This window comes from Syngnathus floridae, chromosome 17 (genome assembly GCF_059516105.1).
Source record: "Syngnathus floridae isolate MCC-2025c chromosome 17, RoL_Sflo_1.0, whole genome shotgun sequence".
Classification (NCBI taxonomy): Eukaryota; Metazoa; Chordata; class Actinopteri; order Syngnathiformes; family Syngnathidae; genus Syngnathus; species Syngnathus floridae.
Genome location: NC_142429.1, coordinates 9,935,234 through 10,179,026, shown reverse-complemented (window position 1 = coordinate 10,179,026; position 243,793 = coordinate 9,935,234). Strand labels below are relative to the sequence as shown.

General features: G+C 41.4%; 25 protein-coding genes, 1 long non-coding RNA gene and 3 other non-coding genes across 54 annotated transcripts in view; 8 read left to right on the top strand and 21 right to left on the bottom strand.

Moving 5' to 3' along the window:
• Nucleotides 1-7,646: 7,646 nt before the first annotated feature.
• Nucleotides 7,647-11,454, top strand: s1pr5a (sphingosine-1-phosphate receptor 5a). The gene is made up of 2 exons (XM_088357332.1): nucleotides 7,647-7,809; nucleotides 8,380-11,454. The coding sequence occupies exon 2, from the start codon at nucleotides 8,608-8,610 to the stop codon at nucleotides 9,814-9,816; it is 1,209 nt and encodes a 402-aa protein (XP_088213458.1). The 5' UTR covers nucleotides 7,647-7,809; nucleotides 8,380-8,607; the 3' UTR covers nucleotides 9,817-11,454.
• Nucleotides 11,455-11,494: 40 nt separating this feature from the next.
• spc24 (SPC24 component of NDC80 kinetochore complex) lies at nucleotides 11,495-13,156 on the bottom strand. Its single transcript, XM_088357333.1, has 6 exons — nucleotides 13,038-13,156; nucleotides 12,607-12,776; nucleotides 12,299-12,440; nucleotides 12,124-12,228; nucleotides 11,922-11,998; nucleotides 11,495-11,847 (listed from the first exon to the last, which is right to left on the bottom strand). The coding sequence occupies exons 2-6, from the start codon at nucleotides 12,764-12,766 to the stop codon at nucleotides 11,741-11,743; spliced, it is 591 nt and encodes a 196-aa protein (XP_088213459.1). The 5' UTR covers nucleotides 12,767-12,776; nucleotides 13,038-13,156; the 3' UTR covers nucleotides 11,495-11,740.
• A 185-nt stretch (nucleotides 13,157-13,341) lies between these two features.
• On the bottom strand, nucleotides 13,342-17,626 carry kri1 (KRI1 homolog). Its single transcript, XM_088357331.1, has 18 exons — nucleotides 17,400-17,626; nucleotides 17,205-17,281; nucleotides 17,031-17,130; nucleotides 16,858-16,957; nucleotides 16,716-16,773; nucleotides 16,592-16,641; nucleotides 16,363-16,474; nucleotides 16,207-16,284; nucleotides 15,911-16,026; nucleotides 15,610-15,838; nucleotides 15,365-15,535; nucleotides 15,185-15,260; nucleotides 14,988-15,094; nucleotides 14,768-14,927; nucleotides 14,563-14,693; nucleotides 14,248-14,312; nucleotides 14,074-14,169; nucleotides 13,342-13,993 (listed from the first exon to the last, which is right to left on the bottom strand). The coding sequence occupies exons 1-18, from the start codon at nucleotides 17,482-17,484 to the stop codon at nucleotides 13,456-13,458; spliced, it is 2,349 nt and encodes a 782-aa protein (XP_088213457.1). The 5' UTR covers nucleotides 17,485-17,626; the 3' UTR covers nucleotides 13,342-13,455.
• LOC148384408 (Z30 small nucleolar RNA) lies at nucleotides 14,382-14,479 on the bottom strand. The gene has a single exon (XR_015853855.1). It is a non-coding gene; the product is annotated as a Z30 small nucleolar RNA (small nucleolar RNA).
• Nucleotides 17,627-19,220: 1,594 nt separating the features above from the next.
• Nucleotides 19,221-26,575, bottom strand: ldlra (low density lipoprotein receptor a). Its single transcript, XM_088357330.1, has 18 exons — nucleotides 26,348-26,575; nucleotides 24,568-24,693; nucleotides 24,359-24,481; nucleotides 23,568-23,936; nucleotides 23,377-23,499; nucleotides 23,187-23,309; nucleotides 23,003-23,122; nucleotides 22,796-22,921; nucleotides 22,549-22,720; nucleotides 22,243-22,470; nucleotides 22,057-22,175; nucleotides 21,837-21,976; nucleotides 21,616-21,757; nucleotides 21,341-21,484; nucleotides 21,015-21,263; nucleotides 20,854-20,934; nucleotides 20,615-20,778; nucleotides 19,221-20,532 (listed from the first exon to the last, which is right to left on the bottom strand). The coding sequence occupies exons 1-18, from the start codon at nucleotides 26,400-26,402 to the stop codon at nucleotides 20,476-20,478; spliced, it is 2,661 nt and encodes an 886-aa protein (XP_088213456.1). The 5' UTR covers nucleotides 26,403-26,575; the 3' UTR covers nucleotides 19,221-20,475.
• A 1,021-nt stretch (nucleotides 26,576-27,596) lies between these two features.
• Nucleotides 27,597-38,178, bottom strand: smarca4a (SWI/SNF related BAF chromatin remodeling complex subunit ATPase 4a). 4 transcript variants are annotated; one of them, XM_088357722.1, is made up of 34 exons: nucleotides 38,031-38,178; nucleotides 36,653-36,920; nucleotides 36,329-36,461; nucleotides 35,572-36,024; nucleotides 35,407-35,505; nucleotides 35,081-35,336; nucleotides 34,833-34,959; nucleotides 34,569-34,742; nucleotides 34,303-34,476; nucleotides 34,044-34,211; nucleotides 33,911-33,961; nucleotides 33,676-33,806; nucleotides 33,497-33,560; nucleotides 33,298-33,407; nucleotides 33,068-33,215; nucleotides 32,829-32,992; nucleotides 32,662-32,728; nucleotides 32,453-32,563; nucleotides 32,141-32,383; nucleotides 31,918-32,031; nucleotides 31,700-31,807; nucleotides 31,522-31,608; nucleotides 31,380-31,426; nucleotides 31,136-31,302; nucleotides 30,894-31,057; nucleotides 30,488-30,754; nucleotides 30,008-30,085; nucleotides 29,712-29,930; nucleotides 29,376-29,635; nucleotides 29,108-29,216; nucleotides 28,940-29,041; nucleotides 28,611-28,743; nucleotides 28,396-28,535; nucleotides 27,597-28,275 (listed from the first exon to the last, which is right to left on the bottom strand). In XM_088357722.1, exons 2-34 carry the CDS (start codon nucleotides 36,872-36,874, stop codon nucleotides 28,243-28,245), a joined length of 4,923 nt encoding a protein of 1,640 aa, XP_088213848.1. In that variant the 5' UTR covers nucleotides 36,875-36,920; nucleotides 38,031-38,178; the 3' UTR covers nucleotides 27,597-28,242. The 4 variants fall into 4 exon arrangements, with proteins under 4 accessions (XP_088213848.1, XP_088213850.1, XP_088213851.1 ...); XM_088357724.1 differs by having other exon boundaries at nucleotides 29,108-29,213; XM_088357725.1 differs by having other exon boundaries at nucleotides 30,527-30,754.
• A 135-nt stretch (nucleotides 38,179-38,313) lies between these two features.
• On the bottom strand, nucleotides 38,314-41,688 carry LOC148384404 (cysteine protease atg4da-like). Its single transcript, XM_088357727.1, has 11 exons — nucleotides 41,560-41,688; nucleotides 40,774-41,020; nucleotides 40,614-40,697; nucleotides 40,364-40,537; nucleotides 39,998-40,295; nucleotides 39,856-39,920; nucleotides 39,611-39,759; nucleotides 39,453-39,531; nucleotides 39,286-39,362; nucleotides 39,028-39,147; nucleotides 38,314-38,924 (listed from the first exon to the last, which is right to left on the bottom strand). Exons 2-11 carry the CDS (start codon nucleotides 40,967-40,969, stop codon nucleotides 38,757-38,759), a joined length of 1,410 nt encoding a protein of 469 aa, XP_088213853.1. The 5' UTR covers nucleotides 40,970-41,020; nucleotides 41,560-41,688; the 3' UTR covers nucleotides 38,314-38,756.
• Nucleotides 41,689-41,781: 93 nt separating this feature from the next.
• LOC148384401 (microtubule-associated serine/threonine-protein kinase 1-like) lies at nucleotides 41,782-60,001 on the bottom strand. Of its 2 annotated transcripts, none has more exons than XM_088358147.1 (28): nucleotides 59,707-60,001; nucleotides 59,366-59,591; nucleotides 56,685-56,716; nucleotides 53,615-53,709; nucleotides 53,308-53,383; nucleotides 52,913-52,985; nucleotides 52,349-52,509; nucleotides 52,184-52,259; nucleotides 51,338-51,547; nucleotides 51,130-51,231; nucleotides 50,254-50,386; nucleotides 49,899-49,966; nucleotides 49,657-49,733; nucleotides 49,351-49,559; nucleotides 49,149-49,287; nucleotides 48,918-49,050; nucleotides 48,668-48,833; nucleotides 48,489-48,590; nucleotides 47,985-48,107; nucleotides 47,799-47,908; nucleotides 47,545-47,705; nucleotides 47,203-47,462; nucleotides 46,950-47,135; nucleotides 46,578-46,807; nucleotides 46,381-46,503; nucleotides 46,172-46,305; nucleotides 45,892-46,079; nucleotides 41,782-45,564 (listed from the first exon to the last, which is right to left on the bottom strand). In XM_088358147.1, the coding sequence occupies exons 2-28, from the start codon at nucleotides 59,402-59,404 to the stop codon at nucleotides 43,994-43,996; spliced, it is 4,977 nt and encodes a 1,658-aa protein (XP_088214273.1). In that variant the 5' UTR covers nucleotides 59,405-59,591; nucleotides 59,707-60,001; the 3' UTR covers nucleotides 41,782-43,993. The 2 variants fall into 2 exon arrangements, with proteins under 2 accessions (XP_088214273.1, XP_088214274.1); XM_088358148.1 differs by having other exon boundaries at nucleotides 46,950-47,132.
• Nucleotides 54,460-54,531, bottom strand: trnat-cgu (transfer RNA threonine (anticodon CGU)). Its single transcript has one exon. It is a non-coding gene; the product is annotated as a tRNA-Thr (tRNA).
• On the bottom strand, nucleotides 54,624-54,695 carry trnat-cgu (transfer RNA threonine (anticodon CGU)). The gene has a single exon. It is a non-coding gene; the product is annotated as a tRNA-Thr (tRNA).
• A 4,868-nt stretch (nucleotides 60,002-64,869) lies between the features above and the next one.
• Nucleotides 64,870-68,101, top strand: rtbdn (retbindin). Its single transcript, XM_088358666.1, has 6 exons — nucleotides 64,870-65,039; nucleotides 65,837-65,998; nucleotides 66,079-66,178; nucleotides 66,240-66,368; nucleotides 66,443-66,539; nucleotides 67,250-68,101. Exons 2-6 carry the CDS (start codon nucleotides 65,839-65,841, stop codon nucleotides 67,601-67,603), a joined length of 840 nt encoding a protein of 279 aa, XP_088214792.1. The 5' UTR covers nucleotides 64,870-65,039; nucleotides 65,837-65,838; the 3' UTR covers nucleotides 67,604-68,101.
• A 522-nt stretch (nucleotides 68,102-68,623) lies between these two features.
• hook2 (hook microtubule-tethering protein 2) lies at nucleotides 68,624-105,515 on the top strand. 5 transcript variants are annotated; one of them, XM_088357907.1, is made up of 30 exons: nucleotides 68,624-68,891; nucleotides 80,297-80,370; nucleotides 87,525-87,624; nucleotides 89,466-89,629; nucleotides 92,764-92,907; nucleotides 94,080-94,117; nucleotides 94,337-94,443; nucleotides 97,063-97,319; nucleotides 97,846-97,928; nucleotides 98,090-98,162; nucleotides 98,239-98,289; nucleotides 98,450-98,582; nucleotides 98,703-98,770; nucleotides 98,966-99,031; nucleotides 99,103-99,183; nucleotides 100,124-100,290; nucleotides 100,425-100,565; nucleotides 101,002-101,203; nucleotides 101,283-101,393; nucleotides 101,479-101,566; nucleotides 101,745-101,811; nucleotides 101,890-102,027; nucleotides 102,522-102,609; nucleotides 103,056-103,061; nucleotides 103,209-103,243; nucleotides 103,322-103,404; nucleotides 103,511-103,614; nucleotides 103,730-103,837; nucleotides 103,912-103,983; nucleotides 104,051-105,515. In XM_088357907.1, exons 8-30 carry the CDS (start codon nucleotides 97,275-97,277, stop codon nucleotides 104,177-104,179), a joined length of 2,139 nt encoding a protein of 712 aa, XP_088214033.1. In that variant the 5' UTR covers nucleotides 68,624-68,891; nucleotides 80,297-80,370; nucleotides 87,525-87,624; nucleotides 89,466-89,629; nucleotides 92,764-92,907; nucleotides 94,080-94,117; nucleotides 94,337-94,443; nucleotides 97,063-97,274; the 3' UTR covers nucleotides 104,180-105,515. The 5 variants fall into 5 exon arrangements, with proteins under 5 accessions (XP_088214033.1, XP_088214031.1, XP_088214032.1 ...); XM_088357905.1 differs by having other exon boundaries at nucleotides 94,080-94,244; XM_088357906.1 differs by having other exon boundaries at nucleotides 89,471-89,629; nucleotides 94,080-94,443.
• junbb (JunB proto-oncogene, AP-1 transcription factor subunit b) lies at nucleotides 70,808-72,516 on the bottom strand. The gene has a single exon (XM_088358352.1). The coding sequence runs from the start codon at nucleotides 72,222-72,224 to the stop codon at nucleotides 71,244-71,246; it is 981 nt and encodes a 326-aa protein (XP_088214478.1). The 5' UTR covers nucleotides 72,225-72,516; the 3' UTR covers nucleotides 70,808-71,243.
• A 1,655-nt stretch (nucleotides 105,516-107,170) lies between the features above and the next one.
• ubn2b (ubinuclein 2b) lies at nucleotides 107,171-116,565 on the bottom strand. 2 transcript variants are annotated; one of them, XM_088358163.1, is made up of 18 exons: nucleotides 115,860-116,565; nucleotides 115,408-115,539; nucleotides 115,151-115,252; nucleotides 114,848-114,973; nucleotides 114,660-114,763; nucleotides 114,056-114,545; nucleotides 113,908-113,978; nucleotides 113,486-113,615; nucleotides 113,228-113,334; nucleotides 112,969-113,079; nucleotides 112,733-112,873; nucleotides 112,585-112,635; nucleotides 112,466-112,508; nucleotides 110,863-112,284; nucleotides 110,592-110,799; nucleotides 110,186-110,254; nucleotides 108,456-110,011; nucleotides 107,171-107,406 (listed from the first exon to the last, which is right to left on the bottom strand). In XM_088358163.1, the coding sequence occupies exons 1-17, from the start codon at nucleotides 116,172-116,174 to the stop codon at nucleotides 109,965-109,967; spliced, it is 3,669 nt and encodes a 1,222-aa protein (XP_088214289.1). In that variant the 5' UTR covers nucleotides 116,175-116,565; the 3' UTR covers nucleotides 107,171-107,406; nucleotides 108,456-109,964. The 2 variants fall into 2 exon arrangements, with proteins under 2 accessions (XP_088214289.1, XP_088214290.1); XM_088358164.1 differs by lacking the exon at nucleotides 110,186-110,254 and having other exon boundaries at nucleotides 115,860-116,562.
• On the top strand, nucleotides 107,535-109,073 carry trir (telomerase RNA component interacting RNase). 2 transcript variants are annotated; one of them, XM_088358166.1, is made up of 4 exons: nucleotides 107,535-107,664; nucleotides 107,816-108,270; nucleotides 108,633-108,704; nucleotides 108,772-109,073. In XM_088358166.1, exons 2-4 carry the CDS (start codon nucleotides 108,016-108,018, stop codon nucleotides 108,877-108,879), a joined length of 435 nt encoding a protein of 144 aa, XP_088214292.1. In that variant the 5' UTR covers nucleotides 107,535-107,664; nucleotides 107,816-108,015; the 3' UTR covers nucleotides 108,880-109,073. The 2 variants fall into 2 exon arrangements, with proteins under 2 accessions (XP_088214292.1, XP_088214291.1); XM_088358165.1 differs by having other exon boundaries at nucleotides 107,556-108,270.
• Nucleotides 116,566-117,050: 485 nt separating the features above from the next.
• rpsa (ribosomal protein SA) lies at nucleotides 117,051-119,141 on the bottom strand. Its single transcript, XM_088358584.1, has 7 exons — nucleotides 119,020-119,141; nucleotides 118,463-118,634; nucleotides 118,267-118,385; nucleotides 117,742-117,987; nucleotides 117,542-117,670; nucleotides 117,274-117,472; nucleotides 117,051-117,193 (listed from the first exon to the last, which is right to left on the bottom strand). Exons 2-7 carry the CDS (start codon nucleotides 118,593-118,595, stop codon nucleotides 117,099-117,101), a joined length of 921 nt encoding a protein of 306 aa, XP_088214710.1. The 5' UTR covers nucleotides 118,596-118,634; nucleotides 119,020-119,141; the 3' UTR covers nucleotides 117,051-117,098.
• Nucleotides 119,142-120,094: 953 nt separating this feature from the next.
• Nucleotides 120,095-122,634, bottom strand: LOC148384394 (mitochondrial glycine transporter A-like). 2 transcript variants are annotated; one of them, XM_088357851.1, is made up of 9 exons: nucleotides 122,433-122,634; nucleotides 122,190-122,264; nucleotides 122,041-122,095; nucleotides 121,838-121,962; nucleotides 121,693-121,777; nucleotides 121,436-121,615; nucleotides 121,188-121,356; nucleotides 120,882-121,042; nucleotides 120,095-120,662 (listed from the first exon to the last, which is right to left on the bottom strand). In XM_088357851.1, the coding sequence occupies exons 3-9, from the start codon at nucleotides 122,053-122,055 to the stop codon at nucleotides 120,540-120,542; spliced, it is 858 nt and encodes a 285-aa protein (XP_088213977.1). In that variant the 5' UTR covers nucleotides 122,056-122,095; nucleotides 122,190-122,264; nucleotides 122,433-122,634; the 3' UTR covers nucleotides 120,095-120,539. The 2 variants fall into 2 exon arrangements, with proteins under 2 accessions (XP_088213977.1, XP_088213976.1); XM_088357850.1 differs by lacking the exon at nucleotides 122,190-122,264.
• A 593-nt stretch (nucleotides 122,635-123,227) lies between these two features.
• LOC148384393 (myosin-9-like) lies at nucleotides 123,228-143,827 on the bottom strand. 2 transcript variants are annotated; one of them, XM_088356980.1, is made up of 41 exons: nucleotides 143,574-143,827; nucleotides 136,456-136,787; nucleotides 135,445-135,601; nucleotides 135,112-135,139; nucleotides 134,893-134,986; nucleotides 134,380-134,400; nucleotides 133,487-133,579; nucleotides 133,354-133,417; nucleotides 133,158-133,256; nucleotides 132,924-133,067; nucleotides 132,746-132,841; nucleotides 132,401-132,672; nucleotides 132,133-132,306; nucleotides 131,875-132,048; nucleotides 131,625-131,739; nucleotides 130,283-130,470; nucleotides 130,082-130,203; nucleotides 129,942-130,011; nucleotides 129,703-129,863; nucleotides 129,480-129,588; nucleotides 129,265-129,396; nucleotides 128,971-129,177; nucleotides 128,763-128,900; nucleotides 128,562-128,685; nucleotides 128,314-128,485; nucleotides 128,016-128,228; nucleotides 127,811-127,955; nucleotides 127,516-127,722; nucleotides 127,296-127,400; nucleotides 127,062-127,214; nucleotides 126,715-126,963; nucleotides 126,412-126,624; nucleotides 126,103-126,315; nucleotides 125,826-125,987; nucleotides 125,618-125,746; nucleotides 125,448-125,536; nucleotides 125,236-125,359; nucleotides 124,953-125,161; nucleotides 124,765-124,873; nucleotides 124,508-124,680; nucleotides 123,228-124,399 (listed from the first exon to the last, which is right to left on the bottom strand). In XM_088356980.1, exons 2-41 carry the CDS (start codon nucleotides 136,780-136,782, stop codon nucleotides 124,291-124,293), a joined length of 5,883 nt encoding a protein of 1,960 aa, XP_088213106.1. In that variant the 5' UTR covers nucleotides 136,783-136,787; nucleotides 143,574-143,827; the 3' UTR covers nucleotides 123,228-124,290. The 2 variants fall into 2 exon arrangements, with proteins under 2 accessions (XP_088213106.1, XP_088213107.1); XM_088356981.1 differs by lacking the exon at nucleotides 134,380-134,400.
• A 4,924-nt stretch (nucleotides 143,828-148,751) lies between these two features.
• txn2 (thioredoxin 2) lies at nucleotides 148,752-150,453 on the bottom strand. Its single transcript, XM_088358419.1, has 4 exons — nucleotides 150,314-150,453; nucleotides 149,478-149,755; nucleotides 149,225-149,348; nucleotides 148,752-149,012 (listed from the first exon to the last, which is right to left on the bottom strand). The coding sequence occupies exons 2-4, from the start codon at nucleotides 149,753-149,755 to the stop codon at nucleotides 148,896-148,898; spliced, it is 519 nt and encodes a 172-aa protein (XP_088214545.1). The 5' UTR covers nucleotides 150,314-150,453; the 3' UTR covers nucleotides 148,752-148,895.
• Nucleotides 150,454-155,684: 5,231 nt separating this feature from the next.
• Nucleotides 155,685-161,566, top strand: LOC148384391 (CCN family member 1). Its single transcript, XM_088357409.1, has 5 exons — nucleotides 155,685-155,895; nucleotides 156,615-156,828; nucleotides 157,391-157,822; nucleotides 158,207-158,385; nucleotides 159,125-161,566. The coding sequence occupies exons 1-5, from the start codon at nucleotides 155,845-155,847 to the stop codon at nucleotides 159,428-159,430; spliced, it is 1,182 nt and encodes a 393-aa protein (XP_088213535.1). The 5' UTR covers nucleotides 155,685-155,844; the 3' UTR covers nucleotides 159,431-161,566.
• Nucleotides 157,141-165,786, bottom strand: LOC148384390 (ATP-dependent RNA helicase DDX39A). 2 transcript variants are annotated; one of them, XM_088357406.1, is made up of 10 exons: nucleotides 165,642-165,786; nucleotides 164,793-165,009; nucleotides 164,595-164,722; nucleotides 164,232-164,508; nucleotides 164,040-164,158; nucleotides 163,837-163,968; nucleotides 163,657-163,766; nucleotides 163,340-163,484; nucleotides 162,313-162,460; nucleotides 161,751-161,986 (listed from the first exon to the last, which is right to left on the bottom strand). In XM_088357406.1, exons 2-10 carry the CDS (start codon nucleotides 164,998-165,000, stop codon nucleotides 161,970-161,972), a joined length of 1,284 nt encoding a protein of 427 aa, XP_088213532.1. In that variant the 5' UTR covers nucleotides 165,001-165,009; nucleotides 165,642-165,786; the 3' UTR covers nucleotides 161,751-161,969. The 2 variants fall into 2 exon arrangements, with proteins under 2 accessions (XP_088213533.1, XP_088213532.1); XM_088357407.1 differs by lacking the exons at nucleotides 161,751-161,986; nucleotides 162,313-162,460 and adding an exon at nucleotides 157,141-159,399.
• Nucleotides 165,787-166,120: 334 nt separating this feature from the next.
• Nucleotides 166,121-168,457, bottom strand: gcat (glycine C-acetyltransferase). The gene is made up of 9 exons (XM_088357408.1): nucleotides 168,180-168,457; nucleotides 167,841-167,971; nucleotides 167,669-167,770; nucleotides 167,448-167,594; nucleotides 167,228-167,382; nucleotides 167,016-167,098; nucleotides 166,693-166,864; nucleotides 166,506-166,627; nucleotides 166,121-166,438 (listed from the first exon to the last, which is right to left on the bottom strand). Exons 1-9 carry the CDS (start codon nucleotides 168,397-168,399, stop codon nucleotides 166,287-166,289), a joined length of 1,284 nt encoding a protein of 427 aa, XP_088213534.1. The 5' UTR covers nucleotides 168,400-168,457; the 3' UTR covers nucleotides 166,121-166,286.
• A 229-nt stretch (nucleotides 168,458-168,686) lies between these two features.
• Nucleotides 168,687-173,327, bottom strand: tom1 (target of myb1 membrane trafficking protein). 6 transcript variants are annotated; one of them, XM_088357399.1, is made up of 16 exons: nucleotides 173,178-173,327; nucleotides 172,247-172,331; nucleotides 172,072-172,150; nucleotides 171,838-171,987; nucleotides 171,608-171,742; nucleotides 171,388-171,522; nucleotides 171,152-171,268; nucleotides 170,824-170,957; nucleotides 170,710-170,752; nucleotides 170,509-170,632; nucleotides 170,367-170,433; nucleotides 170,213-170,282; nucleotides 169,989-170,054; nucleotides 169,568-169,633; nucleotides 169,437-169,476; nucleotides 168,687-169,364 (listed from the first exon to the last, which is right to left on the bottom strand). In XM_088357399.1, the coding sequence occupies exons 1-16, from the start codon at nucleotides 173,227-173,229 to the stop codon at nucleotides 169,270-169,272; spliced, it is 1,458 nt and encodes a 485-aa protein (XP_088213525.1). In that variant the 5' UTR covers nucleotides 173,230-173,327; the 3' UTR covers nucleotides 168,687-169,269. The 6 variants fall into 6 exon arrangements, with proteins under 6 accessions (XP_088213525.1, XP_088213527.1, XP_088213526.1 ...); XM_088357401.1 differs by having other exon boundaries at nucleotides 170,824-170,954; XM_088357400.1 differs by having other exon boundaries at nucleotides 171,388-171,519.
• A 148-nt stretch (nucleotides 173,328-173,475) lies between these two features.
• On the bottom strand, nucleotides 173,476-178,051 carry LOC148384387 (bMERB domain-containing protein 1). 2 transcript variants are annotated; one of them, XM_088358503.1, is made up of 6 exons: nucleotides 177,657-178,051; nucleotides 175,741-175,855; nucleotides 175,348-175,421; nucleotides 174,591-174,705; nucleotides 174,457-174,527; nucleotides 173,476-174,376 (listed from the first exon to the last, which is right to left on the bottom strand). In XM_088358503.1, the coding sequence occupies exons 1-6, from the start codon at nucleotides 177,679-177,681 to the stop codon at nucleotides 174,258-174,260; spliced, it is 519 nt and encodes a 172-aa protein (XP_088214629.1). In that variant the 5' UTR covers nucleotides 177,682-178,051; the 3' UTR covers nucleotides 173,476-174,257. The 2 variants fall into 2 exon arrangements, with proteins under 2 accessions (XP_088214629.1, XP_088214628.1); XM_088358502.1 differs by having other exon boundaries at nucleotides 175,741-175,858; nucleotides 177,657-178,044.
• Nucleotides 178,052-178,677: 626 nt separating this feature from the next.
• On the bottom strand, nucleotides 178,678-181,962 carry mfsd6l (major facilitator superfamily domain containing 6-like). Of its 3 annotated transcripts, none has more exons than XM_088358498.1 (2): nucleotides 181,817-181,962; nucleotides 178,678-181,088 (listed from the first exon to the last, which is right to left on the bottom strand). In XM_088358498.1, the coding sequence occupies exon 2, from the start codon at nucleotides 181,053-181,055 to the stop codon at nucleotides 179,409-179,411; it is 1,647 nt and encodes a 548-aa protein (XP_088214624.1). In that variant the 5' UTR covers nucleotides 181,056-181,088; nucleotides 181,817-181,962; the 3' UTR covers nucleotides 178,678-179,408. The 3 variants fall into 3 exon arrangements, with proteins under 3 accessions (XP_088214624.1, XP_088214627.1, XP_088214625.1); XM_088358501.1 differs by lacking the exon at nucleotides 181,817-181,962 and adding an exon at nucleotides 181,564-181,761; XM_088358499.1 differs by lacking the exon at nucleotides 181,817-181,962 and adding an exon at nucleotides 181,430-181,576.
• Nucleotides 181,963-182,113: 151 nt separating this feature from the next.
• LOC148384385 (phosphoinositide 3-kinase regulatory subunit 5-like) lies at nucleotides 182,114-187,265 on the bottom strand. Of its 4 annotated transcripts, none has more exons than XM_088358247.1 (18): nucleotides 187,155-187,265; nucleotides 186,904-187,011; nucleotides 186,088-186,111; nucleotides 185,940-186,008; nucleotides 185,725-185,863; nucleotides 185,526-185,595; nucleotides 185,264-185,441; nucleotides 185,023-185,191; nucleotides 184,566-184,634; nucleotides 183,780-184,498; nucleotides 183,589-183,711; nucleotides 183,387-183,518; nucleotides 183,225-183,318; nucleotides 183,076-183,152; nucleotides 182,914-183,007; nucleotides 182,753-182,835; nucleotides 182,557-182,675; nucleotides 182,114-182,301 (listed from the first exon to the last, which is right to left on the bottom strand). In XM_088358247.1, the coding sequence occupies exons 2-18, from the start codon at nucleotides 186,964-186,966 to the stop codon at nucleotides 182,157-182,159; spliced, it is 2,367 nt and encodes a 788-aa protein (XP_088214373.1). In that variant the 5' UTR covers nucleotides 186,967-187,011; nucleotides 187,155-187,265; the 3' UTR covers nucleotides 182,114-182,156. The 4 variants fall into 4 exon arrangements, with proteins under 4 accessions (XP_088214373.1, XP_088214371.1, XP_088214372.1 ...); XM_088358245.1 differs by having other exon boundaries at nucleotides 186,088-186,188; nucleotides 187,155-187,264; XM_088358246.1 differs by having other exon boundaries at nucleotides 186,088-186,188; nucleotides 186,904-187,006; nucleotides 187,155-187,205.
• ntn1b (netrin 1b) lies at nucleotides 186,684-209,527 on the top strand. 2 transcript variants are annotated; one of them, XM_088358251.1, is made up of 8 exons: nucleotides 186,684-186,718; nucleotides 186,884-187,055; nucleotides 188,246-189,289; nucleotides 198,713-198,901; nucleotides 201,495-201,644; nucleotides 203,304-203,357; nucleotides 205,043-205,117; nucleotides 208,332-209,527. In XM_088358251.1, the coding sequence occupies exons 3-8, from the start codon at nucleotides 188,275-188,277 to the stop codon at nucleotides 208,652-208,654; spliced, it is 1,806 nt and encodes a 601-aa protein (XP_088214377.1). In that variant the 5' UTR covers nucleotides 186,684-186,718; nucleotides 186,884-187,055; nucleotides 188,246-188,274; the 3' UTR covers nucleotides 208,655-209,527. The 2 variants fall into 2 exon arrangements, with proteins under 2 accessions (XP_088214377.1, XP_088214375.1); XM_088358249.1 differs by lacking the exons at nucleotides 186,684-186,718; nucleotides 186,884-187,055 and having other exon boundaries at nucleotides 188,016-189,289.
• A 6,767-nt stretch (nucleotides 209,528-216,294) lies between these two features.
• Nucleotides 216,295-217,286, top strand: LOC148384383 (uncharacterized). The gene is made up of 3 exons (XR_015853486.1): nucleotides 216,295-216,386; nucleotides 216,651-216,992; nucleotides 217,123-217,286. It is a non-coding gene; the product is annotated as an uncharacterized LOC148384383 (long non-coding RNA).
• An 8,214-nt stretch (nucleotides 217,287-225,500) lies between these two features.
• The window catches only part of usp43b (ubiquitin specific peptidase 43b), a 26,815-nt gene continuing 8,522 nt past the window's right edge, over nucleotides 225,501-243,793 (top strand). The window contains exons 1-7 of the mRNA XM_088358235.1: nucleotides 225,501-226,390; nucleotides 229,445-229,591; nucleotides 237,253-237,356; nucleotides 240,097-240,189; nucleotides 241,473-241,608; nucleotides 241,934-242,078; nucleotides 243,474-243,636. Of these exons, the coding sequence (XP_088214361.1) occupies nucleotides 225,764-226,390; nucleotides 229,445-229,591; nucleotides 237,253-237,356; nucleotides 240,097-240,189; nucleotides 241,473-241,608; nucleotides 241,934-242,078; nucleotides 243,474-243,636 (1,415 nt within the window). The 5' untranslated portion in view covers nucleotides 225,501-225,763. The remainder of the gene's footprint in view (nucleotides 226,391-229,444; nucleotides 229,592-237,252; nucleotides 237,357-240,096; nucleotides 240,190-241,472; nucleotides 241,609-241,933; nucleotides 242,079-243,473; nucleotides 243,637-243,793) is intronic.

The window sequence follows — 243,793 nt, the reverse complement described above, 5'->3', positions numbered from 1 at the left end:
AGATTAGGGTTGATTTTTTTATATTATGTATTTTATGTGCCCTCTCAACCCGGTGGTTGGGGACCTCTGTACCAATCAATTGAACAATCAACTAAAAATATTTAATTTTCACAGTTCTAGTTAAAAGTGACAGGCAACATTGAGGTGTGATGTTTTGTGGTGTGCAAAGTAAAACACCTACTCCACCCAAAAGCAGACCTACTGGGTGAATGTATATTTTTATATAACCGAGCATAACAAAATTATGAAATCAAACCATTCTTTTAATTGCCGGGCTACTGCTTATGCCTAACGTAGCGTCAAGAAATTTACCATTCATGTTTTTTTTCTTTTCCTTTTAATTGGACTCAGGCAGATAACAACAAACAACAGCACAATTTGCTTCTTTGTTTTTTGCCATTGGCCCGGTTCACAGCGCTCTCAAGCATTTCTCACCCCGCTGCTTTTCCCGTCATTAGCCTTTCATGCTCACATTAGTGTCAGTGTCATTGTCTGTGCTCAGCGCTCCGATCATGCCAAAACTTCACTTTCGGACCTGACTGATAAAAATATGAATCCTTTTAAAACAGTGAGAAACACATGCATGTATAAACTAAAAAGTTTTCCCCTTGAAAACAGCCCTCCCTGATGCTGAAGCACTTCATTAGCCTTTCCTGTCACACTGCTTGCATTCCTGGAAGGATTCTTCAGGCTTCTTCCACAGCTCCATTGTCACTGCCAAAAAAAAGGGTCCCCTTGATGGCCCCATTGAGCTTGGGAAAGAGGTGGTGAAAGAAATCACATGGTTGGGTGAGTGGGGCGGTTGTTCCAGCACAGCAATGCTCCTCTTGGCCGGGAACCGTTGGATGCTCACGGCATTATAAGCAGCCGTGTTGTCATGGTGACAAGAGTTTTCCTTCCACAACTCTCGTTTCTTCTTGCACACTGAACAAATGCCACAGGATCTCTTTGTAAGGCATGCTAGTTGATTTCCTGTCGCTGTAGCAAGTGCTCACAAGTCAACGAAATCTGTGATACCAATCCTGGAACTTTTCTGACGGACCTCTTATTATATACTTTGAATTGCAAACCCAAGAGGGTGAAGTATTTATGGAGCAAGACAAAGATGACGAGTTCAGAGGGAAACAAAAGCTATCTGTGAGACAAGGTCTTGGGAGAATCACGACCAATGACCTTGGCACTTCATCCTTGTTCCTCCTCAGTATTCACTGCCCTCAATGGACTCCCTCCATATGTCATCCAGACATTGCTCATTGCTGCTGTCTCTTGTCAAGCAGAATACTTTAATCCTAACAACACACACATGGCAGCAGGGGTTTGGGATTCAACTGGTTGGAAGAGCAACATCTTTACAGCTGCTGCAATTCAAAGGGAAGGGAAAAAACAACCTCAGCTTCTTGTCGTTCTGGCTGAGTTCAAGCATCTGCCTTAGGTTTTTGTTTTTTTTCCAAATAAGTCTTCCTTTTCAACAAAAACCATCACATCTGATGTCGAAAACCTCATTCCGTTTCAAACCTGTAATTATCTGTTTGGTTATCAGGGGGGAAAAAATCCATCCATAAACATGTGACTCAATGGAGAGGGAGAAAGGACAGAGGGGAAGGAATTAGAGGATAATTGGATTGAATCGATGCAAGACGAGGACACCAATGAATATCAGGCAAAAAAACAAAGAATTTCGCAAGCTAATCATGATGGCAACAGCAACCATATGTTCAAACAAATTACCTTCTCCTACAGTGACACATCTTTCCATTCCTTTTTGACAGCTCATCAAAACAAACATCAGGGGCGACGCCAGTTATCAAGAAATATCAACAAATATGTAACAGAGTATGATTATTGCAAAATGGACCGATGAGGTAGCTTTTGGCTCGCTCGGAATTAAAAACCAACCCAGCAATGTTGGAGCCCCGAGGCTGAAGAAGCAAACTCCTGTTTTGGGTTTACGGTCAAATAGTTCACATAGCTTCACGTCCACTGGTGTCCCTTGTGTCCTTTAACCTGTCTATGTGTTTGGACGTGCCGCTGTTGGAGTGCTTGAAGGCAAACAGGGTCACTGACAGCAACTGGAATCCAACAACTGGTCCTAATAGATTTTCATATCCTGTCTATGTCTAGACTGCAATTTTGGTTTGGAGGCAAACCTAGATCGCTAAGTCCACATTGTCGTGATAGCAAATAACTTAAAAGAAAAGTTCGCTGCTAAAAATTAAATCACAGTTAGTCAGGATGAATTAAATTCAACAAGTCAGCTTTCACGTTGTTACACACATGTTGTGTTTCCCCTACGTGTAAACAGTGTGCGCCTGTGTGAGCATGCACATGCTTCAATTATGTGTGCTGTGTGCACATCAAGCTGAGCTGGTTTTAATAGCTTCCAGAGCTCGGGCATGTGTCAGCCAATAAAAGCACAAAGCCTACAAAACGTTGAGTAATTCACCCCGTGGATCGTCTCGTCTGGGTTATCAACACTAAGAGTGCCAAAGACAAACGACCGGTTCCGCCGGTTGTTGTAACGAGAATCGTACTTTCACACGCATTTTTCTTTTCCGATGCCTCAGTCACAGGAAATGGAAAAATCAGAGCAGCTAAACATCTTAAAATGATTTGAAACCTTGCAAGCAGAGAGGGAAAAAGCAAGCAACCCATTAATTAAAAAAAAAAATCCTTACGTCATGTATCTTCCTCTTTTAGTGACTAGAATGATTTAATCTTGTTTAAAAATAAACCATTGAAGCACAGATTTTTTTCATCCATTTGTTGATCCCTTTTTCTCTTTCTCTTGTTTATATGGGAAATAGTCAAGAAACCAGATAGCGAATAACAATACTTTTGGTTTGACTTAAGTACAGGATCAGGTTGGCTACTGGGATGGTGTGGGTAAGCCAAAATGACTGCCAGTTTCCCCTTCGTGGGCCCACGGCACATTTACTGGGAATGAAGAGGGGGGGTGGGGGGGGCTTTGCTTATGAGAGCCCCCGTGGAATAGCATACATTGTGCTTTCTTCGGAGTTTAAACAGAACATCAATAAGAGGAAGCCAAACTTGCAACTGCCGCTTTGCATATGTTTTGCTTATAAATACATTACCTCAGGATTTTTATTTTCAGCCAAATTTATTTTATGAACCTATTGCTGTTTTTCAATGAAATTGCTACTTACATGTAATGTGTTTTAAAGTAAAAAAAAAAATTGCAGCTGTGCGGAATCCCAAAATACTTTGAAAATGGTCACGGGAAATGAGTTCACCACAATCTTTGCAAAAATACTGCCAAGATGGAACCATGGGAGAACATATGGACACATGTAAGTTAAAGTTGTTGTTTTTGGGGAGAATTTCAGTTTGCATCGGTGACCATTTCCATTTTTAACCTCACCGGGGGACAATATGAAAAGTAGAATGTAAATGACATGAAAATCCCAGAGTGCAACTTTTAGAGTTGTTAAAACTGGCTTGGACGTCTGCATTCAAGACTACCTTCGTGTTAGGGTCAAAGGGCAAAATACTTGCTGAGCACCAATTTAGAAGTAAGCAAGTGATGTAGTGTAATCAGTCGAAGGAGGACTGGCTTACCCAATATGGCTTTGTTATCTTAACTTATCAGTCCTACTGTGTTTGGCTGCATTATTCTCACAAAAGCTTTCCTGATAGGAAATCTGCTCGTGTGAAATTTGCAACGATGCTACGTTTCCTAAAATGACTTTTCCGTCATTTTCCTTCATCAACTGCTTTAGTTAATGTCAATATCATTTCCTGGATTTGTATTAGGTTGTGATTGTTATACTTATCTACAGGCTCTTATTCATTAACTAACATGCTGGTGGAGGTTTCTTATCACTTTGTTGTGAAGACTGAGGGTAATTATTTCAATCTTTTGTGGGTCTGGTATTTTGAAAACAATCCAACTCAGGTGGTGTCAATTCCAGGATGCAAAGAATTTATGGCTGCAATCCCTCTGAGAAGAAAATAAGGGAGGTTGCAGAAATCTCCCAGATCTCTCCCCACTTCTCATGACCCCCTCTTCCTCCACCGCACAGTCTTTATCCTTTCCAGAATCTCCTCCCTTTGCCCGATGCAAGAACTCCCCCTTTTTTTTTTGGCCTTCAAGCCCATCTCAAAGTGCTGCTGTATGAACAAAACATGCTTTCATAAAAATTAACTTTCCAAATGTCAATCCAATGGTGAAGTGGGAGAAAAATGCATGACCAAACTAGTGAGTGACCTCGACGTGACACCTGCGTGCCTACAAACTGTAACTAGCACTATAGTCGGGTCTTATCAGACAATGCGGGACGGGGGCAAAGGTGAAAGGTTGATGGTGAAATGTTCAAATGTGAAAGAAATGTGGTTGAAGAGCTTAACGTGGATCAATACAAAGCCACTATAGAAGAAAATATGACACATGGAAAGGGGACTGACGTCACATGTTAACATTTACTCCAATGCCATTATTTGAATAAAACTATATAATGGGCTGCCTATGGTGACATGAACCTTTTTTTAAATTTTTTTTAGAATTATCATACCATTTCACTTTTATTTAAGGTGTCATTTATAAGTAAATAGACAAAAATAAAAGATTGTTGAGTCATCAGATGTGTCATTAGGTATCCGAATGAATCGATCTGTAGTATGCTAATTAGCGTCATGAGTATATTTGCATATTAAGTCTCCTGCATGTATATTTCAGCATTTTCAATGATTTTTTTCAGCTCTACAAATGTTTCCTGATCTGTAAATTTTAATATCCAGACTTTGGAATACTTTTCTGATCAATTGTATGGCATGTTATGCAAGAAGGAGTTGATATGTATCAAAACAAATGAGTCTATGTTACCTCAATGACCTTTGCCTAAATAAAACTACAAAAACACACGCTGTTGTTTAAGTTGGTTAATGCGTTTCACTTAATTGAAGGCACTTGTGGCAACTGCATCATGTTTATACGCTTCAAAGAAAAATGTTTACCATAAATGTTCCATACTGTATGTGAAGTCATTTGCTTTGAGTCTCTATATTTATCACACATACACTAAAAGATGGGATTTTTTTTTTTTTTTTTTTTAAACCAACACATTCAAATTGCTTCCAGAACTGCTGGTTGGCCAAATAAATTCTTGCTGCAGACAACTCGGCATCTTGGGGTGAGAACTAAAGAACGTTTACATTAGACATAAGGATGTTTGTGTTTTGCATATAGACACAATTCAAATATAATGAAAATTTTCCATTGAGGAAGTCATTTCCTGTGTCCTAAAATCCCCACTAACTTCAGCAACCTCCCACACCTCTTGTTAAAAATGTACTTGAGGAATTATTTATTTTTAACCCCCAATATTGTCTTATCTAGAGAGTTCCAGCCGGGTGTACATTTGTTGTATGGATTTGTAGCGCTCCAGGGAATGAATGTAAAAATGCAACGTTTTCCCATATGCTTCCTTTCTCCCCATATTAGGAACTCAAACTGAGGTCAGTGACCAACGCAGCTGCACATGAAACAGCAGCGCGGCAAACAAAAGCTGACATTGGTGCTCTATTTGCACAATTCCCATAAATGTCTGGGAGCCACTACAACACTTCGTAGGAGTTTAAATATAACTCATTGGGAGCTTTCTAGATTATGATTTTCTCTTCTTCATTGTTGCTGATTCACACTGTTGCGAGCACAGCAAAAGTGAAGACAAGGGAGAAAAAAAAGTGGAGGCTGTGTGCTGAGGTGAGGTGTGAACCTCATTTTAAGGTGTGACGTTGCATCATAAGGGTGGCCACTAACACCTTAGGCAAAAAAAAAAAAGTTCTGCACTTTCAAAGCGTGCTGTAGTGAACAGCAATCAACAAAATTCCACCACAAAGCTACAAAAAAAGTCTCTTAGAGGCATATGCTAAAACTAACAAAGGCGCCCATTTTGAATTTCCTCTCAAATTTTGATTTTAAAAGCTGCTGCACCATTGCCCACATAATCATAAAGTAAATAAATGTTTTATTCTCGCAGGAGTGTTTAGGCCTTCATAATGCGAAAAAAAAAAGCACAAAGTTCTCTCGTTTTGGCAAAACGCTGTTGCCATGACAACGTAGGGTTTCCCCAAGAAACAACGTTTGAGGTACTAAACGTGCACTTTGTACACAAGTCATAAACGGGCATCCTTTTCTGTGCGCTCACAGGAAATATATCACCAGGAGAACAGAACCGAGTGAATAAAGAGACCCCCGTCCCGCCCCGCCCTCCCCCAAGGCAAACTGGGTGTGCCTGGGTTTGTCACTCCGAGCTTGTTTGGAGCCTGAGGGCTGAAGCAGCAGTGACGGAGCACGTCCCTACTGTGGGAACCAAAACGGGCAGAGCAGCGAGTCCTGCCGCCACGTCTTTGTGTGTTAACTAATCTGAGGCCCCATACTGGGAGCTTGTCACTGTGACACAGCAGGGGGGGGTGGGCAACTGCCATCCTGCTAACAGGGCTCACGAAGACCTGGTTATCACTTGAGTTGGGGGGGTTGCATGAGTAAAAGCAGACCACCAGAACCTTAAAGTATGGACGAGGAGCAGGTGTTATTTTAAGAAACGTTTGGAAAGATACTTTATGAGGCAAAAAACTTCCAGGTGTGGAAATCTGTGGACGTCATTGTGGAGTGACGCATTCCTTCCCACTTGTGTATGAGTCAAATCCCACCAATGACCTCATGTGTGTTTCTCACAAGGATATCCCTCTCTTTTCGAGGCACAATGAGGCAGCTTCCTGTTTAGAGAAGCAGACCCTCGCTCAAACTCGCCCTCGATTTACGTAACATCCTCGTCCTTCAGGGTCTAATCGACACCAACGCTGGTGGATTTAGATGACCTTCAGAGAGCTGTGACCTTTATGATTACGCGGGGAAATATTCAGTATTACAGGAAACGAATGATTCAACGGATCTCTGTCATCCCAGCTAATGAATAGACATTATAATATTAAAGATATATCTCAGAATGTTGAACTGGGGGATACGATTCAACTCAATGGAGCTAATGACAACAATCAAAAACGAAGGTCTGGCTCACAATCACTGCTTTTGTTCATCCCAAGTTGTTTGTTGTTGTGAGGTCAGTCAGGGACTCATTTAGGGGCACAATCATGTAGGAAGCAGTTGGAAGCCCAACATTGTACTTGTGCTGCAGAGATTTAAATACATTAAAAGAATGAATAATGCCTGCTTGGTCTTTAATGAGACTATAGTCCCTTGGAACGTTGCCGTCTCTACCTAGCATGATTTGATTTACGACTGTAAAGTTGAATATCCAAGAAAAATTGTCTCAAAAATTGCTCATCTCTGTCATCCATAATTAATGATTGGATGGAGGAAGGTATGATTAGTTTGACAATTAGATTGCAAATGAGGATTTTGTTTGGTAATTTCTGATTGTATTACAATTACTCTTTCTCTGTTTTTGTGTTTTATGCATTTGCTTTTATTTTGTCTTGTTTTACTCTGATGTCTGCAGCCAAATCAGTTTTGAACTTTTTTTTAAATTACAAAAATAAAGTTTAAAGATACACTAAAATAAATATATTAAAACAGATTGATTTGATGGCGTCATTTTCTTCCCTGAAATCCATCGAGCCTGAAGCCAAACTCGAAAACATCTCTGGGAGGGAGAAGAACGAGTGAAGGACACCGTTAAGAGTAGGGACAGCCCACTCAGCGTGGACTGCTGGCCCGGGCCGTGTCATTCCCACTCACGTCGCTGTCGTGTGAGAAGCTCGTCATTTCTACCGATGCTACTTGTCAACTTTTCGCTGGAGTTTTCTAACTTTTTTTTTTCCTGCTTACAGGTGCGTGAAAACTTTTGAAAGCTGCTTTGATCGGATTTCACTTTGCGCCGTTCTTATTATTGTAGATGTAACAAATTCGATATACGCTTCGTGGTGGTACGCAGACTCTCCTCAAATAACATTTAAATATTATTCGGTTTAAATGAGATATTTTATCCAAACGTGATTACTTTATATTTTAATATCGTATAGGTTTTACCTTTTGTAATACTATACTGTTAAATTTCTAGGATTTCAGCAATTCGGTCTATTGTGTTTTAAACAAAGAAAAATCATCATAAAGCGTTATTTTTCCAATTTAGTATATTTTTGGGTTTCATTGACTCTCATTCAGTTATTTTCCCCCCCGCCCTGCATTGGCTGCTTTTGCCAGCGATTTTAATTTATTGCAGCGTGTGGTTAGCTGTCATTTTCAAATTGTGGTGGCTTTTCCCATCATGATTATTTAGTGTGAAATTACAAAAATGCAGCTCTAGATATATTTTGAAAATGAAAGCAAGAAAATATTTTTTAATGACCTTGGTAATCTTTTTCAAATTCTCTTCTTTTTCCCTCTCTTGCCCTATGCAGGTAGGCTCGCATCGCCCCCTTCTGTGCAATCCAGGAAGTGAAAAAATGTGAAACATTCTCAAACCGCAGGAAATCCTATTTGGCCGCATCAAAGGAAACACTTGCATGCCATAGTTGGACACATTTTTCCCCCCATTATAAAATTCTTTACAAAGAGGAAAACAATGCAGCACCAGAAGACGATATAACCAAGCCCACATCTGAGGATTTAATTTCCTGACTCGTAACATGTCAACAGATTCTATCCACGTTGCTTACGCTGTGGCAACTCCATCCGAGATGAGCTTCTCCCCGGCAACAGGAAACCTGCTTCGTATGTTTCGGGAGTACCAGAGTAATGCGGTCATCCTCGAGCACTACAACTTCACAGGCAAGCTGAAGGAGAACAAATACAAGGAAGGACTCAAACCGGAGGCCATTGCCTTTCTGCTGGTCTGCCTGCTTATCATTCTAGAAAATGCCGTGGTGCTCGTGGCCATCTGGAAGAACAAGAAGTTCCATGTGCCCATGTATTATTTACTGGGGAACCTGACTCTGTCCGACATGCTGGCAGGGTTCGCCTACATGGTCAACCTCATGACGTCTGGTGCCAACACATTAAGCATGACCCCTGTGTTGTGGTTCCTAAGGGAAGGGGGGGTGTTCATCATGCTGGCAGCGTCCGTCATCAGTCTCCTGGCCATCGCCATCGAGCGTCACGTTACCATGGTGAGGATGAAGCCGTACCAGGGCGACAAGCAGGGCCGAATGTTCGCCCTGATCGGGGCGAGCTGGGTGCTGTCCGTGCTGCTGGGCGTCCTACCCGTTCTGGGTTGGAACTGTATGGGTCAGCTGGACCAGTGCTCTACTGTCCTGCCGCTCTACGCCAAGAGTTACATCCTCTTCTGCGTCACGGTCTTCATCGCCATCCTCATGTCCATTGTGGTTCTCTACGTGCGCATCTTCCGCATCGTCAAGTCCAACACCCAGAGACTCGGCTCAGGCCCTCAAAGAAAAGGCCTGTGCCGGAAGTCTCAAAAGTACATGGCCCTGCTCAAGACCGTCACCATAGTCCTGGGAGTCTTCATCGCATGCTGGCTGCCGCTCTTCATCTTGCTGTTGCTCGACTTCTTCTGCCCGACCAAACAGTGTCAAGTGCTCTTCAAGGCTGACTATTTCCTGGGCATCGCCATGTTCAACTCTCTTCTCAATCCCATCATCTACACTCTGACCAGCAAGGACATGAGGAGAGCCATCCTCAGGCTACTCTGCAGTCGCTGCCTTCTAACCAAAGACGGACAAGTGAAGAAGATCGGGATGCCCTTCTTGGAATGCAGCACCAGTAAGACGGACGCTGCTGCTTCTCACAGACTGGAGGGAGTGGAGACCACCGTGTCGTCTGGGAATTTTACACCTTCAACGATAAAAGCCATCTTCCCTAAATTGTCCAAGACATGACACTGACTTTGTATGGAAGCAAAGGTTAGGAGATATGTTTTCAAAGCGAACCACGTCAGGAGTTACAAGAATGGCGTTGCACTCAACCTTTCGGGTATTGCTCAACTATGAATGTGATAGTGAGGTTCCTTTTGGTAACCAAGCAGAGTCCAGGGGAGACAGCGCTCCCGTGGCCCCCTCCGTAGCTCCGCCTGTGTTGTCCCATGACTTCAGTTCTACCCTCCTGGCACCAGACCCTGAGAGTGAGGCAAAATGTGGTCCTGCCCAGATTCAGTCTCAACAAATGTAAAACCATTGTAAGCAACTGTAACGGTCCTTGAGCCTTTCTCAAGGCCAGTGTTAACTAAACTTTCTGGTGGAATGCCATTTCATCTCACCACTGTTTACTTTTTGAACAAAAACTGAAATGGAAGAGTTCAACAGATGTTTCACATAAATTACAGCCAATTATGCTGTCCATCCAAAAGAGTGTAACCAAAGCCAGAGCATGAGATTTAGCCATATCTCCGCTCCCTGTGTAGCAGATAATGATATGTTGTTGCAAACATGGAGCATCCACACCCAATGTCTGCAGCCAAAAAACCTTGTAATTTCTGCCATCTGAGTTTTGGTCAGGAGAAATGTAGGCTAGAGCCCCCCAAGGTACAACCCTGAGACACACTGAAGACGTCATTTGGTTCTCTTGGTTGGCTTTCAGCTTTGGGGGGGTCCTTGGAACATATAGCGATGGATGACGCAAAAGAAATTAAAGCTAGACAGAAAAAAAATGGAGTGGCATGATAGTATCCTGTGGCTTAAGAGGAGCCTTGAGAACTTTGTTTGTGGAGCAAGTTCAAGTTGATGGGAGTTGCATGATTTGGATGGACAGAGCGATCTTCAGGCTGCACTGTTAACTTTTACATGTAGCAAGAAAAAAGTGAGCATTTTGTTGAGCACATGAAGAGAAAACATTTTGTAGTTCTATCTTTTGTAAATACTGTATGTAGTTACTGGTGAGCTCATCAAAAGTGTTTTTAATGTAAAATTCTTAAGTTATGTCCATTTCTATGTGTGCACTGAATAAACTATTTGTTTTGAAATGTCTACATGTTGCGCGAGTGAACGAGTCGAGCGTTGTTTTTGGAAACGAGGTTTTCAATGTGGAAAAATTGCAGTTATGTAAAAAACATGCCATGCACAATAGATGAAAATTAATGTACTAAATGTGTGTACAATATACAGTTTTGTACATCTGCTCACTAATGGTTCTTCTTTTAAAGATGTTTTAATTCCTACCTCTCTAACAGTTGTCAACATTTTCACCACCTACCACACAAAGATTGTACAATATACTCTGGTCCGTAAAAACCATGAACTCATCTGTTTAAATACTGTACATGTATTTTAGTAATATTGACAGTGTGGATACCACAAGCTCAAAGTCTGCGATATTAAAATGTTTTTTTTTTACTTACTGGTAAATGTTGTTGTGTAGCTTTATTTAAATGCATAGAACATATTGTAAAGAAAATTTGACTTCCCCTTGAGCAATGACATGTTTGCATTCATTTGACTAAAATCCAATTGGTTCTAAAATAGCAATGGTTGCACTTCTTGGATGAATAATTCAACTGAAATAAATATTAAGGAATGGCATTACAGGCTAGAGAACAATATATGAATAAATCTACTCATCTAATTGTTTTTAAATGTTTAATTGAAGGTTAGATTTGTACAAATGGAAATAAGAAAATACAAGTAAATTTATCAGTTGCATAACTGTTACTTTAAAATGATAGAAATAACCAATAAACTGCATATTATAAGGACTTAGCGACATCTAGTGGCTAAACAAGTAAATGACACCTGATTTTATTTTTCCTATTTGTGCCGCTGATGTATGTGAAGAAGAAAACTTACTTACAAGTTGCACAAACGCATTCCTCTACCATTCATCACTCACAAAACTCCATAACTGATCAGCTATGTCACTTTGAGATGTCACAGTGGTGTCGATATTGATGGGAGTTGCAACATCTGGCCCATAATGCACTGCAAGCAGAGAAACTTGGTTCTAATAAGATCCTCACTTCCATTTCCTCCAAATAGAAATCACAAGACAGTACCTCCTTTAAGGATGTGCGGCTTTGTATCATATTCCCAATCGATCCTGGTTATTAAGTAGTTCAGTTTTGCGACATATCTGTTGGGAAAAGATTAAAAAATACAATCATTGGAAGAAAAAGAAGCGCTTTGGAATATTCACATGGTATCTGAAGTGAGACTACATTACACTACCCTAGCAATGACTGAAAAGTGGACACGTACACTGCAGAAGGGATGATCTCGGTGGTGTCTTCGTCCACCTCATTCTGCAACATTGTGAGCTCGTTGTCCGGGCTCCTCAGTCGTTCCAACTCGCTCTGCAGGAACCTGAGATTGGGGTTGAGGATGCTAACAAAGATTCATTTTTCACTGCAACACGAGTCAGAAAACAGGATACTGCAATTCTGAGTCCAACATTTGATTCTTGGCAGTGAACTGCCTCAGCTGCTCGTCCAAGTTCTCCAGCTCTTTTTCCTGTAGCATCTTCTTCTTCATGTCAGTAAGACGGTGAACCACAATCTCCTCTTGCTGAGTCACATCTGAAAAAGAAAAGTAATTGTAAAAAGAGTGGACCCAAAAGTGTCTGAAGAATACATTTAAAAGACAAAATGGATGTCTGCCAACTTCATTGTGGTAGAAAGAAGCTGCAGATAGACCCAAAACTGAAAACACAGTATAGTCATAACAATTTGAATGAATGCATGCCTTTTAAAATCTGTATCACTGTCTCTTTTGTCTCCACATGTCGATCATAAAAGGTCTGCTGCTCAGCTCTCATTTGAGTTAGTATCTCAGGTTGACTGCTGGTCAAGTCCACCAGTGCATCCAGAGATTCCTGAATGTCTTGGAAGTTATTCACTAACATTTTGATGGCACTGGAAAGAAAGAAAAATAAGAGAAAGCACAATGATGGTAAATCACCGTTTCTTTGTCGTACTTTTTTTTTTTTTTTTAATTTCCGCGGATGACGACACGCCTCAAGTCAACGTCTTTTGTTATTGTTTGCATCGCCGTTGATAACCGTTACGGCGATACTTAAAAACGACAAAAATGCTGTCTTAGTGTCATACTAGTTAATGTCTTACTAGTAGACTAATTAACTTTCGAAAGATTTTAGAGTGAAATGATCGACATACCTTCGGTGTTGCTGCTCGATTCAAATAGGCGCCACTGAGCCCAGTCTTCTTTTTCGCGCAAAAAGGGAAGTCGGACCGCCTTGGTGTTTCTATACCGCCCCCTGCTGCCCAGGAGTAAGCAAATATTTGCGTGATATAATGTAAAACACAAAAAGTTAATTAACCTTTCTGTTCTCATTTCATCTCAAAGAACAAGTCGTATGGCTCAGACATGATTCTACCACTGGAGTCTAAGCTCTGATGTTTTTAAACTTTAATTTAAAACAATTCAGAGCAAATAAGATAAAATATCACCATTTGAAAATACATTATATAGTACTTTTATTGAAGATTGAACCAAAGTGGAAAATTAAATGTCATCTGGTCCGTAAAAATGTGGGTTACTGCTGCAGTCTAATATTTAGTGACTGTTACACGATTAAGCTGTCTTGTTTTTTTGCTTCTCTTTCTTCTGTTGATCTTTCCGTCTTTGCCTTCCAAGCTGTCTGAAGAACAGTCTCTTGGGATTCAAACCATATGCCTTCAGTCTTTGTTTACTAAACTCCTGATCTCCTATTTTCACTCCGACCGTTCGTTTGCCGCGTCCACCTGATTGTTTAAACTTCTTCTTGGCCAATTTTGTCTTGGCTTCAACTTTAACGTGAACCTCGTCATCGGCAGCCGGTGGCTGGGCTTTCTCCTCGAGTTTGAACTCCTCCTCTGGTTCCTCTACATTAGACCCAAACTGCTCCTCCGATGTGTCCTCTAATTTGAGCTTCTTCTTGAGAAACTCCTCCTCTGGTCCCTCTCCATCCGACCCAAACTGTCGAAGAGTTTGGGCGGTCTCGTCCGATGTGTCCATCATTGAGGCTGTGGCGCCGTCCTCGCCTTCTCTGTTGCGTCTTTCAGCATTTTTCACACGGTCGCGTCGTTTCTTTCCCATCGTGGATTTAGCAGTCGACACCTCATTATCGTTTCTGGTGAATCAAAGCAGATCAAGATGTAAGATTTTTTTGGATCAGACATATGTACATGGACCACACTGTGCACAACTCACTCCGAATACAAAGAAACTAGTATTTCTTTTCTCTTCTTAAAATTCTGTGATTTCAACTTGAAGTTCCTCAAATCATTCATCTCTTCCTGGTCAGATCTAGAAAGGAAAAAATAAAATAAAATTAAGCTTGAAAGGATTGTGAATGGTTTGTCACTGCACTGTCTGGCTCAGTACCTGAACATGCAGGTCTTCCTCAGAGAGCACCATCGATTGAGTTCCTTATCCTCAGCACTCAAGATCTGCGGAATTAAGAAAGCCCATCCTTCAAGTCTCATTAAAACATTGATATAGTTAAGACACAATGTGGTCTGCTCAGAGAGAAGATTAAAGTTCATGATCATTCCCTGGTCAGAGCTCTCCCCTGAAGGAGGCAATACCAGATCATCGACAAGGCTCATCATTGCAGCACTATTGTAACAATGCTTGGGCCAGCGTTAATGACACTGACTTGACTGTGGCTTTCCAGATTGCAAAAGTTTTTATGCGTACCTCATCAGTGGACAGACCAAAGTCATTGGGCAGGACCTGCCTGTACCGAAACCTGCACGGGAGGTCGTCGATGACGTCCTCGTAGTCCAGTTTATAGTATTCATCCAGGTATTGCTCAAAGCTCTTCTCCTCTGAAATATAAAAAGTATTCATTTAGACGGATGAAGTATTAAAATGGTCAATTCGTGCACGTTGTAGAACTTACGAGGATCGAATACGGGCTTGCTTTTCATGACCGCTTCTGCAAATTGAGACTTCTTTCTCTTCTTGCCCATTTGAGGTATATCTTCCTTCTTCATTTTCTTCCTCTCCTTTTTCTTCTTTTTCGACTCACTGTGCTGGCTGGGATCGTAGTCGGCATCCATCTGTTTGAATTAACGAGAAGATGTCTCACACACTTCTAACCTTGCAAAGAACGAACTTACAATGAAATCCTGGTCATCGCAGTGCGGCTCCGAGGCATCGTAGCCGGCCTCGTCTTCATACGTTTCTTCTCGCTCTTCTCCTGTCCACGTGTCCCAGTTCCAGTGCTCTGTTTGACACAGAGAGAAGAAAACAACTTCGTATTAAGCCACCCAGCAACTAATAAATAATAGTTGCAGAAACCCCGACACAACTTTACCCTCAAGATTATCGTCGTCTTCAAACTGAGGTTTCTCCTCTTCCTGCTCTTCATAGTAATTATCTCCAAAGAATTTCTGCAAACACAGAGAAGGTTCATACGTTGGTCAGCATTACTTCGCGGACACCCAGTTTGAAATTCATGGGAACAAAATTGATTTTGAAATAATTGTGCGCCCACCTGCATGAGCTGGTCATGATGATTTGGATCAAAGTCTCCATCCAGATCAGCCTGACTAAAAGCCAGATCGTCATTGCCAGTGAGCGCCTGAAGAGTCTTCAACTTCTCCATGATCTCTTTTCGCTTCAAGTTCTTCAGTTGCTTCAGCTGCTCCCGTTTTTGCTGTTTCTCCTGAGAGAGTTGTGAAAGAAACAAAGCATGAGAGGGCCAATAGATGAAATTTTGTCATGCTCCTTTTTACGTACCATTTTCTTCCTTTCTTTCACTTCCTCCCTTTTGCGTTTCCTGCGATCGTCTTTGGCTCGCACTGAGGTGGCGATGTTGCGAGGGTAGCTTTTGATCTGATGAGCATCAGGCTCCTCAAAACGGAAATTATAGCTTCTCTCAAAAAGCTGCTGTTGCTCCAAGAACGTCTCGCCTTCCTCTTCAGAGTCCTCCACATCTTCCTGGACCACCTCCTCGTAGGTCGGGATCCTTCAAAAAATAAGACAGTGAAATAAGAAGACAAATCAAGCTGGAGGGAACAAAAATAAATAAATAAATCACCTCTCGTCATCATCATCATCGTCGTCATCTTTGTAGCGTTTGTTTAGAACGTAGTCTCGGAGGAAACATTCCTTCTCGTCCAGTTCCGGATCATTCCAGTAGTCTCGTAGATATTTCTGTCACAACATTATCATAATAGTTTTGTGAGCTCACAGACTTGGGGAAAAAAAGAGGCATGAACAAACTTTTATCACAATTTCTAACACCACTAAATGCTGTGTTGAACCTCTGCAAATATTTTCATGTGGACAGTGCATGATTTTTTTTTTTTTTTTCATATATATCTTTGACCTTACCATGTCCTTCACCTCCTCTGGTCCATCAAAATCAGCCTGCCCTTTGAGCCACTCCAAATAGTCCGCTTCCTCTTTGTCCTATAATGGAGATCTTTTATTTATTGTGTGTTAAATGTGCATGCATGATGTTATTAAACTTAAGTCATAAAACCTGACCTTTTCCTCCTGTGTTTTTATCCTCCTAGTCAACAGCTGGGAAACTTCTTCTCCACTACTATTCTCGCCGTCATCATCATCATCATCGCTCTCGTGGACAAACTTGCGTAAACTGAAAGAAACGGTTGCAGTTAGGGTTTGTTAGCTTCTGATTTTAGCTATTATCATATGTGGTGGGTTGTTAAAAAACAAGTTGATTTGTTTAGCAATACAAAAATATTTTTGGTACCTTTCTTTCAACTGCTTCTGCTCCTGAATGTAGCTGGGGGAAGAAGCCCGCTAAGAAATAAAAAGAACAATTACAAACATGTCCAAATTGCTTAACTGAGGTTTTGATTCATGACGATACCCACTGCTCGTCTTTTGGCTGCCTCCTCATCATCACTGTCACTATCCTCGTCGTCATATTTTCTTGAAAAAAAAAATATATATTGCATTTAAAAAATGGTGGACAAATATTTTCAGATATAAATTATATTTTAATGAGTCACATACCCCTCCTTCTCCAGAATGACTTTACGCTCGTAGTCCTTCAGGTACATGGGCTTTACTTTTGACTTTGAGGTTGATGGTTTTACATCATCATTTGGTGTGTCTAGAAGGACACAAATCATTTAGTCAGTGAGAATGGCGAACACAAAATTCAAAATGAGTTATTAACAAATAACCTGAGTAGAATTTGGCATCTTTCTGATAGATCTTCGGGTCTTTCTTCTTCAAGAGTGACAATGTCCTGTAAAAGTCCCTTTCCACCTCTGGATCCAAGTCCTGGAGAATTGATGATAAATAATTATACCGATTTATTTTTGAAGAGAATTTGAAGAGGAGAAAGCGATGCTAACCACTTCACTCTCGTCCGAACTGGATTCGGACGATTCGGAATCATCGTTCACTTCTCGGTCCCCAAAACGATCCTTCACTGCACGCCGACACACAAAATTAAAATCAAAAACAGAAAAAGACAAGAAATAGCCATCGCTATCCACGTTAGCATATGCAACGAATGTTTTAGCCAGCATTAGCTAACATAAACTTACGCTTCTGCAGCTCTTCCTTCTGTCTGTATATGTCATATCTCTTTGCGAATTCTGTGTTAATTCTAAAACCTTCTTCATCAGACATGATACGGTTTGGCTTTAGAACGCGTTTATATTATAAAAGCTGGTGAAACTAGCATCATAGTACTCGACAAGCGCGTGCAAAGTGGTACCATGTGGTTTCCGGCGCACATACCCGGGTTGTCCTGTAGGGGGCGTACTCATACTGAATATATCCTGATGACGTAAGGAAATCAATAATTCAATATTACACAGATCATATACACATTTTATGACTGTAGTACACAAATATTGGGGGAGAGGGAAGCAGTGAGCAGTAGCGGTGCCGTGCTCGGGAATCATTTGGTGACCAAACAAGCTATTATTTACATAAGATTCAAATCAATGCAAATCTTGTTATGGTTCTCCTGTTTATCTCAGCAGGCAAGGCCAAATGACGTAAATGAGTGGTAGAGGCGTCATCACATTGCAAAACATATACTAACAAACTGCTTAATTGAAAGGATATTGACGTATTTGAAAGATAATCTTTATTGATAAAATTAACCTTGAGTTAGGTTTGCTGGCATCAAACAAACATCAGAGCAATCAGATTTAATTGACCTACTTTAGGGATAAAATGTTCATGTACACTAAATATTGACGGTCCACAATGACAGTAGGTGAAAGGCCTGTGATGAAGTCCAGTAAACTCTGAAAACAACCTGATAAAATTTAGGAGCAAAATTTACATTCATCTATTTTCCACACCATTTGTTCTCTTCATTCTCTCATCATTCATGTTGCATGTAACATATGGTGTGAAGTGTCATGGCACCCTTTCCCGTTATCAGGCTCCCTACGCTTCCATTCATGCTCAGCCTTGAACTTTGTCCATGACAACAGAAGAGCCGTGTGCTGTCGTTATTGCAATAGTATGGATGCCATATGCATCTGCTGAAAAAATAGCCGTGCCTTTTTACAGAAAAATTGATTTTTTTTTACCAAGTACAGGAAAGTAGGCCCAGGGGTGGAGCTCTCTGATCACCCCACTGGTCGGTCTTCCCTACGTCAAGGATAAGCTTTTGAGTGGGAACGTAATTTCGATCTCTTTGTGTGTCTTGGCATGTGAAGAAATGGACAATAAAGCACACTTTGACTTTTTTTGACTTTGATAAACAAAGTGACACTGGTTACAGCTAGCCAGATCATGACTTGGCAGGTAAACCATCTCTCTCCTGTGTTTACCTGTCAGCTCAGATGATTAGAAGCACATGTGGCCAAAAGACAAACTTTTTACTTTCTGGACCTGGATTAGGAAGATAAACATTTCTCACTCCATCCCCGCTGAACTTCTCACACTGTTTGTATTCCAAATAAATATGACCTCAGAATGTAGGAGGATTTTCAAGAAGCCACAAAAAAATCTCTTGGGTTCTGATTTGCACCGTGTCGTCTTTACTTTCTAGGAAAAGGTCTATTGTTTTCAAAGAAGGACTCTTATCCCTCTCCAAATAGAGAGCACCAAAAAACCCATCACGTTTTAGGTCACGTGTCTGACCCAGCTGTTAAACTGAAATATCCTACTGCACATAAAAAAATGCTGTATATCAAAACTGTCCCACACATATCTTAAACAATGTGTATAATGTGGTTCACCATATAAAATGAGGAATTTGAAGACAATTAAGAAGAAAACCACCACATATGCCTTCCAAATGTGCATTCATTCTTGACTTTTAAAAATGGATTCCATTCAATGATGACCATATGTTAAAGTTTTTTAATTTGCAAAGTAAAGCAAAACAATACCAGACAGGATTTGTAATAAATAAAGGTATTTATTTATATACATTAAATGCTGATAACAAAGGTTCCAGCATAGATATCATTTCCTAAACACAGAACAATTATTTACATTTATGAACACCCTATTTACATACACATAACCTTTTGGGTGAAAGTAAAAACAAAAAAAAATACATGTATGTACATCTACATAAAAAATTAAGATTATCTTCCCCCTGTGAACCTCATAATCTTTTTGAGGTGTAACAAGTCACTGATTTTATACAAATTCTTTCTTGTACAATAACACCTACATGGACTTTTTAGAAATAATAAAAAGCACCATTCACTCACAATGCAAAGACCAGGAGCTTAAAAAGACTGTGATGTTTTTCTTCCATCAGGAATTCTGCGATATGTTTTCCTCCTGAGGGAGGTTATAAATATACAGCGCATTAGGCTCAGCCCTACTGGTCACACATGGTTGCATCAAAGCTATTCCGAGGAATGCATTGGTCCTCTTCAGACTCAAGTTAGAATTTAAACAAATGACTCTGATAAAAAGAACAGAAGATCGGAGCTACATGTGGCTGACGTATTATTCAAGGCACAAACCAGCGTGCAGCATTACTTGAGGTCCTAACTCTCACTGAGTGATTATTTTCTATCAACACTGAGGTGATTGCTGTTATAATGATAATTACACAGAAATTCTTTCAAGCAAAGTAGTTAGCAGTCTCACGCTTTTCTGAAATACAGCACATTAAACAATCATAAAAGTTTTGTTTCAAATAAAATGATTTTGTTCCTAATTGAAGAAGAGAGAGAAAATGCCCAATTGTCTGGAGAGAAGATAATAAGTCCATTCATATTTGTGCAGTTCACTATGAAGCCACAAATCGTAAATGAGAGATTTTGATTCATTTCAAGTGATAACTTTGATCTTAAAAGTGCAAAACTTGCATTAATTTAGGAGCTTAAAGGGTCGCTTTAATTTAAATCTAAATAAAAGATAATGTGCCATGCCTGCCAAATATTCATTAAAAAAAAAAAACTATTAAAAAAAAAAATCTTCTAGGCTAATACGGCTATGCTAAGATAAAAGTCTTCAGTTCTACTTTCACAGTCGAAATAAAAATTCCCTTTTCTTTTCATGAAAAACTCCAACTTGCAAGAATGACCAAAAGGAATGAAACCTGAATTTCTTAGAGGTTTTGTTGCTCTGTGCCGATAGAGTGGAATGATAAAGCTTCTTGGAATTCCATCTCCTAAGCCACATGAGGTCAAGCTAGTTTTCATTGAATGTTGGGTTGTCCGCCTCTTCATTCAGGCTTACAACTTGTTTCTGATAAGACAAAATATATCATCAGATATCAAACAAAGCTTAACTACTGTTATTACTAAACTGAGTGGACTAATCGACTTACTCTTGGGTAGGAATACCCATCAGAGTTGTCGTTCCTCCAAATATGCACTTGGTCCTCTGTGGTTTTTTGGTAGACAGGATTGTCAAAGTGGATGGTGTTGGTGTTTTTTATCTTGTAGTTCTTCCACAGCAGCACACCAGCCACAGCCAGCATACAAATGATCACTACACAAACCAGAGTGAAGTTTGGTATAATTGACTAGCATAACAAGATTGGTTTCTGAGACCAAGGTGACTTACCTAAAGGTAGGACAATGTATAAGGTAATTGGGGTGCTGGAGGATGTCGTAGGTAGCACTACAGAAGAGTCATGGTGAAGGTCTGGAGAATAGATGGACAGATAACTGTAACCAGCAATGTTACATTTAAGCATTTACATGATCATTTTTTAAGACCTTTACCTTGAAACGTGACTGAAGTTTGTGTGGTGGTCTGGGCGGCTTTGGGTTTCGTTGGCTGTGGTGAAGTTCTAATTTCGGATGTGCTGGTTCTGAGCAAAGGCCTGGAGGTGCTTGTCGTTGGTTTGACCACAAGTCTTGTGCTTGTGATGGGAGCAATGGTGGTGTGAGACTTAGGTGGGACTGTTTGCAGCTCAGGTTGGTTGGTGGTTGGAATTTGAGGAGGCATGGAAGCTGCGGGTGTTGACACCACTGATAGAATAGAAAAAAGAGTCAGTAAGTGAGTGGAATATGATAATTAAATTTAAATTGAGCTAGGTCTGACATACCTGGGACACAACTTCTCATATCACTTGCTAGCATCATGTTATCAGGACAGACACAGGTATATTTAGGGGGATGTCTTCCAACTTGTGGAGCTCCCAGGCACATGAATTCACAGCCATTATTCGGCACCTGACACCAGTCTCTCCCTGCAAAATCAGTACATGGTCACATAATCAGAGCAATATTTTTATTTTAAGCAAAAATGTCCAGAAGGCAAGGCTTTCAAATTAGCAGCCAATACTGATGACTAATCATAACAAACCAAATGTTGACATACCAGCAGGCTGTTTCAGATTATGGTACAGAATGATATCTTCTGGAGATGATAAATGTTCTGCCACTGGAATGATGTCTCTACCAGTCAATCTATTAGCACTGAAGATGGCATTGTTACTGACATCTGTCCAGAACACTTTTTCCTAAAATGCAAAGGAGAAAAGTTATTTTTGACAACACCATAGACACCACAAACCAATTTTTAAGGGTGTATTTAAGTACCTCAAAAACAGTGATTCCCAACGGGTGACTGAGCTTATGTTCATCAATAATAATGGTGTGCCGCCCACCACCTTGTGCATCGATACTGGAGAGGGTGTGTAATTTTGAATCCACCCAGTAGATCCGCTGGTTCAACAAATCTGGGAAATGGAAGTAGGTCAGTCAATAATACTTCAAATAGACAGAAGGTACTCCAGGGAGACGAGAAGTTTGGCTGTACCGAGTGTGATTCCATTGGGCCACACGATGTTGTCAGTAACCAGAGCGATGCGGTCACCTCCATTCAGACCTCCCTTTTCGATTTTTGCAGGATTCCCCCAGTCGGTCCAGTAAACAAAGCTGGCCAGATAATTCCACACATAAATAATCACAACACTGAAATAAGAAGTGTCAAGATGATACTTACTTGCTGAAAGGGTCGACCACAATCGCTCGGGGTTTAGATACGCCTCGGGAAAAGAGAGTTTTCCGACGATCGCCATCAGCGGTTACCACAGAAATGGTGCTACGAATGCTATCGGTCCAATAGAGGTTGCGATGGATCCAGTCAAAGGCAATACCCTCAGGTGCATCGATGTCATTCGAAACCATTTCAGTGTGGTGAGTCGAGTCATTTGCTGAATCCATTTGTGTTCTGGAATCAAAGTGAAAAAATAAATATCAACCCTACCACTGACCCATCATGAAATCAAATAAATCAAATCTTCCTTACCTGTAGATCTTCTTTTGGGAGATATCTGACCAGAAGATTTCTTTGGTGGCCATGTTCATGTCCAGAGCCACAGCGTTTTTTAGACGTGGAATAACCTGCGTGTATTCACTTTTGTCCAAGGTCATCTTTCTGACTTCATGGCGATTGGTGAAGATAAGGTAAGCGATTGTTCCTATAAGATTATAACGGATGCTCTTGTTATATTCATCTTAAAATTTGTATTCAGAGAGAGGTCATGGATGTTTACCAATGGCTTTGCAGGCTTTGGTTGAGGGGTCAACTTGGTAACCTTCTTCACACTCGCATTTGTAACTGCCCATCTGGTTAATGCAGATCTGACTGCAGGTGTCTGGATTGGCGCACTCATCAATATCTGATCAAAAATGATAATCGCAAGAAATTCAGGTGTTGGCTATCAATGGTGGATGTGATTGGGGGAATCTTTTTTTTTTACCTTCACAGTGATTTGTGCTGGCCAGTCGATATCCAGTGGGACAAAGACACTCAAAACCAATTTTATGTTTCTTACAGATATGAGAGCAGCCGCCGTTGTTGAAGAGACATTCGTTGACGCCTGAAGACAGATTTTTAGAATGAGGACATAACGGGTCGACATCGTCAGCAATCTCAATACTCACCACATTCCCTCGCAGGCTCATCTGACCAATCCCAGCAATCACGTTCCTTGTTGCAGACCTTCTCCATGCTGATACACTCGCCGCTGTGACACTTAAATCGGGTCGTGCCATCACATTCAGTCGCTGGACGGAAAATAATGTCAGTGCCATTGCGTAATCAAAGTGGCTGGAGTGGGAGTTGACTTCATACCATTGACACAGCCTCTTTCATCACTCATGTCCCGGCAGTCATAGCGATGGTTGCATTGGTGCCTTCCGTGAATGCAAGCGCCATCATCACATTGGAATTCATCAGGGCGGCAGGTGGGACGGACTAGAGGGATGCAATCGATATTTTGTTAATATCCCGGTTAGGAGAAAGAATTCGAAGCAAACACGTACCGCAATCAGCTTCATCGGATCGATCACGGCAATCAGCTCCTCCGTCACACCTCCAGTTTCCGTGAATGCATTCCCCGCTCCCGCAGAGGAATTCCAGGGAAGAGCAGCGGTGAATTGGCAAAGAGGCATGGCAGTTTTGCTGCCACTCGTCCGAGCCGTCGTCACAGTCCAAATCGCCGTCGCAGGCCCACAAACGGGGAATGCAAGCGCTGCTATTGCACTGAAAAGAAGAGCTGCTGCACGTAATCGGTGGACAGGAGGCCTCGTCGCTGCCATCGTCGCAGTCTGCTTCCTCGTCGCACACAAAGGAGGTGGACACACACTGGCCGTTCGCGCAGCGGAATTCTGTGCTTGTGCAGTTTTTGGGCGCTAATAGGAAGGAGACAATTATTTAAAAATATATATAATAAAATAATATTTAAAAAAATATATAATACTGTGCAGTTTTTGGGCTCTAATAGGAAGGAGATAATTATAATAAAATATTAAAAAATATAATATATATAATTCTGTGAAGTTTTTGGGCTCTAATAGGAAGGAGACAATTATTAAAAAACATAATAAATAAATATAATATTAAAAAACAAAAAAAATATGCTGTGTGCAGATTCCTCACCACATTTATTTAAAAAAATATTAAAATAATAATAAAAAATTTAATATGTATACTACTGTGCAGTTTTTGGGCTCTAATAGGAAGGAGACAATTATTTTAAAAAATATTTAAAAAACATAATAAATATAATAATATTAAAAAACAAAAAAAAATATGCTGTGTGCAGATTCCTCACCACAGTGCTCTTCATCAGCTCCATTCTCACAATCCGGGTTCCCATCACAGCGCCAAGTGTTTGGTACACACCGGTAAAAGCGATCGGCGCAAGTGAAATCTGTTGCTCGACATGTTTTGGCCACTGGAAGACATATACCCAGTTTGAGATTCTAGAAATCATCACACAGGAGGGAGGGGGGAGTGATCGGACTTTTTTTGCAGACTTACAGCAAGTTTCAGGAAGCTCGTCCGTGCCGTCTCCGCAGTCATCCGTGCCGTCACACGCCCATCTGGCTGTGATGCATCTCCCATTCCCACAGGAGAACTTGTTGTCGCATGCTGTCAATGCACTTGCTGAAAATGGATAGTAACCAAATGACAATTTGTCCAATATTCCCAAAAAAAGATATGGGGATTTTGTCTTTCACTGCCATAGACGTAAAATATCCATTTTTGCTGGAATGAGTTAACAAGGGTAATACAATGTAGAGCTGCCAGATTGGTATTAGTCAGAGTTGGGAAATAAAATCTGGTGAATCTTACATGTCAATACTTGTTTCAACATCACCGAGTCAAAAGAAAAGAGTCTCGGTGCAAGAATATTTCCATTATCAGCAGATCGAAATGACAAAAGAATATCGTATTCTAAGGTCATGGGTGCTTCATGAGTCATCTGCTGGAAAAAAATAGGTTGCCCTACTAACCTCCATCTATAATGGAGCTACTGAAAAGACAATTTATAAAGATGGTGACCTCAGTGAGGATAAGCACTTGGGAAAATGAATGGATGGATATAGTCGAATCTCTGTACATGTTTCGTGCCACGTTAGATGGAAAACGTGACTTGAAAGAATTTGACTCTTTATTGCTATGGATAACTTTCAGAGCTATAAATCACAAGACTTAACATCTGGCGCATTTGGCAGCGCTGGAAGTCTCTGTTGTTGTGGAAAAGTCAGGAAGTTTAAGTTCTTAAGCACTTAAACAGGAAGTTGAAATGTTTGGACATCACAACACAAGACTTGTTTTCAAATATAGGGAGGAAAATTAGTGATTGAGTTGTTTAAGGACAATAATTGAGTTCACCATGGCTGCACATTTATCAATTGAGTTTAAAGGTCAAGAAAGACAACATTGACTCATCGCTGGCGTTATTGACTGGGAATAAAAACAATATTTGGGGAAGAAATGTGCTGCCAAATTTTGTAGTGTTTGATTGATCACTTGGGAGAAAAAATCCGGCACGCTGTGAACTTTCCCGGTAAGGACATTAAAAACAAATACAGATTTGAAAAAGAACACTCTGAGACTGCGAGTCAGTTTGAACCCGTTTTACAACTATTTCTCAAAATCAACATACAGGGTGGGAACAGGTCTGACTAAAACTGAAACTGTGTTTGGATTGGAGGGTGGGTTGAAGGAATTCCATTCATTTGCACTCTTTCAAAGTTACAAAAAAAAAAAAAAGTGCATGGGGGGGTTGGGCTTGGGGATGGAGCGGGAAGAAACCAACCAATCTTCATGTTGCATCATGTTGGACAAATACAGTGATCATCGTGCCTTCAAATATTCCCATGGTGGATTTGAAGAGTTCAACAAAAATCAAGTGGGTCAACTTCTACTTTAAGAATGACCGACTGTCCTCAATCGGATTGTCTGCAGGATCTGCTGAGTGCCAATAAAATAATAGCAGCTTACATTAAAAAATGTGACTTGTTGAGAGATGCCTGGAAAGCAATAATAATATCAATAATAATAAATTAAGGGAACATGTAAGGCTGGGAATATTTCAGAAAGACTGGGAATGTTTTGACCTACATTCTGGGAAACGCCGTTTAACCCCCGCCCCACAAACCACCATCATCCGGTACAGTAAGAAGAGTGGGCAATTAAATCCAAGCACAGACCTATATTTATTTTAAACAATATGAATCTTACCAAAAGAGAAATCTGAAAAGTGTTAGAATTTGTACACAAAAAAGAATATAAGAAATGAATGTGAACTTACTTGTTTGATGTTGGGAGTAGATTAGAAATGCCAACAACACATAGAGCGGATCCATGGTTTTAAACACACAAAGTCTACTTTTTAATTATAATATAGAGTTTCAAAAGAGCAAAGTGATGTGATGTGTGATGCTGCTGACGAAAGAGATGTTTGGCAACAACACGAGAGCCATTTCAATGTGGCCTACCGGTGGGTGGGACCATGGGGTCCAGGGGGCCCCGGTGGGTAGGAAGGCGGGATTTCAAGTGGTGTGATTTGTGAGGAATAGCAGACTCAACAATCCGGAGGCGGAGCTATGCCTCGGAAATGATTTTTTACTATGAGTAACTTTAACCCCTTCGCAGAAGGCTCACGTGCGCACGTGGCACACGGAAACATTGGAGTTTTTTTCTGCTTTTTTTTTCCTCTGAAAATTGTATTTTGACCCTTGTGCAATACATTCTTGACATTAGAGCGGTAGGTTTTTTTATTGTTATTTAAAACCACCCAAAAAATGTACGCTTGGCTTATTTTGTAAAAAAAAAAAATCTAAAACAATCACACATCAAATCTGTCAGGGAAAGAAAAGGAAAAAAATAGCAGATCCAACTCAAATGAGTAAAACACTGGACTTTCAATCTTTTCCTCCTCTGACCCTACACAGAAATGTTTTCTGGTTATTCCGATAAGTTTGCTCCCACGTCGGAGTCACTTACAAATGGCCTGTTAAAACATGTTGAACAATCCGTTACCTGCCTTCTTCTCAGAAGGTTAATTCAGGTTTTCCTTGAAGCTTTTTTTTTTTAATTGAAAATGGTGTGGTTTGATCATGCCTTAGCTTCTGCAACAAAATAGAAAATAATACTGTTGATTTACTCATTTGCAAACTTTGAGATTGCTCTTGTGCCTGGAGTGGAGGCTTAGATAAGTTTAATCACTTAGTGAATATATACTTTGGTCTCCTCTCATCACCTTGAACTTGAAAATGATAAGAATGAGGGCTGGAGCGGCAAATGTCACCAAAGAAGTTGGAAGGCAAATTGAATGCTGCCATAATGACAACCACAGATGGACAAATATATCATATGAAAATCTCAATGATGACAGTAGCAGTAACATAACAAGCTCAGTGAAGTCATGAATGCTGCTCAGCAAACCATCGACTTACTGATAATAAAGCGCAAACTGCGGTTAGTACGCCATCTAGCGGTCAGAAAAAAATCAACAGCTTTATATGCCACCTAGCGGTTAGGCAAAAAAAATCAACAGCTTTATTACGAGAAGCCTTTATTTTTACTTTTTGGAATCCAGTGACACCGACACGAGAAAATGGTCCCGTCCCTCCCTCCCTCCCTGTTTACATACACAACCTGAGAGGGAGGGGCTGCGGGTGGGCCGTACCATAATCCCGCTTGTAGTCTTAAATTACACAGAGATAATAACAAAGACACATCCAGGTGCAATTCCACAAACGCGTAACATGCATTCAAAAGGGAACACAGTGACTCTTGGTTCACTTCTCAAAAGGATGACAAACTAACACAACTTTAATAATGATAATAAAAAATGCTGTCTATGTGGCCCGTGATCAGTCTGTTAAATCAGGATCTGTCAATTTTCCAATTAAGGAGAAGGAAAAAACAAACAACGGGACCCCCCCCCCCCCCCCAAATGAGATGCTACTGATCTTAAGAAACCATGTTTAAATATGGAAGTGGATAGTTCATATTCATTTTTTTGCTTTTAAATCAATGATACAATTTAATGAGAATACAACAGTCTCACTAAAACAAAATCTGATCTAGGTAAAACTAGGCTTTCACACTGAACGTCTTCCTGCTGTACCTTGAGAAAAAGGTCTAAGTTCCAGTCAAGTAGGTCAGTGGGCCATTGGTCCATTTAGGAGTGGTTCAGGTTCAGTCCTCTTCGCTGCCGCTGGCCGAATGCTCCTGAAACAAACACAAATGTTAATTTCACTGACGACGAGAATAAAATGGATTAAAAGAACATCTCGAGAAACCAGAAATGGTTGAGAACACACGATGAAGTAGTGCGTGAACACATCTCACCTCTTCCTGTTCATCCTCACTGTCGTCGTCGCTCACCACGGGTTTAGCCCGCACGCCACGGCCCCTCCGCCGCTGTCCTTTCCCGCCACGGTCGCCCTTTTCTTTGCGGCTCAGTTTGATCTTTACCTTCACAGAACGGGCTGGGAGGGGAACACAGCTTGTCATGACATCTTCATGTTCACATAATTCTGTACGAATCATTTTGTGATACTTACATTCAGACTCAGAACCTTCATCAAGGTCATCTTCCTCTTCTTCGCTATCTTCTCCTTCGCTGTCTTCCTCCTTCTCAATCTTCTGTCTGACGCTGGTGAACACCGACTGAATCACGATGGAGTCTTCGTAGATCTGATGGTGGACAGAAAGGTGAAACTGTGAATTTGAATTTTCCATTCAGTAAACAAAAGTGTCACTGTTGCTCTCCATTACTGCTCATAACCTTTATTGTAGCTGGTTACATTCCAAAAAATTGGAAGTTGGGGCACTCATAGGTCAAGCCAGCACATATTTGCAAAAAAAAAAAGACCTGGAAGTTGACACCTACCAGAGAGCCTTCGAGGTTGAACGTCTGAGCGTTCTGACACAGCAGCATCACGTCCTTCTCCAGGTCGTTCAAGCTGCGGTACTTATGGCTGCGGATCCTCTCCTGATAGACGGAGCAGTACAAGTCAGATATAAACTGGCATAAAAAAAAACCCATCCAAGTACATACCTTGATCTTCCTGAAGTCTACTGGTTTGCGGATGAGCTCATAGTACTCCGGAAGCTCCTTGCGTGAAGGCAGCTGGATGAAGACTTCACTCAGTTGTCTTCCATTACTACTGACGAGAGGAGAGAATGTGCAAAAATTAGATCTGACAACTTTGCATTTCTAGCCCACTGGCCCAAAATCTAGAAGATATTTTGGATTCAATCATATTTTATCCTATGTAAAAAAATGTTAAGAACGGTTAGTCAATCCCAAACTGTAATGAACTCACCCGTCCTTGTATTTAATGACAGCATCGACTATCTTCTTCATCTTCTTGGTGAGGGACGGAGGGTTCGGAGAGAGTTTCTCAGCGGGCGGCCGACCGCGTTTCTTTGCTTTCTTCATGTCGTCGTCCTTATCGCGTCCTCGCCCGCTGCTGGAGCTGGGAGTAGCGGGACCGTCATGGTCGCGGTCTCGCTTGCGCTTTCTGGTTGTCTTTTTGTGGCGCACTTCTTCCTCGATGTCTTCTAGGTTACCCTCTTCTATGGCCTATTGAAAAGATTAGAGAGTCAAACAAGAACAAAAGTGCAGGCGTTGTTTGAAATAGCCCTTGTTTGTGACGGACCTTCAACCACTGCTTCTCGGTGAGCGAGTCGCTGTAGTCCACCTCCTTACGCTGGCGGGATCCTCGGCCAAACATCTTCTCCTCCTCTTCTTCGCAGGTAAGCCTCTCAACCTCAGCGTCATCTTTCAAAATCCAGCCGGGGAGATCATCCTCCTCCATCAGACGAGGTTTTCTCTTGGGGTTGCGGGCGTCTTCGCGGCGTCGGTCCAGATCCATTCGCTAAATGGGAAAGCAACGCTTAGGGTTAGGGGACTCAAATTAATCAATGACAAATTTGAAAGTGGGGTGAGATTTACCATGAACTGTTCAAACTCCTCTTCGCTTCGGGCGATCATCTGATTGACTGTCTCATCATCAGGCACTTCGTCTTCCTCCTGCGGAGAGATTAGAAAGTGGAAGTGAGGCAAGGCAATTTGTGGACTATTGGGGTACCGCTCTCAAATAGAGACTAACTTTAGCAAAGCAGAACGCAAATCCTAAAGTGGCTCTTGCCACCGTGATAGAGAAAAGTGTTTATAATTGTCAAATAAGTAAATAAAAAAACAAATCAAGCAGCATAAAGTGGGGAAATGAAGTAGAAGATCATGTGCTGCATTATTATATTAAGTATCAATAAAGAAGGAGAAATAAGAAAAGAGAAAAGGAAGAGTCTGGATTGATGAAATCCTGAGAAAGAGAAATAGGAGGAAGAAAAAAAATAAAGGAGAGAATGTGGGAACAGCGCACTGGCGGATGTGGGTGGGCGGGCAATGTTGGAATGGTCAGATCACACCCACCCACGCCCCCCGAGTGCGGCAGCCTCCACGAGCCCCGACCTCGTCCTGTTCCTCGTGCTCCAGAATGGCCTGTAAGAAGGCCCGGCGCTCACAGCCCGACGACTTCTGGTCAAACATGCCCGCCTGGATGACCTTCTGGTCCACATTGAGTTTGTACTTGGCTGCCGCCAGGATCTTCTCCTCCACGCTGTTGACAGTGCACAGCCGAAGGACGCGGACCTCGTTCTGCTGACCGATACGGTGGGCCCTGTCCTGAGCTTGAAGGTCCTACCAGAGAAATGGAAAATTAGCAGGTTTTGACGGCTCCATGAAAAAGTATTCCCCAACCCAAGTGTGAAAAAAAAAAAAAAAGACTGACACATACCAGGATTGTTCACAACCCAACAAACCTTAGACAGTACATTACCTGATGGGGGTTCCAGTCACTGTCAAAAATCACAACGGTGTCAGCGGACTGCAGGTTGAGCCCCAAACCTCCTGCTCGGGTGCTGAGCAGAAACACAAAGTACTCCGAAGCTGGGTCATTGAAGGTTTTCAACAGCATTCCACGGTCCTCCGCCTTGGTGGTTCCTGTGAGAAGGACATTTAAAAATATACCATAGAGAAATGGTGGGCCATTTAAAACAAGAAATTGATTAGTTCTCTCACCATCTAGACGTAAGTACTTGAAGTTGCGGTAAGCAAAGTAATCCTCCATGATGGTCATGAGTGACGTCATTTGACAGAAGAGCAGCACTTTGTGGTTGGTGGCCCTCAGCTTGGGCAGGATACGATCCAGCAGCTCGAATTTTCCAGAGGAGCGGTACAAGTCGGGACTGGACAGAAGAAGGTTATCATCAAAAATGAGATTTCTAAAGGCAAACAAAGCAACCCTGGTTTATGCTATACATACCCAGACACTATTCCGCCAGAATATCCCAAATGCTCAGAGAAAGACTCCTGGGGGGGGGGAAAAATACACACACAACATTTTATCTTCATCTGAAAATTATTCTTAATCTCCCACTAGATTTGAAACCCCCCCAAAAGTGTACCTCAATGTGTTGAAACATGTAGGGGTGATTGCAAATCTTTCTTAGCTGCATAATCGTGTTCATCAGAGTCTTGGTGCCACCTTTACCCTGGAGAAAAAACAACGGGACGTTGATTTGACTTTTTTCTTACAAATACCATTTTTCTATCATTATAGAGGATTTAAAATGACTGATTTACCTTCTTATCTTTCTCTGATCCATCTGTGAGTAAGACCCCCTTTGCCTGCATGTGTCTATACAACACTCTCTGAAGGGCCGACATGTCACATTTGATCACGTACTCCACCTAGAAAACATAAAACACAAAAAAAAGGACAAAGTTAAATCAGGAAGCTCCCATTTCAGAGTGAAATGTGTTTCTGCTAATTTAAAATGTTGTGAAAAAGGGAGACATACCTTCTCAGGCAGCTGGGCCTCAACCTCCTTTTTGAGCCGGCGAAGTAAGAAGGGCCGCAGCACCTTGTGTAGACGCCGAATAATGAGAATGGTCTCTTCTTCGTTGAGGTCAACCTTAAGGAAGGGAGGATGATGAGACTTATTCAAAATGTGGCTTCGGTGGCTATTAAAATGTAGAATAGAACTCAATAAGGATGACACAGTCACTGGTGCTAATGCTTACTTTCTCCCCAGTCATGGCGAACGGGGCGTTGAACCACTGTTCGAAGGTGTTGCAGCTCTTGAAGATGGTGGGCAGGAGGAAGTTAAGCAGGGCCCAGAGCTCAGGTAGCTTGTTTTGCAGAGGAGTTCCTGTGAGCAGCAACCGCCGTGGGGCCAGGTAGTGCGTGTTCAACACCTGGGTCAGCTTACAGTGGTGGTTCTTCATACGATGGCCCTCGTCCACGATCATATACTTCCAACGAAGCTTTTGGAGGAACATTATGGAGATGTAATAAATGCGATTCGAAGTTTGGACCTGACGGTGGACACGTACCTTTGCTAGCACCTGCTTATCTTTGATGATGTACTCATATGTGGTGAGCAGCACATTGAATTTGCCGCTGCGCAAGATGGGAACGAATGCACGACGAGCAGCTGGAGAGCCCTGAAAACATTTTTTGGAGAAGAATTCCACATTTTTGCTGTCAAGTCCCAAAGAATATTCATGTCAGAGCTTGATCTAATCATTGGGGAGAAACTGACCTTGTAGGAAACCTTCACAACAGATGGCGCCCACTTATCAAATTCGTACACCCAGTTTGACAGAGTTCTAAGAAGCAATATAGAAGTTTGGATTAGGAGCAACTCCTGGCAAAATGTGTATTCAAATCATTTCAAACATCTAACAATCGACAGTTTTGTAGACTTACGAGAGTGGTACGATGATGAGGAAGGGCCCGTTGATGCGCTTGTATTCCATGAGGTAGGTAATCAGGGCAATGGTCTGGATGGTTTTTCCCAGACCCATCTCATCAGCCAGAATACCATTTAAGTTGTTATTGTAAAGTGACACCAGCCACTCTAGCCCTTTAATCTAGATCGAAAAGGACAAGTTAGGTGTATTCTTTCAATTATTATTTTTTTTTCTTCCCAACTCTGGATTGCGTACCTGGTATTGTTTTAGCTGACCGTTGATGAGCAGTGAAGACTGCTTGTCCACTTTCTCAGTGACTGCATGAGCCACAGCGTAGTAGGATTGCAGGCCTCGGTTGAAAGCTGCATTTCCGTACTCATCGTCCACATCCTGCTTGGCATGCCTGAGGCGAAAAAAAAAAAGGTCACATGGTAGATACATCTCAAAAACAAATTATTAGGAATAAATGAAAAGAGTGTGCTCACTCGATGATGTGCCGAACATCCACTTCAGACACTTCTTCGCTGTCTGGGTCGGGAATCTTCTTTTTCTCCTCGTTCTGAGCTGCAGAAGCGTGGGGCTTCTCATCCTCGTCCTTCCCACAAAATTGAGAGAAAAGGTCAGGGAGGGGTTATATGAAGGACCTTTCTGCTCTGGTGGTGAAGAATAACTTGGGTCACGTACATCTTCTTCCTCCTCCTCTTCAGAGCCGCTGTCTTCACTGTCTGAACGTGGTGCGACTTCATAGCTACAAAAAGCAAAATGACTCAACACATAAGATGGAATATAATAGCATGAAGACAAAATATAAATACGCAGACATGTATGATATCAAAGTGAGACAGCTTTCATGTTGTACTGACCCTGGGTTCATTTCAAGCCAAGTTTCCAGCTGGCCTGCCTTAGGTGCATCAACCCCTGTGAGGATTTTCCCGCTGTCCACATGGATGACCTTCACTGGGAGGTCACTCATTTGACTGGTTTCATCCAATGGCTGAGTGGAAAGACAAAAGTAGCATGATTTGTCACAAATCTAACAATACGTCATTTTAAAGCAAAACAATTATTGCCATTTGGATCTCCAACATGTTATCTCACCTCTCCATCAGGTCCAAGACCAGCAGCAGCACCTTCTGTAGGCTCTGGCTTCTGAAACCATTAAAGATACAAGACAATGATGAAGACTTTCAACAAAAACATGTCATGTAAATCACAGTGAATATACAGTCACCTTCTTTTTCTTCTTCTTTTTCTTCTCCTTGAGAGCTTGTGCAGCTTTGTGAGCTCGCACCAGGTCAGTGAGGTTGGCCACATATTCGTCCGTCTGCTGCAAGAGGTAGGCCAGACGCTTATCTTTCTTCTGGTCGATAAGTTTACGATAGCCCTCCTCATCTTCGGCCTGATGGGTGAAAATATGGCGATGAATGCACTCACCGAAATTCATTGAAAGTTAATATTTGCATAAATTTTTTTTTTGAGTGACATCTCACCATCAGCCTCCGCATTCGCTCTTTCTCAATGCGCTCGTTCTCTTTCTTCTGCTCACGCTCAGTGTTTGCATGGTAGGTGGCGATGGCTTTGGTGGCCTTCTGGATCTTTGCTGTGATGGATCGATGGTACTCCTTAAAGTCCTTGGCGTGCTGCAGGATGCTGTTGAGGTATTCCTATGGACAACAGAAAAGACCAGAAGCTCAATTTTGCCCTCAACTTTGTACTCGGTTTCCAATCCCTTAAAAACCTAAAATATAACGCATACCTGGTGTTTCTGTCGACGTTTCCGCTCTTGTTCAATCTTCTGTTGTTTTTCAAGCTTCTCCGTGATACGTGCCTCACGTAAAGACTGGCGCTTGCTGCGCTTGTAGGCCTTGGCATTAAGAGCAGTTTCTAGAGCAGTGTCGCGACGCATGCAGACAACCACCTCTTGGCGTAGCTGGAGGAAAAAAAAAATCCAAAACAAATATGTCAATTTAGCTAGCAGTTGTGTGGGGCTTTGATAAATGCAGTTCATCAGCAGGCGTACCTGTCTCTGAAAGTTAAGCAACCTGAGGGCTTTAAGTTCGATGGTCGCTTTGGTACGTAGGTCACCTGCAAGGGAACCAGGTAGGTTCTCCAGTTCCTGAATACGGTGAGCAATACGGGCTTGTAGCCTGCAAAAAAAAGCAGCATGTACACCTTTTAGAATATTTAGTAAGTGCAACCAAAACAGTGAAAGTGATAACAGCTCGTAGCAAGATGACATTCAGTTGAGCGGAGAACAATTGTTCTCACCTGTATTCCCTCTCCTGGAGGATTTCCACTGGGTCCAGCCCTCTGGGTTTTTGGATAGGGGTTATGCGATTCTGTTTCTGGTGAAGCATCATGGGAGGAGGCTGTGCAGGCTGACCAGGAGACTGGGTCTGAGGGGGCATCACTGGTGAGGCAGCAGGTGGCACAGAGGGAGGAGCAGGAGACGGTCTGCCTGTGGGCTGAGGAGGAATCAGCTTCTGAGGAGGATTGGATGGTGCAGCCGCATTCACCATTGGTCCTAGGAGAGAGGGACCAGTTGTGAAATCACACACTATTAGTGTATGGGTCAGAATTGAGACAAAAAGTACCTTCAGGCCATGATTTAGGAGGTCCGTTGGCAGGCTGGCCTTGCATGCCTGGGGGAACTCCTGCTGGTCCAGGGGGTGGCATATTGGGACCAACCATGCCTGAAAGCAAAATAGTTTTATATATACTTCAACATTTCATCTCTTGATCCCCTTTCCTCTGCTCACCATGAGGTCTGTTGTAGTTGGCCTGAGCTGGTCCTGGCCCTGGTGCGCCTACAGGACCGGCAGAGGGGGGCATGTTGGGCATGGGTTGCTGCTGCATCCCTGGCATGGGCCTCTTCCCTTGCACGGCCATCTGCAGGTGATCTGGTAAAGGCTGACTGCGTGCCAGCATCTTGTAAGCCATAATTTGAGCCCTGAGTTGGTGCAACTGGTTCTGGTTGAAAGGCGTGGCTCCTGCTGAGCCCCCTGGTCCACCTACAGCCCCACCCGGTCCACCGGGACCTGGAGGACCTCCACGGTTCGGCTGACCCATTCCCTGATTAGGGTCACCGCTACCCTCCATTGGGCCAGCCCCGGGACCAGATGGACCACCAGGCATCATGGAGCCAGACGGAGGACCGTTCGCCGGGACTGGGCTTGGTGCATGCTCCGAGCCTCCCAAAGGAGAGGGATAACCTTGGGAGCAAGAATGCAACAATTACATTGACCCTTTTGTTTTTGGAACAGGGATTTAATATGTTCAAAAGCTGGCTGATACTTCAGAAAGAAAAATGGAAGTCAGCCCTCTGGCTATCTGCTGCCAAATTTAAAACAAGAGGAAAAACCGGCTAGATGGGTTGCTGGTGTCTGTCTCCTTCACTCAACTTTGCTTTTACTGTCTGTCTGGTTGAGTGGCTTGTTGATTAGAACTATGTACATCTGTTCAAGGATAAACTTTTAAAATCAAATTATATAATCTAATCTCCTGCTGATGCAATACCTTGGGAATGTTGGTCCATGGGGCTTGGTGGAGGTCCCATCCCACTGTGCCCTCCTGGTCTCATGCCCATGCCCTTCATTTGACTGTAGCGAGGGTCGTCGGGCATGCCCTTCTCATGCATGGCATCCATTGGCTGCATTAAAGGTAGATCGTTTATACATAATATACTAAAATAACTGACTCATTTGACTCATGGCTTCTTTAATATATTCTGATCACTGCATCTTAAAAGCTGGGATAATAGTAAAATATCAAAGGCTTTTTTGGGCATGCTATATACAGTCTTGTAATCAAAGAATTGTCAATGTAAAATAACTTATGTACTTTGTGCATCTGGTGCATGTTTTCCTGAGGATATCCTGAGGGTCCCTGGGGAGGGTGTGGGTGTCCAGATCCAGGAGGTCCTGGACTGGGCCCCATCATACTATGGGCAGAGCCTGGGGAAGGACCTGGACTTGGTCCCATCATACCACCTGGAGATAGCCCTGGGCCTGGGGAGGGACCTGGCCGAGGTGTCCCTCCCATTGGGGGGTCAGGAGTGGACATCTCTCAGGGGAGAGTGGGGATGTAAGGCAGCAACAAGGAAGGACCCCTATGAAGAACAACAAAACAGTAACAGTGAGAAAAGTTCACCTTTAACACCCATTAAAAAATAGCTATAGGTCTTCAATAACAACATGGAAGGGTTCCTGCACCTTAACGGAAGTTAAAAATCACAACTTTAGATTAGATTTACGGTGTAAATAGTAAGAATTACATTTATCTGCTAAAATGTTAACAAACGTCTATATTAGCACACCAGGATACAATTGGCCAATAAAAAAAGACATATTTATGTTTATATTTATGATCATAAATAATCGTATTCCGAAATAACAAGGCGTTCTCATAACGTAAGAAAATCGGGTTATTATTTGATTAATCTCTCCATAGTGGGTCGAACCCCCTTTAAGAAAGTCAACTCGGTCAGTCAGCGCAACTGAGCGACAGTTTAGAAGTTAAACCTGACAGATAAATCCACACTTTTAACAATCAAGTAGTGCAATGTCTTTACGTAAACACTTTCAATCGTTCGAGTAGATATTACTCTCAAATTTATTGTTATATTTAGCTAGGCTAACGTCTGATGGGCCTAGCTTCTTCCATTGTCAACGTTACTTTGTCTCGGTACATAGAATTGTTCGTCTATAACTCTATTTTTATATCAACTGTTACAATAACACACTCATTAACGTCACAGAGAAGCGTGCGTTCGAAAATGACATCCCACAAATTAGTATGCGCGGTAAAAACAAAACGAATCATTGCGATAACAACCCAAGTTTATATGATGAAGGGAGCTAACAAGCTAGCGGGTTAGCCGAGTTAGCCTAGCCGGCCATGCTTTTCCAGGCCAATTAGACAGAAAAATCATTTGGACCGAGCTATTTGTTTAAAATCTGCAGCGAGTCAAAGTTTGGCGCATCCCTCGCCGCTTTCGTTGATTGATCCAAAGCGCCTCCCGTACCCTCAACTCTGCTCCGCTCAACACATTTCCAAATATAATTTTCATTCATTGCTCGCAGTCGCGCCACCGCCGGTTAACTGCGGTGTCCGTCTTTTCTCAAACATACCACGTCCTACAAACACCGATCCATCCTGGAATGATCTTGTCGTTCACAAATGTCCCCTCGTCAATCTAACAACATCGAATGGGACTTACACGAACGGTGAACAGCGGTGTTGAAAATCTTGCCGGTCGCAAAGTCTCTTGGTTTTCCTCCCTACGAGAAAACAAAGAGCGACCTACCCCAGTTGTTTTTTTTTTTTTTTTTCCTCACCCCCCTCCTCGCTGAGTAAAATGGAACTGTCTGTACGACTCAACACCGCCCTCTTTCGCTCCCGGTGGGTAACGCATGCTCGAATCGAAGCTGGAATGGGGGGATGGTATGAATAATAAAATAAATGAGAAAAAAAATACAAATCAAGCAGATTATACAAGGAGACGCTATTTTCAAATTTATAAACCTACTTGTGAAAAATGTACAGCACAGTAGAACACAGCCAGCAGTTTCTATTCAAAAAAATTAAAACTATATTAAAAATATACATAGATCACCAAGCTTACATTTTCCCGAGGCCAGTTATAACACTTAAGGACACATAATCAGCTACATCCTTGACAACATTAGGCTATTTTAAATGTCACATGTTTACAATACTTTTCTTTCAAGAAACCAAGTCACATGCTGTTGACAAGTGAAATGTTGTCACAGGAACGCTTCTATATATAGTGTCCATTATTGCTAGTACAGCACTCGTTTTATGTTGTTGAATACAGTATGAGAAAAATAAAACATTTCCCCGAGTGTAACATGATTTGAACCTAAACCTCTAAACTATGAGGCATATTTTTTTTCAACCTATATCTGATGCTCGCTAACTTGGCTCACAAAAGAACAAACTCATCCATGCTGTCACTAGTGTCGACCCTCTTCAACGTGGACTTCCTCTGGATATAAGTGATGGGGTGGCTCTTGCTTTTGTCCTCTTCCACTCGACTATGACCTTCTGCAAATATAAATATGGGGTACGTCTCTGCAGATGTGGAGACAGCCTGGGGGATAGGGGAGACGGGTGTAACAAAACTACCAGATTCATGGTAATGAAAATGTTTTAAAATGATCTAGTTGCATGTCAATTTCCACATATCCACCTACCTCATCTACAACTCTGCACAGCATTTCAAAGTCCTTTTGACCTTTTGCATAGAATCCAATGGTGCAGCTGGGATCCATTCGGGAAAAGGGCATTTTTCTTGGATATTTACAGTGAAATGACTGGAACATATAGAGATGAAAATTCAACGAGCCATAGGTTGCCATAGCGTGGTTAGCATGACATTGAAGTATTTATTAAAGGATCTGAATCTGATGTTCAAAGACAGCAAAAAGAAGAGTAACAGCATTTGTGTTTACCTCTAAAGGAAAATTGCTTTTTGTGATATCCACCGTGGGTTGACAGTAATGAGGGTCCAAATACAACAGATGGTCATCTTCGACAAAGGAGAAGGTCAGAAGTAAAAAAAAAAAAAAAAAAAAAATCTTCAAATAGCTAATATAAATAATTCAAAGACTGGACATACCTTGGAATCCAACAAAGTAGAGCGAGTGCTTTGGTTTACCCCCGATGATACCGATGCAGTATTCCAAGTTCAAGATTTTCTATTAATTAAGAAAAATAGAGGAAAGAACATTTTGTTGTTTGTAGACAGCAGACACCTCCATGATTACATTAAATTACCTTGACACAGGTGATATAGGCAGGATTGAGCTCTTGTCCTCCAAGCCGCACTGGCACCAGAAGGATGATGGCCTTCCAAGTCTGAATAGAACCAGCAGAGATCCCAGCAAGACGCCTTCCGCACAACTCTTTCACATCATCAATGTAGACTGGTTAAAACAAAAGAGTTACAAAAAAATAAAGCAAGCTCACAACACTGTGTAAATTAGCCGTGTATGTGTAAACAATTCAAGAAAAGTACGAACTGGTGCAATCTTGTGCAACATAGACAGCAAGATTGGGAAGGTCAGATGATGCTTCTGCAGCTTTTCTAAAAAAAAAAAAAATATTCTGAGTAATGTACTGTTAGGTAACTAAGACATGATCCACAATTGATTAATTACTGACCGCAGCATATGTGCCACAATTGAGGGGCCGTACCAATCCCCTGCTTTTTTCCCTAAGCTTTTGCCAAACTCTACCAGCTGATGTATCCCAAAAGGAGCTGAGGGGTGATCGGCAAACCACGATACAATTTTTCTGTGTGTGGACTCGGTGCATCTATCCAGAAGGGAACCCAAACTCAGCTTTCGAACACATTTTCTGAGTCCTTGGGAGTTCTGTAAACACACTGCTCTGGCTTCAGAGCGGATCTCTAGGAGATCCATGTCATCTTTGAACACGTGGCTTGCGGAACAAGTTAAGCCTGGAAAAATAAAAACAAAATAATGAGGTATATCAGAAAAGGCCCTGAGTGAGTCTGTGCTATGTCACCTTGTGGCATCAGATGTAAAAGCAGGCCTCGCGCTAACAACATCTGCCCTGTACGGAGAAGACATCCCCAGCCACTGTCAGTGGTCAGATAGCAGCCTGTCAGCTGAGGAAAACCTCGTCTGTATGTCAACCACAGGAGAGCAGCAAAGGAGAGGTGGAAGCACTCGTTCTCCCCTGACATTGTAATAAAAAGACATAATTATATTATCTCGCAAAGAAATCAATCATCATGCTTTAAATTCAACCTCACCTCGATCCCTGATTTGATACGACTTTCCAAACATAATCACAGGAGAGCTCTTGCTCAAATTTGATTTCTGCTTAAAGGACCAGCCTAATAAATTAGAAACAAAACTTCAAGAGATCAAATCATAAAGAACACTTGTCATTGTAATGCAGATAAAACAAACCATATTTGACACTATTCCATGCTGAGAAGAACTTGGATTTGAGTTTGCTTCTTTCCTCCGTGTCTTCTCTGCACTCTTCTTCATGGTGGGGAGAAGCAGCTGAGGTAGAAGGGACAAAGAGCCAGTCGTCCATGTATTCATCTGCAGGGGACTGACTCTCAGGGGAAGTCGAGGAGGGATTGAAGTTCATAAGCATCAGATTTGAACAAGACTGGGCATGAGGAAACACCCATGGTCGCCAGAGCAGCTGGATGAAGAACAAACATAACAAAGCACCATATAAACCAGTACATGTTCATTTGACCAAACAAATTACTTCTCCTAACTTCATAGTGTGGATTGACGAATCAAATTGGATAACTAGCTATGGCAGTTAAGGGAGGGAAACCATGTGACTGCACCCTGTGACTCAAGGAATTTCAGATATTTACTTCCAGCGCGGTCTAGATCTTCTGCCCACAGCATCAAGGTTATGTCAAGGCACAGTTTGTTACTGTTACGAAACCGTTGATAAACTATTATCAATATATTCATAAGGAAATGAAAAATGAATACATGCATTCGTAGTTATGGTAAAATTATGTTCTAATTTTCTATTTTATAAAAAAAAAAAAACGGAACGGAATGTGATAATATCTATAAGCAAGAGCCTAATGCAACCACGAAGAGCGACGGCCCATAACATTGCAACTAATTATAGCTACTTGTTTACAAACATTTGGTTACTATAGCACACAAACAAATAAATGGCACTACATTGCTAATATATGACATAGTTGTTTTTACCTTCTTTCAGACATTATTATCATTAAATCTGTCAGAGAGGTTCAGAGAGATCGCATCGTTGATAGTATTTAGTATTGAGCAACCGAAGCCTGCGGTTTCTACTTCCTTGTTTATAAGGCTAGCTGTAACGCGATTGGCTGATACTTAGCCAATGATCGTCCTCATTCTTCACGCCAGTCCAAGTTAATGAGTTGACAGAAAACAAACGAAAGATCATTTCTGCGGTTTTATTTTTTTATTTTTATAGCAACACACGAACTTAGAATACACATCCTCATGGCCATACATAAAAATATGAATCACAGTCGATCAGAAACGAGTGTGGAACCATACAATGGACACACTATAAAACATGACTGGCAACCCTCATCTCATAATGACACGGTACATTTAATATCTAAATGCGAAGACAGTTATGCCCATTATAATTTTAAAAATTTCCACTCGTGTCAACTTGTATTTGTCTACCAAATGTTTGCACAGTAGTAAGCAATTGTGTCTGAGGTTCTTTTTCACTTGGCATACAAGTCCTCTTTGTACTCAATGTCGTTGACAACATTAATGATACGTTCATGACCACTCTACTGTTCTTATTTGACTAACAGTGACTTTGGAAGTAAAAAAAAGTATAGTTAAATGTATAAATACAATTAAATTCCTTAACTGTGATATGGTTTGTAAACACCAGACAATATTTGACAAAAAATAAAGTGCAACTGTTTAACGCAAAAACAAGTGATTCCACTCTCAACTACAAACATAGCAAATTGCATGAAATAAAGTGATAAGCTTATATGGAAAATAAATACATAAACAAACGAAAAATAAATAACATCTTCAACGACATCAGCCGTTGTGACCAGACATCCACAAGATGGCAGTGTAAGGTGTTTTACACCACACAAGACCAAAATGTAACGGGGGGAAAAGTACACGTTTCTTTAAAAATGAACACACTCTTGAAACTATGTTTGGTTAAAATTGCACACGAGGAGTTTTAAAGAGGAGATTTTGATTCCTTGACACAAGGGTAGAGAAACAAACACTCGGATTTTATCTTGAAAGGGAGTCCTCTGTTTACGACGGACTTCCGTTTCGCTAAACGACGCTAACGCAGTGGGAAAGTTATACTTTACGTGACAAAGACTTCTAAATAGATTCAACCTGTACCTCTTGAATTACAGAAATTGCCTAAAATCCCAACAAACTCGTCCAGCAAATTGCATCCATCTACATGGCCAAATAATGAAAATCAAACGTGCACATGTTCTTTGTACAATAGCATCACAATTTCTTAACTTTTTTTTTTTTTTGTGACTAGACACAATAATAATTTTACACTTTGCATTGTGGCAATGCATGCGTTATTGTTTTTCTTTATAAAGTTGCAGTTATGAGGAGAAAACGCCGGTTTTTATCCCTTAAAAGTTTTTATCCTTACCCCTTGCATAAGATAATTATTTAATTAAACAGATCACTAAAATACATTGTTTTTGTGTGTGTCGTAGTCAGATGAAAACTGTTCAGAACATGTCACATGCATTCTTTTTCATGTACATTTAGCAGACACCGATATTTTTTGTAAACAAATGAAAGCACAACATTCTTGCACAATAAATTATGAAATATAAAATGTATCATCTATCAGCATATGTAGAAAAACTCAACATTTATGACCATTCAGTCCTCAATAAGACAATTCACATACAATAGCAATTGCGCACGTCAAAACGGAACACTTTGAAAGCAAAATAAATTTGCTTGCTTATTGCAACTACATTTTTTCTTTCCACCTCTACTGCTCGACGACACAATGTAAACTTGGTAATCCTGGACAGCTAAAGTGGCATTATTAGCACATTGCATAGTGTCCCTGTGCAAGTTCATCTCATTCTTAATCCCACTGGAATTCAGCCCTTCAACCAATCGGAACACCAGCCAGGTCCTTTAACAAGTATTTCGGTATTTGGTCCAGGCTCTAGTAAGCTACTCTTTTTTTTATCGGTTACTTTTACAATGATTATATTTTATCACTCTGCTAACCAAACTTAACCAAACTAAATCAAATGGAATGTGGTTTGCATGTGGAGATGGATGCAAAGTTTTTTTTCACAGTGTTTACTACCTTGTGGTCTTCATTATTTTTTTTTCTTATCTGCTTTTTAAAATTTCTTTGATTTTCCATGCATTTTTTTTTAAATATATCTAGAACACACAATGACAAAGACATCCACGGGGTTATATAATATGCTACAGTGCGTACACATTTTCAAACCATAATTGATGCATCTTTTTTTTTAAGGTGTCCCAAGTTTCAAATGGAGTTATTTCTTTTTAGGCGTTTGAATAAAAAGGTGTTAATTTTTATGATATGTTTGGGTGCTTCTACAGTAAAAGGCAATGCATTGGAGGGTTTGCTTCTTTTCTTCTCTTATCACGAATGATGCTTGGAGCCTCGAGTGTTTCCTTTATCCAACTGGAGAACACCACCGACAGATGTTTGAGCCCCACGGCGTCCGGATCCACTGGAAGCCTCCGCCTTTCCCGCTGAGCTGCCTCGTTTGTCCTCGTTTGACTTGGAGCTGTCTTTGGCCTTGGAAGAGTCTTGCGACCCCCCTTTCATAGGCCCAAGTACCGTTTTGGCAACGCTTGTGAGCTGCGTGACAAAGCTGCCTCTATCCCCGGGAGACATGGCGCGGGGCTTGCTGGAAAGAGGTGAAGATGCGTTAGAAGAAGGGGACATGGGGTTTTCTTCTAACACCTCCAGGTGGGCCTTGTCCTCCTTCACTCCCCGGTAGGTCTTTGACGCTCGCTCCACTTTGGAGCTGACAACACTGTGGACCTGCACTGGGGTAGGAACTGAAGGTGCAGGACCTTTAACCCTGGTGACCTCTGTTTTTTTATCTTCTTTCTCAACAGACTCTGTGGTTTTACGCGGTTTGGATGATTCTGTAGATGATCCTTTGCGGCAGCCGTTTTTGTCGGCACCTGCCGTGTGTTTGGTTTTGTCTTCGGCATTCCCTAAAGCTTTAGTTGAAGAGACACTTTCGATGTGAGCATCCTTGGCTTTTCTCTCTAGTGGTTGGAGGCACTTAGTTGTCCCTGGAGTGGAGACTTTCTCACAAGGTTTGCTTTTGGAAACAGTCGCCTCACTAGTCATTGCATTTTGAGGTTTGAGCCCCTGTTTCGGCTTGGTGGGCGGAGCTACTGCTGAAGATGATGTGGTCTGAGTTACAGTGGAACTCTGTAGAGCCCCAGAGGTGGATAATGTTTTATTTGGGTCAGCGGTGGATTCACTTTTTATCGTTTTGGTGTCAGTTTTGGACCCAGTAATGTTTTTCTCCGTTTCTGCTAACATCGTGTCACGGCTAAGTGGTGATTCCTGCCTTCCCAACCTTCTAACAGGTTTCAAACTAATGATTTCCCCTCCCAGTGGTGGAGAAGGGGAGGAAGAGGAGGAGGGAGAAGGTGGAGCAGGTCCATTTTCTCCTTCCATTTCAAGCAGACTCTGTAGGCTATGCTCGCAGTGGAAGGACTCTCTCCTGTAGTCCCCATGTGTGACCTCCAGACTATGCTTGCGCAGACTCACCCCTCCCGTCAGAGGAGAAGGCGACGACGATGAGGAGGAGGAGGAAGGCAGAACAGGTCCTCCAAGCTTCTCTGCTGATTGCACTCGTTGCAGAAGGGGAGATCTGGGCGGCTCGGCGCTTTTGGGACGAGGACGGGCGACGGGAGGCGACGAGTGTAGCTTGACGGGGAATATCTGCGTGGTGTTGGAGCTGCCTACCGTGTGGCCGCTGAGAGGCGGAGGAGAAGATGTGGTCGGGGAGGGGGTGTGGGCTAAAGGCGATAAGGGGATGTTGCCGGCCGATTTGCAGCGAGCAGAGCGGTACTGGCGGTGAAGTTTGGGCGATAAGCCGTGAAGGGAGCTGGGCCTCATGTGGTGTGATGTGGCTGGGGAGTTGGGGGTGCTTGATGCTGGGGAGCTGCTTTGGGAGGTCGTGCCTAGGGAGGGAAAGACATTTGAAAACAGCAGATTCACATATTTGCACATTTATTTATTTTTATTCATTCATTTATTTATTTCTTTATTTATTTATCTAGTTATGTGTTTATTTAGTTATTTATTTTTATTTTATATTTATTTATCATATATATATATATATATATATATATATATATATATATATATATATATAAAATTTTATTTTTTTATTTTTTTTTATTTGGCAGACCCCTGAGAGATATTATCATAATATAATAATATATAATATATAATTGTTTGCATGCAAAGAGAAGGATGAGCAAGCGCTCATGATTATCCCGACTAACCCATGTGTGGAGATTCCAAAGTGGATCGATAACTCTGAGTGGGTGAGCGGGCACAGAAGCTGTGGGTGGGAGATCCGGGTAGACTGTCTCCAGATGATAGCGAGCGATTCAAAGATGAGAGACTCCGACTCGTGTGGAGCAAATTGGATTGCTTGGTGATTTTTCTGAACAAGGAGCTACGCTTCTTACTGTAACAGAACCAAATGGATTAAATTGATTTGACTGCAGATAAGCTAAAAAAAAAAGAAAGTGTTTATTATTGCAAGTTGCATGAACTCACTCTTGCCCCTCTTTGGCTCCTGGCCTTTTGCTGCGTCGTGCCATTTTGCATTTATAGCTGGTCTTGCGTGCAGGTCCAACTTTTATCGATGTGTTCTCAAAGGGCGTGGTCGTAACGGTCACCTTGTTTCCACTCTGAAGATTAAATATCACTCATGTTAATTTACAATTTATTTATTGGACTGGTGTCGATAGATAACTCCATCTCACCTTCAGGATGAGCTCCACCACCTCTGTATGGACCAGACCGTGAACTGACTCTCCATTTACGTGAGTGATAAGATCACCAGCACTAAGTCCAGCTTCTTGGGCGGGACCGCCATCCTCCACATGCTAATATAAAAAAAAATGGACTTAGTTAACTAGTGGTGGACAGCTTGACCTGGCCCCACGTGGTGCTCACTCACCCAGACCATATGGTGGACGCTGTAGACATCACTGTCGCCTATGTAGACTCGGATTGCTCGGAGAGTGAAGCCGTACTTCTTCCCGGAGCGATGGATGGTGATCGGGGAATGGAGGACGTTGACCACTGGACAGTAGTCTCGACTGGGCGAGGAGTCCCGAGAGGAGGGGTTGGACGAGAGGGAGCGAGGAGACATTGGGCTCGCTAGGGGGGAGGCTCCATGTTGCTCCACTGAGGGGAGGAGAATTAAATATTATTTTTTTAAATTAATTATTTATATATAATATATTTTTTAAAATTAATTAATTCATATTAATCCAATATATCAATTTGTAATTAAAAAAAAAAAATTAGATGGTGTGTGATGTCTTACCTGCAGGAATGATGACGGATAAAGCAGTGGCAGAAGCAGATTTGATGACTTTATTTCCTGGTCTGGAGTTGCGTTTTTCTCCTTCCGCTGAGAGCTGCTGGTGCCGGACTCGCCGCAGCACCAAGTCCGTGGTGGCCCCCCTGGCTCCTTGGGGCTCTGGAATCCCCAGAACAGCAGCACTGGCTGCTAAACAAAACAAGTGTAAACATTTCAAGATTCCACTTTAATTGTGATCTACTGGTGCTTTTCTGACCTCCAGCTGTGACCCCATTACTTTCTTTAAGGAATGTCTTCAGATCACTTTGGGAGGAGATGGTACCCATGGCTCCTTCTAGAGAAGTGCCCCTGACCTTCACTTGAGGCTGGCTCCTAGATTGGGATTGTTCGGAATCGACCTCGAGAGGTGAGGCCAAGCGGTGGGTATCCATGAGGGCAGAGAAGCGCCTTCGGGCTCCTGATGGAGGACTGTAGTCGCTCTCAATGAAGGAAGACTCAGAGCAGGACAAACGTTTCCTATAAGTTGGTCACAAATAAAATCAGAAAGCAATTCTAAAAGCATCACAGGAAAAGATTATTTGTCTTATTTGTCACTCACATCTCAGGTGATCCAGTCCTCCAGCTCTTGTCCCTGAATGTAAAACTACCGAGACTTTCCCTCTTAGCCATTCGGTCCTCTCTTGGAACTTTGTGTTCCCGTAAAGTTACACTTGGGGTTTTATGCTCCAACTGGGACAGATGTTCCATACTGCTGTACACCTGCAAGAAAAATATTACAGCTATGAGGTGCTTTTGCAAAGAGCTGAACAATGGTTTGAAAATAGTAAGAAATGGCTTCCAAGCAGGTCTGACCTTACTAAAGCGGGGCGAACATGAAGAAAAGCGATGTAACTCCACAGGCTCATCATCATTGGTATCATCTTCATCGTATGAATGCACGTGATGGTAGCGCTCAGACCGTGCTAATGCGGGGAGAATAAAAAAATGATAATTAGCTAGCCCGAAAATAAAGGTCGGTGTTCTGATTTTAGATCGTACTGTCAAAATAACTTGTATCCTCCTCCGACTCTAGGTGAGGGATGAACTCGGCCTTTTGTCTGAGCAAGCTGTTCCAGTTCACCTCTGTGAAGAAGGGGTGCTGCTTCACTTCAAAAGCGCCCCCTATTGGGCAAAGATTGGGGTGGGCGAATATGGAGAAGCGGGGGACAAAGAGAAGGGCAGAAATCAAGAAAAAATGCAAAAAAATGAATGGAACCAAGAAACTTCAGACACCTATTAATTAGTAACCTTGCATTTATAAAATATTGAATAAAAAAATAATAGAAAGTTAAAGAATGCGTTTCATTGTCAAAAGACAAGCAAAGAATATTTATTTATTTATTTATTATTTTTACTTATTATTTAATTGTGTCATGAATAAGCAAAATAGATTTAATGTCACATACTTTTTCTTTTAAATTTAAAAAAAAGAATCTTAATTTCATTTTTTTTCTATCGAAGGCAGTATAAAAGCGTACAAGAATGTAAAACTAACTTACAGACCTGTTCCTAGTCGAACAAGTGGATTTGTCTGTAATAGAGAGGAGATGAGATGTTGGGCATCAACAGGAAGTGCCTCGTCTCCTTCAGGCCATACGATATCATCTGTAAAATAAATCACATGAAATAAGCAGAATGATAAAAAGTTGGATTTAAAATGCTGCTTTTGATGCTACTCTCACCTGTTATAACTTGTCCAAACAGCTCCTCTGGAGTGTCTCCAAAAAAAGCCACACACCCCACTAAGAACTCATACAAGATGATCCCCATGGCCCACCAGTCCACGGGTTTTCCATATCCTTGACGAAGAATTACCTCAGGAGCGATATACTCTGGAGTTCCACACACCTCCAGGCAAAACAATATTTTACTCCATTAGTTGGACTGGAGCAAAACAAAAAGGCTGTGTAATATTTCCGTGCACTCTCCTACCTGTTTATCCAAAAACTCCCGAGTGTCCTTTTCGATGTGTCCTTCGTACAGGTTGGTGGTCAGACTCATTAGACCCATTTTAGACAGGCCAAAGTCGGTAAGCTTGATGTGACCCATTGATGTTATTAGAAGGCTGAGCAAATGGATGCAATGATAAGTGATTTTTCAACACTGCTCCATATCTTTTTTATATTATATATTTTTGCATACATTAGAAAAAAAAGATCTTACTTGTCAGGCTTGAGGTCACGATGGACAATACCATAGTTGTGTAAGTATTCAAGAGCAAGGACAGTTTCAGCAAAGTACATCCGAGCCATTTCCACCGGTAGGGCCCCGATGTTCTTCAGCAGAGTAGCACAGTCTCCTCCTGATAATAAATTCACAACTTGAGTTGGTCACCAATATTTTCCCCACCCAAAATGTTCCTCACCTTCGACGTACTCCATGACCATGCAGAGGTGCCGACGGGTCTCAAAGGAACAAAACATGGAGACCACAAAGGGGTTCTCGGCAAATGTGAGGATGTCTCTCTCCACGAAGGCCTGTTGGATCTGGTTCCTTAGGATCAGGTTCTGCTTGTTAATTTTCTTCATGGCAAAACGCTGGCGTGTCTCCAGGTGTCGGACCAGATACACAGCACTGATAAAAAATAAAAAAAAAAACATTCAAGAGTTATTGTCGATTGCTAGGCATTACTTGCCTATAGTGGTTCATCATCATCATCTTCTCTGCTTACCCATATGCTCCATGACTAATGAGCTTGATGGTCTGGAAGTCTGCTTCACCTGGTGGTTTCATTGCTCTAATCTTACCCTTTGGATAACAGAGTATTGAGTCAATATCTGCCTAGCAACATAGCTATTCAAATATGAATAATCATTCTTGAGCGTGACGTTGCAAGGTATGGACAAAATATTGGATAGTGAATTTAGAAGTTGTATATGGAGAGTAGAAATACAGTAAAATAATATAACTCACCTCTGTTGAGTCATCTGTTTCAGGTGTTAGAGGTCCTTCGCTGTCATAACTATCAAGGTTTACCATTTCTGATAAAGAACATAAATCAGAATTAGTTGTGGATTAAATATGGAAGGCAAGCTGCTTTGTACGCATATTCCCAAAATATTGGGCCACCCAGGACAATACTTTAAACTTACTTGTAAAATTTTATTTTAATTCATTAATTAATTTATTTGTAATTCAATGTAATTCATTAATGTATTTACTTGTAATTTAATGTAAGCTACAAATCGTTGACATGATGTTTATGTTCTACAAGCTTGGTGACCCAATACTTTTGCCTTAAGTGTAGTTTCCGCCTTGCCCTCCTCACCTTCGATCGGGTCCCTGGTGAGTCCCAACTGACTGACAATATAACGAGGGATGTCAGTTTTCATCAGGTGACCCTCCTTGGCAACATCCTCCGCCGCTTCCAGCAGATGGTAGAACTCCTCAGGATTGAATTCCTGGGTGGTGCAATTTAACATGGATGAATAAAATTGCTGTCAATTTTTTAAGAACACTTAGGCCTCCTACACTACTGTATTGTAATGTTGGAGATAACATAAACTGCTGCTAGTTGGAAACAATCGCCAAAATATATCATATCATTCAAAAGCAGTGACATTTAGAAAATGGGAGGCGAAGGTGGAGAGGTGAATCATTTCCCTGCATGTGTCACCTGTCAATCAAAAAACGCATCAGCGTGTGACTGGCAGAGGTGAGGGGGATTGATAGATGTCGCACTAAAATCCCCAGACACACTCCGAAAGGCATCTTCCAACTTTAAATGGCATCATTGTCATGGTCTGCCTGCCTGCGAGCAACATTGGACCGCTGCCAAGTATTAGTCACACTCTTCCAGGGCAAATTTTAATCTAAATGCAAATACCATCCTGACAAACAGATGGTTGTTTTTTTTTTTTTTCCACCTGATCGATGTTAAATGTTTGGATTTTCTCCTTCCAGGACCTTAAGCATAAATTATTATGCTTAATATTGGGCAGATAAACGAATGCTAATGTTTATTTATATATATTTATATTAAGATTCACACAAAAGCAATTGCACTGTGGGGTAGTAAAAAAAATAACATCCATAACGTCCATTTTTTTTTTTTTTTTTTACAACCTCATTGTACCTCAATTCCATTGAAGTTGAGATGTTGTGTAAAATAAAAACAAAATGTATGAGTGAAGAGTCATCTTACCAGGCACTCCAAGAGCCTGGCAGGTCGGGATATGATGATGAGAAGCTTTTTCACCAACTCTGTGACAAACGCCACTTCGGAACTCTCTGAACGTTCAAAGGCCTGCCATTTCAAAAATATGAGAACGATTCAAGAAACAGCAATGCGAGCGGATTTTTTTATTGCACATCAATAAATAAATCCTGTGTTGTTATTTACTTCCACCTACATCATTGAGGAGCTTCTCCAGGTTTTCCTGCAGCTCGAAAAAGTAGACAGATGTGATGAGTCCCTCGCAGGATTTGGTGAGGCAATCCCGAGAGAGCTCAATGATCTGGTGGTGGATGAAGCTGAGGACTCCATCGGCCAATGGGAGAACATTTTCAGGAGCGTAAGCGTGGATAAACTCTGCAAGCTTCCCTTCCATCTGCGCTGTAGCCTAGCGGAAAAAGATTTTGAGACTTTTCCACCATACGATGTCAATTTAAATTGATTTGTCTCAAAACATTAACTACAATTGCATTTTATGAAGCTTTTAGTTAGTTTCCTTTCGAGGCTCTCGAGACATTAAAATCTAATGAGGTGAAGAATGTAGTTGCGCTAGAGCGAACTGTGAACAAGACATGCAGATTCAAATTAAATCTCAATCATAGAGATGTTCATTCAATGGAAGAAATGACACTGGTTAATAAATTATTACTATTTTTTTCTAAATCAAAGATGCAAGTCAATTTTTCTGTCATATTTTTAAGAATATTTATGAATTAAATGTTAGCTTTAGCGACAGGTGATTTATTTTCAGAAACAATGATCAAATCTGCATTGCTTAAGATTTTACAGGTCAAACTTAAAAAGAACAATTGGAAATATCTACAAAACTTCATGTACTGTTAAGCAGTGTGATTGGGACATACCATAATTGTTGATTAATAATTAAATTAAGGTTGAGCCTCTCACAATACAAGTTGCTTTTGTCTTCCTGTATTTTTACTTTCACTTCCTTTTGTACGTTCTCTCGTTTTCACTTTCACTTGTGTCTGTGGCGCTCAAGTGTTATTTGACATTTATTTCTCACCTTTGGAAAGCGTTCTTTGTACACGTGGTTCATCATGACTATCTCGTTATCAATGCAGGAAGAGGAACGTCCTGGGCTGGAAAGAATTATAATACAGAAAGATGAAAATCTCAAAGGGCTTATCTGCACACTAAATTCTTGTGCTGTCGTGATGATGCTGCTGACCTGAGACTGCGAGATCGTGGACGCATGTGCGGAGAAGAGCGTCCGCCATCATCATCTGTGATGCTCTCCGAGCTGCCAAAATGCTTGGATAAGAAGTGGAGCTCATCCATGGTGGGCTGGAACGGCAGCTGGTGCAGCCGCTCATGAGAGGAGCTGGACGACTAGAGAATTACGTGACATGGGGAGGAGAGGAGAACAGAGGGCGGAGCAGGAACAGGAAGCACATAGGATGGGGACAGGAAGTTAAACAGGAAGGAGAAAAAAAATTGAGGTGATAATGAAAAAAAAAAAAGCACAAGCAACACAAAAGACCGACACAATGACACTTTGGCCCTTTAAACTTGCTAACAGATTGACTTCCTGGTATTATCACATCCAATCATTTTCTCATTTCCTGCTTAGGGTCGTGGGAGTAGCTACAAGTTTTTCTCTATGTTTTAAAACTAGTAGCAAAACATCTGTTAGAAAGATATTTAGCTCTTTGAGATCACGTCCCACTTGTTCCACCATCATTGTGCCTTCTTAAATAAAATGAAGATGCTTTTTTTTCAGTCAATTACGTACTGTTGAGCTGGGGGTATTGGTGCCATAACCAGATGAGGGCAAAGATGCTAAAGACCAACGTCGTCCATCAGCCCTGTTGAAAAAAAATACAAAACATCTTACTGACATGTTTCTAGTATTTGCACACCAGCTCTGAAATAATCCTAAACCTCAACACGTGTAAAAAAAACCACATGAACAGAATAGGGAGTCAATAAACAGAGAGTAGCTGTGAATGTAATGACTTGGCCCAGGCACTCATGAGTCAGCCTGTTGGGCTGCCAGAAACTGTGCCTGCCTGCTTCCCAGCATGTGTAAGACCTCACACAACAACAACACCTCCTGGATCATCATCTGGTGTGCACTTGTTGTTGCCACAGATTATAGCACAACAGAAAAACACTATGTATAGTGACCTTCTGGAGGAGGCGAAGGAGAAGTGCGCAGGGGTGCTTGGAGAGAAGTTTCGTGGGCTGTCCAGTGGACTGCTTCCTGAAATACAAGACACAAAAAGTCAAATAAGCTATAATCAAGCTCCATTTCCTGTGAGTAAAGCCAAATGTTCTCGGAAGTAGCCTGATTAGCACAAAACAATAAACACGAGTGAAATTAGATTAAAAATGATAAACCTTGTAGTGTTTGTTGGATTTTAGACCCGCCCCCAAAATATATTGTAATAATAATTTTTGTTGAAGTGTGGCATGATGGCGCTACTGTACTTACCGAGGTGTCCGGGGAGAGGGAGAGGGGAGTGTGGGCGAGGCAGAGTGGGGGAGGTGGTGGTCAAGATGAGGCTTTTTCTGTTGCTTGTTCGACAACTATAAATAAAAACACAAATATATACAGTACATACATTAAAAAATATATAGATTTTTTTTTTTACATTGTAACATTTTACCTCATCGCTTTACCCAACCAAGAATATCCTGATCGATCAAGTCTACTGAGAATAAACCAGCCTCATGGATATTGATCGTAAATGCCGATACTGCATTTTGTGAACTGGATCAATGACATTATGGTCTAACATTTACACAGCAATACCTCCCATGCCCTCAAGATGGATGGACACTAACTAGCATCTACTGTATTTACCTCAGGCAAGTTCATAGAGCAACACAAACGGTTTACAAAGTGGATTTCAAAGTGATGCTCAGAGTACTTTCGTGGTTGTTCAAGCTCAAGCGAGGGCAGGAGAAAGCCAGGCACTCAGTGAATTGAGCCTGGAGAACACAGGCAAGTCACGCAAGATGCATGATGGAGAAAAAGAAAGTCCTAATTCTGATCTGACCGCTGCATGATGCATCTGACCAATTCGTAAAAAGGTAATTTTATGTAAAACAAGGAAAATAATCAGCGGGAGCTCAGGGCACTCCCAGTGGTGCTCATCATCCTCATAGGTGGAAGGTAAACATGACCTAGATTTTTCTCATAGTTTATTCACACTGCACAAACACGCCATCGGTATTGTGTGGCGTATAATGTCATTGTGAAAAAAAAATGCTCTTATAAAGCCAAGCTGTCATCCTTTGTATACAGCAGAAATAATTGGGACTTAATTGAACACAAGGTACGGATGGGGGTTGAACCCACGATCTTCGGTTTACGAGACCGACGCCTTACCACTTGGCCACCGCACCTGATAATGTAGTTTTGAAAAAAAAATGCTCTGATAAAGCCAAGCTGTCATCCTTTGTATACAACAGAAATAATTGGGACTTAGGTGAACACAAGGTACGGATGGGGGTTGAACCCACGATCTTCGGTTTACGAGACCGACGCCTTACCACTTGGCCACCGCACCTGACACTACCTGAGGAGTAACTGATAATCAGCCCGGGCACCACCCCGCCACATTTGGAATTCACATATGCGTATACAGTATGTAAATATATTTGTGTCATACTGCAGGTGTCACGTGCACAAACTATTGACTCTCATTAAAAGTTCAATCCACTAGATAGGACCAAGGTGGGGGCATTATTACAACTGGATCTATTCGCTTCTGGCTGTGCTGTGAGTGAATGTAAATGAACAAAAAAAAAAAGCACTCAAGAAACCAAAAGTTAGTAACAGGAGTAAATAAAGGATGAAAGAGTGAGACAGTAAAAGCTAGTATGCGTGTTTTATACACGAGCTGAGCCCTAATGGGAGAGCGGACACAGATATCACCCAAGGGCCCTTCGCTCTATCTCAGCCTTTCCATCCTTCACCTCTTGCATAACCTCCATTTTTTTTTCCACGCTGTACTTTCGTCATGCTTCTACATTTGCATCTTGGAGGTTGCACACGTGTCTTGATGTCTTATAGCCAGTGAGAAGTTGATTATATACGAGAGTAGCGTTGTTGAACTGTTGACTCTTCTCATGACATTTAATCACATTCACTCTGATTGGCTGGATGCAATCCAGGGTGTATGCAAAGTCCGCTGGGTTATTCTCCAACACGCCCACGACCCGAATGAGGATAAGCGATATAAAAAAAAAAATGGCGAGATGGATGGATAATAATATTCAGATAATTAGCTCTCTGCACAAGATAAACTGCACACTAACAGTGCTCTGTAATGGAAGCTGCTTTATTTGATCTTTTTTTTACTTATTATGTGATCAACTGGCAAATTTCATCTCAAATTTTTCCTTTAGTGTGAAAATATTTTGTTTCATATTTGCTATCACTGAAGCACACAATTGTGTGACTCGGATGAATGTCAGCACACACAAGAAAAAAATAATATCCTTTTTTTTGTCACTGTAGCACCCACCTCCCAACTCATAATGTTGATTCAAGTGGCCACTTAATTATCCCTTTTAACCCTACTTTAAAAGGGTGCCATAAAAGGTCAGTGTTGATGGAACAATGACGCAGGTTCCTCTCCAACCTCGCCGGGTAGAGCACCATCAGCTTGCTGTCTTTGCCACTTATTCCTTATTCAACATGTTGAGTGCAGTAGATTGTGACGCGAGCTGTCAGAACGCAGCAGGTCTCTCAATGCCCCACAGAGCTCCAAGCTGATTTCAAAGTACAATGGTGTGTGTGTGTGTGTGTGTGTGTGGGACAGTGCAGCAAAAGAGTCAACAAGGGATTGTGGGTCATTTTTCCATGGTATGGTTGTTACATTTATGATGACATTTCTTTCCATTGGCTTTCACTTGGGTGCACATAAAGATGAGCTTTTTACTAAACGACGAATGAATGAATGAATGATGATGAAACCAAATGGAGATCCAAGGTCATGTGGAGTGTTACATAACATAGACTTCAAGATTTCTGCAGAAGGGCAAAAGCTGGTGAGAATGCACGTTATGTATTCTCAGAATGTCTCTGCAGTGTTTGCCTATGAATGGATGGAGGAGGTAGAGAATGTGAAGTCAATGAACTTATCTATAATGTATGGTGGCTGGTCATATCCTACATGGGGAGATGGGATTGGGTACGAACGCCCGGCCTGCATTGAAATGAAGGACGGCTCGAGTATTGAAAAGAAAAATGGCAGTCGTGAAGCAAAAAAATTATAAAAAAATTATTTTAAACTGGAAATTCCATTTGTATAATTATTTTAAACCAAACTAAATAACTGAAGAACAGTAAAGACAAGCAAAATAGGCAATATTTGATTTCAGCACCACGGACAGCTGCCAGGCTCTGACAGCCGTCACTCCACCTTACTTCACACACGCACAACATTCCAAATCACACACACCACTGAGCATTCTTAAAGGAACACTCTTCAGGGATAAAAGATGGAGGGAGCAAGGACAAAAGAAAAAGGAGAAGTGAAGATAAAACTCACCTGCTGCTTTTGCGAGGCAGTGGCAAATCCTTCTGGAAGAAACAGAAAAATACACACAAAAAGAGATCAGGTACAAAAAAAGTATCTGGGCGGGTAAAGTCCGAGCTAGCACATCAACCCCAGAGTAGGAGAAAATATTTTTTATTCTTAACTAAACAATATTGTAAAAGACTATACTCAGGCTATTTTAGCTGCTTTTGTGTAAACCTTTAAACATCTGCTCGCCGTCCCGCCGAGGGACTTTTGGCTCTTCGGGCAATCATAAGTTGGCACATTAAACAAAGTGCAGCTGTCTAAAGGCCGTGGTTTTCCACTTGAGAAACTTGAGTGGAAATGTAGGTCAACCCACATTTATTGAATGTTGTGGTCGTCTCTGCACGCCGGCTTTTGAGCAGGAGAAATAAACAAGCCACAGCTAGACAAGGCAGAGTTATGATTGTGTCACACTGTACTCACAAATTGGCATAATCATTTTCCAAGAAATGTCAAAGCAAGGAAAAATCAGCATGACTGTCTACGTCATTCTCTTTTGTTCATATGTTGTTGCGACTCAACAATTAAATTGAATGTCTGTGATGGGAATGAGATGAAAAGATGAGTTTATTAGATAATTAGGCAGAAATCTGCAAATATAATTTGATAATTAAGTCAAAAGCATGGAGTGAGGCCAACGAGGCCACAGACTATGCGCAAAAATCAAATCTTTATGCAAACATGGCCTTAATTAGACTACTAGAAATTCAACAACATTAATTCTCCATCACTTGCACATTAGAATGCCAGCTGCTATCTTTTTTTCTTTCCCTTAACAATGTGGCCTGGCAAACATTGTTAAACATAGGCAAATAATATTTGGGAATACTTTTGTGAATTCTCCATAAACAGCACAAAATATATGCAGGGAATAAACACTTTATTTATATAGACATTGCTCTGAGATCTGGCCTGTGATTTGTTTATTTAAATTCACTGAGCCCGCCCCCAAAATCTATTAATTATCTACAGAAATTTGCAAGATAAACATTGTGGCATGGCTAAGATCAGAAAACTGTTGCCAAGGTCTCGACAACACCCCTCCAGTTTATAATTTAGAATGCAAACTAAATGAATTAAAGCGGCCAGGCCTGGGGCTTAAAAATGAATTACTCGCTCGACTGTATGTTCACATTATACTCACTTATTAATGCATTGAAATCCAGTTCATGTGCATTTTTGGATAAATTAATTTTCCAAATCCGGCTCTTACCACACAATGAGTTAGCCTATGTGACAACCCTCCGTAAAATTTTATGGAATAATTTCAAGTGACCTTTGCCCTCTAACTGCAGGGGAGTGGGATGTGTCGCCATATGGTTGCACAAAGAATCATGTGGATGTGAAAGCAAGAGCAAAACAGTGGCTTGATGAGACCCAAGGGAATGACGAGGCCAGCCAATCAGATGTCAACACATATTTTCACACTATATGCACACACAGGCAGACAGAGGAGCTAAATGTCAACATATATATATTGTCTTATAATGTGAAGAAATTTGCCAGACAATCATTGTCTCACCTAGCAAAGGCTTTGGTGAGCCTGACACTATGATGATAAATTTCCCTGCAGCTTATTATACATCATGGCAGCACAGCCAGGAGCTTAGTGGTGGAGATAATGAGACATGAAACCATCAGCACACTTGACTAGTAATCCTTCCTTGATACCTTTCTCCATCCTCTCATAATAGGGGTCAATTTGCAGCTAACCAGTTTCAAAGTACAAATTCCAAGCCTTTGCGAGCAATTTGTGGTTGGCACGTCGCGAACGGAATGAATAAATGGAAATAAATGCAAAGAGAGACACACACATGCGCATAAGAGGCTGCGCTCCGCCCGGCAGGCTGCTCATCTCTGCTCAGTACACTTGACTGAATCATGCAGAGATTTGGGGATGGGTGGGGGGTGTATGACCCATGATTAAGCAGGAAGCTTCATATCGGATGAGCACAGTGGTTTGCGTCAGCACGCATGGGGTGGGAATCATTTGAAACATTTTGTCAGACACATTGTTTGGCCTACTTAAGATCTTCTCATTATAGCCGTGATCCTACGAGAAGATGAGAACAATGATGGGCTTGAGAAAACATACTTTTGGGACCATTAGGAAAGAGAGCATTCTAATAGTACAACAGAGTAGTCATATAAATGTAACTTTTTGCTCATTTCTTTAAAATATTTTTTATAAAATGCCCCAGCTGTGCAGCTTCAAAGACCTGCCAATTTTAAATTTTACTATTTGGATAATAGAATTTGAGGATTTTCCTGTTGCTTTTAATATGTTTGACTCATTGTTATTGTACACAATAATACATAATATATCATTTAATTATGTTTATTGTTTGATATTATAAGATCATATACCTTTATTAATGTATTTACTCATTTATTGTTATCTTTGTATATATGCAAAATGCATTGATTATGCAATTATAGTACTATATTATGTTTTCTGTAGTTTTGTTTTTAAACAATTATCCAATTCATTGTTGAATTAGGCAAAAGTTGAGTTACTAGTGCACAACACGGAAACAACAGTGCCATGCATTATTTAAAAATAAAATCTAAGTAGTATGAAGATTAGACGATACACGCAATAAAAATCGACGATCACGTCACATAGGCGATGTCAAGCATGAGCTCACCTGCAGCCTCCGGCGTCGTATTATGCCCGAGTCATCCATGGCTTTAACAAGTGCAATATGATAATCAAATAATCAGCTCGTTCTGATCTGTGTTTGGACTTCAGATTCCTTCCGAGCTGCACTGCAACAGAGTCCTGAGCTGAGGGGTCCGGTGTCACGTCGAGGAGGAGCACGTAAAGACACAAATGTCAAGCGGCCCCATTGTGTCTACTCGGAATCGACGTCACTATAAAAAAAAGGGGGAAAAAAAGCAGAACCTCACTGTTGACAGCCGAGCATCCTTGACACCAGGTTTGCTGCGTTTCTTAAGGAAGTTGGGACTCCAATTTAGAAGCACGAACCTGCTCCTGTCTAGTCCTGCTGTGTCACAACAGTACCAAGAAGAAACGCGAGCTTCTTTCCACGCGAGAACTGCGACTTCGAAAGCCCAGCTGGGCCAAATGCCTATTTGACGTCTTGCAGAAGGGCAGCCGAGAGTCGCTTACTCATACCAGAGCGACCCGATAAGACAAATCTCGATAAAACACAGTTTCCTCTTCAGTCGTCCATCTTCACTTGCAATAAAACTGGGAAAGCTTTAGCAGCAGCGGCAACGCGATATTTTGTGACTCCTTTCTGGGATTCCCTCTCGCCCCTCCTCCTCTTCTTCATCCCTCCTCCTCGGCGCTAACGACTCACGCTCTCCTCACATCATTGGAGCTTCACGCAACGTGCGCCGTGATGCGTCATCACAAGTCTCCCGTTTTGGTTGAGTCCAGAGCAGGCTCGGTCGGAACTGGTTCAAGAAGCGACATTCAGCACCATAGATAGTGACACGAGGTTGGAGAGATGGATGGTGGATGGCAAACAGGGAGCATGAAACACATAAAAACAAGACAGTAGGAAAACTAAATATAATATAAATAGATAAAACATCACAGGTGTCTTAAGATGGTCTATTATTTTTGTCTATATTCCAGATGGGGGTCATTATTGTTACATAATGACTTGGGTAGATCTTTCACACATGATATTATCAGCAGGCCCCTTCCAGAAGGCAGTTTGACCTCCCAAAGTCTTTTTAAATGTCTTAATAGTAGCTTAATGTTTAATTCATTGCAATATCACAATATGCATGACAATATCAAATACAAAAGATGTGATCAAGTTTAAAAAAACAAAAAAGTTTTGCTCCAAAGTTGCATAAAGTGGATGATTTGACTCTTAGTCAAATCAATTTAACAGAATTAGTGACAGAATGTACGCAGGGATGTCGCCAGGAAAACGATCCAGTAAGCAGGCTGTTGTGCGTCAGATTAAATGAAGCTATGAAGGCCATCTGCTTGGCAGTGAGAAGCCAGACTGTCTCTGTGTTGACACATCGGGGCTTTGTTTTGTGGCCTGGAGGCAAGCTGTGCAAACCCCAACACGCACACCTTCACAGCACCATCAACCTCGCTCGCAGCTACACGAAACCTTGTTACCTCTCTGCTCCATCAAAGCTTGAACAAAAGCCCTTCTTAGCCAACACTCCAGAGGACACAGCGGAGAAATGAGGCAACAGATTAGTGCTACAGCACCAGAAGCGTAAAAAAGCCAAGTGCAGGTGGACGTTGTGCCCAAAGGGAAGCAATTAATTGAGTTTCACAGTGGCCTCATTTTAATTGTTGTGAAATGAATTGCTTGCACTAAGCAGCTTTTGGACACAGACGAGATGATGGCGCTGTCATATCCGCTTACATAATGATGGGGTAATCCTTTTGAGTTTGGGGAGTCATGACAACTGTCCAGCTTTGTTGATATCCTTTTTTTTTTTTTAAATCGTTGCTACAACAAACAAAGCCAGGCAAAATCCATCTATTAATTGCTAAGGCTCTATGACCTCCTTGTGGTCGGTGATTGTATTACAACAGAATTGTGGTACGACAGGATTAAAAAAATAATGCAGTGTCATAAGAATATTTGCGTATTCCATATCGAGACAGTCATCATTTGGAGTCGGCACCCTGTGTCTGAGAGTAGGGCAGCATCCAGCCAACATTAATCCTGATTTCCACATCGTCTCTTTTAGAATCAGCCTCTCCCGCTGACAGCCCGCAGGCTTCCTCCTTAAATCCTCTTCAGTGCTGGATGACATCCTGCTTGCCTGCCTCAATAGAGAAGGGACACCATAAGAGGATTGTTATACACTCCAACCAAAAAGATAAATGCAAACAAATGGTGAAAAAAAAACCTGGACATCAAAGGTCAAAGGTCACATGAGAACACTTGCCCAAAAAAATAGCGGATCTGCAACTTGATGATTTATAATGCACAGAATTTGATATTGTATTGTACTGTGTCTTTTAAACACATTTTAAAAACACCTATTGTGTATAATAATAATATTTCAAAGCAGGCCCTTTCATGCATGAAGGTATTTTGTTGCCGCCTATGAATGGGATCCGTCGATTTGTGAAGGAACAGATTGATACACAACAGAGAGGAGACAAAAAGCTTTTGTTGTATTATTCATCTTTTCCCCGCGATGCTAAAGCTGCAGGGGGAGAAAATAGTCAATAAAAGAGACACAGAGAACAAAGGCCAAAAAAATGTTCTGAGCGAAGAAGAGCTTGGGAGCCTGGGGCTTTTGTGTGTATGTGTGTGTACTAGTGTTTTAGTCTTTCGTATGAATGGTAATTGGATGCAGCCTCAAAGCAGACTTGGCAAGAACCAACCAGTAGATGAAAAGACCTTGCTACACACAAGTAAGCCTCTTACAATGAACGAGAAGAGTACACAACAACATCACTAAAATGGCTAACAGCTGTGGCTTTGTGTTGTGAGCATATTACCTGCACTGACCTCTTGTAAAATGTCATTTCAGAAGCCGAGGGATGGGATCAATGCATCTTGACTTCAATCAAAATGTCCATTCGCTTTCCATCTTCCATCAAAACCATAATATGAATCTGTCTGGGTGCTTGTCAAGTGATATATTTTTCCAGTAGAGCTTGGAATAAGTCTCGGAATTTTATTGACTTTCTGTTGGAGGACAGGATACTAAATACATGCATAATTGCAATTTAATGTAAATGAGAAAAACATCATGACCAAATACAGACATATATATTATGCTTATTTAGGAATTCTACCTAGTCACCTGTCATTGTGAGGTTATTTATCAAAGGAAAAATGGCAGTTGTTTGTTTACATTCCAATTTCAGCATTCCAGGACTTCTCACTGGTCAGTATAGACTTCGTCCAAGTTCCTCTTGCTCATCAACATGAGGGAATTAAACTCTGGATCTCCTATGGCAATGTGAAGGACGATTTCCTGCATCTTGGCACCACCAACAGGCCAATTGTGGAACAGCAGTTAGCCAACATAAGGATCATGATATTTTGGGTTATAAAACACTGAGGAGGTGCTGCATGAGTTTGTTTTAACAATTATTATTATTATTATTATTGTTATTATTATTATCATTATTATTATTATTATTTATTATGTAATGGCGCAGATTAACCACTGGGGGGTGAACTTGAACAACGTTTTTATCCACAGCAATGTCTTTATCCTTTAATGCTATTCAGTGATATTTTAATATTTTAAGTGCATGTTGAATCTTACCCTAAGGGTAAATGTACCTCTAAGTGCATTTTATCATGGCTGGAAAAAAAAAGTTCATTAAGGTATGCTGTGTTTCTCATTCTACTTGATAAATGTCATCGACTGCCAGATGTGTCGTCCACTTCCACCTTTTTCTAATTCCAGATAAATGCCATTGTGGAGAATAGGTCAGTGGAGCACATCAGAGACATTCCAAATGTTGGATATGAATGTCTGTTATTTAGTGAGTCAACAAAGATGGCTGGCAGTGTTTGCCAGCTGAGGGCCAGCCGGAGGCTCCAAGATAGGCCGTGATCGGACTCTGTTAAATGAGAACGACAGCGAGGGCACATATTGAGCAATGACGACCCGCTTTGTCCTCTCTCTCTCGGTTCCCTGAATAGCTCTTGCACAAAGGATATCGTTATTTCTCCTCTAATTACCAGATGGTGAACTGTTTGTCTGCCCCCCCTGCGCTCCTCTGCTCTCACCCGCAGAAATAATGCTGACCCTGTGGAGTTATAAAACAGTCTGCGGGGCCAAAGTGAGCCCGTCTTTCTGATTCTGCTCTTCCTCTGAAATCTATGAGATGAAGTGTTAAAGCTCTTCTCCCCTGAGACCATTATGTTGTCTAATCTCATTAGGATTTAATAGGATAGTGTTGATCATTTTCAGACTATGTTTTACAAACATTTCACACTCCTCTGTGTTACCAGCTGCGTTATAATTTAGATTTTTGGTGACTTTGATCAAAATGGCAGCAGATGTGAAAGAAATCTGGTCAAATATTTTTTAGGTATTTCTAAAGTTCTTGGCATACAAAGGTCTGTCTCTTCATTGCATTTGAACCTATGGAAATTTGTTTCCAGTCATGTAACTTTTGGGTAATAGCACCATTAATTTTTTTTTTTAAAAAAGTATTAAACGAAAAAAATGAAACAAATTAATAATTAACGCACACATTTTTATTTGAAATTATAAACTATCTATTATTTTCTGTATATTCCCAATTTTGTGAAATACAATCTTTCTTTATTTCTAAAAAACTAATTTCAGAAAATATTTTCAGCTCCTTTCATATTTTACAACTGTGGTCATTTCATGGCTTCTCTAGATGAACTCGTCTCATCGCTGCTGGTTTTTTATCACGTTCATCAATCAGGTCCAAATCACATCTCCTGTTTCCCAATCTTTGGTTTTAGGATGCCGTATGTAGGCCACAAGACGCTTTCCATCTGCTCTTCTGTGGCCAAAAGCTTTAGGAAGGGCACTGCTGGAAAGAGAGAACTGCACCAGGGACAGGGATTACCATGGCACACCGGGGCCAAGTGGAGGTGAGATTAAAACCCTCATGAATACAAACAAGTAATGGAAAACACAGTAAAAAAAAAATCCACATTTGCAGTCTCTCAAAATAGAAAGCATAAGCGGGACCTTTAGACCATTGTCGGCAAGATTTCTTGCTCACCTATGTGCATCATGAAGCACGTATTGGGGCTCACGTGGTAAAAATAAATCCATCCTGTGCAATAGGTTTAAGTGAACTCTGATGCTAACCGGAAGGATTTTGCAACACGTCGCATCCTGGCGGCGAGGTCACTTTGTTTAGTTCGACGGAGATTTGTGCCCTCAGCTTAACAGTACGTTAAATCTCACCTGCTCTAACCTTGTCCTGTGGGAAAAGCCGTGACCTCGGTGTTTATGGATGTGCATGTGGATAGAAAAGATTGGAAGACCGGTGTGACTCAGCACCACTTGCGAATGATCCTGATGGGATTTGGGTTGGAGTGGTGCTGAAATAAGAATGTCAACAGGGGGGGATTTCGTTAAACGTCTTCATTGGGAGATTAACAGGGAGCTACTTGGGGTGGGGGAGAGAGAGAGAGAGAGAGAGAGAGCAGAACAGGATGGTGGGGGCGAGTAGGTTGCCGAATGGATGTGAAACGTTCTTCATATAAGCCATTGACGAGCAGTACGCAGCCAGCACGAGGGCAAGAAGCAGGAGCATCTTCAGAAAACAAACAAATAAAAAAAAAAACGTTTGGTCGAGAGGATAAACTCGGGATCTAATCCACTGGAACATATATTCTGAAAAAAAAGCAGGTAAATTTATCTAAGTCTTTTTTATGACTAATAATAATTGTTAAGAAATACTTGTTGCTCTCACAACAACAATATTGTGCATACGTTGGTATTTTAAAAGAGGGGGAAAAAGTGCTGTTGTTATGGGAATATGCATATAGTATATTACGGGTAAAGTGATTTTAAATTTTCAGCAAATGACTAACAAAGTTTATCTCTATTTTTGTGTTGAAAAGTGTGTGATTTTTTTTGCAATTAATGCCAACGTGGCATTAATTATCACCATTATTAATATCATGGATGTTGTTGTCAACCAATACAACGTCAGGGGAAAAAAGAACTTTCCCAAATCATTTCGTATGTATCCAGCTATTATGTTATTTTAAATTCTTCCAGCCTGGAAAACACAAAATGAGCACCATCTTTTTAAGCGTCTATCTCTGACCTTTCCTGAGGCCATGCTGCCCGCTGATTTTTTTTTTTTTTTTTTTTAAATTCGTGTTCGGTAGCCTACACACAGGAGCAGCAGCTTGTCAGATTACACAACTACGCATGTCACCCATCTGATCGCGGTGTCTCAGTCCCACCTAATTAGGCTCACCCTGCTACTAGGTCACCACATGCAGAGCTCACAGCCGGCTGGACGTCTCAGCTACTCTTACTAGAAGAACAACAGGGACAAATTGTACGGAAATTAATGAGACAATTGTTTCAAAATTTGGGGAGAAAAAGAATAAAATCCGAATTGCAGTGACCATATTAAAAAAAAAGCTAGAGGAGCTAAAAAACTCAATTAATTGAATTCTTTATGATCATAGATATGATCATCCTCATGCGCGCTCTTCTGTTGATATGCGGATATTGGACAACTGTGCTGATTGTCGGAATCAGCTCAGAGGGGACGTGTCTTCAAGATGGCAAGCATAAGGCCACACCCAGCCCAGAACCTCACCTGAAGGACTGCACGCTCTATGCAGACAGTGAGTTGCCTCATTAAAAACTGCAAGTGAGACTCCACAGGCACCTTGACTGACAGATGGCTGTTTTTTTTCTCTAACAGATAGTTGCTGCACACAGGAAGACATCCAGGATTTCTCCCATTCTCCCTCTGCCAGCAATCAGAATGAACCCTGGGACAAGTGTGGGCCGCTGAGTCCCGTGTAAGTCTCTGACATATGCAAGCAAACGACATGACTTGCGTAATGACCGTTTCCATCGTAGGTGTGAAGGCTACCTGAAGCGTGTGTCATGTTTCTACCGCTGCTCGCCGGATGCTGCTCGCTGGCCTCATCCCCATCGCCGTACCTACATCCAGGCCGTGCCTCTCTGCCACAGCTTCTGCCGGGATTGGTGAGACAGCCATATATATTGATAAAGTCTTAGCGTTGGTGTGACAATTATTGCATGCCCTTTTTTTTCTGCAGGTTCGATGCGTGCAAAACAGACCTGACATGTGCTCGTAATTGGGCCACGGATCCCAGAGGGCACAACTGCACTGGAACTTGTGTTCAGTATCAGCAGGTAATCAAGAGTGTTTCCCTATATGAACATTTGGTGTATGTTGTAGAAATGACTAATGGCAAAATATTTTGATGGTTGTGTCTATAGTCAGAATAAAACCCAATAGCGCTAATAATGTAAAACACTGCAAAATGTAAGTGGGACTCTAATAGAAAGTTCAAACTACTGTACCAGGTAATGCAACAATGGCTTAGCTCTCTGTGTAAGCCTCAACTAAATAAATAAATAAATAAATAAATAAATAAATAAATAAATAAATAAATAAATAAATAAATAAATAAATAAATAAACAAACAGTTGCTGCCCAAGCAGAAGATGTCAAGGACAGGGCAAAGCCTCTGGAAATTTCTGCTTGCACGGAATAAGCTTTGGCAGCAAAAGATGTGAGCCTGGGGAAGGACTCACTGTTTGTGCGCATGTGTGTCAGGCATGTTAGACAGTCAATGACTTGACATTCTCTTTGTCCTTCAAACATGATGAATATATTCTAGCTTTTCACCTTCTGAACACCTCGTGCACCTCAGTCTTAATCCCTAAACAGATGAGGGGAAGCAGACGTCGAGGTGCTATTGTGCTGTAGGGGAAACACAGATTAGGAATTTGGCAAGAGATGGAAAATAATATCCTGGAGACACAGTTTTTATTTTTATCATTAAAATAATATTTATTTTACCCTCTTGTCAATTTCTTTTTTGTATTCTCCTGCTCAGATGTATCAACATGGCCGAGATCTGTGCGAGAGCCTTTGGGGTGACGCCTTCATGACGGTTGAAGATTCATCTGAAGGGGTCGCAGATGCCGGGGTGAACGGCAACCCCGGCAGCGGTCGCCCGTGTGGCTGCCTGACCCTCAGTCCTTCCGACAAGGATGTGATCTCGGCCCTCCGGGCCCACCAGGATGACCCGGAAGAGCTTGATACCACCAAAACCGGGCTGCCTCCGTATATGTCTCCCTGCCAGACCAAGCTGCCCCCGCAGACGAGGAGCGGCAGGAAGGGGAATTCTGTCCTGCGCAAACGTTCCGTCATAGTGGATGACGGAGAGGGAAGTGGAAGTGGCCTGTAGGAAATAAAAATGAGTCAAAATATTAGAAATAATTGTCTAGCTGTTACTATACAACTTGTATCGAAGTGGAGTTTGGACCACACTCCTCTCACACTGTAGTCAGATGTTCTGAACCAAACTTGTTGTGAGGCCATATTATGCTGTTTGTTTATCATGAAATATTTAAAAGAGAAAAAGTTCACAGCAAGTAAGGGTTTAATGAATCTAAGTGACTGGGATAGAAAGGGTGTGATATGAGAATGAGAGTGGAAAGATATCATTCATATCAGGAGGAAGGTTTAATAATCATATTTCAAATCTGCTGAGCAATTATAGGCTAAATCCACAGAGAGGCCGAGATATTAATATTCTGGTAGCTTGGTCCTCAATGTCCTGTAAATGTTTCTATTCTGATTACAATATGAAACTCCATTAGATGTAGAGTTTTTTTAAGTAATAATTCCCTTAATTGGTGTTGTGTGATTTTCATTTTGTTCTCAATAAAGCCTACCTATCGTACATATTTGGAATGGGCTTCATCTTTCAAAGCATGAAGAGCAATTTTGTTTTTCAGGAACAGACTGACCTAGAGCAGACATGAAAAGGTCTTTTTTTTTTTTCAAGTAGAGGAATTTGGAAGCCTGCGATAGCCCTGACCTGAATTCAAATGGCACAACTGTGGAGTGACCTAAAGAGGGATGAGAAACAGCAATTATTCACAATCTAATAGGATTGGAATGCTTTTGCAGGGAAAAGTGGGGCAATAGGACCACATCAATTGTTTTGTGACAGGTTAGTTATAAGTAACTAAAAAAATCAGAGCACAGAAGTAAAAAAAACAAAAACATTAAGTGCCAGTTAATTCTGAATGCTCGTTCAAAGCTAACATAATATCAAATATACTGATATATAAGACTTGTAACACTGTTAATTTAGCCCAATTGTTTTTTTTAAATATACGTAGTACTTGATTGAGGTGTAACTCACACTTTTACCACTTAGTGGCGCTATAGAAATGCACTACGCGGAACGTCTTTTCCTATTAGTGTAGAGAAGAAGACCGAAACTCGAAATTAAAGTTGAGCATAAGAGTATAATTGTTACTCAGTTAAACTTTAGACACACTTATAAGCAACTTTCAGAACCATTGTTCGTTAATTTACGCCGAATTTAGATTTAAATAATTAAAACGGTTATTTTGGTGACCATACCGTAGCATTTTGTGCTACGTTAGCATGTTGAAGAGAAGAGGACATCCTGTTCCTGCCAATCCCAATAAAACAAGATGTGGTTAACAAAGGGCCGGAAGGTAGGAACATTCCCTTCATCCGTTGAGACAGAGGTCATAAAATCTATCACCAAAAGTTTATCTAAACTTTTTCTAAATAATGTACAATGTGGGTGGATCCAATGATGTATGCTGTTTTACTATTTATCCACTAGATGGCAGTAGAACCCTTCAAAACGCTTTTTTTTAAGCTATGGCTTTCTCTGCGTATCAGCTGTTTATGTTCTAGGTCACAATACAGTACAAATAATACATTAAATATTCAGACGTGGGCACGTTTCAAATATATGCTGGATCAGAGCCATTACTATGCAGTGTGAGTGTATTTAATCATACTCGTCATCCCTACAGCCTCATTTTACTATCATTCTGCAGAAGCTCAAATGAGAATGTATTATTTACCTACATACTGTACAGATTATATAACTTTAACAATAGACCAAGACCAAACTCGATATCTGTTATATGATGACAATATGCGGGTATATGTAATACAATGTTGTGTTTGGTTATGCAGATAGCAACAGCCGGGTCTGCGTGTCTGTGGGAGAAAAAAAAAAAGAGAGAGACTCGCGGAGAGGAAACTAAACCCACCCAGAGCTTTTCAGACGTCACTGTTCACATCACAGATGTTCCCACACAGTCGGTGTGGGTTGTGGGCCGAGGCGTGCAGAACGCCACTGAGGCTTTAATTGGCTTTTTTTTCCTTTTTAGTGCGCATTATGATCACGTCAGCCCGTCTTGTGCGTAAATTGAGCCCCCGCCACCAAGACGGTGACACTTTATCTTTTATTTCGAGTGGGAGATGATAGTGCCATTTTCTGATCGCAATCGACACACTGGAGGCGACCTATTTACGGTTAATTGCGTGCTAAATTTGGTCCGAGTGCGTAAACCCACTTCCTTTACATGTTTTTGACAAAAATGGGAAAATAATCTCGAAAAAGAGAAGTTGTGTGGGCGGCCTGTTTCCACATGCGTGACAAAAATAACTTGGTATTAAGGGAATATTTAAATATGTTCTAAAAGTTTCCTCTTTAAAATAATTTGAGGGTGAACGTTTTGTGTTAGTGTCTTTTAAAGTAACTATTAGAGACTACTCCATCCGTGTTTTGCTTTTCTTCCATTACGAGGACGGAAATACCCCGGGGTCAGTTTATATGCTAAGCTTCTCCTGGCCAACTGTCCCTGAAGCTGTTCTGGTATCTTATTTTAGCTTCAGTTGTCTTGCAATGTATATAAGCATAACTCCATGCAGGAGATTCATTGAGGGTCGTGTCCTAATTTATTCCAAGATGCTTGTCTGTGAGTATTACTCATCCACGGGACTCCCCCACCCCACCCTAGCCCACAATATAATCTCGCTTTGAGAACCATTTTTGTCTTGCCGCGCATATTTGTGCACTGACGCGTGCACCATCATTGTCGTTCTTGGCTGCGTGCGCTTCTCCAAGCATCCACGCAGATGCTCATGTAGGATCCGGACGCCCACTCATGCCTGATGCCATGCCAAGTGGTGAGGCGCCTTCAAAAGCCCAGGCATTCCTAAAAGTCCTAGTCACCCCCCACCCATCTGCGGTAAATTACCTCTGACCCTAAATGGGGTTAACGGAAGTGTCAGCCATCAAACTAAAAGCTACTATTAAATATTGAATGATTAGCTTTATAGTTTTTGCTTGTGTTGTGCCATCATGGGTGTTAATTTTTTTTTTTTTATGATCGCATCTGTCCACTTTTAATTAATTTCAGCATAGACAATTAACCGTCACATTTAAACCCACGCACGATTGAGTCGAACTCAGATCTCTGCTAACCACCATGATGCCCTCATCATAAACCAAAATTAGCCTTTTAGTAGACTCCAATTACCGTGTGTGTTTTTTTTTTTTGCGGCCCCAAAGATGCTAGTATGTTTCCCTTAAAACAACAACAACACATTGTTATCATGTTTTTGAGACGCTTTACTTAAATACACATCACACATAAAAAAGACATTGTAAACATTGGACATAGTTAGTTTGCCTGGATCAACCAGGACAAACAACAATAATTTACACAAAGAATATTATGCAGCATTGGATGACAATATCATCAATGGCAAATATACAAAGACATATTGATAACCGATTTCTGCCATTTAGTAAACCAGAATAAGGGCATCTTCTCTCAGTGTTTGCCCAATGCTGCGCTGATGAAGTGTTGAATGGTTCTTTGTGGGGTGTCCAGCATCCGGAAGTACCATTTCAATCAGTCTTTTTGCACAACACAGACACAACATAGTTGTTTACGAAGGCCCGCTGCTGCCCTCGTGTTGTTGCGCACAATACGACTCCAGTGTTATCACCTTAAAGTCACTCGTTTTGCAGTCTGTGTTTAAAATGCTTCCATCTTGCTCGTGAGCATCAGCTGGCAGCCGCTGCTCACATGCGTCAAGACTTTCCGTTTGAGCTGGGCCACCTGGTCCCGGAGTACCGAAGCCGTGTTGGACAGGCCGGCGTTGTCGCTCTTGAGACCTTTCACCTTCTCCTCCAGGCGAGCGATGCGCTCCAGTTTGCGCCGCCGGCACTTGGTCGCCGCCAGTCGGTTCCTCAGCCTCTTGCGCTCCGCTTTGATCCTCTCCTGGGTCTCCAGGTTGATAGGAGACATAGGAGGCGAGCCGTCGCTGCTCAGGAGGTCCGGCACGGTTTGCGGTTCCTCTTTGAGAGCAACGAGGCGCTGCGGATGGAGCCCAGAACCCGGGTGGTGGTTCTGGAAAGCGCCGTGCACGGAGGTCTGAGGGTGGTTCTGCTGGTGGGGCGGCAGGTAGCTGATGGTGGCTGTGGGGTAGCTGGAGGCTGAAGAGAGTCCGGTGTTCGGGCAGTAGGCGTTCAGCGTGGTGTAAATGGGCGGTTCGGGTTGCAGTCCCGAGCCGAACACACTAGGGGCCGCTTGCGAGCATGTGTTAACTCCGCTGCCGCCGATGGAGGAGACCGAATGAGGCATTTGGTTCATCTTGTGCAGCTCATCCAAAGCTTTTACGAAGCCCTCCGCGAAGCCCTCCTGCTCATCGGTGATGCCCCGATTGTAGAAGTACTGCCCCGGGGTCGGGCTGGTGATGACACCGTTACTGTTTTGGATGATAAGCCTCTCGAGCTCTGGGGACGCGAGCTTCAGGGTCCCAACGTCCTGCTGCCCCCCCTGGTAGGGGTCCGAGTCGGCCCTCAGGTGCGATTTCAGGTTGCGATAGGGCTCTGTCAAGTTCAAATTCATATTCTGCTTTAGCAGCTTGTAGTCGTGCATTGCGGCGTCTGAGTGGCCATATGCCGACAGAAAAGAGTCATCATGATAAAAAGGTTGTTCCATCTTTGTGGACATAAAGTCGGGAAAGTAAGCTTACCGGCTTGCTTATTGAAACAGTCTCAACAAATGTCAAGAGTCAGCAGAGCATCAATTCGTCTTGTCAACAGTGTCCCAAGATCAGAAACTATCACTCCAACAGAAAAAATGAGTGAAAGTCCAACAAATCAAGACGGGTTCCTTTTGAGTCTGCTTGCTAATTTCTCCTCGCGCCTGATAAGTCCCAGAAAAAAAACTTGCAAACTCCAGTGACGACGCGTACGCGTTGCTGCGTGTGAAGGTGTGTGCAGTCGGCTTCATAGCGCACATTTTATATAGCCATGGACACACGCTTGCTGCCAGGGAGCTGCAGCCTTCTGATTGGCCAGGTTCCCCGGAGACCACGCCCCCGCCAGTGACGCAGATGCCAGGAAAGAGCGACTGTAAATAAGCCTGTAGGCAAGACAGCACTCGGCGGAGGCATGTCTGCGGACACTCATAAATACAGACCTTTTACTTCATTTATAACTTTAATTTAACAATTTGGGTATTTAATGTAGCTCTTTTGACAAGGAACCGCTGGTAGAATCAATCCTAATTCAATTTTGCCTCTTAATTTGAGCACATCGCTGTTAAAGAGCAATCACATAAAAAAATGTTTTATAGCTTAATCTTTTATAGCGGTTTTCTTGTTTGACACTAATTATATGAACGTTCACTAAAAACCTGAGTGATGCGTTGAAATTTCATATTGGCTTCTGTGGAGGAAGTCCTCATACCTAATATGGGCATGAGTGACGTAGTAGTTCCCCTCCGGGAGAACCGGGAACCCACTCCCACTAGGACTGCATTCCTGCTTTTGTGCCATCCATGTGCAACTCGGGAAGGGACTTTCTGGATAAGCAGGGAGGGGAAAAAAACGATTCGGATCTCAATTTTGTTTACTAAGCGAGAGGAATGAAGATTTACTTGGTAATGAAGTTGCTGTGGATTAAATGCCAACCCTAAATCAATGTGTTTTGGAGAAAGTGGATCAGTTTTATTACTTGGTAGCCTATATAATAAATATAATATAATATGTATAGCAGCCCATATAATATGTATAGCAGCAAAACAATACTTATACAATAATATGGTTTGTAAGGTCTTTGTCCTTTTTATCTGATTGGCCCATTTCACTAAGATTATATGCGGTTGTGTTTCTTTTTGCACACAATGCACAGTGAAAGTATAGTGCACCTGTCTTTGCTGTCGTGAAGGAAATCTTTGTCTGGTCGATGTAGTTCGTCAAAGTCCCACACAAACACAGACAAATACCCCCATCGATGTAGATTGTATCCGTGTTCAGACAAAACATGTCAGGTGGCATGCTTTGCTCTGGCTGCGTCTAAATCTTCTGGCTGAGGAATTAATCTCCGTTTTTGTTCTGATGTCAGCTGCACAGGAAAATGATTTATTTTATTTATTTATGGTTATCTCCAAAAAAACATTTTGCCCTTGAAACTCTCGAGGAGCTCAAATTTATCATCTGGAAAAAAGGGTGGTAGTATAATTATAAGACTATATTGCTTCAGTATAATTATGATACACCAGTAATGTACATTTCTTTCATTAGATCTAATTATACCTTTTTAATTATTATAATTCTCTGTCTTCACTGTGGTTCTATTACCGGATTGTGAGCCATAGATGACTCAATTTAGTGAGTTTTACGTTACCAAAAATGGTTTATTGCCGTATAATGGCATATGATAGCAGCATTATAATACAACTATATTTTTATAGCGCATTTTACTACTACTACTATCGCATATCATTTTAATATACATATCGGCTCGTGAGAGAGAGAGCACATACTTGTCTCATCATAGATGTTGACAACTCACACTAAGCCTCTGCCAAGAAAAAAAAGCCAGCATAATCTCTGCGTTATCATGCAAAACTTGTATGAGCACGGCGCACTCTAATGAGTAATTTGAGCTCCGATGTACGATAGCCCGCAACACGCAGAAGAAGACTTCAAGCCTCGCCATCAATATTGCAAAACCACTAACTGGATGATCAAGTGTCACCATTGTGCTGGCCAGAGACTTGAGTCATTGCAACTTTGACTTCTGTCGACTCCAATGACTGTTTTGATGACTTGTGACTTGACAAAAAGAGCTCAGACTCAAGTTGGACTTAGAAGTTACTTTTATTTTTTACTTGACTTGAGTCATGACTTGACAGTTTGTTTTAAAGTTACAATGTGCAGTTCGTTTATTTATTTATGTATTTATTCATTTTTATTCATTTATGCGCTTTTTATTTAGCATAGTGCGATACAAAGTTCAGGTCGCTAGCAACTGTCAGACTTCAACTTCCAAATAAAAGCAGCCCATCGATCTCCTTGTTTGCTTAATCTTGGCTTTTCTACTTTTGGCAGTCAGACGGATTCTGTTATCACGCTTAGACCTCGTCGGAGTCCTCCCAATAAAACAGAGGTTAGCAAAAAATCGAAATAACAATATTCTCAATACAACTTTATTCTTCCTCTCTCCCCATGATTGATAATAACGGCGTGAAGAAATTGTCCGGTATTCACCAAGACTATTTTAATTCTATTCCTCCTTGCCAGTATCCATGGGAATATGGATAAACAGAAAAAAAAACAACACATTTCCTGGCAATGTTGTGCATCCACTTTGCCACCTCCCTCATAAACGCTATTCTCTGTGCAGCTGTTCGTTTCAGCCGCCGCTCCACTCTGCTGGGGTTGAGCTTTTATTCAGCGTTGCGGTAGAGGTTGACCACAGTCCCAGTGACATTTTGGCAAAGCACATTATATAGTCCAGAGTGGTGAGTGTTTACGGGAACACTCATGCAGTGGCATCTTGCCATCATGCCAAATGTTAGTCAAAAACACTCATATTAGCTAAGCTGTGTGAGAAACAGTGGCAGATGTATACGCTGTGTTATGGATTCATGAGTAGAGCTGTTTGTTTTCCAGAAACAACACAGGAGAGCTTCAAATTCAAGTCCAAACATTGACATGTGGCGTATCATTGGAAGACTTATCAGGTTTCAGCTTTTTGTGAAAACAAAAATTGGGCCTGACATCTTAGTCACATCATGATTAGTCATAGACTGTTTAGATTTAGAGATGCTCTGTATGGACCAGTATAGAATTCGCTCCGAGTTCTGCTTTCTTTGTCTGCAGACATTGTGGGTTGTTCCTCCGGGATTTTGTGTTGACCTCTTTTTGTTTTTTTTGGTTGGGGGTGAGATTCATAAAGATTCAAGGCAGATTTGCTTTTAACTCATTCATGCCATTGACGATTATAGACGTGAATGAGTTAAGAGTGAGCATCACATGGATGACTGACAAAACAATTAAAAGTTACCTGGACCTATTCTTATGTTAGCATGGGAACGGCAAGCCCCGAAGTTGGAAGTACGATAAATCAAAGCGCACTTGTACTGTATGTAACCTCAAAAAAAGCATATGACTTTTTGGGTGGAGTATTCTTCACCGTTATCTTTACCACATGTTCACAGAGGGAGGAGAAAACATTGATTTATTAAAAATGATTAACTGCAAGAGTATCCTTTTGTTTCCATGATTTCATTTGTCATCTGATAAAAATGTGGGCTGTACATTTTATGTGTGACTCCCAAAAATGAAGACTTGATAAGATAGATATACATTTGCAAAACAATTTTTTTATTATTATTAATTTAATTCAACCTTAGCTTGTCTTAATAAAAATGTTATACTCTTTTATCACTAAAATTTTTTATTTCAAAGTCTATTTGTCAAAATTATAGTACCCCCTAAATTTTTTTAATTAACTATATTTTGTTTGCTGCATTATTGCATTTATTATACCACACAAAGAAATGATTCACACACACAATCAAGGGAATAATATCAACATAGTTGACATTGAGCAATTGAGTGCCTTGCTCAAGGGCAACTAATCTCAGTTGTCTGTTTTTCACAAATGAGATTCTGACTATTTGCAGACCTGAGGTCAAAACCACTCAGTCAATCTGACAATGCACATTTTTCATTCCTAATCTCACCAATACTCACAAAATCACACTTTCTTTTTTTTTTGCCCTCGTGGATTCTGCCTTTAACACAGCAGAACTTCACAATGAGGTGCTTGTGCTGGAGATTGAGCTTTCCTCACCTCCTCCACTCAAACCGTCCCATTGTGCGCCTCGCCACCTCTGCACAACTCGTCTTTTGTCAGGCAGCATCGCGCCTGTCGTCTGCTTCTTCGCAACGCTGAGCCCCTTCCCTTCATCAAGAAGACTCCGTCCATGTGACTCAGAGCTACGCAGGCACAACCGAGGCCAGCCAGAGGTCAAAGCTCACGCTTCGCTTCATAGTCTCTCCCCCCCTCCTGACCTTCCCAACTCCAGCAAACACCCACTCAGCAGAAAAGAGCAGCGGGTTATAGAGGGCCGAGCAAGGAGAAAGAGAAAGACGTGCTCAGTCTTGATGAGGTTTGTTTGCGAAGCGCCCTCTTGACGGAAAGCCTGACTCCTTCATTTAGACATAATGGGGCCTCTCAAGCGTGCACTGTCTTGGCTGGTCTCCTTTGTGAATATGGTCACTTTAGTGCCAGGCCTATTAATAGAGCCATCCATCATCGTCGACATCACCAACACCACATGATGTTGCGGTTTATACCGTATTAACCCGGGACCACCGACTTATCGAATCTACCAAAGGTCAACTACCGAAAAACCTCATTCACTCTTCATGTGGCATTCATTTGAAGGCTAAAGTTCACCAAGGTCTCCGATTTGAGATGCTCGGCCGACTTCAAGTCTGGCATGCGTTAGCGGTACATCAAATACCACGTGATAGCGACGATATGATTATTTTTGGCTGCGCAATCTGCCTCGATATTTTAAGGAATGGAAATTAAGGGCGACATAGTTATCCCTTGATATTTCTCATCATATTAGCATCAACGCAAGGTTTTATTTAGTTAACCGAACTGAATTATCATATGGTCGTAGCATCAGTGATATATATATTAGAGACGGTGGAATAAAATTATATCTAGAGAGAGAGAGAAAGAGAGAGAGCAGCTTCGACTGTGTCCAAATGAGCTGTTAAAATTTGCATCTGTGACTAATCAAATCATATGCAGTCACATTTTGGTTCAAGCAGGCATTTTTTTTTTATTGTAGGGATCTTCCCAGAAAAACATGCAGGCTTGAAACACGCTGTTCACACTGTGGTTCCATGAGCCACTTTCTCATTTCTGCCAAAGGTATAGTGGTAAAGTAGCCTGCTGAGTAGCACTTTTTTTTTTTTTTAATTTTCACCCACTGTGCTACCCGTTGCGCTCGGTTTTCGCTAACTAGTGAGCCCGGAATAGCCTATGGAATTAGTCAGACAGGTGACCTTACAATAAGGTGTGACAAAGGTATTGAGAAATAGGAAAACTTTCTTTTCAAACCATTTCAGTTACTTCTTCCTTCATTCTTGGATGATTAGAAACCTGAGGATGAGGCTAAAGTGATTAATTGACTGGTTGGCATGAGAGGACAGTTGCATGATCTTTACTAAGTTTCAAATTGGATGACATAAAATTCTCTTCTGAAGATTTTACTGGCAAATAAAAATTGCACTTGGATTCCTACAGTCTTGTAAAATCTGCACACATTTGATTCCAGCCCATGTGCCAAGGAACTGTGGGATGTTGCTCTTCTCAGTTGTAGTTTGGCTCAGTTACATAAGCAAAGCTGCTGTGGTTTCATGACGTGCCATATGGTCCAAAAAGTTCTTTTGACGCTAACCATCTAAGTGATGTCAGAACTTAAAAGAAGTTCCACTTTTTGGATTTGTTTGTGTCAACCCAACCTGAGCGTTGATTGCGCAACTCTTCAATTCGGATGTGGTGGTTTAGTAATGACGTATCAGCGAACCCAAAAATTTTTTTGCTCATTATTTTGGATGAGTCATTTTAATGTCGCACAACTAAAACGTCATACGAAAAACGTTTGTAACACTGTCACAAATTATTTTCTTGTCGTTTATTGTCTGTGGTGTGTTTCATCTCATTGTCTGCTGTACTTCTTGTTTCTATGCTGGTGGCTGTCCAAAATAACATCTGCCAGACACGAAGGTGGGGCAGCATGAGTGTAGCAAGTCGAGCAACCCTTCCCATGACAGATATTAATGATGGGGTAAGACCTTGAAAAGTCTGACGTCATCCATCATTTGCATAAAAAGTAGAAGGTCTGAGATGATGACTAGACAGTGAGTCTGAAAAACAAATATGCCGTAAGTTCATCATGGAGTTCATGTCTTGAATCAGATTTTCTGCTGTTTTTAATAATACCAAAAAAAGTGCAGCTTCAGCAGTTTCTGTCATTAAAAAAAAAAAAAAAGACGTTCTCATATTTTTGTCGGTGTCTGCAATTCTAGTCGAGCCCCGGGGGAGTCTCGGCGTGATCCCGAGCCAAGTGCCATGCCCAATGCCCAGAACCTTGTGAATCTTAAACAAGCCTAGACACGAACGCCCTGGAGCAAATCATTGCCCGTAAATCACGCACATACTTTATCCACTCACCCTTTGCTTACATGCACAAACATTATTGCTCCCTTGCCTGCGTATATGTAAATGCCTTTCCCTGCTTACCGATTGTTGTTTTGTTTCTTTTTTTTTTTCAGCCGACAGTTATTGTTTGTGCACTCTGGCAAGCATATTTTGTGGGATGCTGGCATGCAGAGAAACCACAGGCGCCAACACTATTAGCAGTTTTGGTTTCTCACAAAGTACACTAATTACCAGACTAGACTCGCAAGGTGTATATTAAAAGCAGCGGTCTCATTTTGTTTGATGAACCAGCAGGAACTTGACATTCAACTAAGAGTCAATGTTTTAATTTAATTTATTTTAATTTAATTTAATTTTATTTTATTTTATTTTATTTTATTTATTACCTGAATGAGCACTGCAGCTTACTGGAAGCGATCAAACAAAATACTACAACTTGAACTTTGTCTTTAATTTTTAGACATATCAAAATTTGTGTTGTGTTCCTATGGTTCAAGTCAAGAACAAACAACATCTCTCTCACGTGTCAGATCTGAAAGTTTGGACTTACTCATCTTCACAGTGCCTGTCAAACAGTTCACCGCTTTGTCATTCCTCATCACTGTGTCAAATACAAAGGCGTCCTCATTTCTGAACACTTATGGCGCCATCATAAAAAACAAATTCTCACGCCACAGCTTCACATTTTTGCCACTCGTGATCTCAAGAGCTCATGTTTTGTTGTGCATGTTAAATGGGGATTTTTTGTCGAATGTTTCACTGTAAGGTGCAAGGACAGAAATAACTAAGCAATGCCTGGCAGGTATGGATGCTGGCATCCATAATGACACCGGCCTTGTGAGTGAAGAGGCTCTTCTAAAAAGCAGAGCAGGTGGATGTGTAGGTGGTCTGCCGCTAGCATTCTCACTCCACGCAAAACATGCATTATTGCAAATATTGGACATTTTCTTTTGCACACCTTAACGCCGTTCATGTGCACACAGCATAAATTAAAAGTACTGCTTAGCCTCGGAGCACACTGTAGACCTAAACACTTTATTTATTTATTATATTTATTTGATTATTTCATTACATATATTTATTTATTATATTTATTTATATTATAGTTATATTAGTTAACAAAGTAAGGGTCTGTCAACTTTCACTTCTGGTGTGAGTAATTGCAAAAGTCAACACTGAGTAAGACCACTATCCATTCATCAGACATTTGGCTTTGGCACAGCATTAAATATAGGCCTGTGTTTCAGTTTGAAATGAAAAAAAAAAAAAGAAGCTTATTTGCAGTCGCTTTGCTTCATCAGCATCCGAATCTAACAGTTTGCACTTACTTACTGGAGGACTGTCACATCACTTAAATGTGTGTGTGTGTTCAACCTCGTTTGATGTTGCAAGTCACCTCTGCCAAGCTCATGAGTGCTCCAACCCTGACTCAGAATCACTTTTATGATCGTGATTACATGAACACATGTTTGCAGGTTGAAAAGTCATTTGGATGTTTATAAGACTTGACTAAGTAGTCTTTTTTTTCTTTTTGCTTACTGACAGCAAAGTAATGTCAAGTTGATTGCAGACCCACAAGCAGATGTGACTTTCTGCTGACCGGAGTGAAAGCAAACACGGTAAAGTTTTCTTCTTTTCTCCACCTATCTTAACAAATATGTACTCACATGTTCTTTTTTTACTAACACAATAGAGGAGAGTTAACACATGTCAGTAATGGGGTCACGCCCCCGTCTTTATTATGAACAGTTTGTTTCATCCAACCACACCTTAAAAAGCACCTTCAGGGACATTTTTAATACTTTCTCACACTCATAGACTGGCACAAGAACACTTGAGATTATCCACAAGCAAGGTAAAACATGCCAGAGTTAAGAACTGCCATTTTTCTGTAGTACAGGTTGTACAGGGTCTGTTTTTGTGACTTTGTTACATAAAGTTAATAGATACACCCTTGTTCAGATTCCAAGTCATAAAATAGATTTTTAAATGTCACATTAATGTGATCTATAGACTGTACAACTCAATATAGTTACAAAATAAATTGTGGAAATAAACATGAATGAAATCACGTGATTGCATAAGTGTGCACACCCTCATGTGTGATGTTCAGGATTAACCAATCGCATTCAAACTCATGTTAAATGGGAGTGACCATTTAATTGGTTAATTCTGAACACAACCACATCACAGTTATATGAGGGTGTGCACACTTATGCAATCACGTGACTGACACCCGCCCCCATTGAAAGTACTTCTTATTGAGCCCTTTTTCTTGTCCAATACAAAACTTTAACTGAATGGCTTCAACAAAAAAGAAATACAACTGGAAAGGCTCAGTCAGAATCTTTACCAAGATCGTAATTTACACCAGACTTTGCAAAAATATTGCTGAACTAAAACAGTTTTTGAAAAATGACTTGTGTCTGCTCTGCCGCTCCAGCAAATGTTCTTTGTATGTAAGTATTTATCTCCATACAGTATGGGAACAATCTTCTTGTTGTTATGTAAGGCGTCCATCTTTTACAGCATGCACCTGTGGAAGAACTCTCTCTCTTAATAAATTCAAAGCGCCTTCTTCTGATCAGAGGCACCATATGCATGGGCAGCGTTTCACACAGATGCGTTCGTGACTCCAACCACTTAAACAAGCATGTGTACCCAGCAGGTGCCTCTTCTACCCTCTTTGTGGTAAATTGCTCCTTTTTGCTCCACTTTTTTTTTTATATCTGCCCACTTTTCTCCCAGAGAGGGAAAAAAAAAAAGTCTCAGCCACGCGCCCACATGTGCGTATCAATCAAACGGGATTACAGAGGAGCAAGACATCCTGAGGCGAATCATCTGTAAGATCAAAACTAATTACATCGCTGGAGTCTTTTTACATAGGTCGGCGCTCTCGTTCGGAGCGGAGCGATAAAAAGACTTTTGAAAGCATCAAGCACGTGTTCTTGGCAGCGGGGAGGAAGCCGTATTGAATCTTTACACTATCATTTGCGAACACATTCCAGTCATCTCCGCTGACTGTGGTATGTATCAAACCGCCATGTCCTTCCTTTCAGATAACACTTCCTGTGCCGCTGAGAGGTCGAGAGGATGTTAATCACATCCTATGGTTTGAATTTGGATTCGACTATTTGTATTGATAAACAAATGAACATCATTTCCTACTTCTGCTTTTCCAATTTTGCAAGTGGTGTGTAGTTCGGAAATTCTTCACACTGTCAAATGTCATTTCAAATTGAATAGTCAATTTTGATAGTTACTCGATATATTTATTCGGTTCTCAGTCGGGGTCACCTGCGTCACTGAATCGGCGGTAGGATGGAGGAAGAAACAAAGAACAGGCAATGCTGGTCAACAATCTGGCAGACCTTGAGACAATCGGGCCCGCGTGGCAGGCGGCAGATAGGCAGGCACCAAAATGGCGACGTGAACAGGAAGGATACAATTCACAATGGTGACGTCTGGCATAGAATGTTGTGTTATGAAGAAAGACAGGAGCCGCACGGTTCCAGCGAAACACGGAATGAAATACTTGACATTGTTTCCATTGAAGTACTTTTCCATCAGCGTGAAACCTGCAAGACAAAGTCTGACATTCCACAAACAGCTACGGTTAAAACAGAAAAAAGGTCATGTTTGTTTTTTGTTTTTTTTTCTCCCCCAAAGGGCCCCTGAGTTAAAGGTGATTGTGTTGCCTTGCTGATACCACCCGAGGCTTTTTTTTTTAATGTCTATTTGGATGTATTGCGGTTTGTCTCGCTATGCATCATGGGAGAAATATGAGTGGGTGTGCTCCAAAACACTCGGAATAGCATTGGTGTCATAAATGCTGTGTTTAAAACAATCAATAGGCTCTCCGCTTTCCAACGCCGTTAAAAAGAGCATTGTGCGTCTGCACGCTAGCGCGATGGGAGTCCTGATGCGCTAAGGGTGAATGTGCGTGAGCGTGTGTGTGGGCCGCGGGGCCACCCTGTGATCGTCTCCTTGGCAGCCTCGCCGCTGAAGAGCTCTCTGGGTGTTGAAGAGGCCTCCCGGAATAAGAGAACAAACACACGTATCCGAAAGTCTGATGAGAGCTGACAGCCTCTTTTTCTTCCGTGCACTCGGGGGGTCAGAGTGCCATGTAGCCCGCATGCATCTCTGCGGTTACGTGCTACGCTAGCATGAACGCACACATGCATATTCACGCTACGACTCGACGGATCTCCCTACTCAACGCCGCTAACCCCCCCCTCTGATGTTTGATGTGGTCTTCGGAGAACCGTCTTAAAAGACATTCCAGCGTTTGAAGTCGCTGTGCACTTTTCTTCCGCGAGGTTCCTCTTTCATCTTCCGACAGATTGAAAGTTGGGAACAAGATCTGAACTCGCCCCACTTGAGCTATTTACCATGTGGTGTACCTGGGAATTTGAGACGTTGATCACGCAGAGGCTATTGTTCCTCTCGTATATGCGGCAATGCACTCATCCCTTGCCAAAACACTCCGGTCGCTTTCCACTGAAGCTTCTTCAAACAAATGCCCCCCCCCAGAATACTTCGTTTTGAATTCCAGGAATTTATTCACGTTATTTTCAATGCAAAGCGCACAAAGAATCATCCGATATGCTTATACAAATATTGTCACGGAGGATTGTTTGCTTACTCTAGTATGCAGTTGCAGTATTGGACTATTGACTCGAATAATCCCTTTATCCCGCTACCCTCGTGAGCATAAAGCCATCCAGAAGATGGATGGATGAATGGATAATCCCTTTGCAACGTTTCAAGCACATACCCTCAAAATCATCTTAAGGGCCACTCAAGAAATTCATAGAATAAATCCATGTGAACAATATCTAGGAGGTCATGGCATGTTCCTTAAAAATGTAGAGGCAAAGAAACGTTCAACAAATAGACAGTAATATTTGTTTAAAAATAGGTTTATCTAGGAGGTCAAGGTATGTTCCTCAAAAAATGCCGAGGCAAAATAACATTCAACAAATAGCAATGTTTGTATAAGGCGCTGGTGGGAAAGTGTACACAGAACTTAACATGCTGCAGAACAGGTTACCATCAACACAGTAGGCTTTATTTTCATGCATGTGCGCTTGGCGTAAAAACTAGATTTTCATGCTGGGGCAAGTCAGACTTACCGTGTTTTGATTTTGCCAGACCGGGCACGTGTATTTTTTAATTTGTAAGTCCGTTTCGGCTCCAAGACTCATTTTCAAAAGAGCAGCTTCCATTGGCTAGGAAGTCAATCAACTCTGTTCGCTCCCACAACAGCGCAAACGCCCATTGCTATGAAAATACCAAAGAAAAAAACTCGCACAGTTATAATAACTATCATTACCATGATCATTTGAGCTGTCCGTTGGGGTGTGTGTAATTTGTGGAGAAAAGGCAATGAACGTGCATACGGTTTTATTTCTTTCCGTAGACTTTTAGACCGTAAAATAAGGCCGCTCTACAAGGAAGCCTTATGGCCGGCCACTTGAAGGCCACTTTATTGTCATTAGTGAGCTAAAGCATCCATCTCCAACTCCCTAGCAATAGAAGCAAACAGGAAGCAGCTGTTGCCAGGGGAACCAGCCTGAAGTACGACACTATGGCTTGAGTGAGGTAAGAAATGGAAGAAAAAATGTGCGAGGAAGTGGATTGTTGTGTTGGTGGAATTTAATTAGGACGTGAGGGAACATCCAGCATAGGCTTGGAAGGAAAACATGTATTGTGCGTGCGTGTGTGTGTACACGATCATTTGCGCAAGAACTGTGGCTACGTGTGAGTCTGGGAATAGGTTGACTGACGCACAGAATGACAGATGAGCTTTGGAGTCCTGGCAACCCCTCCAAATCACCCTCCTCTCCTCTCCCGCTCTCGTCCTCCACCTCCTCACACACCTCTTTCTCATCTCTCATCCCTCTTTCTACTCTTTTCCATGTTAGTAAATCCTGGAGTTGTTTATCTAAGAATGTAAGAAAACGGCTTTAACTGCTTACATGAAGTAATAATGTGTGGAATCACATTACTCGGATTGGAATGTGAAAAATGCAATATATTTTTTCTATTCTTCACATCGGCTTATCAAATTACTCTTAGCGATCGAATGGTCTGGAAGATTAAAGACTTGTTCTCCCTCAGGTCCTGAACACAATACTGCTTCCAAGATAACAGTTATATAGTGTCTGGATTTTTTTTTTTTTTTCTCGTTTTGGCAACTCGCCCATTCCTGCCATTGTTAATTTCCATTTTTCTGCCAAAAGGAAGGCGACGATGATCTGATTTCCCTGGTCACTGCCCCACATTTTTCACAACACATTTAGAAAGAGTGTGTCCCTTAACTGAAATGTGAGGTGACTTGGGTAAAATTAAGTTGGATAGTGAAAAATCGGAAGTCATTCGTCTAGTTATTGCTAGCTATCTACCTAGTTTGCCATACAAAACAGAAAAAATAAATTAAAATATTTTTTTTGCAAAAACTTCTGATTTGATAAGTGATTTGCTGTGATTCATTCATTTTTTCCTCCTGTTTCCAAGCAAAAATTGTGAGGCACAAGCCCACACACACACTAAAGAAAAAAAATCATACGCACTTCCGTTTCCTCGTCTTCTCGGATCAGACTGCCCCCCCCTCACAGCAAAGAAAAGACGGTCAGACAGTACCAATGAGCCAGACACACTCAGGAAATTACCTCAAAATAACATTATTATGTACTATTATGATGAAAACGTATTGATGCTGATTAAATTGGTAATTAAATCACAAAAATAAAATGCATGCTGACCATTCTGTTCACTGCTAGCTGTCAAGACTTACACACTGAGTCCATTCACAACAATAGAGGAAGTGAAAATTAGATTTTTTTTTAAACTGCCACAATCTTTTTACACACAGATTCTTATGTAAATATGTCACCCGATTATCCGAATTTTTTTTAATATGGTTTAAAAAAAAAAAAAATTCATGAAGCATGCCACATTTGAAAAGTTCATGGTCATAGCATGTAGCCACTTACAAAGGATACGACTTATTGACAATTCAGTATCTCACAATCTGGGACAAGTTGTGTCTTGCCCGGCTATTAATGGACACAGTCACATGTACTTCCCTGTGCCACTTGAACATCTGCGCAAAAAAAAAAAAAAAAAAAAAAAAACGGCTTTCACATTCAAACGTCATCCCACAAATTATACTGGACTTAACTTTTTTTAACTCCCTCCATTTTATGCTGCTTTCAGCACCTGTCGTCTAAATGTGGTTTACTCAATGCTGCGGTATTATGATGAATTTTTCAAATTCAAGGAATTTCAACACCATTTTCCAAAGTGGAGTCATCAACTTTACATCGTACGTCAATGACCGATTGCTGTTGCTCAAGTGTGTCACGAATCACAGCGGAAGCCGTGACCTCTGCCGTCTTTTTAAAAACGATAAGAACTCCAATACAACTAATACCAGCAATCATGAGTCTCTTTTAAACGTTTACAATTTACATAAGTGATGATGAATCTTATCACTTTTTAACACGCCACCGCACATTACATTTCACACCTCTTACACACACCACAGTCATTAGCAAGAAGTGTTCATTACAAACTTTTTCCTGGACTATTCCTCGGACTAGGTCTAATTTTAAAGCCAAAGGAAGTGAGAGATAACTATTTTGAGCGCCAATGTCTCGATCAGGAGATGTACACCCATGACAAGAGGTGAGCGTGACGCATACAGTGTGAAACAACATATGTAAATCGTTTAGCAATTACACGCCGGGTGTTTTGAACACTATAAGCAATATTTATCTGCACACAAATGGTGCAGCAACACATGTAGAAAGGTCATACAATTATTTTTTTATTTATTTTTACTAATTTATCTAATTATTTTATTTTTTTTTATATTATATTTATTATTTGACTCACACTGCCCACTAGAATTGTCAACTTGAGATGTTAAAAATCAGTATTCATGTACCTGGCTTGCTGATTATATGTAAGAGACGAAGAGAAATATCCTTAAAGCGTCTAACCAAACAGTCTCCTCTGTGTATACGCCCACATCCAACATTTATCAAAGTACAGTAGCACTATTGCTTGGAGCTTTTGTGAGTTCTCATTAGGGGTAGTGCTTATAGATAGCCGGGATATCGTACTTCTTCTTATTTAAAACCGAGCGTTAAATATCTGCTGGAGGTCTTTTTGTAATTGTTAATTGCACATAGAAAAATAAAGTTATTTGTTGTGTATTTCATCTTTGTTTTGTCCCCACTTTCTATACTTTGTTGCAAATGCCAGCCTGGCTGTCCTTTTCGTCTTCCTAATGAGTGGTTTGCACTTTCTCATGGAGCATTTTTATTTTTATGACCTTTTCTTCTGTCCTCTGGAAGTTGTTGATGATGTCACTAACTGTCATATTCGACTTAGGGCCTTGCTTTGTACTGTTTTCCTTCATCTGCTTGTTTCTATTCTACCAAAGCGATTTTTTTTCTTCTTCGAGACTTTCGATAAGGTTGCGTTGGCAATGGAATGATGTTTGTGCAGTGGCTCTTAATGGTTCCCCATGGTGTCTCGGTTTCACAATTACTTGGACATTGGTTTTCATGTCAGTTCCATCGATAGAATAATGCAGTCAAACGTGATAAAAAGAAAAAAAACAACATTTCCTGGCTTCATCTGTTAGATAAAACTGTCAAAGAGGATTAAAAGCCTGTCTTGTTAGTCAGACAAGATGAACCACCTTTTTTATCTATGTGTGTTCCTTAACCCAGTCTGTCCTCCTCATGTTGACCCGCAGGACCACACAGGTGTAAGACCCCCGGGGTGATACGATCAGACCTCCACAGACGTTGCATGGGAAGGGAGGCGCTAAATGTCAGGACAAAAAGAGCAAGGGGGTGAGTAAGAGGGTGCATTTCATGTGCATGATGAGCTGACATTCAGCCGTGTGGAAGATGCTCCCTTTTAGAGCAAGTGAGCAAATTTTCACATTGATTTTGTCTGTGTGTGTGTTCATGGTCCTTTGACAGATGGACATCAAATCTGGTACCTACTGGACAAACATCAGGGGTCTTAGTCACTGAACATCATGGCCCTGAACTCCGCTAAAACATTCATATCAATATGTTGTTTTGTGGATTAGGTTTAGGGATTGCGCAACAATAAGTGATCATAATAATGGAACTTCAGACACCTTTTTTCTGATGCTCAGATACTAAATGCAAAGCCAGAAAATCACAACTTTAACCCGGCGCATGTGACATTTTGGTTGTAGAACATCTAAAAGGGGGTCTAAGTTGTGGTGCAGGTTGTGTAATGCGATTTTGCTGGATTTGTTGATGGCTGACAGATATTTAATTTATAAATATGAAAGCAGCACACATTAAACCCTCTGAATTATTGTAGAAGTATTTTCATTTTTAATATATTTTATTATTTTGTCTTTTAATATATTTTGTATATATTTGGAATATTCTTAAAAGCACCTAATTGGGTTATAGGTGGCTATGGGTTATATGTATATATAATGAAAAAAAAATACTTTATCCTTTCCTTGCTAAATTTCCAAGCTCAGGATTTTCACACACTGTTTATGGATATTACATTCCTTATGACAGTCCTGTGACACATTCTCCCATGTTGTTTCCTCAGTGAATCAGCCATCATCTAACTGCTTCCAAATCCCCATCTCTTCCTCTCGTGTAACCTTCATGTAACTCCGTTCCGAAGCTGCAAAGTTTCAGTTGGAAAGGTTTTAAAGTGGAAGTGGAAACGCACAAACTTCAGCCAGTGAGTCAGCTAACAAGGTGCACCTTTGAAGGAAACCGCAAGCCCAGACGAGCACATGGAGTGGATTTTGTTTTTCATAAATCACAGCGGCGGCACTGTTTGGTGCCTTTGACTTAATGATTGAACCGGAAAGGTCTTTCACGGTCATATCAGTTTCTCCTAATGAATCATAGAGAAAGTAAGAATTTACCATTTTACCATTTTAACTGCGTGTCTGTTTTTATTTGAATGTACAGGGAAAGATAAACACAGACAAATTGAACAGCTCCGTCTGTCTGTAGCACTTCCACTCCTCCCGTATAGCGAGGGCTCGATGACATGTCGACGGCGAGCCAACTACAACTGTTTTGATTAGTCACGCCTTAGTCACCGGTAGCGGGCCTCATGGCAGCTTGGTGTGCACAAGAGATGTCTTTAAGTCGGAGGCCCTTCAATCACGTGAGGTCACCGCGGTCAAACGGAGGCGAGAAGCGAGACCCTTTTGTCGTCGGCGGTTGTTTACAGCTGGTGACATCACTCTTTGAGGAGTCTGTTATTAGGCTTTGAGCCTAGAGCTAAATGGTTCCTAACGAGAGGGTTGGAGGGTGTTATTGTGTGGTGCGCCGGGGTCCGCAGGGGAAAGTCCCTCAGCCACAAAATGATCCTGGTGACCACAAAGGTCTTTACGGACCACTGAGCAGGCACACAGAAGCGATGATTTAAAAATAGGAGAAGAAAATAGAGATGTTTTTTTTTTTTTTTTTCAAGCCTGCTTGTAAAAGCTTGATATTAACTGTAATCATTTATAAGCTTTTGTCCGCAGGTTATTGTACAAAAAAAAAAGTTGATGACTCATTCATCAACCTGAATATTTGCACCTGTAGTCAGAAAAATGCAATAGCCAGAAACAAGATGTGTTTTTTTTAACTGCTGTCTAACTCTTGACTTGTTATCTCCTCATGTTTCAAAGTGAAGGATCTCTCCAAGTGAACAAAGGCAGCTGAAGATGTTGACAGCCACGCGGACAGCTGGGACTCCGGCTGCGTTGCTCAATAACGATCGATGTGACACCGCTGTCGAGACTCAAGAGGCCCCATTCAAGCTACGATGGATCCCGACCCGTCTACCGTGAAGGTATTCAAGTTGTGCAGCGCCATGCAAAAAAGGGGGGAGTGGCAGAAGAAAAGAAAAAGTGATGAGTCACTAAACTTCCCAAAACCCCCCCTTCCCTCCCCTTCCTCATTTACGGGAAACAGAATGCTGTTTTTTTTTTTTTTTCTTTTCTCTCTTGTGCTCTCCAGTCTGAGACGTTTATCTTCTTGACAAGTTGTTAGGGTCACAGCCAGGGTTAATATGTGTCGGTGAGCACGTTTCATCTTTCCCTCCGGGTTGTTGCTCTACCAAAACAGATTCAACGTATGTGAAGGAGGGAAGTTTGTTAGCGCTGTGCAGGGGAGGTGGCAAATAGTAAGCACTCGCTTGGGACACAGTTAAGCCTTTGTTCTGAATCATAACCAGAACAATAAATAATTTGTAAAAATAAGTCTCAAATTGATAAATAATATATTATTATTGTAGTTGTGGTTTGCAGTTTTTTTTACATAAGTATTAGAAGCTTCTACAAAACAAAACTATCTTTGCTATGACATCACTCCCACGTATCCAAGAAATTTAGGAGTTGTCACGCTGACACATTTATCTGACAACCAGGTGCAATTCTTTAGGGAATGTGAAATCTGGTTTAAAGAAAGAAACGAAACAAATATCTTTTTGGTGTGTGGGAATTCTGCAACCCTTGAGTAAATTACATTTACATGGCAACACAGAGGAGCTCAAATCTGATTGGATGAAAATTAAATTAATCCAAACAACTGGTAACTGACGGCAATCAATTCTTGCCGTTTTATTTTGCAAAATATAAAGTCAAAGAGGAGGCCAGCTAACATCGCTTCCTTCAGTGAAGCAAAATAAAATAAATACAATGTAATCTCTGTCTTGACCACATCTGTGTGACTCGCATCGAGTTCAGCTGAGGGTCAGCTCAAATAAAATCACTTCATCCATGTTGTAAATTTTTGCACTGTTGAACTTTTCATGTTCCTCGCATCTGAGAATATCATTGACGACAGCAAAATCCAGGATTACTGGAAGATATTCCCCCGGAGAAAGGTGGAACTATTAGCTGGAAGTCAGGGTGAGATAGTTCAACTCCGCAGTTAAGGAGAGCTTTAAGAAGAATCTATAGTGACCTAACAAGAAGAGTTTGAAAGTTCATGTAATCCTACATGACAGCTCCCTTTCAAACTTCCATAATGGACCTTTATTCACTCTCTTGTAATTATCTCTCTAACCGCTGATGCTATCGTGACTCGTGTTCTCTTTGTGCACCACCGATAAACGTGTTCATCTTGACTTCAAAGGTCTTTGACACCACTTTCAGTCACAATCTGCCGCTTCATCAGCGCTCCGATTTTGCCATCAAAGTAGGAACGGCGAGCGAGCTGCACTTATTGATGACGTGCAATATCGTGGCAGTCGCATATCACAGTCGACAGGACATTATTTCACCTGAAAGGTGGAGATATGTCACGGTAGATGATTGTCTGGACGTGTCAGTCTCACTTTGGACACCACTTGCGTATTGTGCTGACATGCACCAATCCTTCTTGCTTTTGTTTCCAGTTAGATTGTGCAAAGTCACAAGGGAGGTGAAGCCTAGCCAAGTAGCATTGTGACACTAATTAGTATGTCCAATTAGCCTATCTTCTAGCTTTTTAAAAGGAGCAGGAAATTCCTAGCAACAACTCATCATAATGGAAATTACCGAATCAATCATTTTTTCTTCAGACCGATGCCAATTGTTGTGTAGTCGCCGCTACCGATACTAACTACCGATACCACTGGTATTTTTGATGCATATAATTCCCCAACAAATTTTTACTATGTGCACATATAATCCGTTGCCTTTGCGTGCCCAAGCCGCATGACTGTGATGTGAATAAAGGGGGACAAAGACTAAGCCCCGCCTCCCCGCTGTCTCCCCTCTTTCCATGCAGCTAAGAGGTGCCAGCCCAGCACATCAGCGCAATTACACTCAGCGCCCATACAGACGTTTTGATTGCAGAGGACAGGTTCAGTAAACAGTAGCCCGAGTACTGCTGAGTCAGGAGGAGTGTCACTTTGAGTGAAGGCCTCACTCGGGTCACACTTGTTGACAAGGTGCTCTCTGGGCTTCAAGCCCGGCTATATAATCTAAGGGTTAGGCGAGGACTTCAATTAGGGGCCGGGCTAGCTGCAGAAAACAGAACAAGGGACTGAAGGGTGAAGATTGTTTGGGTGTGTTTGCCAAGAGTGTGTAGACCAAAGGATAGGGGAAGTTGTGCAAGCCTGAAGGTGTGGTTGCCAGACTTTTTTTTTTTTTTTTTTTTATGTTGACAACTCCTTCGAATCTGGTCTCACGCCCAGCAAACGGTCAAGTGGCTTTTGTAATCCCTGCATGTAGCCTTGAATATTAAATTTTAGTTTATCATGGGTGTCCAAAATCAGGCTCTGGAGCCAATTTCGACCTGCTGAATATATACTAATAATTGAATTAATTTCATTGGTGTAAATAATATATAAATAGTAATAATAACAATAATAATAATAATAAATATGTATATAATATAATAAAAATGTAAAAATTAAAATAAATAATAATAATAATTTAATTTAAGATGTCAATCACTGTTTGTTTAAAGACATGCATAAGAACCTGTCAGCGTCAACCAGCAGGCACCAGCATGACGAGAAAGCTAAGTCCTGTTCTGCATGGAACAACTCAGCAAAAGAAAGAATTCTGGTGAAGGGTGTGTGATGCGTGTCTAAAAAGCAAATAGGGTGGAGGAACGCAGGTTGAAGAGTGGCGTTATTGTTATACCAAAGTTGATGGTGCGTTTGAGGTGTGTTTATGTGTTCTCCAACATGTGCTAGGAGCAATGTGCACAAACTGTGTGTGTCTAAGCTGTCATTATTCCTGTTTGGTCGGTAATTATTGTTTTTACAACCACCGCGCCATAACCAGCTGCTTTTTAGCCGTAGAAACGTTTTACGAAATGAAGTCAACATGGTCATTTTTTTTAAAATCAGTCGTTTCAATTTAAAATAAAACTTATTGACTGATCACGTTATGTGCAGCAGTTACAATAATTGATCATCTTACTATGAGACCATGTCATCTGCTCTGCCAATCCACCTCATGCCTCATGCTTCCGATTATCTAATTTTAGATGTGGCGCACAACATACAAATGTCACCAAAGATCAATGAACCAGCTTCGCTGTCTTTCGGGTTCGCCGGATCCTGATCGGTATTGGATCGCCTTTCCCCATCGCTTGCCGGTTGCTATTGCAAACATGGAGGAGACAATTGAGGTGAGTCTCACGTTGCACGGAGGAGCAAATGCACCTGATACTCTCAAGGTGATTGGCCCTAACCACATGGCTTCATGGAGGGACTGTCCCTGAGAAGAGCCACTTGTTACCAAGCCACTGTGACTCATTCATGCTGGCCATGTGCAGCCTATTTGTGTATGTGAGAGAGAGAGAGAGAGAGAGAGGGAGAGGCTTGGAATCAGAAACCAAGACGCAGGACAGATTCATGCACAATTAAAAATCTTATCAAATTTTAATTTGAGTTGAATCTCATTGTTATTCCTCAAACTTTGTCTTACTGACATGGGTTTAACACCTGTTTACATTGAGTCATAGTAAAATGTAGATTAGTCATTTTGCTACTTCCAAATACTCCAAGCACTTTCTAATGCGGCCTCATTCACAGAATAATGATGGAATATGCTTCCAGTGAAGGGAAGTGAGCATATTTCATTCAAATACTAAAATAAGAGCAAGTGAGGTTGTGAACTCTTCTTCAAGACACTTTGACCGAATGGACGAGCAGAAGCCTGCACACTTTCTTTTTGCTGCTCGACTCATAATGCTACTTTTTGTTAAATACATAGAATGCAAATGTGTGTGTGCAATCTATCATGCTACAAGTTATTAATTATGCTGTTGGTCAAGTATTTTTTTTTTTATTCATTTTGGTAATATTAAATTACTGTGGTGTCTTTTTTTAATGCCACAATTACTTGTAACATTCATCTTAAAAAAATAAATATTTTAATGTTTTGTAACATGCAATTAGTTTTTCCCCAGTAATATTTACATTATTTCTTATCTTTATCATGTAAATTATTTCTTTTAAATGTTAAAAACGGTGATACCACAACAATCAAACTTTGTTACAATACTTTTAATTTAAAAAGAAAAAATGTGTCCATTTACAGGCCCCCCAAAAAAATAAAAAATTCATTTTCTGTTTTTTACCATTGTGTGAGGCTTCACCATAAAGGCCGTACAGACTCGCTGTTGTCAGAGTACACACTTTCCTACTGTTGGTAGAAACTGTCACTAGGCACAATGTGGGCAGACAAACAAACAAACGCAAATAACAACAGTTCAATAGTTGAACTGGAAATGAACAAATGAGTTGATTGAATTGAATAGACAGACAACATTTCTACGCTTCCACTTTGTCCTGACAGGCTGTTACAAGACCAACGCTGCGTGCCAACTTCCTGAGGTGAGAGTATTATTAACTACCTGGACAGACATAGTGTGCTTGTAATCGTGCGGTTTCGAGCAAGGGACGGGGCCAGCTGATAAGGAAGGTCGATATATAAATCTGTCCTCCCTGACAGCATGGAGCTGTGAGTGAGCTCATGTCTCGAAATGTGCTTTGTCATTAGACAGTCTGTGTGATTTTCCGTCCATCTCTGCTGTTGTTTTCCTCTCCTTGTAGCACCTGAGAAAGCTGCAGGGGAAATAAAGCACTGCCAGCATTCCAACACATTCCAGTTCCAAATGTCTGGGCACAGCCACACATCCTTGGCATTCTTTCATTTAAAGGTGCAGTGTTTCTTTTGTTCGCACATTATTTTCTCACGTGTTTCGGACTCTTATGAGTTTTTTTAATTATAATAGCTTTTAATACAATTATTGCTTTATTTGGGATCCAAAATGTAAGATTTTGCTGAAATTTTGTTTCACTACGTTGATGCTTTATTCATCAATTAGATTTTTTTTTTTACAATTTTGCCAAAACCAATGCTTAGAATATATCATTATTTTTATTTTTTTTAATCTGAACTATAATTGATTTTTTTTTACATTAAAATCAGCGATCATTTTTTCATGGTTTTTCAATGTTAATTTTTTTGTTCATTATATTTCATAAGACCAAAAAAAAATCATATCTTACGAGCATACAAGAAGAGGAACTGAAAGACAATTTTACCAAAGAACCAAGTGACGCAACATAAAATGCGAAATACTTACTTATTTGTTAAACCGTTAAAAATATAGATTCAATTCAGTTGTTGGGATTTCAGAATGTTCCATTCTTTACACAAAACAGGAACCATCCCTTGTTTTTCCAAACCAGTAACCCGCAAGCCTAAAAAAGTAAATCATTACTCAATCTTAGCTTCTGACCCCCCCGGAGAGATGCTAGTGCGTCATAGCGGGCTTGGAAAAGAGGAGAAGTAAAGCCTTTTGACTTTCAGGAAGGAAACACATCTGGGGAATAAGGAAAGAGAGAACGGGTGAAAAGAGGAATTAACGTGGAGGAAGAGGGGCTATCCAAAAATAGTCAGCCTCCGCCGGAGCTTTGCCTTGCCAGAGCCCCCACCACACCTCCTGCCACTCGACTCTTAGTCAGCCTGACCTCTTCTTTGGGGGCTGACTAACTTCTCCTGAAGACTCCCCAGTCAAGAACCTCATTTCCTCCCAGGCATCTACTCCAATGATTTTGGTGTCATGCCAAGACAGGCTGAGCAGCACTGTATTTGTTCACAGATAAGATTCAAGTTGCACTAGGTGAGAGGCGAGCTGCACCCTTGACTTCAATCACAAGATGGATATACGATAGATTATCATTCACACCCACGGACAATTAGAAGTTTGCAGATTTGAACCCTGTCGCTCAAAACTGCTCATAAAGGTTATCTGATATCATCTAACATTTCGCCCACCGTGCTGCCCTACTTGTCATAATATGAAATGTCAGCCTCATCAGTCCAAATCATCTACCACATGCTCACCTCGAGCAAGAGGAGCGGGTTATTAGCAGAGTCCAGTTCATGAACTTGTCACATTTCCTCGGTCCACCTGTCAAGTCTTGAGTTATCATTACATGTATCAGTAAATATAGAAGTGACCTCATACTGATAGTGTTTTTAACTAGAAAATGAAGCAAAAGGCAATTAGAGGCACTCCTTTTGACCACATTCAGAAAAATATAAATGTCCAGTCGTTCAGAAACAATTGAGGGAAACAGGAAGTAGATTAAGACAAACCTGGTAAAGGCAGGCTTGAAGGAGAAGACTTGGTGATTAAAAAAAAGAAAGAAAATCTCATACTGAAAGAGGATGAGGTCATAGTTCAGGGTCGTCTGGACAAAGCGGAAATAATGGAATCGTTTTCTTTGTGATTAATCTTTGTTTGATGACAAATAAGGAAGCAATCATGAGGCCAGAATGAGATATATACAATTCCAAGAAAGTGGGAGTGTGTGTCCGTGTGTGACAGCACGTTAGTTAGTGCTCAGAGAGAGACACAAGACTCTGACAGGAACTTGGTGACATTTTTCTGTATAATGACAACTTACATGTAACTACAGTCTTTTTCATATTTTTCATATTTCTTCAGTAGGAGGCAAACACACCAATTATGGAAAATATTCACAGGTTATGTTTCCCATTTCAAATTGTTGGAAATGAAACACAACTCCTAATAATTTTGGGGGAAAAAACTACACATTTGTGGTTTATTAAAGCTTATATTTATCGTTAGAGCGATTTGCCAAAACTGGGTTTTCATATTAGATTCCAAGCAGTCACGTGTGCAGTAAGCTTTATTATAAGGCCATTGGTCAACTAGAGCCATCCAGTGGTGCTTTTTGGAACTCGTAATGTACGCTCTCATTTAACTCGAGTTTGACTGTGATTGCTTAATTCTGAACAGCCAACCCTATTATGGGTGTGCACACTTGCGCAAACACTTCATCTGTCATTCCATCCCCACACCACCTCTTAAAAATATATTTTCAAATTGAGCTGTACATGTTGTAGGCCACGTTAAAAGATTTGAAATGATTTATCTTGGTGTCATTTATGCCACAAAACCTGATATTCAAACAGGGGTGTGTAGTTTTTAACTAATGTAAATCACTTTGAGAAACGTGCTTTATAAATAAACATTCATTCATTCATTGGTTTAATTTTGTATTAACTGTAAGTACTGGACTCAAATACGTACTTCAACATTTACTAGAATATAAAATAAAATAATTAAAATGATGGAATTGATCCATATTTTTCAGAAACATATACAATAATAACTCATTCGAATTGGTTGTTTATTTAAAATCCATAGTACAATATGCGATAATGTGTGTATTGTTGTTATTGTCATATTTAGCCTATTTATTTCAGACAAGCTGACCCGAAACATAATCCGTTTCCATAGAAACGCTCTAAATACGGAAGCTCGCAAGTCCGCCTGGAGGCGAGACATACGCGCAGGCAGCAGGCAGGAGCACATGAAGGCCATGGCAACCTGACTGACGTGGAACGTGTCCGGAGTCCGAAAGTAACAAAGTTAGAAACAACTCTTTTCTCCTCACAAGATAAAGGCGAAGCTTTTACGGGTAACAAAACCGGACACACACAAAAAACAGAATGAGCCTGGACAAAGCCGAGCTGTGTGATTCACTTCTAACATGGGTAAGTTTTGACTTTAGCCGCATAGCATTGCTAATAGTTATCAGGTGACAGACCAGTCGTGGCAAATTAAACTTTGGAATCATTAGAACTTTTGTGAAATAATACTGTCACGTTATCGCCGAAATGGAGACGATAGATTAGCCGTCGCGTAGTCAGGTGTGAAAGTTGAGCGTTCGTAAGCTAGCGACGCTAACCTGCACGGCTAACTCGCTCGGAACAACCTGTTTGCTTTCCTGCGTTATCTTTTCATTATTCTGCTCCAGTATCAGCAAAGAAACATGTCCTAGTTAATATAAAATGAGCCAAGTAGCGATTTGTGGGTTTAGTAGTTGCCCTTCAGTCATAATGCACCTGTCTGTCCCACACCATAATTCTAATGTACACAAATTAAATTGAAAGAAGGTTTAAAGCGCAAGTAATGCATTTAAATAAGTGTATTTTACTCTCATTTGCTGACTGAAAACATTTTATTTATAAAATTAGTGTCATTACTTTGAAAGTAATGTCTTTGTGGTACTTTTCTCAGTTGCAGACATTTCAGGTGCCATCATGCAACAGCAAGCAAGACCTAACAAGTGGAGTGGCCATCGCACATGTCCTAAATATAATGTAAGTATATTTGCAACCTAAATTAGATATGTTTAGGTGATTGTTGTGGGCACATGAAATGGCATTCCTCGTTGAATGAACCAAACTTTATGCTGTACATACTTGCATTATGTAAGAGACCAGAACTGTGATGTCACTTGTTTCCTACCTGTCATCAACAGAGACCCTGTTTGGTTTAATGAAACCTGGCTGGGTAGCATCAAAGAGGAGAGCGAAGACAACTGGCGCCTCAAGGCAATGCGAAATTCTTTTGAACAGGTTTAGAATTGTTCAAATGACTGTATTAACAGTGTTTGTTTTTCTCCTGAAGGTCAGCAATTTGAAGAAGATTCTCAAGAGCATGCTGGAATATTACCATGATGTAAGGAATGTTTTTATTTGATAAAACTTATTTGGTTATAAATACATTATTGGTGCAAAAGTGTTGTGATGAAGCTGCTCTATGGTCATGCTGGAATAAAAAGGATCTAGCACATTATTGTTTTAACTTTTGTGGTTCCTCTTCTGATTTCCAACACCAGATACTGGGCCACCAAGTGTTAGAAGAGCATTTGCCTGATGTGAATCTCATTGGTGAGATGGGTGACATCACTGAGCTGGGCAAGCTAGTGCAACTCGTCTTGGGTTGTGCCGTCAGCTGTGAAAAGAAACAAGGTAAATGTGAGATGTAAAAGCGGCTAGAGCATCAAAGTGATCAGGTCGTGCAAGATGCTTCCTCTATTTAGAAAAAGAAGCTTTGCTCGTTCCCCAAGCTCTCTCTTTTCTTAAAACCAGAGCAAATCCAGCAGATCATGACACTCGAGGAATCTGTCCAGCATGTCGTCATGACAGCCATTCAGGAGGTAAGTCAGCTGCTTGTGAGCTTCATGCTAGTTAGCATCTTTGAATTCCCAATCCGCTTGTATTCAGAGGTGGAACTAAATGGCTGTTCACAATTTGCACATTTTCTCCTGTATTTAAATTCGGACAAAACCCAATTGTATAAAAACTGAGGCAATATTTTACACATTTTATTGACTTAAGCTGTTTTTGTGTAGCTTTTATCAAGAGAGCCTTCATCTGAACCAGGGAGCCCAGAGACCTACGGAGACTTTGACTACCAGGTGGAAATCTATACTCTTTCTCTCCCCTCTATGAATGATCAATTTACCGCTTGACTATTCTGTGTCTGCAGTCCAGGAAGTATTATTTTCTAAGTGAGGAGGCGGGAGAAAAAGAGGACCTTCGTCAGCGTTGTCAAGACCTGGAACATCAGGTAAATTTATGTTGGCAAACATCAAGAACCGGTTTGCTGCGCCGTTTTTTTTCAATGTGTGTGTGCTGCTGTGTTGGTGTATTTTGGCCCTTATTGATTAGAGTGCCTGAATGTACTTTCTTTTGATTTGATGTTGCGTAACCTTGGCTTGGAGAATACACTGATTGTATTGAGTTTTTTTTTTTTCCTCCTTTTTACCCCCAAAGTTACATGAAGTGTTGCATAACCTCAAACTAAAACTGACGCGTTGCCTTTGGATGGAGCCGCGTCCAACTCAAATTTCCACGGCTTTCAGCCCACCTGTTTTGTTTACTTGCGTAGCCCACGCTTTAGGGATTAGTCACTTGTTGTTTGGAAATTGATTTGCTGTCTGTGGTCCTGTGCTAAAGCATGCAATCTGTCCTTAAAGTGCAGTGTAGGTTCCAAGGATTCCAAAAGGTAAGTTGCTACTCCCTCTTTTTGAAGATTGCATTGCTCTCTTGTCTAACCCAAAAAAAAAAACACCTCTACCTGCTTGGCCCCACTACAGTTTGTAAATATACTGTCCACTATATACTTTTTCTTCAGTCAAACTTTTTTTTTTCCTGACTGACCTCAGAAGATTGTATGCTCTCCTTGCACATTTCTTTGCAGCCGTTCATTGACCCCCGAGGCTGAAGTTAACAACTTCACCATTGAGACAAATCGGCCTGGGAACATTTTAGACCAGCTGACTTAGTCTTGAGGCGTAAGCATGTAAATTGAGAACATAGCATGTGTGCACACGAAAAAAGTGGCGAGTTTATTTTCAGCGACTCGGTCATGTGCTTGTGCCGTTGCGGTCTTTTCTCCACAAGAATGCCCCGTCTTCTATCTTCAATCTCAATAGCATTCATTCCCTTTCTGATGCTTCTCCCCAATTGCACGCCTTTTCCATGTTTGTCTCCGTTTTTCTCAGCAGCTGTCGGTGGCTCAGGAGGAGAAGCTATCACTCCAAACGGAGACTCGTTCCTTGAAGGAGAAGCTGAACCGCTGCGACTCGCTGGATGTCTCCGGCACTGCCATCACCGGCAAGAAACTGCTGCTGCTGCAGAGTCAAATGGAGCAGCTCCAAGATGAGAACTACAGGTAAAGATTTGGAGCAAGATACGCTTGAAGATGGTCACAGTGGCGGTAATAGGCTTTGAATAGGTCTTTGAATACTTTGAACAACATCATCATAGTCGAATTTAAAAGGGTGCTTATGTCACTTTACACATTAGACTGGAGAACAGTCGAGATGACCTGCGTCTGCATGCGGACATGCTGGAGCGCGACTTGGCCAACGTGCAGCAAAGGAACGAAGATTTGACCAGTCTTGCGCAAGAAGCACAAGGCCTCAAAGATGAGATGGATATTCTCAGGTAAGACTGCTTATTTAGTTTCTTTTTTTGTTGTCTAGCATATAATAGCTTGAAAGTATCATTTCCATAATTTAGAAGGATTACAGTCAGGAGTTTTTTTGATGATAGTTATTGAACTTTTTAATCAACAAGTCCTTTTGACGTCTGAAATGACGCATCGCGGCACAATCAAATGTGGGAAGCCATGCAAATGCTTAAAGCTCCATTCTCATCTTCCACTCACAGAAACAACTCCCACACTGCCCACACACAGACGTCCATTCACCTCCTCACTCTGACATCTGTGTTGATAAAAGACATTTCATGCATTGATGCCGCTTTGCGTCAGAGACTTTCCAAAGTCAAGCAGAGCGAGGAGCCAATCGCGAACCATCTCACCTCGGCCAAGTACATGAGGGATGCCTTGTCCTTACCCGCTTCCCCTCCTGCCCCTCAGGCACTCCTCCGACCGGGTGAACCAGCTGGAAACGTTGGTGGAGACTTACAAGAGAAAGCTGGAAGATCTGGGTGACCTCCGCAGACAGGTGCGCCTCCTGGAGGAGCGAAACACCGTGTACATGCAGCGCACCTGCGAGCTGGAGGAGGAGCTCCGCAGGGCTAACGTCTTCCGTACTCAGATGGACACGTACAAGAAACAGGCAAGCATCGTTTTTCCAGGTTGACATCAAAGTGCTAGTAAACATAGTCAATCACTTTGCCCTCTCTTGTGACTTGCAGGCTCACGAGCTTCTCACCAAGCACCAGGCCGAGGCCATGAAAGCTGAGAAGTGGCAATTTGAGTACAAGAACCTTTATGATAAATACGAGGCACTCCAGAAAGAGAAAGGAGTGAGTTGTTGACACAAAAGATTGATTTACATCATTAATAGAAAGATTCTCTGTTGCCCGAACTCAAGCAATGTTTAATTTTTAGCGTCTGATGACGGAGAGAGACACTCTTCGGGAGACAAATGACGAGCTGAGGTGCGCACAGGTGCAGCAAAAGTGTCTCAGTGATGCAGGTAAGCTAACATTGATGCCATTGAATGACAAAAAAAAAGGAAGAAATGGTTTACCAGAAATACCAACGTGTGAGATAAGGGCTCAGCAAATTTGCATTTGGAGAGTTGCCAGCTGTTTGAATGAACATGAGTCGTTTTATTTCGTAAAAGCGCAATCTGCAATCTAATCTCTCCACAGGAAGCTTGTGCGACAACGAAGCCGCAGTTGGAAACCTTGCTGCCGAGATCATGCCCACTGAACTCGCGTATGTTTTTTTTGTTTTGCTCTCGTGACCAATTCTTGGCCTCTTTTTTAATAACCTCTAATAAAAACCTCTTTGCAGGGAGACCATGGTGCGCTTACAGAGTGAAAACAAGATGCTGTGTGTCCAAGAGGAAACCTACAGACAGAAATTAGCGGAGGTACAGACTGATCTTGAGGAGGCGCAGCGCAGCAAGAACGCTCTCGAAACCCAAAAGCGGTAGGCGACAGCTCGCCGTCAACGAAATCGACTTCTGCCCGCTCTGTGCCGCCATATTGTGCGTTCTTTGACATTAACATGGCCGTTTGGCGGATGGTAGGAGTGCTATCTGCCTAAATGTCAAATCACCCTCTGCACTTGTGCGCTCAGCTGAGCTGTGTGGGCCGGACTGGAGGACAGACCGCAGAAAGCCAGATTGTCTCTTGTCTGTGTGTGTTTATATGCCTGCGGCCATGTGGACATGTGGGTGGACTGAGTGTGTGCGTGCGCAGCCAGGCAACACCAGGCCCAGGGTGTGGGAAGCATCTTCACTAACAGGAGGAGAGGAGCGCAGTGAGCATGCTCGGTGGAGCGCGGCGCCGCATGGCCCGGCAGCACACAGATGCACAAGGATCAGCACTTCTCTTCCTCCCACCCGTTTTAACTTTTGCGTTTCATCATCCGTCCTTCTCGAGCGGCTCTTCAACAATCCTGCCGTTGTTCTTTCCCTTCAGGCTGCAGCAGCAGCAGATCTCCGAGCTGCGTTCTCAGGTTGAGGAGCTCCAGAAAGCACTTCAAGCGCAGGATAGCAAGACGGAGGATGTGAGTGCTTGTTTCAATTCACTCATTTGATATCCGCACACAGAAAAATATCTCTACTATGAATCATATTTGGCAGCAGAAGTGGGTGGACAAATCTCAATATGGACCTTGTCGTGATACATTACACTCTGGAATAATAAAAGCCAAAGGTTGCCCCACTTTAGGAGCTCAGCCCTGTCCCACATAGTGAAAAGCTGCAAACAGCTCTGCATAATAGCTTCCAGAAGATGGCAAAGCACGACATTGAGTTCCGAAACTAACGTCAATAACACCACATAAACCGTATGAAATTGTCGAAATCCACGTTTGTCATTTGCCGTGTGTTGAAATGAATGCCATGTTTGCCGTGTTTGCTGATTCACCGTTAACACCTGCCCCCCTCTTCTGTCTGTCTGTCTTGTCCCTACCCGTCCGTCTGCCCCACTGAACAACCGTGCCAAAATCAGGCTATCGTAAGTACGGTCCAAATGGCCTGTGATTCAACAGCTTGACCTTAACAGCTTTTACCTTGACTTGACTCTGTGTTTGTGTGTGCGCGCCCCTTTAACAATAACGCAAGTTTTAGAGTTGAATGTATTTTCTTTGTTTTCTTTCTATAGTCCTCCTTGTTGAAGAAGAAGCTGGAGGAACATTTGTAAGTTCTCCCATTTGACTCCAATCATGATTTGATTCTGTTGTTCATACAAAAGGCGGATTCCACTTTTGATTCCAGAGAGAAGCTCCATGAAGCTCACACTGATCTCCAAAAGAAAAGAGAAGACCTGGATGACCTGGAGCCCAAAGTGGACAGCAACAGTTGAGTCTTTTCACAAATGTTTTCCATCCTTGCACCGTTTCAGTTGCAGAAGCCTTCGTAAAGGGCGCCTTCTTTTGCTTTCATTTTTATCCTCTTGTCTACCAGTGGCAAAGAAGATAGATGAACTCCAGGAGATCCTGCGGAAGAAGGATGAGGACATGAAACAGATGGAGGCGCGATACAAGCGCTACATGGACAAGGCGAGAACGGTCCGTACTTGATCTACAAACGACCCGGTTGATGAACAATTTCATTGAGTGAAAATAATTTATGAACAGAGTTTTCACTCTCAAGATCTTTATAATTGTGCTCGATTGTGTTTAGGTGGTGAAGACCTTGGATCCAAAGCAACAGCCAGCGACTGTGACTCCTGACATTAAGGCCTTGAAGAACCAGCTGACAGAGAAAGATAGAAAAATCCATCACCTGGAGGTATAGTTGTACAAATTTGTACATTGTACAAATCAAGTTTGGATGTCTTCACTAACTTGCGACGATGTGCTCAGCGTGATTATGAGAAAAGCCGATCCAGACATGACCAGGAGGAGAAACTCATAATTAGCGCTTGGTATAACATGGTGAGAAGTCCTCAAGTATTCTCTGTGCTTTTAACGGCCTCCATACACGAGTTTTGCTTCCTCTCAGGGAATGACCTTGCATCAGAGAATGGCGGGCGAGAGGCTGAGCTCATCCAGCCAGGCTTTGTCCTTCCTGGCCCAGCAGAGGATGGCCACCAACGCAAGGAGAGGCCTCACACGGCCACAGCCAAGATAACACTTGAAACGAAAGGACTGCACTCATCGTTGCCTTTTGCTGCTTTACTGCACACACACACACGCCCTAGTGGTCGAACATGGTACCGTCATAATTTCCAGCGGAGCGACCCATCATTGCTCTTTCCTCCTGGGACCTAAGTGCGTGAGGAGAAAAAAAAAAAACGGTCTCACCTTTTAAGGTGACTTTTAGTTTATATTTTGGGGGGTTTTAACAACAGCATGGTGTCTTTTTTTAGTTAGACTTTTTCAAATGTATTTTAAGGCACTCTTAACAGAGTTAGTCAGCGGTCAGGATTTCTTAGAGATCTGCTGAATATCACACGGAACTGAGGAACAGTAGAAATGTGGCCTTGGACCATCCGTTGTAGGTAGACGTTAAGCTACACTGGTATACCTCCATTTATACACTGTACATCCACATGAATTTTTCTGTATTTTTTTTATTTGAATGACCTTAGACTGCCAGAGAATCTTAATCTTGTTTTCACTTGAATAATATTCTCCTTAGAACTCTAACATGACCAGCCAAAAAGCACTTTCCCAGAGCAGTGGCTTTGTGGAATGCCTTCAAGAAGACACCATATCCTTTGTGTAGTTAAAAATGAAATATGGGGTGAATACAGTGTATTAACTTTTGAGTCCTTCCCTTTGTTGTATTTTTCTGTAGCTGTTAGTTGAATTGCATGTTTTCATTTATAAGCTTTATTTGAATGTGATTATTCTCATGAGTTTAATTCAACCTGTGACATTTTTTTTTTTTCCATTGAAGCAGGGTAATGGTGGTTGGTCAAACCTAAATGCACTCACCACTTTAGAATCTGCACAAATGTGAATGTAGGCAATTGAAGGCCTCCTTAAGCATCACAAATACACTATGATCGACATGATGCAACACTAAAGACCTGTTTTAGTTTTTCTAACTACTGAATACACAAGAATGCTAATTTGGAGTATGTCTGTTCACAAGAAACCAGAGTGCACATACTGTATCTGTCAATAGATGGTACTTTCAATCGTCACTGTTTATGTTCTACATTGGAGCATGAACATTCAGTACATCCATCCCCATGTCAAAGATGCTGATTAATGTCTTGTCTTTCATCCCTAGAAACCTATGCTGTAGTCTTTATTGACCTAAATTTGTATGCACATTTTTTGTGGTTCTTGATTAAGTTTTTGTTTGGTGTTTGTTGCCCAATTGCTGGGATGACTGTTTGAACTGGTCAAATATGATAGTATGTGGTACTTTTCACAGGGATCAGGCAAGTTGAACATCGGTTAGTCTTTCTCCTTTCTACCTTTGCACTACAAATAAATGGGAGTTTAAGATAAAAGGTGCTAATTTGTCATTTCAACGTATTTAATTACAAGGATTATGGTCAGTTTATTGAAAAGACACCGTTAAAAATAAATTTAAAGATTCAGATAGTCATCCCAAACTTATTCCATAGTCTTCAGACGGTACACTGTCGCCATCTTCTGGTCATTATGAGAAATGCTACCAGGTATACGAGTGAAATGTGTTTCCATGCATCCCTTCAAGCAATTGCATGAATAAATAAATGCAATTGGGGAAAGTGCTTGATCAAGTGCTTAACTGAGACCGCACCTAATAACAGGCCACTTTATTAGGGAAATATCATGGTCAAAGGTCACAAATGTCAAGCTCTAGTCCTCAGGTCCACATTCCAACATGTTTTCCAAGTTCACCTCGTTAAGCGCAGGTGTGTGAAAAGTTTTAGCTTCTTTCATGGTCAAAAGGAGCTAAAAGTTTTCACGCAGGTGCACTTAACGAGGGAAGCACACGGACACTCCATTAGGTACACCACCATTTTCAAGTGTACTTAACAGGCCACTTTATTAGGGAAATATCAGGGTCAAAGGTCACAGTTGTCAAGCTCTAGTCCTCGGGGCCGCGTTCCAACATGTTTTCCAAGTGACCCTCGTTAAGCGCAGGTGCGTGAAAACTTTTAGCTTCTTTCACGGTCAAAAGGAGCTAAAAGTTTTCACGCACCTGCACTTAACGAGGGAAGCACACGGACACTCCATTAGGTACACCGCCATTTTCAAGTGTACTTAATAACAGGCCACTTTATTAGGGAAATATCATGGTCAAAGGTCACAGATGTCAAGCTCTAGTCCTCGGGGCCGCGTTCCAACATGTTTTCCAAGTGACCCTCGTTAAGCGCAGGTGCGTGAAAACTTTTAGCTTCTTTCATGGTCAAAAGGAGCTAAAAGTTTTCACGCACCTGCACTTAACGAGGGAAGCACACGGACACTCCATTAGGTACACCGCCATTTTCAAGTGTACTTAATAACAGGCCTCTTTATTAGGGAAATATCAGGGTCAAAGGTCACAGATGTCAAGCTCTAGTCCTCGGGGCCGCGTTCCAACATGTTTTCCAAGTGACCCTCGTTAAGCGCAGGTGCGTGAAAACTTTTAGCTTCTTTTACGGTCAAAAGGAGCTAAAAGTTTTCACGCACCTGCACTTAACGAGGGAAGCACACGGCCACTCCATTAGGTACACCGCCATTTTCAAGTGTACTTAATAACAGGCCACTTTGTTAGGGAAATATCATGGTCAAAGGTCACAGATGTCAAGCTCTAGTCCTCGGGGCCGCGTTCCAACATGTTTTCCAAGTGACCCTCGTTAAGCGCAGGTGCGTGAAAACTTTTAGCTTCTTTCACGGTCAAAAGGAGCTAAAAGTTTTCACGCAGGTGTGTTTAACGAGGACATCATATTGGAACGCGGCCCCTCGAGGACTGGAGGTTAACACCCCCTGGTTGAAGTGAAAAGTGCCACACCCGCCCTCACCCCCACTTTCTGATTGGCTATTTGATCTGTGACGTCACTTGGACACTCCGCAGGTACACCGCCATTTTCAAGTGTACTTAATAACAGGCCACTTTATTAGGGAAATATGGCCAAAGCCACACCCACCCTCACCTGATTGGCTGGTTGATCTGTGACGTCACACGGACACTCCATTAGGTAAACTTGGACACAAGTAGGTTTATTGCACAATGCACACAAATATAAACAATAATAAAATACGAAAATGAATGGTGGTGGTTCCCCTCTTGAAGAAGGGGGATCGGACGGTGTGTTCTAACGACAGAGGAATCACACTCCTCAGCCGCCCTGGTAAGGTCTATTCAAGGGTGCTGGAGAGGAGAGTCCGTTGGGGGTCGAATCTCGGATCCAGGAGCAGCAGTGTGGTTTTCTATGGATGGATGGAAATAAATAAAAAGATACTGAAACATTGATACATTGGGCCTTTACGTGACATCGTTACACAATATTCCGAAAATAAAAGTTTATTAAAATAATAAAAGTAAATTTCGAGCCAACACAAGTTGAAGCCACGCCCATGGCGTGACGTCGCTGATAACCTAAAAATGGCCGACGGCGAGCAATGGGCTTAGTGAAAACCTAGCCAAAACACAGGCCCACTTCACAAACTCTACGAGCCTGGACACGGGTATTTCAAATTTGTGGTATCTAACGTTTAATTCTGTCAACGTATCGACGTCACCAGCTGAAATTGGTGCTAGTTTATTCGAAAGCAGTCAATCAGACGACGTTAGCAACATTAGCATTCGAACTAACTGATGTTGTTTTTTGTTTTCTAGCTTAACAAGTGCTATACGAGCCACGTCGCGGATTGTATTCGACCGATTTCTTTTCGCAAGGAACACGTTCTTTTTGTTTACGAAACGCTATCGAGCTAAACTATATACACAAGCCAGCGTTACCAAGAGGAGCAGCTCGTTGTCCAACTGGAAGTCCGGGACAACTCCCGAACACTGAGGCACCACCGCAATCAATAAACATGGAACAAAGGCGCAGACACGCCAAATCGCACCCTACTGATGGCGGTAGCAGCAGCGGCGGGGACTCGGACGGCGGAAGCCCCGCGTCCCCGTCGGGGAGCCAGCAAGGCCCGTCGTCCTCGGGCAACGCGTTCGCCAACGACGGCAGCTTTATGGAGATGTTCAAGAAGAAGATGGAGGAGGAAATGAGGAAAAAGGCGCAGGGGACAGATGGAGAGCAAGGACATACGAAGCCCCCTCCCGTCACTAGCTTTGTAAGGGTTGGCAGCTAGCACATCCAAATTGACAGCTTTAGGCCAATTCACCATTGTTGTAGAATGACTGTATACACTACTCACAAACAGGGTAAACTTTCAGGCTAAATGTTCACACTGTTGAATGCATGATCTCTTGTGCTAGAAGGTCAAATGAAGCTTCACCCAAAGGCTCAATATCTTACCAATTTGTGAGTACTGTATCATAAGCCATATTAGATGGGATGAGTTGGGGGATGTTCTCCACAGATGAGGCTGGTGGTTGGACAGCAGACAAAATGTAGACCTGCTCTGGTGTAGTCTCCTTCGTTGCTAAGGCAAGGCCTCCTGTAACGGTGTCAGTCTTCTATGTCCTAACCCAGGTGGGGAAGCGCAGAGGCGGTGTGTTCCTTAAGACCGGTATGGTTGCCAAGAAGCAAAAACAGGACACAGAGGTAAGGAGCAGAGGATGAGCCAAAGATGGAAATTGCTTTGACCTACCGTGTCTTCTCTCCCTTGCAGTCTACGCCTGGCAAGAGTGACGCTTGGTCAAAGTACATGGCGGAGGTGAAAAAGTACAAAGCGCACCAGTGCGGCGATGACGATAAGACCAGGCCGCTGGTCAAGTAGACATGGAACCACAGAAGAAACCTTTGCCTTTTTTTCCATCTCGTTTCCTGAAAGTTTCCACTTTTTTGTATTTTTGCTCCTTTTGATTTGTTTTGACGCTGTTCATATTTTCCTCTGTAATGCTTTGAAATCTTGCCATAAATGATTTAGTTCTTTTTGGTCATAAGATAAAAAAAATCTACACTGCCTGATCATTGAGGTGTCATGTTTACTTTTTTTTCCCAATGCACATTAAGTTAATCAAGGCCATATGCAAGCCCATCTTACTCATGCATACCTGCCTAACAGCTGGAAAACATAATTTGGAAAACCAATTACCCAACATAGTACTATTTTTTTACACATATTGTGTTGGCTTTTCGACAACAGGTTCCATCCAATCTTTTTACCATATGAAGATAAGATTTTTAATTAAAAGGTTTCAGTACTGTACAGAATGTAACTCTGAAGAATTCAAGTAAAATAGAGAAAACATGTTCAGCTTAGGTCGGACGAAAGCTCCGCATTTTACATTTCTTACAAATGTCAGCAAAAATTTCATTATTGTCTAAAATAGGGGTGCAACGGTACAGATGTTCCATGGGATCTATTGAAATATTCCTTTTTTTTGCTTTTCAGCTGATTAATAATGATTTGGACACTTTGAAAGGAAAATACAAAACTTGCAACTGTGCTGTAACCGGTCAAGTTAACTGTACTATAGTGCTAAATAAAGCACAATTTGAATAGTTGAATATTTTAGCCATGTACCGTTGCACCTCCGGTTTAAAAAGAGCACCATGTAGTCACTGACCATGCATCAGGGAGGGAAACATACAAAGGCACCCCGTCGATCCTGTCTCGTCATATACACACTGGCGGACGGACACACACACACACACACACACACACACACATACATACCGTACATGCATGTTTGCTCCCTGTCCACAGTGATATAAGGTCTCTTGTAAACGTCGACAAATTGTAGTTGCCGTTTTGTTTAGCTGTAAAAGATATAAAAGTTATCAAAAGCCTTTTCCATTCCTGAAAAGCAGAACATATGAAAAGTGGTCTGCTCCATCTGGCACAGAGTCCAGCCGCTATCATAGAGTCTTCCTCTTGTTGTCTCCTCCTTGGCTTTGGCTGACATCTGCACAGAAACAATTTCTTGTCAATCACAAGCATTCCTGGAAATGTCTTCAATTAAGGAGGGAGGGGCATACGACCACAAGTACAGGATGAGCACAGCAAAGGCACAGACGGAAAGACAAGGAAGGAGCAACTGTGGGAAAGTGGAGGGGAGGGAGGGAGGCTCACATTTTACCTGAGAAAGCGAGCTGCAAGTGAGGAGGCAGAGCAACCTGAGAGCCCGACTGGAGACTCTTATACAGATCTGAGAAGACAGGACGGGGGGGCACAAAGAACATGGGGGTGAAAAGGAGGGCAGGAGGAAAAAGAAAGGGGAAAAAGAATGAACGAGGGATACAAAAAAAAAGGCAGATGGGAAACGTGACCAACGTGACATTGAGAGAAATCGGCAGACGAGAACAAACGCTCGGACGGTTGAAGCAAACAAAATGGATGCATGTCAAGCAGACAAGCCGCTCATTCACTCCGTACAATGGAATTATTGGAATGAGTTCATTCATAAGTGTAATGCACATTCATTTCCCGGCACTATTCTGACGCGGCAGTAATTATATCGCCGATTTTCAACATCCTGCACTCACTTTGAGTCAAGGTAGAGAAGGAAGCATTGCTACTGGCCGCAGAGCTGGTGGGTGGTATGCTGGAGCCGGCGGCGCCCAACTGGGGCAGGTTGAGCAGCGGCGGGAACTGGAAAGGAAGCGAGACGGGAACCAGACCGCCCAGCATCCCGAAGCCCAGAGGGAGAGACGGGGTGGAGCCCAGCAGACTGCTGCCCCCTGCTGATGACGCCTGAGTGGAAAGGGGAAAACAAAAATCAAGTGGTTGCATCTTCAAGGCCGCGGGGGTACCAACCTGAGGCAACTGAGGAGAGGCCGTTGACAACGGGACCGACGTCACCGGTTTGACCCCCTGAGACATCGTCACTCCTGTGGACCTTTGGCGCTGGCTTGAGTTGGCGGAGAGCGTCGTGGGAGGGGTGGCAGTTCCTGAATGTTTGCTTATGGATGGCGAGTTGGTAAGGCTACTGTTGGCTGTGCTGCTGCTGCTGCTGCTGCTGACTGGGTTCTTCTGGTTGCTCGGGGAAGCGTAACCACCTGGGCCCACCTTGACTGTTCCGGCCTGGGCACCTGAGTACGGCGAGCGGAACCCTGTGGGACTTTTGGAGGAGAACTGTTGCATGGAGGGTGTCACCTGAGACCTGGAAATTGGGGAGGGGGCGGACGAGCCTGAGGTGGTGACGACCGTGTTGAGGGTGCGAGACTGGGTGTGCATGACGTGGCTGGGGACGACGGAGCCGAGGCCGCGAGACGGGGTGGTGACGGACGAGCCGTGGGTGCGAGGGGAGGTGGTGACGGCCGAGTTGACGGTGCGAGGTGTGAGTTTGACCACTGGCGTGATGCTGCTGTGACTGGATTTTGTGAGAGTGGCGTGCATCGGGGTGATGAAGTTTGACTGCTGTGTCGTTTGAATGCCCATGTGGGACGGGGCGGTGGGAGATGCTTTGCTCTGGGGGCTGTGGGGCGGCCGTGTCGCCAGGAAGCTTTTGGGGTTCATGTGCGCCGGCGACGGATGGCTCATCGGTTGTCGAGAGGGAGGCGGCGTAACGATGATGGGCTCGCTACTGCTGACGCCTTTATTATTGCTGCATTTGATGAGGCCTGAAGTGGGTGCGGAGACCCCCATCTTTGATCCCGGAGGCGCGAGGGTTGACGCGGTGGGTGGGGGGCGGGGTTTAGCAGATGAAGCAGGAGCGTTGACCTTAGGCACGGCGACACCCACGGGTCTCTGAGTGTTCAACACCGAGTGTCTGTGCACCTGACCCGGGCCCTTCACATTGCCCATAGCGTCCACCCTGACCGACGACACGGGCGAGAAAGTGACCGAGGACGGCCGGGACGAAGGGGCGGAGGGAGACGAAGAGCTGAACGTGTAGCGGGGGTTGCTGGCGCCGGAAGTGCTGACTGAGTGCTTTTTCTGCTGATGCTGCTGAAGGAGCGCAGAGACATGAGGGGCTGCGGCGGTGGCGGCGTTGGCGACGCTCTTCGTTCTCTCCGGGGAGGGAGGGCTGCCCCCTTGCGCCAGGCCCTTGGCGGCATTGCCGAGGATCATAAGCGCTTGGGAGATGGAGTCCAAGGAAGGAACCGCCAGATCGTCGTCGAGGGAATCCAGGCATATGGGCTCAGCCGGCGACTGAGACGGTCGCTTAGCAACCTGGCCGACGGGGGATGGAGCGACACCTGCTGAGGGTGTGGTCCGCTGAACCCACGCCGCCTCCTGACAAACAAACGTTCAAGTTAATCGCCTTGTTGGCTCAGTAAATAAATAAGAGAATAGCAGGTTGTAAAGATTATAAATATATAGTGGATACAAGCAGAACCAAATATTTTGAAATGAATATGCCTTCCCAGACTAGAGTGATTAAATTAAGCCAATTCTGCACATTCTCCTCTTTTACCTTTGGCTTGACTTTTGGTGTGTTGATCATCTTTTTCTTTGCTCTGGAATGAACACAAGTCAGATGAGTGTGATTGGTAACTTTGTAACAAAACGGTTACTAATTGTCACTTTACTCACGAGTAGCCGGTGAGGTGACCATGAGCCACGATACTCTCTTTGAACAGGATCCTTTAAAAAAATAATAAAATAAAAAATAAAACCAACATCACCACTGAGCTACCAACTACCTAACTTGGCAAAATCAAGTCAGGACAAAAAGACTCACCTGCTCTGCATCCAACCTTTAGGCCAAAGAGGTTTCACCTCGGTCTCCATGAAGGCTTTGAGGTAATCTTCAGGAGACGTGGTCTTGCCCTCCAGCTCATAGCAGCTCAGCTTTACTCGTACCAAGTTGCATAGCAACGACCTGACCGAAAATGACAACAGGGGAGAAAAAAGATTGGTAAACTCGAAGAAATCCATCGACTGCTTTTACGATAGCAGGAGAAAAACAAAACAGACCTGAGTTTGTCATCCCAGACAAACTTCTTCCGAGGCCCCATCACCCTCTTGCCTGGCTTCTCTTCATCCTCATCCTCGGAAGCATTTTTCTCTCCCTCCTCGGACTGTTGTCTGTCAGGAGTGAGACGCAAACAAGCAGTACGTCAGTGCTTTCGGACAAAATCTGTGTTGCGTCTAATCAAAGAGCTACGAGAAATAACCACAAGGCTGCCCGGAATTATACATACAAAAAAAAATGATGATTTGGAAGTGCGCTTACTTTGCCACTTTTGCAATACAGTCCATGTTGTATCGAGCGATTTGCTCTGGCATCACGCTGCACACCGCCAGCTTCAGCTTGAGTAGCGGTGTACGGAGTCTGCCGTCCTAGCCAAAGAAGGGGAGGGTGTGGGGGCATCCAACAATTTCATTTCATAAAGGGCAGTATTCACATTTTAATGGCGATCCTGATAAGATGATATGTTTTTTCTAACATATAAAATTTGGAGGCGACATAGCAAAAAAAAAAAAAAAGTACCTGTATGTTAAGGCTCAATTTCTTAAGGCGCTTGAGCAGACCTTCTTTATTACACGGGACAAAGGCCTCCAAGTGAGAGTAGACAGCTGAACGAACATCTGCTGGTTGCTCCTGAACCTGTAAATCAATACTAATACACACACAGACACACACACATAAGAGGGTTATGCTTATAATAGACAAGCTATAAATACAATTTGACAAGCAGGGGTTAAGGAAGGATGTCTAAAATTCTCTTCTAGTGCGAGCGAGCTGCCTGCCATATGCTTGTAACTTGTGATCCAAAAAGTCAAGTGATTTGAAATTCAAGAAGCATTATTTAACAACCTTTGAGACGCCACTGCAAATGATCTAATAATTTGTTGATTATTGATCTGAAAAATGTTTGGGGAAAAAAAAATCAAAACATCAATGTCACTCACTCCAGTAGGATATTATTCATGTCCATGGTGAAGAACTTCTTGCGGCCCTCTTCGTCAAACTGACGAGATGCCTGTGACATGAAACAAGAATTAGCATCGTAAAACATGACCGCATATGATGCAAATATCAATCGAAGGAATCTCGTACCGCTCTGAGGTCTTCGATGCGCTTCAAGAGAGGGCCTGGGAGACCAGTGGGCAGTGGTGGAGGACTCATCATACTAGCCTGCAACATACGGCCCGCCCCTGCCTTCTGGCCCACGCCAAAGGAGCCGTTCTCCCCCTGAGTAGGACTGGAGGACTGCGGAGAGTCCAGCATCCCAAAGTCCAGATCGCCCATCATGTCGTGCAACACATCATTGTTGGCCGACCCCAGCAGTGATATCACGGCCGGGTCGGATGTCAAATCCGCCATGTTGCAGTCGTTGCCGCCGGCGACCTTAGCTTGGCTGTTGACGACCGAAGTGTTCGCACCGGGCGTTTTGGCTTGGGGTCGTGGCAAACTGGCGCCGGCTATGTTCCTCTTTCGCATCTCTTCCTTCTCCCTGGTGAAGCGGCGCAACATGTTGGCCAGATGGAGGGAATCTTTCATAAGCTTCTTCCTCTTCTTCTTTTCTGGACGATTCAAGGATGACACTCTGTCGAGATACGAAAAGGAAAATAAGTGTTTCTCAAGAACTACATTCATCATTGGAGTCTTCACATTATAGCAGATTTCAAAGCCATGACAAACCAAAAAATTAGAACCTCACCCTGGCTTTGGTACTTTATTTTTCCTGGGTTTCTTCTCCTCCAAAACTGCACCATCTTGCTTTTTCCTCCGCTTTTTAATCACCCGCTCGTCTCCATCTTTTATCTTTTAGGAGACGGATGTTCCTTTTTACCATCACGTTGGATGAAAGACAATGATTGTGCTTTTACAGAGGTGAAATAAACACACCTTGACGTGATTATTCTCGGTATCGTCTGCTTCGGAGTCAGACGCGGCTCGGAACTGCAGAGTTCCTGTGTTGATGTAAAAGCCTCCATGTTTGGTTGTCAGAGAGGCTGGAACCAGCTCATCATACTGTACAAAAAGAACACGCTGTTCATTGGTTATATCACAACATTGTTTATAACTATTACAAAATCATTTCCTGTTAGTTTACAGTCATTTAACGTAGCTAACAGTCGTGCTATTGCATAAAGGTGGAACCCCCTCATGCCCCAAACCTGATGATGTGTGCATGGAGTAAGAACTCACAGCTTCGGAATTGTCAATGAAGGGGTCAGTCTCGTCATACCCGTAACCGATATCGATGAGATCCTGCATCCTGTCTTTTTTCTTCTTCTTGGAAACGCCACCCTGCAAACAAGGCATTAAATTAATAGTACACCAACATTCAACAAAAAGTCTGCTTACCAAAGTCATTCAAGAATTGACTGTTTATTTTGAGGCCATATCACACAGCTCTACAGCTGTATAATATAACTTATATACAACTGTACAAAATAACTTACATATTTGTTTTCAAATCTCTTAGCCAACTCTTCAACCTCCCGTCTCTCCCTCTCATCATCAGCAAGTGGGTCGTTGGGGTCCAGGCAGGGTGTGAGTCCTTTAGGGGTAGTTGAAGCTGCTGCAAGTTGTACCTACATGTAAAAGACAGAAAGGTAATTATTGAGTGAATAGTCAATTTTATTAGTTAAAAAAAAAAAAACAGTACTGCTTGTTAGATGTGTATGCGATTTATTTATCAATCCAATTTACTTAAAGCCCAGAGTCGTTTTTAATGACCTGCTAATGACGTCTTTACTGTGAGTGTTAGACTCTACATTGTAATTGAATATTATAATGTACATAACTTGGGAACTTTGGGAAATAATATAATATTTGTATACAAGAACCCAGTTCGCCAGACGAAGCCCCCTTGCTCACATTATGTTACCCCGAGGCTCGAGTGTCTCCTCACCTGAGAAGGACGTGAAGGCGTCGGGAACACCAGCTCGCTGTAGTTAAATTCGGCAGAACCGCGTTCACTTGGCTCGGAGAGAGAGAGGTTGAGCCGGACGGTGGGTTTCGCCTCCTCGGGCTCGGCGGCATCACCTTGCGAAGTCCCAAACAGACCTCCGCCACCTTCTGACCCGACCGCACTTCCACCAGCGTCTCTCCCCAAAGTCATGGCCTCATCTTCGCGACGGCGTTTCTTGCTCAACTCCGGGGTCGACGGAGTGGATGTGTTGAACGACGAGAGGGTGACGAAGGGAACTTTCCTCGGTTCTGCCATTTGTTCACAAACCGGACGTGCGAAATAGAGCCAGGCTCCCCCCGCGGGTGGTCAGCTAACGCCGGAGTCGCCAGTTACACCGCTAGCTGGTTACTATACTAGCTAGCTTCCGTTGAATAACTGCTCCAGGCGACACAGTTACTAATATTTCGGCACATTCCGTGATAAATCCATATAGTCTTGTACCCGGCGTAGCCCCCGACGCCTACGAAGGACTTTAAAAGTTCTAAACTGCAGTTTTGAGTGACCCCATGTAATCCGTGTTTAGCTACAGAAAGAAGGCTTCTGTAGTAGCCATCTTGATCATTATTATCATTATACCGTGGTTGGGCGTGCAGAAAGCGGAAGTCGAGAAGGAAAGGAAACAGTGTTCGTCCAATAGCAGAGTCAGAACCGCCCTTGGACACGCCCACTTGACTGTCGAGCGCGAATGTGGAGGTGGTGATTGTTCTGCACAGGCGGGATGCTGGACAGCCGCTTCACTTTTGTTTCAATGGATACATCGAAGGAAAACAAGACTATCGAATATTATATAGATGCCCTCTAAAAATTCTACGTCACTGTTGTCATAGTAATACATGCATTTGGCAACACAGGTTAGTCGTCGACGTTCTGCTCGAGTAGGAAGCCATTTAAGGAGTAGCTATGGTTTACAGCCCCTGCCCCCAGGAAAAAAACAAAACAAAAAAAATGTCATTCATCCACTACTCACTTGAAGGATTGTAAAAATTTCAAATAATCTGTCCATTTTTAAAAAAAATAAATTTATAGCACACTCCCATTGTGGTAGTACTGTTGTGGCTACTGTACATCTACCAGGATTCAATTTCCAGCTTGTCTCAGAAGGTGAACAATAACAGACAATTCAGAAAAAAATGGTGTTAAACACTTTATTTTCTGTCACGTTCAGGTTTATTTTCTGTTTTAAGACCAATCAGAAGCGGCACCACCCCAGTCAGACGCCTGGGCAGTGGGAGCAGTGGACCAGTCCTCAGTAGCTGGCTGATTGCTCCAGTCCTCTGCAAGACAAACATAAAGTAAGATACCACAAAAAAAAAAAGGCATTAAATTGATATGTATTTTAATTAACAATTCTCACCTGAAAAGACTTCAGCGGGCTTGACAGCTGCTGGAGCGCCTGCTGGGAACTGCTGAATGGGCACAGATGGCACAGCAACACCCTCGGACCAGTCGGCAACCTCAGGCTGGGCAAACTCCGCTGCAGGGGCGGTCCATTCACCCTGGAACTCCTCCTTTCCAACAGCCTTCTCAGCAGCGGCTTGCTCCTCCTTCTCAATCTACATTTAACAGCACCATAGTCAGTAACTGTATGTGGTGTTGTGCCTATCTGTGATAGTAATAGTTACCTCTTCAGGGTCCCTGTAGAAGTACAGATCAGGCATGACTTCCCAGGGGTGCTCTCTGGAAATTGTGCCCCTCATTCGGAGAACCTCCCGGGCCAACATCCACCACATCAGACCCACAGAGTGGTGTCCCTAAAACAGACACGTTAGAAAACAAGCTCCTGTGAAATGAAGCGGTCAAGTTATTTCATTCCATGGCTCACCTTGTTGTTGCAAGGGATGGCAATGTCCACATATCTAAGTGGGGAGTCTGTGTTGCACAGAGCAATGGAGGGGATGTTCACATAGGAGGCCTCCGTCAGTGGCTGGTGATCAGCACGAGGATCTGTCACAATCAGCAGGCGGGGCTCTCTGAAAGCGGCCTGGATCTGATTGGTGAATGTACCCGGGGTGAAGCGACCGTGGAAGGTGGTAGAACCGGTGGATGAGGCAAACTTCAACACTGCTCGCTGAGGAGGAAGCAAAACTTGTCAATTCTTCCACTGGGCGTCATTACATTTATTTTTTAAGAGGGATTACATTGTGACCAAGGTCTACCAAACCACAATCATGGGACATCAGTCCTAAATGGCTTCTGAAAACCCGTCCATAATTACTCTTGCACATTTCCGACACCTGAACACTGAACATGACAGCAGTGCCCAAGCTTTAATAATGTGCATTTTCACATTTCAAAATTGGTTATGTCTTAACAGCAAAACATCAGACTCTAATGACTTGAATTTTACCTGTCCGGTGTTCCTGGAGGAGATGACACAAACATCAGCTGGGTTTTCAATGGCAACAATGGCCCTTGCAGCCAGCAGCAGCTTTTCCCAGGTCTTTTTCAAGTTGATGATGTACACACCTTAAAAAGAAAATTATCTTAAAATCCATTCTAAAACATGCATAGAAAATGACTAGATATACTAAATCCACACGTACCATCACTTTTCCTCTTGTAGACATACTGCTCCATCTGGAAGTCCAAGTTGGTACCTCCGAGATGGGTTCCTGCAGCCAGGAACTTCAGCACATCTTCCTCCTTCATTTGAAGGACATCCAGACTTCCGGACATCGTGACCGCTTTCCCGGAGTTACGACTGAATTGGGAGAGCTGTGGATTGAAATTAAAAGTATAGGGCACATTAACAGACAGAAATGCCCAATTTCAATTTACAGTCAAACTGACAGGGAATGTAAATAGCGTGTCATCTAGTTGCTAAAACATTTAGCATCTTTTGAACACACACGTTATAACATTCATTATTGCAGTGCGTAAAAGTCGGGCACAGCAGAGAGCGTGGAATGAGCGCGTGTCACATGCTAGTTAGCTTCAAATGTTAGCATAACTAGTTCGGGCGTTTTAACACTAAGTGAAAAATCACATGTCTAGTTTTAACGTCATTATAGGTGGTTAAGATGGTTGTAAGGGGGCTACTTAATTATTTAGATACATTTGGAGGTTATATATATTTTAAAAAGGCGTTCTAGGAACTCACCACGAAACAACGCCGTATGGAAGACTAACCCACACGATGGTAGAAAAGGCCGCTTTCAGGAAGTGACGTCATACTTATAGTCCTTTTCTAAGCTTGTGATTGGTTCGTTACTTTCAACAGGCTTGTTGTCATTCTGCTGCTTTATCGAAAGGTGGCAGTGTTACATTAAGTGACGGTGGTGGTATGTGTTGGATGGCCATGCCATATTAAGAAAAGATGGAAAGACCATATTAAGACAATGCTGAGACGTTGACTTATCAGTCAAAGTCTAACCTGTTTGGCAGCAAGTGTATTTATTTGCTGAAGATAAAGAGTTCCAGTCAGCATGACAACTGAGTGCACAAATTGTCCTTGGTAAAATATTGAAAAATGAAGCCGTTGAATCCTCCTGGCAAAAAATTAAATATAAGTAGGCTGATAAACACACAGATAACCAAAAGTTTAGTCCTACTGCTTCAAAAGCAGTCAGAGGGTGATGGAACTGGAATTTCCATGAAAAAAGTGCAGACTAGTAGTCTTGTGGCGTGAAAGAAAATAGTGTTTTAGGTTATTTGCCACAAAGACAAAAAAGGAAAAGAAGAGATTTAAGGTGGTAGTTTATTCCATGGCATCTAAGTTTACTCTTAAAAAAAAAAAATGCTATCAATAATCAGACAGAAATATACCGATGAATAAATGAGTGCTGATCAGGCTATACGAGACGACTGCCCTGCCCTGCTTATCAATGAGGTTTTAGATTTTTATTATGCTCAATAATTAGCCTCTCCCTACAGTACACCATCAGCCATTTATGTCATGAATTAAGACATCATGCCAAATATGCTCCATTAAATTTCTGGTTTAATGCAAAACCTCTAATTTGGGAAGTCCATAAAAATTCATATTTCATTCATATTTCCTCTATAAGCCAAGGTTAAGACCGAATGTACTATGCCACCATGGTCCATGCCCCTATGACATAACTGCCGTATCTGCACAGCAGCATAGGTCATGCTTCAGGTCTTGATGTTAAGTAGACGCCTTCGGTTTAATCATTTACAGCATTTAAGAGCAGGTTAAGAAGCACACATCACTATCAACTTTGAAGATTTGTTTTATTATATTATAAAAATACTATAAATATTGTGATGAGGTATTACAAAGTGTCATAGTAAGCAAAAAAACAAAGCATTTAAATATCAGCTTCTTTTTTTTTTTTTCTTTTCACCAACATAGGCAGTTAGTCTTCTTGAGCCACTGGTCTAGACTACAGCGCTGACAAAACTCAAATAACTCTCACTGTGCAATTTCTAAAATGTGATCGACCTGAAAGTGCAACCAAAACTACTCATTAGATTAGTATTTGTTAAACCAACTTCAGCCATAACCCCCGCTGAACACATTTCTGAGTGTCCACCTTTTACGAGCTCTTGTGTAAAGTGCAACTCCATCATTGAGGGCAACAAGATACACTTGTGACACATAATGAGCAACTGCATCTCTTCTTTGACGTCTTCTAACTTGACCTCGACCTTTCCTTTTCATGTTTTCAGTCCGAGATATGCCATCATTTGCTCATACACGGTCCACGCCATGGCGGCCATCATCGTCCTCCGAAGACAACGTGGCAACGCCCCTCTTAGGAAGCCTTCGAGTCCATGTTCCTTGGAGAGAAGATCAAATATGCAAACGTGTCATCTCAATAAAACTAAATACTGTAACTTTAAGAAGGCCAGTTCCTACTAGACCATTTATTTTCAATGAATGTGCAAATGTGAAAATTAAAAAATAATAATACATAGTATTTCCACAATATTATTCATGTGTCCCAGAAATTGCTGTTCTCTCATTTTCCTAAATTTTCAAGCAAGTGACATACATACCACATAAATGAATCTGACGGCGTCGATGGTGCTCAACTGGGGGTTCACTTGGACGAGAGTTTTGACCACATCGGCAGGCTGAGTGATGAGCGAGGCAGACACCCCTGCCATGATCCCGCAGCTGAAGTTAGCCAGGGGGGCAAAAGCAGACACGCTAATCTCTAAAATGAAGATACACAATAGATAAAGTCAGCAAAACAGAGAAAAGACAAAAAAAAACTATGGAAAGTTCCAAGAAGGTGGTACAAATAAAATATTTTCACTGCATCCCTCTGGCAATCTGTCCCGCTTTTCCTCTTGACATACCTTTTGGCAAATTGCCCTTCATCTGGCTGTAGAACATAACGTAGATTCCAGAGAAAGGAACGTCTCGGAGCATAGTGGCCATCAGGCCAGAGTAGAGAGCCGCAGGACCTTCAGTCCGACACACACTGCGCAAAGCCCCGGTGATGCTCTCATAATGGAACCTGCCGCACTGAGGTAAAAAAAACAAATTCTAACTTTTGAAAAATTGAGTGTAAACACATCTCGTTGTGTTAACGCTGCTTTCTTACTTCATATCGAGTCTTGATGACGGTCACAGGCAACATGAGGACCCCAGCCACCGCTCTGGCCCCGCCTCCCAGCAGCACAGCTCCCAAGGCCGTGGGGTTTTTGTCCTGGAAGAAGTGTTGCTTTAAGGAGCCGTAAGTGCTGAAGTAGAGCCCCACACCAGGGATGGTCCTCATTAACGACTGGGCCCACACAAAAACAGGAGAGAGATGAGTGATTGGCATTTAAGAAGTCACACGTGCTCGATTTCGGTTCTAACCGGTGAAACTCCTTTCCACAGTCCCGGCAGCCTCTCTGTCCGCACGACATTCAGGATCATCCTCATCATCCCTAAACGGCCAGAACTGGAAAAAATAAAATTCAAGACTATCTATTTGAAGAATTGTACGTGTGTACACCCTTACCCAGGCTCCACGCTGTTCTGCAAGGTTTGCAGACGTGTTTTGACCAAGTCCAGAGGCTGGAAAAGTAGCGTGGAGCAGGTTCCACTCAGAGCACCACACATGAAGGCTTTGACAGCTGGGTGAACCTAAAGAGGTTGGAGGGGTGATGATGAAGTCACCCATCCATCCATCTGCTCATCTGGAAAATTAAACTTAAAACCTACCAGGGACAGTTCCATAGTTCGGGTTGACGAAACGTTTTCCTCTTGCACCTTCACCCTGCAGATGCATTTAACAGTGATCAGGCTCTGCACTCACAATTCGACACAAATCACAAGACCGACGATGCGTCGTTCGTTTGTGAGCAACTGACTTGACACACAGCTACTCATTAACAAGATCACAAATTAGGATCTTGTTCCTTTTTCCGCTTTTGTGTGATTTTACACTGGCAATACATTAAAAAGAAATAATTACAATATGCAAGAAAAAAATAATACTAATTATCCAACTACTAAGTAAAAAGGGCCTCATGATCCTGAACATTATATATTACATCACTCATAAACGGAATAGATATTAGGATTAAACAAAGTGTGTATTATATTGTACATACCTTTTTTTGTGGTTCCGGTTGTGTCGCCGTTGGCTTCGGTTTGTTGTGTCTGTTACCCAAACAGCTTCAGCAACAGTAATAATGAGACTTAAGACCGACTTTGGTACCCGTAATAACGAAACTTAGGAGCTAAAATTGGTACCCCGGCGCTGAATTGTGTTGCTCGACTGGCTTCTATAACACTATGCGAAAAATGTTCAGCGCGAGCCGGTTCCTGTTGAGGGTGGGACCCTTCGACGCAAGGTGTGATTGGCTGTCGCAAGAAAGCCACGCCCTTTTGTAGGAAGGTGCTTTTTAATTGGCTCTCCGATTGCACACGTCACTTTGGACCTGCATTTGTTTACATGAAGCGTTTAAATAAAATAAATACAAACACTCAATTTGGTTTAACATTCAAATTAGATTTCAACACAACCTGTTTTACATGTTGACAACGTCGAAGGCTTCTCCAGTGGTGTGCAGTAGTTATTAAAAACAAAAAAAATTGAATTCCTTGTAAAGCCTCTTTATTTGTAATACCACAGTCACAACATTGCTTCAATTCTTGAGGTGCAGATAAACATTACATAAATGAGATGCTTTTTTTTTATACTTCCTTTTGGCTTTAATTTGTTTTTAAGTGCGTACAGGTAATTAATTTGAGCAGTGATTTTAGTATAACACATTCCTCTCACTTCCCAGCAGTGTGAGCGAGCCAAAGCCACCCTTGAGCACAGCATGTGAGGGCTGCTTTATGGTTGCATTCTGCAAAAAAAAGAGGGTTTTTGTGCTACAAATATTACTATTTATGCTGAATCTGCCATTTTGAGTAAAGTATACACAGGCTACAGTGATCAATTATGTCCTTCTATCCCATTAGGATGACTTGTTCAACCTTTGTGACTATGCTAACCCACTCCTCCCTCACTCAATCAATAAGCTGTGCCCTGAGAATACAGTGTGTGTGTGCCCTTAGGAATAACCAACCCCACAACTCCATTTGAACTTTACCCTGAAAAAGAATGAAGACAACAGTAACAACACAAAAGATCAATAAACATCCAGGGGGGAGGGCGGGGGGCTGCATTTACGGTCACAGCGTGTGTTGATGTTCTTTGCATGTACTCGGTTGTCTCCAATATTTTTAAAGCATCCGAGTTTGTCTCAAAGAAACACGGATGCAGTGGTTGCTTACGGATTGGCTAAGCGTTTCGTTACCTCAGTGCAAAATTAGAGAATTTTAGCACAGTCACAATCCTTCACTACCTGTCGTTTGGAATGGTGTCATCCCCTTTTTAACTTCATGAAATGTGTATACATCAAATGATTAAACTCAAAAGCATAGTCACATGTTGATAGTTAAATTGGTGCAATACATTTGAGCATATAAACCTTCATTGTAAGGCAAAAGCGCAAGCAAGAGCCACAAACATGTACTTCCATTCTTAATCATAGTACAAACTTCAGCATAAAATACAAATCTATAGATTGAGATATTACTTTGGTCCCCTTCCAGTAATTATACTTCTCTGTTTGCTCATTTCTTCAATTAGAAAAATAGATCCTACATTAGGGTTTTTATAGTTTGAATGTCTCATTATAAAAATATGTCCTTTATTCATTTTTCCGCAGAGAAAGAACTATTTGTCAAAAAAAAAAAGGAGGGGGGGGGGCGGCCCCGAGTCGGTTGCCGTGGCGATTGTCCGGGTTTACCGTCTTAACTGTGTGCATAGATTGTCACGGTCAAAATGAGCAGCCAGTCACAGAAGATGACTTGGTCTTTGCGTGTCGCTTGTAAATACACTGACGTCGCGTTCACGTGAATTTGGAGTTGTCTGGTAACGGTTTGGTGGATGACCAATTAAGCGTCGCTAGGGATTTATTCAGGTTTGGGCTCGGGGGTTTCGCTCTTGGGCTCGGGCTCATCATCACTTTCCACGCCGGTGCGGGTCACGATGCGGCGCATGGTGAACGGGAGGTCGCCGCGTCTAGAACGGAGGAAAACAAGTCAGTCCAACAATTTAGAGTTTATACCAGTAACTAAAAAAAAAGTATGTCAAATGTGACTGTGATCCAATTATAGTTTCTCTCCTCACCTCAACTTGCTCTTGAGGCTGGACACCTCGCGGTTCATGGACTCTGCCGATTCAGTGGCATCCTCCAGCTCCCGCTGCAGTTTCCTTCGGTTGGCGTTTGCCCTCTGAGCCTCTTCCTCGGCTTCCTCCAGCTGACGCTTCAGCTGCTTCAAGCGAGAGTTCAATTTGTCCGCCTGGAAGACAAAAATGAGCATTCAAACAAAGATTGGGAAAATCTCACAGAGGTCAAATTAAATAATAATGAAGAAAAATCCGACCTGGTCTTTGTACTGCTCAGCGTTGCGTCTCTCATCGTCCACCTGGAGCACAACCTCCTTCAGTTTCTTCTCGGTGCGTCTCACAAGTTTGGAGGCACTTTGCCGCTCCCTGGGTGAAACAAGAACACCGTTCAGACTGGCGACGTGAAGCTCCAGGATCTCTCTCGACCGCTCGCTGATGCTTTCACCTGGTCTCAAAGTCGAGCTGCTCCTCCAGCTGAGCGATCTTAGCCTCCAAGGCGGTCATATTGGCTTTGTATTTGGACTTGACGGTTCCCTCCAGCTCCTGCAGTTTGAGTTTCAGGTCCTTGTTCTGACGCTCCATTTGGGAACGGGCGCCTTCGACACGCTGGGCGGCACTGCGCTCCGCTGCCAGCTCCACAGTCATCTGCTCAGTCTGTAGAAAGGGAGGGAGGGAATCCAAGTTTGTCAGTGAGATCATCACCCACTTGGAGGACCAAAATCACAGACCTGAAGCATTGCTTTCTTCATCCTGTCATTGATCAGCTCCGTATTACACTGCTCCTCCTCCACCTCTTCCTCCAACTGAGCGATACGAGCCTCCAGACGTCTTCTCTCCTCTGCGGCTTGAGCACTGTGGTTGGTTAAAAAAAAGAGGAGGAGGGTGGGGTCATGGGATGTCAAGATGGAAGGATGAACATGCCATTTGAGAAAGGTCGTACTTCTTGGTGGCCTGGTTATTGATCTCATCTTGCAGCTCGTCCCTCTCCTGCTGAGCCTGTCTCTTCACACGCTCGGCAGCGGCCACCTCCTGAAACGTCAAGATTGTATTCAGGTTTCGTGACTTTCAAAATGAAAGCCTAAAAAATGGTGAGGCGGTGTGAATAACGACCTCCTGCATCTGGAGCATCTCGGCTTCCATGCTCTTCAACTTCTTCTCAGTCTCCTTGCTCTGCGCAAGTATATCTTCTCTGGACAGACGGGTGTCATCCAGTTCCCTGATAAGTTCTTTCATCTGGGCCTAAGGAGCATACAAAACCAAGTTTAAAAACAAACAAATGACGAGATGAGCATTTTGAGGGCTATCAACGGTGACTTACTTGGAGTTTCTTCAGCTGTTTGAGAGCTTCCTCTCTGTTCTTGTTGGCCATGTCAATGCCCGCTTCCAGCTCCTTCAGGTCCAGCTCCAGTTTCTTGCGTGAAGCCACAGCAGCTGAGCGCTGCTTCCGCTCATCTTCCAGCTCCATTTCCATCTCACGGACCTGACGCATAGACATCCACAGATTTCAATTTAAAATTGGCATGCATTTTATTTCATCTATTCAATTATAAACATTAAAAAAAACAAAAACTGGGCTTTCTTTGGAGGCTTTTCACCTGCTTGATCAAAGACCTCTTCTTCTCTTCACCCATCTCGTCACGTCCCGCCAGGTCTCGCTCGTACTGAGCCTTCATGGCCTGCATATTGACTTCCAGACGCAGCTTAGCGTCCTCAGTAGCCTGCAGCTCATCCTCCAGCTCCTCAAGCTGAGTCTTCATCTCCTCCAACTGCTGGTCCATTGACCGTTTAGATTTCTCCAACTCGTGAACCTGCAGAAAATGTAAGATTTGTGATGAGGACACAAAGTTTAGAAAAAGAAAGAAAAAAAAAAAAAGGGAAACAAAACATCTCTGAAATGAACATACACTCTTCCCAACATCATCCTTAGATGAGACCAGATCTTCCATTTCAGCCCGGAGCATTTTGTTGTTGCGGTCCAGATCATCCTTCAGCTCCATGAAAGTTTCGAGCTCACGTGCCAAAGCCAACGCACGAGTGTCTTTCTCACGGGCCTCAGCTTCAGCTCGATCTCGCTCCTCTGCATAGCGGGCAGAGATGTTCTTTTCTTCTGCCAGCATCTGGACAGAGAAGACAGCAACAAGGCCGCCGCCGGTCATTCCTGAAGCACAATTACCAAAATAATCCAAACATTCCAAATGCAAGCTCACCTGGTCAAACTTCTTTTGCTTCTTCTCCAGGTTGGAGACAATTTGTCGGAGGTGGTCCTGATCAACCAGCAAGTCGTCCAACTCCTGTTGGATGCGCGTCTTGGTTTTTTCCAATTTGTCGTAGGCTGAGCATTTCTCCTCCAGGCGCTGGCATGTCGATTCAAGGTCTCTTTGCACCCTCTTCTTCACTTCTTCAGCACTCTCCAAACAAGTAGAATCCTGCTCGAGCTTCTTCTTGAATTCCAAAATCTAATAGCAAGAAGGAAGGCAATATTGCATTTTTATTAACAAGCCGGTCGAACATCAAACTGCTAATATGCTCACACTGTCATTGTGTTTTTGTGTACCTGAGCTTGAGCCATTAGAAGTTGCTTTTCCACATTTTTTTTGGCTTCTTCCTCCTCCTCCAGCTGTTCTCTTAAACTATTCTGCTCATCCTCCAGCTGGCGAAGACGTGTGCCCATTGACAGTTTTTGCCGGGTCTCTTCCTGAAGCACTTCCTGTTGGAAACAAAATGAATGTATCTCCAGTAGGACCACAAGCTGCATGTACTTCAATGTATTATAGGATTGGGAGCATACCTGGACATCCTGGAACTGAGACTCGAGTGTCGAGCGGTCTTTGGTTGCCTTGATCGACTTTGATTCCACGTCGTTCAGCATGGCGTTGGCATTTTCCAGTTCTACCTGTGGAAGGTCACAAACGAGTATTTTTTTTTTTTAATATATCAAATTATCACAGTTTCAGCCATATTGTTTGACTTGATGGACCATGTGGGTTAGAAATATGTGTCAAGTATACCTGCATCTTTGTGAATTTCTCACTGAGCTCCATCCGTTGGCGCTCACTCTCCGAAAACTTGAGCTGCAACTCCTGAACCTGCGATTCGGCTTTCTTCCTACGATGCTCGGAATCTCCTTTTCCCTGCATCAAGCTTTGCAGCTCGATGGTAAGCTCGTTCCTCTCAGATTCCAGAGCTTGCTTGGCCTTCTCCATTGACACTTTGTTCTGCAGGATGAAGAGTTTGATTTGTTGGTATTGTCATACCAAAAAAAAAAAAAAAAAGAGGTGTGAATTAGAAGAAATATGTCAATACCCGTTTTGCCTGCTCCAGCTGCTCATTTAATTCATCAAAAGATTGACTATGCTTCTGTCTCATGTCAACCATCTGCTGCTCATGGACTCTGGCCTCATCTTCCAGAGCCCTCTTCAGCTGGGCCACTTCTGTCTCACGTTTGGACCTGGGCAGAGAGCGCAAAATTAAAGTGAAGTTCTACAATAGTCAGGACGATGAGCTCTACCTGAGTTCCTGCTGTGCGGCGGTGGAGTCCAGCGTGTCCTCCAGCTCCGTCTTGAGAGCCTCGAGTTCTTCTCCGAGGTCCCGTCGTTGTTTCTCAGCTTTGACGCGGGACTGTCGCTCCATCTCCAAATCGTCCTGGAGTTCAGATAACTGAGCATCCATCTCTCTGATCTTCTTCTGAGCCATATTCTTCTGTGCCGCTTCCTCCTCGATCCTAAAAATGCCAATGGTCTGAGTTACCGCTGAACAATTAGCAGTCCGAGTATTAAAAAATGATGAGCTGTGTCATAAATGGACACCTGGCTAGCGCAGCCTGGAGCTCTTCCTCCTTTTTGGCTAACTGGGCACGAAGCTCAGCAATCTGGGCCTGCAGCTCGGCGATTTGGTCGTGTACGTCGGTGACGTCACCCTCAAGTTTGCGTCGGTTCTTTTCCACCTCCTGGCGCTGCTTCTCCTCCCTGCGCAGTCGGTCTGAGAGAAAAATCAAAACAATGAGTTTGACGAGAAGAACTGCAGAATGTACTGGAAAGCTAAACTGCCATCCTACCCTCAAGGTCTGTGATCATGGCTTCGTGTTTGGTCTTCAGTTTTTGCAGGCTCTTTGATTTCTCCTCCTCTTCGGCGAGGTTGGTGGTGAACTCGGATATTCTTTCCTCCATCAATTTCTTCTCCTGAATTCACAAACAGTTTTGTTTTTTTAATTGTATGGTATTATTTGATATACATTTGACTTTGTGTCTATCCAAACCTTGTTAAGTTTGGCATTCTGATCATCTAGAACCATGATTTCCTCCTCAAACTTCTTCAATTTGGCCTCCGTGGTGACTTTCTCCAGTTGTAGCTTCTGTCTAGCTGCCTCCTCTTCATCCAGTTGTTGCTCCAAGTCCTATTTCCAAATGGATAAGAATTTAGGAGTGACGCACAAGCCTCTTAAAAGCGGACGTGTCAAAACTCACAGAAATATTTTGCTGCATCTTCTTTTTTTCCGCCGTGAGCTGAGAAGCACGCTCTTCCTCCTCCTCCACACGGGCTTCCAGATCGTGGAGGATGTCCTCCAATTCCTGCTTTCTGGCAGCCAGGCGAGCTCTCATCTCTTCAGCCTCAGCACAGAGTTCCGTTTCGGCCTGTAGCTGTTCTTGGAGGGCCATCTTCTCAGCACTCAGCTACAAAAAAAAAAGTAAGCACAGCATTTAAGCGTTGCGGGAAAGTGCTTTCTCGTGCGTTCCTCCACTCGATTTTTTTTGTTTTACCTGCTGATGCTGGTCTTCCAGCTCTCGGAGCTGTTGCTGTGTATAGATCTGTTTCTCCTTCACTTTGGACAACTCGTCATCCTTGGCCTGCATTTCCTCTTCCTGTCTGCTTACTTGAAGTAGGGGCTTCACCTGAGAAGGTATTTTGGTATTTAAAAAAAAAAAGCTCAAAGCATGCAAAAATATCGGTAAGAAATAAGACAACAGATTGTTACCTTGGTGAAAAGCCTCCACCACTGCCAGTTTCTGAGTTTGAGATAAGCAGCGCAATTCCTTTGGATCACCTTCATCGCAGTCAGTTGCTGTTGTCTTCTTGCAAAAGCCCTGCAAAAGAAAACAAAAGGTAAATAAGTGAGGAAAGAAAGACATCTTTTTTTTTTTTTTTAATAACTGGTACACCTCTGGATGCAACACTAATAATTAAACCCTGAGTCTTACCTGCGGGCCAAATGGCCTCTGCACCAAGCCTGGAAACTAATAATAATGTCTGTGATTTTCATGTCCCTTTCCTCCTCCAGGTGAGCAAGAACTCCAGCTCTGAAGAAAACTTTACTTTGGCCAATACGGTAAAGATTAGGATCGAGCTCCAGACTTTTGATCTGACAGGAAAAGGAAACACATTCATGTCTTGTGTGTGAATCTTCACAGTGAAGCGTGAACAGATTTTTTTTTTTTACCATAAGCACACAAGCCTGCTTTCCATCCATGAAGCCTTTGGGAATAGCGCTTGGAGTGAGGATTTCATATCTGAGAGAAGAGCAGGTAATATTGGGTATACAGACTCAAAGTGAGAATTGGCGGCAGAACATTTAGGTACCTCTGTCTGAACTCCTGGAAGACAATTCGGTTGGGAAAGCCTTGTCTGCAGATACGGATCCCCTCCAGAACACCATTGCATCTTAGCTGGTCCAGAACCAGGTGAGGATCCAGTTTTCCTGCCTGGTGAAATAAAACGAGGATATTCAGCAACCTTGCATCTCCCCTTCCTTCTTTTTTTCTTATTTATTTATTTTTTTACCTTTTTCTCATGATTTGGGATGATGCAGCGAACAAAGTTTGGATTTGTGTTCCTCAGCGTGGCCATGAGCTTGGACAGTTGCTCTTTGTAGAGCTGGCCCACGGTGCGGAACATGCCCTTGCGAGTCTTAAAAGCACCTGGCATCTCGGACATGCCGGAAACCTTATCCAGTCCGACTATGCGGTCCACTAAAGAGAGGGCAACACACAAAGACATAAAAAAATGACTCAAAAAATTCATCCACGCCAAATGCATGACAAAATCGGTCATCCACTTTCTCTTGGGAGACAACCACCCAGAAAAAAGTAGAGGACAGAAAACGCCAAACAATAACACCACACAATAGATGGGATGCAAATTAAAACTAAAGGGGGGGGGGTACAATCCAGTGAAGTGTAAAAAGATTACAACCACAGAACAACATGGAGGGCAAAACAGTGCAGTGGGTGAATGGCAACTATTCACACAGTAGTTTGGGGTGAAAACTATGTGTAGATGTTCATATGCATTGGAAAAGTGACTCATTACAGTGGGAATTTATTGTTGTGATGACCCAGCAAAGGGGGGGAAAAAAAATAATAACACCAAACCCATGCAGCGTATACCCTTTTCTGTAGTACCCATGACCACCACCAGGAGTCCCACACAACACTATTACATGGGAGAGGGAAAGGGAGAGTTCAATGATGGAGCAACAAGTGGAAAGTTGAAAAGCAGTAAAGCACAGAAAAAAAAGCTTGAACATTTCACTGATGTTGTAGCCCAAAGCAGGTATTTGGAGGGGAAAACCGATGGAGCATACAAAGCATTTGATTGCGCGCCAGACAGGAGAAGACATGAAAAAAAAAGAAACCTTGTCACCTGAGTCTGAGTGTAGGATAGGAAAACGCTGATAAAAATAGGCTCTCTGAGAATTCTGTACCTCTGAGAGCCAGCAAAGACGTTTGGGTCAAATGTAACGTACAAAATGGAGCCAAACAGAGGAATTTTAAAGGAACACATTTGAAGAAAGGGTAAAAACAAAGGTGCATACACACACACCAGACAGTAAAGAGAAAGAAATGCGAAATGAAAACAGGAACGGCAAGCTTGAATTATTAAACACTGTCCACACCCAGCACTTTAGCCCCATTAAAAGTTGAGCAACATGATCAAAAAGAGATGGAAAAATATAGGAACACTCTTTTTAGCTTTAGCATAACTTAACATTTTTTACAACAGTATGTCGGCTAATTTTATGTTGCCTATTTAAAATGCTTAGATAGGGTCAGATATCAAAGATTAATGACTAAGTTGTGTCTAAAAGTGTTAAGTGTCTGTTTTGGGGCATTTCCAGACTTACCGTCCTTCCACAGTTCGCAAACAAATTTGTCTGTCGACTGGTTGAGCAGCGAGGCAACATTGTCATTCAAAGGGTCCATGTTCTTCATCAGCCACTCATCGGCTTTATAGTCAACCTGATGAGTAAGAGAAGATATCCATTTGTTGCCATTTATAGTGCGTGCAAAAAAAAAATACAAACTAAGCGGTGATGAGACAAGTACAACTGATGACTATAGAAGAGAAAATCCTCAACATGTCTGCCTGCTCACCTTGCCTGCATAATGGATAATACAGAAATCGGCTTCATCCTTCAGTTTCTTTGGCTTAAAGAACTTGGGGTGGTTTCCTTGCTCCTGGAGCACTTTCTCAACAAAGCTCTTGTCGGTAGCTTTGGGAAACCAGCACTCCTCATCCAGCAGAGCGAGAATACCAGGAGGGCTGGCCTGCACACAATGGGGAGAAAGTGATGCTCCTTACCAAAAATAAAAAATGGATGTAGACAAAATCTCCCTCCCCCACCAACTCACAGGCTTCTCAATGAGTTCAATGCAAGGCTGCAGGTCGAGGCCAAAGTCGATGAAGCTCCACTCGATGCCCTCCCGCTGGTACTCCTCCTGCTCCAGGATGAACATGGTGTGGTTGAACAGCTGCTGCAGCTTCTCGTTGGTGTAGTTGATGCACAACTGCTCGAAGGAGTTCAGCTGGAAGAAAAATCACAACGATAAGAATGGTATCCAGTCGGTTCCACTATTTTTAACAGATATAGTCGTATTTGCATACTTTACTTCGGCTTACCTCAAAGATCTCAAAGCCAGCAATATCCAGGATGCCAATAAAGGAGGCTCCTTGTCTCTTAGTTTTGTCCAGGGCTTTGTTGATCCTCATAACCAACCAGCGGAACATCCTCTCATATGTGGCTTTAGCCAAGGCCTCCACAGCAAATTCAGCTTGCTCCTGGGTCTGGGCCTTTTGGACATAGTCTCGACCCACCTTGATCCTGGGCATTAAGATGGCCCTGGTTAAGTCTGTGACATTCATCCCCATGAGGTGGCAGACCTTCTGAGCGGCTGGGGGGAAAAAAAAGTCACGTTAAAGATATAATTTAGTTTCTATTATCAGAGAGGGACTGGAAGAACCTACCTGTGTTGTCAGGCATGGAGGCCTGGTCAGTGTGACGCTCCTTCTTGAAGGTCATGTTGCCCAGCTGCAGCACAGAAGCCACGACCTTCAGCATGCCTACATACAAAAAAGGTAAATGAATTAATTAAAGGAAATAGCAAAAGCCGGTTTATTTCAAATGGTTTAACAGTGGCCTTACCGATTTGCTCATCCTCTGGGATACTCATAATCCTCATCGCATCCATAGTCTCTGCAAAAAGATCTTTGTCCTGTTGTCCCGGAATTGTAACATTCCCATTGGAAAGGAAACGGTAGTTGTTGTAATTTTCAAGTAGGAGCTCAGCTAGAGAAAGGAGATCAATGCGCTCATTAGTGAAGTAGAGGAAGGCATTTTTGTCAAATGATTCAAAGTGATTGATAGTATTGAGCATACCACGCAATTTATCTCCAGCTCCTGTGAGCAGGTAGTAAAAGATGTGGAAGGTGCGTTCGTCCTTGGCCTGACGAATGGCACGGGACTTCTCCAGCAAATCTAACAATCAGTCTGTCAAGGGGCAATGCTTCAGATGCAGAAACACATAGCACCTCATTTGGCAAAGAAAATGTTAATTGCAAGAAAATAAGGATACAGGTCTCAATATTTGCGCCAACAATGTAACCGTTGACGTCAAAGTTAATCCTGATGAATTTTCCCTGCAAATAAAAGACAATTAATATAAGTGGCTACATTTTAAAATAAATAAAACCCAATTGATATCTTACAAATCTGGAGGAGTTGTCATTTTTGACTGTCTTGGCATTTCCAAATGCCTCCAGGATAGGGTTGGCCTGCAGAAGCTGCTTCTCCAGCTCGCCCTGGTGAGAAAAACATTTTACCCTGTTATTAACAAGCTGCTTTTATTATCACACCTGAAAATGATCTTGGGCAGCTTAAGATACCACCAAACCCAGGGGAACCTCAAACAGCCATCACCAGAGCGGAAAGATCCAGGAGGGAAAAAATCTTTTTGCACAGATTGGTAGTTTAGAACATTGAAAAATAAATTCTCACCAACATTTTTTTTTTTTTATTAAATATTAAGTGAATTCAAAGAGTGACGCTAAGAATTAAACTTGTTAAAAACGTGCTTTCATTTATTTATTTTTTAAATGTCCTTATCTGCTAGTTATGTTATATAAACAAATATTTTTTTTAAGAATTACATAACATGTTAGAAGCTGCTTAGTAATTAAATGCATTGGCTGAGGGACGGGGAATCTGCAAAGCAGATCCTGGACAAAAAAAAAACATTCGGACAAGAGCACGCACCAAGTAGCCACAGAAATCTGAAAAAAATTCAGCCAGGCAAAATTTGGCTACCAACTCCCCCCATGAAGGCCACAAAGTGCTTGATAAGGATTCCTTCTCCCCACCTATCCTACAATTGTCTGGCTGAATTTTTTCACAGGAACAGCTTTCGCTAATCCGACAACAAACTTCCTTCAGATTCATGAAGTAACCCTTCGGTGACACAAAACAACTCCCACAGCAATGTGCTCCAATGAGGGGAAGCCGCAGGACGGGGGGATGAGGAAGTTGGAAGGAGGGACGGCGATGACAGAAGCAGGTGGGGAGAAAGAACGAATAAAAAGGGCGAGAGAGAGAGTTAACTCACATGTGACAGGATCGAGCTGCTCTGTTGATGGGAAGAGAGAAATACGACAACCTCAAAAATGGAATGATGGACACTGATGTGGTTTTGCCTGAACCACATTCAGTTGCGTGTCGCAAAAGCCCGGCCGGCTACAAAAACTTTCTGGTGTGGCCAGATGGATTTCTTAACGGTTGCTTTTTCGTGCCAGATGCAAATAAAGTCCGAAAAAGCAAGCGTCAGCAATGTGAGCTACGATATTTATCGAAAGTCTCAACGAGCGTCTCTAAATCAGCGCAGTTGTTTATAAAACATGTCTCCCTCTTGTGGTGGCTATTTTTTTTTTGTCTTCAGGGCAAAAATACAATAATGGAGTCGCGGATGTTACATAATCCATTTAGTCACACGCACTCAAATGCAAACACCACCATGTGAGCTAAAGATTTCAGTCAGGAGTTCAGGGCACAATGGGGATTTTTTTTTTTTTTTTAAAAAACAGCTGATGTGAAAGATGACAGGAGAAGTATGTTGGCTTACCTGATCTTTCTTGGTCTTGTGAGAGGAGGCCACATGAGCCAAATATTGGATGACCTTCTTGGTGTTCTCAGTCTTACCGGCGCCAGACTCGCCTCTAAGAGCCAAAACACAAAAAGATAATCAAAACAGAAACAGTACACAAATATGAACAGAAATAAATATCACCAATCAAATAGTGTTGGGGGGGATCATTTTGACTGGGAATGATTTGCAACTCACGTGCAGAGAATGGACTGGTCCTCCCGATCTGTAAAAAGATCAGGCAGACGTAAATAAGTAGACTAACTATCTTAAATTATCGCATGTGCAGCTGCTTTGTATCGCCGGAACGCTCTCGCCACAAAACAGGAAATCAACATCCGCCTTGCAGCGACTGGAAGGAGTTGCTGCTGACAAAGCTAATTACAAACTGCCTTGTGTAAAAACGACGCTCTTCTGATGTGGGTCAAAATAAAATGGCATGTAAAAATGTAAAGGGATGGCGAGTCATTTGCAAAAAAAGTTACACGAAATTAATTCTGTACAAAAAGTGTGTGTGGGCTGGTGACCTACCCTGCATCATGCTTCTGTAAGATATGTCAGTAATGGCGTAGATATGAGGCGGCATTTCGTGTTTCTTCTTTCCCTTGTACATTTCAACTATCTCCTCAGAGTAGATTGGCAGGTTCTTGTAGGGATTAATGACGACGCAGAAGAGCCCAGAGTATGTCTGCGGAACAGAAAGGAACGACGGGTTCAAAAGGGGATTCAAAGTTGGCTGTCACCGAGAAAATAATTTATTGAAAACATCTGTATTTATTGAGCAATTCAGCTGTACTGGGGTGGGGGGTATTGATTATTATTACACATTTATTTTATTTTCTGGACAAGTTACTGAAAGATTCGGTCTGGCTTCAGGAAAGGGTGGAGGCTTTCTCATCAATTCTACTCGGGTTGACTCCTCTCCTATATTATGCAATGTCGACCCCACCCAGCGAGGAGTTTAAAATGAAGGCCAAGTTTTGAATTGGACTGCATTGTAAACTAGGAAACCAAAGTCGATTCTCGAAATCAGATTGCAGATCATTTTTTGATTCAAGTCCAACATCAAATACACACTTTGAAAACCACAAAAGCTCCAGTGCCCACTTTAATTTTCTTTTCTATCCAAGTTTCCGCTTCCAGTTGTTTTTTTTTTTTGGTTTCCTGATTCCTGCGCTGCCATTCCAAGATTCTGTATCAGGCATCTTTCCCTCTGGGAAGCACAAGCTCTCCCATGAGTGCCTACGGAGCCTGGAGGCGCCTCGAGGAAGGCAGTGACCCCGGTCGGTCATACAAACCAGATTATTCCGAGCGCAGGACATGGGGTATAAACACAAATAATGAACATCAATTAGAATGTCATTTGCATTCCATGCCCTCGTATCAAAGTTCCTGTTCAGAGTCAACACCCACCCACAAGGGCTGGGGAGGAAACATCAGACAGAGCCCGTGAATAGATTTAAAAAAATAAATGTATGGTATAACAACTTCTAATCCCCCAGGAAGATGTTTCTTGAAAATTCTACAGTGTTTCAAACTCACATAAATGAGCCCAGAGTAGTATCGCTCCTTCAGGTTGTGCAGCACGGAGGCTTCGTTCAGGCAGGTGAGCTCAGCCATGTCTTCCACTTTGCTAAACTTGGGTGGGTTCATCTTCTGGATGTCATCCTTGTTCACCCTGATCTTCTTACCGGAGTCGGCCAACTCGATCAAGCACTCGTCGTCCCGCTCCTCTTTCAAGGAGCCGGCCTCGAAGCCCAGGCGCTCTGAGGGAACCCATACGAGCTTTTTGGAGGCCCAGTCAGCCTGTGCCAGTGGGTTGTTGATCAGGTTCCGGTCCCCATACAGATACTTGTTTGGGTCTGCCATGGTAGCTGTTAAAAAAAAAAAAAAAAAACAGAGAGGGAGGAAGTGGAATTAGTTTTGTAATCTAACATTTACAGGACTGACACCAAATCTAAAGTCTCGCTACGTGAGTCATTGCTCGCTTTATTACTTTCACAAGCAATCATGCACGACAGAAAATGCCTCCTCGAAATAGGTCAGCAAAAAATAAAAAAATTACCATTTCATACTCATGCTAAATATATATATATATAAAAATATAACATATATATTAAAAAAAAAAATATATATATATATATATATAAATAATTGTAAATAGAAAAAATAAATGTAAAAATAAAATAAATCTTTATGCCTGCTCCTATCCATATATTCCAATAAAAAAATAAAAATAAAAAAATAGAGTCTTGTGAGCCCTCACAGTGTTAATGCACATGCTGCGCCACATTTCATATAGCCTACAATTTAAAAAGCTTCTAACTAGCAACCTGTTGACCGGGAATGCTGCGGTTCAACGCCAATAGAAAGTGACTCGACGGGTATTACCAGTACAGAGGAGAGAAGAAGGCTGTGTGCTGAGAGCAAGCAATAAGTCAACTAGGACAAAGAGTCTCCTGACAATAAGTTTTGGTGATCCAGACTTTACTAGTTCAGCTCTTCTTTTCAAGCACTACCAGAGTTGTTGCATGGCCAGAAAGGTTTGCATGATTATGCTCACATGCAAAACGTGGAATATGACACTGGAGGACTCTTGCAAAAAAAAAAAAATAAATAAAAATACTAAAAATTATAGTTGTAATTACGTCAAACAATACTTTGGGCCAGCTGTTGGGCCAAGAGTAGATTGCAAAAGGCTCCAATGGGAAACAAACTGTTGCCAAATCCTTCATGTTCAACATTATGAAAGCGTGAAGAGAGATTGCAGTCCATCGCCATTTTATGAAAAGAAAAAAGGCGGTTGAAAAGAGGAAGAGCGTTTCCAGCGTCACAAGTCATTTCATGACACCGTGACTTTTGCAGATCCACTTTATGCCGAAACACTTTCGCCCTCAAGCGCGTTCAGATTTGTTACGAGCTTAATGTCGCTCGGCCAGTTGGTTAATGATCATCTCCAGCGACGAGCCAATAAAAATAAACCGTCATCTGTATTCAAAAAAGCTGACAGACCCTTGACCCTCAAAATAGGTCATTTAACAGTCTTGTACCCGTTCCACCACATTAACGCGGATCTGTGAGAAAGAAAGCAGAGAGAGCATCATTCTTCTCATGACCCCTACCTCCCTCCCTCCCTCCCCCAATCCTCCCATCAAGTTCCCCAGGCTGCAGCTGAAATCCATCATTGTCCAAAGCGTCTCCAAGTCCCAACTCTTGTTGGACGCCTACATCCTGTGAAACTAGAGGGGAAATTGGTGATGCCGTCGCTATCCGATGGCTCCGTAGCCCTTTTTCTAGGTCTTAGGACACACGTCTGTCTGCTTCCCCATAAGACCAACAACTTCCAACCCCCCCCATCCACCCTCCGCTGTTTATCCAGTCTTTTCAGGGTCGCATTCCTACCATACTCACCCTCTCAATCAGGGAGAGACAAATTCCACAAATGTCTACTTTATCCACTATGCCTCCTCCCTGCCTCTCCGTCTTCGACAAAAAGTCACTTATCTAAAGTCCGCCATTGCTTAAGCTTTACAAGGATTTAAATACGCCAAACATACTGTACATTAAGCCGAAATCAATACGTGGATATAAATATTTATCTGGCTAACATCTGCTGCACTTAAGCTGATTGGAGCCTGAAAGCCAAATAATATTGTGCAAAAGATGCTATGTAGAAAATGACCTTGCTTACTTTTCACTCAATCTTTAGCTTTTTAAAAAAAAAAAAGGTTGCAAATCTGGTTGTATTGCAGCAATGTTTATTTTTTTTCTTTCTCTGCATGGCTCTAAGAATAATTCTGTTGACTGCACACGCTTGACACAGAAAATACGGTGGCACATTTCAAACGACATCTCAAGAGAGCGCCTTAATACAAAAATAGCCACAGTTAATTTGACCAGGGCTGCTCTACATCGAAAAGAGGAATAAAGTACCGTCGATGTGGACCTTACCTCCGACCAAAACTATCATGAAACCCACCCAGACGTAATTGTCGGCTAAGACAGCAGCTTTCCTGTTGTTCTGCTCTAAAGGATGCTCCAGGAAACTATTATTTAAATATTGTCGACATGGCATTTAATAAAAATAACTCACCGACATCTGGTAAGAAAAAATAGGGAAGGTTTATAGTTTGACAGTTAGTAGGCTACAATACGATCATGAAACAAATGGTAAACTACCAGGAGGAAGTGAGAAAAGCTTACCGCATTTACCGACTGAACAGTATTTACAAGAGCAATAAACAAAGTTTGCACTTTGTGAAATAAGACGAACAAATGCAAAGAAAATTGCTCCTGGAATTTAAATAGCTCTCAATTGCTCCACTGGGAAAGCGGGTCAACGCGGGTTCCGTAAAGGGAGCCCATACATCCCCCCCATCAGACTCATTCCTTTCCGCCTCACTGACTTCCTGACTTACTGTAATAACCGAGGGGGGGTCGTCAGTGACGCGTTCGAACACGGAATGACCATGTACAGTCATATTTGTGAAAACTCATCCTGTTCTTCCTCAGGGGCTTTATGGTGGTGGATTGATACGCATGGATTGACATGCGTGTCAATAAATAAATACTGCTGTGTTTCCAGAAGCTTACATCATCCGATCAATGAGTCAAAGCTTTCTTCTCATACGACGATGGAGATTTTTGTCACTTCACTGGTTTCTTTTATATCAAACAAATTGTTTTAGGTTATTCACCTGACATGTTTCGGCGGTTTCTTCCGCCTTCATCAGAGTGTCACAGATGTGATAGTGACGCATCTTTATCAGCTGATGGATGAAGGCGTGGCTCACCTGTCAGATTTGACAGGTGAGCCACGCCCTCTGCTGTCCATTCACCTCTCCAGAATGCTGTTCCAGGTTGTAGAGAGCATATAGGCTCCCTCATCCCTGTTGATGGTTCTCGGGCCCCGCTTGCGGATCTCAATGGCCTCCCTGATCCAACGCTGATGTTTATTTTCTTCAGTGCGGATGACTCTGGCCTTTTCCCAGTTCATGATGTGGTTTTCTCTTTTACAGTGATCGGTTATGGCTGACTTGTAGTGCTCCTGTTCTGCTTGTAGTTTTATTGCTCTTGTTTGTCTTGTTGCCGTCTCCTTCTCACACTCCTTCTTGTGTTCTATTTTTCTTGTGATGAAGTTCCTCCCTGTCTCTCCAATGTATGATTTATTGCATGATTTGCATGGAATTTCGTATATGGAATTGCATTTGTTTTCCGGGTTGACTTTGTCAACCATACAAACATACACCATTTGGGAGGCCATTGAGATCCGCAAGCGGGGCCCGAGAACCATCAACAGGGATGAGGGAGCCTATATGCTCTCTACAACCTGGAACAGCATTCTGGAGAGGTGAATGGACAGCAGAGGGCGTGGCTCACCTGTCAAATCTGACAGGTGAGCCACGCCTTCATCCATCAGCTGATAAAGATGCGTCACTATCACATCTGTGACACTCTGATGAAGGCGGAAGAAACCGCCGAAACATGTCAGGTGAATAACCTAAAACAATTTGTTTGATATAAAAGAAACCAGTGAAGTGATTAAATAAGGAAAAACAAAATGAACTTAGTACAAGGATGGAGATTTTTGATTTGTGGTTCACGTTTGCACATTATGCAGTCTGCTCTCCTTGGCACTCTGAAAGTGAGAATCGAAATAAAAACAGGGTGGAAATTCACGGCATGGAGATTTAGTGGCTTCGCTGGCATTTGCTTGGGCACACACAAAGAGAAGTCAAATGAAGACCTTTCTGGAAAATGACTTTGCCGCTTAACAGCTCGACATCCCAAACGACTTTCCACATTCCCCTCAAAACCAAGAGCACTTGAACGGTAATCATCAAGTTCAGTTTCCACCAAAGCAGCACTTGACGCTGCATTTTTTTTTTTTCCTTCTATTTCACAGGGTGTTAAAATTAATTGCGGCTAGCTAACTTTTGGCACATTTTCTACTTCCCTGATTGGTCGACAGAAAATGGCGCTCTTTGATCGTCAACGCCTTCTCTGATAAATGGATGGGCAGCTGATAAAAGGGCGTTGGTCTCATAAGGATGTCATTTACAAGCCATCAGCAACCCAACATGGCACTTCTTTGCTCCGGTTTATTTATTATCCGACCGCTTTATCATTTGGACTTTAGCCTTACCACCTACAGACTTTATCTGGCAAACGGACGACTGTTTCATTATCGTCCAAACCATAGGCTCGTTTAACAAAGTGCTCAGACCTCATTCAGCTGACATGTCACATCCAATGGAGTCAGAAACACGTCTCATGATGAAGCATGCGTTCGAAAGCTCGGCGTCAGCGCTGGGAGCGTTGCATAATCTCCAAAAGTATTAACCACTTCGGAATATGGCGGCATGCCAGGTGCTCAGTAGATACAAAAGTCAAATAGATTTCCCAACATGTCCTGTAGTGCAATTGTGCTTCCTTCCTACCAATGACCTCGTATTTTTAGAAGATTGTGGCAAAGTTTGTGCAAAATCTAGTCAAAGACCAAATACAAGTCGCCCACGGGCCTGTTCTAAAAATACCCCACGAGTGATGGGACAGTGATTCCCAGGATATTTTATAAAGGCGATCGTTTGAAATCCAAACACAAATTTAAAGAACTGATATGAAGTCCATCTTTGCTGCCAAGAAGACTCATCAGCGTGGCTTTAATCAGGGCAAACATTTCCTCGTATTGTTAGTCGCTTTTTGAACCACACAGGTGTGCATTGTGTGGGGGAGTATAAAGGAAAGACTGGGCTGACCTAGAGGCAAAAACAATCTGAGAAAAAAAAAAAAAAACAGAGGAAGGAAGCCAAGGGTGAAGGAAACAAAAGAGAAAGAACCAAGACAAAGAAATGCAAAAATGCGGAAACTTCGAGAAAACGTGCCACTGTGCAACCTAAGATGATCTTCACGTCAAATTTAGGAGACCTGGAATTTCTTTCTGTTCTTTCAACAAAAATAAATCACGTTTCCTTTGAAGAACAAAGTTTAGCTAGCAACTCTTGTCAGCGAGTGGAGCATCATCGGTTTATTCTCACCACAAACTACAAAGAGCAACCTTGAGTCAACTTTGAGCAACTGCCATTGGGTCTCGGCAAATGTCACACTTACTTACGACAAACAAGGAAATAATCTAGCTCAGACTAAAAAAAGTCACCGTAAACACAAACAGTCATTGGGACAATACAAAAAAAAAAAAATTCCTGCATGTCTGGGTTTAAATTGTACTTCGCCCAGAGGGAGTGCAAAAATCTCAAAAGGGGGCTCATTTTACAACACCATTAAAAGCCCCAAAAGTGCTTGCTTCCAACAAACACACTGCACAATATATTAGGAGAGTTATACAAACACATTTGTAAAAGCCAGCTATCACAATGACTTAACCTCACTTGCCATATAACAAAATGAATCAAAATGGCTTTATTATAGGGCTCTCACGTTGATTTTAAAAAATAATGTAGGCTGATATCAACTGAAATCAAGGTGGCTTCTATGCCCTCAAATAAAAATATGCAGCTGGTCCAGTACCCCAAAATAGTCTATTGGGCGACCCAATAATGTCAATGCAAAATTGACAAAATGGTTTCCTATGTTAAAATTAAATTCTTTGCAAAAGAACACCTACAGCTTGACTGTTGTCAACTGTGAAAATCACAAGCCAAACTGGTTTTTACTGGAGATAATTTGCATGATCATTTTAAAAGTAACTGCCTACACACCCATAGTGCATTCAACTCCTTTGAACTTGTGCCACACTGAAGCACTGAACTTGCCAAAAGTTCATTTTAATGGTATTGGGTACTCGTGAATGTTGCCGGTACCAGTCACCGATACTTAAAATAAAAATTAATGCTGAAAAACTGGCAAATCAACACATATGTAATCAAAAATATCGACGTGCAACAATCATTAGGATCCACAAAATGTTATCTGTGCAGTTGGCATGAGGAGAATCTATATGAACTAGATCAATCAGATTAATTAACCTAGAGCCAAATAAATCAAAGTGTGCTCTATCAGTGGTTGATGTTCCTAGGAAAACATTAAGCGTACTAAAGAGAGATAATTAGACAAAAAAAAGGGAGTGCACCGTCGGACAATAAGGTGACGTGCTTGGGTGAGGTAGGGCTGGTCGTCCGGTAGAGTGGTGACGTCATTCCGCCAGCCAGCCATACACGTTACTGACCACGCAGGCCACCGAAGTTCAACCGCGAAATAATAGAGCTCTTAATAATATATCCGACCAAGAAGATATGCCCGCAGTCGAAATACACCTTCTGTTTTATTTCCATCCCAGTAGGGCTGAAAGTCTGAGCCGGCCGGCCTCATTCAAGCGAATCACTTCCTGCCTCTGCCCTTGTGGCTTTTAGCTCGGGCCAGCTGCCATAACGCGGTTGCAAAACTTGACTCATTTGTATCGATGTATAACATGAATACTTAAAAATATTCAATTAAAATTCATATCAGCGAGTTTGTGAGTTTACTTATATCGTTATTTAAAAACAAAACAAAGCCATCTGTTCCACGAGGTGCCACTCCAAGCAGCGTATTGAACTAGCATGCAAGGCTTCCTGGTTCGTATGCTAGAGTCATCGCCGGACAATTTGAAAGAATTATGGAGGAGCACCGTAGCGAAAAGTGATAAAGTATTAAATGTTTACCTGCTTAAACGGTGCAGGGACGCCTTCGTAATGGTGGCTCAGTCGGCGTCGACGTGAGTCAAAACTTTTATTTTTTTCCAGTCGACTGCTGCAGTTTCGCCGGGAGTTGAAGCTACTCTACAAGCAGTCCTTTCCTCCCTCTTACTTTGCTTTTTTCCAATCTTTTTTGAACGCCTCTCCCTTCAGCCCTCCCTCTTCCACTTGCAGCTAACTGGCTCGCGCAACTTTAGTTGAGTACGTTGCCCACTCGGGTGCGGTCCAAAGCGAGGCGGGCACCGGCCATGTTGAATCCTCCCCTTTAATCAACAGCCGTCTTTTATTGGATAGCGTTATAGTATGGACCAATCACGTCCTCTCATAAATCAAGTTGACAGCAAGTGGGCGGGGCAACAAGCAGGCAAATAAGCTGAATTTGAAAAAGCTCAGAGGAGGAAGGGGTTGAGATAAAGTGTGTTTAATGAGAAAGGTATGTGCATAGTAAGAATTATTTTGACCATATAAGTACTATTCAGGAGGGGACTGCATCATCCAGATATGTGTCAACAGGGTTTTGTCTGAGCACAACGTTCAGTCAAAACAAATAGCTGTCATGACTGCTACTTAGGATGTCTGGGATATGTGGATAATTTTCATATGATTTAATCAAAGATCAATAATGGAAAAGACACGCTACTGAATTTCATTTTCAAAATCAATTAGTGTAATGAGTATTCTGGACGTTATCATCGAAAAACTATTAAATATCTGTAATATTTGTCAAAGATAAAGTAATATTTTTTAAACTGCCAAAATGTATTGACTGTTATGTGTTCCATAAGAGGTTATAATAGAAATTAATAGAAACTCCCATTAGAATGCACACTTTGATGTCAAATAGGGGGGCCGTAAAATATCATCCACAAATGTGCCCTCGAGCCGCACCTTTGACACCTGCTTTAAATCATACCATATAAATATAAAGACGCTAGTGTGAGGTAAAACCACACTAAAACATCTCCATCGGTTTTTGCCCACCTGTCGTATAAACAGGTTTGTGTCAGTCAAACAGGTGAGACAACAGCATGCCCAGTCATGTAAACACGACGTGGGAAATTCTGCAGGTGTTTAACCAATTATAAAGGAGGAAAATTGCCGTCAGACAGAATAAGATCGCCTGGCCTGATTGTGGTTTCTTTGTTCTCTTCCAAAACACCTGATAATGCAATGACTTGCATGCTTGCGCAGGTGGATCCATGTTAAAACATTTGACAAACAACTCAATAACGGAATAAAACATTTGAATCTGATGGAAGAATGGATTCAGAAAGCATGGCTAAAAGAAAAAAGAAGAAAGAAATAATGCTTGTACTAGTTTACAATAGACGGACCAGTTGAATGTGAACTTGTTTACCTCAGATATTCTCTCGGGCCTAGACTGGGCCAAGTAGAACTGTTGGCCCAATGCCAAAATAAATGCCACAACCAGCAGGGAGACATTAACAGTGGAAAAAAAAAAAAAAAAAAAATTTGCTTGCACATTGTGAACCAAAGATTAATGAATCAACACATTGGATCAGTTGGGGAATAATTAAAGTTACAGTTAGGGACATGTGAGAACTTGGATCAAAGAGGGTTAACTGTACAAAGGTAATGGTTTTTGAATAAACAACTTTTAAAAGTTGAATCCAAATGCAAACCAGATGATGCTGTTGCAACATCCTGGAATGAACAACATGTTGGGACTATTGCATTAATAAATAGCATTATTTAACACATGGCTACTCTATAGTCGTATTATGTTTGAGGTGGAGTCTGAGGTATGGCCGGCATTTCCTGGCAAAAATCACGTTTTCGGAATAATGTGCGATTTACGTTTGCTATGTGTCATTATGGGAAGGAATGCGTCTGCGTTTTCATATATGTTTAGTTCCAGAGCATCTCATGTGTGTGCAGTAGCTACAACGCTGAACATTTGCCTGGTCTGTGTGGAAAAATCTATAAATCTCACTCTGCTCTTCGTCGGGATGGGTGGGAAGTATTTGACAGGTCAGCTGGGGGGTCAAAAGGTTAGCTTGTTATATTACTTAAGCTTGACCAGATAGAAAAATGGAGGAGTAGTGGAAGAAAACAGAATGAGCAACCTTGACATGGAAGCTAGTTTGAAAAATAGAAATCAACAGATCTTCTCCAAGGCTGAGTGAAAGTCTGGCCAGAGTTAAAACTGACATCTGTCTTGTCAAAAACAATTTCCCCAACACAAAATGAAGTCAAACATACAAATCATTTGTATTAAAATAATTGACTTCCTCAGCACATGCTCCACCACATCTTAAAAGCATTTGCGTAATCATCCTGACAGTCACACGTTTTTTGCACAATAGCAAAGTGGCAAAATAACAAATACTTCTCGGCACCGCAATGCAGGATGAAGATGAAGGCATGGGATGACCAAATATGGAGACAAGCATCTGACCTCACCATCTCTTTCCTCCTCCTCCTTTCCACAGTGACCCAGTCTTGCGTTTGCCTGCTTTCATTTGTACTAGCAGCAGGGTGTGTCTGTCATTCAGGGTGTGTCAAGCTATTATATCCTGCAGTCAAGAAGAAAGAGACCCATTCAGTGTCAACACATTTGCCGGCTCACGTTAACCGAATCAAATCACTGCATGTGTGTGCTGCCATTTACACTGCCATCATGTTGCACTTAGAGGAATCATCACTTTGCAAAAATGCAAGATAATAGCACACACATATGCCGTGCCATCTGCAAATTAAGTAATTGAGACAAAAACACATATTTTAAAAATCACCCGAGATGCTTATCAATAATTGTATTCATTTGTGCAGATTGCTACCATCATGTTTTGCTAGTTGAAGTTAGCTGGAAGATTTCTCGCGCTAAGGAACCAATCAGTGGACGGGAAATTGCTGATGTCATCCATAATGTTGAGGGATTTATACTTCTGTCAATCAAAATTTTGCCGAGCCAGACTTTTTTTTTTTGCCATGTCTTTTATTGACTCTCATTGGGTTGCGCAAACATAACTGCGGCCTCACCCGTCAATTTAAACGCTCGTTTGACCTAGATTGTCAAAATGTGCCCTCGCACCTGACCTACAAGAAAAAAAAATTCAACACACATGCAAGAAGACAACGCATTCATTCCGAAAACAAAACCTCTAAAATTACATTTCTATTTCTTCTATACAAATTATAACAGGAACACCAAAGCTGTTTGCGAGAAATGTAAAATAAATAAATGACAGGGAACACCGACGAATTGTTCTTCCTTCATTGTCTTCCTGTTCTTTGGTAATCAGTACACAGGAAGGAGTGATAACACACGTCGACTAGCAAAAGTCAGTAAGGAATGTTAAGCGAAGGAAATGTAGACAGCTTCCCCCCTTTTGTTAAAATGTCTCCTTGCTCATTTATCATCGTCTGTTATTAGACAATCATGCTAATGTTAAAATGAGCATTTTTTTTGTACCATGGGAAAAATATAGTGGAACCAGAAATAAATGGCAGGAAATACTAAGTAGAGACCCAAACGTTTGAGGTCAGCGTTGTATTTGAAATATAAATACAGCAATGAATTTACTGTAAACACTAAAATTGTCAGGGGCCGAGCCAAGTTTTTGTTGTTCCAGGCTATTCCGTCCAACACACAACACGAAACTTCGCCAACAATCACACACATAAAGAAAAGTCGGCCTAGTAATCATAGATTATATTTCCATCAGTCCGCAAACATTAATTGTTTCAATTCTTGAGAAAAGCAAACAAATCCGAGGAGTCATAGAAGAATTCTACAGCTCTCCCTGTCTGCAGTTTGACCAGCAGCAGCAGCTCCCGCATAACTTTTTTTTTGCCTTATATGGTCACAAGAGAGGGTTGAGTAACATACACACAGACGTTAGAGTGAGGATGGAGGTGTGGTCTATTGTGTTTGCCGGAAGAAGTGTCGAGTTACATGCTTCGACCTTTGGAGCTTGTCTCATTTCTGTTCTTCTCCAAAAGGCAGACATAAGATGACCCCTGACCTTTGTGTGTGTGTGTTAAGGTAGTGTTTACTGATGGTACATCATTAACAGATGCTGTCATTCCGTTGTAGACATCCTAAAAGCATGTTAGGAATGTCTTGATCAAAGTGTACATCTGGACCTTCATCGGTTTCGGGCCCTACGTGCTAATGTAATGCCAGTGGAATTCCCCTGATGAAATCCTTTTGTGGGTGCTACTGAACGTCTCTGCACGCACACATCTTTGCAGTGATCTCATCAAAGGGGGAAAAAGAGTAAAGTCGCCGTTTGATAAGCATTATGTCAACTGCGGGCGCTAATGAAAGGATGGTTGGCCTGGAGGGTAGTGACGAATGAGGGATTTTTTTTGTTTGGGATCATGATTCATGAACAGCTCAACTGATTACACACAATGGAAGAGAGACCCTGCGTGGGTTGTATTTTGAAACATTTAGAATACAGGCTGATAATGTTATTTTGGCATCCATAACCACAATAAACCACAGTAAATCTAATCTGAATTTCTCACACATTTCATAATGCAAAGGTATGAAACTCCATTTTAAAGACTCGATTCAATCCATTTTCATCATCCACATTTGTCTCTAAACAGAAAATGTGTCGCTTTACACCACAGTAAACAAAACAAGCTAAATCGAAGCCATACTTTGATTTCTTTATTACTTCACTTGATCACGTTTGCAGCATACCATTCATTTCTGTAATAAAAAAAATCTAATCGTCTTTTCTGCTTGTTGCAAGTTTCACAGTCTGGGCCCAAAGGTGCACAAGCACAAACAATTTCCATTAAATTACATTTCTAGGCTCATTGGTGTAAACCGGTTGTGTTAGAAAGAAATGAGAGAAATGCTACCCCCGTGTGGACGAAAGCAGAAACTACAGGTAACACTAACATGAGTCCAATCAGCTCTCAGAATGAATCCTCTTGACCGTTACTAAAACTTTAAATGTTCATCCCTCACAGTACACAACATAAAAGTACTACTGTGGTGTATTCCCCTCCCCCCCACAATAGATCTTTTCTAAAGATCTGAATAAAGCTGTTGGAGCCGTCAATAGTGATACCAAGTGCTTGAGAGAGGCGACAGAGTTTACCTCCAAGGTCGATGGAGGCCCACACCCATTACTAGAACAAGAAACAGTGAAAGAGACGAGACAGGACGCAGTGAAAGCAGCCGGTCTAGTGATGGGTGTGAGCGTGGATTCAGCTTGGCTGGTGTTGAGGTTTTGCCGCTCAACAGACTCAAAATCGAGTACGGCACTGGGATGGTGGCAAAGTGACAGGCCTGGGAAAGCTGTTTTATTTCCCAATGATCTTGCTGACAAACGAGTCCAGTTCCTCATCATCTTTGATCCCCACAAACTGGTCGACGACATCGCCTCCTTTCATGGCAATGACAGTTGGAACTGCAGATACCTAAGAGGTTAAATGCAATTAAAACACCTCAACAGATGCTAATTAGCATTAGCATTAAGATAGCAGGACAATTGTTTTACTGGGAGTGGCATTAAACAAATTGCAGATTGGGCATACAGGATTTAAATAACTATTTTGCAGCAGATCCAATTATGAGCATTGTGGGACAGGACTTTTTCTCACTTTGACCAATTCACCAATGTTAATCTCACCCCATATTCAATAGCCAGGTCTGTGTGATCGTCAATGTCAACTTTTGCCATGGCGACACGGCCTTTTTGTTTTGCGATAGCCTTCTCCAACCTCGGACCAAGGATTTTACAAGGACCGCACCACCTGGAAGCAAACAAAAATGTTTCTTTCATTCAAAATTACACTCTGTGTTACTTCAAATAAACAGTTATTATTGTGTTGCACAATTTAGTTCCTAAAGAATGACAAATGATCTGCACTGTGTTTACTCACTGTGCATGGAAGTCAATCAGCACTGGAAGCTCACTGTTGATGACCCTCTCTGTAAAATCTTCATTATCCTGCACATTGAAGGAGACCTGACGACGGGATGTGTGAGGAAAACTGCGAGGCAGAGCATGTGTGGGGGAGAGGAAGGAGACCCGGGCTGAGGATGGCTGCAGGGAGGTGGAAAAGGAAGCGGAGACGACAGCAGTAGAGGATGCTGGGAGGCGGCGGATATCTTTTGCTGAGAGCATCCAAATCCTGCGCGCCAGCAACCTGTGAGCCATCTGAGAACATGATATAAGACATTATTAAAGAGTTTTCAGAAATAAAGTAGAAAATTAGGTGATCTGTCTATTTACTCTTTCCTTCTTCTACATTATTGACAATCCAAACTATTCCAACTTCCACAATATTTTACTCATTCAGAACTTCGATTTAACTTTTCCCATTCCCTAAATTGCTATAATTTGAGATTTTGTACATAAAAAACGAAGCATTCAAATAATACCCACGAGGTCTTAGCATTTCAGGTTTTAATCACGCAATTTCGATACAAATTGAATCCCCAAATTTTGGTTTCGTAAATTATTCTCTGCCATATTCTTCGAAAGTGCTTTGCGTAACTATCAACAGCAAATCCATTCCTTCCTCCATTATGAAGCGTTACATATGACTTTGCCCTCTTCGCCCTCCTCCTTGCCCAAAACCTACCCAGCTTCCTCAAACCGGAGTATAGAACAAATAAAATAAAAACAACATTTCGACCTAGGTTTACAGACACGATAAAAACGTCGCATTCACACAATGGCAGTCTAATAAAAGTAAAGTATTTGACATTTTACCTTGCTCTTTCTCTATCAGTGCGCTTGGTCTCAAGGACCAAAGAAGTACTTCCGGTGTACCTTTTGTCGAGGGGCCTTTTAACGCCTCTCATTTACACAACGTTGTCATTACTGCCCCCTTGTGGTCAAGCAAAGAATGGCATACACGTAAAAGCTGTTAAGTGGCTTAAGTCATCATCTAATCAACTCATTTAGAGCACTTAATAAGTCCAGACGGTCAAATCATTGAATGCATAAAAAAAGGAAAGAAAGAAAAACAATAAAAAAGGAAAAGAAAAAAACTTATAACTTGATTCTATCTTTGTCTCATTTGTGTAGACTTTAATGTGGATTTCTCATGCAAAGATATCAAATACTGCATTTTTAGAACCAAGGTCAACAAGTTTCAAAGTTCAAATGCACAGTGGGACAAATATGAACTGTCTGACCTTTTAAAATAACCAATGGCAGACAGCCGCAAGGAATACAAACTTCTGACTGCACTTTAGACATCAAAGAATTAAAAAAAAAAAAAGCCAAAGCAAAAGAAGGAAGAGCATGCACTGTGCAGGTAAAGATAAATATTTATTGCGAGAATTGACAGAGGGGCGTGGCAGTCGGTAAGTATTTGGACTTACATCACTACAAATAACATGCAAAGGATATTTGTATCCAAGCGGCAGGCCACAGCAGAGACAGAAGTCCGACTTTCCCAGAACCCATCTGTTGACTGAATTCTCTCTTACATGTAGCCCACCTGCTTCCTGAAAACGCCCCCCCATCTTGTCTCTTTGCTTACTACCACAGGATTTTAATTGAAGATTTCTTAGTGTGTGATCATCTTAAGTACACCACACATTCCATTAGCAAGTTTTTTTTTTGTAAAACTTTAATGTTTGTATCATGTTTTGGTCATGGCTACATAATTATTTTCTTAGGGTAATTTCAAGCAGAAGGTTGTTTATAACCTACTTCAATGTTATGGCATTATTTTTCCAACAGAGGACGCTGTCTAAAGAGGAGGTGGAAGGGGTGGGGGTGGGGGGAGTGGGTAGGTGTTTATTAGACTGTGGCGGTTGGGGTCTGAACAGAGGTGTGCTCTATGCTCTGGCTGAGGTGGGATCGGTGTGTCCAGCACCAGAACACACAAGCCTCAGTCCATCTCACCGCTGGCCTCACATAGCCATCCTGCACATGTTTACCCTCAAACGCAGTTTGTGAGTGGAGCTCTTTTTTCAAGGTATCTCGCCCACCCTTCTGTCCACCCCCTTTTTTGCCAAATAAACATTGCACCGGAAATTGCAGGGATATCTGGGATTTTTGAGGGTCCCACTGGAAAGCTGGAGAGGGCTCGAACAAGGGTGCTCTCTGTGACACCTTGGAGGTGAGGGGAGGGCGAAGACTCAAAGGGGGGGAGGAGGGACGGGTGTTGGTAGGGGAGGGGAGTGTGACCTTGGTACTTTGCAGGGTGGACTCACAGAAGGATGACACACTCACTTACTAGCAGGTATAGGTGACCCAGTTTCCTCTGACCCCGTCGAGAGTGTGTGCAAAGGTTGACCTCTCTGGTCAGGCAACCAATTAAGTTCAAAAGTCAAAAAAATTATGCCTTGTGACGCAATTCAAGGTGTACTGTGTCCCCTAACAGATAACACGGTAATAGGTTTTTAAAATGTGGCAAAAATTGTTTCAAACAAAACTTCTAGTGCGCATAACTTGGCCACAAGGGGGCAGTATGATACAATCCTGCAGCCAAATGAAGAAATATTTTACTCCAAGTGACTGGACACATACTAGAGGATAAAGAATATATGCTTGTGAGTATTCTTGTATTGTCTGTCTACATATGTTGCTGCACCATTAGACTATAATATCTTAAATAATGTAAAGACGCTATTGTTTAGCCCATCCACGGCATTTCCTTTTGGGCGCTAGCATTAAACTAGCTGGCTTGAAAGCAAAGTTACAGCGTGTTTTTGCTTTTAATACATAATGTGAGATCCTATTTATATTTACTTTGACATTAAATTGTAACTGGAAGGGGCATATTAAACAGCATGAAATGTTGACTTCAGTTCACTGCAACCCTACAAATATTTGCTCAAGTCAAAGAAAAAAAAAAGTAGCATCCTTGAAGAATTTGCAAGTCGGGTCACTCCTATCACAAGGCACAAATTTTCTATATAATAACAACCAAGAGGATTACAGTTGATGACGTATTTATCCGTAATGCTTTCACTTATCATTTTTTTCCCCCATTTGGGATTCTTCTCATTCAATCTGGTCTGTAATTGAGATGTCATCTTATTCTCTTTGGTATACCATGTCATGGTTAGTATCAATTACCCTACATGCAATGTGCTCATGGGACGTATTTATACATCCATGTGGGAAAACAGGAATGCGCCATTATAGATTCAAATGAATGATTTTCTCTTCTTTCATTTGGGTTAAGCGTATGTCTGCAGAAATATAGTGTAAACATCACTTACCCGAAGATGACTGGGCAGCCATTGAAGCAAGTAAGTGCACATGTTGAAAGAAACGTTTTTGAAAGGTGCTTAAATGGAGACACGTGTATATGACACACCTGTCAGCTGCATCGTCTTATTTTCCTGACTTTACTCTGATGTGTTCCAGTGTTTGGGGAGTCAACATTAAAGTTCCTGTTCTTGGTTTAAAAATAAAATACAAGTTAATTCACCACAAATCCTTTCTATTTGCTTGTTTTTCTATTTCATTTCTTTCTGTTTTGGAACATGTTGTCCACTTAGTGGCCTCTTTTAGGTTATGTCATGGTACTTTTTACCACGGGAAAAGTTGCAACATATCTGTGAGGTCACTGTCGGAAAGATGGACATTGAGGAGAAAAACAGAAGGTCTAAATGTAGCCATGTTGTCACACAAGGGACTTGCAATAATATGATTTTCATGGAGGCTGCTACTCTGCTGTATTTGAATGTGAGTATACTTAAAAGCACCATGAATAACTGCTATACTTTATATGTACTTTCAAGTGGTCCCAAAAATTCCCCCAAATGAGGCTTGTGGCTCCGGCAATGATTTACTGCACAAATTAAGCTGCTTAAAATAGATTGATAGGATATGAGTCAGATAAGAAACCATCATCTGTTTCAGTGCTTAAAGGGGAAGTTAACTCCAAAATTTGCTTTATATGTTGCGTGTGTCCCCACATGGCATTCTGATTATATTGCATTTGTGGAATATAAGTTAGGCATCAAAATTCACCTGATTTTATCCATCTTAGGGGGCGGCCATTTTGCCACTTGGTGTTGCCTGATAATGACATCACAGTTGCCAGGTCACAACCAATCGAGGCTCAGCTTTAGAAAACTGGTGCGCCGTGATTGGTTGTCAACTATGAGGTCATTTTCAGTCGACAGCAAGTGACAAAATGGCTGCCCCCTGAGATGAATAAAAACAATTGGATTAATTTAATTCATATTTCACAAACAAAATATTAATCACAATCACTTTTACGACTACTTGAGCTGCACATAACAAATTACAAAAAAAAATTGGGCTTTCATTTTTCCATACACAGTCCACAATGTCATTGTGCTACTTGAGCAAACGACTCCAAAAGTGTAAAATGGACTGCTTTGTTCAATTGACCTCACTCTGCTACCCATTTCTAGCGGCTGCTAACATTTCCTTAGCCTCTGGCATATGCTTCACACCTCCCTCAACGTATACATACATCTTCCCATCACTTCACGCACACCTTTGAAGCTTGTTTTTAAGGCTTCCTCTCCCCTGCCATCGCCCAACTTTTCCGACGACTTCCCATGAACTCTTCCACTGTGACCGCCTGAGTTCTACCCAGAAGACTTTTCAGTCAGCCCGTAAAGCAAACTTCTGTCACTTTGACCATTACACATTTTGATGACTGCTGTCAGTTTCGAATCGAAAAGGTCAGCACACAGAGAGGGAGTTCTCACTGGTAGTGCTGTTGGTATCCCCGAGGGAAAATGACTACCTCTCCTTTGGTGTGTGTTTGGAAATTCACTAGGTTTGTTTATTATGTCTGTGATGGAATAAGCCTTTGAAGAGTGCACTGACATTACATAGAAATATGGGCGGCAAAAATGCTGTTCAGTGTGTGTGTGTGTCCGTTGTGAGCCTCGTTTAGTTTCACTACCTGCGTTTTCTCTTGACGCATTGGGCTTGTTTACACGGGCCTGTTACATCACCTCCGAGCACTAACAGAGAGAGATGGATTGTGTGGGAAGAGGCAGGAGGCTTGGCCAATGCAAAAATTTCAACTCTATAAGCCTCTTGTGTGTGTCTGTGTCAGCACATCAGGCTCATTTTGCTCAGTGTATAGTTACAAAATTTATATATTAACATTTATGTGAACTAGATTTCATTTCTAATAAACTAGAAAATATTTTTTCTGACTTGTACTCCAAATATTTTCCCAGAAAGTTTACAATTGTAAGACTTTTGTCCGATTTGGAAGTTCCACAAGTATTTTGCTTTTATTTTTTTTCCCACCACCCGGTTGAGAACTATGTGGAATTTTACCACTATAACTAACTACTATCTGAGCGATTTTACCTTTATTATTCAACTGTCATGTTGATAAATCAACACCCATTCGATAATATTTGCCTATATGTTGTAAACATGACAAGTTGATGTGAGTTTGTTTGCAGTATGTGCACGTACATACAAGTATGTCATATACTGCAAATGTTCATGTTTATACTGTATGAAGAAGGTGCGTTAATTTCCTTTTGGCTCTTCAGCCAACGTTTACAGAAGCGGCAAAAGGACATCAACAACAACACCGGTTAGGACGATGGAGCGTGTGGAAGCGCACGTCTCAGTTTGCTGTTGGCTGAGTTGGAGCATACTTCCTGACAAGATGACAGCGAGATTATCCAGGCAGGTCCTCTCTCAACTCTAAAAGAAACCACTGACTATATGAACTAAAATATGAGCGAGAGAGAGAGAGACAGCCTGGGAACCCGTGAGTTCCGATAAGGCATGTTGACAGCCTTACAACAGGATATAGGGAGTTAATAGATTTTTATTTCTATGACCAAAGTCCTATATTGTCTTCATGTCATGTGACAAAAACATCAGGCGGCCAGAAGCTATGCGTGTGAAAAGAACATTAAAGCAGTAAAAATATTATTGCTACTTGATAATAAATAAACACCCAAAGGCCGGGTCGTCTTTGGAATGTAGTAATTCTGAATTTTATGAATGACCGCATTCATGCAGGGCCGTGCCCCCTTTCAGTCCGGTGCACGTCTGGCTTTGACGCTTTCGAGCGCGCCTCTATGCTAATTGGTTAGCGGAGCAACAGTGGGCGTGGCTACTATTAAAAAAAAAACACCGCGCTCATATAAAACCTTGCGTTGAAACTTTGATCGATGACATTTAACATGTGATGGAGGATGTTTCGTGACTGTTAAGGGAATTTAATCTTTTGAGGACAAACGCTATTGTTAAAGCGGAAGAGGATTTATTCTTTTCTAACAAGTCCTGCTTGTCGTCTTCTATGTGAATCAGCTGACAGCATGGGGATACTGCTGTTCCTTGCTGTCATGCAAGCGGTTGCAGTCGCTTTGGTAAGTATGTGAGCTTTATTTTGTGTTATTTGTTATTCTATCTTTATTTTGCTTTTTCGGAACTGGGCAATGAAATCGAGCAGCTATAATAATCGTTCATGCATCACCTGACTGACGTATAGTTTGCAAAACAGAGGCCGGACGCCGGAAGCTGCATAGTGTCCACAATTTACGTATTGACTTCCTCCCAAAAGAAAAGAAAAATATCATATTATTTAATATGTTTTATATTTAAAATAAATCTGCCTTGTATAATAGAAATGTCCCTAAGGGTGGCAAAAAAAATAATAATATAGAAATATATATATATATTATATATATATATATATATATATATATATATATATATATATATATATATATATATATATATATATATATATATATATATATATATATATATATATATATATATATATATAAAGATGTAGCAGCAGTGAGGTGGTGGGGGTGTACAGGGGTCAGGGGTCAGAGAACATCTCTTTCATCCATGATCAGCCATCAAATGCCGGGCGGACGGCGACAGAGGGTTACAGATATCCCTGCGGGACTCCGGACAGAGCTGGGTATTCAGCCAATGCTTAGCCTTGTACACTTTGAGGAATTTCTATGATGTGTGTAACATGAGTCTATCTATTGTCCTGAGAGCTTCTAATGTATCTCCTCATTGCCTGGAAACCGTTTTGAAAACGAGTTCATCCCTTTTTTTTTGCATATAGGTGACTGCAGAGTGTCCGGTGGTGTGCGAGTGTCCGGCCGGACCGCCGTCCTGCCCCCCCGGGGTCAGTTCTGTCCCGGATGGATGCGGTTGCTGCAAAGTGTGCGCCGCACAGCTGAACCAGGACTGCCATGAAGGACATCCCTGCGACCACCATAAAGGCCTGGAGTGCAACTATGGCAATGATGTTGGCCGTACCTATGGCATCTGCAGGGGTGGGTACCCAAGAAGCGGTTTAACGGCCACTGCGGAGAGCGGTTTTGGCTTTAGATCGGGCCCAGATTGGCTCTGACTTCAGGGTTGTGTAAGGGAATGTGTAACTTCAGGGAGGGGAATCTGGCTCCCGAGCCAAACGGCTGGAGTTTCTCTTTGATAGGAGGCTTGAGGTTTGAAGCCAGAGCCACCTTTGAAAAACAGAGCACCTTCATGAGCAGCACACTGAAAACCGGCCAAGTCCGGGATTTATATAAGTAGTTCAGTGTGTGTACACAAACAGCCTCATGAAACAAACACGCACACACACAGAGTGGTATTTTTATGTGTGTGTGTTTATTTGGGGGTGTTTCTATATATATAGGGGGGTATCCGGGGTGTTGTATGGGGGAGTCCCACTGAAAGAGTGAGGAGGATCGGACATTGTAAACAAAATTCCTTTCAGGGCTAAGAATAGAATTTGGTTCACAAATTAGGAGATAGTGTGTCTGTCCTCACTTGGTGCACACTTACTAAAGATGCTTCTCATTTTGAATCTAATCCACTCATCTTTCCCATTTCCAGCAAAGGCAGAGGGCCGCTCCTGTGAATACAACGGGCGCATCTATCAAAACGGCGAGAATTTCCGAGCTGGCTGCAAGCACCAGTGCACCTGCATCGACGGGGCAGTGGGTTGCGTGCCCCTTTGCCCCAGCCACGTGCCCCTGGCATCACCTTCCTGCCCGGCCCCGCACTTGATCAAGGTGCCGGGCCAGTGTTGCCTCAGCGTCGACTGCCACAAAGGAACAACCGTCATGCCTCCGGTGCACCGCCGACCTCAACCTCCGGCTTACCCGCCGTACCCCTTCATCCCCTACCCCTACGCGAAACCCTACGCAAAACCTCACCAGAAGCTCTACCCGTATAAACCCAAAAACGAGATGGACACCCTGGGAAACGAGCTAATGGAGGTTAGCCGCAAATGGGACAAGCCGCGTGGCCACAAGCACCTAGCCGGTACGTACCAGTTGTGTATCCGGGTGCTGTTTGTGTTTTAGCCATTTTGGCTCCTCTGACGCACAAATGCCCCCACTGTGAGTATTTGGCTGTCAGCATTTACATGTGGCTTGTTTTCCACTGGCTCCCTGCACACCAGAGGTTCTCTCTCACACATACACAGGTCTCACACAGCACATACCCCTGTCACCCAGCCTTCCCTCTCTGTAATCACCCTCTCTATGTGTTAGTGTTGCCTGTTCACTGAATGAGGCCAGTGTGCTTTGCATCTCCATTTGCTTCTCCTTTCCCTCTCATTCCTCCTCTGCCGCTTCAACTTCTAATTTAATATTCACTGAGCTTACATCCTCCGAGTGTCTGACCGTTTTTGTCCCTCTCTCGCAGCGTGGAGGCAGTTGGGAGATCGATGCGTGGTCCAGACTACTTCCTGGTCCCAGTGTTCCCGTAGCTGCGGGATGGGCATTTCCTCACGCGTTACCAACGAAAACGCTCGCTGTAAGCTGGTCAAGGAAAGCCGTCTGTGCAACATACGGCCGTGCAGCTCCATGTCGATCCCGGCCAAGGTGAGGAACATGCTCAAGAAGGGGTCAAGGGTGAAGTGTTGCTTGTGCTGAGTCCATTCAGGAAACTCAATAGTTTGGCAAATTGTGAAAACCTCTCAAAAAGAGGATTTGAGATAATTAATGCCACCCCTATTGGTAGTTTACTGTTAAATTAAACATAAAACAAAGAGAATTACAACTTGTGTACTCAAGACAACCAATGTTGCCTTAAGAGTGAGCTTATTGGTAAACAATGGAAAATGCCACTGACATGCTAACGGCTAACATGGCTAGTCACAGTTTTAGAAGCCATCAACAATGCACACAAACAGTTGCGAAACGCATATTTATCCCTTACGAAAAAATATTTGAAAGCACTTCAACATTCTAAAAACTTTTCCCTCTTTGTTTGCGGGGGTTTGTTATTAAACTTGCACTTTGCTGTGATTTAAAGAGCACTTGAGTCACCCACTCGGTTGCTCCCTCACATTTCCTACACAACACCTGCCGGCAAGTGCTCTGCCGACTCGAACCACTCAGAAGGTTGATGGATTGTTCCGCACCTGTTTCACGCAATGTTCGCAGAGCTGTCGTGGGCGTTAAGATGTGCATCAGCGTCAATTTGTTATTTTTTTCTGGCATGCTCTTAACCTGCACGGTATTCTGACCTCTTTGTTTTCACGGTCCCTTGACTCATGCATTAATTCTGATTTGTTTTAAACTTCTAATAACACCAAAAATGATATTTGTACGTCTACAGAAAGGGAGGAAGTGCTCTCGAACACATAAGGCACCCGAGCCACATCGCTTGTCCTACGCCGGCTGCAGGAGCACTCGCCTACACAGACCCAACTACTGCGGAGTGTGCAGAGACGGCCGTTGCTGCTCACCTCGTCGTACGCGCACCTCCAGCGTTACTTTCGCCTGCCCCGACGGCGAACGCTTCACGAGATCCGTCATGTTCATCCAGTCGTGCAAATGCAGCGACGAGTGCAATCATCTCAACGAGGCCGCCATGCCGCCGCAGCTCTGGCTCTACGGAGACACACATAAGTTTATTGACTAGTTTGTCGACTAGATCCTCAGAATCTACATTCCGAAATATAAACAACAACAAATAAAAAAACATTGAACCCGTTTAGTCCCCCCCAGGCACGTGCACAGAGCCCTAAATGATGCTCCATTTTGCCCTGGATGAGAAAAGTGCCATTTGCCTGGAGCCCATTTTTTTTCTTCATAAGTCAAGATTTAAAAAGTGAAAAATAATACCCTCATCTATTCTTCTCAAAAGTGTTTTGATATCAGACGGGTATTTATCTCAGTTCTTGCGAGAATTGAGCCCCTCCCTTCCATTTGTGTGTAGACTTTTTATATCTACTGTAGCTTCCATTCACCTCCTTTGTAAATAGTTGAATGTGTTGATTGTGTTGACAGAATTTAATACATATGTTAAATGTTCTACTGTCTTTTTTTTTTTTGCATGAATATTTTTGGTGAAGAAAAAGCACCTGGGAACAAAAAAAAAATGCCTGTGCACGTGCCTGCAATCCACATTACACAGGGTTAAAAGTTACTTGCTATTTTGAAATACTTGTGAATGATTTATTTATTGTATTTTTGTATGTTTGTTCTAAATTTAATCTGTATATTTTTTTTCTCTTTTTCTGTTAATTAATGCACAAAATTGGTTGCTGTGAGATTTGTTTTTTTCTAATGAAAACCAAATTTCTAAATCTGTGCTTTGGCTCAATTATGGTCGGGAAACACTGCATTAAGGAACAAACAAAAAAACAAATTCTCAAATTGAGAAAAATATGATTTATAAATAATTTACAAATATTATACAATAGCGAGTGACTTTTTAATCACCCTGTAGAATAGCTGTTCTTAGTGTATCTATGAGTAGATGCAAATCGTGTGCTAATTTTTGCAAAGTTTGGGTGTCAAGTATGGAAAGAGTGATCTTCACCAGATCACCTCTGCTTTAATGTAGTTTTTTATGGCCTTGCTGGGGAGTTTTTTGTTCCTCCAGGAACCCCCCCTTGAACTCTGAGACTTTTATGTTGGGGGGAGGCCATGTAAATAGCTGACGCATGAATACATAACTGCTGTTTCATTTTGTTGGTCATGTGACACAAGTTATGGTATGGTAGAGGTGGAGCGTACTTGACCTAAAGGCCTCACGATGACGTTATCATTCTGACACGCACTTGGCCCCGTGACCTTGGTATTTATTCATTCGTATTTATTGTTGGGGTTTCGCACACAAGTTTGGAGCATCTGAGGGACAGAACAGCATGTCAGCCATTGGAGGAGAGTTTCCACAGATTGACATCAGTCACATTGATGATGGATGATAAAGGTTACATTGGGGGGGGACCTGACGTGATGAGGTTTGAAATGCATGTCAAAGGTTGTTTATACAGCTGGAATCATCCCCTGCTTTGTCTCCTCAAGAAGCTGAGGCATTTAGCAAGCACCGGCGGAACAAGCCTGGGAATCTGGCTCCAGGAAGTCCACTGCCAGATTCTGCGCAAATTACAATCCTGACTTTGTGGAGCTAAATCCCTCGTTGGTCGGGTTACTATAAAAATAAAAAATCCCAAAGTGTGCGTAAACCTATCATTTGGGACGAGAGGGCGGAACTGAAAAGGGCCTGTCATCAAGCAGCTTGAGTCATGAACTCAAACCGTTGGTCATGCTTCTTGCTGTTTTTGAAAAGTGGAGTCAACGAAGGGACTGTTGTCAGAAAAGTATTTTGGTTCGCAAACGTTTTTGGAACTTGTCCTGATGCAGTCACACATTTTAAGCAAAAACATATTTTAAAGTATGAGGAACATCCTAATTCTGTTGTGCCATAGTGACAAACTTTTCTCCATACAAGCTTTTTTAGTCAAATGTCATTTTTCCTGTGCTGTTTGCCAACATAGATGCTCTGGAACTATACCATTAGTTTTTTTTTTTTTTTTTTTTTTATAGGGACATACTAGAGCAGCAATGTCTAGGCTGTTATATGGGCCAAGCCTTTTTAAATGATAGTCCATGTATATTTTAGCACTGAATACATCTGAGTTGGAATCCTTCACATGCATCTCAGTGCTAATGTTGAGGATTGTAAATCTATGAATGTACATTAGATTCCGTCTGTAATAATTACAGCATGATTTTAATTGTATATTCCATTAAAGATTTCTACAGTCAATTATTGTTGGTAGAAAGATTGCTTCGCAATTGTTTTAAAGGGATTTGATAGTAAACACTTCATACGTACACTTGTACCTTATTTTTATTTAAATTAATTAGCGTTAGGATTTAACGGGTCGCATTCACACCTTTTTACCCGCAACAATTAATCTGTGATTCAACATGATGAGACAAAAGTGAAATTGATTTGTACAAAAAGTTTAATTTCACTGAAAACAATGTAAAAATTACAAATAAAATCAATCATATAGCATATTCCCCAAACTGATGCTAAAAATAAATTTCGTGAGGGAACAACTGGGAGCTTTCAAACAAACAGCAAAGTACGTCTAAATCCAAGCACAAGATGTGATCCACGGAGAGGCCATGTTTGCCAAGCTGAGGGGGTGTGTGGGGGGGATTCATCTGGACTGCTCAACTAAAGTGGAAAAAAAAGGAGAGACATGTATGTCAAAACTCCCAAAGGGCAACAGCTGAAAGTACCAAGTACAACAGGTGAAAGACATAAAAGCCATTTCAATTTCATGGGGCCGTGTAGTTGCATAGCAGCAGCACCAACTGTTTTCCCCAAGTTGCCAAAACGACTAAATAACACCGATTATCTTTGCGCTTGACCCCGACACCAGACTCCACACACGATAAATTACTGGTGATTTACACGAAAGTGACTGGAATCTAGCTAAATCAAAATCATGCCAATGGGTCAGACGAAGGGGCTATTAGAAAACGCCGGCCGGGGCTTACTGTAAGAGGAGATGTCGATTTCATCGGGCAGCTCGGCCACGTTGACCTCAAAACGGTCCTGCACGTCGTTCAGTGTCTTGGCGTCGGTTTCGTCTGACACAAAGGTTATAGCCAAGCCTTTGGTGCCGAACCTGCCAGCACGGGCAACCTGGTCAAAGCAAAGAATGCATGGATTAATTATTATTATATTATTTTGATCCCCTAAGGCTAACAACAAATGTATGAATTATAGGCAAAATATTCAACTATTACACAAAACGTAGTCCTTTATTTAACATTACAAAGAAAAAACATCAGCAAAAGTTAACTGATTTTCAGGGAGGAGAAAAATTCAGAAACCATATATATCGGCATCTCAATTTACAATGATCAATGAATTCATTCTATTAAAAAAAAAAAAAAAGACTTCATTTAATTGCTTAAAGTGGACGCCGCATTTAGGCCATTAATGTGTCTAGAACGTGACATCTTTCGGAATAACATTTACAAACAGCAGAGTTGGCAAAATACACAAGCAACTGATCCACTTACCTAGCCAGCTAATAGCAGAACTTGAAACAGCACTTCTTGTGAGTGGCTGATGTTAGCAGCAAGTGGCTAACAGCTAGCTGCCATGGCTTATGGTGCTCAGCTGGGGAGCGATGCCACTCGGCCAAAGTGTCCAGTCGACTCTCGAAAATGAACAGCCGGAGTTGCCCTTGATCCGTTTTCATCGAGCCACACTCGTGCTAATTGGCGCTTTTTTAAAATGATTCGAGACTTTTGAATGCGTACTCCCGAGCTACGATGATTGCCATGTTTATGTGTCTGACGGATGACAGAGCTGCCATTCTGTAGAAATTCATTTCCTGAACAATTGATGAAATGCTTACGCTATGTCAGCGTAATTGAACGCTAAGACAATTTATACTTTTGGATGACGTACAAAACATTATGTGGTGGGCCTGCTCTGGCCACTGGGTTTTATTTTTGAGATGATGCTTTTTGAACTCATCATTTTATCATGACAAAGTTTTTGCATTCTTACCCTGTGTAAATACGTGTCTGAATCTTCTGGCATGTCGTAGTTGAAGACGATATTGACTCGCTCGATGTCCATCCCTCGGCCGAAGAGGTTGGTGGCCACCAATATACGTCTTTGGAAGTCTTTGAATTGCTGATAGCGAGACAGTCTGCGCAGAGGAGCAAAGTATCAGCAGTGCAGCTGCCACCGGCATTACTGGAGCGCTTGCCTCTTTGAAGGCAATTATGTGTCCAGCTAACTGGTGCCACTAAATGCAGCATTAACATACTTGGGAGGTCAAAAGAGCACAGTTCGTAAAAGAACACATGTGGTCATCTCACCTCTCCTCTTGGGCCATCCCTTTGTGGATGGCAATAGCGGGGAAATTCTGTTCCACCAGAAGTTGTGACAAAGCAATGCAGCGTTGGATTCTCTTGACAAAGATCACCACCTACAGGCAGAACAGGGTATTAAAAAGTTTTGTCCAGCCGCCCAGCTTTTATAGAAATGACATTACTCACTTGGTTGAACTCCAAGACGTCGAGCAGATCAAATAGCTTGCGGTTCTTCTCGCTGTCTTTCAACTTGCAGTAGTACTGCTGCAGGCCGTGCAGCGTCAGTTTGGTCTCGTCATCCACAAATACCTCCATGGGCTGAACACGAGACAAATACGTTAGGTGTTCAAAAGCGAGGCGCAAAATATTGCCAGTTGGGGTTCACTTACGTCCTGCATGAATTTGCGACAAACGGGTCGGATTTCCTTGCTTAGCGTGGCGCTAAACATCATGACCTGCTTCTCGTGGGGCGTGATTCTGAAGATGTCTTGAACGTCACACCTCATGTCTGCACAAAAACAGCCGAGACGCATTAACCAACTGTGTCAAACACCACCTACAAATATTTTAAAAGAACATACCAAGCTGCTCCAACATTTTGTCACACTCATCCAGGATGAAATGCTTGACGTTCTTCAGACTGAGCGTTTTGTTTCGGACGAGAGCGAGGATGCGGCCGGGCGTTCCGACGACTATATGGGGGCAGTTCTTCTTCAGGACATCCTCGTCGTTCTTGATGGGCAGCCCGCCGAAGAATACTACCGATTTGACCGTTGGCATGTACTTGGAGAAGCGCTCGTATTCTTTGCTAATTTGAAAGGCCAGCTCTCGCGTATGACACATGACTAATACTGCTACCTAGAAGAATAGATAGAAAGTTTGATCAATTGATGCTACAGATATAAAGTAAGTTTACACATAAATAACCTATGTTAGTTGCTAACCTGTCCATTGACTGGTTCAAGCTGTTGAAGAGTGGCCAAAACAAACACGGCTGTCTTGCCCATGCCTGATTTCGCTTGGCAAAGGATGTCCATTCCTAAAATGGCTTGTGGAATGCATTCGTGCTGGACTGGACAAGACAGACAAAAAGATTTAGATCAACACTTTCTATGAAAAAGACAATCCGACAGCAGCTTCACCTTCTGATGGATGTTCAAAGCCACAGTCGATAATGGCACGTAGTAACTCCGGTTTGAGCAGGAAGTCCCTGAAGCCAGAACTGTGGATTGAAACGTAGGATCCCTTCACCTCCTTCTTGTTAGCGGGGGCTCCACTCTCTGGTGCTCCTTGGGGTTCTTCATCATCTTCGTAGTCGAGCAGCTCGTTATCAACGTCGTTCTCAGCCATCTTGTTGAGCTAGAACAATGAGAATAATAAAGTGGCTTTTATGAGGTCTATCATGCAGTCAGGAGAACATAATGAGAAGTTCATCTACGTCAACATCTGAGTTAGGTTGTAAGCAGTACATAATGAAAATATGAACGTGTGGAGCATGTTAGCTTTTTTAAACAATAAAAGCTCGATTGCATAGGACTAGGTCAAATGCAGAATACACTTCAATTCATAAACAATGTACGCAGGTACATCATTAGTTACCCAAATAAAGTCTTTTAACACAAAGGGAATACACTTCAAATTCGCAGGTTGCTGAGCCTCCCATTGTGTTGCATAACAATGGATAACGTGGTAAGCTAAGCTAAATTGTACACTATGAAAATCTTTGTTTAGCTTGCGTTTACAAAGAGCCGCGGTGGACTTTTGACAAAGGCATTAGCGAAACGGTGAGGCCACATTTGCACTGACTGGGGCGGCGAATTGTAATGCTAGGCTACAATAAGCTAACAAGCTCAGCCCTTAGCCAAATATTGCAGAAAGAGTGTTAGTTCTATGTATATTAACAGAATGAACTCAAAGGGACGTAAGTTGAAAAGCAATACCTAAGTTTGTTAACTTTCATTCATTAATATCACTTATTTTAATAGTCTTACCCGAATAGTAAAAGCGACTAGAGCGGTGAATCAACAACGCATGGGGAGGCCTCACAAGGTTGCGCCACTGACCGGAAGTCCCGCCTATAGGAAAATGCTCTTACATCATTGGTGGATTTCGACACTCACGCTAAATGAAAGTCAGCGATTGGGTAAAAAGCGTTTCCGGTCCACCTCACTTGTAGAAATAAGCGGGCTTTCAGTGGTGACGCAAATCTTGCTACTCCCTTGCATTAAAGTTGTTACATTCAGCAACTTTTCAAATAACTCAGCACCCCAGGCCACCAACAAAATTAGCCATTTAATGGTTTGTTTGGGGACCTTTTGCAATAAAAGTGATTCAATTGATAAAACGCACATATTTCCCCTCATAATGACTTATTTTGATTATTTTAACTTGCCTCGTACACAAGCTAATTATTATACCGTAGGCCAGTAAAAAAGCTCTATTAAAATCAAAGCAAAGATTAAATGACAGGTTTGAAACATTATTTTACTTTATTTCACTCTTAGGCAGTCAAACCCATCATACATAACGTTGCCAGATATAAATCAACACCATCATTCGTCATCCGAAAAAGGCAACGATATCTGAAGTAGCACCTGATTGTTTGGCTCTCTGAGAAGTCATTCTTCGATGTTCTCTCAGGAAATAACGCCATGCTTTCTGCCCGTTTGAATAAAGGCGTCGACGCAGTGATCGATGTCTTCGTCAGTGTGCGCGGCTGAAATCTGAACACGGATTCTGGCTTTGCCTTTTGGTACGACTGGGAAGGAAAATCCAATCACATACACCCCTGTGGAGGAGAAAGTCAAGTTGATTGATTTGAAAAAGTTACTTTACAGATTTAATTTATACCTCACCTAGCTTCAACATGTCATCTGCCATTAGAGAGGCAAGCCGTGCGTCACCCAGCATCACTGGACAGATCGGGTGAGCAGATCCCGAGATGGTGAAGCCAGCCTGCGTCATCTTGTTTCGAAACCTGTAGCATAGAGAGCATGTTTTTGTTTTGCTGACTCAATGAAGACTAGCCAATAAAATAGCTACCTCATGGTTTTGGCTGTCATGCTTTGTGCAATCTCATCGGAGGCGAGCAGCAGCTCGACAGCCCGCTTGGCGCAGCCCACCACAGGTGGAGGGAGGGAGTTGGAGAAGAGGTAAGGTCGAGACCGCTGCCTCAGCAGATCAATGAGGGGCTTTGGTCCCACTGTGTAGCCACCTGATGAGATGGAAAACATCATTTTCCGTATTACAACCACGCCCGTTTTGAAATCTTTTAGCATGCTCCTATTTTTGAACCATTTTCGTTGTGTGAATACAAATGTAATGAACTTCCATTTTGATTTAAATATTGATGAGTAAAAACGCACCAGCTGCACCTCCCAGTGCTTTTCCCAGAGTGGAGTTTATGATATGAACTCGGTCCATCTCTCCCAACAGCTCGTCGGTTCCTCTGTGAATAAACATAACATGAACTTAAAATATAAGCTAATTGCGTCAGAACTTACAAACAGCTGGCCAGTCTGCTTCCTTAACTTCCCAACAATTCTCAAGCGTGTGTCTTTTTAAATTTTCTCCTCACCTGCCACGAGGACCGAGGAAACCAGTGGCGTGGCATTCGTCGATGAACACCATGGCCCCGTATTGCTCAGCCAGATCACAGATTCCCGTTAACGGAGCCACATCTCCATCCATTGAGAAGACCCCATCTGTCACCACCAGCCGCATACGAGATGACTGAGAAGCACAAATGCTGTACATGAAGATCTCAGACCTGTGCAAACAGGAAGACGGCCACCTACCTGAGACTCCTTGAGCTTGTTTTCTAAATCACTGAGGTCCATATGTTTGTAGCGCAGTCTTTTTGCACGACACAGACGGATCCCATCAATAATGGAGGCGTGGTTAAGTTCATCCGACAACACAGCATCATCTGGGCCAAGCAGAACCTAACACAGTGATTCAAATACTTTAGTTCATCTAACAGGGTGACTTCATGTATGACTTGTTGGAGATGACCCACCTCAAATAGTCCGGCGTTGGCATCAAAACAACTGGCATAGAGGATGCAGTCCTCCCTCTCGTGGAACTCTGCCAACTTTTGCTCTAGGTTTTTGTGCAAATCCTGTAAATCACATTTATTAATTCAAATTGAAAAGTTTAACTTTTTAATCGCATTTTTTTGGACACTGTACCTGAGTACCGCAGATGAATCTGACCGAGCTCAATCCAGCGCCATACGTTTTCAGTGCATCAATCCCTGCTTGAACCACTTCTGGATGACTGGATAGTCCAAGATAGTTGTTGGCGCAGAAGTTTAAAATACCTAAGTTAGAAAAAAAAATGAAATAAGTCAGGTTGGACCAGAACCAAAACAGTCTCGCCTCATAATGTAAACAACACACAAATTAATGATACCAAAAACAAATAAGACTGTCTTGAGTTTACTTAAGAATTGATTTCCATAATCGCTCAAGGAGAATATTCAACTCATATTTTACTAGATAATGTATAACAATTATGTTTTCACTCACTGCCACGGCTTCCGTCCACGTTGATGTGCGGTCCCTGCTTGGATGTGATGATCCTCTCGGCTTTCCACGTCCCCGCCACGCGAATCGACTCGAGTTCACCGTTTAATACAGCTCTGGCTTCAGCAACAGCCGCGTAGCTCCGATTTAAGACCGAGCTCGAGGGCCGAAACCCCCCTCGGAGAGGGTTTAACAAAGTCAAGCCAGCTTTGCCGAGAGACATTATCGTGAATGTACGATCGTTGTTATCAAATGTAACCGGAAGTTGTCAGATGCAGCATGAAGAGGGGCGTGACATTTTGGGCCAATCAGATGACAGTAAACACGTTTGTCCAATCAGATTGCGTAGTTTGTTTTCGCTTCTGGCAAGTTTTTGAGACGCCTCTGTTTTAATATATTGAATAAGTTTTGATAATAAAAATAATTATGAAATAATAATTATGAAAGTCTGAATGCACCATTTTCCGTTATTAACACAGTGGTAATTGCGCCGACAAAAAAAAAACTTAGTACTCTTGGTAGTTTGGTTATTTAATTGCACTCTGCATTTAAACATAAAATATCTTGACAAAGAAATATGCAAGTAAAAAAAAAAACTAAAGTACTTTTCCTTTACATCCAGTAACAATACAGGTATTAACATTAAAAGAAGCTTTAAAATCTTCAGATGAGAAATTGCTGAACATTTGACTTACATATAAGTTAGCAGTGTTTGCTACTTTGACCGAGACATTATCTGTAACTCATCATGAGATGCCACAAATAAGAGTTCATAGCAATAAAGTTATCTATATTGCAAAAGTTGTTTTAGTAACAATATTCCATGTTTCCTTCAATAATAGGAATGTAACCATAGAAATTGTGCAAATTTTTGCATTATCACCACTTAATTACATCGAGTAAAATCCTCTGGCCTTCATTCACTTATTACCAGTTAAAAATCCCAGTAAAGCACAGAAAGTAAATTAAAAATTGCAATCCTCTATGCCCAATGTGCCTCTGATACATAAAACCAAATTACATCTCCATCTGTCCCTTATGGCTAAAGGACTTTATGAGAGTTGCACGCGTGTGTGGCTGCTTGAATTGCAGCTCAGGATTCGGATTGGTTGGCGTCCTGAGAAGACTGTCGAACTGAAGGTAATCGCTCAGCCGCTTTTGCTCTTTGTGCCAAGAACTTGTCAAATTCTTCAGAAAAAAACAACCAGTATTAAAAGTAGTTTTTGTATAGAAAAGCAAGTCATCTGTAAGATTGCTCACCTTCACTTGTGACACCATCAGAGTCCTCAAAGTCATCGTACTGTGCCACAAACACAAAAGACATCATGTTATTGAAAGTTGCAAGTACAAAAACCTTCAATTTAATCTGAATAATTAATCCTACTGCTCACCACATCATCATCCAACTCCAGCCATTTCTCAATATCCTCCATGACGTTGGACTGCTTGACGGGAATCTAAGAAAACAGAAAAATATATCAAACGCAATAATGACAGTTTCACCCCCTCGAAAAAAAAAAAAGCCCACAATAATAAATATCCCAACACAAAGAGGAGACAAATTCTAAGACAATGAAACAAGACAGGCCAAAGCAAACCTTTCCATGCTCCTTGCGCACCCACATCAAACTCCAACAATCATCTAAATCTTTGACACTTTAAATAGCATGCAAAACAAATATTTTCAGGATCTGAAAAAAAATAAACCACTAACCAAAATAAAAGTAAACTGCAACCTCATGACAATGACAACTACCACTACAACAAAACCTAAAAAAATGTGAATGAGGCACATTTTGGACATGGACCCACCATTCCCCTTTTAATCATCCAGTCTAACTTTGGTGAGGAGCTGTGGGAGGAGGCTGGGCTGTGATCCTTCGTTGCACAGATAGAGAATCATTTCAGAATAGCATCAAGTGATTTCTATCTATTTCCTGACCACTAATATTACTAGAAAGTTTGCAATTTGAGTCGGGTTAGCCACTTTCTAGCGAACGCAAAAAAAAAAAAACTTCAATGAAAATTTGACTTACTGCTTTAGCGTTTTGCATGGTGTTTTCCTGAGCTTGTGCAAGGCCATCCAGTCCAACGTCTGTATGCTCGCTGAAACCAAATTCACTTCATTTTGAGCTGCCACACTCATAAGAATACTTCGAAAAAGCATATTATTATTCATATTTTCTGTACCTTCCTATTTGCGTTGAGCCATTTGTTTTCAGTAAAAACGCATCAACTTCATCTTCTTCCCTTGTGTCTGTTTAAAAAAAACAGCAGAAAGGTTTTGAAATCAGCTTCAAACACTTAAAAAAAAAAAAAAGTCAGAACTTACTAAGCCCCGCCATCTGGGTGGACAACGAGTTCCCTTTTGATGGGCTGAGTACGTCTCCGTTGGAAACTGATGCAGCCGCTGATTCGCTCATATTGAGGTCTGTTAGGTTTACATAAGAATGGCTCTGCAAGAAAAAAAAAAAAGAGATGTGAGCTGTCAACAATTAATAAAAAAAAAAAATCTAGAGACAAAATTACATACCTGTTGTGTTGCGTTTGGACCATTTGTTAATTGCCTTTCAAACCTAAAAACAGCAACAATAGCAAAAGTAATAAGCATTTTTTTAAATACAATTAAAATATAAATGTGATTTACCTGTGATAGCGTGAGAAAGCAGTGTTCATCTCGTCATTGGTTGCTAGCAACTCTTGAATCAGCTTCTCCTCACTTAGCCTGGGGACAATCTTCACTATCCTGTCTTGCATTTCCTTACATACAGTGTATAACTGCTAATGACACAATCCAAAAAAAAAAAAATGTGTGGGTGGGGGGGGTCGTGATGGTGCAGATGTAGCACATGCATAAAGTGCGAGATCAGGTAAGGGCAACGACAGAAGATAGGAAATATTTTCATGCAGAATAAAATAAAAGCAATATGGTGTCCCAAAATCAATGATACCACAAAGTGTCATTTTCTTTGTACCTCCAGCAACTCCATGGCAGCTTGTTTTATGGTGACAGGATCCAGCTGACTCATCATATCGGACATCATTGTGAGATTATTCCTCACCACCCCCAACTCTGCCTTTAGTGCTCCCACCTGGATCATTAATGGTTAAAAGTTTATCTACAGCAATTAATTATTTTGGCATGAAACACGAAAGGGGAGGTGTTAATAAAGTCGTGAAATATCCCTTTAAGTGCTCCAAAGTGCATCACCTGGTTAGGAGTGAAGGCATCACTTGCGTCTAGGGTCTGTTTTAGTTCAAGGGTCTGAGGTGGGATTAGGGGTTTGGAAGACAGCAGCGCAGCGGGGACAGTAGCAACAGCAGGCCCGTTCTGAGACGAGGTCTGCTAAGCCAGGCACAGAAAGCACCCGAAAAGAAAAAGGTTGACCAAAGATGAAAGGATGTGTAAGTCGTGGAAAAAGTGGTTGTACCCTTTTGGGGGCATGGGCTGATGGGTAGCCTTCCAATTCCGTCGTCGGGAACTCAAGGCCTTTCCTGCGCAGGTCTTCATACACCGACACCACACCAGTCAGGTCGGGCGAGCTACGGAATGCGTCTGCCCACGCCTTAAAACGATGACGAACATAAAAACAATACAAGGTTTCATGAAATGTGACCACAGATTAAAAATAGTTTTTTTTTTCATGCAACCCAGGCCGACCTGTATAATGCCGAGCACTCTATCGTGTACGATCAGAGGAGGGTTGTTCCTCGGGATGATTGAACGGACTAGAACCCCTTCGATGAAATCCCTTGTCGTTACAAGAATGTGAAACCTGTAGCCGCAGTTTTTCACACATGTTTCCAGCACCTTGAACAAGAAAAATGGATCATATATCTGATTACACATGACAATAGCAACAATAACAAGGCGGAGGTGTGTTGAGACACTCACGGTGAGTGCCAGCATGACCTCCTTGAAGTTCTTGTTCCCCACAATTCTTTTCTTTATGGCTCTGACTGCATCTTTTGGTCTGGAATGAGAGAATGTTGACCTTTCAGATACATGCAACCTTGAGCTTGTTGATTATAACATACACACTCGTGTGCAGTCTGGAAAACAAACACACCCTTCCTCAGAGCCGTTAACCATGTCGCAGATCTCCATGTTGAGAGACCAGTCTTCTGACGGCAAGCTTGAGCTGGTTGCAATCTCTGTGTCAGAAAAAAAAACCAGACAGACGTGTGTTGTAAATGTGTATTCTATGGAATTGAACATTTTAGGTTAGAGGTATTAAAATATAATTTCACTGTAAAAATTAAAAAAAGTGCTTGTTTATTTGATACACATAAGAGACATTTTCATTTAATTCCAATCATTTTTAAAATACTGGAATGAGCTACCTTCATCTTAGAACTTTTTCAGACCATCAACAAAGTTCACACAAGAGCTGAAACATGCTCGAGCATTGAAATAATGCAGTGTAAGCAAAATTAAAAAATATCTAAAAAGAGAATTATTTATTACACCTAAGGGCGTTCAACACAATATAAAAAAAATAAACATATGTGCAGTAATATAGATAACAATAACTACATTTTCAATTATCTTCAGGTTACTGGAAAAAAGCTTTCAGACCAGTAATACTTCCCAACACGTAAAAGAGATAATTATGTAATCATATTTTTTTAAAAATACGCACTTAATTTGCATGAGTCAAGGCAAACGCTTGACAATTTGCATCTGATTGAGGTCACCAGGAAATCAACCCCGTTTCGACCAATCAATCTCTAACTTGGCATGTTTTTGATCCCGCCTCTTTCTCCCCATTGGCTAGCAAACACGTCAATCAAGTATTACCTATTCGTCTCAATAAAGGCTTATTTATTATTGAAGGCATGCAATTTTATACACCACGAGTGCACGGTATTTAGTGTTTGCATTTAAAAAGCAAAATAATTGTAAATACTCGCGAAAAATGATTAACAGAGATGCCGGGCGTTGTCAGCATTTGGTGGTTACATTGAAACCATGCATGAATGGCTGGAAAACAAGCTTACCGATTCGCTGCCCGACTGGCGTGCTGTACGGATTCCCGAGTAAAAACTCCATCGCGCGTACCGACGAACCGGGCCGAGCCGTACGCACCAGGCGGCCGAGCTCGTTGCTGCACCCCGCCTGCTTGCAGCACAAAGTGGGCCACCGGTTGAGCTGCGTCACGAATTAAAGGGATAGCGTCATCGAATCATCTCTGAGACCTCCCGGTAAAAGTGCGCCACGCTCTGGCTGTTTTTAGTACTACATGAATATGTCCAGAGAGGAGAGATCTGCTGCTACCATGGAGACTGAAGACATAAATGCTGTATATACATTTTTATTGATATTATCAGAAGCAATGGTGCTTGGTTTACGACTATAGATGCTTGCAAGATGAAGTAATTTGTTGTAATTGATACAGAATATGTCAAAGGTCAACCATGCGACAAAAAGTTACTGGATAAAAATGCAGCTTTACATGATTGGTAGGACTTTTTGTGATTTGACGCCTTCAAAACGAAAGGATCCATAAAAGCTGTTACGGAAAAATATTTGTCACATTTCCAGGGATTCTTTTACGTCTCAGCCAACTCTGCAAGACAAGCCGCTTTTCCCGCTAACATCCAATTAGAGTGAGTTGACGTGTCTATATATTCACACTATGCAGCCCACTAATTAGTCTTCAGATTAAATACAGTGGGGACTGCTGGCTGTGCACGGCTCTGTTCATCCGCAACCGCATGTGATGGCCTTCAAATGCCTGCCAAGGATTGAAGTCAGATAACCAGAAGAAGTGGCCAGAAAAAAAAAAAAAAACCTCACATTGGTTCATAGTTTGTTGCCATGTGAACAATGCTGAACTGTTTTTATTTCTGTCACAGGATAAAATGAAAAGAATGTTTACCAAGTCATTTCACATTAAGACCACCCACTGTATGAGTCATCTATGACTGCAGTGTTTGCACCTACTTGAGGAGTGAGAACATCTTCTCACTATGTGGTGAACACTGACGATACTCAAAAGCATGCTTGTGATGAAACATTCATATATTTCAGTTTAATACAACATTGTCCAAAGATTTGTAAGCATGCACACAAATGTGTTACATGATGGAGCATGTGACGCCGCAGCAGTCCTTCAGTAGCGTTAGTCCAGTTTTTGTGATGAAAGATGTTGGTGGGTGAGAAGATTTGGACACCATCTTCTGGTCTTGCAGAGAAGCTAATTTGAAAGGGAGGCATGGTTGTATAAAATCGCCATCTAGTTCGAGATGATATATTTGAAGACACTGAGATGCTCACCTTTGCTCCCCAAAATATTTTGAAATTTGGGTTGTAAGAATGCCGCCATTTCTATGTCTTCTTCTCTTTCTCTGTGAAGAAAATTTGTTTTTGATCCTTGAAGCGGAAAGATGATGTAACAATTTGATATCAACCTGAGCCGCTCGAATTCCACATCATCTACAAGGAAGTCTCTGGTCTCCACCAACTTGCTGATCTGCTGCAGAAGCTCCTCCTCCCTTGTCCGATTCTCCTTGGACTTGTCTTGGTCTGTTTAGCAGTCACACACACACGATGCACATCTCATTTTTGATGCTGACATTTAAGAACATCACACGTCCCATTTTCCATTTTGGTTTATTCATTAAATAGATATTCTGCAAAGGTTATTGGAATCGAATGTTTTATATCTGTTAGTGCATCAAATCAAATTAAATAGTAGTAAATATAAAAAGAAAGAAATAAATATAAGCTTTTTTTAAGTTTAATAAATAATTTTCAAAAATTGATTTTAACTAAATATTTTTTTTCCTTCCACTTAACAGTGTGTCATTTTGAGATGCAGATTGGCTGAAGCTGCCAAAAATATACAGCCACGTTTTTTTTTTTTTTTAATTATTGAGGATGATGATGAATACATTCAATCTATCTTGTTCTTTTTTTTCTTTCTTTCTCACTTTAAACACTACTATAGTCTGTACTGATCTTTTTAGTTGCCACAGCAACCTTTCCTCATAGCTCTAGAACTCATACAAACTTAATAGGGGTGGAAATCTTCATCCAGCAATGCATTCAAAAATGAAGATTAATTAGCCTTGAAAATTCACCTATCGTTTTTATCCTAATAATTACATAATATTTTTTGTCACAACACCTGCATTCAAAGGAAGCAGCTGCTGTTTTTGAATGTACCTGGAATGGAAACCAGTTTTTGCAGCTCTCGCTTCAGCCTTGTAATTTCATTACACAATTGGATGTCATCCATCCTGTATAGAGAAAAAAAAACATTCCATTACAAGATGTGACCTTCTAAATTATTATGTGGTAGATCTAGCCTTGTTCAGAATATTTCCTGAAGCATTACAATTCTGTAAATAACAGAGCAGAGTCTTGGCAGAAAGTTGGTGAAATCATTAAAAGTAAAGCTGAAAAGCGGAACAAAAAAAAGTTTGTGTCTGGGTTAGATCGTGTGGGCTGTCCACATCATGACATGGTTCTCCTGAGGGAGGTTTCAGAAATCTCCAGCCTGCTCGTTCACCAATAAACCATATTGTTTATTGATAAAAATATAATAATACATCTTACATGTATCTCAGCTCTGATTCTCTTCGCACGAGGACGTTTCGTAGTCGTTCGATTTTGAGCAGCTCCCCTTCGATGTCCTCGAGTGTGACCGATGAATCGGCCATGGAGATGACATCTTCTGAACAAAGTAACAAGACTATATTTGTTAGATTCATATTTTGTAATCACACACACACAAAAATCAATGCGAGTAGATTTTGTTGCCATGACAACCAGGGGTGGAAAGTATGAGATAATAACTATTTCTCTATTTGGTGGCACTTTTGAGATATGTTTTGCTGAAAGGTCTCAAGTGCTTGAGTCATGGTCGCCCATAAGTACCCAGGGCAACGGCATGACAAAAAAAAAAAAGGCTTCACAAAGTAATATCAAACTTAACCTCAAGGAGGGGACCGCAAAATATCATCCTTCTGACCGCAAATGGCCCCCGGGCTGCAGGTTTGACCCCAGTGGTGTCTGGCTATCAAATAATGAGCAAGTTTGATTTAAAATAACATAAGTGAAGAACAGCTTGTGCAGACACATTTTCAGATATATGCAAATAAGCCTTCCTTGGTTGTTTATTTTAATATTAAACAGGGTGAGCTGGCACTCCTGAGACCCAACTATTTGAATACTAGCCATTAAAAATTCATTTTTTCCACAATACGTCCAATTTAAAGAAATAAATGAACTGTAATCATGTTTGTAATGAAACGCTGCAGTCTCCGCTAATTGCACTCTGGCTGCAAGCTGCTGTTAAGTCAATTAGCTTGTTGTAGCATGGAAATTGCTAGCCCAACTAAACAACAACAGTTTAGTAATAATAATTTTATAATTAAATAATTTTATGGACAATTTTAGAGTTTTCAATGAGCCTAAATTTTTAATATCTTTTTTTTTTATTGGCTCTAAAATTGTCTATATTGAGAGAATGGGTTGATTCTGATAAATGAAAGAATATGATAGAATATTTAAAATATAATAGACAAATGAAAGTCTTTTATGCACGGATCTTCCAGGTTACAGTTCATATGTTAATTGAAGCCATAATTTCGGTGACACTGATTAACTGCAATCACACCCCCCTCACCTCTTGCACCCCCCCCCCCCCCCCCTACAACATGCCTCCTCTCCTGCTCACCAGTAACGATGAGTCACCCAGTAGAGCTGAGATTTACTTTTAATTACCTGTGCTTGGCTGAAAAGACATTCACACGCTCAGGCAGTGAGTCACGGTTGATGCCACAACTATACAAGCCACCACGACATTCATGCAGTGCTTCCGCAATTTAATTCATTCAATGGATAAAAATGACCAATTTGGGAATTGGACTGGTAAAGTAATGTGGAATTACTTCTTCTGGTTCTATCATTTTTCTCTAATGATTCACCAATTTATAACTTTGTCCTGGTGTTGCACAGCCTGTCACTTTTAATCATTTTCATCTCTGAAATACATGTGGATTATCTGGATGGAAAATGTCACCTTGCATGCAGGTGTTATTATTATAATGAATAGATATAAGTAGATTTATGCAAAACAACTTATACTGGACAACGAATGGAATCTAGTAAAAATCTTTGGTTGTTTAAAAAAATATATATAACTGGCTATTCCACACAATAAGTGTCAACATCAAATCATTGGACTATACTGTCAAAATATAAATAGTCAATAATTCCTACAATATGGTCACACAATAAATCATAATTATTAATATGCAATGTGGTATACAAAAGAAATAACATGAGGACTTTTGAAGCTGCTGCTTGATTTTTTTATGGCTGGAGAAAGTCAGAATAAAAGACTTTTAAGAACCTGCATGAGTTGTGATGTGGACTCCAAAAGATCATCTCTAAAAATGTCTTGTTTTGACCACAACACACAGAACGAGCATTATATAGCCCCCCCCCCGAAAGAAGCAGAAGCTCACCAGATTTCTCATTTGCTTCATCCATTTGCGCCTGGTCCAAAAAGCCGTCTCGTTCAGAAGATGTCTGTTATTCCATGTTCCTCCCCAACAGTCCTATGAGGATCCTCTGAGGCACTGCTGTTTCACCAGAGAGAACACAGCGAGAGCTGCGCGTGGATGCTGAACCTCCTAACACTGACGGATCTGACAGGACCACCCAGCAACGCCCCCTAGTGACAAATACATGTAACGACAGGCCACCAGTAGGATATGTATAGCAACTATCAATGAATTAAACCTAATATTTTATGACTTGAACAGGATAATTCCGTGCTAAATTATCCAGAGGTAGCACTTAGGTCTTCAATGGGGACCAAACCTGTCTATAAAACATTAAATAAATATATATACAGTGAATTAATCTGCCCTGATTTATCTCTAGGACATCAGGTTTTATTTATAGCAATACAGATTGAGTAATATTTATGAACTAAGGGCTAGATTTAGCTCAAATAAATATCTCAAAAAATAAATGCATTAGAAAAAAGTAAATATAGACAATAAATAAAATAAACTAATGCAAGTAGCGTACTGGAAGCAGAACAGCCGAGATAAGCGCATATAAATTTGAGAATACATTATTCCAGTTCATGGTAGAAACATAATTTCAGTTTTCAGGAGATGAGTACTTGTGATATTTAGAAAAGGGCTTATCTAAATAATAGTGTGCAAACAGGTGCCTCGGTGAATGTGATCAACATTCACTGTGCCATTTCACTTTGGCGAGGAGAAAAAAAAAAAAAAACAAGAATGGTGAGACACCTGCTGTTTTAATAGTCAACTGAGCTCTAACCACAAAGGCATTAGCTGGATGGGGGCGGCTCTCTCATCAGAATTACCTGATTGAGTTCCGCTGGTAAACAACATAATATGGATGAGTTGATTTCACAAATTAGGCTCTTGAGGGGGGGGTTGGCCATATGTTCAGTCAAAGCTGCATCTATTGATATCCTTGGAGAGTTCATTTGAAGCAAAGAAAAGATTTGAATAAAGCAATTTACTGTTCAACACAAATACTGTACAGACTTACATATCGAGAAAAGTCACCTCATTCCAACAACACCAGGAATTAAACAGATTAGGTGCCAAGTGGGTGTGACAGGAGAAGATACCACAGAAGCCGAACCTCGCCTTGTGCACACGTCCTGTATTTGCATTTTTATGGAGTGGATTTGCGATTGAGCCTTCCTCGCCTCTCGTAGAGTCCTGCGAGGTGTTTGCTGAAAGATGAGCGGCTTGTGTAAATGTATGACAACAGTTTATGCCTCCACTCCATAAAATAACAAAAGCAAGGGAGGAAAAATGACTGAATTTAGATCTAAGTGGAATATTTTTTGGGGTGATCCTGAAATAAAGATATATAAATATTCCTGGCTTTAGTATTCACATAGTCACCTATTTAGTCGCTGAAAAACTGTTTGGCCAACGCAATAAAAAAGTATTAGTATTAAAGAAATATGTTTACATATGTTAAGGGGTTACATTTAGACACAAATAAAGGTTGTCTGTGATCCACAGTGGAATTTGGGAACTTTGCTAATTTAGAATAAAATATATCTGACGACTGGGACAATATCTTATTATTGTCTTAAATTCCATGATTTATTCATTTATTATTATTTATTGTGTCCAAACCGGGCAACATTGTTCTGCATTATTCACTTTGTGTTGAAACTTAACACTCGAGTGTTTGCTTCATTATCTCAGTTGAGTTTAGGGCTTTAATGTCCTTCCATAATTACGGTTCTTGCTCCCGTCATCTTCCATAGCTTTATCCAGCCAGTCTCTTTCTTCCTGTGACTCCGAGTCACTCGCCTCGCTGGCATCTGCTGCCAGAAGACGAGAATAATTGATCCTATACTGGCGGGGGGCGTTCCACTGGAGCAGAGGCAAGCAAATGCACCACAGAATCAGAACCACGGCCGCCCCTCTGAAGAGCCAGTCCAGTCCACACCAGCGTACAACGAACCCTCCTGCAAAACTTCCTAATGCACTCCCAAAATCTAAAGACAAGATTTTGTAGAGTCTCTTTATGCTACGCTCCATCCCCGGCGTGGCGATATCGTTGCTGTGGACTTTGACGGCCCACCAGAAGGCTCCACAGCTAAAGCAGCTGAAAAGCTGAGCAGGTAGCACAGCCCAAGGTCCCCACAGGAATGAATAATACAAACATTGTAATCCAAGAGCGGCTGCACCTAGCGCCAGAACTCTCCCCGAGCCGAGCAGTCGAGTCAGTCGGGCAGCCAGGAGAGGGAAGGCGGCCTGTGAGAGTAACGCGAGGCTGAGGGACACCCCCATGTGCAGCTCGGTGCTGTCGTGATCTCGCATCTGCCATAAAAGGAAGTTGTCCACAGTTGATCGGGTCGCCCCCATTAATAGAGCGGTGGCGGCACAGAGTACTGCACGCTGGGAGCCGCGAACCAGCTGGATGGCTTTGAGGGGTCGGTTGACTTTGCTTTGCTGCTTGTTCAGGTAAAGAGGGAGGAACGCCGCGATGGGTAAGGCCAGCGCCGACACCCCGGCGTAGCAGAAAAAGTGCACGGCGGTTTTGGACGTGCCACCCAGGATTGAACAGTTTAACCGGCTGACGAGGAGTCCCGCTCCTCCGACCCCGCACGCGGCTCCGAGTAAAGGCCACACACCGGTGCTGCTGTAGCGATCGGAAGCGTCGGCAAAATCCAGATAATCGTGCAAGCCGTCGTCTGCTGTCCACTCCAGAGGAGCCGCCATCAGTTCCCATATGGACACTGTGATAAGTACCAGGAAGAAGAGTTGGTGTTGAACATCCATCACCTTCAGGCTGGATAGGAAATCTAATTGACCTTCCTCTGCCTCCCGTTTGTGTTTCTTCTTCCTCACTAAGTTCTTTGGTTCCTCTGTATTGTTTGTTCTTCCCACAGGAAGTTGTGAAGTTCTGTCTTCTGCAACATCTGTTTTGTTTGCAGGAAACGGGATTGTTGACCAGGAGGCCGGATCAGTGTTGACTTTTAGCTGAGGTTCTCTGGGGGATGGAGTGCTTCTCAGATTTGAGTCATTACAGATGTTATGAGTTTGCAAATCAGCAGGTGGAAAAAGAAGCAGGACTAGCGCCACCGCGGCTGAACACACCACTGAGCCGTGAATCACCGCTCGTCTCTTGTTGTACATCTTGGCGAGCAGGCTGGAGAGAGGCTGCCAAAGCAGTGATATGATGTGCTTGGTGCCCATGATGATGCCGACCATCTCAGGAGCCAGGCCCAGGTCTCTGAAGTACAGTGTGAGGAAGGGGAGCAGGCAGGATTTGGCGCAGGAGTACAGGAAGTGAAAGGCTCTCGCCAGAGCGAGGGTCCGCTTGACATTGATCTGCTTGGTCTTCCTCATGGTGGACTTCCTGATTGGCTTCACATGAAGAAACTAGGAAAACAAGAGCAGAAAAAAGTTCAATTTAAAAGTGACATTTGGATTCACAAGTGTACAATGTTTTATTATTATTTTTTCAATTACAGGTAATGAAAACCCCAAATTCATCATTTGAGAAAAGAAAACAATCTGAATAATTATATTAGATAAATATTATTTAATTTACATAAATTAAATAATGCATCTGTATTGCATGCTGTTTTAGTTTTTAAATTGTAATTGATATAGTACTAATATAGTCTCATTAATACACATTTCGCATATTTTTACTCTAAATAAAGATATTAAAAGAGAGAAACAATGCAACCAGCTGTCAGGTGTTTCTAAAACTATACCTCAAACTTCGAAGCTTCCACTGCAAACACAAATCTAAAGTTGAATGAATACTTCTCCGATGGTGTCAATCAAAACTGATCGTTATAATCCTCGTAAAGAAACGTTTTACTTCATTTCTTGTACAAACGTGTACCTGATGAAGTGTCCGCCGAGTATGCGTGCAAAACGCATATCACGCAAACGCTTATGATAAGATCGGGTGGGAAAAAAAACAATCGCCAAAATGCAATTTTTCTTTTTAGTGTTTTCTAAAGCGATAAGGAACTTGTCCGTCACGAACACCTGTCAGGCTGGATGCACCAGTTCGCTCATCGAGACGTGGAATACGTCCACGTCACATTACTCCCACTGCTTCCACATTATAAAATAAAACATTAAAGAAGTACCTTTTTTTATCTCTTCCCTGTCACGGTGCTTAAATTGTCGCATTGTGCATTTTCCATTACGAAGTGCAGCTTTTTAGATCACTATTTATCTCTCTACCTGTTTGCAGATTCTTTAAACTTGTTCGAATGCGTTTACCTGGACAATAGTTTAGAAGACTACAGCGACCCCTTCAGGCGAGGATGCCGAAGTAAAATTGGTTGTTTCATTATGGCATCCAAATGTTACAAAAATGTCCAAAAAGAATTACATACTGGTACATTTACATGTACAAACACAACATCAGTGAATAATCTCAATTTAATTGAAAAATAATTTTATTCAATTTCATCTGAGGTGTTTTCAGGCATGCGAGGCAGAGAAGGAGATGAAGGGAAGGCAAAGCATGGAGCAGTAAGATGGATGCAGAGGCTGGACTTGGCCTGGTGAGGGTTTGTACTTCCAGTCTGAACTGCTTCCAGGTTTACAGCACAAAGACACTTCAAGCCTAAGGACACAGACACTCATTTGTTGTCATGGAAAGAAGCCTCGAATGGCCTCAAGAGTGTGGAGAGAAGGGCACGTCCTGGTGTGGTCACCTTCCAATTGCATTTCTCGAGGAAAAATCAGATTTGATACACATAATACTATTTTTCACACTTCACCCATTAAAATAGATTAATTGTTACTTGAAAAGTAGTATAGTGATCTTCTGGTAATTGCACAATAGCTAAAATTCACATTATTGTTTCTAATTTCCTACCTGCTGACACTTTGCAAGAACTTCCTCTCGTCTTGATCCAGACACACAGCAAAGGTTGTCCCGCCTTTCTCGCTGCTGACCTCAACTCTGTTGACGTTCACCTCTGATTTTGAGGAATGCTACCAGAGGGATGTGGGGAAGTAATAAATTGAGATGTGTTATTTTCAATAAAAATAAAAATAAATAAAATGTTCACCTGGTTGTTGTTCTTTTTAGACTTGGGACAGTTTTTCTTTGTGACTTCCGTCATGGAGAGCAACAAGCTTTCACTTCTAGACTCTTTCGAGACAGGATTCAAATTCATTTAAATATGTTACAACATTCAATTTTTTTTTGTAAAGATTAAATGAGGCACACCTGAATGTTCAGCTTTGCTGGAAGCTTTTTGAATATTTATAGATGTGCAAAGCATTTCTGCTTGGATCCATTGACCCCTTCCACTGCAGGCCACCTGCAAACAGAAATTATTTGAAAAGTAAAGCGGCTCAATCGTATCAAATCACAATTCCATTTTAGCACCTTATTATACGCAACACTGAGTGTTAAAGGGACAGCCTCGCTCTCTTCATCAATTCCAAACCTCTTACTGGCAGCACCTGCGAGAAGAACAACATGAATATTTGTCAAGTGGTCCAACGTCTGCTTCTGGATGTCACGGTGTGACTCACCCATAGTCTTCACTGCTCTGGTTGCAGCCGTATGTCCAAGCTCTACAGAATGAATAAACACTTCACTTCTCTTCTCTCCGCCGGCCAGGGTCATCTGTGAAGACAAAAAGAAATGAAGAAGAAACAAAAAGAACTGAAAAAGGTGTGACATTTTCTACCAACCTCAGCCTGGTAGAGCTGCACCAGGACGGGTTGGTCCGCATGTCTACAGTAGTAAAGAACCAAATCAGCCATCAAGGGAAGATGCTCCTCTCCGCCGTTGTTCTCCAGGACACCTTCTTCCTTCCAAGCAGGCTGCACCACAGGAATCCCAAAATCAGACTTAAAATATTGCATCTTGCCTGTTACAATTATAATTATAAACCTGACAAAGGACTTCCGAGGAGAGACTGAGCAGACTGTGGACGCTTCGATCATACCAGGGATCCATCATTCCCAACCACTGGGCTAAATCTGTGGTGCTGCCATCTTGGGATATACCATTAGTCTGCCAACAAGATTTGATTAATATCATCAGATACCAAATATCGGTGATAAGGAGTAAGAAGATCTCACCACAGAGGGAACTTTACTTGATGGTTGTCTTTCTCTGGGTTTTCTCGTAAATGTCCTTTTTGAGGGAACAAAGTAAAATTGCAATTTGCACATTGTGGTGAGTCGGGGACATTTGGCTTCTTTCTGCTGGAGGTCGCTGTAAGCTCTCGCCAGTCGTCCGGCTTCTCTGTCCCGGCCGAATACGAGTACTCGCACTAGAGTAGGCGCCTGTGCTGTGTCGGTTTCAGTGCTACTCAGGATTGGCCTTCTACGGATACAGAGATGTTTTTGCGGGGAGAGAGGAGCTTCACCGCTTAGAGGGCAGGACACAGAAAATGTATGCAGAAGTTGATTTTGGTTGGATCGAGATTGTTTGAGGTGTGTCCCGAGACTACGTGGGTTCTTGAAAAACAAGGAGAAGTGCTCCATCCCTAAGAGGCTTTTGGATTTCTTCTTGGGCTTCTTCATACACTTTGATGGACTTTTTTGTCCCTCAGTTGTGTCCTCATGTCGTATGACATCACTGAAGTCACTTTCCACAAACGCTGATTTTGTGGACACAGAGCAGTTAGAGGAGAAGGAGTCACTCAAAGAGGACGATGGTTGGTTCTCCAAGCTATGATGAGCTTTCAGGATGACTTTTTCTTTCATATCAACATCATTACAATCATCCTCATCATCAAGACACACCAGAGGAGAATCCTGGCAGCATTCTCTCATGAGAATATTATTGAGAAAGTCTGGAATGTGAGGACAAGAAGTTAATAAATAGGATTCTGGTAAATCAACATGGTGGTGTTCAGTCACCAAAGTTGTCGTTTTCCCAGTAGCTGGTGTAACATTTAGGAAAAGGCAGCGTAAACGTCTCAGCAAACCCTGAGGAGATAGAAAGATAAAATTTTGAGAGACATGATTTACTTTTTGTAGGCCACTTAAAATGACGCAACGGGCCGGGTCTGGCCCTCAAACCTTAAGTTTGACACCTGTGCTGTAAAAATATATTTGACACTTTATAGTTTATTCTGCACAGATTTTTCTTAGTTATTCCTGGGTATGGCGCTCAGATTCTCCCCATTGCATAGCCATTACCTTAAATAATTATTTTTTTTCATTTGGACGGGCACAATGGTTTGTAATATGGACAACAGTGGTTCTGTCATCGCCATGGCAACCCAGATTCACCTACTTCAGTGGTCAATACACAGCGTATTGGGAATGTACATTTGTACTTGGGTTCACGATTCTGCTTCTAAAAAGTACTTACCAGTATCCAAGTAATCATCTCCAGCTCCGGGGACAAGGTTTTGTCTGAGCCGATCGAGAGTCTGCACAAGATTTTCCCTGGCAGTGCTGAGGTCTGCTGTGGAAGCTGCTGTGTCCATACAGCAACTTACTGTGTCCAGTAGCTGCTCCAGATCAACAGTCTGTTTTTTCTATACCAATATTAAGAGGTTTGTGTTAAGAAAAAATAGCATACTCAAAGATAATGAGAAGCTTGTTGCTACCTGCAAAGCATCACGGAGTCCCTGCAGGTGGATTTTGGTACCGAGAGCAGCCTGGAAGCTGTGCAGAAGGAGGGTGATGGTGATGTCTCGTTTGGACTGATGGCTTACACTCAGTTGCTTGGAGACCGATTGGACCTCAGGGGGAATATCCTCATCTGGACTCACTAAAAGCACGATCCTATACATACAGTACATCCCATAAAGAAAACAATTATTTCTTTAAAGATGCATATTCGGTCTTCATGTGTCAGATTAAACTTACATAGTTTTCGAGTGTCGGTTCTCGGTGGAAATGCCATGCTCTGTTTTCACCAATCTTTGAAATGATATGCCTGACACAAAAGTAGATTGATTGTATCTTTGCAAATGTATCAATAGCATACATTCCTCACTAGTGCCCTCTAGTGGTTGAAAGAAGCCTCTACAATTTTTATGTTTAAAATCTTTTTGCATGTCTTTACCGGGTGCTCTGAGCTCGTTATATATGACATTCAGCAAGTGTTGACAGGCCGTGCAGTAAGGATCTGGCCAGGATAGGAAATTGTGGAAGAGCAGGTAAGCTTCCCACAATACATCACAATCTGGGTGCAGGTAAGGAGTCTGTGGGATAAGGAAAAATCACGATATGAAATTGTCTGTTAAAAATCCAGAGACTGTTTGAATGGCAAGAACTCACTTTTAAAAGCGTTGATGAAAATAGGAGCGTAAGAGGCACCACCAGTTCGTACTTACATTGCACAAGTACCTGCAAGAGTTAAAAACACTGTCATTCCTTTTATTGTGCTAGCCAATGTGGAAAATTGTGTTGCCGCTTGAATTTTTACCTCCTTTGTTTTCTTGACAATTGTCTGCAGAAGAAAAGGGAAGTTGAGGGGATCTCTCATTGCCAGTTCCTCCAAACACCAGCGATTCATGCACAGCCCAGCTGATCAGGCAGACGAAAACACGCAAGAGACTTACTATTTCTCTTTTTGGGTTTCAATATGATGCTAAATTTGTTTGCGTCCTATTGGTACAGCTTATGCATCAGAATTAAACACCTGTTAATGAAATTAAGTAAGACGGTAGCCGGAAAAGACTCTTGTATATGGCTTGAATAACTAATTTTTGGACTAGAATTCCCCCAAAGAAAGGTAATAGTTTTTCTTTCTTGTCCAAAGGGAAGTCAACCTCCAATTTTTTTGTAATATGTTCTGTACAGGTTTGAACACAGTGTTCTGATTAATGTTTGGTTTATGGAATATAAATTAAACAAGCAAAATCCTATTATTATTATCCAACTCAAGGGGCGGCCATTTTGTCGCTTGCTGTCGATTGAAAATAACCTCACATTTGACAACCAATCACGGCTCGCCAGTTTTCTGGAGCTGAGCTGTGATTGGTTGTGACCTGGTGATGTCATTTTCAGTCGACAGCTAGTGGCAAAATGGCCGCCCTCTGAGATGTCCAAAACAGGTAAATTTTGCTGCTTAACTCATATTCCACAAACCAGAATTCCGTATTTAGATTAGCAGGAGGCGCATACAATATTTTATTGTAAAAAAATGATTTTTCTTTAACCAACATGAATTCACATCACTTTCAAATGTTAACTGTATGTTATTGATTGATGCAATCCAGGTTTTGCAGTTGGTTCTTACCGTTCCAGAGTTGCTTGTCAAAGGTGTTGAATTCAAGGTCACAAAGGCAACGTTCAAGGACATGCTGCAGACGATCTTCCGTGCATGAGTTTTGCTCCATCGTCTACTCTGCAACCACGGAGAGAAAGAAAAAAAAGAAGCAGCCTATTATGGTATAAACAAAACTCTCAAATGTATCTTCTTGTCATTACAGTTAACATTTCCCATTCACTACTTTTATCCGAGCCCTTTAGTGATAATAAAAAACTCACAGATGCAGAGCAACAAATGTCCAGTGTAGACAATGCAGCCTTCCACTTCCTACTCGCACAATTGACTCCTATGCAGCCTGAGCAAGTGGGCTGGCTAAGAACAAAAGCCTCAACTTCTTCATTTTCATTCAGAAATTTACCGCCCGACTATCTTCAAAACAGCAACGGAAATGAGTCTTCAAATACGACTTCCTACTTGATGCCAATTTGACAGAAAATTGTCATAAAACAAAGCTACGATGAGAAAGGAACTGGAAATGGAATTGCCATGAGATTCCACAGTGTGACCTTTCAAACGTGGGCACTCGTACGGATGTTACATTATTGTCTCCGTGTGCCAGCTGGGCTTTGGTGTCACTTGACTAGTGATGAATGGTTCAACAAACAAAGACACTATAAGGTCTGCAAATAAAATGGTAACAAAATGGCCTGACCTGTGCCCATCAAAACAGGAAAAAGCCTCCTGCGAGGCAGCAAAATGTGCAATCAGCTATTATAAGGATATTTTAAATCCTGTCTTTCAGATATAAGATGAATGCAGCCTTGTAGAGAAAGAAAATTATTTGAGACAGGGTTTAAAATTCTTTGTAGTCCATATACAGCATATCTTGATGCCAGTAAAATTAATATAAATCACATGTGTAATGGGTAATTGGTAAATAAAGGCAAGAAATAAACAAGAATTTGGAATAGAAAATACAGGAATACATTTCTTTTAAAAAAAGTAGTACATTAAGTTGACCAGAAGATGACGCTGTCCCCCACCAGTTACTCGCCGAGGTTAGGCCCTCTCCTCTTTGGAAGGGTGAGAGGACCCCTTTTTCTGCAGCCCACCACAGATAGAATGGGGCAGACAGAGCCGAGGGTGGCCAGAGGTGTGACTGAGTGTGGACACACACAGACAGACAGAGAGACTCACAGCCAGCCGACATTTCATATCACCAGAGAGGAGAGCACACAAGTTTTTTTTGTGTGCGTAAAGCGAGAAGGTTTTTTTTTAAATTAGAGTTAGGATTTTTTTTTTCTTGGTAAGACTATCCCTCACTTAAATGTCATATTTCCAACTGTGCTGATGTTCTTTTCTCGTGAAGGAAGAAGTCCCCAGAGCGCACGGACTACAATGCAAAGGATTTTGGAGATTTGGCTCACCTTAGTGACACTCTGCGCCCTGACCGAGAAGGTCTTTGGGGGCTACGGGTTGAGCATGTTTGCTGCTCAGTCTTCCCCTCCAGACCCGTGCTACGACGAGAACGGGAACCCCCGAAGGTGCATCCCCGACTTTGTCAACTCAGCCTTCGGGAAGGATGTGCGAGTGTCCAGCACGTGTGGCTCCCCACCAGCTAGATACTGCGTGGTGTCCGAGAAGGGAGACGACAGGACGCGAGACTGCCACACCTGCGACGCGGGGGACCCCAAAAAGTGTCACCCGTTCGCTTATTTGACTGACCTGAACAACCCGCACAATCTCACCTGCTGGCAGTCGGAGAACTATGCGCAGTATCCCCAAAATGTCACCCTTACCTTGTCCCTGGGGAAGAAATTCGAGGTCACCTACGTCAGCCTGCAATTTTGCTCACCCAGACCAGAATCCATGGCCATCTACAAGTCCATGGACTACGGCAAGTCCTGGGTGCCGTTCCAGTACTACTCGACCCAGTGCAAGAAGATGTACAACCGGCAGAACAAGGCGGTGATCACCAAGCAGAACGAGCAGGAGGCCATCTGCACGGACTCCCACACGGACATGCACCCACTGACTGGGGGTCTCATTGCCTTCAGCACCCTGGACGGAAGACCCTCGGCGCACGATTTTGACAACTCGCCGGTGCTCCAGGACTGGGTGACTGCCACCGACATTAAAGTGATCTTCAGCCGGTTGCACACCTTCGGGGACGAGAACGAGGATGACTCGGAGTTGGCCCGAGACTCGTACTATTACGCCGTGTCGGACCTGCAGGTGGGTGGACGGTGCAAGTGCAATGGCCACGCGTCCAAGTGCGTCAAGGACAGAGAAGGTCATCTGGTGTGCGAGTGCAAGCATAACACAGCGGGACCCGAGTGCGACAGGTGCAAACCTTTCCACTACGACCGACCCTGGCAACGCGCCACCGCGAGAGAAGCCAACGAATGTGTCGGTAAGCCAAAATCCCGATTTATTACGATTATTTTTGCATTGTTAATAACCTACTCTGAAGTCAAAACTATTGCGTAATTATGGTTAAAATCAGCTTTTACGCACGGGAATTACGCAGCAACCTAAAGGTGTTTCTCCAAAATAAAAACAAAGCCTGTGTTTTGCATGCTCACATTTCCAATTACTAGTACATGATCTAAACAAAAAATATTTAATTTAAAAAAAAAGACTAGTTTTTAAAAGTTCTAAATGAATGGGACTTGTTTGGCTCCACTTTAAATTTCTGAGGGTTTTTATAATAATAATAATAATACTAATAATAATGATAATAATAAAGCTTCTGCATTTGATTGGTTAGGATATAATTGAGTGACTTCTGATTTTTAATTCCAGAGGAGAAAAGAAAGAGTAGGGTCTAATTTCAAAAACAGCAAGTGCATGCTCCCCAATACTGAAGAGGAAAGGAAACATTTCAGCTGCAGTGACAAACTTCAGGGGCGTGTTGAGGAAACACAAGTACGTGCCATTACAGAACGGAGCGACAATTAGGCTGCTTTTAGTGACATTTTATGGCACCTACAGAGCCGCCCTTAAAAAGCCCGCGAGCGATTCAGAACATAGTGGGAGGTCATTTGAATCCTGATTTAAGAGTTCAGTGCAAGTGAACGTATAGCTGTAATGTTTATTGTTTCAAGCAGTGCAAGGGGCGGGGGGGCTTCAGGGGGGGGGGCAGTATCAACAAGTCACTACACTGAGCACGGTGAAGCAAAGCTGGAAAAGTAACAAGTTTTGACAATGCATTGGTCCGCTCAACCAAATAGGACAAGTGAACAAGTTGTTCCCCTTGGCCTCCGCCTTTGGCCTTTTTGCAAAGGCGGCATGTGAGTGTATTTTACGAAAACAAAAGACTTGTCACTTGCGGGATCCATCTTATGTGCAGGAACCCCCCCCCCCCCCCCCCCTTTTCCACCATCACGTCTTTGACCTGCTTCAATAAGGTGGCATGAAAAGTAGTAAATCAAATCAATATCAAGAAGATAATCACACGTGGATTTCATGTCGTCACATATGATGACACGGGTCGTGGCCCAGGCAGCTGCTTCATATTCTCGCCATGTGCAGTGTGGCAGTGACCCCCCCCAGTGCCTGGCCTGACGGATGGGCTGCAAAGGCAACTGTGTGGGAAACTCCTACTTGCCAAGTGGACACTGTGAGTTGGAAACAGTAGCTTTTATCACTCACATGTGTAATTCCGCATTGTATTCCTTAAAATACTACTCAATGAACAGGTGAGATGTTTTCAGATGGTTGCTTCATTTTATTTGCATCCATCGCACTGAGTCCAAACTAAAATATCAGAACCTTGGTCTCCTTGACTGATCTAAAAAAAAAACTCGATCGTGTCAACTACACCTGAACAATCCTAAAATAAAGGAGATATTTAAAGATATGGAGCAATCTGGAGATTGAGGTTTGCTCGTAAAGCAAAGTTGTGAGAATCAACAGCGTCACGCTGTGAGTCTTGAAAGGCAAAATAACAAGAGTGCCTTTTTAAAAACACTGCATTCTTTCCTTTCCTCAACAAGCATGACAGCAGCTCGCAGAAAGAAGAAACACCAGTTCGGACATGAAGCCTCTTGAGACGTCAACTAGTCTCCATTTGAAAGAAAATCCGCTAATTTGCGTTAACGTTTTTGTCCACGAAACTGACCACCGCTGATTGTGCTGACCGTTTGGGTCAACAGGTTTTGGCCCCGCCAGGCCCGCTCAGCATCTGTCTCTCATTTAAGCGCTTTACCATTGGCTCATATGATGATTGGAGCAAACGATGATGTCATAGATCTTTGGAGATGATTCTTCATTTGCACCCTTTGCTTCTTTTTCCTCCTTTTGCACATCACTGTGTGCCAATACCATAAATTTAATGTAAGACCATAACGTTCACTCAAAGCCCGTCGTTAACACGCAGCGAAGATGAGAACGAAATCGTAAAAAACAACTACATGTGTTTCTATTGCGGTCCTTTGTTTGGATCTCCATTAATGACTACAATAGTTTGTTTCCCCTTTGGGTTGGAACATTACAACTTTCAGATGTGCTGGATAAATAGTTCAACCCAAAACAACAAATTGGATTTAATAATAAAGGTTACATGAGAATAGGAGTCTTAGTGAAAAAATAGGTGGGGGGGGCGGGAAAAATCGATTCCAGGTGAACGCGGAGACGTAAAACCTGCAGTGGTTGATAGAAAACAGGTGCGAAGCAGGTTGGGGAACATTTTTGCGGCCTCCCAATGGGGTTGAAAGTCACACACCCTTGAAAATCCCATCAGCAGCCGCGTGCCAGTTAGATGGACTGCCGAGTCTCAGTCATCTAGAACATGCCGGAGCTTGAGTGCAGCTCAGGGGTTCTGCAACGGGAAAGTCAAACAATATGGCGAGTGGAAATGAAGCCAGCAGTGACCTTCATAGTCAATGTCAAGCATCTTTGGTTTTTTTTTTCCATCCCCCTGCTTGTGATTTACAACATCGAAAGGGACTTTCTGTTTGTAACCTTCATGGAGAGAATTTCTAGGCGCTGCTGAGGCGTTGAAGGGTTCTGCTTTGGTGAGCTCAGTATTACGTCTCACGCGGTTCTGTTGGCTTCATCAAGCTGCGATCTTCAACTCTCGCTGGAGTTGTTTGCGGCCAAGTGTTAAGTTGTGGGCGATGAGAATCAGTACCTCCAAAACGGAGACCGTGGTTTTCAGTCGGGAAAGGGCGGAGGGTCTTTTTTAGGTCGGTGATGAGATCTTGCGCCCAAGTGAAGGCGTTCAAACATCTTGACGTCTTGTGGAATTTGTATCGGTCAGTCATGGTGATGAGGAAGTTGAACAAATAATAATAACAGAGACCATTTTGTATCTTCTGTACATTATGCAAACCATCTTAAATCAGAATAACCCATAAAACCAAAAGTTGACAATCGCCTCCAGTTACAACAGACGTTTTTTTTCTGTATACAAAGAACTACAAAACAAAGAAATGTGTTGTGTTGATTTAAAAGAAGAAAAACAATGTGTCCTTTGGGTAAGGGCATACATTCTTGGTTCAATTGTTTCCCTGAGTCCATAATTCAAGACAGAAAAAAAATCATGCGGAACCAGGAAATGTTTTGACAGCATACTAACAATATCTTTTGAAACAACTTTATAGTATTGTTTTGTCAAATTGTGTCCTCATCTTTTTCCTGCATGAAGCTAATGCGTTAGCAGTTAGCTTCCACGTGATTTAAAGATTCATTTTGTCCGTACAGTCGTGTGCCAGTGACAGTTCAAACTGTTTATTTGACATTTTACCGCTGAGATAGCACGTGTGGATGCTTGAGCCTTTTGTCCGAAATCTGTTTGCATGGGGGCTGACTGGGAAAATCCAGTGTAGCATCAGGACCACCAAGGGAGTGCACATTGAGCCTCTTTGGAAAGTGTGAAGAAGGGCAGGGATGATTAATTGGCCGGTGGTGGGACACGCTTCGTGGCTCAGCTTCAGCCCCCCCCGAGCTTACTCTCCCGCAACACCGCCCCCCCGACACAACCGGCTCAGTGTCAGTTCTTGTTTACATGTACTAGCGCCACTTTTGGGGACACGAGAATATTATTGTGCTGATTGTGTTGTATTCTAATATATTTTAACATATCCATTGTCTCCACAGTTGAGAAAATATTCTCATGTCAAAGCAGCCTTTGAATTTTAGCAATACTTGCGTGTTTTCGATGTCTCCCTCCTGATTCAAATGATCAGGATTGGTATCCACTTTGCTGATTATCTGATCATTTGAAACAGGAAACAGGTGTCTTGTTGCTGGGAGACCAAAAAAAAACATGAGAACCAGGATTGAAGACCCCTGGACTACATTATCGCTGGCTCAAGAGGCAAAATTCAAAATATTTATTTGACGGATAAAAAAATCAAATATGGCTAATGGAAGTACTTAAAAACAATCTCTGGTAAGACTGAATGATCTTGATTATTACAAATGGTGTGTGATGAGGCTTTTAATCGGAATAAATGCTTTGTTTTGGTGACGGCAGCTATCAAGCAGACGGCTCACCTATAAAACAAAAGTTTCGCTCTCACAGAAAGACAAGTGTCTCTATCTGACACAGTTTCCGCTTTCCGGAAAACCTTAACTGCTGACGTAAACCCCGGAGAGGACCTCATAGAGCGTTTCGGTTGTGTTTGCGTTTATTTACACAGACATCGAGGCCCAATTTCTCATGATAGAGAGTTGGAGATAAAGCGAGGTGTCTGGTTCCCACTTCGGCTCACCACTGGGAAAAATAATGACCTCAGACGGAGTACGGAGACAATACATGGAGCGTCTGGGCTTTTTTTTTTATACCGTGGAGTGTCAGGATTACATCTGAAAAAAATAAACAGGGTATCCGCCATTCATCATACTGAGAATGCTAATGAATGAAGACGTGACTGAGATGCTGGGTGAACTTTTAATTCTTAACATAAGTAGGAAGACAATCAGTAGCAATGTAGCAACCACTGAACCGTCTTTTGAAAAAAAAAAAAAAAAAGTTAGCAGAACACTTGGTGGTTCGTGCGAGATGCTGATTCAAATCAAATCTGATGACTCAAATAGTTTAAAAAATATATAAAAGTTTCTCAAACAAAGAGTTGTTTTCCAGTTGGGGAACAGTTTATAACATGCACTTCCACCTCTTGTCATAATGCAATGGAACGGAATTAACTTCGAATCCATCGAATTTCCACAACGAAAATCCCTGTCTTCATTGTTTCGATGATACTTTACGAGTAAATACATCTGTTTTTCTAACTCTGATGACATCATCGGAGGATATTTACTTACCGTTTGAATTTTGGAAGGATCCCCTAACGAAATGGAAAATAAGTGTAGTGACGGTCCCGTGCTTTTAGGAACAGCAGGGGGGCTTCATGCTGTAAACTCCCGACTTTTATGTTCTCTTTAATAATGTTGACGGGTCACTGTAAAGGTTGCCAGAAGCTGGTGTGATTCAGGAAGAACCAAGCCTTTTCCTCTTCAGCTTGTACCAACGTCCTGGAGGCCACCTAGCAACCAGAACAAACTTTGGAGTTGAATGGACTACCTCTGTGATGTCAACTCACTGTTTCCATAAAAACAATCGGGGGCCGTTAATCCCTTTACTTTTTCCTTCCTATCTGGACAAAATCGACTTCAATCTGTCATCCTCTTTCAACTGCCACTTTTGTTTTTTGGTGAATAGTCCATACAACGTGTGGAGAAAGTCACACATAGTCCCAACTCACATCTTTGCATGTAATCTTACCCACGATGAATCTTTCTGTCTCACTTTCTTTCTCTCCATTGGCCTCTTGAGTGAATATAAAATGGAAAATAAGCGCTATAACTCCAGGTATAGATTTAATGCACACATAGGAGAGATTTTTGACACGGGGATCTGGCTTGTTTGAAATAGATCCATGGAGTAAAGAGCAGAAAAGCATAATAAACATGCCACCACAATGTGGATTTTCATCTCGCCGTTATGATTTACAGCCCAGTGGCTTCCTAGCTCCTTTTTTTTCGACACGAGGGAACATAACGCGTGCCGGAGTGTTGTAATAGCCTCCCTGCTCAGCGAGAAATATTTGGACCGTAGCCGAACATTGACCAGAAAGTTCTCACTGATGCTTGGTGCAGTTAAGTCCTTGGAGAATATGTCGAAGTGTAGGTAAATATATCGGTGTGATTTTTTCTGACAAGTACAATCGAGAAATATGGATCCAAAAATGTTCAGTAATGCAAGTCTCTACTAAAAGCCTTTTTTTAAATTGCAAATGTATATTGCTTTATCAGTCAGTTGCATTGTCAGAGAGCAAGATATTGAAAAAAAAATAACTCCAACATGTGGGCATTTTTTAAAAATATCTAGCAAATTAAATTTGAATTTTTTAGCCCAAAACCAGTAATATATTTTATTTTTAGGAGAAATGTATTTCACATCACATTTCATTACATTAGAAGTTGCATTTTGAGGGCAGGCATTTTTTTGAACAATTTTTTTTGTCAATTTTGGTTAGATTTTAGTTTAATCGTGTTTTTTTATGTACACCTGTGCTTATCAACACGCTCCCTTGTGTCGACCAATCAGCTCATTCAGTCGCTGCTGTCTTGTTTAGGTGTTTCTTGTTGGCTCATCAGTTGGTATGTATTTAGTTCCTGCTTGCCTTCACAACTGGTTGGTTAGTTAGTTGGTTGGTTGATGTCTCAGTCATTGTAGTTGAAATCATTTAATGCGGAATGTTTTTCCTAATATTTGGTTTATAAAATCAACATAGGATATAGACTTGGGTAAGTACTTACTATAAAGCTGCTTTTGGCATACTGGTTATGCAAGTGCATCTATCAAAAGTGATTAAAAAAGATGAGTAGGTAAGAATTCATTCTGCCTTAGTTACGCTGCATACTTTTCTGAAAAATAAAACTATGTTTAAAAGGGGTGAATCAAAAAAAAAGGTGAAATAACAAAACTCTAGCAGCCTTACATATCTGCATGAGCCAAGCAGTACAATTATTTATTATATTCACCGCACAGAAATGTCAAAATAAGTATTTTCACGCCGATCAATTGACAAACAGGTTATCGTTGCTGCAAATCACCAGCTAAACCTAAACAGCATTGCCTAATGATGCATTGTGAGCACTCATGTCATTTCATGGCACCAAATGGCATCCACAAGCTGTTTATGTCCCGGCAGTGCATTCCGCCTTTGCCCGGCAACGGGGGCCTTTTACAAGTACGTAAAAAGCACGAGTCTGCTAATTGAGAGCTTTACCCGTAAAGATGAGGAACGCCTCCCGTGACATCGCCAGTCAATGGAAAGCTTTCAGTTTGCCAGTATTCAACTAGCAGGGTTGAGTTGGTGGCCTAAAGATAACCAAAGGATGTTTTCAAGCGTAATTTGTTACCACCAATTCTATTGGAGGTGAAAAATCTACAAGAGCTGGCTCGGACATGGTTGCCTTTTAAACTCGAATAAAACTCCTGCATGACACATTTCCGATTCTATTTGCAAGGAATTTTGATCTTTTGAGTACTATATTTACAATCGCCCAAAAAGTGCATATTAAAAATAGTTTCACATGTTAAATTCTATTCATTGGATCATCAGATTCACATTTCATCGCATCTGTGCCCTTTTTGAATTGCACAACTGAATGAACTCACCTAGCTCTTCAGAAGACCAATTTAAAAACCCACCCACATATACCCAACTGCCGTTATATAAACATTGTATAATCTCGATGTGATGGTCAGTCATAACCTTTTAAAGTACATGTGATTCAATTTCACTAAATAATACACATGGCATTGATTGTTCAATCTCTCATCAAACTCACGATAAGTATGACGGATTGGTGAAAGAATAAAAACAGAATTCCATCCAGAGTAAATACAAAACACCTCACAGATCATCATGTAGAAACATTTTTCCCATCCATAATTGCTCTCTCATCTCTGGATGGAGTGGATAAAAAAAAAAAATCCGCCTACACCAAAATGTGGGATTTGTAATTTCCATCCAATACGCGCACCCACCCTGAGTGGCTTCTTCACTAAGCCTGATAGATGACCCTTGAACATAAATAGAATGGAATAGCATTGCTCCAAGAGGGTCTTTTTTTTTACTAAATGAAAGCAGAACTTTTGCTGTTGTATAAATTCATTATCAAAGGTATAACCTAAAAGTCTAACGTTGCAACAACGATGCAAAAAAAACATAAAAAACATCACAACGCTCTCAATCCGAGACAAAATTTTGACCAAAATCCTCCAAAAACAAATCCCAGGAAAACTAGGACATATTCCAATAAGAGTTTCGACTGTATCTATAATTAGATGACTCGTGCTCGGGCTTATCGGCATTCACGTTATTGTCGCTGCTGGACAACGATTGTGGTGATTGTGTGAGTGAGACAGCGCAGCGCTCACAACAAGAGCCTGGAGACAGCTGCAAAGATATACTTATTAATCTCCTGACGCTCTCACACGTTTATAAAATCGTGTTAGGGTGACAAAGTAAAAAAATAAATGAAACAGTGGCAAGTCTCAAGTCAAACTTTATTTCCCTTTAGAATAAATAATATAAAAATAATAATAAAATAATATAAATGCTTTTTAAATATGAATAATAATTCTTGATGTCTTCCATAGGAACCAGCAGAATTTGTTTCCCTTTAGAATAAATAATATAAAAATAATGATAAAAAAAATAATATAAATGCTTTTTAAATATGAATAATAATTCTCGATTTCTTCCGTCGTAACCAGCAGGATTGTTCTCCCCTGCCCAACCTCCTCCCCTCCCACCCCTACTTCCATTTCCCTCTCACACACTTCCCTTAAGTGGAGATAACATCTGGGATAAGAAAGCAGTAAAGAGCAAAGAGGGAAAGGGAGGGGTGAGCGTGCATGTGTGTGTGTGTGAATTCTTCAAACCGTTGTGTGTTCGATCAGCCTCAGGGAGTGACCCATTGGAGATAAGCTTGTGACAGCTGCCAAACACCTCTGTGTGAGTGTGTGTGCATTAGTTATGGGCCCCCTATTTAAGGAGGGGTGCATGCATGAATCCCCCCCGCCACCTGCCGGCTTGAATCCCCTTCTGGCAGGTGTGAGTCCGTTTGGATGTGATGATTGTGGAGCATATGTGACAGTGTTATCTGCAGCCAGCATCTCCATGCAATAACATTAAGACATGATGGTGGAGATTAGCCAAATGTGAGGAAACGTGAGCTCCTCCTATATGAACCGGACTTTGTCTGATAAGAGTGAAAATCATGGCGGAAACTTCACTGGAGCTATAGAAGCCATTTTCCGATAGAAACCTGTAAAATAATATTTTAATATTCATCTTCAGCACATATTTTGATTTTATTCTGACCAACCAATCAGAAGGTAGAAAATTGCTGACATCATTGCCTGAATAACTTTCAGTCACTTAATAATATATATTCTTACAGTAAGTATTAGACAGGACAACAATATTAATAATTTAATAATCTTTTACTCATAACTTAAATCGTTTAAAAGAAGGAAAACGAGCCTCAAGGTGAAATGGCTAAAAATCGTAATGATAAAAAAATCAAAGAATAGAAGAGTCTCAGATCTTGGTGAGAAAGGAAGTCTCTTTTCCTGCCCGGGGTCAAAGGTTAAATTCACAAGCAGGTGGCAGAGTCCCAGGATTTTTTTCCTTTATAGGTTGTTTTATTCCCAAGGCCGGCCATCTGTTTCGATAACAGCCTTCTGCCTCACTCGTTACATTTTTACATAGACTATATTTTTCCGGAAAAACAAAGGAAGCTCGTTTTGCAGCTCGGTTGTGCTGACGTTAACTGCAAACTGTTTTTCGTGTCGTCTCTTATCCATCAGCCTGCCACTGCAACCTCCACGCTCGTCGCTGCCGCTTCAACATGGAGCTGTACAAGCTGTCAGGCCGCAGGAGCGGCGGGGTGTGCCTCAACTGTCGTCACAACACGGCGGGCCGTCATTGCCACTACTGCAAAGAAGGTTTCTACAGAGACATGACCAAATCCATCTCACACCGGAGAGCATGCAAAGGTAATCTTCTCCCTGAGAACCTGAAAGACATTTAAAACTGTGTTGAAAAGTCATAAAGGGGGCTTATGAAGTTGTCATCGAACATTAGATGTCCAAAAATTCTTCTAAAATAATCCCTTTATTCACTTTCCACTGACGACTCATGCTTGAGGCATTAAAGGAATTCTTTGGAATAAAGGAGCCACCTGTCTCTGCTCTGGTGAACTGACCCGTACCACCACAAAGCTATTTGGGGGTCCCTTGTGAAAGACTGACAAGACAAACATAACAAACACAAGCTGAGGTGTGAGCCGATTGTGGAACGAGCTGACTAATCTATTCATACCTGACATAACACACTGACGCAGGTGCGGGTGCATACCTCAGGTTAAACTGTGGGGTGTCAAACCCAAGGTCTGGGGGCCGGATCCGGCCCGGCAAATCATTTTATGCGGCCCACAAAATTGTTAAAATACCAAAACTCTAAATTCTCTTTCCTTTTAATAACAGTGCGATATTGCAACAGTTTATAATCCTAATACCGAAATAAATTTGTTGAATTTTTCTGTGTGTTGTGATAATATCCACCCATTCATTTCTATTTAAGTCATTAATGGCCCCACGAGGGAAATCATAACGCCAAAACTTTCTGTCGTAGGCGTGTTTTGAGCGGCCGCAATCGTGCTCGAGCATTAAAATTTAATTTCCAACAATAAAATGTATTAAGACACATTTCTACATAAAAGGAACCATGTCAAACATCATTCATTAGGACATCAAATGCTAATTATCTTCATTTCTTGCCAACATTTCTGTTCTGTCATTCCATATGATCTCATTTTAAGATATTCGGATTGAAATGAAAGCCAAGGTCCCCATGACCGGCACGTAAAAACATCTCTTACGTCAAAGCTGTCTTATAAACACAGCAATGGGATCACTTGACCACAAAAAGCTTGATAGATCACCCGCACTTCGGAATGATCCTTTGCAGCATTTTTTAACCTTGCCAGTCTAAACATTTTCACACATTCAAAAGAGGCGTCAGGTTAATGCAAGAGAGGTTGATGATCCATTGAAGTCTTTCTAAACAGTTGGATCAGACTAGCTGAAGATTTTGGAGCTAGCTTGGAGCTTGGGGATGAAAGCCAAACAGCCTGATTGCTGCTTTTTCTCCTCAGGTGACCAACCTAACATCATTTAAACAGATTATATTTATTTTTCAAATCAGCACACTTAGCTGTTGTTGGACGGGAAATATAAAGCTGTGCCAAGACAGCCTGGGGGAAGTCTGCTTTTTTTTTTTTTTTTCAATTTTTGGCTAATTTAACATCTCAGTTAAATGCAGTTGCAATGATGTGTCTAAAAAATAGACGCATCATCAAGCAGGGATGTCAAACTCATTTTTTTCGCGGGCCGCATTGTAGTCATAGCTTCTTTCCGAGCGCCATTATGACCCAAATAAATGTTTGAGCACCTCATATTATATACAGTAAAAGCTACAAAACAAACCAAAAACTCATTTTCAAATCAGTAAAAACTGGTCAAATATTAAAAAAAAAGATATTAAAAGTGAAGACAATTTGCAATTCTAGTAATGACACACAAATTTAATGCATTATTTGACTTCACGGGCCACATAAAATGATGTAAAGAGTCCCATCCCATTGTATAACTACTTTTTAAAAGTTTGGGGTCACTTAGAAATATCCTTATTTTTCATATAAGAACAATTTATATCCTATTATTGTACTTGTATTCTTATGTCGTTTTTGTGTGTGTTTAGTGAGCTAAAAAAAAAGTCAAATTGTCAATGCAACATTCAATGCTATTCAAAAGCCTGGTCTTAAATTTCAAACACTCTTCCCAGCTAACCGCTTTAGCAGACTTTGAAGTGTGTTCCACTCAGCCGTGAACGGGAAACATCATTCAGCCAATGTTTGTGAGGATGTCTTTGCCAAAAAAGCTTTGCACTGGAAACTCAATCTCAGCGAGTGTCTGATCAGAGACAGACTCCGACCTGCGTACATTTCGAAACATAAGAAATACGGTGTGAAATGCTAATCACAATCAAGTTGTTTTCTTTCTCTTGCCACTCATGACGGGGGTGGAGGGAAGCTGGGTAATATGTGGTTTGAAACTCCTGCGAGGCCCATTTCCTCATCTGTGAAGTTACTGAAAGAGAACCAAGAAGGGAATGATTTCTCATTAGTTTTGAGTATTAGGATTACTATTTAATTATGGAACATCGCCGTTTTATGCCCAGTGTTAAGAGTGAGCTAACTGTGCACATGTGTGGACTTGGCTGTCTGTTGGTATTTTCTTAGACAGCTGACTGGCCAAGTCAAGGGGGTGCTTTTAAAAAAATAAATTTAAAAATATATTCAAGATAATAATCTGGTTTTATATTTATAAATGAAATACGATATCAGCAGGAGACAGAATGTATAAAAATCGCATGACATCACCCGCGCCACAAGTTAGATCAGCTTTTAGTGGGTTTAAAATTCTACCAAATTCCCAACTTGCATAAAAATGAAGATGCACTATTGCTCTTCTGTCTCAACTATATTACTTGGTTCCACATCCCTAATGTTGTTTCCTGCCGTTCCAGCATGCGACTGCCATCCAGTTGGAGCTGCAGGGAAGACGTGTAACCAGACGACAGGGCAATGCCCTTGCAAGGACGGAGTTGCGGGAATCACCTGTAATCGATGCGCCAAGGGATACCAGCAGAGTCGCTCTCCCATCGCCCCCTGCATCAGTAAGCCACTTTCGTCTTTATAAAATACAGTCAGACGAACGGAAAGCCGTTTTACAGCGAACGAATACTTGTCCAATGATGTCATGTAATTATTTTTAAAACACTGGTCAGACGCAAACATTTAACATGTCAGGGTAAAAGAAAACCTCTAATCACTGTCAATTAGCTTTCCCTACCTTTTTTTTTTTTTTTAGTTTTTTTTTGTTATTTTGTGAGCTCACTTGTGCATGAAACGTGCAGGAATGAATATTAAGTGGTCATTTTACAAAATGAAAATAGTCTCCAGATTCATAGTACATATGTTTAATAACTTTCTGTGTGGTCTGTTACTCGTACACGGGTCTGCGGTTGGAGATCCCTGCCTTAAATAACTTGATTAATAACCCGAATGTTCTAATTTGGAATCTAAAAGTCTAGTAGCAGTTAGGACTAAACCAATATTTTTTTTTCTCTATAAGCAAGTCCTTGATTTTATTGACAGATGCTTTATTGTGATGAATTTAATAGGTGGCAACATTATTCATGGCATATGATTAACTTTAATGATTAATGATGACAAGCAGCACCGTGACAAATTGGCAAATTGAGGTTTGGAACTCAGCTCAGACCTCCTCTGTGGAGTTTGCATGAAGAGTAAAGAAAGTGTGAGAAAACTAAAAAATAAATACGGAAAAGAAAACAACATTGCCTTTTTTAAGTTACAAGCATGGACACAGAACAAATTAGACTTGTATCTCAAGGTATCACTTTACTGTACTACAATGGTGCTATTGCAAACAAAACACTCGCCCTGAGAATTTATTACCCTCAAGAAAACATCTGGCCTGCAGAAACGAATGTCCTATCATAAATAAACCACAGTGATTCATCCAATTGTAAATATTTCTCCGCTGAATAAAAGCACCGCCATTAGTCGGCTGCTATTATTTGTTCTAACAGTTTTACAAATCAAAACTACTTTCCTTTTTTCATAAATTTGAAACCAAAATATGCACCCATCTGTCTCAGCAAACAACTTCAAATGCTTATATACTCTTTTTTATCCCTACAGTCATCTCTTGTTATTTTTATATCCCGTTCCATTATTCTGGATAGATATTTGAATGTTTAAACCAAAGCCTGGATAAATAGAGCACTCACCTAACATGGCCTCGCGCGTCTTTAACTGTACGTCTCACGGTAAATCCCCAAAATGCGTCCAAAAAAATGATGGCTGATAGTGTATATTTATTGGCTGTGTCTGCTGGCTGCAAATTCCAGATCTTCACATCACACTGAGATAAAAATCACTGGTAGCTGCTGTTTTTATCGGAAAAAAATAAATAAATCTGATATTAATAGATAAGTCATGTGTGTAGCCACTGAAAACGGTTTCCATTCTTATCGTGAAGTAGAAAAAACAGAATCGACTAGTTTGGAAGAGCCTAAAGCAGATAAGAATCACAGCCAAAGCTCATCTCGCAACAGACGATTAAGCTTGGCGTATGTCGGAATCAGCTGTCATTAAGAAGACATCAGGTTGAATCCCAAAGGTGTTCATGTAGGATGTTAGATATGTTCCATATGGTCCAAGGCAGGAGAAAGTGCACCCTCGTGAATAAAAAACACATAATTATCTTTAAATGACAATTAATGGGCCTCTTCCTGTTTGCACCACAGAGATTCCAGTTGCATCCCCGACAGCCACTTACAGCGGCTACGAGGAGACATCAGGTCAGTTACAAGGAAAATTATATTTTGAATTGATCAATTTTATTATTGCTAAATTTTTTGAATGACATGCAAGTTGACCAGTATTTTTTATTTATTCATCTAAAATGACCCCTTAGGCAACTCTTGATTAAAATTACAATTATCAAATGCAATGTGATGGTGTTCTAGCACCACTTTTTTTTTTTTTTTCATGGCTCCCTGCAGCTTGTATTCCCAGGCCGCACCGCAACCCCCCCCCTGGGGTTTCAACCTTAATCTGATTACATGCTTCATTTGCACCAGTTTGTATTTCAATCAAGGCTTACTGCAAAGCCCAGGCTGAAACGATTGTTCATTTACTCTAACAAGACCATGGCAGTATTTACCCATCGCTTTAGTGTAATTTTTTTTTTTGCCAGTGACTTCTTTTCATGGCTCATTAAATTCAGACCCTCTCCAAATGTTTTGTTTAGAGAGTTTAGAGTAGTTTATAGACAATGAGCAGGAAAGTTTATCGAACCCCCTGGAGGCTCCGCCCACAACATGGACACCTGCTATTAAATAATTGACATTTAGCAGTTTTGCATTTACGGCTGGGACAGTGTGAAGCTTGGATTGAATCTAGACACCACCCTCCAAATTAGAAGCCGTGTGCTTCCCCAGCGACCTCCAGAATGAGCGTGGCGCTGCCGCAGAGTCACACAATGGGGGCGTTTGTCTTCCCAGCAGGAGATTGGACCTTAATGAGCGCTGCGGGTGTAATGGCTCAAAGTGTGCAGCCATTTCTCTGAGAGGGCGCACAGTCAGTGTCGCCTATCAAAGTGGGGGTGTGATGAAGGCCCCCCCAGAGGCCATAGGCAGATAGAGGGCCCCAACCGCCTTCTTTCTTACATTCACATGGAAATGAGGCATGCTCGATATGGACTAGTCAAAATCATTTACTTTGGGATTTCCGTTTTTTTTTTTCTTAATGATCCCACCACCTGAGAAAGCGGCATTTCACCCAAAAATGCATCCTGAACATCCATGAATTCGATCCTCATCCCACAAACCAAATGACTTTTTCTTTTTTAAGAGTGAGGTGAGGGGCGTTTTTTCTTCCTCCATCATTACCCAGGCAACCTCATTCACACAGAGTATAATGGAGAAGAAAGGGGACGACTGGACGGAGAGCTGGAAGAAATAATGAAGTTTGTCCATATTCAGGCAAGCTGAAAGGTCCTCCCCCCTCCTCTCTCAACTGCTCCCTCCTTCCTCAGCTTTCCCACCCCCCCAGAAAAAAAGGGAGCACAAGTCTTACGACTCAGCTAGGGCAACACTAGTAGACGATCTGCTTCCAATTTGTGTCAGTCAGTGGAAAGTGGAAAGAACAAATGATTTCAATTTTAAGTTTTTTGCCCTCTGGTCCCACCACCAGCTCCTTCATTATGAACATTACCTGGCATGGTGACAAAAGCAGCAGTCATCTTTCAAGCCTGGCACTAAATGCCGAGTGTGCATAGACTGGCGACTCTTCAGACATGAATTAAGTCGGTGCAGAAGGAAAGAAAATTCAGCCTCAGCAATTGTCACATTATTGTCCTTCTCTCTTGAGATGATGTGAAGATGATGTGACGACTAACCTCACTTCCATTGAATCCACATTTTTTTCCATTATCATGACATTGTGACCTAAAATAAAAATTTTATACTTCCCTTATTTCCAGATTGCGAATCTCACTGTAAAGCTTCCAAAGGGAAAATGAAGATCACCATGAAGAAGTACTGTAAAAAAGACTACGGTGAGTCCACTCCGTAAAAATGTACTGCTACGGATGTTAAATGTCTCAATTAATCAGAGCTGCGCAGTATCCACACCCTGGTGCTACTCTGCGACTGATGACTTAAACAGTCGTTGCCTGTGACGTGTATTCATCTGTACTCACATCTTCTCTCTCTGTGATTTTATAGTGTGCGTTCTGGTATTCATCATTTTATAAGGACAAAAGTCTGTTTATATTGTGACATCATGGGAACCTCTTACAGTGTGGGGACCCAGAATCAAGTCCCCACAAGGGAGGATTGTGCGTTTATGTGTGAGCATGTGTGTCTATGTGTCAGTGTGGGGACCCAGAATCCGGTCCCCATAAGGGATGATTGCGTGTTTGTGTGTGAGCATGTGTGGGGACCCAGAATCCGGTCCCCATAAGGGATGATTGTGCGTTTGTGTGTGAGCATGTGTGGGGACCCAGAATCCGGTCCCCATAAGGGAGGTTTTGCGAGTTTGTGTGTGTGTGTAACGTTAACCTTGCCGAAACACAAAACCGGGGATAAGGAACGAGGGCAGCAGCACAAAGTGAAGCTATACATATGTAGCAAAAAGAAAAAGCAATGCATCAATCTTGCAAATGCAGACAAATAGCAACATGGCTTCCTCGCACACAATTTGGATTACGCACAAACAAATATAGACATCGTAAAAAAAAATTCTGGGACCAAATCAAGAATCCATCCAAAATGATACGTAGGTCTCCAGTGACTTTTACCAGATGTTGTGTATAGAGTAAGCTTTTATTATAATCAACATCCTCAACCAGAAGTTCTTGCTGGAAAGTGCGGTCATCACACACAATCGTTTTGCGCCTATCGTTTGATATGATGACAATCATTGGTGAAAAGAATTATTGTTTGGTATTTAGGGAAAGGGAAAGATTATTTCTTGAACGTCATAGTCATAAACCAAAACCTCCATCGTCATGTGTTTTATTTAAGGACATAATCAGTCAGGCTAAATCAATAAACAAACAATCGTTTCATAAGGGACACAAACTTGGTTCTGGGTTTAACAATGAGCTGTGGGTTTAGTTTTAATTTTAGTTTTGAAATCTTTCAGGCAGATATATCCTGCTGCTGCTCTCTCGATTCTTTTTGAAGGAACGATTCCGTTTGAATCTCACTGCGGCCGCATAGCAGACATCTTTGCTTAGCATGCATTCCCATTCTTTTGGCTTTAATTCATTTCTCAGGCCTGTCGCTTTGCTTTTATTGGTCTCTCCCCGTTCTCCGGATGGGGGTGCCGCAACCAACGCCGGCCCCCCCCAGGGGTCACGGGAAGGGGCCCTCTGTTTAAACACACTCGTGCACTCTGCCGGCTCCGAGCATTCCACGGGGCACAAACAGGTGTTAAATTAGGCAGACGGTGACGGATTGCCACCTCGGAGAGAAAGAAATATGTCTTGTTTATTCAATTTTTGTTTTTCATCACCGCCGTCGCTACGGAGACGGCCGGCACAAAAGGATTATTTTCTCGCTTGACGTCCTCCTCGGCACACACGTCGCCTCCCTCCTTGCGCCGCCCGCAGAACAATGAATCAAAGCTCGGGGTGTTTACCGACGCTCCGGGATGCTGGTCAAAGGCACGGAAGCCCCCTCGGCACTCAGTCGGGTCCCCGATCATTCTCCGGGTTGATAACCGGAGGCCTCCCGCTGTAATTAAGCGAGCTCTAATGTCATTAGCCCATGGCTGCAGTTTAACCCTCGTTTGGCCGCGAGCTGGTCTCATTTGGCAGCCATTGTGTGACTGCAGCGCTATTTCACACTTGCTCTCACAAAACCTCCGCCACTCTGTGTCTCACCACACTGTCACTATTTTGCGACACACTCTTTAACCCGCCGCTTAAGTGAGCCTCTTTGGCCACCGGCTATTTCATTTAAAGCAAGTGGCCGGACGTGTGGGGATTTGTGTATGTTTCAAAACAAAGTGAGAATATACTCGAGTGGATGAGTGAAAGATACTAAGAGGAAGCGAGGCTCGGTGCCTGGATGCTGCAGAGAAGAGGGCGCTGTCTCCAGTGGATTCTCACGCTGGGAAGTTGGATGGGGCTCTGGGAGCAGAACCCGGATAGCCGCTGAGGTCGGAACATATTCCGATTCTCCTGGAACTTATTCTGTGGCTGGGAAGACAAATAGTGGCCTCTCCTCCTCCTACCCCCCTCACGCACCCTTTATGTGTCGGGGATGAAGGAGAGGGCTGTGATTGAATGGCAGGCCTGTGAGAGCTCACTCTACTCAGCCCAACAAACCTTCTTTCTTCTGATATTGTGTGCATTTTGTGCACACACACACACACATGGAGCACAATGCCCCGCCCCTCCAGTTTACCTCATTCGGGACTCTAATAAGAGAACAGCCAGTGAATTCCCTAAAAGTGATTATATTGAGGCAGGGATGCAAAGAACTATAAGCAGAAAAGTTATTTTAAAGTTATTTAAATTGCTTATCCAATTAATTCACTGTAGGTGGGCACAGTTTGATGATCACGCTCGGTATAATAATCTAATAATCTTTCACCATTGAAATAAAAAGTTTCTGTTTTTGAGTTAGGAAAATTATTATTATTAAAAATATTATTTTAAAAAATCTTAAGAATTACTATTATTATTTTTAAATGATCTAATTGTTATTAGAAAAATCATATTGTCCTTTTTACTGTATAAGATGAGTCAGTCACTTGTACAGTATCACAACGGCTTTTTTTTCTGTAACACATTTCAACAGATTGAATTGTAGCATTACATAAAATATAGATAAAGAGATTGTGTACATATGCAAACTGCTTTGCGTGACTATCTTGAGTGATTTCTTGCCATCTCAACCAGTGTTCTCAAGATTAGAATCATTTGCACTATTTTAAATAAATATGAAGAACACAGTTCAAATCAAAGCCACATTGCAACGCACATCAAGGCCAGATTAGCTCCAGAGATTTGTCGTCCCCTCTTGCAGCAATCAAAGTGAAGTGAAGAAATGTTCTGTTTGGCTCTGCCGGCGAGGGAGCTTTAATTCTTCTCTCATGTGAAGTTTGTCTGCTGTAGCCAGCTTTGGCGTGAAAGAATTATTATTATTGTCAAGATGGCTTACTGGTGCAAAAATAATATTAAATATTGTGGAAGGAATTCACCCCGAGAAAAAACGTTTCATATTTCCTTTAAGATTTCTTGTGGTGTCATCTCTCAGCTGTTCAGGTCCACGTTCTCAAAGGAGATAAGGCAGGAGAGTGGTGGAAGTTCACCGTCAACATCATTTCGGTCTACAAACAAGGGGAGCACCGCATCCGGCGTGGGGATCAGCTGCTGTGGGTGCGTGCCAAAGACGTGGCTTGCAAATGTCCCAAGATCAAACCCGGCAGGAAGTACCTGCTCATGGGTTCGGACGATGACGACTCCCCCGGGCAGAGCGGGGTGGTGGCGGACAAGGGGAGCCTCCTCATCCCTTGGAAGGATCTCTGGGGACGCCGCCTTCGGAAGTTCCAGCAGCGTGACAAGAGGGGAAAGTGCTAGAGGGCAAAAAAAAGAGAGGGAGAAGTGGAGGGAGATCTCCAATGTGATGCAAGGAGGAAGGGAGGACAAACTGGAATCATGATTCCGAGAAAGATCCAGGTGAAAAGTAAAAGTGACTGAGTGCTGCTGCTCTGAGTTGGGACAAAAGATTTAAAAAAAAAAAAAAGGTTTTTGTGAAGGAGCTCATTATCATTCTGTTTCTGTTTGTCTGTTTGCAGAGTTTGCACCTCATTTTTATCACAATACATCAAAATCCCCCTTTTTTTAGTAAATGCCTTAAATTGATATAAATTAATTTTACCATTACTATAAAAATAAGACGTTTCTTAAGTGAAATTGTGATTTTTTTTTTTAATCAGCTCCTCAAATGCAAACGTTAGCCACAAATGCTATCAACTCAGTTGTCGTCACGGTGACCTCGGCAGTGTAAAGTAATTTTATGCGCATATGTAAACACTAGATAGATGATGTCATAGCGTCAACTAGAATAGACATGTCAACCCTGCACTTACTTTGATTAGTCGACTATTTTAAAACATATGAGATATGTTCACATGTTTTCAAATGGCATCCAAAAGGGTTAACTCTATTGTGCCATTTGATGCAAACAAATATATATATCTGTATAGTTACATATATGTGATATTAACTGTTGGAAAGTGCCACTTGTACAGATAATAATGTTTCTTTCCCGAATGGATTCTTAATGAATGTACGCATTGCTTTTTTTGAAATGAGAACATTTGACTTTATTAATACCTAACTCGTTTATTTTTTTGTTTTATGCTGTCGGTATAATCACACATTACAGTAACAAAATGGTGAAGTTTTAAATTATGAGCAATAAAAGTCCCCCAGATCTGTATGACTGTATATATTCTATTTGTTTTAATTTTGTTTGCTTACCGATTGTGCACCGCCACACTATAAAAGATTTTGCTGTGGAAATCAAATACACATTGGTATGCTGAAAACTGGACTTCTGACAAAATACAATGATGCCTCGAGATACAAGAATAACTCATAATCTTTCATCGGTGAAAATCAAAGGGCACAATTAATTTGTTCCAGACTGCCATAAAAAACATGTTTTTTTACGAAGGTCAATATTAAATTATAGTTTAACATATTGTAACATTCTTGAATAGAATGTAAATAATCCGTTTTTGGCTCATGATTAATTTGTTCCACCACCCTGTGGTGTTCATTAATTGGCCACCGGGGGCAGTATTACAATGCCATGCAGACGCAAGCAAAAAAGTATTTCACCGATACTGTAAGTGACTCAGTAACTGTAGTAATATCTGCATGTGAGTAGTTTATACTGCCTGTCTACATATGTTGCTGCACCATTTGTGTTCAAATCTCTGTTGTTTTGTTTCCACCAGGATGACCATTTTATTTGTGTCGTGGTTTCCTGATAATGCAGTCACAAATATTAGCAAATTTACCCACTGGTGCACTTCAGTGCTATGTGCATCGTATTTGACATTTAAAATATGCTAACAACGTCTCTGCCATAACAAAAGTGGTTTTGCAGAAAGGTACTCTTACCATACTTCTGCTCCCCCCCTCCCTCCAAGATAATATCTGAATTATTGTGTTTCTACAGTGAGTAGTGGTAACCATTGAAAAGGTGGTGTAATGTCTTGTAATACTAATATATTGTTTATCAAAGGAATATATTTAATTATGTGTTGACTATTGCGATTTTTTTTTTTTTTACTTTGATCATTCTTCGCATTGAATTATAGATGGCTGTAATGAAAAGTATTGACATGTGTTTGCCAGTTGAACAGCCTGATAGCAATGAAAATTAATTCATCAGAAATAAAGATGTGTATAAAAAAAAAAGATGAGCCCTGCTGAAATAAGAGTTTTATTTTGAGTCTCCTTGCGATAAATACTGTGTGCATTTATTCAGGACTTATCGTATAAGTTTAATTAAATAAATCACGTTTTGCTTTCTAAAATATAATAAATACTGAGCATGCTTAAGTGAAAGTCATAACCACCCAAATTATTATTATTATTAAAAAAATCACACTCAGGCAAGGCAGCTTTAATTCAGAATGTAAAATTTACAGAGAAAATAATTTTGCAAAGTAAAAATAAAATAAATACCCCAAAAAATGTACAGACTTGAAATGCTGATGAAAAAAAAATCCCTCAATATAATAACATATTAAAACACACATGTACTGTTGATTTTTACAGTCATGTGTGTTCAAGGTAATAACAACAATAAAATTAATCTAAACTGCAGATGTTCCTAAAGTTCAGACTCAACATCAGTCACTCTACTCATGTGGGAATTTTAAAACAAAATACTGCTTTGTGGATATCTTTCAAACGAGAGTCCATCTGAATTGACAGGATGGTGATAAGCTCTTCCGTGCAAAATACTCAAAAGGGACCAACCTGTTATCCAGTCACCAGGGACACTCAAGCTGTGTTCTCCATTAACTTTCGCTCACTGCTGTTACTGGCAATAAAACATGTTGCGCTTGCTAATAAACAGCCGGAAGCATCATAAGATACTTTTGGTTTCATCTTGAAGGTACGCCGTTTTGAAATATTGAAGCACAAATCAGTTTGAAACTTTCCACAGTTTCACAGCTGCTATTGTCTTTCTCTTAAGGATGAGGATACACTGGAATATTTTTTTTTATCAGATTAACAATACAATTGCAAAGCAAAAGTAGAAAATTTTATAACCCCAAAATAAAATTTCACTTTATATTTCTTACTTACTTTTTCTGTTCTGATGGAATTCATGGCTAACTTAAATCAAATTAAATCCACATCATATAAATACTTCATCTTCATAGATATGATTGGCTAAGACAATATTATTTTGTTTATGATAGGCATGTGGTGACTTATGTATTTTTACTGCATTGCACTGTCAAGCATTTGCAGTTTATTTTACTAGTCGAAGTATAGAAAAGTCCAACTTGGCACTAGTTTAAAGGCAAGAACTATAAACTATATCGGTGCAGCAGTTGAGTCTTGCCTTGTAAAAAATGACTATGAATAAAAATAATCCATAGAAATGAAGATAAATAATAATAAAATAAAATAATAAAAACTGGCCCCCGATAAAACAAACTTAGTCGTAATACTTTCCAAGAACTCAAATATACAACAAAATGAAAATTCTTTTTTTCCATTTTGGAACAATACAAGGGGCCTTCTCAAATTGTCTTTTAATAATGTAATTAATGTAATTGAGTCATTCCACTGTATTTCCAAAGCATTCTGTTGTCAAAGTTCTAATTGCTATTACTGGGGAGCGAGGGGGGGGGCAGTTATCACACTGGGAGGGAGAAAAGTAATTATTGAGACCTGCCCAAATGAGTTTGGCCACGGAGTTGAGAGGCCTGAGATACTTAAGTGGATTAGCTGTTTGGGAAGAAGAAGGGGGAACACCCGAGAGGATCACAGAGACTGATTTGCATCATCAGCCTTAAGCACCACCGTGTCTAATCCGCGTTGCACATCATGTCGAGAAATAAGGCGAGCACCTTTTTCCCATGTGGGTCAATCAAACCGACTTCAAATCTATTATTGTGAAAAAATGAAAAATCATTGTCTGTTTAAATCAAATGAAAAGATTTGTAACATGCAACAATATCATCCAGTAAATATTCAATAAAATTCAGATTTAATTGGCAGCCATATTTTGCCAATTAGTCACACAAACCAGAATAAATATCACTATAAAAAGCAATACGGTGTAAAATCAATTAAATTGACAAAAAATGAAAATCAGTATTTTTTCCCAAGCCCTCATTCATGTGACACAAAGTAGTGGGAACTAAACATCTTTGGGGACGTAAGGAGGTACTTGATATCGGCCGCGCGCATGGTTACGTATAGGCGCAATCGTCCACCAACTGCTTTTGACACCTTCAGAGTTCTCCCAACCCCCCGACTCGTCTTTCAATCACCAATCCACCCCCCCACCCCAAAACCTCTCCATTTCTCTGTCTGTCTTTCAATGCACATGGTTCAAAAAGCTTACTACATTGGGGCACAAAAGCTCTTCTTATGCATGGTGGAGAAACCCCACTAGAGAGGCCTCCATCCCAACTTGGATAGGAGAGTGCACACAGACAGAGAGCTTTCTTCTCATTACCATTTCCATACAGGATTAAGCCACTTGGCTTTTGGATCTTGTGTAGTATATTTTAACCCTCCCCGACTCCCACGTGCATTCTCCGGCTCTCGGTTAAATGCGCAGTGAGACAATAAGCTCATAAAATAGTTTTTTTTATTTTCATGTCTATCGTCACATTAAGACTGAATGAAGAATGTCGTTTATCTCATAAATGAGCCCCGGCTGTCTCGTTTCAGTCTGAACAATAGAACATTAAATGCTATTTAGTTTTTTTTTTTGTTAAGTCAACATTCCTTGGGGTCTGAGTTGTTTTGAATGAGGATGCTTTTTTTTATGATTATATTATGTGAGGTTGATTTATAATTGTTTCCTTTGGAAACCATTTATGGTGAATTAGCATTCTTTAATGTCATCCTGTGTAAAGAGACTGTAAAATAATAATAATTAGTCATTTGATGGAGCTATTGAATCCAATATCGCTTATTAAATAAATTTGCGATCTCAAATTAATGGTATTATTTAAAATGTACTGAACACCCAGACCCTTTCTGATGCTGTGCTGTTCCATTACTGGTTCTATGGTTATAATCACACTTTTTTCCACTTTTCCCATCAGAATATTATAGAGAAAGGCAAAACTTTGGTAAAGTCTTGGAGAGGTACAAGCACTGATTCAATAAGTTTACAGACATAAAAAAGTACTTAAAAAATCCAACTGTACTTAAATAAATTTATAAAAATGTTCAAATTCATTTGACCTGTTCTTTATATGCAATATACATTTTGATATATTTTTTAAATTATCTTTTATAGGCTTTGTAGAGTAAATAAGATAGCTAGCCTTGGCTTATGTCATCAAGATGACCTGTTAGCTTTAGCAACTGAAAAATAAATTGTGTATGTATTTAAAATGCAGGAAGAAAAATCTGCTGAGGTACAGCTGCACAACAATGGCTTGAACTCAAAGTTGAAAGGAATATTATTCCAGTGCATGTGAATATGTTTTTCATTCTAAATCAGTGACAAAAGATGGAAAAAGAAAAAAAAAAAAGGCTATGTGGAATTTTCCTCCTAAATGCTTGGCTCTCCTCCCACCTCGCCGCCTTTCTTCCACCCACTCTTCATTGGGATACATTCATATCTGAAATACTCACGGGCTAAAACAAACTCCAGAATGACTTCAGGGTCTGGGATCTTCAAATAAACCCGGCCCGGGTGTCATGGGGACCAGGAAGTGGAATTAACTGCTATATTAGCTGACCTTCATCTCGTTGTTTGCCGCAACGTGGCTGGCGAGGTCCGAGGCTGGCCTGTAACCACGGTCTCCGGGCCCAACAATGTGGGCATTTCCCTCGGCAGAAAAAAACACACACACACACACACAGGCTTTGGAGTTTACTGAGCAAACAAGAAGAACGGTGCCAAACACTTCTCGCTCCCACATTTCACAATCACTTTTTCTATTGCCATTTTTTTCGCCCCCGGCTTTGCTCTTGCTCGTCCATGGAGCTCTGAGAAGCTCGCCGACAGTTCTGGGTCGAGTGTGAGACACAAGTTGTGGGAAAACAAAGCAGTGACCTATGTTGAGATTTAGTGTTTGAAAAAGCATTCACCACGCTGTCTGTATGTCTATAAATCTGGGAATCTTGGTAAATTTTAAAGCTGTTTCTCAACAATTAAATATTGAGGGTTCCTTAAATATATTTGATGAACATTCAATGTAAATGTCTTATTTTGTAAAGTGTCCCCACAACAAATCAGGGCACAGCTGGCCGTGGCATCTTGAAATTGTCTCCAGAAAACGTGCCGACAGAATGTCAGCAAAATACCAAGTCCCAGCGGGTGATGATGCTGTTGGGTCATTTTGTGTGTCTGGCAGAAGGCGCTAACAATTTCATCCTAGCAGGCATCAAAACGCCACGGCCCATCAAAGGCTTACCATCCACGTTAAAATCGAAGTCAGTGTAATCTTCACAGGAGGAGGATTTAAGTCAGCCTGTCTGGCACAGCTGAATCGATCACCTGAGAAATCTCACAAACACACCTTTTAGGTGTCTGGATAAACATCAAATCATTATTATATACTTTTATAAATAAATGAGGCTGAATTTTCCACTGTTTTCAAAAACTGCTCAAGAACAATATGTTTGTATCGCCTTCAATTGTAAAAAGAAGCGTAGCTGAAAATGTCACAGTGAGCTTTAATTGACTTTTCTTTCTTTCGTTTAAAATAAAGTTTGTAAGATCCATAATATTGATTGACTGTATAAACTTTGAGCGTACACAACAATGTTTATTTTCAAGGCATAGTCCATGTTCAGTGTGTTTTTTTTCTCAGTATTAAAATGTATGAAATGTACTCCTAACTTGGAGTGTACATAAAATAACCTACAATTCATTTTTTTCCCCCTCATCAAACCTTCACGAAGTCAACGTAGTAAGTGAGCAGGACGGTAGTATCCAGTCGTTGGCATTTTATTCGTCCTTTGCTTCCAAGAAAAGAAAAGTCAGGCCAAAAACTCCGCTCATTCAGTCATATTTGAGATTCCCGAGTGACGCGTGCTGCCTTTTTCCATTTTTCCAACAGCATATTTTCCGTCATAAAATACTGGCCTTATCTTTCCTAAATTTTGTAGCGTAAGGTTAAAAAATGTAACAGCAATCCGATATAATTATAATTATAATTCATTTGTAAAGCACTGTATATTCTATTTTTGTGTTCCCTAACCTATGAGGTCATATATAGTCCAAAAGTAATATTTACCTTTCACGCCCCCCCCCTAAAAAAGGTCAAAATGGAAGCCTTCTCAAATCTTAAACGCTGATTGGTTCTGCCATGCAATAAGATCTACGGCTAATCAAACATATTTCCAAGATATGTTTAACCTGAATGTTATTTTGAACCTATATGCCACTTTATACTAATCCATAGTCAACAAATGTTAATTATTCTCTCATGGCGTTGAAATGATACTGATTGGTATGGAAAAATGGTGTTCAGGATGTTATTTCCTAATATTTTCATAATCTTTTGACCTCTAAACACAGAATACATTTCAAATACTCCTGACATAAATCCTGCTAGCACATAGCTGATTGCGTTTGCTTTAGTAAGGGCCCGCCAAAGCTAACATTTCTTTTAGGTGGAGAGGAATTATTAGTTGTTAGTTAACCACTCCCTGGGTTTTGCCGAGGATGTGTGCAATTTGTCTCCTCTTCCAGCCACTCTTGGAATATTATACTCAGAAAAGGAATATTGACAGCACTACTAACCCTAAAAAAGTACAAAATAAAAATACAAAATGAATTTATTATGATCGACAAAATGGTTAGTCAATTTGTTTGTGGGTCGTCAAGATTACAAAAAAAATCATTAAATCTTGTGATCACAGTTGTTGAATCCAGGTCCAGAAATTAGAATCCATCCCACAGTTTGGTTTTAGCCTCAAGTGCAATCAACCAATCAAGCAGCAGGTAGGTAAACCGAGCTAGCTCATTGGTTCCCGTTTACCTGCCAGCTCAGTTGATTAGAAGCTCCTGTGGATAAATACAAACGTGTGGCACAATTTCTGCTTCCTGGACCTGGATTGAACATCTCTGCTTGTTCCGGTAAGTTCTATTGATTCAATTTATGAAACACAGCAAAACTCAAATTTGACTGATGAGCTAATAACTGAAGATTTTGAGTTCCAACACATTTAAAAGTGAGGCTAACATCTGAGACGCATTGAAAGCTCAACAACCAAGCGCTGTGAATAAAGACATGAAATCACTAAGGTCAATAATACGATAAATCACAATCTGTTGGCCATTTTTTACTGCTGGAATAGATCATATGGAAAAGATAAATACACCAACTTTTTTTTTTTAAAGACGCCATGCCAATCATAGAACCCCGTGAGGCTACTAGGATGTCTCAAATGTGTGTACTGGATGAACACTACTTCGTACGTCTGGTATGTCTGACTACATTCCCGTGTCCTGTCTCTGTGGGAGGTGTTGTGAACAACTCACTGGACACCCTCTTTTCTCGCATCTGGCGCTCGGAAGCGCATGAGAACACATGGGCCCATTAGTTCCGCCTCCGACTGGACTCCCCGCCTCATCCATACTGGTGTGATCTCACTCGGGGCCCAAGCCAGCTTCCCCCCAGGGAGTCATAACCACCCAGGCATCAGAACAAATAGCTCAGTGCTTACACATAACGTCTTTATGGTGGGTGATTCCTTGTGCTGTTTCCAGAACTTCAAAGTATGACACTCAGATAATTGATCTCACCATTGGATCATTTTTATCCCGCTACGTCGTCGGAGAAAAGGGTGTTTCACTGATGTGGGTTGTCTAGGTGTGCTTTGAAGCAGTCGGGGAAGATTGAAGTTGTCAAAATGGGCTCCATAAAAATCAATGAGTAGACAGTATATTGTGTTTTAAGCTTCAGAGGAGCTGCCAGGGTGCTTTATTTTAAATCAATCTGGTTTTGATTTGTGAAAGCCCATTTAAAAAAAATTATTTGAGAAATTAAAGTACTTTTTGTTCTAAAATGTTCCTGCTTTTAAAGAAGAGTTTTAAAAAAAAGTTGCAGATTTATTTTGTTTTTCCAATTTCTCTATCCTACTATTAAATTTAATCGAGTTTGACTTGAGCAATTAGAAAATATTTTCTTCTATTGACTGGCCGTTTAAAGCAATGGACCGGTAGGAGGCAGTGGAGGAAATGGATGGCAGAGTGAGAGATGTGGAAGGAGTGGAGGCTATTTTTTCTCCAGCTGAGGAAACACGGCAAATGGTTAGTCCAAGTATTTTGTGGCCTCCAAAAAAAAATCAGCTCTGGAGCCAATAAAAATGTTTGTATAAAAAGTTTCAAGAATCCACACAGGAAATAGGTAGACTGCACTTTATTGACAGGAGACCTATACACACATTACCCAGATACAGTTGAGAACAAATTCATCCTGACATCATGGGCAGGACTGTGCAAGTGAGTAGTGAGTAAAAAAATCACTGGGCAGATTAGCAGTTCTCTTTTTATAAAACAATCATCTGATTGCAGACACACATAATGACCCTCAGAGGCCTCGTCTGTTTTCTCATAATTTATGGCCCAAAAATTATTTCATAATAAATTAAATAAATAAATTGTCTTTGGCAAAAAAAAAAAAAAAATGCTCAATCGGATTTAGGTCAGGTGACTGACTGTCCTTTTATTTACCTTGAAAAAAAAAGGTTGGTAAAGAAGATATTAATAATACAGCAAAGCAAACTACTGAAAAGAATAATGCAGTGTTGATGTTTTCTTTCAAACAATAATTCAAAACGCTCTCTGACATGAATCTCATTACTGATAATACAATTACAGACACATGTTTCACAGTAAAATTGTGTATGCATACTTCTTCTTAAAAGCCTTGTAAGGATTTATTTGAATCCCAAAAGGAGGGGAAAATAAATATCTGGGTTCTCATCAGAAGAAATTCAGATGTGTTAAACATCCATATAGAATTGAGATGAAACAAACAAAAGTGTGAACCTGAAGATGACATCATCACAACGGTATCTGTTGCCAGACGCCGTCCCCCCCCCCCTCCCCGACATTTGGCAAAGCATCACGTAGACCCCAATCCCCTTTTATTGCTATTTACCTCTTTGCCAAGCTTTGTCGAAAGCACATAGTTTCACAAGATGAATGTGGAAAAAAAAAAAGACCCCACAGTGAAGGTTGCAACCACGACCAGCTCTTGCTGCTCAGGTGGTCTGAGTCACACTGAGCGTAAGTGAGCACCAGAGGAGATGACGCTCCACCCTGGAAGCATAAATCCAGTAAGGGAGAAGCTGGAGCTGATTTATGCATGGATGTCGCCACTGGACTTCAAAATACTACAAAATAGTTTGTATATTTCCAGTTTGTATTTGTAAACAAAAAGCTCCAGTTTTCTCCAAATATTTTTCGCCCATTATTAGACATAGGAATTTTGACATTGTATTAAAAAATAGATGAAAAGTAATGTGAGTGCATGTTGATACACTCACACACCTCATCAGTCAGCAACACAAGATCATTTGTCTTCATTAATTTCTGAAATGATGTATTTTGTGAAGCAGACAGTTGGAAATTGAACTAAATTGGAATACGCAAACAGGTTGATGTGAGCAATCACGGATCGGGCACCCACTGTGGTAGGTCGTGTGCTGTTTAAAGGCGCACAACAACAACAACCTTGAGCTGCCCCCCCCCCCCCCCCCCCCCCCGCCTGCTGTCACCATCCCTATTCACAGAACCGACACGGCAGGAAAACACTAATCATGTCGTCGCCGTTCCGTATAGAAGCAGGAGCTCTATTTAGTGAGATAGCAGCTTGCAATTATACTGTCCTCACAGCGGTGAGGCAAACCAAAGCAATGGAGGCGCTAATTAATTCAGACTTTTTCTGTGCTTTGCTGCAATAAAACAAAAAGCAGTTCAGTTTGCTGGAATGGCAAACAGATTAAATATGGGAATTTAAATTTAACTTCACTGACATTTGGGTTGTTCACTTTTTGACCTGATGTGACTTTTCACTACATAGGCTCGATTCGTTTTGATTATGTTGGTGCGCATTGAATCATTTATTCTCATGGTTGGAAAAAAAAAAAAAAAAAAAAGGCTGGCCATTATAAAATAGCAGGATTTCTGCAACTCTTGTTACAAAAAGTAGACTAAATTTTAGACTGACTAAAACCAGGTCTAACTTTGTGCGCAGGTGATGTAATTTTTAACTCTTTTAACTTTACTCATTGTAACGCTGACAAAAAAAAAGGAATAAATCCTCTACCACTCCATACCACCCCCCCGAGAATCCCTTTGAGACTTTAAATTTGGCACGCATGACCGCCTGAGCTGCTGTTTAACACATTACCTTGCAGAGGCGCGCACAGGGATGATAAAGATGGCTGTCATCGGGGTTACTTCTTGTTTTTGGTAGCATATGGATATGAGTTTTGAAGCACCTTCAGACTTGGTGACATCCACTTAGGTGTGTGGAATGCACAGCTCCACATGGGTGACATGTATCAAGTGTTTGGAGTTGCCACCCTTCCTTCTCACAAATGCCTCATAAGGATATCCTGCACCTTGGTGGGGGGTTGTGCAAAATACCTTTCGAAAGATTTGACTTTTTATTTCATTGCAATAATTGTGTGCATGAGTGGAGTTTTCTGTCTTTTGGAAAAAATATTTGCCTTTTATTCTCATTTTTTCCGCCTCCCAATTAAAATTGTAAGGAATATTCTGGGAAGAAATTTGGAAGATTTATGGTTAAGAGCTGTCAGAGCAAAGACAATGTTATTGTTAAGATGGTTTTGCGAAACCAGATGTGCCTTTTGATCATGTCATGGTTTTGCTAAGTCATTATAAAAGTTTAGAGAAATCCTCAAGCTCTTATACGTATATTCCGGCTACTTCAGGTGTGATGGTGTGAAGATTAGAAGTTTATCTACATTTTTTTTTTTTAACAAACTGATCTTCACTAAAGGTTCTGCGGAAGATTTTGAATAGGAGCATTCCAGACAGGAAAGCTTAGATAATCGAGGCGTGGAAGATAATCGCTGTGATTCAAAAAGACCCCACACCATGTCTGATTGCTCTCATTCAAACATTGTAAATAAGACCTAAATGACAATTAATGGAAAAACAGTTTTTGGTTTTAGTTTGTTTTTGATTATCAAGGTCCCGCATCGGTTAATAAATGATCATCTATATATTTTTTAGACTGAAACTAAAGGCTATGATGAAATTAAAACGACTCTTAAATGATGCAGTCAGTTGTATATAATTCCCTGCCAGAATACAATAAAAACTTGACTTCACTCTTTATTTGAAAAATGTTGGGCGGACCATCTGGCAGAGTTTTTGCAATGTGCTTGTCACTTTTGGGGTTCAACTTAATGATGTATGACAGATAAAACTCAGCGGTCAACAAAATATCTCGCAATCCGTGACAAACCAGTGCGTTGGAAGCGCCAGAAATCCTTCAAAAAAATTTCAAATCAGTGCTTTCACTCCAAACATTGAGCTGCCAAAAAGTGCATGTGCACCCATTTTCCTAACAAACACTGCCCCCTGCAGGATAAACGATATATGACTCGATGAGTGGCTCTCTTGTTAAAATTCACACACAATAAGCTGAAAAGCATAAATAATCGCTTTTTTTGGTGCCTTTTAAGTTTTGCATAATTCATTTCTCAGACGCCACAACAGATGTTAGCTGCAAAGCGAATGTGAAGACTCTTTCATCGACAGATCCATTTATGTCCGAGACAGAATTATTGCTCTAGCAATTGTCATTTATCGTCAGTGCAAAGTCCTGACTATGTCTTGAGGCGCACAACTGGGTGGTCTTCCGATCCCAAATTGACCCTTGGTGCAGACCTTTGTGCAGAGGGCCTCAGCTCCAACATGAACCCCACTTTTGTTGTTGTGACAGGGGCCACTGATTCACGACACATTATGTACAACACAAAGGAACAAGCAGATGGTCTGTTTTCTTTTTAAAAGCATAGCAAGACTTTTACTGTGTCGAATCAGATGTTTCTCTGGTTACATTTTAGCTTTTTAATCTAAATATGACAGATTTATCCCCAAAAAGCATTTAAAATGTTTAGTAATACATTTCAGTAATACTACATTATTTAGATTTTTTTATTATTGCTTTAATTTTAAGTTGGTTTAGCTGTCATAATCTAACTACACATTTTATTGATTAACTTTAGTGATTAACGTTCCATTTCTGTGATAATGCCGTAGATGATAGATAAAATAATTAAATACGTTCATATTATTGTGATGGTTTGACTCGTACCATTCACACCGTGAAATAAAAGTATGTTGCGTGTTGAAAACAAATGCTGCGCCTTAATTGTCCACAAGGGGGCAGAATTTTCCCATTATACATTAGATTAGGATGAATTAAGTCCACCACTTTTCATATTTGGTAGCGGATTGTTTTATACAGGTGAAATCGAGCAGGGTCCTTAAGGAATGATAAATAGCACACTTTGAATGTGTTGAACAGTTGAATATGGTAATCTGCGATCAATCTATAGATTATTTGATGTACAGCAAAAAAATCCTTTATTTACCATGTTAAAATAAAAAATAAACAGAAAAAACTCGTTGAGATTACAAATCTTTTTTCCAAGGGTGACTCAAAAATAATATCCTAGATAAAGCCTGGTAAACTAAAATGTACCACTAGAGGGAAGCATAACGCCGCTTAACATATGTCATTGAGTCTACTGTTGTTTTTCTGTGGTTTTACATGAGGAGGTCAACCATGAAGCAAGAAGATTGCCTTACATTCTAGAAAAAAAACATATATTTAATATAATTACAGTATTCTGCATGATTTGCATTTTAAAATGTTGACCAGTCCACGATCTACCCAGCCTGATGTCAACTGGGATCAGCGCTAGCTCACCTGCTCTTCTAATGAGGCCAATTGCTAATGCTTGGATGGAAGGAAGCAAAATTCTGGCAGTGATTGCTCCTTTAACTGCCTTGTTCCAAGCACTTTCTGCATCACTGAAAAGAAATTTGCACTTCAATAGGGACTAAATGTGACGTTCCTCACCTCTATTTATAGACCAGGTAAACAATTGAAGTCATCAGTCATTTCAAAGTCAATGTTTGTCGTGTTTTTAAATACACAAATAAGAGCAGCGTGGAAAGTGTTCAGCAGATGATTGACAGTTGTTGCCTCCAACTAACATGGGGGGGGATGTTTAGGGGGCAGGTGGCATGGAGGGGGGGGTGATAAACCCATCCGGGAATTTCACGTGACGAGAATATAAAATGCATTGCAGCTTCTGTACCAGCTGGGTGCTTAGCTGCACGGGAGTCTGATTTCCTGCTGTAACTGATAACGGTTGACATGGGACAGGTCGGGGATGAAATAAATAGTCTCGGCAGTCCAGCGGTACGGCTGCGTCAATTGTCTGATGCCAGCCGTTTATTGTGTGTGCAGGTGGAAGCTCACTCGCTCCACGAATCCAAAAGAAAGGCCTGATGCCAACGGCATTTAAGATGAAAGACAAGATGTGAGTTATTGCCAGCTCAGATGGGGCCTACATAATCAGAAAGCCAGAGAAGCCAGATTTCGCCCACTCAGCGCCTTCTGTTTCCTTTCTCCATAAAAGAGATTCCCAGTAAAGGTTAACGTGGAATCAAACTTTGAAAAATGCAATATTTGAAATCAGAGCTGTGAAAGATGCAGACTTTCTTCTTCGGATGGATTTAGCATCACTTATCTAAACATTATGAGATGTTCTGAAGATAACAACATGCATTGTTTGTTCAGCTGAAAGACGGTCTTGTTCTTGGGGTTATGACTCAGTCCAGCAGATGTTGGTTGTTGCTGACATGGTCTCGGAAGATGACATATTCCGCTCTGCAAAGACCTCAGCTCTGTCTTTGTCATCGCAGATAGATTATGTCACCAAGTGTAAGCGTGTCATTACTCAACTTTTGGCCCACAGTGGGGGAACAATGATCTAATTCCACAAAATTGCAGCCTTTCTTCGTCTGCTTTGTATAAGAAACTTTTCACGTCGAGTTTAATAAAATCGACATTTACAATGGAGGAGTATGTCATTTATTTGGAATTTAATACTCGCTGGGTATTGCAGACACACATAAAAGACAATGACAAAATGTTGAAACGTAAAATATGTGAACGAGAAAAACACGGCAAGCTTTGAGGTGATTAGAATTCTGCCATCAAAAATATGATGGCAGCAGTTTGGAAATGCCCGCGGGGTCATCATTGCACAAGATGGAAGACTGAATGCTTTATTCGTGCTAGTCTATTGTGGGAAAATGATGAAAATACTTGGCAGTTTCATCACATCACTCTCATATCATTGGCGGCTGTGGGGAAAAAAAAAAAAAAAAAAAAAAGAAAGATCCATGGAATGTCAGCAGAGAACTTGTGCAGGTTACGTGGTTGGCATTAGGAAAAAGGTTAAGCTGGTTATGTTGACACCAAATATCAATATAAATAATAATTATGAAATAAATGTATCAAAATAAATGAACAAACACCTTGGCAGATTTTGTAGCGATGATGGGTGATTTAATTGATTGTGATTTAAAAATGATTTAAGTCAATTTATTTATATATATGATCAGAATCACAATACATTTTATTTATTTATTTACATTTTTTATATTATATATGCCTAGTTATGTTGACACCAGTATAAAAAGTAAGTGAAGTCAAATATCAATACAAATAATAATAATGAAATAAATGTATCAAAATAAATGAACAAACACCTTGCCAGATTTTGCAGAGGAGATGGTTGATTTAATTAATTGTGATTTAAAAATGATTTAAATAAATTTATTGATAGTATAGTATATGATCAAAATCACAATTGAAAAAATATTTATTTATTCATTTATTTATTTACATTTTTGTATTAGATATACCTATATGTATCTATATTTATTTATTTTATTTTATTTTATTTGGTCCGTGGGTGCACGATGACAAATTGCAACGGCGTCACCGTGCTTCTACCCAAGTTATTTACGAGAGAAGTGAGAGATGCATTCCGGAGCAACCTTGAGCCGCTTGCTCATTTTAGCTGTCAGGTGTTAGATGGCAAAGACTTGAAATTGAGCGTTTACTACAACAGTGGCCATCACCGAGGGCCGCTGTGAAAGGAAATAACATCTTGACATGACGTATTCCGCACATAAATAGCATTTTGCTGTGGGGGGGGGGACGACTTTTGCTCACTGCTGCAAGAAAATCGAGTAGGAGTGTTAGTAGGACAGCTCTGTGTGCTTAATGTGCCTCTTTTACTTCATGCCAAAGGAATGGTGGTAATAACCCAGGACACTGTGACCTGTGATAAATACATTCCTAAAGATCTGCTACATGGACACACACAATCACTCACACTGAAACAATACACATGAAGAGAACTATTTGAAACTAGTGCTTCATTATAATATAATCAGGCGCACCATCAGGGATGAAAAAAATCCCACTTTGGGACCCTGCAAATTAATGCCATAAATGGAAACTACTGGTATTTTTCTCCACAGTTTCCAGAACGGCCTGGTTGGGTCTTGACTTGATTTGAATCCCTAGAAATTGGAACAACTGAAAAGTAGTTTAACAATGTATCTCAAAAAGTCTGAATATTTCGCGAGCTGGGTATTTGAAGTCATCAAAGATGAAAGTGCAAAGGAACAAAGGAAAATATTAGATGAAAGATTTAAAAGACATTTTAAGATTACATGCAGTCAAGAACCCTTTCAAAACAGCATAAAGTCTGAAACCCCCTGAATAAGACCCCTGGGGTACTCCTTTTTTTCCCAATTCCTATAACATTTCAATTTTGACCTTGACCCGAATATTGACGGCATCTCAGTTGGTTTTGTCACGGAGTGACATGACTCAGCTTTCTCGCCTCATCTCATCATTTACCACAGTGTTCCATCCAATGAGCACTTGGGCCTACTACACTACTGTATTTGAATATTGGTCATGATTGCACTTGGCGTAAAGTATTTTAAAGTGGTACTCGGTGTAAATTTTTTTGCGACCCACCGAATTAACGCTCACGATGGAAACATATTGAGCACATTTTATTGCTGAATCGTACTACTGAGCTTAATTAATTGTCAAGTGGGTGTGTGCGTGCTCCGAGTGGGAGGAGGCACGCACGCAGTCTGACGATCGCAAGCCGAAGTGGGACTGGCCAAGGGGGAGAGCAGAGCCGTTTCGGGGGGGATCCTGTCGCGCGTGACGTGACGCCACGCGTGATAAAGAACGTTGGGATGGACGTGGAAGGTGGCGTGCTGGGTGGGCGGACGAGGAGAACAGGGTGCTGCTGTGATGGCGATGGTGTCACCTCTGGGCGCGCTTCCATGTGCTTCGTGGGAAGAGGATACTGCTGGTGGAGAAGAAGTAGCTCGCAGGAGACGGAATTGACAAGACGATGATGAGGAGTGGGAGATCGGACCCACGGGGGACCAGTTTAGGTACCGCTATGGAGAAGAAGCAGGAAATGCCCACGTCGAAGGAGCGTAAAGAGAAGAAGCCGAGATCGGTGAAGCTTTTCCGGAAGAAATCACTCAAGTCCGTGGGGAGTTTTATGAACAGAATCATCAAAACTCTTGGTACTTTCACCCACTTTGCAGACACGCAGGACGTGGAGGATGACGATGGAGGCTTTGGGAATGGCGCACCTTGCACACTCAGCGCCAGCTCAGGGATTGTCAAAGAAGATGCACAGGTGCCTCGGTTGGTCAAGAACCCTCCGATTGGCAGGGATAAACTACTTTACCACTACGGGGATAAAATGCCAGGCGTTCTGGGATTGAAAAATCACGGGAACACGTGTTTTATGAACGCCGTGGTCCAGTGTCTGAGCAATACCGACCTCCTGGCCGAGTATTTGGGACTGGAGAGGTACAGGTTGGACTTGTGTGACACCGCGATCGACGGGACAGTGAGAAGCGGGGGGATGCTCTTTATTAACGGAGAGGTCACGGAACACTTGGCCTCACTTGTTCGGGCTCTGTGGACTTTGGAATACACCCCACAGCTTTCTGTGGACTTCAAGGTACACCCTCACCAAAATATGTTCCTGCGTCTTTTTAGTGAAGAGCTGTCATTCCCAACCAAGGATGATGCATTGAAAATGATTCAATATGACTTAATTGGTTTGAAAAGAATTGATTGACTATGAATGATTTATGAGTGACAAGTGGTCCGATTCACTGGTGGGGAAAGGACACTTCAAATATCTTTCATCTACTCCAGACTGGTCTGTTTAAGGTCACTTTAATGTAAAATATGAAAAGGGACTGTAAGTTATTCACAGTCAATTGTAGATTTTTTTTTTTTTTAATAACTGAAAATATCTATATCGTTATTTCGGTATAAAATGGCCTATATCATGATTTTTTTTCAGCTCTACACCTCATACAAAATATTAATTTAAAAAAAAATATGTATAATGTTCTTTAGGATTTTTTCTATATTTTTCTACATTATATTTTTATATATTATTTTTATATATTTTCCCATTGAAAATGTTTTAATATTTTCCAACTTCCTGAAATGTTCTTTCAACCCTGATTTCCGTGCAGTTAATTCTCCCTTGTGTAAAATATCTTTTAAAAAGGTTTGGCAAGTTTGTATGAAAGCGATTGTTTTAACAATGTTGCCTTTTCGAAACAATAACAACGTTTAGCTTGGTCGTTATCGTGTACACCGACTTGTACAGATTGTACCTTGAGGGACAAAAATAGGCCTTCTATTCATGACAGCATGTTTCGTTTTTATCATCAACTCCGACTTTCTCATGGCACACAAAATGGTTAACTCCATGACCTCGCTGTTGTCGTGTCAGCTGATAAGAAGGCTTCTGCTTCGTGTCACTGCAGCTCACCGGGGAGGGTCATCAGATACTCCAAGTGTTTTTCCCTCACCACAGCATCTCGCTAACTATAGTCTATAAATAAATATATAAAATTCAGGTAAGCTTAGGAAAGCGTGATGATCAGGTGTTGTGACAGAGTCCTCGGAGAAGATCCTCAGGCTCTTCTATACACTGCCCATGCTAAATATTGGAGGGGGGGTGGTTGTACTTTATCTGCCTGCAGCTCTTTGTGCTGGATTTCTCCGAGCCGAGGCAAGAAGTAGATAATATGGACGAGCGAACAAAGAAATTCCACAATGGGATCTATTCTTGGAAATGCTAATTATTCTGGAAATGATACATAAAGTACGCATGGATGCTTACTGGAACATGTTAGCCTTTATTGATTTCCATGACTTTCCTCACCCTTGGAGTGAGGAAGTTAAGATGTAAAGCATGTCTGAGATTTTTTTTTTTGCAGGATGTTACATTGGCAAACACTTGACAGTCATTGATTGATTGACTCCCACATTATGCTGTCGCTTGGTTTGTCAGGGAGAAAAAAAAAATTGCCTCTTCGTTGTCAGTCTAAATTATTCTAGCTCAGTCCCCGATACTGAATTTTTCAAAAAATGTCACAATCGCAGGATTTAAAGCTATATTTAAAGAGAAATGAATCAAACATTTTTGCAAAAACAAACGCACACATAATAGTAGGAAGTCGAAAGGTTTTTGCTGCTAAGCCCTTCTGAAATTGCCTGTTGAGTAATAGCAAAGCCAGCAGGCATTAAAAAATAACCAGAGAGCTTTACTATTGGTCAGAAGTAAACATTGCCCGTGGCTTGAGGAACACCTGAAAGAACATTAGAAGTCACTACTATTAGATATTTTCAAGGGGCATTGCAAAATCCTTAATAATCAAATAATCAAAGTCTTTTTGCTGTTCATGAATACTGCAATACAAATGTAAATGTGTCCCCGTTTGTTGAAAAGTTTTTCAGAGAGTTGAATGAATGAAATAGGTCATTTGGCCGCACGGCTCGGTCAGGGAGGAAAAAAAAAACAAACAAGAGAAAAGTCCTGCTGAATGCTTGGAGCTCTGCCACATTCCACTACCACCTGGTTTATGGCCTAATAAGATTGAGAGGAAGTATTCATTTGTTTGCTAATTTATACTTTCTTGGGATTAAGCAGCGTCAAGGCTGGTAGAACTTTGGCGGTCGAGTGTCTCCTGCTTGCTGCAGAAGTGGGCTTTTGATGCAGACAAGTCTTGTGTGTTTTTTGAATCCCTCCCCTGGCAAGATGTGTGTTTGCGCAGAGGGGCCTGGACAGGGGACAAAGCCTGAAAGTCAAACAGTTACTCCCCAGACAATTGATCAGTTTCCATAACATGAGATGGGTGAGAAATAAGGGAGTGCAGGTAAACACACAAGGTGGATGGACATGAATGTTGTTTTGACATGCAAAAGTTGGAACAGTCAACAGAATTTGGAATAAATCTGAAAAAATATGTCACAAAAGTAAAAAAAAGTAAACTAAATTACCTTGAATGACGGAACACGAGCAATACAATTTTAAATTAAAATCAATCACATTAATTTTTGTCAAGCAGATTTTAAAAAGTATACATTATTCAAAGCTTAATTCCAGGGAATATCTAAAAAATTCCAGGGAATATCTAAAAAAATATATTGGCAAATATAGGCCTTTCTTTAAAATAACCTGCCATTAGTTTTTGAGGGAAATTTTATGTATAAAAAAGAATAGTGGTATCGGTGCTTGGTATCAGTACTCAGTAAAATCCCTTTTCCAAGAAATTGCAAGGTGTTGTTAATTTACTCACCGCCAGCCTAGTTAAAACGTCTATAGTCGTCAATGGTAGTGAATGCATTTATGTTTAGTAGCCTTCTGCTATAATATGATGCTATGTTGCAGCTCGAGCTGCACAAAGCACATCATGAGCAATATATGATGGGATTAGGAAGCAAAGATTACAGTCTGTTTGTTGCACGCTCTTCTATAATCTCTCGTCTGTCTTTGTGTTTTCTCGCCTGCCAACTGCTATTCAAACTTTTAATTCCTCCCTAATTGAGTTTGAAACTGGTGCCATTAACAAGAGAGCCCATACACCACTGCCATGTAAAAATAACATATTTAAATACACACTTGATGTGTATTTATTATTGTAAAAACAGTATTAAAAAAAATGACAATTGTGTTTCACAAATGATATTTTGTGATTTCTCTCCGCAGGCTATCGTGTCTAAGTACGGATCACAATTCCGTGGTAATTCCCAACATGACGCCCTGGAGTTCCTTCTGTGGCTGCTGGATCGCGTCCACGAAGATATCAATTTGGCTTCGCACAATAACAATAACACAACTAAAGCTTGTGATAAGGTGAGAATTCGTTTTTTCTAGATTTGAAGACACCACTTTGGTTACCTTAAAGGTTTGAAAATGTGCCCATTCATTTATTCAGTATCAGTAACTTTGTATGTATTATTAAAATCATGCTTGATAGTGTAGTGTTATTCGAGTGATAAGCAATGACATCATTTATAAGAGGAGCTGTTTGACTGATTGGAAAATATAGTTATAATATCAAGCAGCACTTCTTTCCTGAAGCGCCGCTCTCACTTGATTTATTTTGTTATTTTGTCATTGTGGGATTTGGAGATATCTACGTCGGGATGTCTTTTCTCAAGGCCATGTCGTGGTTATTTAGATATATGGTACGACCGATATGCAAACTCTTAAATCCCTGAAGGCAAAACAATTCAGTCTATAGAAATTGACTTGGACATTTAGTTTAAAAATTAATGCAAAAATGTGTCTGGAAAATCAATGTAGCTTGTTGTGATGCTGCTTTTTTTTCAGTCCTGTTTTTTGCAAAGTTTTTCTTTATTTATTTATTCCTAACAAATTAGCATTTAAAAAATTAATTAAAAATTTTTGAAAATTCCTAACAAATTAGCATTAAAAAATTTTAAAAATAGAAGAATTAGAAATTTTAGAAAAATTAGAAAATTACCATTTATTTATTCCTAACAAATTAGCATCAGCAAAGCAGCATCAGCATCATGGTGCATCTAACGAGCCCTAAAAGATAGATTGGACACGAAGGAACAAATGATTGGCACGTCGCATAAGGTAGCAGGCGCATTCACAACTAAAACAGGAAATAACCACATGAATCCAAATCTATTAAAGCCGAGGCAGACAGAAAGAAAAGTCCAGATGGGGCTGTGAAAGCAATGCTGCATATGAAATTTCCTCTCACTTTCCAAGACCTCACTGTTCAAACCAAAAAAAAAAAAAAACTACACGGTAGTTGTCTTTTATATTACTCTGGGCACGTTGCCATCAGTCGACGTTGACCTCTTGCAGGTTGTCATGGATTTTAGTTTTATCAAAAAGAAAACATGTGGTCCAAATCTCCCTCTCCCTTTATGTCTCCACCTTGTACCTCCCCAAGAATGTACAGTGATGTTGTGGTATGCAACGTTGTATCACTCAATGCACAAAGGAGCTTTGTGGAGGCCTCTCTGAGGCCAGCGTGAGGTTATAGCACTCATCTCGCTCGCTCAGGTAACGTGACGATGAGCTCCTAACAGCTCATTAACCGCTTAAAAATTCATACGTGTTCCGCCTCGTTTGTTCTTCTCCAGATCTCCAAGTTAGCCTTCTGATTCATCCTCCTGTTGACCTATGTTAATTCTCTCTAAGCATGATTTTACTACTTAGCACAGAGAGCCAAAGTCGAAAGTACTACCATCGACTTTTCCCGCAGTATCGTTCCGGGATGAATTTTTAATGCGGGCCGACATGTCGCAAACCTATGAAGCCGATAAACAAGCACACTTTCTAACCTTTGGTGTTAAATCCCCACGGCTTTCACGCTGGCATTCACTCTGCTTGATTTGTTGATCGTTTATCACTCTGGAAACAGAGCGAGCGCGATGCTCTCTCGTTCACTCCCTCTCTCTCGCTTACGTCGTGTCTGAATGTGGCTCTTTGTAAGTTAGGGGAAGAAAGAGACACTTGTTGTGCAGACCTACTTTGCAGAGAGAGCGAGAGAGTTGAGTGCAAAAAAGTGTGGCGATGGAATGGGAGGTAGAACAGTAAGCGGTAGTGACAGTGGGAGAGATCAGGAAGGAGCGAGAGGAATTACTACTTTGATTCTACGTGACGGTTTTCGTGTCCAAACTTTAGAATGTGGCAGTTTTCAAATTAATAAAGGTGCCAGGCCATGCATCATTTTTGTTGAGTGAACAACTTTGTAGATGTTTACTTCCTGTGTACGCTTACAATTTTGTCAGCAGGATTTATGTGTGATTAAGTTTTGTGGCTACCATATTCAATGGCGACATTGCTATCGGTAGTTTTTAAATGCGGGGCAAAGTCTTGTTGAAACTAGATTAACCATCTCTGTTGTTTACATACGTGGGAGTCCATCAGAAAATATTATGGAGGTTTGGCCCTATATTTAATACCGAAACATTTTGGCAGAACGCTGTGTACAACCAGTATGGATCAACAAATTCATCAATTGATCCATATATAAGGCGCTCTGCATTATAAGGCGCACTGTGTTTTTTTTGAGTCAATTTTTAAGTGCGCCTAATAGTGCGGGAAATACGGTAATCAAAAAAAAGGGGAAAAAATCAATAAAAATTTGGGGAAATTATAAGTGTGTCCCCTCTACTACTATTATTAGTATTATTATTTTTGGGGTTTTTTTTGTTTACTTTTACTGATTCTACCTGCGTGTGGTCTGTTCCACTCGCCAATGTAGTCAGGTCTGCATGCGAATGATTTTGAGATTTGTGTTTTCCCGTTGTGCACAAGTGTTTCCTCCCGCCGCTGGCGCTGCCAACCTGAAATGGCTTCCTGTGGCTCGGAGCCACCCTGCTGGGAAGGCAGCTTGGAGAGAATGCTGTGAATATGACCACTCAGTGTACCTCTGACACCGATTAATGTCAATTGAACCTGAGAGAGTGCAATTGCCAGGTCTGAGATCACAACCAATCACGGCTCAGCTTTAAAAAAGGTCGTGAGCTGTGATTGGTTGTAATGGCAATTGTGATGTCATTTTAAGTCGACAGCAAAATGGCCGCCCCCTGAGAGGTATTTTGACTTTTTAATTTTTACTCCACAAACCAAACATTAATCAAAACAGTGTTTAGACTGGTTGTCCTTGAATTAAAGTTAGTCATTGTATTCTTCATCGAATCTATTAATACAGATGAAGTCTAATTAGCTGCATTACGACTGGCTGCTGTGTGTCTTTGTTGTCCTCTATGTCACAACGCTGCTCACAATAAACCGCAGAGGAAGGAGACTAATAACAAAGCTCATATGCTTAAGAGACCAACATTAAAATGAATCTTTTTTTGCCGCACTCCCAGTTGAGAAGGAGATGCATATGGACTCATTGAACTGATCCAGATTTTTAAGATCAGCCATTTTATCGCTTCAGTTTTTTCTTACGAGTAAAATCTGTGATTAAAACTAGCCCCACTCTTATATATGTGTGTTTTAAATTGTGAAAAATATGTCCTTAAAGGGTTACTAAAGCAAATCTTTTATATGTGTTCAGGCCACTTTTATTACTTTGAAAGTGATTGCTTGGTTACTCTTGCAAGTGACTTTGTGATCACTTTAGGAGATATTCATTATGTTGTTTTTGTTTCGCACCAGGAGGCCACAATACACAGAATAAGAGCCAGCAGGGAGTTGTAATTTCATCATGGCGGATGCTTGCCCACAGAGAATCCCTGTGGTTGTTTAGGGCTACTATGCAATCGTGCAGGGCAAATTTAAGAAGCACTTGACTCACCGTGCAAAGCAAATTGTACGGCAACAACATCCGTGAATAGTGATAATATACTTGAATTAATTGATTTCTTTGTATGTGAGCGAGAAAAAAGAGATTGAGTCAAGATGGCCACCATGCACCAGGAAAAGTGAGTGCAGGTGTGTTTAAGAGAAAAGAAAAAGCCTGGAGGAATTTTGCAGCAGATTTAGTATAGTACTTAGTTTTGCTGTTGAGTTATTTCCATCCAGACAGATAATAGCTTCCAAACAGCTTCAGGGAGAGATGATGATCTTCTAGCCATCGCCAACGTATTGTTTTTATATATATTTTTTTTTATCACATTATGGATTTCTTTTGAAAGTTTGTCTCATCTTTGTCCTGGTTTCTTAGAATTCTCTTGTGCTACTTCTATCACCTCCCCACAATGTTAATGTTCGTTCCATAGAATGATATGTGTATTTTTAAAATGTATTTGTAATGTATGTTTTGACTTTTTGTTGCACCTTAACTTTAGTTTAAAGCACTGATTTTTTATCTATATATTTTACATTTTAGTCCACATTCTTTAACATTATTATCATAATAGCATGAAAATCATTGGCAGAGCTAGAAGGGGGGCTGCGGGGCCACTCCTTCCCCTGATTTTCAGATTTAATGAGGAATTTTTCTCGACATTTCCCCCTGTGTCCCGTCAGGAACATCTAGCGAATAATTCGGAATAATTTTTAAGGTTTGTAAAAAAAGTAGAAATTTTTTTGGGGGGATCATCAGCAATTAATATTATTATTTTTTTGTACAGGACATCTAATTCAATACTTAAAGTGGTTGATACAATCAATATAAATTTGTTTATACGTGAGTAGTAGTAGTTCATCCTTAGAAAGTCAACCCATTCAAACAGATCACCCATTGACAATAATGGACTAAAGTGTCCGAGAGACCAAAGTCAATATTCCCGCGACTATTTATAGACGGGTGTACACGTAAAAGGAGTTTGCTTTTAAGCCAGTCCATTATTTATCAATACTCAGTGTTACAGTACGCTTTTCTTTTACTCCGTAACCACAATTCGAGTTTATTGATACACACAGAGCCGCATTTTAATGCTGAGTCACAACAAAACGACCTCATCGAATATCTCCGTGATGATCACCTGGAGGTTTCACTTGCCGCTTGCTCTTGTTCCCAATTACCGCTTTCTCTACCACAGCACATATCTATCTCCATTTTCACTGTTAGTTTGAATTATTCACACCAATGCCATTACTGGGAACACTTGTGCCCCCATTTTACAATCCAAGCCCCCCGTCATGAAAGCCCATCAGGAGAAGATAAGGTGCTCTGTTGAAATGGAGGGGGCAGACATTCTGGTTTTTTTTTTTACAAGCCGATCTACTCTCAGAGGTGAATTACTCCAAGCAACAGCCTGGAGGTGAATTATTGACAACGTCCATGGTGGGACGGAGTGCACGGTTCATTTGTGGGATTTTAGGCTTTCATGCTAGGAGATGAATGTCCACGAATCAGTGGGAGTAAGCTGCGTCACTCAGCATCCTTCCTGCTGAAGTGGGGAATGACTAATTGTTATTCTGCTTTAAGACTGACAAATAGTCTATTAATAATATTGATTCACTCTTGGTGGATTATATCCCTTTCATTGTAGGATGTTATTTTTAAATAACACCAAAATTATTTGTGGAAATATGCAGAGGCATATTTGAGATTCAACTGCATTCTTATTATTTTTTAAAGTGGAATGTCACATTTCTATTTGTATTTTGCCTTCAAAGTGACTTTAATAAGCACTAGATAAAGATGAAGAAAAAACAAACTCATCCAGTGTGACATAATGCATAATTTTTTTATAGTGTTGCAATAAAGCCAAAGAAAATAGCAAATTTTAATTTACCGCCGTACAACTATAAAGTATTTATTCTACGGCAGCTGTGTAGGCTTTCCTCAGCATGTTTTGAAATTTCTAGCAATGAACTTTGGCCTCCTGATGACAGAGCTGAGCCAGCAACCCAACTCAGCACTCTATCTTTGTCATTTATCTAAATCCCACAAATCAATTACAGCATACCAGATGCCAGGGTGAAGGATTTTATTTTCTCCAATACACCTCAAGGCCTCTTCTGGCATTGAGATTATAGATTAAGCAAAAGTAGACTTGGTTTACCATATTATGAATATTAGCAAGTGCACATTTCTGTTTTATATTGTAGCTCGCTGTTCTGAACCAACCATGCATTGTTTAAGGCACACCTCAAGAGAACTATATAAAAAAAATGTTTTTTCCATATGATTAGTTATTTTTGTTATAATTCACAAGAGTATAGAACTATACTGCATCATATTGATAGTTTTTTTTTCCTGCACTAAAAGACATTATATTTTCTGTGAACATAATATCTCTTCGGGGACCTTCATAATTGCTTTTAATGTTCTCATCGACTTAGAGATGTTCTTAGTTGGTGCCTTTTTGACTTCCTCAGTAACATTAGTTAAGTGCTGTTTGACTCATTCCCTGCCAGCTCATTTAAAATAGATCTCGAACGTCTATAGCCGTCAATGGGAGTGAACGAGTTAATATTCAGTTACAATTTTTATTTTTTTTTACTGATCTGTCCATCATCATTTAGATGAGTGCTACCTTGTCAGAATTACATAAGAACAGTTGTGTTGTCCCACTCAACAGATACCGTTAACACTCTATTTACAGGGAAGCACCGGCTGGCTGTGAGTTCCTGAGAAGTGATAAGCGTAACTACACTGGTCTGAATGTTCCCTTGTTATCACTTCTTAGATAACCCCAATGGCAGTTATGTGGAGGGCGGAAGAGCGGAAATGTTGGGTCATAGTACAATTCTTACATATATATCAAAGAAAGAAAGAAAGGGTGAATTTTTAATCTCTTACACGTCACCCTCGAACCTGAGATTATATTGCGTCGGCCGAAAACAGAAAGAACCGTCCTTTTCTGTGTTTTCTGACATTTTGTGTCAGACTACCAAAAAAAAAAAAATGGTAGTGTGCTATTGTGCATGCTTGATGAAGCACACATTGCAAGTAAGAAGGTCACGTTTCAGACTTGTGCTTGGTGTTTGCTTAGCTCCAATACGTTTGGAAGAATAGTCTGACGCTTTGAAAGCCATGTTGACCTCTGAGTGAAGGTAGAGCTGCCTACTTCAATCTGTATGGGACCAGGAAATGACAAAAAATAGCGCTGATATAAACAGAGAAGACCTAGACGACTATTCTGTTTGGGTGTAAAAGCGCTGATTAATATATAAAGTCATTATATATAATGACTTAATGCATTTTCAAGTATGGAACATTCCATTAGGGATTCTTGATGGGGATTGATAGTGCGCCTGCAGAGAAAAAGCTTTTTCTGCATAGATCCATTTGTAAAAATAAAATTGGGGGGGGGGGTCTGAATGCTGATGTGTGTGATGGAAATGTAATGTTGCGTTCGAGGCGGTTTGACCCAGCAGTTCAATGCCGCTAGAAACTGTCACACATTTTTCATCTCGCTATCTGTTCATTTTCCAAAGCAGCTTTGTGTTTAGGGTCAGAGGTCAAGTATTTTCTGCCCTATCAGTTGTGGCCACGACGTGATTGTGTTGGGTCACTCAGAGTTCACAAGCCTGTTTGGGCTAGCATGAATTTTATAAATATTGAACTTTATAGTAGCCTAGCTCATATTCCATAAACCGTCATGTTATATCTCACATTTAGGTCTCCTTCAGGAGCTCAAAGAGGATTTTCTTCTGGTACTTTACGATAAGAGAGTCCAGTTTAAGGTCATTGGATAATAGTCTGGTCTCAAGTTGAACTTAATTGTGACATAATTCCACTTAGAATAATCACAAGGACAAGACACTTGTCAGGACAGAGGTTGGTAGTCAGACAATAATTGGTTGACATTGGGACAATAGATTGAAATGGATTAAGGAATTTAGCAATATTCTCCCCTGTAAAGGCATATTTGGATTTTGTTCTTGGAAAAAGTTGGAGAAAATCTGGTCAAGATGTTTATCAGCCTCGGATAAAAATCTGATTACTGCTGAGATTTATAAATATTTCCCTCCATCTTTTATCTCTATCCAAGGCCGGTTTCCTCCCATGATGGTGAGCGTAAAAGAATTGGCATCTCACGGGGGTTGCGTGGATCTCAGTGTTTTCAACAAACTGCCTTTTTATTTAACATCTGCCTTTTTTATTTTATTTGCTGCAGGGTCCTGATGAGGAGGAAAATCTGCTGCATCCTGACCTGTCCCAATCTCAGCAGCTCACTGTCCAACATAGCTTTGTCCAGGAACATTTTCAGGCACAGTACAAGTGAGTTGTCACGTTTTTTTTTTAATGCTTGCAGTGATATACATATATTTGTAAAATGAATAAAAAAATAAGTTTGCTGTTGTGTAACCCAAATTAACTTATTTTGAAAAATAATCATATGCCAATCACATTTTAGTCTCTCGAATTGTAAACGGCATTTTTAGATTGTTATATAGAATTTATTAAAGAATGATGTGAAAATATAACAAATAATAATGTGACTCTTGTATTAGTTCTGATTTTTATAGAAATAAAATAAAAATGCGAGATACGGGATAATTATCAGACATCAATATTACGGAAAATGATATAATTTCCTATCAAACTGATATTTTGGCCTATAATGAAAGCAGCATCAAATATAATTAAAAAAATTCTTCATTTCTCAATAACCTTACTCAAAAAGTCACCTTGTTCCACTTTTTCCAGTATTTATGAAAAAATATTGTTCTTATTAGTGTAATTTATTAATTTTATTATTATTATGATGCTCCTTTAACCTCTAAAGTGATATAATAGTGACCTTCAACATATAAATTGCAGTATAGCGAGCTCACTTACCATGCATCCTTCATTTACACCATGAAGCTGATCATGATGCAACAGAGTGAAACCAAAGGACATCGAGGAAGCTGACAGAGGTCACATCAGAAGGTTTAATGTACTTTTTAAAAGGTCGGAATGAACTTGCTCAAATCTTATTAACAAGTGCTGAGCTGCCAGTTCCTCGCAACACTGTCAGCTGCCAATACGACACGTCTTATTAATTACGCTCCTGAAATTCTTTCAATATTTTAGACATCAGGACGCAAATTCATGCAAAGATGTTGGGTTGACTCACATTCACACGGCTAGTCGAATATTTCAACCCAATAAAAGCAGGTGGGCACGGGAGTGAGACAAATGCCCCGAGAGCTGGGATTAGATGAATTTTTTTTTTTTTTTACTCCTGTTCTTCTCATTTCCTCTGAAGTCCCGAGGCCTCAGCATTTGCCAGACAAAGAAGTGCAATGTGGAGAATTGATGGACCAAAGCATTGTCTCCAAACAAGCCCACTTGGTCACATCAAAACATTTACACGGGTCTGCAGATCCTATAGGTGTCAAACTCAAGGCCCGGGGTCCAGATACGGCCCACCACATCATTTTATGTGGCCCGTGAAGACAAATTGTGCATCAAATGCAAATTGTCTTCACTTTTAATATCTTTTTTAAAATATTTGACCAGTTTTTACTCGTCTGATTTGTTTTGCAGCCTTTACTGTATATAATATGAGGCGCTCATACATTTATTTGGAATTTTCACTTATTCTATAGCCAGAGCTAAAACTGTACGTTTATTTAATCCACATGCATTTAAATATTTAATTATTTAATGTGATGCAGTTGGAGTGAGAAAACTAAAGTTGCCCTGTTTGGGCCAGATTGGTTGAAGTGGTGCTCACATTTTACAGGCCCAGTAAATGATCTGTTTTACGACAAGCTTATTCGGTGAATGATGAAGCCCATATTTGGTTTTAATGACCTCTCGATCTCTTTTGGTATAGTGAAGAATTTTTTTGGGGGGTAAAACTATGAATGAAATTTATACAAGGCTAGTTTGACCTATCAAAGTATTCTTTTGGTCCATTTTCGGTTGCTTCGCTGAGTAAATCGGCGTCTTGAGTCTCTTGAGTTCGTCCGCACACACGCGAAGTATACATCGTTCGACCTTTGCACGCTTACTCCATTAGTCCATCACTAGAACATCACCTCTCCCTTTAAAGCTTTTCTCTTTTTAAGTGTTTTCGAGCAGCGCCGGCCGGGGCACATCTATGTTTTAGTGCGGCTTGAGTGTGATTTGCATGCACAGGGCGCAACGGCCCCTCGCTGTTTCCTGGCGAGGATCAGACATCCGTAGGGCAGCCATTCCACTCTGCCAAGAGGGAGTGATCCAGTGTGAGCCAGTGTCAGCTGGGCTTGCTTCAATAGAGCTTTATTCACCCCACATTTTTTCCCATCCTGGGTCTGTCTACCCATCCAAAAAGGACAAAACACGGATAATACCTTTTATGAGCGAAAAAGGGAATTGTATTAAATTTTTTTGTAACTATTTAGCACATTTTTCCCAATATATACAGCGGTAGGTTTATTTATGTCACAGCAATACAATTTTAAATGATCGATACTAAATATATTGATTTATTCAATTTCTGTTTTTCACGTTTTATTATTGTAGGTCTATAAAGTCAGCTTGTGCTCTGTATTAGGTTACACACGATCAAATTAAGTACGTTCACAATGGCGCAATCTATTTAATGTTGATCCTGAAGAGGCTTTTGATTGACTTCGCCGCTGATTTCGTTATAAAATGCTTGCACAGCACAAAAAAAAACGCTTCGGAGGGTAATGGAATTAACTTGTACGAAATGAAGCCAACCTGTCATTTTCTGGGGAATGTCAAAAATTATAAACAAATATTTGACAAATTATTAGATTTATTTTTATTAAGTAAATACAGAGGAAGAAGCATTTCTCTACATTTTCTTGCAGCAATCCCACACAGATTGAGCATTCGTGATGCAACATGATGGAAATGATGTCCTTTCCAGTTTCCCAATCAGATAAAAATAAATATATATTTTTCAGAGTGTTCTTCAAATGTGATGTAATTAAGCCCACTCCATTTCTTCCAGTGAAGATGAATTTGAAAGTCCAGCCAAATTTTGGAGACTAATATGTGTGTACTTTGTTTTGCACAGATCTTCACTGACCTGCCCCCATTGTTTGAAACAGAGCAACACCTTTGACCCTTTCCTTTGCATCTCACTCCCTATTCCTCTTCGCCAGACCAGGTGAGTACAATATTTTTATATTTTTAATCCAGTTGCTTTTATAGGTTACTGAAAATCTACACAAACAGAATTATCGAGTATCCTCAAAAGATTCATTTGCAAAAAGCCACTTTGTCAGCTAATGACATCCACATTAAGATGCAAACAAGCTGATGTAAGCACTTTGTTTGTTAACAAAGCCTTCAATCTTTAAAAAAAAAAAAAGGTGCAATACAAAATGGCCGTAGACACTAAAAGTGCTTTGGGATCTCGAATGGTCGCTGGTATTTTGTAATGACGACTTGTTTGCGTTATTTGAGGTCGGCAAGTGCGATACGACGAAAGCCGTGTTATATCTTGAGATTTTAGAAGAGGAACGTTCCATTTAAATATAGACACAAAGTGAGTCGGGAAATAATGGGAACGGCCTCTTTGACCTAAATGATTTGATAGGTCACTTGAGCTTGGTCGTTATTTTCCTACGACCTTTCTCTTTCTTTCACTTCGTTTTTTTATCACACCCTTGGCACACATTTCGGTTGATATCAGTGAGGTCACTCATTACCACACAGGCTAGGCAAAGATTAGGGACAATGAATGTTAAGGTTCTTTTTGTGTATGTGCAAATATTCATACACACAGATTTCCTCCAAACAAAAAAAACATCGGGGTGTCTGTTGATGGTATTGCAGTATTTGCATAATGGATCATTTTGTTTATCCAGTATGGTTGCAAATCTATCTTGCATTGGCGCCGTTATAGAGCTCCGGATGTCACGTGACTATTCTCTTGTGCATTTGTTTACACAGCCACCTTGGCAGTATAGTAGCGCCGGCATGCCAAGGACTGTGAAATGTGAAATTGACCATTGTATACAAACAAAATATCAATTTATGGGAAGAATTTTTGTGGATAAATGAAAAACGTTTTTATGTATGTTTTGAAAATAAATGTTTCTGCTCACTGAAAAATATATTTTTTAATTCCCATACACATGGAAATGGCTCTTCAAATGCTTCTCACTTTACAAAGAGAGGTGAAAGGTCACTGCTGCACAACATTGTCAGCTTGAAAAGTGGCTGCCTCAGGAAAGGTCAAAGCCAAGGGCTCCCTCTTTTTAAAAATGCAATAGATTCCATTATTTGGCAGTCATAAAACTTAACTCCTTAATGATCCATTATTAATGTTAAAATGTATTGATTTATTTATGACAGTCTTCTTTTGTCCCATCCTGGCCTTCCGCTCAAACTCGGTCGAGAACGGAAAATCCAGGTTGGTCCTAAACGCGTGTTGGTCTTTGGCAGGCCCATGTGTGTGACTCTGGTCTTCAGCACTAAAGGTCAAAGGTACCTGCGAGTCGGTCTGGCCGTGCCTCTATTTGGTTCTGTCGCCAGTTTGAGAAGGATGGTGGCTGATGAGGGCAACATTTCTCCAGATCAGGTAAAATACCCATCGACTTGGCGGACAAGAAAAAATATTATGACAGGCCTAATACTCATAGTGGCCATTTTTTAATGAAATATATTATGAGTAGGGAGGGAGAATATTCATGTAAGTCAAGATAAATGTATATAATTTGAATTTCTGGTGTCTTCAGAACAGATAAAAACTACAATTTATTAGGAATCAGTTGGAATATTAATAAGTGTTAAATGGTCACGATTAGGCGATATTTATTTTAAGTACAAATAAAAGCGGAATACTTTTATAGTAATTCAAGAACTGATCATTTTGACATATTCTTTTGAATTATTCTTCTCCGTAGGTGATCCTGACTGAAGTTTACTCCACCGGGTTCCAGCGCTCCTTCTTTGATGAAAACGATTTAACCGGTATAGCCGAAAATGATGTCATCTACGCCTTCCAAGCTCCGCCCCTTTATATCCGAGGAGGCTCTGCACGGACTTCAGGTAGATTTATGGTTGGAAAATCCAGCTCAAGGTTTTCATTCCAACACACTACTTGTATTTTTAAAATAATTGCTGTTATGCTGACTTTAAAGTAAGCAAACAACCAGTTGTATTATTTTAGTATTGTTAATGAAACCCGATGGGAGTGTACCTGACTGCAGGGGGCGGCCTTGAGGAGCACATTAAAAAAAATGTACATCACATGAAACACTGATTATGCACACACACCCTACGCCGAGCTCAGATTTATGTCTTCGAAGTCTGATTTATTAGGATTTAATTTTTTGCTATGTGCTTGTTTGCTCTCCTCAGTCAGATTACCCGAAAATTCATTTTAGCTAGTCTTTCTTTTTTTTTATCCTTCAGGAAAAGTCATATCTAATTATAGTTTGGTTGTGTTTAGTCTGCTTCATCCTGGTGGGTGGTTGCCTGTAAGAGGAGAAATTTCACAAACCTTTTTTTTTTTTTTCACATTTTTTCCGATTTAACAGACAGAGGTGTGTTGGAAGACATTGAGTCAAAACACATTTTACGATAGCTCACCAAAAGAATTATGTAGCGGTTAAAAAAGAAGAATATAAAAGTGAAAGGAGACAAGAAACAGATGTGTCGTAAGCATACAGCGTTTGACAGCAAGCCATAAACGATTTGATTTAATGAGGGATGAACGGTCGCTCTCCTTGACGGCGGCGGCGGCGGCGTGTAACTCTCAACGGGACCGACCAGGAGGTGACCTCAGCAGTTTAGTCTTTCCTCGACACGAGGCTTTTAAAAGGAGATTTCCGTCAGAGGTCGTTTCTTGAGAAAATCAGCGCCCTTGATTTCAAGTGCGTTTGATTAGAGCAGCGTTACGAAATTAAAAGCTGCGCATTCTCATCAGAATTTGAATTTCCGGGGTCAAGACATGGCAATCAGCATATTCATGTTCAAGCTTTGATGATGTATTCGGAGACTTTGATGAGTTTCGAATAAGTCGTGCCCTCCCGGCACACCCCAATTACTTGTCATCCCGCCATTTTGCAAAACTCGTACTCAAGCAGTGATGGATTGCATGACAGAAGAACAACAGGATTTAATAAAACGTTGTGCTTTGGGGAGGACTCGGTAACTTTGGCCGATCAATTATTTCTTGTCTGAGTGGGGATTTATTGATTTATCACAGTCGAGCTGAGCATCGACGTTGACAAAAATGCATCACTTTTCACCGGGATATTCAGATTTTTTTTTTCTGTCACACCCTTCCTTATGTTGGTCAAGTGGGTGGATCACAAGCTACATCAAGTAAACGCTCCTGCTGAGAGTTCAAGGCGCCATCTGTTTCGTGAATCACTCCCCTAAATAGAAAGCTGCAGTCTTCCTTGAGAATCAAATATTTCTCTTTATGTGTCTTTTTAGGATACCATCATAGTCTACCATCTTCTACATACGCTACCGGTCCTGAGGGGAAAAGATTACCTGCGTCTGCGGCGCTGTCTTCGGAATTTCTCAACCAAGGAGTCCCGGTTAAGATTTTGTTGTTGGTGTGCAACGCTGCAGGAGCAGGCCAACAAACTGTTAGGTAATTATGCAAGTCCCGTGGGTAGTCCTTTTTTTTTTTTTCATCACATTATTATTTGTTAATATTGTGTTATTTATAATTAAGATAAAGTGATGGCCAAAATAAAATAGTTATAAAAATACAGGATAACTTTAGATGGAATTAAGTAGCAAAATTC

Excerpts from the sequence above, each read along its gene's own strand:
- LOC148384394 (XM_088357851.1), bottom strand. Across the intron at positions 121,778-121,837 it reads CAGAACAGCGTGGAGCCTGG|TTCTGGCCGTTTAGGGATGA; the intron begins GTAAGGGTGTAC and ends TATTTTTTCCAG. Across the intron at positions 121,043-121,187 it reads GAAGGGCAATTTGCCAAAAG|AGATTAGCGTGTCTGCTTTT; the intron begins GTATGTCAAGAG and ends TCTTCATTTTAG.
- tom1 (XM_088357399.1), bottom strand. The coding sequence starts at position 173,229 with ATGGAGTTTTTACTCGGGAATCCGTACAGCACGCCAGTCGGGCAGCGA. Across the intron at positions 172,151-172,246 it reads GTTAACGGCTCTGAGGAAGG|ACCAAAAGATGCAGTCAGAG; the intron begins GTGTGTTTGTTT and ends CTCTCATTCCAG. Across the intron at positions 171,988-172,071 it reads AGGTCATGCTGGCACTCACC|GTGCTGGAAACATGTGTGAA; the intron begins GTGAGTGTCTCA and ends TTCTTGTTCAAG.
- s1pr5a (XM_088357332.1), top strand. The coding sequence starts at position 8,608 with ATGTCAACAGATTCTATCCACGTTGCTTACGCTGTGGCAACTCCATCC.
- hook2 (XM_088357906.1), top strand. The coding sequence starts at position 97,275 with ATGAGCCTGGACAAAGCCGAGCTGTGTGATTCACTTCTAACATGG. Across the intron at positions 98,290-98,449 it reads TGCTGGAATATTACCATGAT|ATACTGGGCCACCAAGTGTT; the intron begins GTAAGGAATGTT and ends TTCCAACACCAG. Across the intron at positions 99,184-100,123 it reads GTCAAGACCTGGAACATCAG|CTGTCGGTGGCTCAGGAGGA; the intron begins GTAAATTTATGT and ends TTTTCTCAGCAG.
- ubn2b (XM_088358163.1), bottom strand. The coding sequence starts at position 116,174 with ATGGCAGAACCGAGGAAAGTTCCCTTCGTCACCCTCTCGTCGTTCAAC. Across the intron at positions 114,546-114,659 it reads AATAAAGTACCAAAGCCAGG|AGTGTCATCCTTGAATCGTC; the intron begins GTGAGGTTCTAA and ends GTATCTCGACAG. Across the intron at positions 113,979-114,055 it reads GCATCGAAGACCTCAGAGCG|GCATCTCGTCAGTTTGACGA; the intron begins GTACGAGATTCC and ends TTCATGTCACAG.
- ntn1b (XM_088358249.1), top strand. The coding sequence starts at position 188,227 with ATGTTCTTTTCTCGTGAAGGAAGAAGTCCCCAGAGCGCACGGACTACA. Across the intron at positions 201,645-203,303 it reads TCCCATCGCCCCCTGCATCA|AGATTCCAGTTGCATCCCCG; the intron begins GTAAGCCACTTT and ends TTTGCACCACAG. Across the intron at positions 205,118-208,331 it reads GTACTGTAAAAAAGACTACG|CTGTTCAGGTCCACGTTCTC; the intron begins GTGAGTCCACTC and ends GTCATCTCTCAG.
- LOC148384404 (XM_088357727.1), bottom strand. The coding sequence starts at position 40,969 with ATGCTTATGAACTTCAATCCCTCCTCGACTTCCCCTGAGAGTCAGTCC. Across the intron at positions 39,760-39,855 it reads TGTTGCACAAGATTGCACCA|TCTACATTGATGATGTGAAA; the intron begins GTTCGTACTTTT and ends TGTTTTAACCAG. Across the intron at positions 38,925-39,027 it reads TGTGCAGAGTTGTAGATGAG|GCTGTCTCCACATCTGCAGA; the intron begins GTAGGTGGATAT and ends CCTATCCCCCAG.
- LOC148384387 (XM_088358502.1), bottom strand. The coding sequence starts at position 177,681 with ATGGATGAAGCAAATGAGAAATCTG. Across the intron at positions 175,859-177,656 it reads TGAAGCAAATGAGAAATCTG|AAGATGTCATCTCCATGGCC; the intron begins GTGAGCTTCTGC and ends TACTTTGTTCAG. Across the intron at positions 174,528-174,590 it reads GTGGAATTCGAGCGGCTCAG|AGAAAGAGAAGAAGACATAG; the intron begins GTTGATATCAAA and ends TTTTCTTCACAG.
- mfsd6l (XM_088358498.1), bottom strand. The coding sequence starts at position 181,055 with ATGAGGAAGACCAAGCAGATCAATGTCAAGCGGACCCTCGCTCTGGCG.
- LOC148384391 (XM_088357409.1), top strand. The coding sequence starts at position 155,845 with ATGGGGATACTGCTGTTCCTTGCTGTCATGCAAGCGGTTGCAGTCGCT. Across the intron at positions 155,896-156,614 it reads AAGCGGTTGCAGTCGCTTTG|GTGACTGCAGAGTGTCCGGT; the intron begins GTAAGTATGTGA and ends TTTTGCATATAG. Across the intron at positions 158,386-159,124 it reads CCATGTCGATCCCGGCCAAG|AAAGGGAGGAAGTGCTCTCG; the intron begins GTGAGGAACATG and ends GTACGTCTACAG.
- LOC148384390 (XM_088357406.1), bottom strand. The coding sequence starts at position 165,000 with ATGGCTGAGAACGACGTTGATAACGAGCTGCTCGACTACGAAGATGAT. Across the intron at positions 163,969-164,039 it reads GTCGCAAATTCATGCAGGAC|CCCATGGAGGTATTTGTGGA; the intron begins GTAAGTGAACCC and ends TCTCGTGTTCAG. Across the intron at positions 163,485-163,656 it reads GGGATGGCCCAAGAGGAGAG|ACTGTCTCGCTATCAGCAAT; the intron begins GTGAGATGACCA and ends TCCTCTGCGCAG.
- gcat (XM_088357408.1), bottom strand. The coding sequence starts at position 168,399 with ATGTCTCTCGGCAAAGCTGGCTTGACTTTGTTAAACCCTCTCCGAGGG. Across the intron at positions 167,099-167,227 it reads TTCCTCGGTCCTCGTGGCAG|AGGAACCGACGAGCTGTTGG; the intron begins GTGAGGAGAAAA and ends GTTTATTCACAG. Across the intron at positions 166,439-166,505 it reads AGATGACATGTTGAAGCTAG|GGGTGTATGTGATTGGATTT; the intron begins GTGAGGTATAAA and ends TCTCCTCCACAG.
- ldlra (XM_088357330.1), bottom strand. The coding sequence starts at position 26,402 with ATGGATCCGCTCTATGTGTTGTTGGCATTTCTAATCTACTCCCAACAT. Across the intron at positions 23,500-23,567 it reads ATCCGATGAAGCTGATTGCG|TCCGTCCCACCTGCCGCCCT; the intron begins GTACGTGTTTGC and ends GCATCCCTCTAG. Across the intron at positions 20,533-20,614 it reads ATGGGTATTCCTACCCAAGA|AAACAAGTTGTAAGCCTGAA; the intron begins GTAAGTCGATTA and ends TTGTCTTATCAG.
- spc24 (XM_088357333.1), bottom strand. The coding sequence starts at position 12,766 with ATGTTAGTGAATAACTTCCAAGACATTCAGGAATCTCTGGATGCACTG. Across the intron at positions 11,999-12,123 it reads GAGATCATCCCTTCTGCAGT|ATATGTCGCAAAACTGAACT; the intron begins GTACGTGTCCAC and ends TTTTCCCAACAG. Across the intron at positions 11,848-11,921 it reads GCCGCACATCCTTAAAGGAG|TGCATTATGGGCCAGATGTT; the intron begins GTACTGTCTTGT and ends CTCTGCTTGCAG.
- LOC148384401 (XM_088358147.1), bottom strand. The coding sequence starts at position 59,404 with ATGGATGACTCGGGCATAATACGACGCCGGAGGCTGCAG. Across the intron at positions 53,384-53,614 it reads CCCTCTCCCCGGACACCTCG|GAAGCAGTCCACTGGACAGC; the intron begins GTAAGTACAGTA and ends CTTGTATTTCAG. Across the intron at positions 48,591-48,667 it reads GTTTGGACAAGTTATAACAG|ATGATATCGTATGGCCTGAA; the intron begins GTGAGAGTAGCA and ends TTTATTTTACAG.
- LOC148384385 (XM_088358245.1), bottom strand. The coding sequence starts at position 187,003 with ATGGAGCAAAACTCATGCACGGAAGATCGTCTGCAGCATGTCCTTGAA. Across the intron at positions 186,189-186,903 it reads TGACAAGCAACTCTGGAACG|CTGGGCTGTGCATGAATCGC; the intron begins GTAAGAACCAAC and ends CTGCCTGATCAG. Across the intron at positions 183,519-183,588 it reads CCTCGGAAGTCCTTTGTCAG|CCTGCTTGGAAGGAAGAAGG; the intron begins GTTTATAATTAT and ends CCTGTGGTGCAG.
- junbb (XM_088358352.1), bottom strand. The coding sequence starts at position 72,224 with ATGTCCACAAAGATGGAACAACCTTTTTATCATGATGACTCTTTTCTG.
- LOC148384393 (XM_088356980.1), bottom strand. The coding sequence starts at position 136,782 with ATGGCAGACCCAAACAAGTATCTGTATGGGGACCGGAACCTGATCAAC. Across the intron at positions 127,401-127,515 it reads AGAAATTCACAAAGATGCAG|GTAGAACTGGAAAATGCCAA; the intron begins GTATACTTGACA and ends GACCTTCCACAG. Across the intron at positions 125,162-125,235 it reads TGAAGAAAGCAATGCTTCAG|ACTGAGCAGATGACTGTGGA; the intron begins GTCTGTGATTTT and ends CCCTTTCTACAG.
- kri1 (XM_088357331.1), bottom strand. The coding sequence starts at position 17,484 with ATGTCTGATGAAGAAGGTTTTAGAATTAACACAGAATTCGCAAAGAGA. Across the intron at positions 17,282-17,399 it reads GAAGGAAGAGCTGCAGAAGC|TGAAGGATCGTTTTGGGGAC; the intron begins GTAAGTTTATGT and ends GTCGGCGTGCAG. Across the intron at positions 16,774-16,857 it reads GTCATTCTGGAGAAGGAGGG|AAAATATGACGACGAGGATA; the intron begins GTATGTGACTCA and ends TTTTTTTTCAAG.
- trir (XM_088358166.1), top strand. The coding sequence starts at position 108,016 with ATGGAACAAAGGCGCAGACACGCCAAATCGCACCCTACTGATGGCGGT. Across the intron at positions 108,271-108,632 it reads CCCCTCCCGTCACTAGCTTT|GTGGGGAAGCGCAGAGGCGG; the intron begins GTAAGGGTTGGC and ends GTCCTAACCCAG. Across the intron at positions 108,705-108,771 it reads AGCAAAAACAGGACACAGAG|TCTACGCCTGGCAAGAGTGA; the intron begins GTAAGGAGCAGA and ends TCTCCCTTGCAG.
- txn2 (XM_088358419.1), bottom strand. The coding sequence starts at position 149,755 with ATGGCTCACAGGTTGCTGGCGCGCAGGATTTGGATGCTCTCAGCAAAA. Across the intron at positions 149,349-149,477 it reads CTGATTGACTTCCATGCACA|GTGGTGCGGTCCTTGTAAAA; the intron begins GTGAGTAAACAC and ends GTTTGCTTCCAG. Across the intron at positions 149,013-149,224 it reads ACCTGGCTATTGAATATGGG|GTATCTGCAGTTCCAACTGT; the intron begins GTGAGATTAACA and ends TTAACCTCTTAG.
- rpsa (XM_088358584.1), bottom strand. The coding sequence starts at position 118,595 with ATGTCCGGAAGTCTGGATGTCCTTCAAATGAAGGAGGAAGATGTGCTG. Across the intron at positions 117,988-118,266 it reads CCTCCAGGAACACCGGACAG|CGAGCAGTGTTGAAGTTTGC; the intron begins GTAAAATTCAAG and ends CTTCCTCCTCAG. Across the intron at positions 117,671-117,741 it reads CCATCCCTTGCAACAACAAG|GGACACCACTCTGTGGGTCT; the intron begins GTGAGCCATGGA and ends TGTCTGTTTTAG.
- rtbdn (XM_088358666.1), top strand. The coding sequence starts at position 65,839 with ATGATCATCCTCATGCGCGCTCTTCTGTTGATATGCGGATATTGGACA. Across the intron at positions 65,999-66,078 it reads CTGCACGCTCTATGCAGACA|ATAGTTGCTGCACACAGGAA; the intron begins GTGAGTTGCCTC and ends TTTCTCTAACAG. Across the intron at positions 66,369-66,442 it reads CACAGCTTCTGCCGGGATTG|GTTCGATGCGTGCAAAACAG; the intron begins GTGAGACAGCCA and ends TTTTTTCTGCAG.
- smarca4a (XM_088357722.1), bottom strand. The coding sequence starts at position 36,874 with ATGTCCACTCCTGACCCCCCAATGGGAGGGACACCTCGGCCAGGTCCC. Across the intron at positions 31,303-31,379 it reads TCTGGCGGAATAGTGTCTGG|TCCCGACTTGTACCGCTCCT; the intron begins GTATGTATAGCA and ends TCTTCTGTCCAG. Across the intron at positions 29,217-29,375 it reads GTCATTAAATACAAGGACGG|TAGTAATGGAAGACAACTGA; the intron begins GTGAGTTCATTA and ends TCCTCTCGTCAG.